This window comes from Perissodus microlepis, chromosome 15, assembly GCF_051167445.1.
Source record: "Perissodus microlepis isolate ML-2025 ecotype Zambia chromosome 15, ASM5116744v1, whole genome shotgun sequence".
In the NCBI taxonomy this organism is placed as follows: domain Eukaryota; kingdom Metazoa; phylum Chordata; class Actinopteri; order Cichliformes; family Cichlidae; genus Perissodus; species Perissodus microlepis.
Genome location: NC_140475.1, coordinates 832,616 through 1,120,973, shown reverse-complemented (window position 1 = coordinate 1,120,973; position 288,358 = coordinate 832,616). Strand labels below are relative to the sequence as shown.

The 288,358-nt window shown below is 43.8% G+C and overlaps 10 protein-coding genes, 1 long non-coding RNA gene and 1 pseudogene across 35 annotated transcripts; 7 read left to right on the top strand and 5 right to left on the bottom strand.

The window, feature by feature from the left end:
* The first annotated feature begins 2,364 nt into the window (after positions 1 to 2,364).
* Positions 2,365 to 8,253, top strand: LOC146371366 (uncharacterized). Of its 5 annotated transcripts, XR_014802645.1 has the most exons (5): positions 2,365 to 2,726; positions 3,442 to 3,496; positions 3,770 to 4,457; positions 4,787 to 4,863; positions 6,155 to 8,253. It is a non-coding gene; the product is annotated as an uncharacterized LOC146371366 (long non-coding RNA). The 5 variants fall into 5 exon arrangements; XR_014802643.1 differs by having other exon boundaries at positions 3,442 to 4,457; XR_014802644.1 differs by having other exon boundaries at positions 2,365 to 3,496.
* An 11,129-nt stretch (positions 8,254 to 19,382) lies between these two features.
* On the bottom strand, positions 19,383 to 21,293 carry LOC146371365 (uncharacterized). The gene has a single exon (XM_084952138.1). It carries the CDS (start codon positions 21,291 to 21,293, stop codon positions 19,383 to 19,385), a length of 1,911 nt encoding a protein of 636 aa, XP_084808264.1.
* A 6,882-nt stretch (positions 21,294 to 28,175) lies between these two features.
* On the bottom strand, positions 28,176 to 31,915 carry LOC146371364 (uncharacterized). The gene has a single exon (XM_084952139.1). The coding sequence runs from the start codon at positions 30,918 to 30,920 to the stop codon at positions 29,046 to 29,048; it is 1,875 nt and encodes a 624-aa protein (XP_084808265.1). The 5' UTR covers positions 30,921 to 31,915; the 3' UTR covers positions 28,176 to 29,045.
* Positions 31,916 to 66,728: 34,813 nt separating this feature from the next.
* On the top strand, positions 66,729 to 100,722 carry fam49a (family with sequence similarity 49 member A). Of its 10 annotated transcripts, none has more exons than XM_084952374.1 (13): positions 66,729 to 66,858; positions 88,420 to 88,475; positions 93,155 to 93,234; positions 94,611 to 94,732; positions 95,510 to 95,615; positions 95,739 to 95,875; positions 96,018 to 96,095; positions 96,320 to 96,436; positions 97,428 to 97,507; positions 97,583 to 97,709; positions 97,820 to 97,890; positions 98,709 to 98,768; positions 99,321 to 100,722. In XM_084952374.1, exons 3-13 carry the CDS (start codon positions 93,162 to 93,164, stop codon positions 99,328 to 99,330), a joined length of 981 nt encoding a protein of 326 aa, XP_084808500.1. In that variant the 5' UTR covers positions 66,729 to 66,858; positions 88,420 to 88,475; positions 93,155 to 93,161; the 3' UTR covers positions 99,331 to 100,722. The 10 variants fall into 10 exon arrangements, with proteins under 10 accessions (XP_084808500.1, XP_084808504.1, XP_084808501.1 ...); XM_084952378.1 differs by lacking the exon at positions 93,155 to 93,234 and adding an exon at positions 92,807 to 92,886; XM_084952375.1 differs by lacking the exon at positions 88,420 to 88,475.
* On the bottom strand, positions 100,201 to 108,384 carry fbxo16 (F-box protein 16). The gene is made up of 9 exons (XM_084952371.1): positions 106,440 to 108,384; positions 106,167 to 106,290; positions 105,093 to 105,128; positions 104,698 to 104,904; positions 104,439 to 104,603; positions 104,044 to 104,312; positions 102,802 to 102,916; positions 102,236 to 102,473; positions 100,201 to 101,443 (listed from the first exon to the last, which is right to left on the bottom strand). The coding sequence occupies exons 2-9, from the start codon at positions 106,260 to 106,262 to the stop codon at positions 101,379 to 101,381; spliced, it is 1,191 nt and encodes a 396-aa protein (XP_084808497.1). The 5' UTR covers positions 106,263 to 106,290; positions 106,440 to 108,384; the 3' UTR covers positions 100,201 to 101,378.
* A 213-nt stretch (positions 108,385 to 108,597) lies between these two features.
* fzd3a (frizzled class receptor 3a) lies at positions 108,598 to 127,616 on the top strand. 4 transcript variants are annotated; one of them, XM_084952369.1, is made up of 9 exons: positions 108,598 to 108,740; positions 109,686 to 110,251; positions 120,445 to 120,641; positions 121,667 to 122,129; positions 122,219 to 122,518; positions 122,928 to 123,179; positions 124,489 to 124,637; positions 126,035 to 126,289; positions 126,363 to 127,616. In XM_084952369.1, exons 2-9 carry the CDS (start codon positions 110,051 to 110,053, stop codon positions 126,619 to 126,621), a joined length of 2,076 nt encoding a protein of 691 aa, XP_084808495.1. In that variant the 5' UTR covers positions 108,598 to 108,740; positions 109,686 to 110,050; the 3' UTR covers positions 126,622 to 127,616. The 4 variants fall into 4 exon arrangements, with proteins under 4 accessions (XP_084808495.1, XP_084808492.1, XP_084808494.1 ...); XM_084952366.1 differs by having other exon boundaries at positions 126,032 to 126,289; XM_084952368.1 differs by lacking the exon at positions 108,598 to 108,740 and adding an exon at positions 108,787 to 109,068 and having other exon boundaries at positions 126,032 to 126,289.
* A 43-nt stretch (positions 127,617 to 127,659) lies between these two features.
* On the bottom strand, positions 127,660 to 199,191 carry cdc42bpab (CDC42 binding protein kinase alpha (DMPK-like) b). Of its 7 annotated transcripts, none has more exons than XM_084952359.1 (44): positions 197,868 to 199,191; positions 168,719 to 168,810; positions 164,673 to 164,756; positions 163,568 to 163,663; positions 162,818 to 162,966; positions 152,966 to 153,059; positions 151,190 to 151,390; positions 150,949 to 151,087; positions 150,713 to 150,822; positions 150,532 to 150,611; positions 149,680 to 149,858; positions 149,409 to 149,528; positions 149,135 to 149,268; positions 148,862 to 148,983; positions 148,614 to 148,734; positions 147,418 to 147,528; positions 146,937 to 147,184; positions 145,290 to 145,395; positions 143,082 to 143,206; positions 141,921 to 142,026; positions 141,539 to 141,687; positions 141,357 to 141,448; positions 141,024 to 141,100; positions 140,797 to 140,844; positions 138,528 to 138,566; positions 138,042 to 138,161; positions 137,684 to 137,764; positions 137,500 to 137,605; positions 137,273 to 137,409; positions 136,959 to 137,098; positions 136,365 to 136,446; positions 135,927 to 136,146; positions 135,593 to 135,655; positions 135,240 to 135,493; positions 135,027 to 135,151; positions 134,729 to 134,943; positions 134,464 to 134,561; positions 133,793 to 133,877; positions 133,285 to 133,408; positions 132,936 to 133,053; positions 132,585 to 132,702; positions 132,332 to 132,489; positions 131,510 to 131,584; positions 127,660 to 130,385 (listed from the first exon to the last, which is right to left on the bottom strand). In XM_084952359.1, exons 1-44 carry the CDS (start codon positions 198,043 to 198,045, stop codon positions 130,254 to 130,256), a joined length of 5,451 nt encoding a protein of 1,816 aa, XP_084808485.1. In that variant the 5' UTR covers positions 198,046 to 199,191; the 3' UTR covers positions 127,660 to 130,253. The 7 variants fall into 7 exon arrangements, with proteins under 7 accessions (XP_084808485.1, XP_084808486.1, XP_084808488.1 ...); XM_084952360.1 differs by having other exon boundaries at positions 132,585 to 132,687; XM_084952362.1 differs by lacking the exon at positions 131,510 to 131,584.
* A 6,991-nt stretch (positions 199,192 to 206,182) lies between these two features.
* On the top strand, positions 206,183 to 209,309 carry lft1 (lefty1). The gene is made up of 4 exons (XM_084953518.1): positions 206,183 to 207,445; positions 207,653 to 207,899; positions 208,027 to 208,266; positions 208,678 to 209,309. The coding sequence occupies exons 1-4, from the start codon at positions 207,181 to 207,183 to the stop codon at positions 208,997 to 208,999; spliced, it is 1,074 nt and encodes a 357-aa protein (XP_084809644.1). The 5' UTR covers positions 206,183 to 207,180; the 3' UTR covers positions 209,000 to 209,309.
* Positions 209,310 to 214,718: 5,409 nt separating this feature from the next.
* Positions 214,719 to 224,214, bottom strand: hnrnpub (heterogeneous nuclear ribonucleoprotein Ub). The gene is made up of 14 exons (XM_084953135.1): positions 223,618 to 224,214; positions 222,284 to 222,398; positions 220,408 to 220,487; positions 219,649 to 219,788; positions 219,440 to 219,539; positions 218,839 to 218,951; positions 218,372 to 218,635; positions 218,151 to 218,270; positions 217,932 to 218,060; positions 217,684 to 217,852; positions 217,287 to 217,568; positions 216,933 to 217,204; positions 216,726 to 216,839; positions 214,719 to 216,640 (listed from the first exon to the last, which is right to left on the bottom strand). Exons 1-14 carry the CDS (start codon positions 224,063 to 224,065, stop codon positions 216,590 to 216,592), a joined length of 2,397 nt encoding a protein of 798 aa, XP_084809261.1. The 5' UTR covers positions 224,066 to 224,214; the 3' UTR covers positions 214,719 to 216,589.
* Positions 224,215 to 228,203: 3,989 nt separating this feature from the next.
* LOC146371357 (kinesin-like protein KIF26B) lies at positions 228,204 to 254,179 on the top strand. 3 transcript variants are annotated; one of them, XM_084952160.1, is made up of 15 exons: positions 228,204 to 228,782; positions 228,974 to 229,318; positions 231,057 to 231,506; positions 233,819 to 233,940; positions 234,050 to 234,221; positions 239,577 to 239,786; positions 240,147 to 240,240; positions 242,703 to 242,974; positions 243,683 to 243,860; positions 243,973 to 244,111; positions 244,433 to 244,592; positions 244,713 to 247,776; positions 248,650 to 248,819; positions 250,355 to 250,505; positions 252,283 to 254,179. In XM_084952160.1, exons 1-15 carry the CDS (start codon positions 228,720 to 228,722, stop codon positions 252,480 to 252,482), a joined length of 5,790 nt encoding a protein of 1,929 aa, XP_084808286.1. In that variant the 5' UTR covers positions 228,204 to 228,719; the 3' UTR covers positions 252,483 to 254,179. The 3 variants fall into 3 exon arrangements, with proteins under 3 accessions (XP_084808286.1, XP_084808285.1, XP_084808287.1); XM_084952159.1 differs by having other exon boundaries at positions 244,710 to 247,776; XM_084952161.1 differs by having other exon boundaries at positions 244,710 to 247,776; positions 248,650 to 248,805; positions 252,283 to 252,448.
* A 3,479-nt stretch (positions 254,180 to 257,658) lies between these two features.
* Positions 257,659 to 280,559, top strand: cnstb (consortin, connexin sorting protein b). The gene is made up of 11 exons (XM_084952162.1): positions 257,659 to 257,871; positions 262,661 to 263,153; positions 264,348 to 264,457; positions 266,081 to 266,111; positions 267,396 to 267,482; positions 267,582 to 267,690; positions 268,275 to 268,296; positions 268,393 to 268,432; positions 269,594 to 269,847; positions 274,291 to 274,435; positions 274,564 to 280,559. Exons 2-11 carry the CDS (start codon positions 263,066 to 263,068, stop codon positions 274,770 to 274,772), a joined length of 1,095 nt encoding a protein of 364 aa, XP_084808288.1. The 5' UTR covers positions 257,659 to 257,871; positions 262,661 to 263,065; the 3' UTR covers positions 274,773 to 280,559.
* Positions 280,560 to 281,348: 789 nt separating this feature from the next.
* On the top strand, positions 281,349 to 288,141 carry LOC146371355 (uncharacterized; annotated as a pseudogene).
* The last annotated feature ends 217 nt before the right edge of the window (positions 288,142 to 288,358 follow it).

Genomic DNA, 288,358 nt, shown 5'->3' with positions numbered 1-288,358 from the left:
AATTTCTCTCTTGCTACGACATTTTTGATGTTATGTATTTAGGTATTGGTCTGAAAGAAAAAAGACCAATACTGAGTTGGTGTTCAAAGCCACCATTTTAAGTTGTGCGTTTAAACGGCTTGGTGATGGCTTTGGCCAGTGCAGTGAAAAACCTGACAATAGCAGACGGCGTCTTCTTTGGTTGTGACAGATGTTCAGTCAAGCTAGTTGCAATGAGTCTTACAGCTATGGATTTCTGTAACTCCAGAGCTACTTGAACATCTTCTACACTCCCAAAGACATCGCGCAGGTCTTTAAGAATGCGCTTTTCAAGATTTTTAAGGTTTTGGGGAGTTATAATAAGTTCTTTATCCTGCAGCTGGTCCCATACTTCTTCCAGAAGCCAACTGTGGATGTTCTCTGAGCAGCCACAGGTGCACATGATCTTTAATTTTTTAGCTATACGGCTAAATAATTTGTGAAGAATTATTTTAATGTAAGCTTTACGTGCAGAAGCATCTGGTACAATATAGTCAGGTTTTGGATGGGACGTTGGGACGCTTGACTGCGGTTCTGTCACTGACTCCGGTTCTGCCACTGACTCCGGTTCTGTCACTGACTGTGGTTCTGTCACTGACTCCGGTTCTGTCACTGACTCCAGTTCTGTCACTGACTCCGGTTCTGTCACTGACTGCGGTTCTGTCACTGACTGTGGTTCTGTCACTGACTCTGCGCCAAGTATTGCGAGCATTACGCTCTGACTCTGGCTCTCAGCCTGGGTGAAAAACCACCATCTCATGAGTGCTAAGAAAACGCGGACCTTTCTGTTGATGTACGCTCTCCTGAAACGATCAGGTAGAATTTCAGGTGCCACGCCCTGTGAAGCATGGTGGTCGAGCATGTCCGTGAGCTGCTTGGTGAACCATATACGTTTATAAATAGAAATGTTTTTAAATAGTTCAAGCTCACAGGTTTCATTTTCGCTCAGATCTTTTACGGTCTGAAGCAGAAAATCAACATCACGAACAAGCTGCTCCACCGATTCACTGCTTTCGTCTTTCCCTGTTCTCTGAAATGCTGCCCTGACGTTTTTGGCCGCGCGAAGAATTGCTGCTTTTGCAAATTGCGTCGCAAGGAACGATTTGATATTATGTGAATGGTTTTTTAGCGACTGCTTCAATTTCTCTTTAAATGTTGTGGGAGTGATAACTTCATCACTCTCTGGGGAATCTTGAATCTCTGCCTGAAGAGAACCAGTCAGCTCTTTTGCAAATAGCTGACTCTCTTCACTTATTACTGATTGCGGCCTGTTATACTCAGGATCTTCAGTTTGATCCACAACTGGGGAAAACTGAGCAACAGCCTTTTCGATGGCAGTTTTCAGAGCTGAAGTATTGAAGCTGTCCTGGGAGCCCACCGTGAGTTTTTCATGTTCTCTATCTAGTTGTTCCTGTGGGACATCTTGGCTATCTAAACTTTCAGTCTCCGCCTCTGACTCAGTGTCGCTAATGGTGTCAATGCTCATGCCGAGATGCTGCCACATTAAAAAGAAAGCTTTCATCATTCTCTCACCAAAACGGCTGATCATGTTGTTCAGGCGTTTTGGTGGAACAATGCGGTCACTCTCCGAAGATAAATTTGTTTTTGTGTCAGCAGACTGAGCAGATTGAACACTGCGCACAACCTCTTTAGCGAACAGCTGCTCTAAGCTTTCGGTGCTAACCTTGTGGCCCTGACCATCCATTGTCAAAGCTTCTGCCAAAGGCTCTGGAAGTATCGTACCTATGTTGTCCAAAAAAGCCTCCTCTGATACTTCAATGTTGGCATTCTGAGCCATCATTAGAAAGTGCTTTGAAGCAATTTCAATGATCTCTATAATGGCCTCTGCCAGAAGAGTCTTAGTGGCTATGTCAGGCTCTCCTGATTTCATGGAACGCCACTGCTCAGCTGTCATATTTTCATAAAACGATTTGATGACAGGAAGAAGACGTGCTACTGTCAGTTCCTTAATGTTCGCTGTTTTTAGGTTTTCCATTTCTAATACTTGTATGTTAGAATGGGTTAAATGACTATCTGTTAGGTTTAGAGTTGATCGCGTCTGAAATGGACCTTCCACGTTGAAAGCGTGTAAAATGCAAGTTCCAAGTTTGCTGTTTCAGAGACGGTTCCTGCTCCTATTTATAGGTTTTTTGGCTGATGACGTCAAACAGAAGTTCAAAGGTTCAAAGGCAAGCCGGTTACGTCACAGGAAACGGCTGTTCCATCGTCCCCGCCCCTAGCGACTGCTTAGCAACCGTTACTATGTGCCCTCCGGCCGAGAGTTGTTGTTGACGTCGCGATAAAAGTTCCACGCGACAGAAAAGCCGCTGGATTATTTGAGTTTTTCACTTCAGATGCTGAATGAAACTTTACCTGTGGCGCGTTAACAGGTGAGAGCAGCCAGCCAATCAGCCTTCAGTTTGCTGCGGAAAAACTCATTTTAACGGCGTTAGTAACTGTGGCTGTGTCCCAATTCAGGGTCTGCACGCTTGAAGTACGCGTTTTAAGTGCGATTACGTCACCGCCACGCGACGACGGCTGTCCCAATTCGAAGTGTACTTCAAATGCGTACTCCAAATGCGCCGTCGATTTCCCCAAATATCAAGCGTGGTCCCATATATCCCACAACTCATAGCGCGGCGGTGGGTGTGGATAATTTTGCCGCAAAATACGGCAGAAGGGAGCGGCCGAAGAGTGAACTGTCAAAAGTAAGTACTGAATATGATGTCACTTATTTATGTGCGAATGTTTAATAAGTCAGCTAGTTAATAAAGCTTATTTCATATTGTCTCTGTACTTGTAAATTTCTTCCAAGTTCACAGGCTGTTGTATTTTGGTGGAAGTTCATTTTGGCAATATTTCCAATAACTGACTGGGTTCAAAAAGAACTTTCTGGCAGGACTGCTATGCTTGTTGTCATCTGTTTACCCCTATGTAATCACTTAAGTTGTTATTAACTGCTGCATGCTAAGCTGCAAGAGTGCACTGAGGATTGAGACAAAATATGGTCTACAAACCAGCATTATATTAGTTTTTATCAGATAGTCCTCCAGTGTCTTTATTTTTTGCTTTAATTATATTGTGCAGTTATTTGTTACCCTGAAATGCTTTATGCTTAACAACAGCTCACTATTTTAACTTATTTTTGGACTCTTGTGATCAGTATGACCAGATTGTGTGAGTTTCCATACTAAAAGACCTGTAGTGATAAAATAATTGGCATAAGAGACACTGATTTTTAGCATGATATACTGCAGAAGGGTTTTTTGGGGTTTTTTTTTTGCATAATTTACCTTTGAATTAAGCTGCATTCCCTGTATTGTAACAAAACTAACATTGTTTATATGTCAGAAAATTAGCAAACATGAATAAATGGCGAAAACAATATAATTATAACATATATTTTTATTTTACTTATTTTAGGTCTGTGAAGCCAAACTTGATGCTGGGGATTTATTTTTGTCAGTGGAGTCAAATGGTAAGTTACAATTTGTGCATTTTGTCATATTGGAAACACCACAAATTACATTGTAACTTAATAGCTCTGTAGAACAAATGATATAAAGATTGTAGTGTCAGGGTACTTCTTAAGAAGTAATATTGATGATCGCATGCAGGTGGCATAAACTAAATATTCAGACGTGCTACCAACAAATGATTCATTAACAAAAGCAATGGAGCAGACTGTTTAGGTTCTTGTGGTTGTAATAACATCCATAACTGCAGGTTTGTCATTAATTTGTTTTCACAGGTCTAGATGATCACATCTGACTTTGTCATTTAAATGAGGTGGACTTGCAAACTTTGCACTCTTTTGGGTAAATTGCTGTCCACTACATATACACAGAATGTGCACAGTATTTCAGATATAAAAAGGGAGTATGTAATGGACTTGCTGGCTTTAATGTAAAAAGCCTGTTGTGTAACTGTAATGAGGCAGTTGGACTAAAGCAGTATATTGCTCATCAAGGTAAACATCTGAGGAATAAGGAAATTGTTACTTGTCCTTTTACTCGGTGTTCTTTTAATCGCACGTTTACTAAAGTTTTACATCACATAAGTCATTTTCACAATCATTCTACTTTAAAAGATTTCAAGACAGAGCTTATTGTTCTCTGAACTTCCTTGTTCGCTGAACGGCAGGTAAAGTGCATCTTTTTGTTTGTTTGCTTTTGTGTGTTTGTGTTTTCTCTAATGGGCCTCAGATGACGGTTTGCTTAAATTTGGGTCTCAAAGAATATTTTTTTTATTCTGCCTGTACTCCCCACCCCTCTTCTTCTGTTGCTCAGGTTGAAGCAGAATTTGCCCGTCTTACATCTGTTGACCTGAAAGGTTCCTTTTTGCTGTGCTTGACCATTATGGAGAGGTTCGTGGAGCTGTACAAAATCAAGAGCGGCATAGGAGGGCTGACTAGGCTCATAAAATGCTTCGGTGATGATGTAAGTGTTCAACTGCGAAATCTAATCCTTTGTTTAAGTTTGAGGTTATCCAGTTCAACTGATGAACTCATTGAAAGAAAGCTGATAAGTAAAGTCTGTCATCATATTTCACAACTGGACATTTAGTGTGGTAACTTTTACTGTGTATATTGGTGGTAGGTTGGATATCATATTCTACTTGAATGTCCTGATAAGCCTGATTCAAAATCTCCAATGATAATCATATATTGATGGAATTATGTATCAAAAAGCTGTGAGTTTGGAGCTGTCTACATGCTTCATAAACACTGTTTAAAAAGTGTTGTTTTCTTTTTGACTTCTTTGACCAGAGCCCTACACAAAGGAAGAGGACAGAGGACCTCATCTTCTAAAGAAAGATCCCTCACACACTCTCAAGACTGTGAAGGTTAGCATTGTTTCTTTCAGTAAATTAATAATGACAGCACCACAGTGGATTTTAAATGAAACATGTGGCATCTATGAAACAATAGATGCCACATGAAAACATGTACTTTTTCCTCACCAAATGTATTATTACAAGATCTTTGACACTGGAGATGGTCTGGGTTTCAGAGAAACTAACTGGCAAGCTAGCATTGATATTATTAGTGTCTTGTGTTTATTCGTGTCTTCACCAGGGTCTTTGACATTTCGCTGCTGTACTGTTCACTTCAGCTTTACGTTTGATTTCTCACATTGTATTTTGTAATGGCAGAGATATTAGGATATTTAAGGGGCTGCAGTGGCTGCTACAGCTGTGGGGGGCAATACTTTGGTGAAATGTCCTGGACCCTGGAAAAGAGACTGTGTAGACTGGGTAAGCAATTAAAGGTTACTGGCCCAGAGTCATTGGGCAGCTGGGTAAAGGTGGATGTTGATATTCAGTGCCAATTATGCAACCTGTTCAGCCATGTCTATATGCTCTTTTTTATGCTGTTACTATAGGGGGAAAAATAAACTTTAATCAATAAACTGATCAAAGAAGCATTGTCTATGGAGCCACAATCTGATCCTGTAGTGTGGCTGCAGTTTACACATTTCATGTATTCTCAGCCAGATTTGGTTTAGAGCACAGCCAATATTTAGCATAAGTAGATTTAAATTTACACACACTGATGATGGCAGCTACATTGTAGCCACAGCCACCCTGGGGCGCACTGACAGAGGCGAGGCTGCCGGACACTGGCGCCACCGGGCCCTCTGACCACCACCGGTAGGCAACGGGTGAAGTGTCTCTCCCAAGGACACAACGACTGAAACTGTCGGAGCCGGGGCTCGAACCGGCAACCTTCCGATTATAAGACAAACTGTCAACTCTTGAGCCACGATTCAGTCATCCACCCATGTGTGTGAATGACTGAATGTGTAAAGCGCTTTGGAGCCCTTAAGGTACTAATAAAGCGCTATACAAATACAGGCCATTTACCATTTAAATTGAAAATTTAGTTTGAATTCTGCAATTGAAGACATGCTCAGTTATTTATGAACATGGTCTTTGTTTAAAGCAAGAAATGGATTTGTAACATGGGGGTGCATATCTCATTCTGAAAAATCTTTAACAACTAATAAGTGTTACCCAAAGCCAATCAGCATCATCCAAGGCATCAGTGTGGCTCTTCTTTGGAAAGACATGAATTCTTAAGCACGAGGGATGTTGTGTAATTTTATTTATTTTTTGTCTTTGAACCCTTTTATAGCCGACAGGTATTGAAGACACGTTTTCTAAGAGGATGAAAGTTGGCATTGTGATGGTGAAAGAAGAAGGCATCATCGATGTGTTGGTTGTCCTTGAGGCGGCAGTAATCCTGTCTAATCTGAGGGATGTCTCAAGTGCCATTTCCATGCTGATGGGTCTTCTTTTTGCCCTCAACATAGACTATCCAAAGGAACTTAAGGGCATCTTTGAAGTCATTCAGAACGTCCTAATGAACATTGGTGGAAGGCAGTGTGTCTCACTAGTGCATGGTCTAAGAAACAGACTCTTGCAGAACGCCATGCAGAACTGTAATTGTATGCTCACAGCGTACAATTGCCTTAGCGTTAAGGACAGTTTTTATTTTACTGTTTGTTTTTTTATTCTTGCAAGTTCTCATTCTCACTTTTGTATGTCACTAAATGACTACACTTTACATTCCAGATTAGACAATTGCTCATTTGTTCATGGTTTAAGAAACTTATGTGAACAACAATATAATGGTGGACTCTGCAGATGCTTATCTCATGCAACTCAGTAGTTTTTCCTTTGTTTTGCAATTGAGCCGACTCAAACTAATGTTTCTGAAATATTCATATTATCAAATGTTTCAGAAGCATGCACTCATTTTCAGAGATATTGGTTCTGTGGAATTTGTTGCAATTGTAAACGAAGACAAATAGAAGAGTTTGATGTCTTAGTTGTTATAAACTGATCTTTACTGTCACTTATCAAAGGTTTTGTACTATTTTAATATTTCAAGTTTTGTGCTAACAGGTGTGACTGAGCACAATGAAGTTTAAAAATGTTGCAAATGTAAAGAATAACTTTTCTAAAATAGCAAGTGTCCCGTTGATACATTACATTAATGCAGACTAGGGATGCACCGATACCGATACTGTAAAATGTGTGTGTACTCATACTCGTAAAAGTTAACCGATACCATGAACCGATACCAACTTAGTTCATTAATCAGAGGGTGGCTTGCCATTTCTGTTGTAGTTTTTTAGATTGGCCACTAGGGGGACATCCCGCGCTAAACAGGCACAGGGTTAGGCGAGTGAGACTGGCGACTCCAGATAAAAAAGAGAAACTGGAGGCTGCTGTAGCTAGGCTAAACAAAATGTCAGCAGTGTGGACCGGAACAGCCAAATTTAACTCAGGTTTTGGAAAAGCGATGAAAAATGTCAAGAGAAAATCCACGGACAGTTTAAATAACAGAGGCTCTGACTCATTTTATCGCTCTGGATGACCAGCCAATGCCGGTCGTGGAAAACATAGGATTGCACCGTCTTCTCAGCATACTCGAGCTGCGATATGAAATTCCCAACTGCCCATACATCAGGGAGATAATGGTGCCAAAACTTTCTGAAGAGGTAAAGACAAGCAGTGTGTGCGCGATGTCAGTCCTTGGTTTAACGGCACAGTGGACTGATGAGGAGTTCGTTCGTCAATGCCAAATACTTTAGTTATTTTGTTTGTTTGTTTACAATATGAACACTCTGCAATAATTTAAAAGTTTATTTTATTCGCAAACCCAATTTGTATTTGTTTTATTCCAAACAGAAGTGTTTATTTATTATTCTGAAAGCTCGAGACAGTGCCAATAGTTCAGTGATATTTTGTAAAATTACAATGTGGAGACTCTGCAATAATTTAACAGAAGTGCTTATTTTTCACTTGAAATTTTTTTTGTGGTCATCTTTATTAAGATTTTATTTTTTATCGGCAGGGAATATAATAAAACCTGTCTTCCAATTAATTGTATTTGTGTGTGTGTGTTTGTGGTAGAAGTATCGGTTTTTGTACTCTGTATCGGCAAGTACTCAGATCCAAGTATCGGTATCGTATCGGTTTGAAAAAACTGGTATCGTTGCATCCCTAATGCAGACTTTATGTTGTTGCTTCACAAGAATCACTACTGCTCCTAGAGTATTGGTCAGAATTTAATCTTCACCCAAACTGGGCTCAAGACCAAGTTCAGATTTATTGTTTCACAGGGAGCAACCTTTGAGTTTTGATGGATTGTGAGCCTGATGAGCTACGTCACTGATTTCTCTGTTTCTCAGATGAGTAAGATGGCACAATAAATGGTGAATGTTGGGTGCTCATGAGTAATTGTCTTGTCATGTTCTTAAAACAAACTTTCTGCCTGAATTGATCAGATACACTTTAATGGAATCTGTGGTTTGTTTTTTCTCTGTAAACAACAGAAAATTAATTTAAAGGAATGTAGATATTTAAACCTGAGATCTAAGATAAACCTAACAGGTAGTTTTGCTGAAATGGATGTTGGAAAGCTAAAAAAAAATACTTAAGATGTTCAATACACATTTTTCTTTACATCCAGTCAATCAACTCTGATAATTAAAATGAAACTGATTCACGAGTTCACTCAGCTACCTTAAGGAGCTCAGTTAATTAATAAACTTAAATCAACTTAGCTAGCAGATTATGTTAGTTAAGCTAAAATAGATTCCTAAGTTAAAAGAACTACTAAAGTATTTGAATTAACTAAAAAACCCAAGTCAACTGAACTAGGACAAGAGTTTAAACAATAGATTATTTGAATTTAGCTGAAAGGGTTTTCCCAAGTAAAAATGACAATTAAAGGAGTTGAACTGACTAACAAATCTCAGTCAACTAAACTAAGACGAAAGTTTAGACAACATGTGATTTTTCATCAACATAACATTTGGTTGTGTTACAAGAACAAACACTATTTCTTGACTTAACTTCAAATTTTAAGGGGTCGACCCTGCGTTTTATTTTACAATCACTGTAATTTATTTACACACGTATAGAAACATTAGTATTTCTATATGCTTCTTTAATGACATTTCAGTGTACTTACAGACAGCTACACTGAGGCTACTCCTGGCTAATCGATCTTCCCTCCCTCACATAGTCACAGTTTTTCCATCAGTTACATCGTCTAGTAAATGAATTCATGGTGTATGCCAAACGTTCCTAGTTTCGGTCATGAGTTATTTAAAAGTACATTTGTTCTGTCACACACAAAGAAATGACTTGATCAACAGCTGATACACAAAGTAACCTTGAGAGCTTGAGTACAGCCTCATACTTATAAGATTGCTCGTCTAACTTGACTTTTTTATGCATCTCAAAAGAAAACAGAAGATGAAGTTCAGTGAATTGCATTATTTAGCCTGCGAAATAAAAAGACAGAAAATAAAAAGAGACAGAAATACAAGTTAAAATTTTGAATTTGTTTTATTGATCTGGATATTTTTTAACAAATTGCTAATTAACTGTTTTTAAATAGGGCCCAATAACAAAAGCTGATTGAAAGTGCTTTATATTATAAAGACCCTACAATGCAAGAGAGAAAACCCCAACAATCTGATGATCCCCTATGAGCAAGCACTTGGCGACAGTGGGCAGGAAAAACCCCCTTTCAACGGGAGGAAACCTGCGGCAGAACCAGGCTCAGGGAGGGGCGGCCATCTGCCGAGACCGGTTGGGGGACTTGAATCCACTTCTTATCAAATTTCTCTCTTGCTACGACATTTTTGATGTTATGTATTTAGGTATTGGTCTGAAAGAAAAAAGACCAATACTGAGTTGGTGTTCAAAGCCACCATTTTAAGTTGTGCGTTTAAACGGCTTGGTGATGGCTTTGGCCAGTGCAGTGAAAAACCTGACAATGGCAGACGGCGTCTTCTTTGGTTGTGACAGATGTTCAGTCAAGCTAGTTGCAATGAGTCTTACAGCTATGGATTTCTGTAACTCCAGAGCTACTTGAACATCTTCTACACTCCCAAAGACATCGCGCAGGTCTTTAAGAATGCGCTTTTCAAGATTTTTAAGGTTTTGGGGAGTTATAATAAGTTCTTTATCCTGCAGCTGGTCCCATACTTCTTCCAGAAGCCAACTGTGGATGTTCTCTGAGCAGCCACAGGTGCACATGATGTTTAATTTTTTAGCTATACGGCTAAATAATTTGTGAAGAATTATTTTAATGTAAGCTTTACGTGCAGAAGCATCTGGTACAATATAGTCAGGTTTTGGATGGGATGTTGGGACGCTTGACTGTGGTTCTGCCACTGACTGCGGTTCTGTCACTGACTCCGGTTCTGTCACTGACTGCAGTTCTGTCACTGACTCCGGTTCTGTCACTGACTGTGGTTTTGTCACTGACTGCGGTTCTGTCACTGACTCTGCGCCAAGTATTGCGAGCATTACGCTCTGACTCTGGCTCTCAGCCTGGGTGAAAAACCACCATCTCATGAGTGCTAAGAAAACGCGGACCTTTCTGTTGACGTACGCTCTCCTGAAACGATCAGGTAGAATTTCAGGTGCCACGCCCTGTGAAGCATGGTGGTCGAGCATGTCCGTGAGCTGCTTAGTGAACTCCATACGTTTACCAATACAATTTTTAAATAGTTCAAGCTCACAGGTTTCATTTTCGCTCAGATCTTTTACGGTCTGAAGCAGAAAATCAACATCACGAACAAGCTGCTCCACCGATTCACTGCTTTCGTCTTTCCCTGTTCTCTGAAATGCTGCCCTGACGTTTTTGGCCGCGCGAAGAATTGCTGCTTTTGCAAATTGCGTCGCAAGGAACGATTTGATATTATGTGAATGGTTTTTTAGCGACTGCTTCAATTTCTCTTTAAATGTTGTGGGAGTGATAACTTCATCACTCTCTGGGGAATCTTCAATCTCTGCCTGAAGAGAACCAGTCAGCTCTTTTGCAAATAGCTGACTCTCTTCACTTATTACTGATTGCGGCCTGTTATACTCAGGATCTTCAGTTTGATCCACAACTGGGGAAAACTGAGCAACAGCCTTTTCGATGGCAGTTTTCAGAGTTGAAGTATTGAAGCTGTCCTGGGAGCCCACCGTGAGTTTTTCATGTTCTCTATCTAGTTGTTCCTTTGGGACATCTTGGCTATCTAAACTTTCAGTCTCCGCCTCTGACTCAGTGTCGCTAATGGTGTCAATGCTCATGCCGAGATGCTGCCACATTAAAAAGAAAGCTTTCATCATTCTCTCACCAAAACGGCTGATCATGTTGTTCAGGCGTTTTGGTGGAACAATGCGGTCACTCTCTGAAGATAAATTTGTTTTTGTGTCAGCAGACTGAGCAGATTGAACACTGCGCACAACCTCTTTAGCGAACAGCTGCTCTTTGATGCTAACCTTGTGGCCCTGACCATCCATTGTCAAAGCTCCTGCCAAAGGCTCTGGAAGTATCGTACCTATGTTGTCCAAAAAAGCCTCCTCTGATACTTCAACGTTGGCAATCTGAGCCATCATTAGAAAGTGCTTTGAAGCAATTTCAATGATCTCTATAATGGCCTCTGCCAGAAGAGTCTTAGTGGCTATGTCAGGCTCTCCTGATTTCATGGAACGCCACTGCTCAGCTGTCATATTTTCATAAAACGATTTGATGACAGGAAGAAGACGTACTACTGTCAGTTCCTTAATGTTCGCTGTTTTTAGGTTTTCCATTTCTAATACTTGTGTGTTAGAATGGGTTAAATGACTATCTGTTAGGTTTAGAGTTGATCTCGTCTGAAATGGACCTTCCACGTTGAAAGCGTGTAAAATGCAAGTTCCAAGTTTGCTGTTTCAGAGACGGTTCCTGCTCCTATTTATAGGTTTTTTGGCTGATGACGTCAAACAGAAGTTCAAAGGTTCAAAGGCAAGCCGGTTACGTCACAGGAAACGGCTGTTCCATCGTCCCCGCCCCTAGCGACTGCTTAGCAACCGTTACTATGTGCCCTCCGGCCGAGAGTTGTTGTTGACGTCGCGATAAAAGTTCCACGCGACAGAAAAGCCGCTGGATTATTTGAGAGTTTTTCACTTCAGATGCTGAATGAAACTTTACCTGTGGCGCGTTAACAGGTGAGAGCAGCCAGCCAATCAGCCTTCAGTTTGCTGCGGAAAAACTCATTTTAACGGCGTTAGTAACTGTGGCTGTGTCCCAATTCAGGGTCTGCACGCTTGAAGTACGCGTTTTAAGTGCGATTACGTCACCGCCACGCGACGACGGCTGTCCCAATTCGAAGTGTACTTCAAATGCGTACTCCAAATGCGCCGTCGATTTCCCCAAATATCAAGCGTGGTCCCATATATCCCACAACTCATAGCGCGGCGGTGGGTGTGGATAATTTTGCCGCAAAATACGGCAGAAGGGAGCGGCCGAAGAGTGAACTGTCAAAAGTAAGTACTGAATATGATGTCACTTATTTATGTGCGAATGTTTAATAAGTCAGCTAGTTAATAAAGCTTATTTCATATTGTCTCTGTACTTGTAAATTTCTTCCAAGTTCACAGGCTGTTGTATTTTGGTGGAAGTTCATTTTGGAAATATTTCCAATAACTGACTGGGTTCAAAAAGAACTTTCTGGCAGGACTGCTATGCTTGTTGTCATCTGTTTACCCCTATGTAATCACTTAAGTTGTTATTAACTGCTGCATGCTAAGCTGCAAGAGTGCACTGAGGATTGAGACAAAATATGGTCTACAAACCAGCATTATATTAGTTTTTATCAGATAGTCCTCCAGTGTCTTTATTTTTTGCTTTAATTATATTGTGCAGTTATTTGTTACCCTGAAATGCTTTATGCTTAACAACAGCTCACTATTTTAACTTATTTTTGGACTCTTGTGATCAGTATGACCAGATTGTGTGAGTTTCCATACTAAAAGACCTGTAGTGATAAAATAATTGGCATAAGAGACACTGATTTTTGGCATGATATACTGCAGAAGGTTTTTTTTGCATAATTTACCTTTGAATTAAGCTGCATTCCCTGTATTGTAACAAAACTAACATTGTTTATATGTCAGAAAATTAGCAAACATGAATAAATGGCGAAAACAATATAATTATAACATATATTTTTATTTTACTTATTTTAGGTCTGTGAAGCCAAACTTGATGCTGGGGATTTATTTTTGTCAGTGGAGTCAAATGGTAAGTTACAATTTGTGCATTTTGTCATATTGGAAACACCACAAATTACATTGTAACTTAATAGCTCTGTAGAACAAATGATATAAAGATTGTAGTGTCAGGGTACTTCTTAAGAAGTAATATTGATGATCGCATGCAGGTGGCATAAACTAAATATTCAGACGTGCTACCAACAAATGATTCATTAACAAAAGCAATGGAGCAGACTGTTTAGGTTCTTGTGGTTGTAATAACATCCATAACTGCAGGTTTGTCATTAATTTGTTTTCACAGGTCTAGATGATCACATCTGACTTTGTCATTTAAATGAGGTGGACTTGCAAACTTTGCGCTCTTTTGGGTAAATTGCTGTCCACTACATATACACAGAATGTGCACAGTATTTCAGATATAAAAAGGGAGTATGTAATGGACTTGCTGGCTTTAATGTAAAAAGCCTGTTGTGTAACTGTAATGAGGCAGTTGGACTAAAGCAGTATATTGCTCATCAAGGTAAACATCTGAGGAATAAGGAAATTGTTACTTGTCCTTTTACTCGGTGTTCTTTTAATCGCACGTTTACTAAAGTTTTACATCACATAAGTCATTTTCACAATCATTCTACTTTAAAAGATTTCAAGACAGAGCTTATTGTTCTCTGAACTTCCTTGTTCGCTGAACGGCAGGTAAAGTGCATCTTTTTGTTTGTTTGCTTTTGTGTGTTTGTGTTTTCTCTAATGGGCCTCAGATGACGGTTTGCTTAAATTTGGGTCTCAAAGAATATTTTTTTTATTCTGCCTGTACTCCCCACCCCTCTTCTTCTGTTGCTCAGGTTGAAGCAGAATTTGCCCGTCTTACATCTGTTGACCTGAAAGGTTCCTTTTTGCTGTGCTTGACCATTATGGAGAGGTTCGTGGAGCTGTACAAAATCAAGAGCGGCATAGGAGGGCTGACTAGGCTCATAAAATGCTTCGGTGATGATGTAAGTGTTCAACTGCGAAATCTAATCCTTTGTTTAAGTTTGAGGTTATCCAGTTCAACTGATGAACTCATTGAAAGAAAGCTGATAAGTAAAGTCTGTCATCATATTTCACAACTGGACATTTAGTGTGGTAACTTTTACTGTGTATATTGGTGGTAGGTTGGATATCATATTCTACTTGAATGTCCTGATAAGCCTGATTCAAAATCTCCAATGATAATCATATATTGATGGAATTATGTATCAAAAAGCTGTGAGTTTGGAGCTGTCTACATGCTTCATAAACACTGTTTAAAAAGTGTTGTTTTCTTTTTGACTTCTTTGACCAGAGCCCTACACAAAGGAAGAGGACAGAGGACCTCATCTTCTAAAGAAAGATCCCTCACACACTCTCAAGACTGTGAAGGTTAGCATTGTTTCTTTCAGTAAATTAATAATGACAGCACCACAGTGGATTTTAAATGAAACATGTGGCATCTATGAAACAATAGATGCCACATGAAAACATGTACTTTTTCCTCACCAAATGTATTATTACAAGATCTTTGACACTGGAGATGGTCTGGGTTTCAGAGAAACTAACTGGCAAGCTAGCATTGATATTATTAGTGTCTTGTGTTTATTCGTGTCTTCACCAGGGTCTTTGACATTTCGCTGCTGTACTGTTCACTTCAGCTTTACGTTTGATTTCTCACATTGTATTTTGTAATGGCAGAGATATTAGGATATTTAAGGGGCTGCAGTGGCTGCTACAGCTGTGGGGGGCAATACTTTGGTGAAATGTCCTGGACCCTGGAAAAGAGACTGTGTAGACTGGGTAAGCAATTAAAGGTTACTGGCCCAGAGTCATTGGGCAGCTGGGTAAAGGTGGATGTTGATATTCAGTGCCAATTATGCAACCTGTTCAGCCATGTCTATATGCTCTTTTTTATGCTGTTACTATAGGGGGAAAAATAAACTTTAATCAATAAACTGATCAAAGAAGCATTGTCTATGGAGCCACAATCTGATCCTGTAGTGTGGCTGCAGTTTACACATTTCATGTATTCTCAGCCAGATTTGGTTTAGAGCACAGCCAATATTTAGCATAAGTAGATTTAAATTTACACACACTGATGATGGCAGCTACATTGTAGCCACAGCCACCCTGGGGCGCACTGACAGAGGCGAGGCTGCCGGACACTGGCGCCACCGGGCCCTCTGACCACCACCGGTAGGCAACGGGTGAAGTGTCTCTCCCAAGGACACAACGACTGAAACTGTCGGAGCCGGGGCTCGAACCGGCAACCTTCCGATTATAAGACAAACTGTCAACTCTTGAGCCACGATTCAGTCATCCACCCATGTGTGTGAATGACTGAATGTGTAAAGCGCTTTGGAGCCCTTAAGGTACTAATAAAGCGCTATACAAATACAGGCCATTTACCATTTAAATTGAAAATTTAGTTTGAATTCTGCAATTGAAGACATGCTCAGTTATTTATGAACATGGTCTTTGTTTAAAGCAAGAAATGGATTTGTAACATGGGGGTGCATATCTCATTCTGAAAAATCTTTAACAACTAATAAGTGTTACCCAAAGCCAATCAGCATCATCCAAGGCATCAGTGTGGCTCTTCTTTGGAAAGACATGAATTCTTAAGCACGAGGGATGTTGTGTAATTTTATTTATTTTTTGTCTTTGAACCCTTTTATAGCCGACAGGTATTGAAGACACGTTTTCTAAGAGGATGAAAGTTGGCATTGTGATGGTGAAAGAAGAAGGCATCATCGATGTGTTGGTTGTCCTTGAGGCGGCAGTAATCCTGTCTAATCTGAGGGATGTCTCAAGTGCCATTTCCATGCTGATGGGTCTTCTTTTTGCCCTCAACATAGACTATCCAAAGGAACTTAAGGGCATCTTTGAAGTCATTCAGAACGTCCTAATGAACATTGGTGGAAGGCAGTGTGTCTCACTAGTGCATGGTCTAAGAAACAGACTCTTGCAGAACGCCATGCAGAACTGTAATTGTATGCTCACAGCGTACAATTGCCTTAGCGTTAAGGACAGTTTTTATTTTACTGTTTGTTTTTTTATTCTTGCAAGTTCTCATTCTCACTTTTGTATGTCACTAAATGACTACACTTTACATTCCAGATTAGACAATTGCTCATTTGTTCATGGTTTAAGAAACTTATGTGAACAACAATATAATGGTGGACTCTGCAGATGCTTATCTCATGCAACTCAGTAGTTTTTCCTTTGTTTTGCAATTGAGCCGACTCAAACTAATGTTTCTGAAATATTCATATTATCAAATGTTTCAGAAGCATGCACTCATTTTCAGAGATATTGGTTCTGTGGAATTTGTTGCAATTGTAAACGAAGACAAATAGAAGAGTTTGATGTCTTAGTTGTTATAAACTGATCTTTACTGTCACTTATCAAAGGTTTTGTACTATTTTAATATTTCAAGTTTTGTGCTAACAGGTGTGACTGAGCACAATGAAGTTTAAAAATGTTGCAAATGTAAAGAATAACTTTTCTAAAATAGCAAGTGTCCCGTTGATACATTACATTAATGCAGACTAGGGATGCACCGATACCGATACTGTAAAATGTGTGTGTACTCATACTCGTAAAAGTTAACCGATACCATGAACCGATACCAACTTAGTTCATTAATCAGAGGGTGGCTTGCCATTTCTGTTGTAGTTTTTTAGATTGGCCACTAGGGGGACATCCCGCGCTAAACAGGCACAGGGTTAGGCGAGTGAGACTGGCGACTCCAGATAAAAAAGAGAAACTGGAGGCTGCTGTAGCTAGGCTAAACAAAATGTCAGCAGTGTGGACCGGAACAGCCAAATTTAACTCAGGTTTTGGAAAAGCGATGAAAAATGTCAAGAGAAAATCCACGGACAGTTTAAATAACAGAGGCTCTGACTCATTTTATCGCTCTGGATGACCAGCCAATGCCGGTCGTGGAAAACATAGGATTGCACCGTCTTCTCAGCATACTCGAGCTGCGATATGAAATTCCCAACTGCCCATACATCAGGGAGATAATGGTGCCAAAACTTTCTGAAGAGGTAAAGACAAGCAGTGTGTGCGCGATGTCAGTCCTTGGTTTAACGGCACAGTGGACTGATGAGGAGTTCGTTCGTCAATGCCAAATACTTTAGTTATTTTGTTTGTTTGTTTACAATATGAACACTCTGCAATAATTTAAAAGTTTATTTTATTCGCAAACCCAATTTGTATTTGTTTTATTCCAAACAGAAGTGTTTATTTATTATTCTGAAAGCTCGAGACAGTGCCAATAGTTCAGTGATATTTTGTAAAATTACAATGTGGAGACTCTGCAATAATTTAACAGAAGTGCTTATTTTTCACTTGAAATTTTTTTGTGGTCATCTTTATTAAGATTTTATTTTTTATCGGCAGGGAATATAATAAAACCTGTCTTCCAATTAATTGTATTTGTGTGTGTGTGTGTGTGTGTGTGTGTGTGTGTGTGTGTGTGGTAGAAGTATCGGTTTTTGTACTCTGTATCGGCAAGTACTCAGATCCAAGTATCGGTATCGTATCGGTTTGAAAAAATTGGTATCGTTGCATCCCTAATGCAGACTTTATGTTGTTGCTTCACAAGAATCACTACTGCTCCTAGAGTATTGGTCAGAATTTAATCTTCACCCAAACTGGGCTCAAGACCAAGTTCAGATTTATTGTTTCACAGGGAGCAACCTTTGAGTTTTGATGGATTGTGAGCCTGATGAGCTACGTCACTGATTTCTCTGTTTCTCAGATGAGTAAGATGGCACAATAAATGGTGAATGTTGCGTGCTCATGAGTAATTGTCTTGTCATGTTCTTAAAACAAACTTTCTGCCTGAATTGATCAGATACACTTTAATGGAATCTGTGGTTTGTTTTTTCTCTGTAAACAACAGAAAATTAATTTAAAGGAATGTAGATATTTAAACCTGAGATCTAAGATAAACCTAACAGGTAGTTTTGCTGAAATGGATGTTGGAAAGCTAAAAAAAAATACTTAAGATGTTCAATACACATTTTTCTTTACATCCAGTCAATCAACTCTGATAATTAAAATGAAACTGATTCACGAGTTCACTCAGCTACCTTAAGGAGCTCAGTTAATTAATAAACTTAAATCAACTTAGCTAGCAGATTATGTTAGTTAAGCTAAAATAGATTCCTAAGTTAAAAGAACTACTAAAGTATTTGAATTAACTAAAAAACCCAAGTCAACTGAACTAGGACAAGAGTTTAAACAATAGATTATTTGAATTTAGCTGAAAGGGTTTTCCCAAGTAAAAATGACAATTAAAGGAGTTGAACTGACTAACAAATCTCAGTCAACTAAACTAGGACGAAAGTTTAGACAACATGTGATTTTTCATCAACATAACATTTGGTTGTGTTACAAGAACAAACACTATTTCTTGACTTAACTTCAAATTTTAAGGGGTCGACCCTGCGTTTTATTTTACAATCACTGTAATTTATTTACACACGTATAGAAACATTAGTATTTCTATATGCTTCTTTAATGACATTTCAGTGTACTTACAGACAGCTACACTGAGGCTACTCCTGGCTAATCGATCTTCCCTCCCTCACATAGTCACAGTTTTTCCATCAGTTACATCGTCTAGTAAATGAATTCATGGTGTATGCCAAACGTTCCTAGTTTCGGTCATGAGTTATTTAAAAGTACATTTGTTCTGTCACACACAAAGAAATGACTTGATCAACAGCTGATACACAAAGTAACCTTGAGAGCTTGAGTACAGCCTCATATTTATAAGATTGCTCGTCTAACTTGACTTTTTTATGCATCTCAAAAGAAAACAGAAGATGAAGTTCAGTGAATTGCATTATTTAGCCTGCGAAATAAAAAGACAGAAAATAAAAAGAGACAGAAATACAAGTTAAAATTTTGAATTTGTTTTATTGATCTGGATATTTTTTAACAAATTGCTAATTAACTGTTTTTAAATAGGGCCCAATAACAAAAGCTGATTGAAAGTGCTTTATATTATAAAGACCCTACAATGCAAGAGAGAAAACCCCAACAATCTGATGATCCCCTATGAGCAAGCACTTGGCGACAGTGGGCAGGAAAAACCCCCTTTCAACGGGAGGAAACCTGCGGCAGAACCAGGCTCAGGGAGGGGCGGCCATCTGCCGAGACCGGTTGGGGGACTTGAATCCACTTCTTATCAAATTTCTCTCTTGCTACGACATTTTTGATGTTATGTATTTAGGTATTGGTCTGAAAGAAAAAAGACCAATACTGAGTTGGTGTTCAAAGCCACCATTTTAAGTTGTGCGTTTAAACGGCTTGGTGATGGCTTTGGCCAGTGCAGTGAAAAACCTGACAATGGCAGACGGCGTCTTCTTTGGTTGTGACAGATGTTCAGTCAAGCTAGTTGCAATGAGTCTTACAGCTATGGATTTCTGTAACTCCAGAGCTACTTGAACATCTTCTACACTCCCAAAGACATCGCGCAGGTCTTTAAGAATGCGCTTTTCAAGATTTTTAAGGTTTTGGGGAGTTATAATAAGTTCTTTATCCTGCAGCTGGTCCCATACTTCTTCCAGAAGCCAACTGTGGATGTTCTCTGAGCAGCCACAGGTGCACATGATGTTTAATTTTTTAGCTATACGGCTAAATAATTTGTGAAGAATTATTTTAATGTAAGCTTTACGTGCAGAAGCATCTGGTACAATATAGTCAGGTTTTGGATGGGACGTTGGGACGCTTGACTGCGGTTCTGTCACTGACTCCGGTTCTGCCACTGACTCCGGTTCTGTCACTGACTGTGGTTCTGTCACTGACTCCGGTTCTGTCACTGACTCCAGTTCTGTCACTGACTCCGGTTCTGTCACTGACTGCGGTTCTGTCACTGACTCCGGTTCTGTCACTGACTCTGCGCCAAGTATTGCGAGCATTACGCTCTGACTCTGGCTCTCAGCCTGGGTGAAAAACCACCATCTCATGAGTGCTAAGAAAACGCGGACCTTTCTGTTGATGTACGCTCTCCTGAAACGATCAGGTAGAATTTCAGGTGCCACGCCCTGTGAAGCATGGTGGTCGAGCATGTCCGTGAGCTGCTTGGTGAACCATATACGTTTATAAATAGAAATGTTTTTAAATAGTTCAAGCTCACAGGTTTCATTTTCGCTCAGATCTTTTACGGTCTGAAGCAGAAAATCAACATCACGAACAAGCTGCTCCACCGATTCACTGCTTTCGTCTTTCCCTGTTCTCTGAAATGCTGCCCTGACGTTTTTGGCCGCGCGAAGAATTGCTGCTTTTGCAAATTGCGTCGCAAGGAACGATTTGATATTATGTGAATGCTTTTTTAGCGACTGCTTCAATTTCTCTTTAAATGTTGTGGGAGTGATAACTTCATCACTCTCTGGGGAATCTTCAATCTCTGCCTGAAGAGAACCAGTCAGCTCTTTTGCAAATAGCTGACTCTCTTCACTTATTACTGATTGCGGCCTGTTATACTCAGGATCTTCAGTTTGATCCACAACTGGGGAAAACTGAGCAACAGCCTTTTCGATGGCAGTTTTCAGAGCTGAAGTATTGAAGCTGTCCTGGGAGCCCACCGTGAGTTTTTCATGTTCTCTATCTAGTTGTTCCTTTGGGACATCTTGGCTATCTAAACTTTCAGTCTCCGCCTCTGACTCAGTGTCGCTAATGGTGTCAATGCTCATGCCGAGATGCTGCCACATTAAAAAGAAAGCTTTCATCATTCTCTCACCAAAACGGCTGATCATGTTGTTCAGGCGTTTTGGTGGAACAATGCGGTCACTCTCCGAAGATAAATTTGTTTTTGTGTCAGCAGACTGAGCAGATTGAACACTGCGCACAACCTCTTTAGCGAACAGCTGCTCTTTGGTGCTAACCTTGTGGCCCTGACCATCCATTGTCAAAGCTTCTGCCAAAGGCTCTGGAAGTATCGTACCTATGTTGTCCAAAAAAGCCTCCTCTGATACTTCAACGTTGGCAATCTGAGCCATCATTAGAAAGTGCTTTGAAGCAATTTCAATGATCTCTATAATGGCCTCTGCCAGAAGAGTCTTAGTGGCTATGTCAGGCTCTCCTGATTTCATGGAACGCCACTGCTCAGCTGTCATATTTTCATAAAACGATTTGATGACAGGAAGAAGACGTGCTACTGTCAGTTCCTTAATGTTCGCTGTTTTTAGGTTTTCCATTTCTAATACTTGTGTGTTAGAATGGGTTAAATGACTATCTGTTAGGTTTAGAGTTGATCGCGTCTGAAATGGACCTTCCACGTTGAAAGCGTGTAAAATGCAAGTTCCAAGTTTGCTGTTTCAGAGACGGTTCCTGCTCCTATTTATAGGTTTTTTGGCTGATGACGTCAAACAGAAGTTCAAAGGTTCAAAGGCAAGCCGGTTACGTCACAGGAAACGACTGTTCCATCGTCCCCGCCCCTAGCGACTGCTTAGCAACCGTTACTATGTACCCTCCGGCCGAGAGTTGTTGTTGACGTCGCGATAAAAGTTCCACGCGACAGAAAAGCCGCTGGATTATTTGAGAGTTTTTCACTTCAGATGCTGAATGAAACTTTACCTGTGGCGCGTTAACAGGTGAGAGCAGCCAGCCAATCAGCCTTCAGTTTGCTGCGGAAAAACTCATTTTAACGGCGTTAGTAACTGTGGCTGTGTCCCAATTCAGGGTCTGCACGCTTGAAGTATGCGTTTTAAGTGCGATTACGTCACCGCCACGCGACGACGGCTGTCCCAATTCGAAGTGTACTTCAAATGCGTACTCCAAATGCGCCGTCGATTTCCCCAAATATCAAGCGTGGTCCCATATATCCCACAACTCATAGCGCGGCGGTGGGTGTGGATAATTTTGCCGCAAAATACGGCAGAAGGGAGCGGCCGAAGAGTGAACTGTCAAAAGTAAGTACTGAATATGATGTCACTTATTTATGTGCGAATGTTTAATAAGTCAGCTAGTTAATAAAGCTTATTTCATATTGTCTCTGTACTTGTAAATTTCTTCCAAGTTCACAGGCTGTTGTATTTTGGTGGAAGTTCATTTTGGCAATATTTCCAATAACTGACTGGGTTCAAAAAGAACTTTCTGGCAGGACTGCTATGCTTGTTGTCATCTGTTTACCCCTATGTAATCACTTAAGTTGTTATTAACTGCTGCATGCTAAGCTGCAAGAGTGCACTGAGGATTGAGACAAAATATGGTCTACAAACCAGCATTATATTAGTTTTTATCAGATAGTCCTCCAGTGTCTTTATTTTTTGCTTTAATTATATTGTGCAGTTATTTGTTACCCTGAAATGCTTTATGCTTAACAACAGCTCACTATTTTAACTTATTTTTGGACTCTTGTGATCAGTATGACCAGATTGTGTGAGTTTCCATACTAAAAGACCTGTAGTGATAAAATAATTGGCATAAGAGACACTGATTTTTGGCATGATATACTGCAGAAGGGTTTTTTTTTGGTTTTTTTTTGCATAATTTACCTTTGAATTAAGCTGCATTCCCTGTATTGTAACAAAACTAACATTGTTTATATGTCAGAAAATTAGCAAACATGAATAAATGGCGAAAACAATATAATTATAACATATATTTTTATTTTACTTATTTTAGGTCTGTGAAGCCAAACTTGATGCTGGGGATTTATTTTTGTCAGTGGAGTCAAATGGTAAGTTACAATTTGTGCATTTTGTCATATTGGAAACACCACAAATTACATTGTAACTTAATAGCTCTGTAGAACAAATGATATAAAGATTGTAGTGTCAGGGTACTTCTTAAGAAGTAATATTGATGATCGCATGCAGGTGGCATAAACTAAATATTCAGACGTGCTACCAACAAATGATTCATTAACAAAAGCAATGGAGCAGACTGTTTAGGTTCTTGTGGTTGTAATAACATCCATAACTGCAGGTTTGTCATTAATTTGTTTTCACAGGTCTAGATGATCACATCTGACTTTGTCATTTAAATGAGGTGGACTTGCAAACTTTGCACTCTTTTGGGTAAATTGCTGTCCACTACATATACACAGAATGTGCACAGTATTTCAGATATAAAAAGGGAGTATGTAATGGACTTGCTGGCTTTAATGTAAAAAGCCTGTTGTGTAACTGTAATGAGGCAGTTGGACTAAAGCAGTATATTGCTCATCAAGGTAAACATCTGAGGAATAAGGAAATTGTTACTTGTCCTTTTACTCGGTGTTCTTTTAATCGCACGTTTACTAAAGTTTTACATCACATAAGTCATTTTCACAATCATTCTACTTTAAAAGATTTCAAGACAGAGCTTATTGTTCTCTGAACTTCCTTGTTCGCTGAACGGCAGGTAAAGTGCATCTTTTTGTTTGTTTGCTTTTGTGTGTTTGTGTTTTCTCTAATGGGCCTCAGATGACGGTTTGCTTAAATTTGGGTCTCAAAGAATATTTTTTTTATTCTGCCTGTACTCCCCACCCCTCTTCTTCTGTTGCTCAGGTTGAAGCAGAATTTGCCCGTCTTACATCTGTTGACCTGAAAGGTTCCTTTTTGCTGTGCTTGACCATTATGGAGAGGTTCGTGGAGCTGTACAAAATCAAGAGCGGCATAGGAGGGCTGACTAGGCTCATAAAATGCTTCGGTGATGATGTAAGTGTTCAACTGCGAAATCTAATCCTTTGTTTAAGTTTGAGGTTATCCAGTTCAACTGATGAACTCATTGAAAGAAAGCTGATAAGTAAAGTCTGTCATCATATTTCACAACTGGACATTTAGTGTGGTAACTTTTACTGTGTATATTGGTGGTAGGTTGGATATCATATTCTACTTGAATGTCCTGATAAGCCTGATTCAAAATCTCCAATGATAATCATATATTGATGGAATTATGTATCAAAAAGCTGTGAGTTTGGAGCTGTCTACATGCTTCATAAACACTGTTTAAAAAGTGTTGTTTTCTTTTTGACTTCTTTGACCAGAGCCCTACACAAAGGAAGAGGACAGAGGACCTCATCTTCTAAAGAAAGATCCCTCACACACTCTCAAGACTGTGAAGGTTAGCATTGTTTCTTTCAGTAAATTAATAATGACAGCACCACAGTGGATTTTAAATGAAACATGTGGCATCTATGAAACAATAGATGCCACATGAAAACATGTACTTTTTCCTCACCAAATGTATTATTACAAGATCTTTGACACTGGAGATGGTCTGGGTTTCAGAGAAACTAACTGGCAAGCTAGCATTGATATTATTAGTGTCTTGTGTTTATTCGTGTCTTCACCAGGGTCTTTGACATTTCGCTGCTGTACTGTTCACTTCAGCTTTACGTTTGATTTCTCACATTGTATTTTGTAATGGCAGAGATATTAGGATATTTAAGGGGCTGCAGTGGCTGCTACAGCTGTGGGGGGCAATACTTTGGTGAAATGTCCTGGACCCTGGAAAAGAGACTGTGTAGACTGGGTAAGCAATTAAAGGTTACTGGCCCAGAGTCATTGGGCAGCTGGGTAAAGGTGGATGTTGATATTCAGTGCCAATTATGCAACCTGTTCAGCCATGTCTATATGCTCTTTTTTATGCTGTTACTATAGGGGGAAAAATAAACTTTAATCAATAAACTGATCAAAGAAGCATTGTCTATGGAGCCACAATCTGATCCTGTAGTGTGGCTGCAGTTTACACATTTCATGTATTCTCAGCCAGATTTGGTTTAGAGCACAGCCAATATTTAGCATAAGTAGATTTAAATTTACACACACTGATGATGGCAGCTACATTGTAGCCACAGCCACCCTGGGGCGCACTGACAGAGGCGAGGCTGCCGGACACTGGCGCCACCGGGCCCTCTGACCACCACCGGTAGGCAACGGGTGAAGTGTCTCTCCCAAGGACACAACGACTGAAACTGTCGGAGCCGGGGCTCGAACCGGCAACCTTCCGATTATAAGACAAACTGTCAACTCTTGAGCCACGATTCAGTCATCCACCCATGTGTGTGAATGACTGAATGTGTAAAGCGCTTTGGAGCCCTTAAGGTACTAATAAAGCGCTATACAAATACAGGCCATTTACCATTTAAATTGAAAATTTAGTTTGAATTCTGCAATTGAAGACATGCTCAGTTATTTATGAACATGGTCTTTGTTTAAAGCAAGAAATGGATTTGTAACATGGGGGTGCATATCTCATTCTGAAAAATCTTTAACAACTAATAAGTGTTACCCAAAGCCAATCAGCATCATCCAAGGCATCAGTGTGGCTCTTCTTTGGAAAGACATGAATTCTTAAGCACGAGGGATGTTGTGTAATTTTATTTATTTTTTGTCTTTGAACCCTTTTATAGCCGACAGGTATTGAAGACACGTTTTCTAAGAGGATGAAAGTTGGCATTGTGATGGTGAAAGAAGAAGGCATCATCGATGTGTTGGTTGTCCTTGAGGCGGCAGTAATCCTGTCTAATCTGAGGGATGTCTCAAGTGCCATTTCCATGCTGATGGGTCTTCTTTTTGCCCTCAACATAGACTATCCAAAGGAACTTAAGGGCATCTTTGAAGTCATTCAGAACGTCCTAATGAACATTGGTGGAAGGCAGTGTGTCTCACTAGTGCATGGTCTAAGAAACAGACTCTTGCAGAACGCCATGCAGAACTGTAATTGTATGCTCACAGCGTACAATTGCCTTAGCGTTAAGGACAGTTTTTATTTTACTGTTTGTTTTTTTATTCTTGCAAGTTCTCATTCTCACTTTTGTATGTCACTAAATGACTACACTTTACATTCCAGATTAGACAATTGCTCATTTGTTCATGGTTTAAGAAACTTATGTGAACAACAATATAATGGTGGACTCTGCAGATGCTTATCTCATGCAACTCAGTAGTTTTTCCTTTGTTTTGCAATTGAGCCGACTCAAACTAATGTTTCTGAAATATTCATATTATCAAATGTTTCAGAAGCATGCACTCATTTTCAGAGATATTGGTTCTGTGGAATTTGTTGCAATTGTAAACGAAGACAAATAGAAGAGTTTGATGTCTTAGTTGTTATAAACTGATCTTTACTGTCACTTATCAAAGGTTTTGTACTATTTTAATATTTCAAGTTTTGTGCTAACAGGTGTGACTGAGCACAATGAAGTTTAAAAATGTTGCAAATGTAAAGAATAACTTTTCTAAAATAGCAAGTGTCCCGTTGATACATTACATTAATGCAGACTAGGGATGCACCGATACCGATACTGTAAAATGTGTGTGTACTCATACTCGTAAAAGTTAACCGATACCATGAACCGATACCAACTTAGTTCATTAATCAGAGGGTGGCTTGCCATTTCTGTTGTAGTTTTTTAGATTGGCCACTAGGGGGACATCCCGCGCTAAACAGGCACAGGGTTAGGCGAGTGAGACTGGCGACTCCAGATAAAAAAGAGAAACTGGAGGCTGCTGTAGCTAGGCTAAACAAAATGTCAGCAGTGTGGACCGGAACAGCCAAATTTAACTCAGGTTTTGGAAAAGCGATGAAAAATGTCAAGAGAAAATCCACGGACAGTTTAAATAACAGAGGCTCTGACTCATTTTATCGCTCTGGATGACCAGCCAATGCCGGTCGTGGAAAACATAGGATTGCACCGTCTTCTCAGCATACTCGAGCTGCGATATGAAATTCCCAACTGCCCATACATCAGGGAGATAATGGTGCCAAAACTTTCTGAAGAGGTAAAGACAAGCAGTGTGTGCGCGATGTCAGTCCTTGGTTTAACGGCACAGTGGACTGATGAGGAGTTCGTTCGTCAATGCCAAATACTTTAGTTATTTTGTTTGTTTGTTTACAATATGAACACTCTGCAATAATTTAAAAGTTTATTTTATTCGCAAACCCAATTTGTATTTGTTTTATTCCAAACAGAAGTGTTTATTTATTATTCTGAAAGCTCGAGACAGTGCCAATAGTTCAGTGATATTTTGTAAAATTACAATGTGGAGACTCTGCAATAATTTAACAGAAGTGCTTATTTTTCACTTGAAATTTTTTTTGTGGTCATCTTTATTAAGATTTTATTTTTTATCGGCAGGGAATATAATAAAACCTGTCTTCCAATTAATTGTATTTGTGTGTGTGTGTGTGTGTGTGTGTGGTAGAAGTATCGGTTTTTGTACTCTGTATCGGCAAGTACTCAGATCCAAGTATCGGTATCGTATCGGTTTGAAAAAATTGGTATCGTTGCATCCCTAATGCAGACTTTATGTTGTTGCTTCACAAGAATCACTACTGCTCCTAGAGTATTGGTCAGAATTTAATCTTCACCCAAACTGGGCTCAAGACCAAGTTCAGATTTATTGTTTCACAGGGAGCAACCTTTGAGTTTTGATGGATTGTGAGCCTGATGAGCTACGTCACTGATTTCTCTGTTTCTCAGATGAGTAAGATGGCACAATAAATGGTGAATGTTGCGTGCTCATGAGTAATTGTCTTGTCATGTTCTTAAAACAAACTTTCTGCCTGAATTGATCAGATACACTTTAATGGAATCTGTGGTTTGTTTTTTCTCTGTAAACAACAGAAAATTAATTTAAAGGAATGTAGATATTTAAACCTGAGATCTAAGATAAACCTAACAGGTAGTTTTGCTGAAATGGATGTTGGAAAGCTAAAAAAAAATACTTAAGATGTTCAATACACATTTTTCTTTACATCCAGTCAATCAACTCTGATAATTAAAATGAAACTGATTCACGAGTTCACTCAGCTACCTTAAGGAGCTCAGTTAATTAATAAACTTAAATCAACTTAGCTAGCAGATTATGTTAGTTAAGCTAAAATAGATTCCTAAGTTAAAAGAACTACTAAAGTATTTGAATTAACTAAAAAACCCAAGTCAACTGAACTAGGACAAGAGTTTAAACAATAGATTATTTGAATTTAGCTGAAAGGGTTTTCCCAAGTAAAAATGACACTTAAAGGAGTTGAACTGACTAACAAATCTCAGTCAACTAAACTAAGACGAAAGTTTAGACAACATGTGATTTTTCATCAACATAACATTTGGTTGTGTTACAAGAACAAACACTATTTCTTGACTTAACTTCAAATTTTAAGGGGTCGACCCTGCGTTTTATTTTACAATCACTGTAATTTATTTACACACGTATAGAAACATTAGTATTTCTATGTGCTTCTTTAATGACATTTCAGTGTACTTACAGACAGCTACACTGAGGCTACTCCTGGCTAATCGATCTTCCCTCCCTCACATAGTCACAGTTTTTCCATCAGTTACATCGTCTAGTAAATGAATTCATGGTGTATGCCAAACGTTCCTAGTTTCGGTCATGAGTTATTTAAAAGTACATTTGTTCTGTCACACACAAAGAAATGACTTGATCAACAGCTGATACACAAAGTAACCTTGAGAGCTTGAGTACAGCCTCATATTTATAAGATTGCTCGTCTAACTTGACTTTTTTATGCATCTCAAAAGAAAACAGAAGATGAAGTTCAGTGAATTGCATTATTTAGCCTGCGAAATAAAAAGACAGAAAATAAAAAGAGACAGAAATACAAGTTAAAATTTTGAATTTGTTTTATTGATCTGGATATTTTTTAACAAATTGCTAATTAACTGTTTTTAAATAGGGCCCAATAACAAAAGCTGATTGAAAGTGCTTTATATTATAAAGACCCTACAATGCAAGAGAGAAAACCCCAACAATCTGATGATCCCCTATGAGCAAGCACTTGGCGACAGTGGGCAGGAAAAACCCCCTTTCAACGGGAGGAAACCTGCGGCAGAACCAGGCTCAGGGAGGGGCGGCCATCTGCCGAGACCGGTTGGGGGACTTGAATCCACTTCTTATCAAATTTCTCTCTTGCTACGACATTTTTGATGTTATGTATTTAGGTATTGGTCTGAAAGAAAAAAGACCAATACTGAGTTGGTGTTCAAAGCCACCATTTTAAGTTGTGCGTTTAAACGGCTTGGTGATGGCTTTGGCCAGTGCAGTGAAAAACCTGACAATAGCAGACGGCGTCTTCTTTGGTTGTGACAGATGTTCAGTCAAGCTAGTTGCAATGAGTCTTACAGCTATGGATTTCTGTAACTCCAGAGCTACTTGAACATCTTCTACACTCCCAAAGACATCGCGCAGGTCTTTAAGAATGCGCTTTTCAAGATTTTTAAGGTTTTGGGGAGTTATAATAAGTTCTTTATCCTGCAGCTGGTCCCATACTTCTTCCAGAAGCCAACTGTGGATGTTCTCTGAGCAGCCACAGGTGCACATGATCTTTAATTTTTTAGCTATACGGCTAAATAATTTGTGAAGAATTATTTTAATGTAAGCTTTACGTGCAGAAGCATCTGGTACAATATAGTCAGGTTTTGGATGGGACGTTGGGACGCTTGACTGCGGTTCTGTCACTGACTCCGGTTCTGCCACTGACTCCGGTTCTGTCACTGACTGTGGTTCTGTCACTGACTCCGGTTCTGTCACTGACTCCAGTTCTGTCACTGACTCCGGTTCTGTCACTGACTCTGCGCCAAGTATTGCGAGCATTACGCTCTGACTCTGGCTCTCAGCCTGGGTGAAAAACCACCATCTCATGAGTGCTAAGAAAACGCGGACCTTTCTGTTGATGTACGCTCTCCTGAAACGATCAGGTAGAATTTCAGGTGCCACGCCCTGTGAAGCATGGTGGTCGAGCATGTCCGTGAGCTGCTTGGTGAACCATATACGTTTATAAATAGAAATGTTTTTAAATAGTTCAAGCTCACAGGTTTCATTTTCGCTCAGATCTTTTACGGTCTGAAGCAGAAAATCAACATCACGAACAAGCTGCTCCACCGATTCACTGCTTTCGTCTTTCCCTGTTCTCTGAAATGCTGCCCTGACGTTTTTGGCCGCGCGAAGAATTGCTGCTTTTGCAAATTGCGTCGCAAGGAACGATTTGATATTATGTGAATGGTTTTTTAGCGACTGCTTCAATTTCTCTTTAAATGTTGTGGGAGTGATAACTTCATCACTCTCTGGGGAATCTTCAATCTCTGCCTGAAGAGAACCAGTCAGCTCTTTTGCAAATAGCTGACTCTCTTCACTTATTACTGATTGCGGCCTGTTATACTCAGGATCTTCAGTTTGATCCACAACTGGGGAAAACTGAGCAACAGCCTTTTCGATGGCAGTTTTCAGAGCTGAAGTATTGAAGCTGTCCTGGGAGCCCACCGTGAGTTTTTCATGTTCTCTATCTAGTTGTTCCTGTGGGACATCTTGGCTATCTAAACTTTCAGTCTCCGCCTCTGACTCAGTGTCGCTAATAGTGTCAATGCTCATGCCGAGATGCTGCCACATTAAAAAGAAAGCTTTCATCATTCTCTCACCAAAACGGCTGATCATGTTGTTCAGGCGTTTTGGTGGAACAATGCGGTCACTCTCCGAAGATAAATTTGTTTTTGTGTCAGCAGACTGAGCAGATTGAACACTGCGCACAACCTCTTTAGCGAACAGCTGCTCTTTGATGCTAACCTTGTGGCCCTGACCACCCACTGTCAAAGCTTCTGCCAAAGGCTCTGGAAGTATCGTACCTATGTTGTCCAAAAAAGCCTCCTCTGATACTTCAATGTTGGCATTCTGAGCCATCATTAGAAAGTGCTTTGAAGCAATTTCAATGATCTCTATAATGGCCTCTGCCAGAAGAGTCTTAGTGGCTATGTCAGGCTCTCCTGATTTCATGGAACGCCACTGCTCAGCTGTCATATTTTCATAAAACGATTTGATGACAGGAAGAAGACGTGCTACTGTCAGTTCCTTAATGTTCGCTGTTTTTAGGTTTTCCATTTCTAATACTTGTATGTTAGAATGGGTTAAATGACTATCTGTTAGGTTTAGAGTTGATCGCGTCTGAAATGGACCTTCCACGTTGAAAGCGTGTAAAATGCAAGTTCCAAGTTTGCTGTTTCAGAGACGGTTCCTGCTCCTATTTATAGGTTTTTTGGCTGATGACGTCAAACAGAAGTTCAAAGGTTCAAAGGCAAGCCGGTTACGTCACAGGAAACGGCTGTTCCATCGTCCCCGCCCCTAGCGACTGCTTAGCAACCGTTACTATGTGCCCTCCGGCCGAGAGTTGTTGTTGACGTCGCGATAAAAGTTCCACGCGACAGAAAAGCCGCTGGATTATTTGAGAGTTTTTCACTTCAGATGCTGAATGAAACTTTACCTGTGGCGCGTTAACAGGTGAGAGCAGCCAGCCAATCAGCCTTCAGTTTGCTGCGGAAAAACTCATTTTAACGGCGTTAGTAACTGTGGCTGTGTCCCAATTCAGGGTCTGCACGCTTGAAGTACGCATTTTAAGTGCGATTACGTCACCGCCACGCGACGACGGCTGTCCCAATTCGAAGTGTACTTCAAATGCGTACTCCAAATGCGCCGTCGATTTCCCCAAATATCAAGCGTGGTCCCATATATCCCACAACTCATAGCGCGGCGGTGGGTGTGGATAATTTTGCCGCAAAATACGGCAGAAGGGAGCGGCCGAAGAGTGAACTGTCAAAAGTAAGTACTGAATATGATGTCACTTATTTATGTGCGAATGTTTAATAAGTCAGCTAGTTAATAAAGCTTATTTCATATTGTCTCTGTACTTGTAAATTTCTTCCAAGTTCACAGGCTGTTGTATTTTGGTGGAAGTTCATTTTGGCAATATTTCCAATAACTGACTGGGTTCAAAAAGAACTTTCTGGCAGGACTGCTATGCTTGTTGTCATCTGTTTACCCCTATGTAATCACTTAAGTTGTTATTAACTGCTGCATGCTAAGCTGCAAGAGTGCACTGAGGATTGAGACAAAATATGGTCTACAAACCAGCATTATATTAGTTTTTATCAGATAGTCCTCCAGTGTCTTTATTTTTTGCTTTAATTATATTGTGCAGTTATTTGTTACCCTGAAATGCTTTATGCTTAACAACAGCTCACTATTTTAACTTATTTTTGGACTCTTGTGATCAGTATGACCAGATTGTGTGAGTTTCCATACTAAAAGACCTGTAGTGATAAAATAATTGGCATAAGAGACACTGATTTTTGGCATGATATACTGCAGAAGGGTTTTTTGGGGGTTTTTTTTTGCATAATTTACCTTTGAATTAAGCTGCATTCCCTGTATTGTAACAAAACTAACATTGTTTATATGTCAGAAAATTAGCAAACATGAATAAATGGCGAAAACAATATAATTATAACATATATTTTTATTTTACTTATTTTAGGTCTGTGAAGCCAAACTTGATGCTGGGGATTTATTTTTGTCAGTGGAGTCAAATGGTAAGTTACAATTTGTGCATTTTGTCATATTGGAAACACCACAAATTACATTGTAACTTAATAGCTCTGTAGAACAAATGATATAAAGATTGTAGTGTCAGGGTACTTCTTAAGAAGTAATATTGATGATCGCATGCAGGTGGCATAAACTAAATATTCAGACGTGCTACCAACAAATGATTCATTAACAAAAGCAATGGAGCAGACTGTTTAGGTTCTTGTGGTTGTAATAACATCCATAACTGCAGGTTTGTCATTAATTTGTTTTCACAGGTCTAGATGATCACATCTGACTTTGTCATTTAAATGAGGTGGACTTGCAAACTTTGCGCTCTTTTGGGTAAATTGCTGTCCACTACATATACACAGAATGTGCACAGTATTTCAGATATAAAAAGGGAGTATGTAATGGACTTGCTGGCTTTAATGTAAAAAGCCTGTTGTGTAACTGTAATGAGGCAGTTGGACTAAAGCAGTATATTGCTCATCAAGGTAAACATCTGAGGAATAAGGAAATTGTTACTTGTCCTTTTACTCGGTGTTCTTTTAATCGCACGTTTACTAAAGTTTTACATCACATAAGTCATTTTCACAATCATTCTACTTTAAAAGATTTCAAGACAGAGCTTATTGTTCTCTGAACTTCCTTGTTCGCTGAACGGCAGGTAAAGTGCATCTTTTTGTTTGTTTGCTTTTGTGTGTTTGTGTTTTCTCTAATGGGCCTCAGATGACGGTTTGCTTAAATTTGGGTCTCAAAGAATATTTTTTTTATTCTGCCTGTACTCCCCACCCCTCTTCTTCTGTTGCTCAGGTTGAAGCAGAATTTGCCCGTCTTACATCTGTTGACCTGAAAGGTTCCTTTTTGCTGTGCTTGACCATTATGGAGAGGTTCGTGGAGCTGTACAAAATCAAGAGCGGCATAGGAGGGCTGACTAGGCTCATAAAATGCTTCGGTGATGATGTAAGTGTTCAACTGCGAAATCTAATCCTTTTCCAGTTCAACTGATGAACTCATTGAAAGAAAGCTGATAAGTAAAGTCTGTCATCATATTTCACAACTGGACATTTAGTGTGGTAACTTTTACTGTGTATATTGGTGGTAGGTTGGATATCATATTCTACTTGAATGTCCTGATAAGCCTGATTCAAAATCTCCAATGATAATCATATATTGATGGAATTATGTATCAAAAAGCTGTGAGTTTGGAGCTGTCTACATGCTTCATAAACACTGTTTAAAAAGTGTTGTTTTCTTTTTGACTTCTTTGACCAGAGCCCTACACAAAGGAAGAGGACAGAGGACCTCATCTTCTAAAGAAAGATCCCTCACACACTCTCAAGACTGTGAAGGTTAGCATTGTTTCTTTCAGTAAATTAATAATGACAGCACCACAGTGGATTTTAAATGAAACATGTGGCATCTATGAAACAATAGATGCCACATGAAAACATGTACTTTTTCCTCACCAAATGTATTATTACAAGATCTTTGACACTGGAGATGGTCTGGGTTTCAGAGAAACTAACTGGCAAGCTAGCATTGATATTATTAGTGTCTTGTGTTTATTCGTGTCTTCACCAGGGTCTTTGACATTTCGCTGCTGTACTGTTCACTTCAGCTTTACGTTTGATTTCTCACATTGTATTTTGTAATGGCAGAGATATTAGGATATTTAAGGGGCTGCAGTGGCTGCTACAGCTGTGGGGGGCAATACTTTGGTGAAATGTCCTGGACCCTGGAAAAGAGACTGTGTAGACTGGGTAAGCAATTAAAGGTTACTGGCCCAGAGTCATTGGGCAGCTGGGTAAAGGTGGATGTTGATATTCAGTGCCAATTATGCAACCTGTTCAGCCATGTCTATATGCTCTTTTTTATGCTGTTACTATAGGGGGAAAAATAAACTTTAATCAATAAACTGATCAAAGAAGCATTGTCTATGGAGCCACAATCTGATCCTGTAGTGTGGCTGCAGTTTACACATTTCATGTATTCTCAGCCAGATTTGGTTTAGAGCACAGCCAATATTTAGCATAAGTAGATTTAAATTTACACACACTGATGATGGCAGCTACATTGTAGCCACAGCCACCCTGGGGCGCACTGACAGAGGCGAGGCTGCCGGACACTGGCGCCACCGGGCCCTCTGACCACCACCGGTAGGCAACGGGTGAAGTGTCTCTCCCAAGGACACAACGACTGAAACTGTCGGAGCCGGGGCTCGAACCGGCAACCTTCCGATTATAAGACGAACTGTCAACTCTTGAGCCACGATTCAGTCATCCACCCATGTGTGTGAATGACTGAATGTGTAAAGCGCTTTGGAGCCCTTAAGGTACTAATAAAGCGCTATACAAATACAGGCCATTTACCATTTAAATTGAAAATTTAGTTTGAATTCTGCAATTGAAGACATGCTCAGTTATTTATGAACATGGTCTTTGTTTAAAGCAAGAAATGGATTTGTAACATGGGGGTGCATATCTCATTCTGAAAAATCTTTAACAACTAATAAGTGTTACCCAAAGCCAATCAGCATCATCCAAGGCATCAGTGTGGCTCTTCTTTGGAAAGACATGAATTCTTAAGCACGAGGGATGTTGTGTAATTTTATTTATTTTTTGTCTTTGAACCCTTTTATAGCCGACAGGTATTGAAGACACGTTTTCTAAGAGGATGAAAGTTGGCATTGTGATGGTGAAAGAAGAAGGCATCATCGATGTGTTGGTTGTCCTTGAGGCGGCAGTAATCCTGTCTAATCTGAGGGATGTCTCAAGTGCCATTTCCATGCTGATGGGTCTTCTTTTTGCCCTCAACATAGACTATCCAAAGGAACTTAAGGGCATCTTTGAAGTCATTCAGAACGTCCTAATGAACATTGGTGGAAGGCAGTGTGTCTCACTAGTGCATGGTCTAAGAAACAGACTCTTGCAGAACGCCATGCAGAACTGTAATTGTATGCTCACAGCGTACAATTGCCTTAGCGTTAAGGACAGTTTTTATTTTACTGTTTGTTTTTTTATTCTTGCAAGTTCTCATTCTCACTTTTGTATGTCACTAAATGACTACACTTTACATTCCAGATTAGACAATTGCTCATTTGTTCATGGTTTAAGAAACTTATGTGAACAACAATATAATGGTGGACTCTGCAGATGCTTATCTCATGCAACTCAGTAGTTTTTCCTTTGTTTTGCAATTGAGCCGACTCAAACTAATGTTTCTGAAATATTCATATTATCAAATGTTTCAGAAGCATGCACTCATTTTCAGAGATATTGGTTCTGTGGAATTTGTTGCAATTGTAAACGAAGACAAATAGAAGAGTTTGATGTCTTAGTTGTTATAAACTGATCTTTACTGTCACTTATCAAAGGTTTTGTACTATTTTAATATTTCAAGTTTTGTGCTAACAGGTGTGACTGAGCACAATAAAGTTTAAAAATGTTGCAAATGTAAAGAATAACTTTTCTAAAATAGCAAGTGTCCCGTTGATACATTACATTAATGCAGACTAGGGATGCACCGATACCGATACTGTAAAATGTGTGTGTACTCATACTCGTAAAAGTTAACCGATACCATGAACCGATACCAACTTAGTTCATTAATCAGAGGGTGGCTTGCCATTTCTGTTGTAGTTTTTTAGATTGGCCACTAGGGGGACATCCCGCGCTAAACAGGCACAGGGTTAGGCGAGTGAGACTGGCGACTCCAGATAAAAAAGAGAAACTGGAGGCTGCTGTAGCTAGGCTAAACAAAATGTCAGCAGTGTGGACCGGAACAGCCAAATTTAACTCAGGTTTTGGAAAAGCGATGAAAAATGTCAAGAGAAAATCCACGGACAGTTTAAATAACAGAGGCTCTGACTCATTTTATCGCTCTGGATGACCAGCCAATGCCGGTCGTGGAAAACATAGGATTGCACCGTCTTCTCAGCATACTCGAGCTGCGATATGAAATTCCCAACTGCCCATACATCAGGGAGATAATGGTGCCAAAACTTTCTGAAGAGGTAAAGACAAGCAGTGTGTGCGCGATGTCAGTCCTTGGTTTAACGGCACAGTGGACTGATGAGGAGTTCGTTCGTCAATGCCAAATACTTTAGTTATTTTGTTTGTTTGTTTACAATATGAACACTCTGCAATAATTTAAAAGTTTATTTTATTCGCAAACCCAATTTGTATTTGTTTTATTCCAAACAGAAGTGTTTATTTATTATTCTGAAAGCTCGAGACAGTGCCAATAGTTCAGTGATATTTTGTAAAATTACAATGTGGAGACTCTGCAATAATTTAACAGAAGTGCTTATTTTTCACTTGAAATTTTTTTTGTGGTCATCTTTATTAAGATTTTATTTTTTATCGGCAGGGAATATAATAAAACCTGTCTTCCAATTAATTGTATTTGTGTGTGTGTGTGTGTGGTAGAAGTATCGGTTTTTGTACTCTGTATCGGCAAGTACTCAGATCCAAGTATCGGTATCGTATCGGTTTGAAAAAATTGGTATCGTTGCATCCCTAATGCAGACTTTATGTTGTTGCTTCACAAGAATCACTACTGCTCCTAGAGTATTGGTCAGAATTTAATCTTCACCCAAACTGGGCTCAAGACCAAGTTCAGATTTATTGTTTCACAGGGAGCAACCTTTGAGTTTTGATGGATTGTGAGCCTGATGAGCTACGTCACTGATTTCTCTGTTTCTCAGATGAGTAAGATGGCACAATAAATGGTGAATGTTGCGTGCTCATGAGTAATTGTCTTGTCATGTTCTTAAAACAAACTTTCTGCCTGAATTGATCAGATACACTTTAATGGAATCTGTGGTTTGTTTTTTCTCTGTAAACAACAGAAAATTAATTTAAAGGAATGTAGATATTTAAACCTGAGATCTAAGATAAACCTAACAGGTAGTTTTGCTGAAATGGATGTTGGAAAGCTAAAAAAAAATACTTAAGATGTTCAATACACATTTTTCTTTACATCCAGTCAATCAACTCTGATAATTAAAATGAAACTGATTCACGAGTTCACTCAGCTACCTTAAGGAGCTCAGTTAATTAATAAACTTAAATCAACTTAGCTAGCAGATTATGTTAGTTAAGCTAAAATAGATTCCTAAGTTAAAAGAACTACTAAAGTATTTGAATTAACTAAAAAACCCAAGTCAACTGAACTAGGACAAGAGTTTAAACAATAGATTATTTGAATTTAGCTGAAAGGGTTTTCCCAAGTAAAAATGACAATTAAAGGAGTTGAACTGACTAACAAATCTCAGTCAACTAAACTAGGACGAAAGTTTAGACAACATGTGATTTTTCATCAACATAACATTTGGTTGTGTTACAAGAACAAACACTATTTCTTGACTTAACTTCAAATTTTAAGGGGTCGACCCTGCGTTTTATTTTACAATCACTGTAATTTATTTACACACGTATAGAAACATTAGTATTTCTATGTGCTTCTTTAATGACATTTCAGTGTACTTACAGACAGCTACACTGAGGCTACTCCTGGCTAATCGATCTTCCCTCCCTCACATAGTCACAGTTTTTCCATCAGTTACATCGTCTAGTAAATGAATTCATGGTGTATGCCAAACGTTCCTAGTTTCGGTCATGAGTTATTTAAAAGTACATTTGTTCTGTCACACACAAAGAAATGACTTGATCAACAGCTGATACACAAAGTAACCTTGAGAGCTTGAGTACAGCCTCATATTTATAAGATTGCTCGTCTAACTTGACTTTTTAATGCATCTCAAAAGAAAACAGAAGATGAAGTTCAGTGAATTGCATTATTTAGCCTGCGAAATAAAAAGACAGAAAATAAAAAGAGACAGAAATACAAGTTAAAATTTTGAATTTGTTTTATTGATCTGGATATTTTTTAACAAATTGCTAATTAACTGTTTTTAAATAGGGCCCAATAACAAAAGCTGATTGAAAGTGCTTTATATTATAAAGACCCTACAATGCAAGAGAGAAAACCCCAACAATCTGATGATCCCCTATGAGCAAGCACTTGGCGACAGTGGGCAGGAAAAACCCCCTTTCAACGGGAGGAAACCTGCGGCAGAACCAGGCTCAGGGAGGGGCGGCCATCTGCCGAGACCGGTTGGGGGACTTGAATCCACTTCTTATCAAATTTCTCTCTTGCTACGACATTTTTGATGTTATGTATTTAGGTATTGGTCTGAAAGAAAAAAGACCAATACTGAGTTGGTGTTCAAAGCCACCATTTTAAGTTGTGCGTTTAAACGGCTTGGTGATGGCTTTGGCCAGTGCAGTGAAAAACCTGACAATGGCAGACGGCGTCTTCTTTGGTTGTGACAGATGTTCAGTCAAGCTAGTTGCAATGAGTCTTACAGCTATGGATTTCTGTAACTCCAGAGCTACTTGAACATCTTCTACACTCCCAAAGACATCGCGCAGGTCTTTAAGAATGCGCTTTTCAAGATTTTTAAGGTTTTGGGGAGTTATAATAAGTTCTTTATCCTGCAGCTGGTCCCATACTTCTTCCAGAAGCCAACTGTGGATGTTCTCTGAGCAGCCACAGGTGCACATGATGTTTAATTTTTTAGCTATACGGCTAAATAATTTGTGAAGAATTATTTTAATGTAAGCTTTACGTGCAGAAGCATCTGGTACAATATAGTCAGGTTTTGGATGGGACGTTGGGACGCTTGACTGTGGTTTTGTCACTGACTGCGGTTCTGTCACTGACTCCAGTTCTGTCACTGACTGTGGTTCTGTCACTGAGTGTGGTTCTGTCACTGACTCTGCGCCAAGTATTGCGAGCATTACGCTCTGACTCTGGCTCTCAGCCTGGGTGAAAAACCACCATCTCATGAGTGCTAAGAAAACGCGGACCTTTCTGTTGACGTACGCTCTCCTGAAACGATCAGGTAGAATTTCAGGTGCCACGCCCTGTGAAGCATGGTGGTCGAGCATGTCCGTGAGCTGCTTGGTGAACCATATACGTTTATAAATAGAAATGTTTTTAAATAGTTCAAGCTCACAGGTTTCATTTTCGCTCAGATCTTTTACGGTCTGAAGCAGAAAATCAACATCACGAACAAGCTGCTCCACCGATTCACTGCTTTCGTCTTTCCCTGTTCTCTGAAATGCTGCCCTGACGTTTTTGGCCGCGCGAAGAATTGCTGCTTTTGCAAATTGCGTCGCAAGGAACGATTTGATATTATGTGAATGGTTTTTTAGCGACTGCTTCAATTTCTCTTTAAATGTTGTGGGAGTGATAACTTCATCACTCTCTGGGGAATCTTCAATCTCTGCCTGAAGAGAACCAGTCAGCTCTTTTGCAAATAGCTGACTCTCTTCACTTATTACTGATTGCGGCCTGTTATACTCAGGATCTTCAGTTTGATCCACAACTGGGGAAAACTGAGCAACAGCCTTTTCGATGGCAGTTTTCAGAGCTGAAGTATTGAAGCTGTCCTGGGAGCCCACCGTGAGTTTTTCATGTTCTCTATCTAGTTGTTCCTTTGGGACATCTTGGCTATCTAAACTTTCAGTCTCCGCCTCTGACTCAGTGTCGCTAATGGTGTCAATGCTCATGCCGAGATGCTGCCACATTAAAAAGAAAGCTTTCATCATTCTCTCACCAAAACGGCTGATCATGTTGTTCAGGCGTTTTGGTGGAACAATGCGGTCACTCTCCGAAGATAAATTTGTTTTTGTGTCAGCAGACTGAGCAGATTGAACACTGCGCACAACCTCTTTAGCGAACAGCTGCTCTTTGATGCTAACCTTGTGGCCCTGACCATCCATTGTCAAAGCTTCTGCCAAAGGCTCTGGAAGTATCGTACCTATGTTGTCCAAAAAAGCCTCCTCTGATACTTCAACGTTGGCATTCTGAGCCATCATTAGAAAGTGCTTTGAAGCAATTTCAATGATCTCTATAATGGCCTCTGCCAGAAGAGTCTTAGTGGCTATGTCAGGCTCTCCTGATTTCATGGAACGCCACTGCTCAGCTGTCATATTTTCAAAAAACGTTTTGATGACAGGAAGAAGACGTGCTACTGTCAGTTCCTTAATGTTCGCTGTTTTTAGGTTTTCCATTTCTAATACTTGTGTGTTAGAATGGGTTAAATGACTATCTGTTAGGTTTAGAGTTGATCGCGTCTGAAATGGACCTTCCACGTTGAAAGCGTGTAAAATGCAAGTTCCAAGTTTGCTGTTTCAGAGACGGTTCCTGCTCCTATTTATAGGTTTTTTGGCTGATGACGTCAAACAGAAGTTCAAAGGTTCAACGGCAAGCCGGTTACGTCACAGGAAACGACTGTTCCATCGTCCCCGCCCCTAGCGACTGCTTAGCAACCGTTACTATGTACCCTCCGGCCGAGAGTTGTTGTTGACGTCGCGATAAAAGTTCCACGCGACAGAAAAGCCGCTGGATTATTTGAGAGTTTTTAACTTCAGATGCTGAATGAAACTTTACCTGTGGCGCGTTAACAGGTGAGAGCAGCCAGCCAATAGACTATGTGCACGTTAGCATATGCTACTTCCGGTGCGGAAACTCCTGTGGGGACCTTTGTTTCCGGTGTCCTATTCGCGCCCTGTTTACGGTCCAAAACAAGTTAAGCAAATGAATGAATCAAGCAGCGATTTACATTTCTATAGATGTCTTGGGCATTTACCCAATATATCTGTAAATGATGTTCATCGACTTGTCGATATTACCCCGCCTCAGAGCAAAAGAGAAAAGGGATTCAAATGTTATATTTCTCAGTATCTGTAAACAGCTGTCCCTCGTTTATCGCGGGTGTTGTTCTAAAAATAACCAGCGATAGGTGAAATCAAGTAGCCAATTTTATTTTTTGACGGTGCAAAACGTTTCGTGGACATCGTGGACATACAACACTGCACTTCAGAGTCACAATGCTAACGATCGATGCAGCGATTCTGTACTGCACAGGAGAGACGTCACGGAGGAGATCGTCTGCAGCGATCAGGACGCAGGACACAATGTGACGTAAAAAAAAGCATGCAAACTTGCACTAAAAATCTGCGAAACAGCGAGGTGAAAGGTGAACCGCGTTATAGCGAGGGACCGCTGTAATTTTGAAGGTAAGTCACAACATACCCTTCGTAAATACTAATGTATAGAAACCGTTACCAGCAATCATTCATTTTTTGTGTGGCTTTTTTCACGGTTTGTTAACATGCTGTGTAGGTGTGTACTTGACTAGCTGATCTCGACATAACGGGGAAGCATCTGGTTTGACTATTGTTCACCTGTAGTTTGAATGCTGAAGATTTGCCTGTTTAAATCATAATATCTGTCACTATACAGAGATGTGCTTCTGAATGTGGACGATGTGTCTTCTGCTGCAGTGATGCAGTTCTGCTTGTGTTGAGTGATGTAAACAGCTGATCGATCTAAACTCTTTAAACATTAAAATTGATCATTAGATTTTTTATGACACAGCAGTGGTGAGTGTTCCCACCTTCTTCTCTTTGTAACTTAACGCCATCTTTCCGTTTTCAAGTTTTGGACATGATTTTGGAGGATATCTTCGCAGTAGTGATTGACCGCAAAGTAAAGCTACCGGAAATGTTCAACCCCACATCCGGTCTCAAACCAGGAAGTTAGCATTTTCTCGTGCACAGGGTCTGTTGCTGCGGAAAAACTCATTTTAACGGCGTTAGTAACTGTGGCTGTGTCCCAATTCAGGGTCTGCACGCTTGAAGTACGCATTTTCCCAAATATCAAGCGGTCCGGTGCACGCTTCCCATATATCCCACAATTCAGGCTGCCACTGAGCTCTGCCCAGGGGCGTTTCTGGGATGTTTTTAATGGGGGGGCTAACAATCAGAAATAACTAGTGATGTGCGATACCACTGATTTCCTTTCCGATCCGATACCAAGTAATATTCAGGGTGGTATCGACGATACTGATCCGATACCGATACTTTGTACAAAAACATTTTATTTATTGTATCTCAAATTATAGCGTCATAATGATTACAGGACATCAGATTACTTGTTCTTATCACTTAATAATGCAGAGTTCATCATATAGAAATAAAAAAAACCTGAAGTTGTGGCTATTTGAACACCTTGCCTGCCTGCAGCACTAAAGGACTCCATGAGAGACGTCTGTCTCGCCCTAGCAGCACCTGTCCCTGTCCTCTTCTTCAGTTCGCCTCAACATAAGCTCGTCATATTCTGTGATACGATTTACTCTGAGGTGTTTGACAAGGTTAATGATGTTGCCACAACCATACATGCCAACCTTCCCGATTTTTCCAGGAGAATCCCAAATTTCAGTGCCCCTCCCGAAAATCTCCCGGAGCCACCATTCTCCCGAATTTCTCCCGATTTTCCACCCGGACAACAAAATTGAAAAACCACATCGCAGAATTCATAGCGCGGCCCAGCCAATTCCAGTTTCCAACAATGACGGCAGCTACTTAGTTTTAATATTACTCTTATTTCTCTTTCTGGGTCGCAAAAAAACGTTTAACATATTTTCAGGTGAGAATGTAGCTGTGTAAACTTCAAATATCTGAGCCGACCGACACATCGTTTTCAACCCCCCGCGGTCTTTCACTACTCGGGTTAAACATGATATACAGGTCCTTCTCAAAAAATGAGCATATTGTGATAAAGTTAATTATTTTCTGTAATGTACTGACAAACATTAGACTTTCATATATTTTAGATTCATTACACACAACTGAAGTAGTTCAAGCCTTTCATTGTTTTAATATTGATGATTTTGGCATACAGCTCATGAAAACCCAAAATTCCTATCTCAAAAAATTAGCATATCATGAAAAGGTTCTCTAAACGAGCTATTAACCTAATCATCTGAATCAACGAATTAACTCTAAACACCTGCAAAAGATTCCTGAGGCTTTTAAAAAACCCCAGCCTGGTTTATTACTCAAAACCGCAATCATGGGTAAGACTGCCGACCTGACTGCTGTCCAGAAAGCCATCATTGACACCCTCAAGCAAGAGGGTAAGACACAGAAAGAAATTTCTGAACGAATAGGCTGTTCACAGAGTGCTGTATCAAGGCACCTCAGTGGGACGTCTGTGGGAAGGAAAAAGTGTGGCAGAAAACGCTGCACAATGAGAAGAGGTGACCGGACCCTGAGGAAGATTGTGGAGAAGGACCGATTCCAGACCTTGGGGGACCTGCGGAAGCAGTGGACTGAGTCTGGAGTAGAAACATCCAGAGCCACCGTGTACAGGCGTGTGCAGGAAATGGGCTACAGGTGCCGCATTCCCCAGGTCAAGCCACTTTTGAACCAGAAACAGCGGCAGAAGCGCCTGACCTGGGTACAGAGAAGCAGCACTGGACTGTTGCTCAGTGGTCCAAAGTACTTTTTTTGGATGAAAGCAACTTTTGCATGTCATTCGGAAATCAAGGTGCCAGAGTCTGGAGGAAGACTGGGGCGAGGGAAATGTCAAAATGCCTGAAGTCCAGTGTCAAGTACCCACAGTCAGTGATGGTCTGGGTGCCATGTCAGCTGCTGGTGTTGGTCCACTGTGTGTTATCAAGCGCGGGGTCAATGCAGCTATCAGGAGATTTTGGAGCACTTCATGCTTCCATCTGCTGAAAAGCTTTATGGAGATGAAGATTTCATTTTTCAGCACGACCTGGCACCTGCTCACAGTGCCAAAACCTCTGGTAAATGGTTTACTGACCATGGTATTACTGTGCTCAATTGGCCTGCCAACTCTCCTGACCTGAACCCCATAGAGAATCTGTGGGATATTGTGAAGAGAAAGTTGAGAGACGCAAGACCCAACACTCTGGATGAGCTTAAGGCCGCTATCGAAGAATCCTGGGCCTCCATAACACCTCAGCAGTCCACAGGCTGATTGCCTCCATGCCACGCCGCATTGAAGCAGTCATCTCTGCAAAAGGGTTCCCGACCAAGTATTGAGTGCATAACTGAACATAATTATTTGAAGGTTGAATTTTTTTGTATTAAAAACACTTTTCTTTTATTGGTCGGATGAAATATGCTAATTTTTTGAGATAGGAATTTTGGGTTTTCATGAGCTGTATGCCAAAATCATCAATATTAAAACAATGAAAGGCTTGAACTACTTCAGTTGTGTGTAATGAATCTAAAATATATGAAAGTCTAATGTTTATCAGTACATTACAGAAAATAATTAACTTCATCACAATATGCTCATTTTTTGAGAAGGACCTGTATAAGTCACTTTGATAACTTAAAAATGTTATTGTTCGGCTTTTTCAGTGTTTTATTTGTTCGTGAGTAAATCGGTTTGGCTGAGATTAAAGTTATTAGATTAGATTAGATTAAATAAAACTTTATTAATCCCTCGGGATGGTTCCTCCGGGGTTTTCACACAGCTGAATAAACGTCAAACAGAAAACTGATTAAACAGAAGAGGCGGAAGAGGAAGTAGTTCTTTTGAATGTAGACAATCCGAATGATATAGTTTCTTTCCACTGTGTTCCTGTTAAAGATAAACTACAAATTTACCTAAATTACTAAAATATTGATATTTTAATGTGAAAATCGATTCTAGAACATAAATGATTGGTATCGGAGGAATCGATATTTCAGGATCGATCCGCACATCACTAGAAATAACTGTTGAAAACGACGTTGGAAGACATTTATATATCCATGAGCATTTTTACATTCATAGAACAATGATCAACATTTGTGATTTCCTAAAAAAATGATAGTGAGGATTTATTCATTTAACAGTATTTATTTGTAAGAAACACTTATTGTATTATATACAAGGACCAACACATTTTCATTTAGACATTAAAGTATATATATTCATTTAAAAGAAAAGGAAATGGTAGGTTTTTGTTTTTCTTTAAACATCTAAATGGCTGGTGTGGTTTTGTTAGCTTATTTAGGATGGACGTGATCATTTTTGGGACTATTTTCTGTAATTCCACTGATACCAGAACATGTTGTGCACTCTCCCAGTTCTTGCACAGGTCCTTTTGGAGGTTTTTCACTGTGCATTCATGCTACAGCGCTGATGTTTCAAAGCACTCAAACAAAGGCTCAGTCTAGGTGCAAATTTCTGTCTCCAGTGTACTTGTCATATTAAAGAATCACATAGAAACATAAACGCTTATATTTGCTCACAGAAAAATACGATTAGTATAAAATAAACCCAGGGTCAAACTGAAGGTTTCTAGAAGTTACCTAGAAGCTAAAAGTCCTGCTTCATATTGCAGAGGCCTATACTACAACATCCCAGGCTCCTGTTACCAGGGTAACCCTCTGATGTATTTAGTAGCTGATTTTTTGTCAGTCAGCAGTATCCTGCCATGTCGTCGCTTCAGTCAGAATTTAAGAGAAGTTACCAAATGTCATTCAAGCTTTAGGAGCTGATGTGTTGTTGCGCTGCAGGGTTTGGCCCAGAACCTGCTGAAGAGAACATCTCAGCGGAGCTCCGTCAGCGGATGTGGGATCACCTTTGAAGTAGTTTCTAACGTCCCAGGAGGAAGTACCAGGACATCATGTTAGTGTCTGTGTTAGTGTTCAGGAAGGAAGGAAAAGACATTTGGAAACCAGCAACCATCAATTTCACTGAGACATCATGTCCACAAATGAAAACAGAAATGATTACAACATCTGTGCAGGAACAGCTGGTCACTGCTTTCCAAATATCAGTGCTTCTCACCTCAGACTTACAGTCTGTGTGGACAGAAGGAGGACAGAGGACCGGTGGATGAGGTCGTGGAGTGGTCTGGGAGAAATCACCCGGTGGTGTGGTGGCGATCAACTTCGGATAGAAAAGAACGGCTGTGTGATGCGTGTCTATCTTGGCAGAGGACGTTGAGCAGGCTCTGTTCCCTGAGGAAGCTGAGATCCAAAGTGCTGGAGAGTTTATGATCAGGAAGGCTGACTCTGTGTCTGGCTGCAAGCTGGATACTTCTGAGGCTGTGGGAGAGAGGAGGTGACTGAGCAACAACCTGTTATCCATCAGGCATAACCCTGACCACCTTCTCTGTCACCAAGGACTCATACGGGACGTCTGTCATGCCACACACAGTAACTCCTTACACTTTGCTGCCATTTCAAATTCTGTCATCACGTCTAGGTTTTCAAAAACGTCTTATTTCATTATTACGGTTTCACGTTCTCTACCTAAGGAATTTCCCAAATATGGAATAAAGTATTTTCTGCCAGAAGTAACAGTTTATATGGGCACAGGTGCAGTCTGCGTAGGAACATGTCGTCTCTGCTGTACACGAGAGCAGACCCAATAACGAGGAAAACTCCAAACTGCTGTCAGTGTAAACACCGAGGTAGTCGTAAGGCTGAACCCGTACAATAGATGGACCGCAGAGGAAGCAGCTGTGATCAGTGAGCAACAAAAAAACAGAGAAGCAAATCTGTAAAAGTGTCAGCATCATGTGTGTGTTTGAAAACGTGGTTCTGTGAACGCTTTGCTGAGCTTTGGATGACGTGTAAAAAGGAAAGGTGAGCTGACAGCCTTGAGGAGCAGAGGTACTTCCTGCTTTCAGCTGGGACAGAGTGATAATGAGTTTAATCCGCCGACGTCTGTGTTCAAAACGCACGATACCGTTCAACAATCGAGGAGTGCACGCTCAGTTATTTTAGCTTCTGACAACATAACAAATTTTATGGAAATGGATGAAAAGCAGCCGAGCAGAAGCTGTGGGGTCTTCAAGGACTTGAACCGAGTGCATCGCTGGGTGTCTCTCTGTAGTTTCTTCCAGGGCGGAAGTGTTTAAAGTGAGACAACATGTTGTGGATCCGTCACTAGTCTGTCATTTAAAGGCAGGAACTCCAGCTACTGTGAAATCACCAGTCTCAAACTGCAGATAGCATGTGCAGTAACCAAATGTTTCAGAACTCTTAATGAAGTTTCACAATTCAAACTTTAAATCTTCCTCTTGCTTCCTGTAGATACCCTCAAAAGCTGATTCAGTGTACTTCCACCCTCATCTATGTCGGAACAATCAAAATGTTGCATTCGGTACCGTTGAAGTCGCCTCTCAGTGAGTCAGTGCTGTCCTTTGACCACACAGTTACTGTTTTGGTCTTTGGCCTGCAGCTCGTTAAGACTGTCTTGTACGTTGGTCTTAAGTAGAAAGGATGGTGAGCAGAACTTCCCAAAGGATGTCTTCATGTAGCAGCGGAGGAATCTTTGATATTACCGTAGTACTTCTGTAGTATTTTACTATCCTGGAGTAAACATTTCAAATATAAAGTCAGCAGGAATAAATACAGGTGCTCCCAGGTTATGCTGCAGGTGATGAAAGTCGTTTGGTTTGTAGCTTATGTTGCATTTGCAGATGGAGGGACGCACATATAATGTAACCAATCACCTGTCAGTGGGACAGGTGGCATTACTGTTCCCCGTCAGTCCAGGATGTATATATATGTTTGTGAGAGAGATGGTTTCATTTGATGAAACCTGAAACATTCACGCCGTCACCTTGATGATTTACATGTGTGTGTATAAAATAGCTTACTGGCTGCACGAGAACTAAAACCACATGCATTGAAATAAACAAAATCCCTCAAGTATCGGATACGTATCCATTGATTTTAATGCAATTATTTTCCAATTTGAATATAATTACAGTATTTCATTTAATTTAATACATTTAAGACCCAATTGACCTTTTTTAGTGGTCATCAAATAACAAGATAAAGGCCAGAACTGTGTTTTTGGCCTTTATCTTTTTAAGTGGCTCTCAGTCTGGATATTTATGACATAACTATCCAGGGGGGCAGGGATAGCTCAGGAGGTAGAGTGCTTGCCCCATGATCGGAAGGTCGGGGTTACTGAACGGCTACCCTGAGGTACCCCTCAGCGAGGTACGTCCCTACACACTGCTCCCCCGGCGCTGCATTGGTGGCTGCCCACTGCTTCGCTGAGTGAATGGGTTAAATGCAGAGGAGTAATTTCCCTACGGGGACTAACAAAAACACATTATTTAACTTTAGCTTTAACGTCCAGAGACAGGCCGGTGTTCACTGGTGATTCACGCTCTGTGCTCAAAGGTGTTCTCCTCCTGTCTGAGAATAAATGTGGGACCATTTCAGGTGCAGTGTCCTGTGAAGCATGCTGACAGAGCATGTCTGTGAGCTGCTTTGTGGACGCCGTACATTTGATAAGTTGAATTTACGTGTTTGTGTTTTGTATCGAAGGATTGTTGAATCAACAAGTCCTCTTACAAAGTGAGGGATAGCAAGCCGGGCCAATAAAAAGCACAGTAGGAGAAGAGTTGTCTCAACCTGAATTTACGTGTTAATTCATCGAAATCGGTCAGCTAAATCCCGACCCTGTCTGCTCTGCTCTAACTGTATTCAGTTGCCCTGGTGTATTTGACCTCGTCTTTGTCCCCTTCTCCGTTATCAAGCTGATTCTTTCCCCAGTGTTTGTCTTCCAGTTTCCTCGTGTTTCTGTAGTTCCCCAAGTTGTGGTTAACTATCAGCTATAGCAGAAATACAGTCATGTACCCAAGAAATAGGGGAAAAAACGTCCTGACACAGGACCCGAGACATGCATCCGGCTCCTCAGTTGATTCATGTCGTATGTCACGTTGGCTAAAATCAGCAGCTCCTGCATTCCCCCCATCCCTTAATCTCCACTCACAAATTGAAGTCTGGGAAAGTGGTTGAATGTAGGGCCACATGTGCTGTGCTTTCCGTTGTATGCACTGCACATAGGAGTGTAGGTAAAGCGCCATTCCTGTTTCGTTCCCCTTCCCTCGGGTATTGAAACTGCGTGTGGGGCAGCAATACTCGGCCATGAGTGCTGCATCATCCTCTGCCAGTCGTGTCTGTAGGGATCCTCTGTGATCGCAGATGACCACAGTAACTCCAGTTGGTCCTTCAGTTTGTGAGTTCAATCACAGGTTGCCAGCAGCAGTTCTTTGATACACGGTATGTTGTAAATGTGTTTTGGGGCCTCAGAAAGAGCAAAAACATTTTGGAATTTGATTAGATTGACTAAAAAGCAGGACTGAATTATTTCCCATGTTGCAGAGAACATTAAAACAGCAGCAAAACTATTTAAGAGCACACAAAGAAAAGCATAAGCCTAATTATGTGGGATGGGGGGGGGCTCCTATAAAAAAAGGGTGCTGAGGCCCACACAGCAAACCGCCACGGGGTAAGCAAAGAAAATCCAGCCACTGATTGCATGTCAGTCCCTGTCATGCAAAATTCAAGGCAATCAGTGGCGCCTGTCTAATTTTGCGTGTGCATGAGTGCATGTGGGCGTGTGCGAAAGAAAAACAACAGCAGAGCGAGCAGAGACGGAGGATTGCAATGATCAGTTTTTATGTAATGCGGTAACAGCGGAACGCTCTTTGTTTTAAGCAGAAGTAACGACGACGCCCGGAGGCCTTTGACTTCCATCTTCAGCCTCTCGAAACTCGAAACGTTTGATTCACAGAGGCTGCGTTACATAATTCAAATGCAGACTTTGAATATTTCAGAGGATATCCATTATTTACTAAAAAAGAAGTTGGCTTTCACCTCTTCCTCTCATCTCGTTAATGAGGAGAACATCTTCTCGACGGAGCATTTCCCCACGGTGTCGCGATCCTCTCTCAACGTCACTGTACATGAAAACAACACCAGCTGTTGTCAGAGCTCCTCTCGTTCCTTTTTTCAACTGCAAGCGTCTAAACTCACAAAACGCTGAGGTCATCGCTACAAAGCAGCAGCATCCGCGCAGCCTTAAGAGAAATCCACTTTCGCCTTTGCGTCTGTAGCTTCATGCACGAGTTCAAACTCACAGTGGAGGAGAGGCTGGGCTCCCGAAGGACCAGATCCGATCCAGGAAAGACCGAAGAGACTGCAAAATACCAGATTACAGATAATCAGCTGCTCAGACCTCCGGTCTTTGTCTCACTCAACCTGTCCACCTGTTATTTTAAGCTTCACAGCCAGGCTGAATCCGACGCTGTAGTCACGCATGATTAACGCCACTGCTGCTGGTTCATGCTGGTCACCTCCGCTAATCTCAGTCACTAACCTTAAGACCGTTTCTGGTGTTGGCGTCTTTTGGAGCATTTTGATGACCCTCTGAGGTCATCATATGTGCTAACCCTGACTCTAGTCCTACGCCATGCTTGGGGTGAGCAGCCAGTATTAGCAAATGGTGCTTTGCAAAATCAAACTAAAGCTATTCTTTGGTATTTACAGGAAGATGCGTCCACATATGGACAACGTAAGCATGGTTACTTTGTTTCTGGTTTTCTTGGTGTAGCACTTACTATGTGGATCAAGCTGCCTATAAAATCCACAAATTGTATTGTTTGGATTCAAACTAATTCCCCTGAAATCAAATGAAATTTCATTATGTTTTATTTGAAATTACAATGCAAATATATTTCCATACAAATACTTAAAGTTAGGCATACTAGAATGAGGGAGTAACAAGTCAGGTTATTATAGAAAACAAAGAAATAATTATACTGTAAGTACACTTAAGCACTGCATAATTAATTTTATTGCAGAGTAATTTTGCAGAAAAACAAATAATATTTTGCCCTTTTACGTCGTAAGTACCGTGTGATCTCAGGGGTACAGGCCGTATCACGGAGTTGCTTAACCTTGTCCGACTTCTGGGCATTTTACAAGAAAGAGACACATTATACTGGAATTACAGAAGAATTTCATCCTTAGTCATGAGCTTCGCTATAAAGTGTTACAGGATTGTGCCGGAGACTCAGCAAGGCTTGTTGCTGGATCTCTCAAGGGGGCCAGAGGCCTGTACCAGAACTGGACTCAGGATTGTTGTGCGGAGGCAGGACAGTTTAACTGAAGAAGCTTTTATTTACAACGACATGTCACTGACAAGGTGAAACAAAACCTAGAAGCTTGGCTTGGATTGATGCACAATATAATACTAGGTGGAAAATTCCAGCGTGGCGGCCCGAGGTGCGTTACATAAACGGTGACCGGTGCTCGCAGAGCGCACTGGAGAGAGAGAGAAAAGGTGTTAGTGGGTGCGTGGATTGGGCCAGAGGTTATAGTGGATACTGGGATGGAGTGTTAAGAAGGTCTGACCTGAGTTTTCCAGGATCTGCGTGGGTGGTGATGGCAGGAGGCCAAGCAGGTTAGTGTGGCTGAAATCCTTTGAGTGTTTGTGACCAGAATCCAAAAGGTGAATCTTGGCGGTGATGTCGTGATGTAACCAGCTAGGAAACAGCAAACAAGACCTTGGACCCCGAGCTAGAATGTGAGCCAGTTACCAACTTAGGGTGGCTGACAAACTGGCAGTGAGGCGACGGTGAAGCTGGCCATAAATACCCTCTGTTGATTGCCATAAATTAGCTCCAGGTGAGCTGCCCAGGTAGGGTCTAAGATGGGAGGATAGTGTGCCTGCTTAAAAATGTCAATATTGCAGATGTGACTGGCTGTTTCTGTTGTCTCACATAGGGTGCTTTTTCTGTTGTTTAGCCTTCGTTTGATAGTGAACAACATGCTGGAAACGGCCTGAGCTCTCACTCTCTGCAGGGAGTTGAGGGGTTTATTTTTGGAATCTCTTTGCTAAACTGTTAGTTGCATCAGCTTTTATATGAAATATGAGCACGACTTGTGAGGAAAAGAGAAAAGAAAACATGTCAAGTTTTTTCATTGATAGTTTAACTGAAAACTCTGATGCAAGTGCATTAGCTTCTTTTACTTGTATAACACTTTTAATGCTCCTTTGTGGCTAAACGAGTGCAGTAACGTTTGTTTGTGGTCATCTCACAAGACTTTCACAGATATGTCTAGATGCTATAATTCAGTGTGCGATTGCTCTTGCTGGAGAGGACCAGGAGGAGTGAAGCCCTCACGCTTCCTCTTCTTTCTCACATTTTCAGCCTCCCGTCTGACTCGCTCTCTCGCCTTCTCCATCTGCCTCCCCGTTTAAGTTTCTTACTTCATTTACCTCACCTCCACTCGTCTGCTTTCTCTCTCTGATGTCTGATAATGGCTCGTTTCACTTCCTTCTGTCATCTGTCTCTCTCTCCACCATCCTATATGCTTTCAAAGCATGCTATAGCAGAGATGCAGCATCACGAACAGCATCTGCAGCAGGTAAACTGAGCAGCTGCTGCGTCACTGAGAGAGCAGACTATGGAGAGAGGAGAGTCTGCTGTCTGTGCTAGAAGCTGTAGAGAAGAGGACTGTTAGCCTCAGATGGGAAATTTCAGTTTTGGAGCAGCTGGAGCAGCTGGAGCATGTGTTACTCCTGACAAATTTACCAAAACTACCCTTAATTGCTAAACCGAAGTTTACTCTTGCTTTGTTTAAAAGATATTGTTAAAAATTGGACGTTTACTATCCTTGTGGGGAGCAAAATCCTGCTCTCCACAAGTCTGAAGACATTTTTGAGACTCCAAATGTGGTTTTAGTGACAAAGTTACAGGTTAGGTTTGAGGTAAGGGGCTCTGTGTGTGTGTGTGTGTGTGTGTGTGTGTGTGTGTGTGTGTGTGTGTGTGTGTGTGTGTGTGTGTGTGTTTCTTAAGTCCGATTATAAGGAAGGCCTACTAAAATTCAAAGGTAACCCCACACATACTTATAAAGTGAGCGAATAGTAGCTGAGTTGTGTGGCTGTTGTGTGGCTGTTGTGTGGCTGTTAGCAGTGAAAAAGACCACGTGGTCGGTTTATTTTAATAGCATGTATAAAAGACTGATTGGATATTTTGTGGAAGTGATGATTGCTTCTGAGCTAACCGGATAGCCTCGAGTACTGAACAAATTTGTTTTCCATGGTGATTAGTCATCACTGACTGCTCCAACATTCAATTATAACGTTTGTACTGGTGTCAAAATTCAACTACTTCATTTATTTATTAATGTTTTGCTTCATGACATCATAGATGGTGCAAATCCCTATTTTGGATCTTGGTCCGGCTCCATGTTTGTTTTTGAGCACACAAGCTCCTCCCACCTGCTGTTCAAACCTTCTCTTCTTTGCAAGGAGCAACCAATCAGCAGAAAGAGCTGCTACCCTTCCTGCTTCAGAAGGAGGAAGCATGCTAGAACAGCTGTTGAGGGCAGACCCAAACATGTTTTTACCATGAAGAAGCCAGGGCAGCAGAGAAAAACCCACACAGGCGTGAGGGGAAGATGTAACCTCCACACAGAAAAGCACCAGCCTGGATTTGACCTCAGACTGTTTGCTGTGCAACATTGTGGCCATCCAGAGACTGAGCGTGCGAAACCCTCGACGTCTGGGTGACCGCTGCTGATCACAGCTCATCAAATGGGAAGCAGCCTGTCTCTGACTGAACTCATCCTCGGGTAGAATGACCAAGTTTGCAGATGCCTAATTTGACAGGTTGGCAACACTTTGAAATCAGTGTGAGTCTGTGTCAGTGAACGCAACTTGTTGGCAACATTGTCTAATTGTAGAAGGAGACTCAATTCAACTGGTTGCCAGCTGGCTGCATTCTGGTTGTTTTCCCATTTTAAAGCAAGGTTGCTGAACACTTTGCAAATAAATCTGCAGCAGCTATGACAGTTAGAGTTATGTTTCAAGTCTCCGAGACGCTGAATGAAAAAGATAATGTGAAATCTTGTGTGATGTGAATTTCCGTGTACATACACAGCAACAGATTTACAGTGTTCACCGATTTATCACAGTTAGTCGTGTTATCATAAACTGACTCCAACATAATGTCATTTTATTGCTTTCTTGAAGCTCTGAAGACAGAAACTGACTGCGAGCGTCCAACAGATCACATGAGACTCTAAGTTCATTGAACATGCAACAGTTATGATTGTGCCGCAGGCTCTAAGTCCAATGGCATATGTAAAGAAATAAATAATGGTAATATATAAATATATATTGAGTCAATTATTTCAAAAACAAAAACAGAATTGATATCAAAATAAATATGAGACGACACTACAGTGGCTCAGTGTAACAGTAAAGTGTGGTGAACAGTGCAGAATGCAATAAACTGTTAACATGAGACACCAGGTGATTCTCTGCTGGGTGATGTGTTGCTTTAAAGGAAGGAAAGGGAACCACGTGGAGATTTGTTGATAAAAAAAACACACGGCCAAATGTAAGAGATCCTAAACTTTGTGACTAAAACTCACTGAGTTGCAGTAATTTGTTATTTAAATGGAAGTGTTAGAGAAAGGTCAGACAAACCCTGAAGTAAGACCAGGCAAGGGACTGATTTGATCTCTGCTTAAACCTGAGTGAAGGCGACACGTTGTTCGAGTGTCCAGCAGCTAAAATGTAATGATGAAGAAAAACTATTATGGAAAAAATAACAATGTGGAGGTGTGAGGGTAAAAAGTTACAAAGATTTCTGTCAGTTTTCCACCAATAAATCATTGAGTTGATCTTGAAGACCTCGGTGGAAGTGCGGCAACTCTTAAATGAATTGTTAACAAGGGCCCGCTCTACACCTCTACGAAGTTTTAGCCAAATTCATTCAAAGCTTCCTGAGCTTCCATGTTTAACCTCCTCGGTGGAGGTGATTACATTCATTAGTTAAAAAGGCTTTAAATGTAATTCTGAGGATGGATAAATACAGCTGAAGTTTAAAGAAAGTCAGAACTCAGTTAAACAATGAAAAACGCAGAATTCATTGTGTGAGGATCGGTTCGTACTTCATACTTATCTCTAGATTGTTTTTTTCTAATCTACCTGCTCTGACTGTCCCACATGATATTCACAGTAACTGGATTACTCCTTTAAATCTGGAGGTTTCTGCAGGATCAGGCATGAATACAAATTTCCAACTGCAACAAGGTTCAATCCTGACCATGAAAACTGAATGCGTGACAAGTTGGGCAAAAAGCCACATTTTTATGGTGTTGATTTTTTTTTTTTTGAATAAATCTTTGCTCATCCTGCAAAAAGTTGGGTCTGAGATGGAAGCGCATGCGCTGAGCTTGCACTGAGCCCCAGTCTATCAAACAGACAGCCTGCGCTGGACTTCAAATATTGCTAAATGGCAGAAGCAGTTCTACAGGGATATGCCTTGAGACGACTTTTGTTGTGATTTGGTGCTATATAAATAAAATTGAATTGAATTGAATATGTGACATTAGCAATGGGAGCATTTTGTGCATGCAGAATGAGAACCAGAGGACTCAGGTAATTCTATAGTGGATCTTAAAGCTCGGTCTGTTTCATGACTCCAGCTCCTCCTTGCCCTCTTGTTTCTTTATGCATTAGCAATACGTCTGATTCAGACCCTCCCGTACACAGAATAGCACCAAAAGAGAGCAATAATTCTGTAGGATAAATAAGAGAAGTGTGCCCTAAAAATGAATTTAAAAACATGAATCCTGTCTGTAGTCTGAGAGCAGAGCTCGTGGGTGGACGCTCTGCACCCAGAGGTATGTGTGGTGAGTAGATGGATTCGCTTTTTTTAACCTTGACAGCGGCCTTGTAATGAGGTCATAAATCAAACGCAGTGTGTTGCTGGACAGTGGGAGTGATGCTGCAGTGTGGCGTCGTGGTCTGAGCTGCAGAGCGCGCCGTTTCTCACGCGCTCTTGAATGCTCGCCTTCCCCTCCTATTTTTATCCTCCTTCCCCTCCTTTCCTTTGTCACTCACTTTGATTCCCATCCTCATTATCTGTCTCTTTTTTCTCCTGTGTCCTCACTTTCCTCCTCCTTTATTTCCATACCAGCCCCCCCCCTCGGTGCCTTCCTCTAACTCTGCAGTGACAGAAGCCTCTATGAGTGTGTGTGTACTGTATCTACTGGCTCTCTCAAGTATTTCCCGCTCTCGTTCTCTCCTTGCCTTCATCTCACTCCCTCGTGACTCCCTCTGCTCGCTCATTTTGGACCGAGCAGTCCCTCACGCCTTCTTGCTAGTTGCGCTCTGATGCCTCAGCTGATTGCATGAGAACACGGTGACAAACGGCCACTCACTGTGTGCCGGGGGGGCACCAACGCCACTGGCCACGACACAACGGTGTGTTTGTGGAAGGGTTGGGGGGTTATTGTGGAAAACTGTGGATTTTTGGTGTAGTGTTGCCTCTTGTAAATGTTGTTTATTGTTTCATCATCAAACTGATATTTGAAAGCTGCAGTTTTATTATATTGACTCTGTTAGGCCAGGAAACTGACAGCAAAACCTCTGAGATCTCTGTAAATTGTTCAGGCTGCTGACAGTAATCTGTGACAGTACAAAAGCTTTTTCTTTTTAATAAGAACATCAGCACAGATACAAAGCTGCATCTAAACAAACACGAGACCTCCAGGTCTATGTCCACTGGACAGGCAGGGCCAAAGTGCAAATGTGTGGCACCAGAGATGAGCAGTAACGCGTTACGTCTCATGACAATGATGTAAGCGCGTGCGACGTTCGTGGTAACACACATGTGCAGATCAACAATGGATAATATATGGGAGAGAGTACGACCGTGCAGCGTTTACAGCGTGGACGTACTGACCTAACTTTGAGTTTGATTCCATAAAAGTGACAAAAACATCAGCGTCTGCTGTAAACTCTGCGTGGGAAGAAAACTTCTTTCTGCAGCGAAAAAACCCCTAAACTTCTGAGCGAGCAGCGAGCACGCTGCCACGGGAATGTGACATTTACCGAGAAACCCCCGGATCCCCCCACTGACATGACCGCTGCAGCACTCCTGCTAAACAGGTGAAAATAGATTTAAGAGCGACAGGACTCAGAGCTGCTGAATCTTTGATTTTATTGATTTTCTGCTGTGTTTTACTTTTATCTATTTGAAAGAGTGTAAACATAAAACATGATTTTATTTCATATGCAGGAAATAGGTTTAAATGTTAAAAACGTTCAAGTCAAACACAGTTGCATATAATTTAATTGTTGCTTGATGAAATGTGCATAAAGTTAAAAGATTAAAACTAATAAAACTCTTTTTAAAAAGAGACTTTTTCATTTGATTACATTTTATATCATGCAGAAAAAATAGAATTGGGCTGAAAGGTCTTTATTACATATTTAGGTTGTGTTTCGTGTAACTAAGTAATTACTTTTTAAAATAAGTAATCAGTAAAGTAACAGGATTACTTTTTGGAGGCGTAATCAGTAATTTGTTACTGATTACTTTTTTCAAGTAACTTGCCAACACTGGTGGCTATAATGCACAGCACCATCCATCCATCTTCTTCCGCTTATCCGGGGCCGGGTCGCGGGGGCAGCAGCCCAAGCAGAGAAGCCCGGACCTCCCTCATCCCCACGGTCTGCCAGCGCTAACCGTGACACGGTGTCTATGTGCATTATTTAAGTACTGAAGGTATTTGCTCGTCATTTTTTTTGTTTGTTTGTTTTTTTCCTGTCCCATTTGGTTCGTCAGCCGTCAGAATTGTTGTCTGAAGACCAACAAGGAGACCCCATGGATTTACTTTGCCAAATGGATCATCACGGCCTTGCCGTATTGGTTCATTTGATTGACCTTTGTTGTTATTATTTATTTTATTTTATTTTCAGTTACAGACGGGACAGACGGGACTGAGGGACAGGAAAGGGAGAAAGAAAGAGGAAGGAAAAGAAAAACAGAAGGGAAGAGGGACAGTGAGAAAGAAGAGAAAAACAAATCTCCTGGATCACCTGTTGAGAGAAAAAGAAGAGAAAACAAGCAAAAACAACAGCAACATACTAAACACAACACCATCACGTTAATCTAGCTCAGTGTAAACAGCAGTAAATACTAAATATTGACTGTTGTGGTGCAGCAAGCAGGACCGACGGCGCATAATGTGCTTGGAAGTAGCGGCCAATAAAGGTGTAGTTTATGTCTATGAACAGTGAACACCCGTGTGCACACCTGTGTGGATCAGCGCGCTTGTATTCAAAAGGTTTCCCCATGTAACGGTCTGCTAGAGGCTGTAGAGAGCCATAGCCCCGCCCCCCAGGGCATGAAGCAGGCATGGAGGAGATCCAGGCTCCAGACATCCAGAGGCCCCAGAGTGCGAGAGCCCAAGGAGGGCCACCGGAGGGGCATCCGTGCCACCCTCCTGGGAAGAGCTGAGGAGACCCCCAGACAAGGGGTCACCCAGCAGCCACGGAGCAGAAGCCAGAGGGGGCTGCAGTGGCGTGCCCACCGGCTCTGCCGGCAGCCAGCTGTGCCAGAGTGAATCGAGCCGCAGGCCCAGAGGCCGGAGGCCCGAGGGCCCCCTACGCCCCGGAAGAGGCCTGACCGAGCAACAGGCGCCAGGCCCCGCCAAGTAGTCACCGGGAGTGAGCTGGTACATACCTGAGCGCCCAGCCCCGGACACCAAGAACCACCAACGCACCGACCCCTGAGGGCATCAGTTACCGGCAGGGAGTGTGCTGAGGGGAGACAGGCCTCCACACTTTGGAGGGCCTGGGAGTTCCCAGAGAGGTGGAGTCTAAGACCCGACCTGACATATAGACACAGACAAACAGGCACACACAGACACAAACATGCATTCCCACCCCCATGCACACATATACAAATACTCGGCACTCACCCAACGTAAAGATAGACACAAATGGACATTGTACACACAATCACACTCCCCAAACAGCACCTAAACCCAGGAGATGTTACCCTTTCCCCGGGGTGGAGGCAAGCAGTCTGCCTATTACTGACCTTGAGTGACGTCCCATTCTTAATCCATAGTGTTTAATGTAATGTCAGCTGTAACCGCTTCAGATTTTCTGCACATTTGTGAGTTTCTGGCCTGCCTCACAGTCTCCGTTCTAATTCATCCCAAAAGTGTACTATCAGGTTGATATCAGGACTCTGTTAAGGCCAGTCAAGTTCTTCTACACCAGACTTACTCAAGGCAAGGTCTTTACGGACCTTTATGGACCTTGCTTTGTGCACTGGTACACAGTCATGTTGGAAGGGCCATCCCCAAACTGCTCCCACGAAGTTGAGAGCATGAAATTGTCCCAAATGTCTTGGTATGCCAGTGCTTAAGAGTTCCTTTCAATGGCACTATGGGGCAGAGCCCAGCACCAGAAAGACACTACCTACCACTTCATGGCTGAGTTGCTGTCATTCAAAACTGTGTCCACTTTGTAACAACAGCACTAACAGTTGACAGAGGAATAATTAGTCGTGAGGACTGGAGTTGTTGCACGGGTGGCATCCTATTGCAATGCTGGACTCCACTGAGCTCCACCATTCGTTCACAAGTGTTTGCAGAAGCAGTCTGCATGCATAGCTGCTTGGTTTAGTACACCTGAGGCCACGGCAGTGATTGAGCACCTGAGGTCAATGATTTAGATGCATGAGTGAATACTTTTGGTGTATTTTTAAATACAGCATATGGATGTACCGTGCCTCGTAAAATTAACACAGTCAATGAGTCTGCAGGAAATTTTGATAACGCCAAATAAAACTTAATAAAAAGAAAAAGGAAGTGCCAGTTTCAGTCTCAGCGTCATCCCACAGTGTGTTGTGCGTCACATGTAATACCCGTGTTTGAAAATCTATTTGTCTCGAAAAGTGAACAATTAACAGGAAGCACCATCAAACCACTCTTAGTGCAGCGAGGCAGTAGAGGCAGGAGTTTTGATAACAAGCTCGAAAGAGACAGGCAGAGAGGTACGACCGAGGTAATTAGATCAATGCCCAGAAAGATCCAAAATCTGGAGAGCCTGCCAGATGTGAGGAGAGGCTGTTTGCTGTTAGTGTGTGTGTGTGTGTGCATACTCAGAGAGCAGAGGCCAATTAGTGTGACTGCACTATGAGGCACATGGCTGTTGCACAGAAGTGGAGCACTGAGGCACTGCACGCTCTAAGCACAGGCGGCATTCAAACAGCATTTCACTTCAAATAGCTGTGAGCTTGACAACAGGGGGAGCTTGTGTTTGTGTTTGTGGGTTTTGTTGTTTTTTGCAGGGTTTTTTACCACTAAACACACAACATTCAGACAAGGTCACACTGGAGGAAGTCAAAAGAAAGAAAAGCAGGATCCTGGGAGCATCTCGACCCAGCAAAGGGCCCCTCAGCAAGGCCAGGAGCTTCCCGTAGGCTGCCAGTCAGTGTTTGAGCCGACACGGGGGGGTTGTGTGTGTTATGGTTGTTATATCTTTGTAATTCTATGTTGTAATACACAGAAGGTTCATGGATTTTGCATTTTGTTGTAGTTTTGGATCCAGTGTAATAACAATTCACTCAGCAAAACAGAAGTGCAAACTTCTTGGATGGGCTGCACCACACAGCAGGACATACTGTTTATCTAGAAAGCAACCACCCACATGGATGAATTGTAAAAATATATAAATAAATAATTACAATACTATTAACTCAGTCTCAAGTGGTCATTATTGGAACTGCAGTTTATGGAACTGTAGCTGTGTTGTAGGCAGGATGTGGACTAGACAAGAGGCAAAAGACTATAAAAATAAAACAGGAAGTAACTACATGTGCAACACAGCAGGGCACACGGGAAAGGTTAAGAAAACAAGACACTCAGGAGACTATACCGAACAACAAAAATAACCACTTACTGACACAAAGAACTAAGATTTTGCTTCATCTTTCAGCCTCGTCAGTTGCTGCTTTATTTCATATTTGGACATTTTGCAGTTTGAAGGTCTTGAGAAAGTCACAACAACACCTCAGTGCACCTGTTCTACCGAAAGGCGGTCGGACGCGGTGCCATTTGCAGTCGGTTCATACTCACACCTGCACTGGCAGCATTTAGAGTCTAAAACTTTAAAACTGACATTTTGCATATCTCAGTTTTAAAGCATAAAGCATTTGGAAGGAAAGAACCAGGATTCAGACCAGTTAATTAGGCTGAGAATGCACTTAATGAGAGCAGATCAAATACACTTTTATTAGCTCTTTGTGTGAGAGGATTGCTGAACATCCAGAGAAACACGCACACGCGCACACACACACACACACACACACACACAGCCCGTTAGCAGGACGGCTCTCAGTCTGGTGCAGGAGATGAAAGAGGAGATGTGAACTGTTCTGCTCTGTGAGACACCAAGGCCAACGTGAGAGGGGAGCACTAGCACAGCATTGTTTTTGTGCTTGTTTCCAACCCCGGGGTGTGAATGTTAATGCTAGAATATTTTTTATGCTCTCAAAAAGCATCTGAAGCCAATTGCATTTTGTCACCATATTAAGCTCATTTTCATCCCCCGTCTTGGGAGCAGATTAATGCAAAGCACAAACAAGACTTGGGTGTCCTTGCTCAGGGCCACCGTTTGGCTCCAGCTTCCTACCTTCGCTCTTGTTTACCTGCTAATGGGCAGCTTTTTGTTATCACACACAAACCATTGTAAAATATTTAGCAATTTGCTGTATCATGCCTCAAATAGCATATAAAATAACAATGTCTGCTCCACAGAGGGTAGCAAACCAGTCGTATACTCAGTCCCTGATGTCAATGCACAGGATCCTGCTACAGGACTGCATCTCATCCTGGTTCTGTCACCACTAAATTGAGATCACGCAGTTCTGGATAACATTTCACATCGATTTTGTAGCATCACGGCTGAATGACAGTTGGCTCCTGTTAAATATGTATAAATTCTCCCTTTGAAGCGTGATTCTGCACCTGTAAGCCTGTGAAACAGCAGGAGACTGACAGCAAATATTCATGAATCACCAGCCATAAAACACGATACTTGAAGCATAAAGCTGCACCGCACCACATATGCACCTATACATTTATTACCTGCAATGCATCACTGATAAACATTACAGAGTTCCTCTTTGTGTCCAGATCAGTTGGTAACATGTGCACATGTAGCTGAGTGAGGACTGTAGGGAGCTGCTGCCACCCAGAGGTGAACTTTCTTATTATGTTTTGCAGCATTGTCCTCATGTAGTAAACCTAATAAAGTAATAAAGGTCATGAAATCCTTCGAACGACTGGTGTTAGCCCATCTGAAAGAAATTACAGGCCACCAGCTGGACCCTCTGCAGTTTGCCTACCGGGCAAACAGGTCGGTGGATGATGCAGTAAACATGGGGCTGCATTACATCCTGCAACACCTCGACCGCCCGGGAACTTATGCCAGGGTCCTGTTTGTGGACTTTAGTTCGGCTTTTAACACCATTGTGCCTGAACTTCTCTCCTCCAAACTCTCCCAGCTCAGCGTGTCACCAGCTACCTGTCAGTGGATCACCAGCTTCCTGACAGACAGAAAGCAACAAGTGAGGCTGGGGGAGATCACCTCTGAAACTCGGTCCCTCAGTATTGGTGCCCTTCAAGGATGTGTCCTCTCACCACTACTGTTCTCCCTCTACACTAACGACTGCACCTCCAAGAACTCGGCTGTTAAACTCCTAAAGTTTGCAGATGACACCACTGTCATTGGCCTCATTCAAGATGGTGATGAGTCTGCATACCGGCAGGAAGTTGAGCGGCTGGTACTCTGGTGCAGTCAGCACAATCTGGAGCTGAACACTCTTAAGACTGTAGAGATGACAGTGGACTTCAGGAGACATCCCTCAACTCTGCCCCCCCTCACCATATCAGACAGCCCTGTGACGACTGTGAAGACCTTCAAGTTCCTGGGTACCACCATCTCCCAGGACCTGAAGTGGGAGACCAACATCAACTCCATCCTCAAACAGACCCAGCAGAGGATGTACTTCCTGAGACAACTGGGGAAGTACAGTCTCCCACAGGAGCTGCTGATCCAGTTCTACACTGCGGTCATTGAGTCTGTGCTGTGCTCCTCCATCACAGTCTGGTATGGTGCAGCCACTAAACAGGACAGGAGCAGACTGCAGCGGACTGTACGGGCAGCAGAAAGGATCATCGGCGCCCCCCTGCCCTCCATCCAGGATCTGTACCTCTCAAGAACCAGGAAACGGGCAGGGAAAATCATCGCAGACCCCTCACACCCTGGACACAGACTTTTTGATCTGCTGCCCTCTGGCAGACGGTACAGAAGCCTGCAGACCAGGACCACCCGACACAGGAACAGTTTCTTTCCCCTCGCCATCTCCCTTCTTAACAGTTGACCTGTCACACTGCTCCCACTGCCAGACTGCAGCTGCACCTTATGTACATTCTGTAGTATTCATTCCACCTCATTCATTTCTGTATTTTATGTATATAAGTTTAGATTAGTTATTTATAGTTGGTTTACACAGCGTTGTGTATGTATGTGTATGTATGTGTAATGTGTATATATAGACACGTGTGTGTGTGTGTGTGTGTGTGATTTACATTGCTGTGCTTGAGAGCCACCATCTACCGGAACCAAATTCCTTGTATGTGTCTGCACATATACTTGGCCAATAAACACGATTCTGATTCTGATTCTGATTCTGATTCTGAAGTAATAAAGTATGTAAAGTATTTGCAACTGGGACTGTGGATGTGTGACCTCCTGACTGTAGGCTCTACAGTCTTAATCTGTTAGTTATCTGATGTATGTGTGATGCTGCAATGACTACATGCATAAAGATTAAGTATGTACCAAGAATAATGTTGCTGATTTTTCTTTTTCTAAACTTTGGTTTGTATTATCCATATTTTATTTCATAAGTACTGAGACTACCTTTTGTTACGTTTGCATGCCAGAAAAACCATATGCATTTAATTTGGTGATTTTTAGTCATGAATAAGTTCATAAGTTCTGAAATAAAGCAGTTAATTAAATAACAAAATTGCAGCAAGTTGATCAAGTTGATCTTCAAAGCCAATTTTTTTTTCATGATTTGAGTATTTATATTACTTGCTGATGCTCTTTTATACACTCGTAGTCCATCTGTAACTGTGCATTTTCTAATTAAAGAATGCAATTATTAATGCAACGAATTTAAATGTGTTCAGTATTCATTCACTCTTGTCTGTTATAAATCTTACAGCGAGTAATTAGTCACTTTGTGACAGCTTTGCTATTCTAGCATGAAATTAATAAAACACCACCAGACCAACTAAATGTGAAGAAGCACAGAACAACTCTCATATGATGGAGCGAGCACATGAAACTCTAGAAGCCGAGATATTACTGGACAGACTACAGTAGAAGTACACATTAGCTTTGAAGTGATAGCTTTGAGTAAGTTAATTTGGTCATTATCTGGAAAACTGAGAAAGACAATGCATGATCCAGCTAACCTGATTTGTTTTTGACTTTATTATTACTCTGTGACAGATTCAAGTGTTCAGTATGGCACTGTTTTTTTATTTTTAAAAATCTTTATCTTTTTTTCTTTTTTCTTTGTTATAGAGATTCCTGCACATGACACTGCCCACTGCATGCACTCTCAGTACAGATTTAATGCAGAGTGTGACTTTTAAACTGTAGCACCACTTTTACTGCTGCCACCATCATGATAACGTAGCTAGAAATTGCCACAAGGTGGCAGTTTTGGACTTGAACAACCTGAGAAATCTCAGCTTTTAATTTGTCCTCTTTGTGCATACAGCTTTTTACATTAGGAAGCTGCACTAATACCTTTGGTTAAAGACATAAACAGTTTGGGTGAAGCATAAAGTTAAAGTTAGTTGATCTGAAAAGTCAGCCTCAACATTTTAGTTTAAGCAAAGGATGGGAAGATCACACTCAGTCCAATCAGAAACAAGCTAGAGTTTGAAACTTACTCTTTAAATGATCAGTAGGAATCTCTTTAGAAAAGGAGCGCGATCGTTTCAGTGGCAGAAGTTTTCAACATTTAATTGGCCGTGAGTCATGTGGTCGTTTGTCCTGTTTGTGCTGACAGATGTTAGAAAAATTCAAACTCATTCAATTATGTTTAAAAGGATGTATTATAATAACTTTGTTTCTTCTAATGCAGCGCTCGCTGAAAAACAGACTTTCATTAGCATAATATATATTACATTACTATATATTACATCTATATTATATCTATACATAGATACTGGTGCTGGTTCTGCCAGAGGTTCTTTCTGTTAAAAGGGACTTTTGCCAAGTGCTTACTCACACTATAAAGCATTTTGAGGCAACTGTCAGTGTGATTTGGCACCAAACTGAATTGAATATTATTGTATTTTCAAGCAATACTAGAAACCATGTCATTAGTTTTTGTTTTGTGCTTTGTCAACAGTTTGTTTAATTACATAAGGTTCAGAAAAACCAACCAGGATGCCTCGCTAATGTGCAAGTAGCAGTCTAATACAAAAGGCAGCATGACGTCTTGTATTAAATGTATCATTATGAACTATATAAGCAAAAATATATTAAATTAATTATGATTTAGTGTACAAATACATATTTCTTATTGCGAGATATGATTTCTTTTTTAAATGTATTCAGTCACTTGCAGCAGCCTCTGCTCTTCCCGAGATTTGAGGTATCATCTCTGTAATGTTTCTTCCTGTCAGCTTAAGGTAGTGATACTTTCACTTTTCATTATCACTTACCTACTTCCTGCATTATTTTGTGCCCCATTATTGTATAACGCACATGACAGTGTGATTGCTGGGCAGTATAAAATATGCCTCTTTGTTTGTGTCGGCGTGCATAGAGTTACCGGAGGAACTATAACTCCATGAAAAGCAAGCAGTTGTGGTAGAGGAATCATAAAAGTTCACTCTGTGCGTAGCTTCAGCCACAGTGCTGAGAACAATAAGCTTTCTCAAAAATCACATCTCCAGCAGCAGCACAGGCAAGAAAGCATCTGTGAGCTCTATTTGGCCTTGCATTGGAAAGTGTCTGCTTTGATTGTAGAGCCTTGACATTTCTAAAGGCTGTGTGTGTGTGTGTGTGTGTGTGTGTGTGTGTGTGTGTGTGTGTGTGTGTGTGTGTGTGTGTGTGTGTGTGTTGATTTGCCTGAACCAAGAAAGTGTCCCTGTTCGAAAAGCAAAGCAATGTTCAAATGTTTCTTGTCCAATTTGTAAACTATTGCTTGCTTAGATAGATTCCCAACCCAAGAGATAAGTCCTACAAATTCAAAAGAGCTCAAACTTGCCTTATTTTGGAATTTAACTTTTAATTATTATCCTTCTCTGTGATTGTGCGGTTTTTTCTGCCAAATAACGCATTAATGTTCTTCCTAGTTTACTGTCATCAATGTGAAATAAATCAAGAAATCCTTATGAGTCATCAAAAAAGCTGACGATTTAATCTGTACATTTCAACACACTGAGAATATGTAATACAGACAAATCTCATTATGTCGTAGCCTGATTTGTCTGTTTTAAACTTACCTGAATGCATAAACCTTTATGTTTAATGAATGATAAAACATATAAAGCTTATTATATTTTCATCGTGAACTTTCAGTTTGAGACAGAAAAGCTCTGCCAGGCACTGTGGACGCTAAATAATTTCCCGCATAATCATTGGATATTAAAAAGAAGAAAAGAGTGAATTTAATTGGCTTCTCTCGTACTGTCCCTAATATCGACCAATCGAAACGGGAGTGGGCGTGGCTTGAAACTGGACTTTCTTCATGGCTTTTCTGCTGGCAGAGGGAGGGGTGATGAGAGTGTTGTTTTCTGTTGCTGCCGGGAACACACAGAGCTGCCAAGGTCGGTGAAAGTACTGCACACAGCCAGGCTTCGGTGCTGAGCTCCTGTAGACTCCTACACCGAGACACATACCGGTGAGTTTTGAGGTTTGCGCAACTTTGATTCGTGTTTTGCCGGCCACAAAGATGGTGGGGTCTGTGGGTTAACTTTACTTGGTGTCTTGCCAAAATGTGTACCCCGTACAAATCGGGGACTGTCAAACGAGTTCACATGGAGTAATGGGGAGCAGGCGGAGGAAGCGCCAACTTGCTAGCTAATATTAGCTCCTGAAATGAGTTACGTGGTAGCGTAATTGTTGTACTAAGTCTTATCTGCCCGCGGTTTTGTTCTATTGATATTCACATATGTTGTGATTTCTTTTCCGAGGTTTACTTAGTGGTGCTAGCTTCGCGGTCCGGTTAGCCCACAAACTTAGCTCGGGACTGCTGGAGGCGTTAAATTCGAGCCACACTGCTCTTGTTTTCCCGTTGTTGATTTATAGAAACACATTGTTTTTGCTTTATTTTGATAGCAGATATATGTTAGAACCCGGTTTGGTGAAAAAGTTATAACAGTTTAACAACTATCTCCGTCTGAAATCACTGCTGTGTAGAGACCGCTGCAGACTGATAACAGTGTCCGGTTCATCCTCGGGCAGGTGGTTGGATTAAATGATTTCCTTTCTACTGCTGTAATTTCTGACTGATTGCTGCCTCTTAAACTGGCAGAGGGGGGAAAGGCGGTTATAATATATTTGTGGCCTCAGTCTGCAGCTGATAAAAGTAGCTGTTTGTGCGTCCTGACATGATCTACAACGTGGAGCTCTGCGTCGGCCCTCCGGGTGTTATTCCAGGCTATACTTTATTATTTCCTATTACAACAACAACACACCTCCGCCCCTGGTTCATTCAGCCCAGTACCTCCATCCATTGCAGTGCTGCCATGTAGGTGGTGGAATCTAGATTCACTGTGCTTTGCCAGAGGAATTAACCAAACATAGTCCAAGAGCCGGGTGCAAATTTGATCACAGCCTGCAGCACAGGCAGACTGACTGACTTGTCTTGACTCAGATCTCTAAATTTGAAAACCACCTTGATATGCAAATTTTTCTAGGCAATAAGAGGAATGTGCCCATCAAGGCCCTGGTGTACTGAAATGGCGCTCTTTTGTTCAAGAGGACATACAGCAACAGCTGCACTTCCCAACTGTGTGTGTGTGTGTGTGTGTGTGTGTGTGTGTGTGTGTGTGTGTGTGGTGGGGGCATGTGTGAGCAGATTTGTCCTGTTTCAGTCAGTATTCCAGGGAGTAATTGCAGCGTTTCTGGAATGCTGGTTAACTTTTCAGAGTTCTGCATGTTAGACAATAGCTGGTGTGAATGAACCTGATCTCACATGAAGGAAGTTGAAATGCTTTGCATGTTATTTGCATGGCCAAGCAGAACTAGTAGTGGTGTTCACACTGAAACCGTGGAGATGTGCTCGGACACGCAGAGTCATACATGCTGCAGCATTTAAGCCAGTTCTGTTTGACTTTATTAGACTTTTGGTCCAATAAGAGGTCCTCTGCATTACTGGGAAGGACCTTTGTTAAATATTCTTATGAATGCATATTGTTCTAGTGACCTGTGGAGCATCAGAGTGATGCATGCTGTGTTCTGTACACTGGGTGTGACAAGAACGAAACTATCTACCTTTGTTTCAACAATGTGGCTAAAGTAACTGATGTATCAGTTTATCTTTCTTTGCCTGTGGTTGCTGTAAACCATTCCACATATTCCAACATTCCCAGCTAAAATGAGAACACGAGCAAAAAATGTGTCAGACTTTAAAAATTAGGCATGGCACAATTTGAATGGCGTGTCCAGCACTCTGCTCGCCCATCGTCCTGTCAGAAAGCTGCCAGATATCAGTTGAAAGTCTCGTAGTTCTGCGCTCTCACTGCTCAAGGTTTTCTTTGCAACAGAAAAACAGGATATGGTATCTCACACCCTGTCGAACAGTGGCATATTTGTACGTTGTGGTTTTTCAACCTGCTGTTGCATTACAGGTTGCCTGAGGGAAGCACATGGTGTAACACTGTGTAACACTTTACACTGCTGTACGTCACAGCTTGGGTTCCACTGTGTGGCTCTGAGAGATGCTTTGTAACATGACAATAAAGATGCTTAACTGCTTGAAAAGAAGAGCATGAATGGTCTGTTTCCTATTCCTTTAACAACAAAACAAACTGTCAGTGTCAAGCTAGCCCAAACTTGCATGTTAGTTTTAATAAAACATTATCTTTATGTTGAGTGTGAACTGCTGTGATTGCACAGGGGAGCCGCTGGTGCCGCCCTGGCAGCCATTCTGCTCATTTACTGAAGAGCGCCACTTTAGCCTGTCATGGGCTGTTTCAAAGGTAATGTGGTATTTGCAGTTTTTGCTGCTCTCAGACTTCAAATGAAACTGCTCACAGCAGCAATTTTTTGTTTGCCCGAGTCCAGCTATGAATCACAAGTCGCTTTGTGATACGACATGAGAAATCCCAAAGGATTTCCTGCTAGCGCTGCACCATTGCCAAGTCCAATATCTTGAGGCTTAAGCTGTGCAAGCAGTGGGAAGTCTTGTCGTGTCATTATTTCACCGTCGACGCCAGCCGAGGCCAGCCTGCAGCTTCTGCAGACTGTCTGGCACATTTTATTTATGCATGGCACATTTTGGGCAAAATTAGGCTTCTTCTTTCTGTGTTCATTTAGCAGTGTGGGCAGTTACTGATGTATGTGCGGAATGGAAATAGTATATTTGCATAAAGTACGTTAGAGAAGTCAAACATGAGGGCTTTTGGCAGTTATAATAGTTTGAATGTGTACTTCCTTTTAGGATAAGAAAGGATTTGTGTTAGAGTTGTTAAAGTCATGATTTCATTCAGACTGAACAAGCTGGCTAAGAGCTCTCCTCCTGTTATCAGCAGCTAGTCATCCAGTTTGCTGTGGACCATCCGCCACTGCTGACTCAGCCAATGCTGCCATCTGGGCTGGAAGAGAAAACAGGACAGATTTCTCCCTGGCTCCAGAGCCTCGGATGCTCAGCTAACAGATTCTGTGTGTTTGTGTAGCTGTTTTCATATATGAGCTGCAGCTTTGAACTTTGTTTAAAAAGACATTTTCAGCAAAGGTGCAGAATGTTAGATGCAGTTTGGTAACAAAAGTTACCGTCCAATCCAGACGTGCAAAATTTTTACCTTTGAAAAGTGTCAGTGTTACCCCTCAAAGGTGCTCGATGCTTTATTTTTCCAGCATTTTGAGACCTCATAAGTTTAGGGGTACAAGAGTTGTACAAAAAGCGTGTTTGATCCAAGACGAGCGAGTTGTGTGTGGACATCTGCGTGAGAGGTCTGCAGATAATAGCGTCGGGCGTTCGAAGCGAGTCAGTGCTCACGCTCTGCCTCCTGCACACTCTGCTCAGGATGCACCGTCGCATAAACCAACCTGAGTAAGTCCAATACTGAGAACGTGTCTGAGAGATTACATCTGTTGTGGCGTGCTATAAATGGGAAGTCTCCCAAAATGAGCTTGGTGTTCAGATTTGTATTCCGGGTTTTTCTGGGATCTGAGTTGATGTTTGGGGGTGGCTGTGCATGTGGCTGTGCATGTGGCCATGTTTGGTGCAACAGAAATCAACCTTTGTTGCATTTTATGGTATTTCTAGCCCTTTTTTTCTTTTTTTAAGCTACAGTATATTTTGTGTTTGGGTAAAATAAACCCCGCTCTGAAAACACAGTGCTGGAAGGCGTGTTTGTTTCCTCTATGCAGATAAAACTGCGATGTTTTTGGAATGTTCTCGGAGGAAAAAATTCCCTCCTATGTTGGAGGATTTGTTGTTTTGCTCAGAATAATTTCTTCTGCTGCTTTTATGTTTAGTTTTTTTATATTAATTAAAATCTGGCTGTGATTAGCAAAGGCCCACCCACCCTTCTGTTTTCAAGGAAGTGAGCTAAAATGCCTTCAGCTGAGGGTTGGCACCAAGGCCCAGCAATAGCTAAAGAAGGACCCTGAGCTGCTCTCGAGTCCAAGAATAAAACTACCTTTGTATGGAAAGCAAAGGTGGCTGAGTATAATTGGCTGCGTCAGTTTTGGGGCCCTGGTTCTGTGCACGTTTGCTTTCTGTCACACTGCCTCCATCTGCTGCAACACCTTAATAAACCAGAGCCATTCCCAGTGTTATCCATGACACCTGTGCTTTTACTGCAGTGACAACAACAAATGTCTGCTGTTAATTAAGGTGATCATTTCAGCTTTAATTGAGTGCTTACTGAAACAATGAGCCTTTCAGGTTCTCAGTCTGGCTGAGCCAGATAAATAAATCCTAACTGTTAGGACAGCTTATTCTCTTAAAAGCTTAAAATGTTTTTGAAGCCTAATCCTCCAACATTTAGTGTTCACCGCGAATATTGTTCTTAAGCCTCCTGGTTATATTACTCTAGTTATTTGTGTGTACTAGACCGTGGCCGTCCTGCCGTAGTTCCTGTTTTACGCCGAACTGCCCGTCTGTGTGTCTTTTTATCTGTCTGTGTGTGCAAATACGTGTGTGTACAACTGTTCTGCCTCATGACCCTGCACACTTCCCACTCACGTTTCACTTTTTCTGCTTGCATCCTGTCAGCGTGACAGCAGCTCTCTGGCTGTTTGCTGCAGTTTCACTGCTCTGTGTCGCTGTTGTTCAGAGCCGTGGTCGTAATGGTCACTTCTGTTTATCTCGGCTGCTCGTGTGTTACTGTTAGTAGTCATTTTTTGGTTTGGTGTGCTGTTGTACTGGGAACACAGACTCTCAATTGGCTGTTTTGAAGTTTATTGTATAATAGGAAACTTTTTTTAGTCAATGACATGATTTGAATTCATCCGCTTTTATAACCACAAACTGTCTCACAGGGCCCAATAACACAGCAATAGTTGGTTTTGTGGTTTGTTTGTTTTTTTACATAATTATTTAAGTTTGTTTCGGTTGCTTTGGTTATTTTTCAGGTTTTGCTACTTTGTAATCAACCTGAGATTTATTCTTATGAGGTCTGCGTTATGTCTGGTATTAACATGTTTCTGAAGCCCAAGTCGTTGTACAAGTGCTTATTTCAAACTACTTACAACAGTTTGCACAAAATTGCTTTGGCGGTTCACTTGGTTCCAAATGCCCAAAGCATCATTTTTCTGGGCCAGTGGAAAATTGGAACGCTTTGGAAGAGCAGCTCAAAGTTCAGAAACTACAAGATAAGAGTCAGACTGAGCTGTGGGTGACAGAGTCGTTGTAGGGAGGCGTGTGAGGGATCAGCCAACTACACGCTTAAACTTTGTCACCTGTGATTGTTGGCAGCTGAGATGCTACTTTGTGAAGCCTTGTTAATTGTCGTTGTTGTACAACACTGGTTTACTGGGGGCTTTATTATAGCCACCTGTCACTGCTCTCTGCTGGAGACTGCAGACTGCAGCTCCCTTATCTCCACACTAACGACTGTAATAAATGTTGAAAATGAGCAAAGATTAAGTTGTGCGTCTCAGGATTGTTTGGCTGTGTCAGAATAAAGGGAGCCACAGGAATCACTACACTGAACATGAAGCTAGCTGGTGCTAGCCTTGCTCATGTTAGCTAGTTACTGTTGAAGCAGTCGATTAGTCTACACTTCTGTTTGTGTTTAGCTGGTCAGGAAAGTCCATCGTTCTCCTGTGGACTCGGTGACACATGTCAGTGTCCTGAGTGGGGCGACAGTTTGGAGCGTCTGGAGCTTAACACAGTTTTGTCCTTGTAGGCTTGATCACACTGACCACTGCAGGTTTTATTCTTACTATAACTGCAAGCTTGATAAAAGTACAACAGACATGAGTACTTGTCCACAGCAAAGAATAATCCAAGCGTTGCCCTTCTTGCTCTTCTTGCATCAGTTATCCTTCACAGCTCACTGAGCTCAGCTGTTGTTCAGCAGCTCCCTCAGTGTTGGTGAAAATGAGACCGTTAGGATTTGCCAAGTTCTCCAGTTTACTGTAATTTCATAATTCCCGCCGGGCTTAGTGATAACCACTGCATATGTGGAAGACCCCACAGCAACGTCCATGTTGGAAATGTCAAACTCTCATAGATACGTACTCCGCCCATGTTCCCTGCTCCTAACACATTAAACTTTAATAACTGACTGTCGACATGCAGCCTGATATTAGGGCTGCCACGATTAGTCGACTAGTCACGATTATGTCGACTATCAAAATTGTCGACGACTAATTTAATAGTCGACGCGTCGTTTGAAGCTTTGTAAGATCCCAAAAGACGCAGGAATAAGTAGTAGGATTTAAGAGTGTAATAACGGACTGAGACAGAAGATGGCAGCACTGCATGTACAAGGATGCCAGCTGCCGTTAAACCCCGAAGAAGAAGAAGCAGTGTCCCAGAATTCATAGCGCAGCCCAGCTCAGTTTCCAACAATGGCGGCAGCTAGTTAGTTTTAATATTACTCTTATTAATCTTTATGGGTCACAAAATAAACGTTTAACATATTTTCAGGCGAGAATGTAGCTGTGTAAACCTCAAATATCTGCTCAGTTTATCAAGACACCACATATTTTCAAAAGCGCTCCGACGTTTTCGGAGACGTCTGTTACCCACTAGCTCGATAGCTAGCCGGGGGCAAGGTCACTAGAGCCGTGAGAACACCGGACTCCCGGCAAATCTCGCTACTCAGGTTAAATATATATGAGTCACTTAGATAACTTCAAAATGTTGTTGTTTGGCTTTTTTTTAGTATTTTATTTGTTCCTGAGTAAATCGGTTTGGCTGAGATTAAAGTTATAGTTTTTACACAGCTGAATAAACATCAAGCAGACAGCTGATCATCAGAAGTGTGAGATGCTGGAGAATTTACTCCGGTGTCCTGTTATATTTTAGATAGCAAGGAGTTTATTAAACTTCACCGAAACAATCTGCAAATTTCATTAAAATTTAATAAACTATCATCTTGTCTTTATTTTTAGTTAGCACATACCTTAAACACTTAAAGCTGTAAGCTAATGATAGTTATATAAGAGCAGATGCAATAAGCTGTACGTTTTACGTCCAATGGATGATGATCTGATTAGTCGACTATCAAAATAATCGTTTGTGGCAGCCCTACCTGATATTAACTGGTGCCTGTGCAGTGATTAATGTCATTTGATCCAGTTGTCACTGGTGTTTATGTTGTTGCTCGTGGGTGTAAAAGTGTAATCATATTTGCGTTTGGTTCCGTAGAGGCGATCACCATTTAACACTAAACGCTGTCGGCCTTCTGCTACGGGGTGTCATGCTTCCTAGTCCATGTGGTGCAAGACACTTTTCTTTGTAAGCATAATTCTGCTGCGAGATGAACCGAAGGATGGAGTGGGGGGAAAAACAGGAAACATGGGAAATAAGGTCAGGGTAGCAAACAGTCCAGCCGGCTGGGAATCAAACTGGACTTACTGCTCAGATACGCAACACATTATTTCTGACTTTATAATATCTATAACTTTGATTAGCCAGCTGTGCCACAACACTTGTTGTTCTGGATTTGGACGACTCTGAGAAGGATCAGAGCCTGTGCACAGTCACTGATCTCAGCAGGAACCCCGAAACTCAGAGTTTATTATTCATGACAAGCTAAAAGTCTGTGAGGGCGGGAATGGGTGGCTGTCGTGCTTTACAGTGAAGGTTGTAAAACTAGTGGGGGAGGTCTAACCAGCAGCAGCTTGGGGGGGGGGCTGCAGGCTTAAACTCTGACCCCGATTACTGTATGTTGGGATTGTGATGATTAATGTTGATTATTAATCTTGATAATTTGATTTTGTAATTACTTGGAATTCCCGACAGAGGGTGTTACAGGAAAAAAATCGACTTTCTGTTACGTACTGCAGCCCTGCCAAACCACAATAAACAGCTATTATCATCATTTCATTTGCTGTGTGTGATAAATCACTAATGATTGATGCGCTGTGAACAATATGTTTCCCAAGTCTTAACTGCTCATTTCGACCACTTGAGCAGAAATTTCCATTACAGAATATTGTACTGCAAACGAAAAGGGGAAAGTTGATCATTTAAAATATTTATACAAAAATGACCTTTCAGTACTTTATGATCTAGATCAATGAGAAGCCCTGGATTTACACTGTGTGCACACACAGAAGCAGTTTGGGCCGTAACAGCGTGTAAGTAAGATACAGAGGAAAAACCTATATTAATAAATAAATCAATGTGAGATTGCTGTGACAGCAACAATGGCTGCCCCGTGGTGTGCCTGGGTCAGGCCAGCAGACCAGGGAGCTGCAAGTGTCCTCGCAGAACGTTTTGAAGCGATGACACCGGCCCTCACGGCACAGTCTTTATGGAAAGCCCTAAATAGGTTCATTTTCATAAGCAGCACCTCGCTCTGTTTTTACAGAACTTACTTTGAGAGCGTTTCTCTAAGCTGTGAACAGCAATCTCATCATCTGTGGGTGTGCTGAAAATGCAAAGAGTTAATAAGAAGTAAAATATGTTATTGGAGTGAAGCGTGATGAAGGGGAAAGAAGCACTGGCTGCCGGGCCTCACTGGTAGAGAGCAAATACAGAAATGAGCAAACGGCTGTGTTTGACCAGCATGTGAAACAGATTGATGTGGATATTGTATTGTTTTTTAATGCTAATTAAAAGTGTCCTGTTTTCATATGTAACTGACAGATTGCGAGTCTCCTTATCAAGCTGTTTTCCCTGACCCTGTCTCCTTTGAATGCATGTTTGCTTGACTTCTTGTCTGAAGTATCTGCATGTCTACTGATGTCATGACTAGGGATGGGTATCGTTTAGGTTTTATCCGATACCGGTGCCAAACCGGTACTTTTGAAACGGTGCCGGTGCTTAAACGGTGCTCAAACCGGTGCTTAAAGAATGGAGAACACAAAATTGGTCCAAAAACCTCTCATGTTCAGCTGTTTTTTTGTAAAAAGATAACAATGTTAGCCTTTTCTGCAGCTATGGGGCATATATGGTATCACTCTTGGCTGGAAGCAGTGCTTAAACAATGGAAAAAACACAAACTTTGTCCAAAAACCTCTCATGTTTAACTGTTTTCCACTTTTTCTTTGGTCATTTTAGCCTTTTTGGCCAGTGTGAAGGGAGCATCTGCCATCAAACAAGAAGACAGCCACATGTAGCTACGACGGTGTTTGCTAGTTCACCTTACATGCATTAATGTAATAACGTGGTTAGCCTACTCAACGTAAATTACACACGAACAACATTAAGCTACTCACGCAGAGAAGAACGGCTGCTGCTGCATCATCATCCTCATCATTTCTGCTACACTGGCAGGGCTAGGGGCCAGGACTCTCCTCTTCGGGTTTTTGGGGGATGTTGCTAACTCCGGGTCCGATAACAGGCAACCCACCCGCAGTAGATGTGCTCGGTGTGAGGTCTCACAGCAAGCTATTAAATACGGTGCATTTCTCGGCTTTTAAAAAAACGCTATGCGTCGCCAGGTGTTTCATCAGATTTGAGGTGTTACCTCCTTTGCACAGTATCAGCTTAAAGCACTTGTTGCAGGCTGCTGAGTTTGCATCTTTTGCTGTGAAGTACAGCCAGACTTTGACCGCTTCGCCTTGGGCGTTTTTAATCTGTGACCTTTTTCATAATCTGGAATATAAAAGATGGAGGTCGTCACTATGACATCACCCTCTGGTTGGGGGTATAAAACACTCGGGGATACTTTCTCATTTATGAGAAAACAGCCACTCAGCCACCTTCATCTGTGTGGTCATAGATGAAGGTGGCAGATCTCTTTTGCAACCACAGGAGCATTCAGAAGAATCTCTAGAATAAATAAACAACCTACATATTTGGATGATCTTGATAAGTCCTCGAAGGCCGATTGTTTGGTTTTTGTTTCGTGGCTGTCTTGTTTTCATATTTACCTGACAGACACAGGTGCCAGTCTCCTTATCCAGCTGTCAAAAAGTTTTTCCCTCTCTTAGAATAAGAACTTCTTTATCTGAAGTATCATCAAGTCACAGTCTACTGATGTCATTGCTTCAAGGCAGTCTGCGGCAGTCGCTCATCTATCTGAGTATGTTAAGACAACCTTGCTGCTCTCTGTAGCTCTCAGAGAAAGGGCTGTGTTGAGGAAGTTAGCTTGATGCATTCACATTCATATTTGCTAACGCTGGTTTCACACACAGACATGGTTCCCTTTGTATCTACATTGCTGTTGACAAGCAGGGCTGGGCAGAACAGAAGCGGCATTGAACAGAAACGTAGGAGGAATTTTTACGCCTGGAGTCCCGCGCTACGCAGCACTAGCTGCTAGCAGCCAGCGACTCTGCCTCCCCCTGCTCTCCGAATACCAGCCTCCTGCTTCTGCTTTCACACTTGCTCGTTTTCTTCGAGTCTTTTCCTCCGTTTATTGTTCTCCTCATGCACTCTTAAACGCCTTGGCAGTCTCTCCCTCCATCTATCCCACTTTCTCTCAGCACTGACAGAGGCCTCTCTGAGATGTTTACTATGTCCGCAGACACCCCTCCCCCCCCCGTCACCCCTCCTACTCACCGAACAGAATAACGGTCACTGTGACTTTTTTGTCTGTTTATTATCTTCGTCCCTCTTCATCTGCCTGCAGATGTTAGAGGAGGGATAGTGGTGAGTTTGTATGGAGCGAGTGTAAAATGACCCAGCTGGCTGAACCAGAGGGCATACAGAGCCGAGAGCGGCCGCTGAGGAGGAGGCTCAGCTCTGTGCTCCGGTGACAGCGAGCTGGAGCGCGTAGCCGTTTGTCAGATATGAGATGTACTGTTTCTGAGTGAGAGCCTTTCAGAGAGCAGCACAAGTACTTAAAAGTGAACTGTGCTCGATGCCTGACTCCCGGCTGCTGAAGAGTTCTTCAGTGTGCAAAGAGCCTCCAGAGTGTGGTTAGCAGAGCAAAACAGTTGAACCCTGTGCTGGTATGTGAAGCAGGCTGTGAGAGGGGAGGATAAAGAGCAAGGCTGCCATTGTGGTGGTGCTAGGCAGGTTTCCCCTTCTCCACCCAGCCCACCCTCTTCCCTGCCTGCCTGCCTCCCTCCCAACAGCACCCCCCACCCCCCAGCCCATGTCCATATTAGGGCAAAACTCAGCCAACCTCCCCTTGAGCTGAGCTCAACCCCCTCCAAAATGCCCCGCTGTCACATTTGCTCCAGCAAAGGGCGCCTGAGGGAGACACAGCTCCCCTAACCCAATTTGAAGGCCTGTTTTCCTCGCCAGTCAAAACAGCCGAGGGATTTTAAAAATGGATGCAGAGAGCCAAGCTGGTGTGTTCGAATGTGCTTTTATTTTGGAGGAGCTACAGTTAACGGGCTTAACTTGAGCAGTTTCTGACCATATGCCACTTGGTGACCCCCCCCCCAAAAGGGCTCATTACTTAAGTTCATACTGTACATCAGTGTGTGTGCAACATTTAATCATTGTTGTGTACTGATTCTACTGTCAGACAGCACACAGCCTAAAAGCATGCAGTAGGTATTGGGACTGTTTTTTCTTTGCTGTTCTAAAGAGGTAGCGACAAACTGAGGTTCAGACTGAACTATGAACTATTTTTAGTGTTGAGCCCCCAGTTTCTTTTGTTTGTGTGCTGTACTGACACTCGGTGCCAGCTTTGCTGCTCGAGAAGGACGGGGCGCAGAGCAAAAGATGTCGTTACTCTAAAGCTACTTTGGATTACGCTGGTAGTGACAGACACCAGTTAAACAACTGGTTTATGCTTGTCAGCCATTTTCCTAGAGATTCCTAAACACAAGTTATTTCGGGGCATTGGTGTTGATTTTGGTTTCCTGTGGTTTATACAGAGAGGAAACGGTTTACTTTGCAGAGCTGGCTTTGGCACAGAAGCCTTTTAAACTTAAAATATTTGTTTCCTTGCAGCCGCGCCAGCCAATCGCACACGAACACACAGGTTGGGCACACGCAGGCCAAGAAAAATGGGAGCGTCCGTGTCGTAACTGGCTGTTTCTTTCCAGGTTTCCAAAAGACAGTTCAGGTGTCACAGCTCTCGATCCACAGCAGGCAAGAAAGGTTTTCTGGGAACTCGTTATATTAACAGTCAGAGTTAATTAAACTGGTGCTAAAACTTCTTTTTTGTGAAGAATCAATATAATCATTAATCGCTACAGATAATTGGCCAATCATTGGTTGAAAGCATTTGTCTGGATGGTTATTGTAAACTTGAAACTGCTCTGTTGTTTTGTAAATGGTTAACTGGTCTTTAATGTGCTTACAAGTGGGCAAGCATACCTGAGGACTCACTGTCTATTTTTGGTTTTACTTTTGTGTGCTTTCACAAGCTATTCGCTTAAGTTCAGTTGTATATGTACAACCAATCACAGCAGTTGGCCCCGCCCCTCCCTGAACCTAGTTCTGCTGGAGGTTTCTTCCTGTTAAAAGGGAGTTTTTCCTTCCCACTGTCACCAAAGTGCTGCTCATAGGGGTCATATGATTGTTGGGTTTTTCTCTGTATGTATTATTGTAGGGTCGACCTTACAGTATAAAGCACCTTGAGCCGACTGCTGTTGTGATTTGGCGCTGTGTAAATAAAACTGTTCTAGGACCAGTACCAAGACTTTAACGTGTCATGCAGCCCTGTCATGTGTTTCAATGTAGCTTCTAATTAGACTTTGTTAGGCTATAAATTTGTAATGATGTGGTTATTTATAATAATTAACACCTCATGCTACTGAAAATAATGGAAAGGGATTATTTTGTTTATTTTATTATTATGTGTTCGTTCTTGATCTGTAACGGCACTTTGGACAGATTTTCCTAAAACGTGCTTCGTGCTGCATCGTTCGCTCAAATCGAGACAACATTCAGAGGAAAGTTTCTTTTCAACAGATTTTTATTGCGTTGTCTTACAAGAGCTCTATGGCTGATTCCTTGCCAGAGCGGCTTGTAGATAATCTCCCAGACGTAGCCAGAGTGTACGAGCGTTTGGCTGCTGCTCATTTTCCTTCATCTGGGAATTATTTGAACAGCACCACAAGCTTTTTAGAAATATTTTTATTTATCCATTTATTCTTTTTACTTAACATGAAGATCATCTTATCAGCCTGTGCTGATGTTCCAGGTTCTATGTTTTACCAGCGTCACCATTTAAAATGCAGGAAAATATTTCCCCCGTTTAACGTCGTCGGCTCAGATGCTCACGGGCCTGTGACGAATCAAACGGGAACCACATTCCACAGAGTGCAGAGCAGGTTCAGCGAGCCGTTTCCAGCATCAGTACAGCACTTCCTCCCCCCCTCACGTATTACTTGTACGTATAATAACCATCAGTATATAATGTTAGTACTCACTGCTGCATGCTAACCATGCTGATTGTGTTGGTAGATGTTGTGCTGATCTGATTATTCAGTTATGAAGTGATTTGAAGAAACAGAACATGATGCGATTTCATGAGATTTTTTTGTTTTTACCAGCATGTTGACGAGGAACTGCTCTGTTTACCAGAAGACCAAAGCTGATTTATTGTGCTGGTACACGCATGAAATTGTGCATGAGAACAAAGGAACTGCAGACAGTTCCCACACGCTTCAGCACTTGCTCCGTCACTTGCTCCGTCACTTGGGGTTTTTCTGTCATACCGAGCAGACTGACGTTTCCTGTGTAACAGTTAGCACTTGATGAATGAAAGGCCTCGTTTGCATTAGTGTGAATGCAAACGGTCTCCTGTGGGGCTTTTTATAAACATGTATAATTACATATTTTTAAATACATTTTTTTAATTGTACTGTTTTGAAGGTGAGTTGGTATCAAAGGCCAGTGAGTTTCTAACAAACATGGAGTTAATGTGGAAAAGAACAAAATCAAGCCCGCAGTGGCAGAGCTCACCGTTCTGATTCGTGACCCTTTCATAGGCTGTTGCCATGCAGAAAGGACGCAAGACGCTCCAGACAGACACACACGTACTCATTTACTCATGGGAGGGCTGTAGTCTTCCAGCCCGTTGAACTTCCATAACCTTTGTTTGAACCCTGAGAGAACTCTCCATCCTCACCACATCATGAACTTAGCCTGCTGTATAGAGCAGGGCGATATGACCAAAAATATTTATGACGATATACATTTGAAAATTTGCGATAACGATATAACTGACGATATAATTGACACGAGACAAAATACTTTACAACTCCTCAACTTTGGTGGTTTTTTTGCACTAATAATGTATTTTCACTCAAACAAGCAGCTGTTTTTTGCATTAAAGTTATATAAAAATGTAACAGTGCTAATGCAAATTCCTTACTGACAGTTTAACCAAAAGGCATTTCCAGTGGAAACTGGCCGACATATCCTCAGCATAACCATGTATAACAGCGGTCCCCAACCCCCGGGCCTCGGACCGGTACCGGTTGGGGCAAAAAAGGTTGGGGACCGCTGATGTATTATACAATGTACAATACATCAGCGGTCTCCAACCTTTTTTGCGCCACGGACCGGTTTATGCCCAACAATATTTTCACGGACCGGCCTTTAAGGTGTCGCGGATAAATACAACAAAATAAAACTAGTACCGGTACCGAAAAAAAGAAGATTTATTCATAACACACGTGAAAAGACCCAGGAAAACCGAGTTAACGATAAAAACGATAACAAAATAACGCTGAAAACTGATAAAAACCCTGAAAACCAAAAATTTCACACCTGAGCCTCAACTCTCGCGGCCCGGTACCAAACGACTCACGGACCGGTACCGGTCCGAGGCCCGGGGGTTGGGGACCGCTGATGTATAATATCCACAAAACTTAAAAAGAGGTTATACACACACAATACGGTAATATTATGTTGAAGCACAGTACGTATCACTCCGCGAGGCTCCGCCTACGACAGTCGTAACGCTCCGACAATCCATCAAGCGGTGCGGCTTCGTAGCTTAGCAAAGTCGTACTGAAACATCTGACAGATTTTCGAGCGCCGTGTACCAAATAAACTCGTTTTGAGGTCAGTAAACACAACCAGAGTTCATACATAAGGCTCACGGGATTATAAGGGGCTCTGTCGACTTTCAGAAAAATCAAAGGATGATTTTAAGTGTGCCGTATTTTCCAAACAACACGGTGATAACGACGCCCGCTAGCATGCGCTACCAAAAATAGTGCTTTGTTGTGTATCTGATGGACGAAAGCTAAACCAGTTCCACCACTGAAGCTGCAGCATTTTTACAAACCAGTTCTGGTTCATCTGTTTCATTCAACGATCCGCTTTCGCTCTTCTCATTCTGCGTCGCCGCCATGTGCGTATGTAAACAAAGGCCCTGCGCATGCGCGTTTTACCCATATTCTATCGCCATATTTCATTTTCCTATCGTTGCCCAAAATTACACCGGTATTACCGTGAGCGGTATGATATAGCCCAGCCCTACTGCTGTGTCATCTATTACACGTGTACGTGCATTTCATTTATCACCTGGTTGGAAAACGTGTGTCCGACGTGGTCTCACTTGTGCTTACTCACAGATTTGCACACCGACTTGTTGCGTGACCTGGAGTGATGCTGGAAATGTGCTTTTCCAGTGGTGGATATGATGCTCAGTCATGTAAATAATTGATTTACCGGTTCAATCCTGTGAATATCAACAGCTGTCACGCCATTTTGGATTTCATGTCTGTTTGTGCTCACAAAACATCACCAGGTGTGGGTAATGAAGGTCCGGCCCCACCCACACAGCGAGCCCCAGTACCGCCGTTCTTATCTTTAACCCAGCTTTTTTTGCTGTGGTGGTCGTCTCAATATCATTCTGCTTCCCAAGAGAGGATCTGATCCTCTGGTCAGACGCACTCAGACTCCAGCTGTCAGTGATGGTCCTTCTGCTCTGGAGATCTGCTCTGAGCTGGAGATCTGCTCTAACCAGAACCTACGGCAGGTGGAGGACTGCTTCAGGGGCTGCTGTCAGTCGAGCTGAAGTTCGTCTGCAGGATGAGAGACTCACGAGAGAAGCATCACCAAGTACTCAGAAAACAGGAGTAATAATAAAAAATGTGTGAACCTGCTTCACTGTGCAGTCTTCATTTAGGGAAACGTTACTGTTTGCAGTTGTTAACTGAGAAAATACAAGTGATGTTGGTTATATTGTTCATCCAGCTGTCTGCACTCAATGATGACAGTACTACGTGTAAATGTGCTGATTGTTGAAAATGTCAACGTAGCAGCGAGGAGACAAAAGGTTTTGATCCAAAGTGGGTCGTCGCCTCTGCTGCCTCGGGGCAAGAACATGATTTGGGCACAAAGGAGACGGGACATCCTGATCGTTTCCATAGTTTCCATCTCTACACTTCAGAGGTAAAAAAAGAAAAGGAAATGTTCTATTTGTACTCGTATCTGACATTTTCTGTGTTACTCAGAAAAGAGTTACTTGGAGAGTCAGTTGTGGTGTCAGGCTTGACAAACGCAGTGCAGCTTCCTGTGATTGGGTTTGTGAGTCTTGCACTTTTAACATGTCCGTATACTTATGACTAAACAACAGGTCCTGGTGCCTGCTGTAAATCACAGCTGTGAAGGAAGCGAAACAGATCATTTCCATTTGAATAATAGCATAAAATGTCTTTAACAGATGACTTTTATCTTACAAAGGTAGACACTAGAATTTGAATAAATAAAGTCCAAGATATGACGTGTTTACACAGGCTTCAGTTTTTTACACTTGTTTGGAAACTGCTGTTAGACAAATTTGCATTAGATTATGTGTTTGCAGATTTATTGGGTGGTCAGCGGTTATCTACTGCTGGCCACACTGTGAAAACACAGCTGATATGACAGCAGATAAGAACTTATCTGCTGTTATGGTCAGTTTAACCCAGTGAACTGTGGGATATGCAGTCTTTTGTTTTCCTGTGTAAACGTTGACTGAGCCTCTCAGTATTCCTTTCTATGCTGTATACGTGAAAACAGCAAAGACATCTGTAGCTCTCCGTTTTTCCCTGCATGCACTTGTTTTATGAGGTTTACACAGACAGATGGATCTGTGCACATTAAGAGGAATCTTTGTTTGCTCCACTTCAGCGACGCTGAGGCGCCGTCATGATAGTGATAATCTGTTTCTTCACATGTTTTTGTTTACATCCACCATTCCCTCTCCGGTGATCCCTCCTCTCGTCTCCCTCACGTGTCTGCAGACTGCCGCTCTCCCGTTTTAAGCAGCCTTGTTGGCAGAGATTCGCATCGTTAGTGACAGCTGCTTTCATCACACACCTTCCCTTTTTCTGAGCGGTAGCCTTTGTAGAACAAAGCGTGTGTCCACATGTCTGTCTGTCCCCTCCAGGCTGTCCGTCTTTCTTATTTTAACGCACTTCTCTGCTGTCACCATGGAAACGGATAGTTTTGAGACGAGCCCAGGCAAATGTGTGGTTGTCCACACAAAGAGACTGTTAACATCTTTATGTAAGTTTGTTTTACGTCCATGCAGGGAGGGTGCCAGCACTCTGTACATGAAGCTCACATAAGAGCAGGAGGGTGAATTTGCTCGTTTCTACTCCCCGATTGCTCTTCAGACATGTCAGATTTCTTCAATTCTTTCGACAGTGTCATGTAAGCTGAGGGGAAAAACATCTGCACTCGAGAGATGAAGCACGCCATTCAATAATTGCTTGTTGTTGTTTTTTTGTTTGTTTGCTTTTTAATATTTGACAGAGATGAGTGCTACCACCCACCCCTTCGTGGATGTAAAACAACGGCACTTTTTTGCTAATCTTTGCTCTGTGTGATGTCAGAAGGGGGGGGGGGCTCTCTTATAGCAGGGGTGTCCAACTCCAGGCCTCGAGGGCCGGTGTCCTGCAGGTTTTAGATGTGTCAGCTGATTTAAACGGCTAAATGACCTCCTCAACATGTCTTGAAGTTCTCCAGAGGCCTGGGAATGACCTCATCATGTGATTCAGGTGTGCTGACCCAGGGCGAGATCTAAAACCTGCAGGACACCGGCCCTTGACGCCTGGAGTTCCCCGCCCCCGTCTTATAGGGTCATCTCAGGTGCACAGAAGCCCCACCCACTTGCTGTCTTGTTTGTGGGGACGAAGGAATGGAGGTAAAACCACTTATTTCAGTTGTTATACAGTAGGCGTACTGAAGACCCTCACTGAGCCTCTGCATAAGATAAAAAACTCTATGATTAAGTCCATGATTAAAAATATATAGCTGAAAATTAGGATAATATCAGTAAGCAGGAAGGGCTGTGGCAGTAGAGAGTGGGGATCAAACGGTAGGCCGAATGGGAAGGTGACGTGTTGTGGCACTCGCCTCTTGTTTGTTAGAAATGAGCGTGATCCACGTTCTTATCAAACCTCCCTTAACGATGACGGCTGCCACACAATCAGCATGGGCAGACTTTATGATCAGTAAGTTACAGTCACTGGATTTTGTGTGGATGACTAATCCGACTGTGTGTTCATGACTTTGCTGCTACTTTGTTAGAATCATCATTTTGACGTTTGCTGTCCTGTGTTTTGACTTGAAGTGACAGCTGATGATGAGTCCTGGGAATCAACACACCAAACAAGTCCAGCTGGACACCGGCGTGCAGCCTAAATTTAAAATGCATGTCACCTTAATGTTAGATCACCTAAAACCATTAGCACTAATGGCGCTGTCATTTTCTGCGTCGTTCTCATACATTCATTCAAATTTCATCTGTTTACAGTTTCCCTGAATCTGTCACGTTCGTCTGTCCTGAACATGCGCACTCTCATAACCATGTGGAAGGATATTCCCTGTATGTGATCCTCAGTTTCTTAAATTTCATTGTGGTTTTTTGGTTTTAGCTTCTTTTGTTAGTTTCAGTTCAGTCTTAGTGTTTCTAAGTGTTATTGTATGAGGGGCGCGACGTAGGCCCCTCAGCAGAGGTTTTACAATACAAACAGAACTTTTTGGAAGCATTTTGCTCTCAGGCTTATAAACATCCAGAGTCTCAGCAAACACAACAATGCCTCATAAAGAAAGCTGCATTACCATTTTCACCAAACTAACAGATAATAACTAAAAACCCCTAAAGTGATCGTTTTAGTTAACTACAGTGATCTCGATGCGTTGACCATCAGTATAGATTTTTTAAATGTGATTCATAGCAAACTAATTAATTTTCTTTACTAGTGCAGCAATAAGCAGGCTGCTTGGCTTGTGTCTCACAGCTTTGGTTTCTTTGCGCCAGTCTCTCCTTTTTCTCTTCCTGCTTCCTCCATCAGTTTGTCTCACTTATCTCATTCCTCACTCATACCTTCGTGCTCTTAACAGCAGATCTGTTGGATAAAATCAACATTACTGCGCTCAGATGTTTTGGTTTTTCCCCTTCGGTAACTTACCATGGCACAGCAGCGGCCCGTGTATTACTGTGCATGTTATTCCTCTGAGGTCACTGGAAAATTCCATTCTAGCTCTTGATTGATGTTTCCTGAAAAACATGTTTATTTTTGAGAAGTCTGCATGCGTCTCCCTCCACACTGTTTGACTGCACCACCTGCCGGGATGATTGACAGTTTTATTGACTTACTAAGTGCTGTGCTAAATGTGCTGGTAGTTTAAGATTGTTGGTTTGCACACTGGTATGAATGGCATAAGTGTGAAGTGTTGATGATGCATATTTTATTTATTCGTTTATTTTCATTCTAGTGCAGTGCGTACTGGCTGACTTTTGCAAACGTGCTTGATTTCATTGTGTAGATAAGTTGGGGACAAATGGGGAAATCCTGCCTGTTTGACTGAAAGCAGAAGCAGAGAAGGAAAAGGGAATGAAACGGACACATGGGGCAAAGAGGAAGGAGGGCTTCAAAGAAGCTGAAGTGCAGAAAAAGAAGGAAGTTTGATGTATAAAGTGGGTGTGATATTATATCTAAAGACCATTCACGTGTCCAACCGCAGGGAACAGTTGCACTTTCTGCCCTTACGAGGAGAGCATCTCGTGTCTCTGGAGGCACCCATCCACCCACCCATCCACCCATCCATCCATCCACCCAATCATCCGCAGCATCCCTTCTCTCAGCACTGTTGCTGTGCAGGTTCCACAGAGGATGGAGCAGAGTCGGTGCAGACGAAGGTTTCAGTGACAGTTGGTAACATGTCTACATTATGTAAGTTAATGGATTAGCGGATCATCAGAAAATCAGATGCTAAGAACAAACGTGGCGTTTGTATCAACGAACCTCTGCAACAGATGAATTGTCTTCGTTACCTTGCAAAAAAGTATTATGTTGAACAATAAGTGTTTGAGAAACCCAACATTTGGGTGTCTGTGGAAGTATTTGCACGATGCATGTATTATATGTTCATTACCTCGCTGCCATATAAACGTGCATGAGCTCATTAGTGCGTGTGTGCACGTGAAGGCTGTAACTTACATTCAACATGATGCCCACTGTGTCATTTGCACAGTGACTAATTCTTATGATCGTCCAATAATAATGGCCCTGAGTGCTCTGAGGTTCCAGTTCTCGTCCCAGCGACTTCACCCTCGCCTGCAAAGAGTGCTAGCTGGAGCTGGAGGTCATCACGTGATGAACGCAGTGAAACCACATCACCACCACAGAGCAGAGTGCAGATCAGAAAAACGTTGAGCAGTCGTGGGATGATATTAAACTGCCTCGAGCTGCACAGCTGCTCCAATGAACGTCAAGAATAAAAAAAGCCTAACAGATCCCTTTTAAGCAATTATTAAATTAAGGTAAAAATAAGGTTATAGTTCTTTGCACACAAACACTGGAGTATTATTTTGCTCCTGCCTAGATTAGCAGTCCACAAGCAGCCGGTCAGACCAGAATGAGCCATGTGGGGCCGTAAAACAAACATTTCAAGCCACAACAGGAAATGTAGTAAGACGTAGTAACCGTCCACAGCACAGCTTCACTGCTGCTGCATAATTCTCTCCAGTCAGGCCTCGCCATAATTTAAAAGTACTTTGTTGCAGGCCGGTGTAGGCCCATTCCCAAACAGGAATATTTTTCCAGACTGTAGCACCAGGAAAGCGTCTCTGTTGTTAAGCAGGAGACTACCTCTCATAGTTTGACTGATTTTCGCTCTCCACGAGCGGGTGTTGTGGGCCAGATTTGGGGCAATCATTGGCCCACAAAACCCGCTCATGGAGAGCGAAAATCAGTCAAACTATGAGAGGTACGCATTTAGAAACAGCCGTGACAAATATTAGGTTCAAATGTGGAAAAATTAGCTCTCACAGATGAACGCTGAGCTTCAGGTGATCCTGGTCTTTTCTTTTGGTTGGACGCTGTGCTAGTTGACAGCACCATCTGTTTATTTTCTGCTCCCACCTTAAAGAGAATTACAGCATTGTGCAGCCGCAGCACGGCACAGGATGTTCAGTACCTCAGGAACCTGCAGCAGACGGGCTAATCAGCTGCTTTTCTTTGGATATGACAGACGCGGTGTCGATTTCAGTGTTGAATAATTCAGACGTGTGTTTTGTGATGCTGGAGGATTGTATTTGTCTGAAGGCTCGTGTGCATCAGCAGAAAAGAGTTATTTTGTTGGTTAATGTGGAAAGCTGATCCTCTGCCCGTTCAGTCGGCAGGTGTGCGACGTGCACGCAGTGGCAGACACACCTGCACGTGTATTTTTAATGAGGAACTGTGCGTTTCCTCGCTGGTATTAGTCGTGTCATTTTCTCTAAGTCCTTTTTTCCCTTTCTTGTTGTTACAGAGACACAAAGAAAGCGGATGATATAAACCGCAGCCTGACGTCCTCCACCAGAGAAGGTACATCACTCATGACCACAGCATGCTTCATGTTCGTACGGTCGGCACTCCAAGCTGCCACTGAGACACATCAGCCAGCAGCACCACTGTGGTTTAGACGATCTTAGGTAGCTGGGATCAGCCCGCGGTTGTTGTGTTAAGCCTCAGAAAGCTCCTCGTTCTCTGGGCTTTCCAGCCAAACCTTCGTTTGGTAGTTACAGGATCTGAGGAGGATTACCAAACGCTCAGGTTTTCCAAAGGTCTCTGTGCAACTTTGCAATGAACAAAGTTAAAAGAGAAAATTTGAAAAGGGTCTGTGCATTGTTTAAACACCTCTGTGTAATTTCATAATTGAGTGTAGCATCTGTCAGTGGGAACTTCCCCGTTTTTTATTTTTGTGTTTTTGAGGGTCGAACATGTTGCCTGAATTTATTTATTCATCTAAAAAGGAAAAAATCACCAGTGAGCTTATGGTAGGTTTAAAGTACGTTTTTGAGACTGCCATGAAATATCTGTCAGTATTTTCATTTTATCTGTCATTTTTTTATTTGAAAGAATAAAGCTCCAACTCTACAAATAATTTGTGTTACCAGTTTGCTCAGATCAGGATTTTCTTCCTGAGCACGTGTTGGTTAGGACTCCCCAGACGGCAGAGGAGGTCGTTTAACCAGAGAACTCATTTTGGTGCTTTAAGTGCATAGAATTAGCTTTAATTACAAAGCTTAAGTAGCCTTGAGATGGCAGCACAGACTGCAGCAGCAATGCTTAAGTTGAGATTAAAGCAGCAGAGTTTTGGTCTCTGAGAGCAGCATAAAGGTAGCTCATGTCTTAACACAAAAATCTACTCACAGAACAACAGGCCTCGGCTTTACCATTTAGACATGCAGATTATGTTCAACAAATTACATTTTTAATTTCTTCTCTTTTTTAGGGAAACTGCTTTAATCTGGAACTCACTTCATGATTTCTAGTTCCACTCTCAGCGTATTCTTCACTGAGTCGTCTCTTCACACGAGTTTCCACAGATACTCGATAACTGACACTGAAAGAGGAAGAACACAACAAAACCGCCTTTATTAAAACAAATCGAACATAAAGGAGTCGCAGTTATATCAAAGTTTGATTCCAGTAGCTCAAAACACCAAATGAATGTAATGTTACCTGAACTGCAGACTGTAATAAGAAGCGTGCTGATGTGCACATTAATACCTCACACACCTCATAGACTGTATTTAAAGGATGGCTGGTGGAGTTTTAGATCCTGCATCTTGTCAGGGTATCGATCGCGCGTCTGAGCGTTTCCACCATCGCCGCCATCTTGGTTGTGCAAAAAAAAAAAAAGGGATGTGATGAGTAAAGATGGGTCTGGGTGTGAAACCACGTACTCACCGGCTGGTGGACTACTTGTCAACCACAAGTCCTTAGCTGTTGGGTGTGTGCTCTCGTGCCACCGATGATCATTCATTTTAAAACATAGTATGATTGATATTTACAAAATAGACTTGTTTATTTATTTAATGTGACCCACAACGTGTGACCGAGCCCATCAATTCTTGGAAAGGTGTTTAAAGGTCAACACAGAAAACCATAAACGTCCATCTCAACCTCAGCTCTCGACAGCGGCCTTCAGATGGAGTTCAGCTTTAAGCTTCCTCCACACTGGCTTCATTTTCTGACCTGCGTCTCACCTTTTTACACCATCTGTGGGCAATGGGAGCTAGCTAGGAGGGAGCTAGGAAGCTAATGCTAGCATCGTCACAGGCCCAAACACGATTTCTGTAAACACGCTGTAAACATTCGACCTGTGAGCCCCCCTCCCCCCACCCTCTTCCCACTTGTGTCTCAAGTGAAACAAGACACTCGCACAGACACTACTGTTGGTGTATTACTGGCATACCTGTAGTACCAGGTGTTACCAAGAAGCTCGAACTAAGAGACACAACCTCTGCTGCAGGACTCTCCATAACTACCTAATGATCTGAGAGTAAACATTACCCAGACGTGTTCTTTGTTGTGCAACCTGCCACTCGCTGGTGTAATTCAGCCCATAAACATAAGATGGTGACGCGGTCACATCCCATTTAGATGCGTCATTAAAGGATGCTGATTGGGTTACGTTCAGATCGTCAGAGAAGATCAGTGACATCATGAGAGCGATATTTGCACTGACTGGTTTCACGCCTACAGTGTGTGCTGGTTTTTTATCATCTCATATTTAGTTAATTGAATACAAAGTCCAATAATTCTCCCGTCTTTGTACAGTTTAAAAAAAACTATACATGTGCCAGATGTTGTATTCAACTTTTAATACAATAGAGTAAAACTTTAAATGAGCTCACCTTTATTATAGCTATACTGTAGATAAAGTGATTGACTGGCTGTGTGAGTAGGTACACATGCACATACATGAATCGTTAAAAGTGAGCTGGTGTAGTTTAGGAACGAGAGCGTGTAACAGTGCACGAGAGCGTGTAACAGTGCACGAGAGCGTGTAACAGTGCACGAGAGCGTGTAACAGTGCACGAGAGCGTGTAACAGTGTGCAGCCAGATCCTGCAGAATGTCAGGGAGATGCAGCAACAGGTGAAATCCCCAAACATGTGAGGTAGGCTCAGCTTTGAGCCAAGGAACTGAAGCGACTCGTAGTGCAAAGACTTCAGAGAGGTACTGATCACAGTGACGCATGACGACTTTAGACCACATGGTTGTTTCTTAAATGTTTGATCAACGTCTTTTATTCCCAGTGCACACAAAATGAAAAAGACCACAAATGTACTTGACTGGACCGTTTTATCTCAGAGGGAAAAAATTCCCATCGCAGTCTTAAAGTCAGCTGTCAGTTTTAATGGTTCACTGGTACCTGAGGGGTGGGGAGGTGGAGATGCTGCAGAATACAGCAGATGAAGCAGCTGCGGACTCATAGCCACAGTTTAGACTCTGCCCTGAACAAATAAGGCTTGCACGGCAGCACATGTACCAGCATGACACGTCACAGTAGTTAGTGAATGTAGGCATACGTCAACACTGCCCCCTGCTGGTGCAACCCCGAGTCTGACTGCTCTGCATGAATTTAATAATCTGATGCGTTTTTAAGGTATATAATTTCCTCCCAATCAAAGGCTGTAGGCACAGCATGCAGCCTGTTATTATGCACACAGTTATATCTGAATTTATGACGAGCGCAGGATGTGCAGCGAATACCACGGTTGAAAAATAGCGGACAGCTTGCTGGAGGCTGTGCAGAGAAATGCAGTGTGATTATCATGTGCACGCTGCTGCACAGAGTCTCTATTGTTGCCACTTCACTGTCTGGCTTAAGTCGAGGGAAGTTGGCTGTTAATGTGTGAGAAAAGAAGACTCGTGTTTATCTTTACTGTGTAAAAATGCAAGTGTGCCAAATATACTAACACAGACTTTAAAATCATTTTTGTAGCAGCTAATTCAGTTTTTAAAAATAAACAGGGTTACACTGTTCCTATCTGCATCTCTGTGAGTTCCTGACGTTATGCTGCTGTAGGTTTAGGCCCACTGTGATTACAGAGTTTGTGACCACCCGTCATAGCTGGGGGAGGGAGACTTTTCCCAGGAAATTGCTGCCCTTTGCCTCCAATAAAAGCTTTATAGAGTGTAACTGTAATTTAGGACTCTGCGTTTGGCTGATTTCAGAGACGCCTGAATCTAAAAGAAAGGTTAAGAAACTAGACTTTTGCTCAGGTTGCTTTCACAGCCTCTTGACTGACCAGGAAACACACGTGTGAAGAGACGGCGATGAATTGCACCTGGATAATCATCACCTGCATTTTCAGATCAGCTAGCAAAGCTTGGTGCGTGGTTGGTTTCATTTCTGTCAAAGGAATGATGGACGGAAAGGTCGGCAGCAAGGATTCAATTTAGAAAATAAAAGGACAATAACAGTTTTTCCCACACTGCAAATGGTACAGTAAACATAGCCAAACGTTGAAGTCGGCGTATACGTGAGCCAAGAGCGCAGACTTTAAGCTTAGCTGACTCCACCCACCTTGTATTTGAATCTTTTGTTTGCGAGGGGCAGCCAATCAGGAAGAAGAAGAGAAAGGGCATTAAAAACAAAAAGAACTTGACTAAGAGCAAATATTTAATTTTATTTTGTAAACTTTTGATTGATAGTTTTGTCTGTTTTGAAAGTTTTCACTGCAGGTAGTTAATTAAATCCTCAATTAAATGGAAAAGGCCTGGTTGGTCTTCAGAGGCGCTGCTGTAAGGCAGCATCATTTAATATCCAGCTCCTGGTCTGAAATCAGCCACACTGAACGTGTTTTTGTGAAACTGTATGTACTGGTATCTGTTGTGGTGACGACTCTTTTTAACCATCAGGTTTGCTGGAATGGGTAACCTGCTAAAAGTCCTAACAAGGGAAATAGAGAACTATCCACACTTTTTCCTGGACTTTGAAAGTAAGTGTGGCGGGGCAGCGGGACAAAAGCTGGATGGAGAAGGAGGTGTAGCCTGCTCTGCTCTTTCTTCTCTCTCCGTCAGCCTCTGCTCTCAATGACCAAACTGTCTTTTTTCCTCGCCCCCCTCTTGGCTCGGTCGCGACCTCCCGCAGCATCGCCTCTGATCGGCCATCGCTAATCAAACAACTTTCTTTTCTCCCTTTTTTCGGTGGCTCTTTAACATCACACATGCTCTTCCTCCTTTCTTTCTCCTTTCTCTCTCTTGCAGAAACCAAATGGGGAATCTATTAAAAGTGCTCACGTGCACAGAGTTTGAACAGGGGCCGAACTTTTTCCTTGATTTTGAAAGTGAGCGCAGCTTCTGCCTGTCCTCTTGCTCCCACACTCTCCTTTTCCCTCAACCAGTCGTCCCTTTAGCCTCTCTGTAGCCGCTCCGGCTGGTCAGGGGTCAGACTGTTCAGCCGCTGTGAACCTTCCTCCATTGAATTTCTAATGTTATTAAAATTCATGATTAATTTCAGCCCTGCTTTAGAATAGGAGCTCTTTTCTTTGTGTGCCAAGCAGAAGAGGAATGGATCTGACCCTTGACCTTTGCCGTCTGCTTTTACTAACTCGTCCGCATGCACCTCTTTGTGTTTGTGATACAGTTCATGCACCCAAATGTGACATAATGTAAACATAATGTTTATACACACACACACACACACACACACACACACACACACACACACACACACACACACACACACACACACACACACACACATTACGCCTCCACAGTGGCATTTCAGCAGCTCGCACGATGATAGGAGTGGAAGGTTTTTGAAATGCAAAGCAGCGCAGACACAGTTTTAATGTCAGCGCTGCTCTATATTTAGACTCTCTGTGGTCATGATAACCAGCTCTCTATTCTGAGTCTTAGACGGGTCTGTCTAGGCTTGGAGAGTTTGCATTACCTCACACGTTTTTACAACTGAGCTGCCAGAGCTGAGATGACGGGTTACGCAGAAGCCAGTTCACGGTGTCATAAATATGCATGCAGCAGGAGACAAAGAGCCGGTGAGCTCGTACGTACATTAGACCTGATAATTGTTTCAGTCAGTCACAGCTGTTGCTCGAGCACGTACAAGCTCCTTCTGTGGCTACGGCACGCTTTGGATGACCCTGTGCAGGCACACTGACCTTTGACCCCCACACACACTCTGCCCATCTCTCACCTTTTACAGTCAAATATTCAAAATATCTGCCTTAATGTGAGCTGCCATATTCAGATACGTTTGTGTGTTATTGGCGTAAATGTGGCCTCGTCTGAAGCTCGAGGCTGCCGCGTGTATTCGGTCCGAGGTGCTGGAAGACGATGGAGCCAGTTTAGTGCTTTTCACTGCACAATGATTTGGCTTTTTGCAGTTAAAACCATTAAAGGCAGTTTTGTTGGTTTGACTGTAAAAGAGCTCAGTTGTATTGTATGAAGTGATGTCCCTCACTCGAGCCGTGCTGCTGAACGTTTTTGTTCTGTTGGGTTTCCCATTTCAAACGAACGGCGAGTTCCGTTGTAGCAGCGAACGCGTTCAGCGAGCATGCTCGTTTCCTCCACTCGGTGCTAGCTTTCATTAACTAACACGGTTTCACATCAATATGGAAAAAATCCACTGAAGTTTGTCTGTAATTATACAAGAGACGCGTGTCATTTGTTGGCTTGTGTTCTGACATATGTTTGTGTTTAGATGCACAGCCGACAGACGGAGAGCGTGAGGTGTGGAACCAGGTGAATTCAGTCCTCCAGGAGTCCGAGAGCATCCTGGGTGGCCTGCAGTCTTACAAAGGGGCTGGCCAGGAGATCAGAGATGTAAGGAGAAACACAGAGACACGGCATGGCGAAGAATCCTGAGTGGAAATCTCTAGATTCGTTCCGTAATGCCAAATACGGCAGCTGTCCCGTCACTAACTCCCAAACCGTGTGAGCGAGTTATGATGTCGGACTGACGCAAGTTCACGACAGCTTCAGCTGTGTTGTGGGAGCATTTCTACTCCTCACTGTTCTTGGCTTATTGTAATCACATTACACTTGAAGCAGGCTTTAGTCACATTAGTGTGCTGTGCATGCAGTATGGATGCACAGTCCCAGTGATCACTGACATCAAAGGTATGGCCTTCTCCTGCTCTCCTTCAGTAACTGAGCTCCCAGCAGACCCACAACGTTTGCAGAATCTCGTTACTAAACAGCTGACTGTGAATTCAATCAGCTGCCAGAATGAGCTGCAAGTCAAGTCCTTCATGCAAATTCTGACTGTAATCAGTTGTCCTGGAGGGGGGAGCTTTGCTGACGCTTCTGTGCAGTTATTAAGTTGTTCACTTTGATTTCAATAGGAACAGAAGAACTGCATACATGGAAAAATATATAAAACTATAATAATAATGGACTTTTAGTGTGTTTATTTAAGTGTAACTGTTTCCATCTTTACAGCGACAGCAAGTGGAGAGACGCCTGCCACCACACGGCTCAAACTGCTGCGAATGCTTCTGTTATCATACAGAAAGCCCTGTTTACCATTTTAGATCTGTGTGCGTCGCTCCGTGCTGTCGAGATGCGTGTGACGGTTGATGAGTGTTTCTTTGGTTCCAGGCGATCCAAAACCCCAGTGATCACAGCCTGCAGGAGAAAGCGTGGAACTCCGTCTGCCCGCTGGTCATCAAACTCAAGAGGTTTTACAGCTTCTCCCTCAAACTAGGTGCTGAACAAACGCCTGCTTTCTGTCACTGAACAGGTTACGTTAAAGTCAAATTTCTCATCACATTTAAGATTATGAATAAAGAGAGTGTGTGTGTGTGTGTGTGTGTGTGTGTGTGTACAGAGAAGGCTCTGCAGAGTTTGTTGGAGTCCCTGACGTGTCCGCCCCTCACGCCCACTCAGCACCTGGAGAGGGAGCAGGCGCTGGCCAAACAGTTCGCTGAGATCCTCCACTTCACTCTGCGCTTTGATGAGCTCAAGGTCTGTGGAAACACTCGAGCTAAACTCAGACGCGCACACAGTCAGCCTTATCCCGATACCTCGTGTGTTGTCCTGTACGGTTTTATCAAACACTGACGTGTGTGATGGCGAAATGATGGACTGTCTCTTTGTTTTCCCGTAGATGAGGAATCCTGCCATCCAGAACGACTTCAGCTACTACAGAAGGACCATCAGCAGAAACCAGATAAACAACATGAACGTGAGTCTGGGGAAAAATCTTTTCCTGGTTTAGTCAGATTTGTATCTGGAGGACGTACTCGGTCTAAAAGAGGGTCCCTTTCTTTTCTCGCGGTGAACCCGAGTCAGGACGAGAACAAACTGATCAGATTAGTTTTTTCATCTAAACTTGGCAGAGTAGGGCGCTTGTTTCTGCTCAGCAGTGGGAATAAACCTGAAGCCTCGTGGTTATTTCTGCACCCACAGCTGGACATTGAGAATGAAGTCAACAACGAGATGGCCAACAGGATGTCTCTGTTCTACGCGGAGGCCACACCCATGCTGAAAACACTCAGCAATGCAACCACAAGCTTTGTGTCAGAGGTACGAGTCTAACACAGCCGGCGATTTCCTCCTGGCTTTAATGATGCATTTCATGAAGGCAATATTAGTTGAGTCTGTCCTCATAAATGTGACACAAATATCAGCTTTTTTTTTGTTTGGTCATTTCCAACTGATTGTTTTCCACAGTGGGTGGATCTGTCACAGTGGGTGGATCTGTCACAGTGGGTTGCAGGTCAACCTTCAAACATTATGTTTCAGCTCTTTAGTTTTCTGTGTGTCTGAGGCCAAACACAGAAACACTTTACTGTTATTGCCATCGTTGTCACTCACATTGTAACCGGAAGTCTTTTTAATCCTAAACGTGGCGCACGAGAAACTTTACATCAGGTCGACGCAACGACTCGGATGGCGTGGAGGACACAGAGTTCCCACAGAAGTCTGAATCAAGCTTTAGAGTCAGCAGTTAACCAGACAACATGTCTGTGGACAGGTTCAAACGTCTTTACTGTCAAGTGACCGATGCGGCCTCTTAAACTCATTTAGCTAATCTGACCGCGCCATCAAATTACTGTGTAGGTCAGTGTTGTCTCTGCCCTCTCCTAGTTTAGTCCACCATGAACAGGCAGTGATTCGTATCGAGCTTTTTCACTCTCAGCTAACACACACTCACACAGACACGCACACACACACACAGATTGGATGGACGTTTCACGGGTCCTTGACTCTCAGGATCTTACCTGAGGAGAAACCACAGGAGCTACAGATGGAACCACAGACCTTCAGCTGTAGACGAGCTTCTCTGAATACTGAGCCACAGCTTTGATCTTTCAAATGACAAAAAAACACTACATGTGGCACTTTAGTTTATCTTTCTGTGAATGATTTTCTTTTGTTGCCCAAAGTTCCTCTTTTATTTCAGGACAACGAGGTTCAAAGTTCCTTTTTGCACTTGTTTTTCAGAAATTTAATTTCAGGTCTAAAATTATTTTACCCATCAGCCTTTGTAATGATAACGTGTGACTTTGTTTAGAACAAGACGCTTCCACTGGAGAACACAACAGACTGTCTCAGCACCATGGCCAGCGTCTGTAAAGTCATGCTTGAGACGCCGTGAGTCACACACACACACACACACACACACGTAAATCATTAAACTTTTCTGATCCTCCTCTTGTGTGCGTGCAGAGAGTATTCGAGTCGTTTCAGCAGTGAGGACACGCTCTTGTTTTGCATGAGGGTCATGGTTGGAGTCATCATTCTGTATGACCACGTCCACCCCAACGGCGCCTTCAACAAGTCCTCCAAGATAGATGTAAGGCGCGCGCGCACACACACACACACACACACACACACACACACACACACACACACACACACACACAGTATTGTAAGTCATTGCTGACATCATTGATTTGTCTTCAGATGAAAGGCTGCATAAAAGTCCTGAAGGACCAGCCAGCAGACAACGTAGAAGGTCTCCTGAATGCACTCAAGTAGGTTCACAGCTCGTCTTTGGATGCCGACTGTTCCTGTGTGGGTTTGATTCTGATTATATTAAGATTCTGACTCATGCTATGGATCAATTTTGGCTTTGAAAGTTATGAGAGGTTGTACGTGTGCCTGCCGAGGTAAAGCCGAACTGCAACCATTTCCACACAGTTTCCTTAAAACACCACCTCTGCTGAAAGCAAATATCCGGTTGGACATGGCCTGGTCTTTACAAAAGGGAGCTGGCAGGTTCAAGTATGTGTGATGTCACACTGGGTTGGTTGGTACAGGTGATAGTCTGGTGTATTTGAAGCCAGCGAGCAGGTTTAGGTGGCTGCACACGTCTCCAGCTACCTTATCATCTAACCCAGCGTCCCCGACCAGTTTATGTCCGATGATATTTTCACAGACCGGACTTTAAGGTGTCGCGGATAAATACAACAAAATAAATCAGTATAAAAAAAAAGAGATTTATTCATAACACCCAGGGAAACCGAGTTAACAATAAAAACACTAAAAAAAACATAAATTTCACACCTGAGCCTCAACTCTGGCGTCCGGATTCCTAACGAATCACGGACCGGTGCTGGCCCGGGGGTTGGGGACCGCTGGTCTAAACCACAGCAGTGTGAACGTGTCTGAGGAGCACAGTTTCCTGAACCGTGGGAAGTTTCCTGACCTGATTCTCACAGAACTGTCCAAACTGCATGTGTGAAAATCGCTTTTGTGTTTGTCAGCAAGAATTCCTTTGGAGCTTCTTTACGCGGCCTCGATGTTTTCATTGGTGCACTAACGTCCACTCCGACTCCTTTTTTCTCCTCAGATTCACCACAAAACACCTGAATGACGAGACCACTCCGAAGAACATCCGGACGATGCTCCAGTAATATTCCTTCTCTCTTATATAAATATATATATAAATAGATATGAAGAGGATCACTGCTCTGACCTCAGATAAGATGTATATGTTTACATTATTTAAAGAGTCGATGTTAATACTTTTGTGTATTTGCATAGTGATTCCCTCCAAGTTACTGAAGCCTGCAGATCATGTACACACTGTGCAAAAAGAAAGAAGCTTCACATAATTGCCTCGAGCGGTCAGAGCACAAATGATGGTTGCCTATCAGCCTTACATGTACTGAGCTTTGCGAGCAGCGCTCACAAATAAAGATCCCAGGCAGCAGGAAAACGTCCTTTAAAATGTACTTTTTCAATTTTTTATTTGGAACTGTGGCCATCAAACTGTTTCTCCTCAAATCCAGACAGACGCTGAAGATATTTCATCTTCACGTGTGTCGACTCGCGCACAATGAGACGCACAATCATTCTAATCGTTTGTGTCGCCGTGAAGGGCTGAAGACTAAAGCAGGGGGCGATGTTTCACTAAGAGCACCTTGGTGTGTTCTCTCTCTTTTCTGTGTTCAAACTCCAGCAGCCTTTGAATTAAACCCACTGTGAACATGAAACCTGACTTTGCACGTCCAGTGAGATCCAGCGTGTCAAAGCTGAGGGGTGCGACTGATGAGAAGTCGGTGAAAGACGTCACCGAACCCGCCGCGTTTTACTCAGTCGTGTTTGACTTGCGTGACAATAATTGTGTGTTTTCCGTCTTCTGGGTGACTTTTAATCTGCGAGGCTTTGCTGTTGAACTTTCTTTAAAAGAAAAGCCAAAAATGTCTTTAATTTTCTGAATAAATTCTGTTTTTCTTCTGTTTTCCACTTTTGTTTGTGAGTCTCTTTGAGGAAAGAATTGAGTAACATTTCTCCTGGACTGGGAGGGGAAATGTGTCCAGATTGTTTTTTTTATATGGTTTTTGATCATGTGTAAATTCATCATAGTCTTCTGAGCAATTCCAAGACTCACGCCTGAGAAACTCAAATCAAACATCGGAGTGTAAGGTTGTTGTCACTGATCACGGCCTGTAGCTCGTTCTTCTAAAACCGCGCTCTGCTGTCGTTTTAGAAGAACGGTTCTCTCTGATTTTGGGGGGTTTTGTTTCGAGCCTGCTCACAGGCGGTTGGACAATCTGTGCTTTAATTTTCGTTTTAGTTCATTTGTAATGTCATCTGATCACCGGTGCATCAGGACAGCACGTCTATTATACGAAGCAATGAGTCCTCGTGCACAGCAGTCAACTTTTACTTTGTTTTTGTTCAACTGCTGTACGCTCTGTTGTTTGAGCCTTTTTACAACGCGACCTAATTACAGTAATAACTGTGTCATCCACCGAGTGACGATTAACCCCTGTGGTGTCTGTGGCTCATTGCGAAGCGCCACATTTGCCTTAAAATCTGCCGCAGGCCGACACGTGTTAGGACGTAACCTGTGAAACATCCACAGTTTTACTTTATTTTGAATCCAAAAGCCATAAATACACTCCTGGTCTTTAACACTCATCCTCTGATTAGTTAACAGTAAATTAACACAGTCTTTCATATAAGTTTCTTTCTCTTGTATTTAGTAATATATATACATACATTTTGGACGCCATGTTTATATGCAACGAGTGAAAGCTCGTTTGAAGCCGGCTGTGCGTATGAGAGTGATATTTCATATCTGACTGAAGTGGATTTTTTTATTATTATTAATAAAAAAATGACATTGTCTGTCATAATTGATGTACACGAGGCTTCCCTCTTTGCCCAACATATGCTGTGTGTTGACAAGTTGTTTTGAATACTGATCAAAATCAGTTACTTTGTCTCAAACTGACATTTACTGTTAAGTATTTCTGGAGTTCAGACTCACTGGTGTTAGAAATGGTTTTGCTGTGTTGTTGCATATTGAATGGGACGTGTGGACTGGATAATAAAGGTGGTACATTTCTTACACACATCGTTTGTTTTGGCGTTCTTGTGTTACAGCTGATTATAACTCAGCAATTTTAAACTGAAGTGTTCATGTTAGAAGTATTAAAACGTCTGTATATAAAATGCAGCTGTTTTGATGCTTTAAGTTTTTCAGATTTTAAAGTCTTGTTGTTTTTAAATTTGGGTAAATATTTGGACAAACGTGTGAGCTCGTCTCATTAGCATGGTGCATTTGTAATGTGCTGATCTGGGCTAGCAAAAAGTAGACTTTAAATATACTTGGTGTCCATTATTATCAGAGCCCGAAGAGCTGCTGGAGACATAAAATCATCAGGAAATTATTAATTGTTGTAATAAATCAAGTGCGTATAGGTTCAATTTTTTTGTAGACTCTTACAGGGTTGGAGGGGTTTTTTTGGGTGGGGAGGGGGGCGGTGTTCTAAGTTCATTTGCCCATCCCGTCTGTTAACACAGTACTAATACAGAAATACGTTAGAATTACTGTCTACAAATGGGTGACATTGTCTCTTTGTCATTTCTCTTATAGAATTAAATGTCAAATACTTTTCCTAATGATCCATCTGTCTACATCTAGTCAGGGTTACACACTGCATGTGCAGAAAGATTGAAGCTCCAGGTCTTGAGGTTGCAGACTGTACTTCCTCCAGGAGGGGGCGATCTACTTCTTCTCTTGCGAATGTGATGCAGACGCAGTCCAGGGCTGAACCTCAAACAGGGGTGTACCTACAGTCAGTGAATACAGTTTTTAAGACTGGTAACACCTCCACCACTTCTCACACACACTGTTCCTCCTCTGCTTCTCAGACTCTTTGCAGCTTTTGTTGGTGTCATCTTTCAGTGCTGATTGTACACTGTGGACAGGCTTAAATCAATCAAATTATATCACACCAGTACACCATAGATCAGAGCTATACACAATATAGATTCTTTAGGATTTTATAAATCCACCCCTCCCTTGATTCTGGAGTTTAAGAAACATCTGCTTAATTATTTGCTTTTTAAAAAAACAAGATTAGTTTGTTCGCCTTCATAAACTGAAGAATCAGCTCTGAGCATTTTCCATTCTTAAGCTAAATTTTATCCACTCAGTGTTTCTTCTGCTACGAAGCAGATCTCTCATGTTAAGTAATATTTCACCAAGGACCAGGTTAGAAGTGTGATGCCGGCTGCATATGTAAATATCAATCACTATTCGGACATGACATTGTCCAATACAGCAGGAAAGGGACAGGCTGGGGTGGGTTGCAAAGCATGTGCCACAATTGTTAGGCTAAAGCAAAACATGCCCTGTATGAGACCTACCTAACTTTTTATACAAGCGCACAAAGAGTATATTAATATTTTGCAGTACAGAGTAAATGATTAATCTCCTCTCAGCATTTGGGAGCGAAACTGCACGCAGTCACTTTCCTGCAGAAGCTTTTGAACCTACAGTTTGTCCTGAGGGGGTTTCTTGTTGATGTGGGGTTACATCATACTCAGCCCAGAGGAACAGCAGGAACTGTGAAAACTTACTGGGAACGCTCCTGTGTGAACGCTGGAACGCCCTGAGCGCTTCCACACTCAGCCGAGGCACCGGCGTCCTCGCCGGCTTCGGACGGATCCCGGCGTTCCACTGGGATAAGTGGAGAAGGCGCTCAGCAGACTCCCCAATGACGGGGTGATCAGCGATACTGTGCGATGTCCATGTGGGGTGAGTTTGTGTCTGATCATGAGGAAGACTGTGGGGTCTGCTGCTGGAGCTGAGGAACATCTGAAAGAAGAGATGTGACCTCATAGTAACACAGTCTAAGTGTGGTATGTTGTATAGTGCAAACCCAGATCTTAAATAAATATACAGTAATTCCACCAAGGCCTGAATATTAGATGCAGCAGTGTCCTCTATTTCACCCTCTCCTCCACCCTTCTCTCAAACACCATCATCAGCATAATTTGCCTCCCGCTGTGCAAACGCTGTTCCATAATGCATGATGCCTGCTGGATGCAGTCTCCAGAGATTTGTCTCCGTTTATTATCTCCCTGTGATTAAGACAAGGAGGTCACAGCCATATGGCACTGATGATGAATGGGGAGTGGTTTACCAGCGATTTGGCTTTGCGTAGTTTATAATTTGCTTCAGAGAGTGTTTTCTTTTTCCCATCATCCGCCTTTGATGTGTTAGTGCAGCAGGTGGAGGCGCTGTTGTTTCTCATCTGCCTGGAGAAAGACAGCAGAGTCAGTAAAGGGGAACGATTATGCATGATAACGACATCAGTTTATCTACAAGTGAACGCTGTGATGAAACCGCTCAGCCCTCAGACAGTTGTGAGGCAGAAATCGCCCCAACCACCACCTGTTCAAACCTTCTGATGGGGCAGCCAATAAGATGAAAGTCGAAAACTGAGAATCATGAAAAATTACTGAAGTGCAAATTAGTTAATCAACTATTAAGTCCAGGCAACACCTGCTGACTCTTGCACTGCCACTCTAAGGTGAGTTACAAAGGGTTCCTCCAAGAGCTCTAAATAAATTAAAATGCCCTCCTGCAATATCCTGGTCTTTGGGTTCTCCCAGACCTGAAAAACACCGTGATGAAAGCACGGTGTGAAGAAAAACCTCTGATGCTACCCTCTCTCCACAAGCAAGTCTAAAATTTCCCGGACGAGCACCCAAATATGACATAACCCAGCTCAAACGTTTCTAGTTCCTTTGTGGATATAATGTTGATATAATAAATATTGGTCCCCATTTGAACCATAAACAAGGACAAAGCAGTTTGTGCTTTAGAGGATGTCTACTCTATGACTGATAAGTTTCTTTCACATATTATGTCTGGTTAAAAAACACCGAGGCATTCATCTGGAGCTGTCAAAGCTCTTTGTGTTGTTAATGTCCATCATTTATATCCATTTTGGCAGATGGCTTGGTTCTGCTGTAGGTCTCTTCCTGTTGAATGGGAACTCTTTCTCTCCACAGACACCTAGTGCATGCTAACAGGACACTGTTTGGGATTTATAATATTTTTAATGCCAAATGCACCTGTTCTTATATAGCACTTTTCTACTCTGAGCAATCAAAGCACTTTTTCCCACTATGCTATTTCTCTCTGCAATTTAAACACATTCATACTCCAACGGATGCACTACAAAGCGTTTTAGGGTTAGTGTCGTGCCCAAGGATATTTGACAGACTGGAGCAGACGGGGCTCAAACTACCAACCTTCCAATTAGTAGGTGACCCACTCTACCACCTGAGCTACAGCCACCGTGGGGCCGTCACTATAAAGAACCTTAAAGCCTCATTAATGCCAGACGTGATTCAGCAAATGTTCCCTGCCGTCTTACGCTCTCAGCGCCTGTTCGATGGGGTCCAGATTGTCCAGGTAGTTGAAGCGCAGTGTGTCTTTGGGACGTCTGTCAGAGTCTCTCCATGGTGGGGGTGCACCTGGCTGCTTCTCCTTTCTCAGTCTTGTGCTGGAGCTGCTTCCAGGTTGCTGCTTGGTGGATGCTGGACACTCCCCCAACCTGATGGCTGCTATTTCTGACGGCTCTTTGTGACCACGGCTTGCTGCTGCGACATCTGAAACCACAAACTGCTGCTGCGATGAAGCACCCTGGGGAAAAAAGGGTCTTTTATTTGTTTTGTTTTTGAAAGCTAAATTTTAATAATGTTATTTTGTCTTATCGAGTTGTTAAACAAAGGTAGGATAATTGTTTAAATCTCTTCTGGATCTCCTAACCTGCAGGACGCTCAGCCGCAGCTCCTGGACTGTCTGGATGTAGTGTCTCTTCCAGACGCCCTGTTCGAATGGTGTCGGGGAGGAGCTGAGGAGCCAGCCGAGCCTCAGACACTTGGGCATCCACAGCTGGTCCAGCTCCACAATGCTCTTCCACTGCCAGCTCACCTGCGCATGGATCGAATCATTCATTTACCAGACTTCTTCACAAGAGCAAGGGTCAAAACTTTACGTCACTCCCCATTAATGAATCCACGTGTACCTGGGCACATCGACAGAGGCTGCGTGGGTCCAGGAAGGAGAAGAGATACAGGGAGAGGGCTCTGGGGAGCAGGCAGGTGAAGTCTGCGGCCTGCAGGGGGAGCTGTCTGCTCACACTGAGGCTCAGGAACCTGAGCTGCTCCACTGAACAGCTCAACACCAAGTCCTGCAGCACCGCCTTCCTCTGACTCTCAGACCACCTGTCAAACTGGTAAAGACATGAAAGAATACAGCAGAAAAGCCGTCTTCAGCTAAACTGGATCAGATGGAAAAAGAAGTCTGCAGTGAGCACAGCATGGTTTCTAACTGCTAACTGGATTTGTGTGGGCTTCAGCTCACGCTGGGATCACTGTAAGGGCGCATTAGGTGCTTCTTCATTCATCTGCTCACACATACCCACTTTGCCAGAAGGCTTCGTCTCTCTTCAAACACCTACAATGAGACAACAGTGACAAAGGTTAACAACTATAGTATCCAAAGTATTCAGTTTTAAAGTTTTTAGTTGTTTAATCTTTCGAGGAACTTGGTATTTATGGAAGACCAACACCGTCAAACAGAAAACAAGGAAATGAGCCAATGTTGTTCAAGCTTCCACACTAAAGCAAAGCCAGCCCGGTGTTCTTCTGACAGTGAGGGCAGTCACAGCCTGCTGCTGATCCACAAATAATCAGCTCACAAAACACTTTTAATGACAGCGCCTTTGTTTACATAATGAAGCAGGACCAGGACCAATGAAGTGACCAATGCAACCAGTACACAGATACAAATAAATTAATGAATGCATTTCATTAAAATGAATTTCTTTTAAAAAAGTAAAAAAACCCAAATATTTGCATATTAATTTAGATATTATTGCCTGTCTAGATCATCCACGGACATTATTATGAATTCCTGAATTCCTGCTTTGTGACTGTGTTTACTAAACACATCATATGTTAAAAAAATTAAATCAAATTGCCGGCATAAACAGGAAGCAATAATTTAAAGAAAAATTAAAATCTGAGGCTTATTTATTTAAATAATTAGTCATTAAGAAAAATTTGCTTCATATAAACTGAATGTATGCCAATAAAGTAAATTCAATTTAGATCTAATCAAATTATTTTATTGTGGATAATTTTGGGGGGTTTCAAGAGTGCATCAGGCAAACACCTGGTCCTGCAAGCACAGGCTGAAACAGACATAAATCTTACTGCAGCGAAGGGAACATTTAAAAGGAAGCTGAGAGTCGCTTGACTCCACTGTTAGAGTTGTTTTATGTACTTCTGTGGAAGTTTTGAGGGATCAGTTCTGTACTTTTGTGTACTTCACCAGCTTTAACACAGAAATGTACATTTTGTCACACCGTTCATCAAAAGATGTAGTTAGTTTTACTTTCTACAACACTGCTGTACATCTTATAAAAGTTACTGAAACTATTAACAGCCACCCTTTGGCTGACGGCACAGTTTCAGTGTAAGCTGATGTGACCTTGCTGTTGGCCCGCGGGTTGTTCAGAGGAGTCCAGGTGCTCAGTTTGGTCTGCGTCTTCGCACAGCTTGCAAAAGATCTTGTTGCAAGTGCCATCACAGAGTGCGTCAGCAAAGATGATGCTCTAGAATACAAAAACAGTAACTGCTACTCAGGTATGTATTGCTTTTCCTTACATTGTGTACATGTGTGTACATGAAGCAGTAGTGCCTAATAGTTTCATGTTTTTAAAATCCAGCCAACACTAACACAGTCCTGCGGTGTTTCACTCACCCGCAGCTCCTCAGCTCAGCTCGCAGAAAGAAATTCAGCTCCAAACTCACTTTGTAGGTGCGCGCTCGGCCCGGCCTTGGTGCCCACACACTTCTTTCTCCTACTTCCCCGTGGATAGTTTACTTGTTTCCATAGAAACTGTGAGTGTAGGCTCTCCTGCTTGTCACAGCCTGTGACACACATGGAGGCGGTGATGTGGGTGTCGCTGCAGAGAAAAGCACAGAGTGTGCGGGCCTCACTCGCTCTAATGATGACAAACGTGGTGCAGAAGTCCTGACACTGCAGTTAATATAAAGACCATCTGCTCCGCATTGGCTGACACAGCAACAGAAAAACAAAGCATTATTATTTACTGTCGCAGCAGCAGAACCAGCAGTAATAAGCCCGGACAAACGAATCTGTTTACGGAGTAATAACCAACAGTTGGTGTGTAATTAGAATCATAAACCAACAGCATCTTCAGAGCTGTGTCTGCTGTGTCCCGCAGTCCTCCAGCTCCACGCTTTCACTCCCAGCAGTCACACAAGTTTCTGATTCAAAGCCTGCTCGTTCTCGGATGGGCGGTCGCGCGCAACGAGGACAGAAAACCTGCTGCGAAGAAAAACGGAGAACTGCGTCAAGTTAGACACGCGGGAGTGTGACCGGAAACAAGAGCCCTGTGCCTTCAGAGTAATAGTTCACTCTTTATTGGACTGACGAAGAAACGTTTGTTTCACTGGAAAAGCAAAGACACCGAGAAGTCTTTCAAAGTCTCTCTGACGAGTTTTAAAGATTTGTCCTTCTCTCCGTTTTTAAGCCGCTTAAACCTGACCTGTGACCAGTCAGCATGAAACAAGTCACCTAACACAGCCGCTGTTTTCTCTACACATAACAGACAGGACGTCAGCAAAGAAGCAGTTTTAAATATGTGTATGTTTAAGCACTAAGCACTAACCAGTCGCAAAAGCATATTTGGTCCCAAAAGTTTAGCTGAACCTACAAACACCACCTACAGCAACACAGTTTGGCACCAAACGATTACTTTGCACCATTAAGATGTTTCCCAAAGAGCTGTTAGCTGAAAACTATTACAGCAAAACCAAAAGCCAGCCATATTACACAAATTCAGAATTGTGAAATTTACTACACAAATGTCTTAATGTAAACTTAAGAGCACAACTGTTTGGCTTTAACTATGTACTAGCTGGATTATATCATTTTGAAAACTAGACACGTGGAGGACAAACAGGAAGCTGTCAGCCAAAACCATCTGCAGCAGATCGCAGATCTAAACATCATGTCCTTAAGAAACAAGGGAAAAATCCACCCAAGACCTGACACGGGATCTGAGAGATGCATCTGGAGCTTCAGATAATCCGTCTACTGTTCACTGACGCTTCATCAGAAATGCTTTCAGTTGAAGGGCGGCTGCCAAGAAGCCATTGTTCAGGAAGTGAAACAGGGAGAAAAGGCTGAGGTATGCCACTTTACAGCAGAGCATCTGATTCCATTTCTTTATTTTTCAGCAAGGCGGTGATCTCAAACACACTGCCAATGCAGTAAAAACATACCTGGATAGAAACGCAAGACCTCTGTCTAACAAAATAAATAAATCTGGGTACATTCCCAGATGATTAAAATTTTGCTGGTAATACCTGAAATGAGTAAAGAAAATCAACAGCCTATCAATGCAAGATAATTCATAATTTTATTGGGGGGCTTATATTGGTTGGGTCTGATTATTGGGAGGGGGGGTCATAACCCCCCTGGAAATTACGCCCTTGTTTGAATGTCCTTCAAGAAGCCTGAGAACTATTCCTGAAGATATTTAAAGAAATGACAAGAAAGCTTGACTCTGGGAGTTCAGGCTGAGTTGTAAATAAAGGTGGTTCATATCAAATGTAAATCATTTAAGCACAATTTTCAACACTTTTAACTTTTATTGTTGAACTAAAAAAAGTTTTTATATTTTTGTATGTTGCAATAAATTGGGCCAACATCCGCGACTAAGGTGGCAAACAGCGTATCGCTTCTTTCATATGTATTCAGCTCGACTAAAGCTAACTGTAGTCGTGTTTTGGCTTCCACGAAGTCGGGCGTTTGTTGAAGAGGCTTTTAATTTGATAGTCCGTAGCGGAAGCCGTTAAAAAAGTCTCGCGCACTTGTCGCTCTATGTAGAGGGGGAGAGAGGGGGAGGAGGACGGAGGAAGAGGACAAGAGGAGGAGAGGAGGGTGCTGGTGGAGGGACATTCAGTCATTGTTACCAACTCGAGGAGCGGCGAAGACCCCGCTTACTCCCCGAATTTTGCGGACAGCCTTCAGGTAAAGTTGCGTTAAATTCAGTGGGTGTGGACGTGTTACTCGTAGACCACCGCCTCCGCTGCCGCCCGGCTCGGTGACTGAATGCACCGGTGCGGAGCGGTTACCGTGAGTCAGGTTGAACTAACCGTCATCTTTTGTCTGCGCCGCGCCGCGTTCACGCTTCTCTCGGCTCAGGTCGCTCGTTTTTATTGCTGCGGGTCAGTTACAGCGGGAACCGCGACGAGCCTCCGTGTAACGCCCGGCAGCTACACTCCCATTTATGAGCAGCAATTCGTGTCTGAGTCCCGGTGAGGAGCTACAGGAGGAGCCCGTTAGCGCTGACGCACAGGTAGGCTAATGGACGCGCTTGTGTCGCGTTAATAATGAAAGTTGAAGTGCGGCCCGGGTTAGACACCGGCAGGTGCGACGGAGCGGAGACCGTGTTTGACGTGTTGGTCGGGGGGAAAGGTGCGGGGCTGGGAAGGGTGTGTGCTGCAGCGATGGATAAAACATGTGCTCTATAAATAACAAATAACTTTAATAAATGACTTAAACAGTTTCTGAGCTGTGATTAGTGCAGATAGCAGTGTAAAAATAATAATATTAATAATGGTCGGAGGCGTCTACTGCTGCTATTACCACTGTTATTACTACAGAAGTACTGCCGGACGCACAGTAAATCTCTTCAGACTTGCCCTTTAAATACTCGCTCATTTGCTTATTTATTCACTGGGTTTTAATGATCTATTGCTGTTTAATAATGCATTTAATGTGGGCATTGATGGGCAGAACCCAGCCATAGTTAGTGACCTGAAAAGCAGTCGTTTGTGTGCTGCCCCGCTTACAGTTAGTCCATTTTTTCAGTTAAAAGGTTTCCTTTTGGTTTGCACTTGTTGTAATTAATGGACCACTAATGTCTAACCATTTACATTTACAAGCTGCTGTACTGTATTCTTCTGATTGCAGGCAGAGCATCGTTTCCACAGGGGGTCGTGGCTCATATTTCCTCCAGCATCATCGCCGTCTGTGAAGGCAGGAGACGGAGGAGTGTTTTCAGCATCTTAAAGGACCACAGCATCACCTAGGTGATGGAGGCCCTGTGACTCAGTGTAGTCATGGTGATGGATGCAGCCAACTTGGCCCTGCTGGATTACGCTGCCCAGCCCATGGTGTTTCTCTGTGATCTAACGAGGAGGAAGGGGCAAACAGATAGTCCTTAAGTCTGGTAATTTTTCCCACTTCCTGGTTAAAGCCTACGATGCTGACAGGGCTCGAGCCCTCTCCGTGAGCCCTCGTCTCCTGGGTCTTGCTTCTTTTCTCCTGTACGGATCATGGATCTCCTGTGGGTGCTTTCCGTGTCCATGCTGACCGTGTGTGTTGCCGTCCCCATGGATGCTGTGGCCGGGAGCCACAGTCTGTTCACCTGTGAGCCCATCACCCTGCGCATGTGTCAGGGGCTGCCCTACAACTCCACCTTCATGCCCAACGTCCTGAACCACTACGACCAGCAAACTGCTGCTCTCGCCATGGAGGTACGGTACATCGCTGCCATGTGATCTGAGAAAGACAAACCATCTATCTGTACACACACACACACACACACACACACACACACGTATATAAACAAAAGGAATGACAGTTTTCCTCTCACAGTTATGGCGCTCAAACTCTGACAGCAGCAAAATTCATGCGATTCATTTAAAAAAAAATTGCTCTTCACTATATTATAATAAATTTATAATTTAAAAAATAAAAATATGTTAATATAAAATTTATCCCCCCTCCAAAAAAACAGTCACACTCACAGCACAAAAGCTATTAAATTAAAATAAAGGATAATAGAATATAATTGAATATATATTATGCAATATGTAAAAACTGTACAATAAAGAAATCTGTATGTTTTTAACACAGTTTATATATTTTTAAATGTTATATTTTATTTCTAGATTTTTCATGAAGCCGCGCTGCCACAGTGTTGGATACGCTAACTTTGGATTTGATCACAAATGCCTTTAATAGTTTTAATGTTTTTCAACATTTAAAATGAGTTTACATTCTGAAATACACATTTAAAAAAGCTTGAAAACATTTTGTAATTGACAGTGTAACAGTGGTGAGTAAAGCTGCTGTTAAAAAGGCTTAAATCCCTTCAAGAATTTGCACAAAAAGCAATAATTAGATTTATATGTAAAATAGTATGTTACAGCACATGAACAGTGTTATTATTATTTTAATCAGATCTGCCGGCCGGTTGCAGCTGTTCTAATCTGACTCCAAACTAAACAGAGCTGTGATAACTGCCTCACACAGTATATGAAAGAGTATCATGGAGGATTTCATATATGAGCTTCAGTTATTGTTGGATCGATCAGATCGATCAGCCCAAGTAGCCACAGCATGAAACAGTCCCTCATCTGAGAAGCTTCTTTCTCACATTTTCAGTCCAGACGCTTTTCTTTCCGAGGCTACGACGACCTGGATCACTGAGACGCTTCACACACAGCTGAAATTGTGCGCTTCAGCGTTTTTAGCTAACAGAGCTGCCTGGATGTAGCGAGCCACAGGTGATGCTTGCTGTAAATTCCCTGTGTGTTCGCCTGTACTCGTACCTGCACAGTCCTGCGTCACATGGGCGCTGTTGGGTTAAAGCGATTTGAACGTTTGTGTTGTTGTTCTCATGGATTTGTTCTCTCGCTGCTCCTTCTTTCTCCTAAAGATGAAATTGGAACCTTTTTGGTGATCGATGAGTGTTTCACACACCACAGTTACTCCATGTTGGCTTCAGCCTTTTAGTTCTTCATTTAATGAAGTTGTGTTACTGCTGTGAAAGGGACGGGGTCTGTTAAACAGGTTTGGATCTGAGCCATGTGATGTTTGTGAGTCCGGTCACTCATGTTAGTCTTCAGAGCCCGTTGGGCTTCCAGTCAGCGTCCACAGTGCTGATAATCTGCCTCCTTTCCTCGGTTGTTTCTCTGCGTTCTGACGCAACGTTTTGAGAGCAGATTCACGTGTCTGTCATATATGTGGAATGAGTGATTCGGTGTGCGTGGCACACTTTCTGCTCCCGTGGACACGAGCAGCTCGATAGGTGTCAGCATGATCAGCTGTGTGTTTGCTGAGGAGGTGCCAGCCTACTTAAATGTGGCCCATCTAGCTGCTGAGGCTGGGAGCGTATTACCAAAACATTAAGCAGACAATGAAGGTTTCGTTTTTATCCCTTTGGGCCTTGAGAACAGAGGATTATTAAAACGCCAGCGATTTAACAGGGCGTGGTGTCCTGAGATGGGTTTGAACCGCACATCTGGCCTGTTGACAGATGAGCGCGATTAACCACAACATGTAGTCAGCTGCTATTTTATATAACAGGCTTTGAGCAGTGAGCCAACCGAGTCAGGCTTTAAGGAAACAGAGCTTCATTGTTTTTGGGTTGTGATTTCAGCCTCGTGGATAATCCACAGACTGACCATCCACAGCATCTCACTGTTGTCATGGCTGCTAAAAGATGGAGCACGGAGCAGATGCATCGCTTCATTAAGTTAATCCCGTCCTTTATGGCGGCCGATCCCTTGTCAAGTTCTGTCTGTCTAGTAATTACGGGCCAAACTGCTCTGTTGGCTCAGCTCTCTGCCTGCCTGTGTTTAGTTTATCGATGCCCCGTGTCACGCGCTCTTTGCTCCCTCTCTCTGCGTCACTTTAACCCTTCAACCTCGCCTGGCCCCACCCTGCCCGGCGTAGCGGATGTGCAGCACTCTGCCGACCATCTGTGCATCTGCGCCCGCCCCGGTTCACGGCGCTGTGTGTAGACACGCGCTGAGGAGAGATGGAGGTTACGTAACCGTAACGGGCCGGCTGTGGGAGCGCGCAGCGTCACAGCTGTGGTCACGTTCGACTTCATGTTTGGAAAAGATGAAACTGATCCCGTGACCGTGCGCTCGTACCAGCACCGATCTCGCTGTGCAGCGGTGCTTTCAAACATATTTCGAGGTTTCTGACGGTTGTTATTCACGTCTTCATTTCTCTGACTGATTAAATGTTACCAGCTGCATGTTGTTTGAGGCCAGGTTAGCTTTTTACGCCTGATCAGTGGGTGTGTGTCGCAGTGGGGCGAGAGAGGCGCTTCTGGTTTAGACGGTGTTCACTTTGATTGGTCATGGCTTCACAATTAAGTCTCTTTTAGTGCTTGTTTGGGTTTGGAAAACACACGGAAACCCAGCAGGTTCCAAAACCACGGAGCCCAGTCTTGGCTCTCGTTTCCCAGATAACTCGCCCCAGATCCAGCTCATGGGAGAATTCAAAGCCTGTGAGACGTCGAGGGCAGCCAAATGAGAATTGACAGTTGATTTTAAAGAGAATTAGGTCCGCTGAATGGGCGTGATAAGGATGATGAATGCCTCGCACCGTGGAGAAACTGGGAGTTGGATGAGAACCAGCGCCTGCCGTTCTTACAGTTTCTGTTCAAACCCCCTGAAGAGTCTTTGTGGTTCCCTTTTCATGTCTTGCTTTTTAAGTATTTTTTTGTTCAAGATTTTAGTGTTTTAGGAAAGTAGGACAATTTGTCACGATCTCATAAGCTCCAAACCGATAGAGACAAACTGTGAAAATGCACTTTAATGACTTTCGTTTCTTTGGTGTGTCAGAAGGTCTGTGCAGCTTTTCACAGACAGAATTTTCTGCTTTGCACATTTAGTGTTTTATTTTCTACAGCTGTGAACAGAATGTAACACAAACCACACAGTTTGTTAAAATGGATTTTAATGTTCCCGTGTTCATCCTCACTCGATCCGTCACCGCTGACCGCCGTATGACCTCGCAGCTGAAGTGGGACGGTGGCCTCGGGGCTCAGGAATCGGCTATTTCTGCGTCACAATGACACTGTGCCACAGTCGCATAGCATAACTGAGAGCGTGGCGGATTTGACTGGCACCACAAAAAGAGAGAAAGGACTGGGCCCAAATCCCCGCATTTAGAGATGCTGCACACTGATGAATATGAAGCAGTGTGGGCCCATCACAGGAAATCAATTACGCTGCTATGAACTGTCCTCGGCCTGCAGAGCAGATGGCGTGTGGTTCACCGCTCGGTGATGATCATATTACTTTTCTTTGGTTAAGGTCGTTTATAAGTCCTACTCTTCTGCATTTATGCATAGTTTTTAATGCTCTAGAAGTTTCTCCTCTGAAAATGGCGTCCATTGCAACCTGCTGCAGAGTCTGGCTGGAGGGACTTTCCCGATCGCAGCTCCAGAGGAGAAGGACGAGCTTCAGGCTCAAACTGGAGGACTTGGATCTTTTGTTAGGAGAAGATTTTCTCTAGAAAGAAGGAGCTGAATGATACTGAGGACTCAACAAAACCAAAGAATGTCAAAATAAGATGAACAAATGCTAAAACGAGCGCCCAGATATTCTTATTATAACAGTGAAATATCAGTTTATGGCAAATGCAGCTCCTTTTGGAGGGTTTCTCTTATATTTAGCAGAAGCTTTCAAGCAGATAAGGGATGGAGCCATGGCAGTGGCTTTCACAATGGTCGGAGTCATGTGACCGTCACGGCAAGGCCAGATGGACCGACTGAAGGTCGGGCCGACTGAAGATGTTAATTGCATTAGATGGATAACTGGGCTTGTTTACGTGAATCCCAAGCATCAAGATTAGGAGTCACTGCGTTGGGTTAATGTGCTGACTATAGCAGAAATTAGACACACTAGCTTTTTCTAGGTTATCATAACCTTTGTTTTGTCACGTCTTTTGGGTTATTGCTTGTCGAATGAAGGGTCCACAGCTACACAAAGAATAATCAGCGGCCGGCTCTGAATCTGCTCAGACTCACTCGTTTCCTCCTCAGATCAGCCTGTTGTCTCAGGTTTACAACAAGTGCAGATAAACTGTGTCGTGTTACAGACTGAAGAATAACCCAGATACTCCACCCTGCTCTGCCTGAATGGATGTGTAAGGGAGAGCTAAGGTGTGTGTGTGTGTGTGTGTGTGTGTGTGTTAAACAGAGTACTTTTTTGTGCACTCTGGCACGTTTTAACAGGCTTATTATGTTAGTAAAGATGTATCTCAGCTGATCACACACACAGACACACACACACACAGACACACACACACACACACACAGACACACAACATGGTCTGATAAACCCAGCGTGACCTGGCCTATAAAAGAGCCTCTTGTTTTATTTAATGTCCAACACCGTGTTTATTGGCAGTGGAGTGAATAAGAAGCACAGCAACCTCTCACTGTGTGTGTGTCTGTGTGTGTGTGTCTGTGTGTGTGTCTGTGTGTGTGTGTGTGTGTGTGTGTGTGTGTGTGTGTTCTCAAACTGTCTTAGGAGTGAACGACTCTGCCCATTCGTCCTCTCTCGCTCACCCGGTCTCTCACCCTCCTCCCCCACCTCTTTTGTCCTCCCCCTCCCCCTACACAGGACTCACCCGTTGCCCAGGAAACGGTCCCAATTGTGCCGTTAACAAAAGGAGCAGAGGCTTTCTCGCCTCGCGGGAGGTGGTCCCCTCCGCCCTGCACCCTGACCTCCTCGAGCCCCGCTCTCCTCCCTCTTCGTCCTCCTCCTTCTCCTCCACCTCCGCTCCGGTGATGCATCACTCGTCACCATGGCGCTGAGCTTTGAAATTTGGAGAATTGGAATGGCAGCAGAGGAGAAAGGGGGATAAAGAGTGAGGATAAGGGGGGGAGATGGGAAGAGAGGTGACTAGGAGATATTTTTTTAAAGGGCAAATCAACAAGAACCAGTCGTCCACAGTGGGCGTCACTGTCAGCGATTCATCAGTCACACCCTCAGCCTTTAACCTCCTGAGACCTGAACTCTTCCACAGCAGCATTTTTAATTTCTCTTTCATATTTGGGCTGATTGGGACCTGATGAATGTAAAAACAAAGAATCACCAGATTTATTATTTTACCTGATTTTTGTTTCTAAGAACAATGAGAGCCACATATGAGGACATTCGTTTTTAATTTAGATAAAACAGACGCAACGTCCTCATAAGTGGACATCAGGCCCTTGTAGAGCAAAATTTAGTACTTTGGTCTAGACAACCAGAAATGTGATGTCCACATATGTGGACGCCAGGTCCTAGGAGGTTAATGAAAACCATTAGGCATACTAGGCTGTATTCATAATTAATATATTAATCTTAGATAACTTTCATCTTAATCTGATTCAAAACATGCTGGATAGTGTCCATGCTGCAGAGGTGAAGCTGAGGTCACGGCTGTTTTTCCCGGTTCTTCAAAGGCTGCTACGTTTAAGATTAGAAATATGCAAATATGCACTTTCACTACACCGTCCCAGGAAGCACGATTATTAGAGATGTTGCTCCTGTTCTTCGCCTCAGTTTGATGTGAGATTTGGTTATTTACTGTGAAAGCAAGCAGCGGTCACAGGAGGCTGACATACGTCAGAGTTATGAGAAACTGCTGTGTCCTGATCACCAGAAAGACTGGAAACACCACCTTCTTTTCTCTGGATAACAAAATAAACTCCACAGGATGGGAAAGTGCAGCTGCAGGGCAGCGTGCAGGTCTCTGCTTCAGCATTAACAGCTGCGGGACGCCATCAGTCAGCGACACTCACAGAAGCTGTGCCTGCCGACGCACCGTACCAGCTGAGTATGAGACGGTCCGACCTCCTGACTGATCATCACGCTGACTCATAGCAAATGTGTTTCGGAGAGTCAACAGAGTTTTTTTAATAAGGAGGAGATTTGTTTTTCTGAGCAGCAGCAGAACAAGAAAACAGAATAACAATAGATTTTAGGCCCGATGGTTATTATGGAGATAAGGAAGGTTTGTTTTCTTAGGAAATTCAGAGCAGAAACCATCAGATTTAAAAACAGGAGGAATATCCTGCTACCATTATTTTTTAAAATGTGTCAAAGAGGAAAAACAGTGACGGTGTTGCTAAATTTTAAAAGAACATTTTGGGTTCCTTGTGATCTTTTCTTGCATCCTTATGCGGGACAGAGCTGGCTCAGTCCTATTGGACGTGTCACAGATCTCACTGAGCGAGTTTTCAGCGTTACTGCAGCGCTGTTAGAATTACTCACAACTAGGGCTGGGCGATATGGCCTAAAATTCATATCGCAATATAATTTGAAGCATGTGCGGTAACGATATATATCACGATATATTCTTTTCTTCTGTATAACGTATTTTCCACACTTAAAATCCTTTAATTTTCTTAAAAATCGAGAGTGTGCCTTATGTATGAATTCTGGTTGTGCTTACTGACCTCGAACCGATTTTGGCTGCAGAAATCTGTTAAAAATGTTTTAGTACAGCTTTGGTAAGCAGCACTGCTTGATGGATTGTCAGAGCATTACGGCTGCCGTAGTGAGGAGCTTCGCGGAGTAATCTGGGTCCAAAACTCCGTCTGTTTCAGGTCCCAAAGTCAAACGAACACTGAGAGTTAAAAACGGTCTAAATTCTTTCATCTTTAATAAAATCATCAGCGTTGCTGCTTTATCGGGTGTAACAATTAAGTTTAACATCCAGGCATCCATGAAAACAGGATTTATTAAATTTAACGGAGTTAGAAGTTAACAGGAAGTTAGCTCACTAGTTTCCACCTAAACATTTCATACCATGTTCTGACTGAGAGATTTTTGAAACTAATTCAAACCTACAGCTCTGTTACCACTTCCAACATAAATGAAGACAGAAAACTAAACAGCAGTGATGTTTGCAGGGTTACTGAAGTTGGACTACCTGGTATATAATGTTGTGCTACGCGATTGCTAGCAACACAGCTATGTTAGCATAACATTAGCACAGTGAAGCTGGAGGATGAACGATAAAAAGTCATTAATGAATCAATGTTAGGGAAGTGGAGGAAGCGCAGTTTTTGGCTTTCCCCATATTTCAACAGTGCTTCATCTCTTTGCTGTGACTGTCGGCATATTTTGCAGATGATAATGGTTGTAGCCGCTGCGATGCTTTCGACCAAAACAGGCGCAACTTGATGACATCATCAACATGCGCTATCGCGATAGAGCGGTATAGTCAAAATCTCTATCGTTGGCCAAATTTATATCGTTTCTATCGCCCACCCCTACTCACAACAAGGTTGTTTTTAGATAAACGCATTTGATTCTAACTAATAATGTTTTGCCTGAGTCGTAAACTGTGCAGCAGATCAGCCTCTTATATCTGCATTTATCCCCTCATTGGCTCTTTGTTGGCCTTGTTTTGGACTCCAGACACGTCTCCTCTGTGTGTGTTTCTAGAAGGACACATTATTCCACGTTTTCAGAGATCAAAAATCCCATAACAAACTGCCATGAAGGATGGAAGCTGAGGTTACATTAGCATACCGCCGGCCCTCCAGGCTTTCAGCATCCACACAGTTGTGTATTACACGCTCGATTCTCCTTACATCGCTGACTCTGGGGAGGAAAGCTGCACGACGAGCTTCGGGCCAGTGGTTCTCCAGCTGTTTCTGCTGTGGCCATTAACACTAAACCCCGTGGAGAGTGTGAGTGTGTGGGCAGAGCTGTGACCGGCCATATGTACCATCCACTGGCTCAGTCCTGCTCTCAGTGGCTCACATGATGGGTCGACTGTCATAAAGAGGCTAAATGGACACGCGAGGAGTTGCGGGAGGGTTAAACGGGCAGGAGGGGGGGACGAGGATGGAAGAGCACAAAAATAGAAAAATGAGAAAAATGGCGAGATGATAGGAAGACAGATGAATGTGTTTTTTCTTTAGTAGATCATCCTGGTAGCCTGCATAGTGATTCGGCTTTGGCCCTTGGCGTCTCCCTTTGTAGCGCCGTCCCGTGTGGTACATTGTGTTCTATGGAGCGCAGCAGTAGCCCACGGGAATCAAACGGGAGAGAAAGAGCGAAGATGCAAACTCACTTGCGCTGCATTAGATCATGTTTGAGTGGTTTAGCCGTGTTTACGGGGCATCGCTGATGAAGTAATAGATGTCACAGGACTGCTCGCTGGCAGCAGCACGCAACGCGAGTCACAGGAGGGCCGATCACAGCAGTAGCGCCCGTTTCCCTCTCGTGGTGGCCGCTACATTCAGGATTTTCTGCTGTTATTCCTCCAGAGAATAGCCAGCCTCCCTGTTGTACCTGACTATAGCTGTAACACGATCACCAGGAAGCGCTGCAGCCGATACTAAAAGTATCTGTAAGAGGTAACCGGCCACACAGCTTCGGTGCACACGGGGGCCAGAGCTACATGTCAGTGATGATCTGTGAGGACCATTCATGGTTGTATCATGAACCTGCAGTAACGGATCAGGTTTAAGGCGGATCGCGTTTGAAGCACTTGTTTTCACGCTGGCTCATAGCGTGCCACGAGTGCTCGTGTCATTACACGGTGGAGCTCGTGAAATGTGATGACTCCATTTGTGCGCACCATCGGCTGGATGGTTGAGCTCAGTTACGACGGGCGATGCTCTCAGAGAGCGTATGCTGTGCTGAGCTACGACTCGACCGTAAATCTGCGTCATCGTGCCGTCTATCGCTGATCCCACGCAGCGCAAAGCCATCAACGCCAGGAAGAGCGATATGAACAAGGCGCTGACAAAAGCTGCACGGACGTGGGTGCTTTGTGCTGTGAGGGGCGAACACCCACTCGAATCCTTTTACAGAAGCACGTCACATGTGTGTGGCAGGCGAGCAGGAGACGGCGCCGTGTTGCAGACATACGGTGGGAACAGTGTTTCAATCTGATTGCAGTTAAGGTGACAAACAAAGTCCTGCGTCATCATTGCTTCTCTGAAAGGTTTATCCCCAAACAGCCGGATTTGGACATGTCGCATTTTTATTGCTGGACAGAGGACGGTGAGCCGACACAGCTGTTGAGTTTTGTGCCATTTTCTAAAATCTGAAATCTGTTACATTTGTAATGCCAACAAGATTCTGATTGGTACACACACACACACACACACACACACACACACCATGTGGTGTTCTTTGCACTTTATTTAACATTGTTGAAGCTGCATTGATTGGTTAAACATTAATATCCATTCCTTTAATAAACCCCTCCCTGTTCCTGTCTGTCACACACAACTGTCTGGGGGAGGGCAGTGTGTGTGTGTGTGTGTGCGTGTGCGTGTGATTGACTTGGGTGTGGCTCCTTCTGTAACACACACAAACACATAAAAACTGCAAACCACAGCGTGTTTGGCTCACACACATGCATGGAAACTTCTATTTGCATATTAGCAGCAGGACCCACGGATGCTTCCTGCACCCACACTGTCTGTTGGAACAGTTCATGTGTGTGAGAGCATCATTGTGTCGGTCTGTGGGTGTGTGAACGTGAAGATAATACACTTCCTTGTGTTCGTGTAAGCAGGATGCCCCAGTGTGTCAGTCAGTCACAGCGTGGTCCACCCTGCAACACAAAGGCCCTGTGTGCGCGCGTGCGTGCGTGTGCGTGCGTGTGTGTGCGTGTGTGTGTGTGCGCGCGCGCGTGTGTACGTGTGTGCGCGTGTGCGTGCGTGTGTGTGCTCGTGTGCGTGTGTGTGCTCGTGTGCGTGTGTGTGCTCCTCCTGTCTGGAGATTGTGGGATGAATAAAGGGGGAGCAGGATAATGTTTGGGGTGGATTATTAGTTAAGGGGCCGGAGTTGTTTTTATGGACTCGCATGCTCGGCTGGTGTCTTTGTGCCCTCTGTGGTTCACGTTCTGAAGGTGGAGTGATGCTCACGCTCCACTGGCGTGTTTCTTCTGTCTCCACCTGCAGCCTTTCCATCCCATGGTGAACCTGCAGTGCTCCCCGGAGCTCAGGATGTTCCTGTGTGCGCTCTACGCCCCGGTTTGTACCGAGTACGGCCGGGTCACGCTGCCGTGTCGCCGCCTCTGTCTGCAGGCCAAGAGCGACTGCTACAAGCTGATGGACATGTTCGGTGTGAGCTGGCCAGAGGAGATGGACTGCAACAGGTTGGTGCAGCAGCAGCTCTCTTTACATCCCTGCTGGAGGGAGGAACGAGACCAGCAAACATCCTTAAAATGATTTATTTTCATTATTAAAGTTTTGTGACTGATCTGATGGTAGAGTCAGCGTTCTGCACTTGTAGCTTCACCTTTGAAGCTTTTATGTTTCCCAGAGGAGGAGTTTGCTAACATGTGACTGTGTCCTCGTTTGTTCGTAGTTTAAGGACAGTTTTTACTTCTTGCAGTTGCATTTATGCTTCAGTAATCACAAAAAATGTTTTATTTCCTGTATTTTTTTCTGTGGAAAAATCCGATTGGTTTGTTTTTGTTGAACACAGCTGACGTGGGAACAACAGAAACACAAAACATTTAAACCTTGTTTCCCAAACACACATCACCAGACACACACTATTAACGACTTTTTATTAAGTTTAAAACATATTGATAAGCGATAAGAAACACGGCAGGGAGCAGAGGAGGTGATGTGGTCCTCTGTGCATCTTCATCTCCCTGTAAACGACATCATTCAGGTACGAGCCACAGCATGTATGCTAACGCTGCCCCAGCTGCTGTCGCACACTGTACTGGGATCAGTTTGAGCAGACGGAGACGCAGGCGTGTGTTTGATGCTCATGATCTACAAAGAGTCGTCCACAGTCGTACTCGAGCACGTGTCTGTGTGTTGAAAGTGACGCATACATGTTAGTGGGCTCTGTTTAGGAAAAGACATGAAACGGACAAAGGGGAGCAGTGCACGTCTCAAAGGGGGCGTCGTGAAACTGAATGAGTGACGTAAACGGGGTCATTTAGCCTGTTTGTCGTTAGCTTGAATGTGAACGTGTCTCAGACAAGTTTCAAGTGTCTGCAAACTAAACTTGTCCTTCACTCTGCAGCTGTAGGACAGCGGCCTGGCAGGTATAAAATGTTTCTGAACTGTTATGACGGCGTGCACCATAACGCCGGCATCATGTGTCGCCTGTTGTTAAAGGCTCAACAGCTGCCCGAGGTCACCACCTCTCGTCTGCTCTCAGGTTCCCAGACTGCGACGAGCCCTACCCCCGCCCCGTGGACCTCCTGTCCGGCTCGGACACGACCGAGTCTCCCATCTCCGTCCAGAGGGACTACGGCTTCTGGTGTCCCCGCGAGCTCAAGATCAGCCCCGAGCTCGGTTACTCCTTCATGGGGGTGCGCGACTGCTCTCCTCCGTGTCCCAACATGTACTTCACACGTGAAGAGCTGACGTTCGCCCGCTACTTCATCGGAGTCGTGTCCATCGTCTGCCTCTCTGCCACGCTCTTCACCTTCCTGACGTTCCTCATCGACGTGTCGCGATTCCGCTACCCGGAGCGCCCGATTATATTTTACGCCGTGTGCTACATGATGGTGTCCCTGGTGTTCTCCCTGGGCTTCCTGTTGGAGGACAAAGTTTCCTGTAATGCAGCTAGTCCTGGGAGGTTTAGGGCTTCGACCGTGACCCAGGGCTCCCATAATAAGGTCTGTCATTGGGCTTGAACCCTGCTGGTTGTCTCCTCCTTCCACACGTACAGATCCATACAGACGGTGTGTTTTCTGTTCTTTGGCAGGCCTGCACGCTTCTCTTCATGGTGCTCTACTTCTTCACCGTGGCCGGCAGCGTGTGGTGGGTCATTTTAACCATTACCTGGTTCCTAGCTGCTGTTCCTAAGTGGGGCAGTGAGGCTATAGAGAAGAAGGCCCTCCTGTTCCACGCCTGCGCCTGGGGCATCCCCGGCGTCCTCACGGTGACTCTGCTCGCCATGAACAAGATCGAGGGAGACGGCATCAGTGGCGTTTGCTTCGTCGGGCTCTACAACTTAACAGCCCTGCGCTGGTTCCTGCTGGCCCCGCTGGGACTGGATGTAGTGGTGAGGAAGAGCGTGGCAGGAAGTCCTGTAACGTCCTTTTGTCGCTGTGTCTGTGCACCGAGACGTCTCTAGTTCTTAAGTCTCTGTTTGCAAAACTGCCGGGACGAGAAAGACGTGCGAGTCTGAGTAAAACCTGAAGATAAATTCATACTTTACAAAATACATGTTTTTGTTCTGTTTACCTTTGTTTTCATTTCTCTGTGTGTGTGTGTGCGTGTGCGTGTGTGTGTGCGTGTGTGTGTGTGTGTGTGTGTGCAAACGAGAGCAGCTGCTGCCTCGCGCTGCGCAGCGACTTGCACAGATTTATCCGTTTATGTTGCAAATTGAATAAAATGAAGTGAAATTTTTTTTCTTCATTTATTGAGGCATCGATCAGACCGTCAGTGTGACATCACGTCTGTGTCTCCAGGTGGGCGTGGTCCTGCTGCTGGCAGGTATCGCTGCTCTTAACAGAGTCCGCATGGAGATCCCGCTGGAGAAGGAAAACCAGGAAAAGCTGGTGAAGTTCATGATTCGTATCGGCGTGTTCTCCGTGCTCTACCTGGTTCCACTGCTGACCGTTCTGGCCTGCTACCTTTATGAGAGCAGCTACAGGCCCGTCTGGGAGACCACCTGGGTCCAGGAGAAATGCAGAGACTACCACATCCCGTGTCCCTACCAGGTAAACAAAGTCACCGACTGGTAAAAAAGCAAATAAATAACAAAGGATGGAGACGTTTGATCGTTTCACATACATGACACATTGTGTTTGAGTTACATTATAAATCGCTGGTGCAATAATAATAATAATAATAATAAAACTGATTGATTCTTAGGTTCGAGTTCTTCACCGTTACACAATCGAGGGATCAGGAGAGCTGATATAACCAGACTGTGTGTTCATCACAGCATTGTGCGCACACACACACTCACCTGCGATCGCTGGTATATACGAGACGATTTGGTAATGCGCCTCAGCAGCTGCGCTAGCCTCCAGCATCAGCACGCACAGCGGAGCTCCTCCCACAGAGCCGTTAATAATTCAGACGTCTCTTGTTCTCTGTTCCTTTCAGCAGCGATCACCTCCGGCCGCTGCAGACGCTCTCAGTGCTGCGGAGGCAGACTGTTTATCGTCTGCGGTACTAGTGGAAGAGAAGTTTGAACGTTGGTCTCTGATACTTTTACCTCCAAGTGTCAGAGCTCAGCCCTATGACGCTGTTAGCCACGGGAAGAGCTGCGAGTCCAGGACGCAAATGAGACGTTTGTGATGCAAAGTTGTGCTCTTAATCTGTCCTGTAAACACTGTGTGTGTGCGCTCTGACTCACCACAGTGCACTACAGAGATGCTGCTAGCCATAAAGATTTTTCAGTAGGCGTTCACACAGGCGTGCATCAGCAGAAAGCTTCGACTGAACTATATTTATATCTAGAGCGTTCTCCCTGAGGCCGAGCGCTCTGTAGAGCTCCTGAGATGCTCAGTGAGCTCACATGGCTGGACAGCTGTGTGGTCACACAGCCTGTAATGAGGATGCTGCCTGCAGTCATGCATCGAGTCTCTCATCTCTGTGCGGTAATGAGTTCTTCTGTGGATCCTGAGCCTCGAGGCTCTCCGCCCGGCCCGCTTATAACGAGGCCATCATGACGACATCTGTGTGGACGGGAAGCAGGAGGAGAGACGGCAGGAAGCAGCGCTCCGGTGACGAGACAGAGTGGGCCGGCTCTGTGCGCTTTCCTAAACTTCAGCTGGAAATAAATGACCTCGTTTTAACTGTGACTGAGGAAATCTCTCGTTTACACGCTGACACACAACATGCGTTAAGTTTGGGACGCTGCTCTGTGAGGGCTGCCAGTGTCTGCAGCTACAGTTAGCTTAGCACGCATGTCTTTGGACTCTGTGAGGAAAGCTGCAGAAGTGCAGCGGGGTTAGGGTTGTTACACCTGCATGGATGTAACTGCACTGCACTAACTCCACCCTCTTCTGTTTGTTCCAGGTGGAGCGGACCAGTCACCCCGACCTGGTGTTGTTCCTCATAAAGTACCTGATGATGCTGATTGTAGGAATCCCCTCTGTGTTCTGGGTGGGCAGTAAGAAGACCTGCTTCGAGTGGGCCAGTTTCTTCCACGGCAAGAGACGTAAAGAGTACGTATGTGTCACACTGTGACGGCGTCTTTGTGGCTTCAAACTGATTTTGCTAAATATAAATAAGCTTACATGAGGTCTGTCCCAGTATTTACAACTCAAAGCGCTTCATCTCTCTGTGGTGATAATCAGATTTCGTTTTAACTTCAGAGCTGTGGATGACATAATAAAAAAAATCATGAAATAATAATAATTTTAAAAAGTATCCAAGTGTAGTTTGAATGAGACACACAGGGCAGCAACATCAGCTCCTGTATGTTCTCAAAATCCTCTTCAAAGCAAATGAATGGTCAACAATGAGACCGTCTATGTGAACAAGCAGGTGGCAACAGTAGGGAGGAAGAACTCGTTTTAACAGGAAGAAGCCTTCAGTACAACCACGCTCAGGGAGGGGCGGGGCCATCTGTGGCAGTGATGAGCAACCACAGGAGCAAGAAGACAACACAAGGGGAGTCTCAGCAGGCTGAACCGATGGCAGCATCTGCTGGTCCAGCCCTGAAGGGGGGGGGGGGTCTGCTGCACCCAAACTGGGAGCTGGTTCCACAGACGAGGGGCCTGAAAGCTGAAGGCTCAGGTTCCCACTGTACTTTTAAAAAGGAAGCAGAAGTAACCCAGCAGCCTGAGAGCAAAGTGCTCCATCAGCATCATTTGGTGTTATAAGATCTGATTATTCAGGACTTGATAAATAAGGAGAATTTAATTATAGATTTAACAGTAAAGCGACACTAATATTGGGGAAACAACACACCGTGCAGATAGACAGCAGACGGGAGTTTGCTGTGGACTTCCTGTCTCTTCTCAATCTGTTCTGTAGTCAATGGAGACACTAAACAAGGACTCGCGTTCTCTTCCCGAAACACATTTAGAGTTCAAACATTTTACAGCTTGGCAAACTGAAATGTTTCCACATACACTGATTCAAATATTATTTTAAGGAGACCTGGATTTCATTTCTTTTGTGTTGCGCGTGTACAGCAGCTGACGGGAGCTCGGCTGTTTCAGGGCAGCTGCTGACGCTCCGGAGCTCCTCACACATGGTCCCAAAATAAAAAATAAAAACACGTTTGCTTAGTTATCACACTATAAATGCAGAGTGTGCAACTGTCTCACACACGTATTATTAAGCCTGATGTGAGGACCTGCAGGTGAGCGCAGAGCTTAATGTGATTTCAGTCTTCAGTCGTGTCCCTGCAGTGACGCCTTCTCTGAGGCTTTCACCTCCTCTGCACCACTTCCCCTCCAAACAGAGCATTAACCCCGTCTCCCGTTGCAATCCTCTTCTACCACACCCACCGCCCCTCCACCTTCCCCCTCTCCCTCCCTTCCACCCTGCATCTTTCCCTGCCACCCCTCCCCTCCTCCTCCTCCTCCTCCTCTTCCTCCACCTGCTGCAGCAGGATGGTCAACGATAGCCGACAAGTGCTCCAGGAGCCCGACTTCACCCAGCTGCTCCTCAGGGATCCCAACACCCCCATTGTGAGGAAGTCACGGGGCACATCCACGCAAGGGACCTCCACCCACGCCTCTTCCACCCACCTGGCCATGCTGGACGAGCCGCCGAGCGCCAGCACCAGCCGAGCCGGCTCCGTGCGCAGCGCCCGCTCCAAGATGAGCAGCTACCACGGCAGCCTGCACCGCTCGCGAGACGGCAGGTGGGTTCCGACATCGCGGTCTTTCATTAACCCCGCCCACCCGCAAGGCTCATATCTGCTCCTCTCCATTTAGATACACGGCCTCCAGTTTCAGAGCCGCAGACGAGCGGCTGCCATACGGGAGCCTGCCTCGTCTAAACCACCAATCACAGTCCAGGCACTGCAGCACCAATCACCTCGACAGCCTGTCGCAGCACGGCTCCGCCCAGAGGCTCGAGAACCAGTCGCGCCACAGCAGCATCAGGGACCTGAGCAGCGGGGCCACGGCGGTTCTCGGCGTGCCCAGAAACGGGATCCACAGAGTCCTGGAGGAGGATGGAGCGACCGCCTGAAGGGGTGGAGTCTGAGGAGGAGAATGTCGACGAGCAGCCACTGTGATAGGTTTGGGAGCTCAGAGCTGAAATATCGATGAAACAAATGCTGCATCAGCTTAGTGACAGAGGGGGGGGGGCACGGGACAGAAATCTTTGCCTTAAACATCCTCACAGCTTTATGACGTAGCCTCCAGTGTGAATCTTAGCAGTTTTTAAACTCCACCCAGTCGGGGAACGACGACGTCGCCGTTGGACCCAAACGACTAAATGTGACCGACCGCACGACGCGGCTTACTTTGTATAAAAGGACTTCGATAATGGACACGAGACATTTGGAGCTCCGTCCTCTAGTCTTTAGTGTTTGGGAGGTTTTTGGGGTGGGGGTGGGGCTTAGATTTATTACCCTTGTTCCACGTTTTCTTCCATTTATGAGGGGCAGCCAATCAGGAGAAAACTGAAACAACTGGTTTCAGTGAGAGGATGAAATGACTGAATGAAAGTTCTCTGCTGAATCTGAACCTGCTATTCTGCACACGAAGGCATTTTAAGTCTGCTGAACTTTCTAGAAGCCTCGCCTCATTTTAAAAGCTGGATTTTAGTGTTTTATTGCACCTGTGCAATAACGTTTGGAACGATACAAGGAAATCATGTCAGTCTGTGCTTTGCTGTTTTAAACCCAAGGGCTGAAATCCAGAATATACATGCTGAATCCAAACTCCTGCCTTATGACTGCGAAGAGAACAAACCCAACAGAGGTGAGGAAGCACAGATTTAATGACCTCAAGCAGATCACCAGCGACCTTCATGGAGCTGTACGGACACCTGAACACAGCTGAACAAAGCTTACCTTCCCTTTCCGTCCGAACATGTTCGCTTTGAGCAGATTTACTCCGTCCTGTTTGCAAATGTGTCCTTACTAAAGTTAGAGTTTCCTCCAGAGGCAAAACATGTTCATAGATGTAAAAAGTGAATTGCTGTTGGTGATTTGTAATAAAGTTTCAAAAAAATCAAAAGCTTCTGATGTTTCCGGAGAAATGAGCACACGGTAACACTGAGTGTATTTGTAACAGCCCTCCGCTTTATTGAAATACATCGGAGTCAGGTTAATATAATGAGTTCTCCACGTAAGTGTGGCAGCCGCTTCCATACATTATTTTTGTTTTGACCTTACACCTTAAATATTTTTGTGCAAAAAAAGAATCTACATCAGCTGTAGTGGGTTATCCTCAGTAAAACACCCAAACCGCTCCAAAAAGAATAAAACGACAAACCGAAAACAAAAATGATTACATCTATAACATGCAAAACTGTACAAATTATTACAAAGCAATCCTAGAAAACAAAGTGGAATATGATATGAAAGAGCAAAACAATATAGAAGGTACTGGAGATAAGACCTCACTGAAATGTAAAGGCGTTTCCATTTCTTTAAATTGCGGCACTTCAGCCGTGAAGCCACCTGTCACCCAATACTCACTGCCGTCTCCACCCGGGTCACATTCCCTCACTTACTGCTGCCCATCCATCAAATGAATCAAACGCACCTCGATCGCGCTCATCTGACTGAAAATTTGTTTCCTGAGTTTCCCCTTCTCGCTCTCTTTGAACCGGGACATCTAGGATCTGATTTTCTGCACAGTATTGGCCAAAAATGAAAAACAGACGCCGCCTGGCTAACACCTCACACACCGGCTCGTCGTTCTGCAGATAAACTCGTCGCAGGAACGAAGGAGTCACTAGCTTAAAAAAAGTTCTAAGATATTTGGAGTAAAACCAGCTGGGAGCTCTAAACCGCTCTTCAAATTAAAAAATAATAAAATAAAAATAACAACACCTGGAATGAGCTGTTTGCAGCTCGTTGCTGTGTTTCCACAGGGGGAATGACCGCCGAAGAGTTTTCCCTTTCTGACAAACAGGACGAGTGGAATCATGTGGAGCGAGGCTAAAACCCTCTGTGGGTTCTTTGATGCCACGCCGCCGTGTCCCTCGGGTCAAAATGCCTACAGGAGATGAACAGAGGTAACAGGTTTTTGGCTGTGAATGCCCTGCTCTGCAGCCAGAAGCTGCCACACCGTTTCCCCCTCTTCTATTTTTTTAAAGGCCTTTCCACTGACAAAGTAAAGTAAAGTAAAGTAAAGTAAAGTAAAGTAGTGCCGTGGAGGCGGCTCAGAGCTCCGGCCCTGTTCAGTTCACACAACAACAACAACAGGCAGCACCGAGGTCATTTACTCCAGCGCCTCCAGAACAAACCCAGGTGTGACTTCCTCGCACTGTTTACATTCTCATTTTTTTAATCCCTCTTACAAATTTTCACGAGTCATTAAAACATTCGTTGGAACGAGCAAAGTCGCGGCGCCTCCCTGTTTTGTCCGTATTTGGTGAAACGGAGCTCATCTCAGCGACCTTTCAAACACCGCCAACAGTCGGAGGAGCACAACAAGGCAACAACCGCCTGTGTGCGTGTGTGTGTGTGTGCGTGTGTGTGTGCGCGCGTCTGCGTACAGGCAGCAGTGCCGATACACAAGTCAGCTTTTTTCCCCCCACTCATATGAAGTGGAGGGGAGGGATGCGCACACACGTCATAGAAACAACATGAAAACAAACAAATCTAAAATAAATCAGTAAAAACAAAACAAGTGGTTTTAAAATGGCTTCGAGTGCGAAACAACCCGGAATCACTCCAAACAAAAGTGGGAAAATAAAGGAGGAGTTTTCCGTCCCGTGTAGTTCTCTATAGTATTTTCCTTATCATATATTACTCTCTACTCTGAACCTATGTACATGACTGTGACGGGAGTTTTGGCTGGACAACGTGGAGCGTCCACGACGGAGGACGCGCACCCCTGATGATGTCGTTCGCTCTGAGGAACCGAATGAGTTTGTCGTGTGATGTCACAGGAGCCGCTGTTGGAGCTTTTTGCTGATGGTGGAAATTAAAAATGTTATAAAGTCACTGCACTTAGTATCAGGAGCAAAAAATAAAAGTAATTCCTTTTTTTATTTTTTGTTTTTTGCAGCACCCAGAGAGAAAGCAGGTGAGGGGGGGGGGGGTAACTCCACCCGTCTGCTTCGGCCACAAAGCAGCAGAGCTCCCTTTCCTCGTCTATGACTGATAAATAAATTAAAACACTGTCCCCCTGAATCCCGGCGGGTCCTATGTACAAGTACAAACCTTCTGCTCTCAATAATATTTCATCTTCTTTTTGGATTGCATCGTGACTTTTTAAGAGTCTCTCAGTGAATCTCGACAAGTTGACCAAAAAGAGCCAAAATGGGAGCTTCCTGTTCCTGCATCACCTCCCGACATCACACACACCTTCTCTCTCTCTCTCACACTCACACACACAAGCAAAACATCAGCACCCACATGTACACCACTGATAGCATTTGATAGCTTGTCCCTCGCTGTCTAGCGAGTGTTTCGGCCCCACTGTGGAAGAACGCTGAGACACAGTGCGGGGGGGGTAAAGTGGGACAAATCTTCTTTGGGAGGGAGTGGTGGGCAGGAGGTGCAGTTCTCTGGGCAGTGAGGGAACAATATTCAAAAAAGGAAGAGTTGGAGAATTTGGAGTCCTGTGCTGTCGGTCGGTGGGTCGGTTGATGGGTCAGTCGGTGGGTGGGTGAGGGGGGTTGGATGGACCGCTGGGGGCTCATGTGTCCCAGCCCATCCTTTCTGTGCTCTCCAAGGACAGGGACTTGGTCTTGTGTGGGGAGGCCGGGCTGGGTGGGCTGCTGAAGGTGGAGCTGTTGGAGGCCGTGGAGTGGCGCGGGGAGTCCGAATCCTGGAGGAAAGAGGGAAGAGTTGGAGAAATTAGACGATCCCTTCCACAAAGTAAACTGGGACGACAGATGAAGCTGCGCCTCTGTCTGCTCCTAACAGCTACTGATGACGAGTGCTTGCTGCACATGCACTGCTCATTAATCTGCTTTTTGTGACGGCGGGGCAGACAGGAAGTCAGACTGAGCGACGCTGACCCGCCCCCGCCTCGTCTTCCGCTTATGCAGATGAACGGCTCGATTGACCAGAAATGATCAGCTGAAGGAAAACAAACATGCAGGCAGGCCGAGCTGGTGTGTGTGTGTGTGTTGGCTTGCTTCACCCTTGTACAGCGTGTGAGGCTCCTTCCAGCTCACTGATGTCCTGGGTGTTTCATACACTGTGTAATGTACGTTTCTTACAGTTCACCGATCCAATCGTCTATTTATATCCCATCCAAACACACCCCACCTATAAAATACTAAAGAGCACAGTCACACTACGGCTACACGAAGCACAGCTGCACGAGTCCGTGTAGATGGGCAGCAAAGGCGCAGCTACACTGCTCCCGCCCACATCGACCTGACACGCTCAAGCATGCACGCTCTTGTTCTCTATCATGAGAGAATTTTTTTCCTTTGTGTGTGACGGCACAGTCTTATAACCAGGGGCCTCCTGGGTGGCACCACCAATATAACGATGGAACATCATGCATTGAAAACTTGTGTGGATTATTAATGCCAAAATATTTATCTGTTTATTCAAGTTTGTGACATTGTTCCTTTACTATGTATTCATTTCCCATCACCAGAGGTCTGGTTGTGCTCTGAGCTGACAGCTCCTGGTTAGGAAACATGGGCAGGCCATCGGGGGGCAGTATGGAAGCACACATGCTCTGTGATTAGCGATGGTGAAGCAGCGCCGCGCCACTCCATCGGCAACGAAAGGCGATGACACGAAGGCCAGATGGTGCAGCTGAGAGATGCAACAAACCAATCAGAGGCTGCTGATGTGACGGCGCTGAAATGGTGCAGCGAAGGCGACTCAGTGATGTGTGTGTGTGTGTGTGTGTGTGTGTGTGTGTGTGTGTGTGTGAGATACACAGTGACACGGTGCTCTCAGTTGTGTGTTTGCAGCTGTTGACGTTACCTTCATCTTACTAAGCAGGGTCCTTAAAGCCCTTTTCAGATCGGGGGTCTTCTCCGACGGTGAGACTGCCTGCCACTGCAGAGGAGAGTTCAGACTCAGCGCCCAGCCCACAGACAACATGCTGGGGTGGGGAGGGATGAGGGGAAAGGGAGGGGGGACAGGCACGAAGCAGGGAACAGCTGAGTTAGGATGGAGGGAGGCGAGATGGGGCAGGATGGAGTTGACAACGTCCAATGGGAAGGGAGGACCAGCAGGGGGAATGACAGGGGGACTGGGGGGGGGGGCAGACGTCGCCCATAATTGCTGTTTTTATTTTTTTCCTGTACTCTCGATCAGAGTCACTTCGTGCGAGTGAAAACAACTTAGAAGTGATGTTGCCGGAAACCATTATGAGCGATGTTGCACCACCAGTGCCAGACTGGAGTCTGATTGGCTCTCATCCGACCTAAAAGAGCTAAAAGCAAGAATCACGGCAATAACGGCCTCTGCTGACATCACAGGGAGCTAACACCTGCGGAGCGATGGGATGAGGAGCGCGGCCTGCAGATGTCGGGATGCTCGTGACTGATGGAGGAGTTTTGTTCACAGGGGAGTAAAGGCAGTTTCTGCTGATAATGTCTACCTGCTAAAAGCTCACGACAAGAAAACAACCGTCTCTATGTGGACTTCATACGAAGCTGATGTTTGAGTGACACGATGTTGCAGGTTCGAGCCAACAGCCAGTAAAAACTGAGTTATTTAGTTAATGTTAGTTTGTTTGGATGAAACACTTTCTGTTTAATACTCAGAGTCAACCTCACATGAAGCTGCATGTTCACTGACCTCTCTGTCGAACTGTGAGAGCGGAGCATCACCGCAGTCCACCCCTCCGCCAGAGGACAGGGAGCTCTCGGAAGGAGAGGTCATGGTCTGGCGTTTGGACCCGTAGCTTCCTCCTGACAGCTCCCTGCGCAGAGCGCTGCCATTCTGCGAGGACGAGCCTGCGGAGACGAGAGGAGGCGGCGAACATGAAGCCACAGCATCTGACAGACGAACCTCCCTGAACGTGAGCTCTAACACGACTGCCGGTACTCACGTATGCCCAGTCCGCTGCTGGCACTCATGGAGCGGCCCGGCTCGGCCCGGTTCTTGGTGATGGAGGGAATGCTGACGGAGCCGCTGAACCCCGCTCGGCTATCCTGAACACGGACGTTCTGGTTTAAACACGCAGAAAACAAACACACACAGAGTGCAGTGCGGGGGGAGAGGAGTGAGGAGGGTGCATGTAAACACACACACACACAGGGCAGAAAAACATGATGCATGCTCTCTACAGACACACAACTCAGGACCAGACAGTGTCAGTGTGGGGGGGGCTTCAGTGTGTCAGGGATCGCACGCTCACGTGACAGGATAAGGAAGCATGTTCGTGTGTTTGCAGATGTACCATGGGCAGATCCTTCAGGATCTGGATCCCATCTCCTGGTCCCATGTGAGCCACGTGGTTGAAGTTGGTTGGATTGGAGATCAGTTTGTTCCTCATCTCGGGATCTCGCAGCATCTCTCTGGAATCACAGACACAGGATCAGAGCGTCAAAGAGAGCAAAGAGGTTTTTCCTCCCTACAATGATGATGCTAATACAGCTGGTTCAGTTAAAAATACAGATCGCCAACCATCGGGCACAGGCCATCATCAGCATTGGAAAGCAGCTCAGAGTAACAGAACAGCTTTGGGGAAATAACGGTGAATTCTCCGAGAGCTCCTGGCGGCGAGTACAGAGCTTCAGGGAAACTACCTCCTCTGCTGAAGTCGCTCCTCTTCGGGCACTCTGAAGGAGTAGCGTCTCTTGTTGTTCATGCTGCGCACCATCTGCTTCCGGCTGTTGTCTGACGTCTCCGGGACGACCAGCTCGTCGCCCTCTGAAAGATCAACAAAGATCATCGTTTGGCTGCTGATGCTGGACACAGATCAAAACCAGGAGGAAGAAAACTGGCAACAGAGAGGAGCGTTTGTTTTTATGTGCGACTTCCTTTAACTTATTGCACGTCACGTGACACAAACATCAGCTACTTCCATCTGTGAGGGTCGTGATGACATGTGGCCCAGCGCACACCTGACGTTTGTCGCGCTGTAATTTGGTCTTATGCTGTCATATAAGCAGGTCACATCAGCTGGATCCTGACCTACTACAGTAGTTTGCAGGTAATCCTGCGCTTAATAATAAAGACATTTAACAGCAAAATGCTAAAAAGAGACTCTGAGGACGTGTTCTTCACCTCACACGGCACAGAGAGCGGTCTTACCGGCCATCTTGTTTCTAAAGTAGATAAGGCGCACGGTTTCCAGCCCCAGCAGGTTCAGAGAGCCGTCCACATTCAGAGGTCGCATCTGGAGGGCGAAGAGAGAAATCAGCAAATCTGCTAAGATTCAGACCAACGTGTGACCTGCGAGCTTTTAGTTTAGTCCCTGGAGTCACCGCACGCACACACATACAGACACACACACACGCACACACACATACAGACACACACACACACACACACACACACACAGACACACACACACACACACACATACAGACACACGCACACACACACACATACAGACACACGCACACACACACACATACAGACACACACACACACGCACACACACAGACGCACACGCACACACACAGACGCACACACACAGACGCACACGCACACACACAGACGCACACACACACACACAGACACACACACACACAGACAGACACACACACACACACACACAGACGCACACACACACACGCACACACACACACACACACACACACACACGCACACAGACACAGATACACACACACACAGACACACACACACACACAGACAGACACACACACACAGTGTTTAAAGCTGACTGATCTGTGCAGCCATCAAAGGTGAGACTGAGTTATTCCCAAAGCTGCTGAAGCTTCAGTCACTTCCACACCGACCTTTTTGACCGGGATGGTCTGAATCCACTCCATGGTGTTGACATCAAACACATCCACGGCGTTCTCGCTGTACACGGACAGGTAGGGGGCGTTGTAGCCTGAGGAACATAATACAGCAGTTTCACTCTTTCAGATGAAAAGTACACAAATACAAACAACATCCTGTAAGAGCCCAACAGTCACGTCGCCTTGTATAAGCACGGGGTGACGGGCCGCACGCACGTGTCGCATTCACACATCTGTGTATCTAACTGCGCGCACTCACAGGCAGCGATGGGCACAGCCGGCCACATGAGCTCCTGCTGCCGCGACCTGCGGCCCTGTGAGTCCACGTACACCCCGATGGCACTGAAGCACAGCAGCAGCTCCTTGCTGGAGATCTCCACGGCACAGAGGGCGTCCAGGCCCTGCTGAGGGATGAAGGCCAGTGTGTGGTCCTCAGCGTGGAGCAGGCTGACAGGGGACATGTCCCCATGGACACTGTGGAGGGTTTCAGGAGCACAAAGTCAGACTTGTGTACGCTGAAGGGCTCCGGGGAGCGCAGCTGTAATGATGTAAGGTACCTGTAGCGCATGAAGCCAGACGGATAGCCCACACAGAGACGCTCACTGAGCAGACCCATCCACTGAACCGGCCCCGGGGCCTGCAGCTCCCGCAGCCGACGGTGACGCATTTTACTCTTATTCACCTGCAGGAGGTCAGCACATCACATCGAGTCACATCAAGTGAGCAGTGGCAGAAGCCTCGAGGGTTAGCGAGCGTGAGCTTTTTCTGACCTCGTAACATATGATTTTATTCTTCATGGCCACGCAGAGGCAGGTGATCGAGCCGTTGCGGACCGGACCCGACACGATGGTCTGGCAGCCTTTCGTCTCTGCCAGCTTGTAGAACTCGGTCTCGCGGCCGTCCAGGGCCTGCGAGGGGAAGAGGCGGACGTGGCGGTTCCTGCCGGAGATGACCGCCAGCAGCTGCTCCTGGAGCATCAGGTCAATGTGGTGCACCTTCTTGTTGTCCCCCACCCGGATTATCTCTGAGGACAGAGGGAGGAGTGAGGGAAACGAGGCAGAAAGCAGAGGCGACACAACCGGGAACTCTTCTCAAGCACCAAAAACACCAACACAGATCCTACCATCTTTGGTGACATGGATGACAAAAAGGCCTTCCTCGTTGCCCAGGGCGACGCGCTCGTGATCTGAGAGGGAAACGAAAGGGGTGAGACAGCAGCGCTAAGGAGACAAAGACTGTACTGAAAGCTTTCAGCTGCTTTCTTTGCTGTCAAAACTCTCGATAAACTGCTGGGAGGGTGTCTGTCTGACAGCAGGTGACAGCTGTGATGATTAAACGTGCATTTCTAAAACACGACTGAACTCGGGTCAGACGACAACACAAAGAGTTTGTGGGTCGCCATTTTAACACTTGCTGAGGGTTGAGCGTGTTTGTGACGCTCTTTGTTGAGCGCCCACCTATGATAGCAGCAGACTGTGTCGTCTTGATGAGGGGCAGGGTGCTGTCGTAAGCCTCCTTGGGGACGTAGACGAAGCGCTCCTTGAGCTTGTTCCTCTTCAGGATGCGGTGGAGCTCGTTGAGGAGGCCCACCCACTTGTTCCTCTCCTGGTCGCTGTCGGCCAGGATCAGGATGGAGGGCTTGTGGCTGCTGGAGGGGGACAGCTGGGACGCCGTCACCTGAGGAAAGAGGAGGGACGATGAAGGCTCACATTATGTGTTTGAAAGAGATTATTTTGGCGTTTGATGCATCTCTTCTCCAAGTTCATCCAGTTGTCATAATATGGTTCCTTTGGCAACAACATCCAAAGCAAAATACAAACATGACTGTGCACACAACCCTGACCTTTAACCTCCAGGAGCCGCTTTACTGACACACGGCGTGGACAGGTACTCACTCTGAATATACAGGGAATGTCCTTGCGGCTGGCGTGGATGACATCAGAGGCCAGGACTGAACTGACTGAAAACTCTTCATCCCTGGGTGAAAGATTGAGATCAGTGTTTACATTTCCTCGTCACTAAAGGCCGCAAGTCCAAAACATTTTGAAGAAACTGTGAGAAATGTTCCCGTCACGGCGCTGCAGTTAACAGGCGCTGCTTATTTCCACATGCACGACTGAGAGCAACAGATGCACTATTGTGTCTAACCCAGCATGAAGGGTGGAGGTGGTTGCAAAGCAGCTTGCAGATGCCCATCGACTAAGCGTGCTACGGACTGGACACCAGCTGATGGCCGAGCTCCACTTTGTGTCATTATCTTAACGACCGATTCATTTTTCCCTTTTTTAAATGAATCTTTGGGTTTAAATGTGTCAGAAAACAAAGATTTCCATCATAATTTACTCGCATGCGTCTGTAAAACACGTTTTATCCAAACACAAAAGTCACGTTCGGTGACTTTTACTGACATTTACTTCGAAACTAAAAAACAGAAGCAGGCAATCCTTCCTTAAATGCTTAAAGCATTTCTTAGTTTCAGGAGTTCTTACCTCATGTCTATGACTTGACTGACTACCACACTTGGCTGTGTTGCTTTTCCTTCTCCCAGTTCATAGAGGAACAATTTGAAGTCACAGACCACAGCCATCGCCCTCTGCCAGCCCTTTTTCACCCCGGTTGGTTTGGGCACCTGCAAACACAAACAGTTCATTAACAGACCTCTTAGATCTGTGCGTCAGTGCGATCAGTCCTGCATCTCACGAAGCGTGCGCTCCAGCGGTTTCACGTCTAAACAGCGAGGATCCTACACACTGCAGACATTTGCATTCTTTAGAGCCTCGCAGGTCTCTGAGGCTTCACTCACCCTGACGTGTCCTTCGTAAGCAGTACCGATCCCCCTCTGAGGGTCGATGCCCAGCGGGCCCTTGGTCTGGTCCTGCGGCACGGGGCACACAGCTGGAGCTTTGTCCGCACACGTTACATGGCAGGAAAAGTTGCATACTAGAAGGACAGAGGGAGACGGGTCAGGGCTGTGACTGTAGGAGTACTGAATCGTGTCAAACATCCCCCGTCCGTTCCTCTCGCGCTCACCTTCGCACGTACAGCCTTGACGGATGAGCCCCACCATCAGAGAGGTGCACTGGTTACACTTGGTGGGTGTGTTGAATGTCTTCACTACAAACTGATGTGCTTTGGGCTGCAGAGGACATAACGAGCGGTTATCAAACAGAAACTTGAGCTGTGGTCGTTCAGCAGCGAGTAACCGATGACTAACCTTAGGTGAGGAGCGCCCGATACTGCCGTAACCTCCTGAGCGCATGGTGGGCGTCTGAACTGAGCGAGGATGATCGATCAACTACGTGAACAACAACACAAAAAACATCATCACTGTTTCGTCCTATAAAAACGTGAAGAATCGTTGTGTCGCAAAGAACAAGCTTGGTGAAGCTTCAGGATCACACAGATGTTCAGCCATGAGAAGATCATCACCATGCTGGATAAACGAGCTGCCAGTGATTTTTCAGCATTTAACCTCAGTCTGAAAGCACTGGAGGCTCATGTGCTGCTGGTCAGCAAACGAGGCTGAGACGCTGGAGCTGTGGTTTCTTGCCCAGATTTAGGGACTGTCTAACCTCTATTGGCTCCAGGTCACTAGCCGTGGAAGGTGAACGAGAGCGGGGCTTAAGGTGGGACTTGGGGTCATCTTCCCGAGACGGAGTGTTGGAGGGGGTGAAGTTATCCACAGAGTCCACCTGTGGAGAGAGGACAGAGTAAGAAAGGTGCGACAAACGGGAGGAGAGGGAGGAAGGTGTAAAAGGAAGGCGACGAGGGAAAAAGAAGAACAGATTAGTGACACAAACCACCTAGCCAGCATTCATGCTAATAGGAAAGGGCTGTCACCATAATACACACAGCAAACACTTCTATCACATTCACTGAGCTTTCAAAGTATCACACATCACGGTCCCCATGCCAAGCATCCACCAGAAACCATGCAAACAAAGCACCTGCAGCAGCACCACAGACAGGCACAATCTGACAAATTCAAACAAACACCTGCCATGCAAACACACAAATGAACCAGCGTGACAAGACTACACATCTGTGATGGTGCTTACACGTCTGCCTTTGCTAGCTGGGCCGACGGACGGCGAGTGCTTCAGTGGCAGGAGGAGAGGCAGAGACACAGATGAGTCAGAAAGGCTGAAAACATCTTTAAACAGACTCAGGGAGACACATGAAAACGGGAGAAAAGGCTGTTCGACATTAGACCCGTGATTCCCAACCACGTCCGGCCGATGCAGCGTTTCCTCTGCAGCACAATGAAACTAATAGAAAACCATCGATTTACATTTTTAACAGCTCTAGCTCATGATTCACCACACCTGGATCCATCAGCTTCTGCTCAAACATTTTTCAGTTCAGTTGCTTTGTTGAATTTATGCTGCTTGTTTCAGTCAAATGAACTGTGCAATAGCACACTGGGGCACACTGGGGCACACTGGGCCACACTGGGGCACAGCGAGCCTGGTTGGGAAGCACTGCGTTAGATTCCTGTATCCATGAGGGTTGTGCTGCAGACATGGTGGAAACGTACACATGTAATATGGAAGGAGCTACTAAGGAAATGCAGCACAGAGAACAGCGACCGGCCTGACTGGAAAAATACTTCAAGTTTGTGAATAATGTTGTTTTCTCAGGTTCTCGCTCTAGAAAGCCAAAGTAGAGCCATTCCAGCAAGCATCTAAATACAAGGACTACAAGAAATGTCCACCTTCACAAGTGTTCATACTAAATACTGAATTAAACTATAAAGCCATGTTATTTTCTTAAAGCAGGTAAAATGAATCTGACTGCACTGGAAACAATGAAAACATCTGGTTTTAAAAGTGGACATGTTCTGCAAACTTTTCCCCGTTTGTCCTCAGTGTGCTTAGAGAAGCTGCCACAATATTATTATTCCCTCGCTGAGCAGCTTCAATCCAAAACGCTCTCACGTTAGCAGCAAACATGGAGGTCATGTAGCTTCTGAGGAAGCCAGACGCAGCAGGTCCAGTTCAGCCTGAAGTAAAAACTGCAGGCCAGCACAACACCGACAGTCAGATGTTGTGTTTTCATGCTGCCTTTGGTGCTCCAGCGCAAACTCACTTTTTGTCAGCCCTCGACACTGGTTTACTTCACTCTCACTGCCTGGGCTCATACTCACCAACCCTCCTAATTTCAACTGTTAGAGACAAAATGATTCTCCTGACGTCCTTCTCGACTACATGAAAAGAGAAAGATCAGCTGCCCTGCAGTCAGCTCAGTATCGTCCTGCTCTGTCGCCAAACTCAAAGGATTGTGGGCTTAGATATGGTACAGATAACCAGTTATTAGAGTTTTGCATTTTCTGGTTGGTTTTTTAATTCAGTTTAGCTTCAGTGGATTTTCTTCTTCCACTTTAGTTTTTACTGTTTGAAAATGTTTTATTTTAGTTTTTAGTCTCAGATTTAGCTCATAGAGTTACACAAGTTTTAAAGGGCAGCTGACTCAGTCTAGCAGACACAGTCTCCATAAAACACGTCCATCAAGACCTCTCGAGGCAAGTTTTTTTTAACCAAACTAACAGAAACTAAAAGGACAGTTCGGCTATATTTTCATTTTTATCTTCGTACGATCACATGTCGTTTTAACATTTGTGCGCTGAAATGTGAAACCCATCCTGTGGAGCCACTTTTAAATCACCTTGTTATAAAAGCACAACAGAGTTTTCCTTCTTCAGATAACAGCGAAGACTGATCCACGTTTCCATACAGGAACACACAAATCTACAGTCTCACATACACCATCTCATCTAGTTCATATGCTCAGTCCTACAGCTACTGTTGCATGTGCACACACACACACACACACACACACACAGACGCGCGCACACACAGACACACACACACACACGCACACACACAGACGCGTGCACACACAGACACACACACACACACGCACACACACAGACGCACACACACACACACACACACAGACACACACACACACACGCACACACAGACGCACACACACAGACGCAGACACACACAGACACACGCGCACACACGCACAGACACACACAGACACACGCGCACAGACACACACAGACACACGCGCACAGACACACACACACACACACACACACACGCACACACACACAGACGCACACGCACACACACACAGACGCGCACACACACAGACACACACGCACACACACAGACGCACACACACACACACAGACACAGACACACGCGCACACAGACACGCACATACGCACACAGACACACACACACAGACACACACAGACACACACAGACACACACACACAGACACACACAGACCCCCAACTAACCAAGATAAACTTACATCTTCCCAAAACTCAATTAAAGAAGATGAGGATGAGGAATAAGAATCCTTGTGTAGCAGGAAGTGATGTGAGGAAAACAAAAGACAAAACAAAAATAAAAACTGGTGAAAAAATAAATAATGAAAGCGTGAAGAAAACATCTTAATGGAGAGCAGAGAATTTAAAGTCATGGATTTGAATCTTTCAGTTGTTGTGCTCATAACCAGATTTTCTCTTTCATGCTTACATCGAACTGGTCGAGAGCTGAGGTGGGGGCGTTGAGGAAAGCCAAGAAGGAATTCTGGGAATCCTGGTGCTTGACACCTGTAGTCACAGGACAAACAAGACAACCATTGTTAAGAACACAACATCAAAACATCAAAGGGTGACTTACACGAGTCACAGGACCGCCTCAAAGAGCTGGGGGGCAGATTCATGAGCCCCATGCAACAATACATTTGTCTGTACGCAGCACATTAAGAGTCCCGAGCGTCTGATTGCTGCATAACCCTCCTGCAGTGTGATAATCTCCAAAGGTTTCCGTGCACAGCGCCCATTCAGCCACAGCACGCGTGCTCACCTCGCCGTAGCCGCAGCTCCTCCGTCTCCTTTTTCAGACGCTCAATCTCAGCCAGCAGTTCCTGGTTTTTACTTTCAACTTCCTGCAGTTTACTGATCGATCAGACACAATGATACGTTAGCTGTCGTTTAGCAAAAGTTGTTTTAAGTTGTTTTTAAAAAAGACAAGTTTAGCAGTCATACCATTCTGTGGAAATGTTGTTGGCCTTCACTTTGTTCAGCTCGTCCTGGATGCTCTGCTTTGCCCTGATCTCAGCGTCCAGGGCCGACTGCAGCTCCAGGCGTGCAGACATGTCCAGCTTGGCCAAACGCCGCATTTTCCACGGCATGTCCTGAAACGGAGACAGAAACTGAGCGAATCACCAGACAGAAAGGGACAAGCCACTGCTCGACTTACCTGTCAGTGTAAAAGGGTGAAAGACTGGCTTCTTTGATGATATTCATTCACTTTGGCTTCATCATTTTAAAATGTATAATTACTGAACTAGTTTCTACCAACAACAACAACAACAAGGGATTTCCTTTAGTTCTGCAGCAGACAGACGAAGTGTTTGTGTTTATTTACCGTGGCTCTCGCTCCCAGGCTGCTGCTTCTCAGCCCCTCCAGCTCTTCTGTCATCTTAGTGGCCAAAGCCTGCAGGTAGCCCCGAGCATCTTTCTCATCACTCACCCTGACACACACACACACACACACACACACACAGATTACTACAAATGTAAACACATTCCATGGGTGTCAACTTTACCATAACCATAAAACCAAGAGTCTAAATCCAACACTAAAACACACTGACAGCATTATTATTTATTTTACATATAAAGATGTATTCTACTCTCTGTCAGTACGAGCACTGATGGCTGTTTGAAGCTCTTTACAAACATCCTTCAGTGGCAGAATTGGAAACACACACACGCACAAACACACACACACACACACACACGCACTATGTAAACACGCCTTTTCACTGTATGCTCTTCAGGTCCTGTGACCCGTATCACACTTAACCATTGCTTACACATCATTCACCACACGCACCAACACAAAACAGACACACGTTCAGCCTGCAGGTGAGTAGCTCACTAATCCTGAACACTCAGGTAGAATAAACAGACGGTGTTCACAGCACAGACTTACGCTGACGCTAACGTAAACATTTTCTGGCGCTCACAGAGCGCACGCCACACACGTTTGACATTCAAAAATCAGAGTTCGTGTCAAGTCGTGAAAGGATGTTTCATTCATTTTGTTTTTACCTACAAGTGATCCTACTTCCTTATTTAGCCCCTGCAGTAGCAAACCCCGGCCACCAGGGGGCAACAGTGATCACTACATTCCTCTAAACCTGCATACCACGCTCAACACTTGTACTTACATGTCTGAAGTGTGTGTGTGTGGTATGTGTGCTATGTAAAGACTTTAGGCTCGTCCAACAGTGAGAGGCTGAGCAGCTGGCGAGGTGTCAGCTGCACTGAGAAGTGATCTGAGTGGAAGGCAGGGCCGAGCAGCTCTGCTCTGCAGCGGTATGTGAGAAATGCTGCAGTTATGCTCCAAGAAGGAACCCAATCCACTACGAGACAGAAGCGTGTGTCTGCTCGCACTTTGTCACACTGAACATAAACGTCTTTGAATTGGCGCTTTAACATCAGCGGGGGAAAGCGTATGCCTCAGCAAGTATCTGGGACATTTGAGAAGGTTGCAGTGTGCATATATGAGCGTGTGTCTTACCATTGGATGATTTCTGTGATCTGGGCCTCCCAGTGAGCTACACTCTCCTTTTTATCAGCCAGCTCCCTCATCTCGTCCTCCAGCTGCCTGTTGGAGCTGCTCATCTTCTCATACATGGTGGTTAGCTACAGGAATGAGAACAAACGTGGGGGGAGGAGAGCATGCTATTAAACACAATATTGTAAAGGGTCAAATCATAAAGCTGTCAAAGTCTAACGCCTGGTAAACGAACTCATTACACAGTTTGGCATTCGTGTTGTCAGTGAACATGAGAGGTTCGGGTGCTCGCGTAAAATTAATCAGCATATTGTTGAAGACAGACTTTATGATTCAGTCCCAGCTGCTCCATCACACCAGGACCACGTGTATTACTCACATGTGAGGGTGAGATCCTCTGACATGAGAGGTCAGCTCACTGCTCATTATATTTGTGGAGTGAGGAAAGTGGGATAGTTAGCACCGTTTTGCAACTGGTCTACAAGCTGGTTTCCAGCAAACGCAAATGTCAGTGTTGTAAAGAGGCTTTACGTCACTGACACCGTGACATTCTTCAGCATGCAAACCTTTGGGGGCAAATCCACCAGCTTAGGCATGAAAAATGCTCGACACAGCCCTGACCTCATGTCGCAGTTGCTATGAAAATGTCCAGAACGACACAGATGTGACAGATGTGCAGCTACTCGGGTTTGGAAATGACCATCGGATGCCAGGAAATCATGGATGTAGCCATTAACGAAGTAAGCTCTACAAAATACTTCATGCTGGAGAAAGCAAAACATGTCAGATTCTGTATCATTTCTCCCCACGACTTCTTTAGATGGGCGTTTTACACTTTGTTCTGCTTAGATGAACAGAGTATAAGATAAAGAAGTTTGGAATTGTGAATAATTCTGTCTTAAACCAGACGTTTCGGTTTATTCGGATAGAGCACCTCTGATAAACAGCAGGTTTGAGCAGCAGGTACACAGGTGTGTATGTGCTGTATGCCTGGGATGACCATATATGGATATCTGCTCTCTTTGAGGTCACACAGAACCAAAACCTTTGTCTCAGATTTCCTGCACATACACAGACCTCAATATTTGAAACAGCAACATTGTAACAGTGCAAATTACCAAAGTGATGCTGAGACTCGCTCAACTGTGTCCGACTTGTGAAATGGCAGAAAGATGCACTTTTTATTATCAAGCATCTCTCTGAAAGTGAAATCTCTCAGTCAGTAATGTTTTTACCAGCTGATAACGATTGTTAGTTTTTAATGAGTTTATTTTTAACTGCAAGTTCGAGAACATGACATTGACGATGCTGAGGCAGAACAAGAACTTCTGTGGGGAGAGAAATGATGCTGATCAATCACATCTGCAGATATTCCTGACCAGGGTCCAGATTCCTTTTTTATTTCTAACCATAATGTTTGCTGCTAAAACAGTTCACGCTGACAATGGATGATGTTTCACACATTCTGTCAACAGCTGACACTGAACGCAAACAGCTTTTCCTGTGATGATGTTTCTTTGATCGTGGAAATTCAGGCCGAAAACAACGATGGAGGTCAAATGCAGTTGGAAAGTTGAACACAAGTCCAGCCTACAGGTCGTTTCATGCATTTCTAATACTGCGCCAACACGGCCTAAGGAACAACAATGTGCACGAATGGTGCCGAGTGAAGACGAAGCAGTTTGGTGTGAACTCTGGAGCCTCCTTTGAAAGGCGAGACGAGTCAAACACACTTCAAAACGTGCTGAAAAGGTATTTGGTGGTGGAGCTAACGCACACGCAGATCGAATCCATCTTTATCAACTAACAAAACACAAATAAGTACACTGATATAATCTACACTGTGTCCATGTCACGGAGAGACTTTAAAACCAACACTTCAGTCCATATGTCTCCTGCTTATGAGACATTGTTTAAAACGAGGGCCTTTCTGAACTTCCAAAGTCAACAGAGCTCAGTCCAGAGAGTCATTCCATCCGCCTGTGGAGGCGGCTACGGGTGTTTTTACGCAGGATATTGAACAGTGATTTCTTTGGCCTTGGCGGGAGAGCGGGGGTGGAGGGAGGAATGTGATGAAAGAGTTTGGGGTTACCTGGGGTCAAAGCGCTGTGTTAGTGTGTGTTGAGAGCTCACTAAAGACTGACAGGGATGACCCAGGTTTGTGCGCTGACAGTCACTTTGTTACTTTGTGTGTAAATAGAGATGTGGCACCTTATCGAGTTCACTGGACAGCTTCTTGTTTTCTTCAGCGAGCAGGACTCGCTCTCGCTCGTACTCCTGCTTGTACTCGGTCTCAAACTCCTCCCGCTCACTTTGGCTGGACGGGGGAAAAAGCACACACACACAGACTTACTGTAAAACTTGTGACTTTGTATAAACTTACATTTATTCCCAACCCACAATTTATAAATGCAAAACTCCATCTGATTTCTCGCATTTGTCATTTTAACTTTAAGACCAACACGTCTGTTGGAGCTCTCGTGTAATTCCTCCCACATCTGTCCAAACCTTAGATCATTATTCAGCCCAAACACATTAATGCAGTTAGAATCTGATACAGTGCTGCGTTTGAAACTGACTTAGAAAGCAGTGGGAGTAATATGGCACTAACAGCAGGCAGGATGGGACAGGGTACCAAAACAAAGCGCCACAAAAACACGTTTTTATTCAAACTGTATTAAACTAGCGGCTCAGTGTTGACTCAGGTGAGCCTGAGTGCCGCAGAAGAAACAACTTCTTTTCATTTATTGGTATAAAACCTCCACGTTGACACATTTTGACGGATCTTTGTATTTTGTTACCATTTCAGCCTCTGCTGCTCTCATTTTATCACCAACCATTACTGTGTAGTGACTACAGTGAAGTTTGAACAGGCCTGTGGAGACGGCACTGTTGGTTTAGTCTGGTTTAAATTTGTGCTCCAGGATGACCCGAGGGGCAGATGTGACACCTTTAAACAAACACTCAGATCTGAAACATTTCTCTACAGACGTCTTACAACAGAATTATTCAATCGTCTGCATGTTGCAGCTTTACATGCCCCATATAAGCAAACGCAAGAATAAGTGATGCTGATCTGCAGCAGAGCAAACATCAGGATGTGTGTCAGCCGCTGTAAGAAATAAGGGTTTCCAGCTCTTTTTGACATATTAGAGGTTGATAGCTCGCTGCAGCACAGACAGCTTTAAACTGTGCGTCTCCTGCAGATTCATTTAAAACGCTAATAGTACAGTAACGGGGCTCCCAAACCCAAAAAGCCAGAACAGGAGTCATTCAGGGTAATCAGGACATCTACAGGTATAAAGGTGATTTCAAGACCTTTGAATCTTTTATTTTTTAAACCTTTCAAATTCAGTTTGGGACCTGCATCCTTCCAGCTCTGACTAATGGGCCGGCTTAGTGAGACCTTTCCTCCAGCAGTTTACAAGCCCAGCAGCCCATCTGACCCAAGCATCGAGGTCATTTTCATTTTTTAAGATGTTTATTTTACCAGCCTACTATTACCATTAGCTGTAAATTTGAAATGTCAAAAAATAAAAGGGACAGCTGGACTAGTGCAGCCTTGGGAATGAAATCCACTCATGTTTGTGGGGCAAACACTGTGACAGTGTGCCTGGGAAACTCTCGTTGTTATATTTACGATCCATCTAAACACAATTTATGGAAATGTTAGAGGACGGCTGGAGTTCTACTGAAACGACTATATTTATAGCACAAAGGTGATTAATGGGATGAAACTATCGTTAACTGTAATTACCTCATGGAATCATCACTGAAAGAGACGACAGAAGAATTAAACTCAACGTATTAAAGACAAACCTAAAAACCAGTCCCAGGAAAGGGAAACTTGTGCGATACCTTTCACGACGAGTCTTTTCCAGTTTGTCTTTGAGCATCAGGATCTCTTTCTGCAGGTTGAGCTGTTGGCTCTCGGCGTCTCTCAGCTCTTTACGCAGCGCCTTCAGCTCGCCGCTGTACTGCGCCCCCCTGCGGGCCAACTCTTCCTCGAAGAACATCGTTTTCTTCTCCATTTCTCCACGTAAACGCCCGACCTCCTGGGTTTGATCCGCCGGGGCCGGGGCAGCAGAGGAGCCAGCCTGCTTCACCTGGGTGGTGGGAATGAGACAAAGAGTTGTATGGAGAAGAAAAGAGTACCAGTGAGACTCTTTGTACTCATGCAGGGGAAAACCCTAAAATATCTCCATCGGGGGTCATTAAGTCATTAGTACTTTGTGAATGGTTTATATGCACTGAGAAAAGGTTTTATTTCTTTACACTCAAACGTGTTCAAACATGGTTACAAACAAACTCTTCTGACTTTAAAGCGGTGAACACTCACCTTCAGCCCCTCCAGCTCCTCCTGCAGCTGTCGGCTGTATTGCTCGTTGCGCTCTCTCAGCTTCTTCTCTTTCTGAGCCTCGGCCGCCTGCTCCTCCACCTGAGCCTCCATCTGATGATGAAACGATGAAAGCAGACGAGCTTTTAAACATGTCGCAGCTGCAATGCAACACGTCTTTTGTGAACCCTTTGGACGTTTCTAGATTTCTGCACAAATATTTTACATTACAGAGACAAACACATTAAACCTGTGAGCAACTCCTGCATGAGGACATTGAGTGAGTGGCCTGTTTATATTTAAAGACTGAGGATCTATCAAAGTGTGAAATGACATTTCTGTTAGAAACAAACGGTTTGGACTCCGGGGGTAAAATCCGCTCTGGTGTTGGCCGATGTTCAGGTTAATAACAACAACCAGAGGAGCCCTAAACACCAGAAAGCTGCAGCTCTCTGGAGAGGACACGTGCAGTCTGATGAAGAGGACGTGGATGAAACAGAACTGGCCCAGGACAGCCTGTCACCACTGGCGGAGCATACGAGCCCACTGGAAAAGAAAACGTCGGGACATCGGACTAAAGACAAGTGTGTGAACAGGCCTCAGTCTTGGTCCAAGAATAAAGTTCGTGTTATGGGACGACTGTCCTGAAACGTTGTGAAAGAAGCTGAAATGAAGAGAAACTCGGAAACCCAGAACTGAAGCTGCGAACAAAAAGACTCAAACTCATAGATGGTTATTAGAAATGTTGCATTTCTAACAGCGGTGGGTCGCATACGTCCCCCATCACAGAGATGCAACACTGATGGGTTTTTCTTAATAAATGACTTGTTGGTTTCATTTCATTTGCATGACTGGTTCTCTCCATCTACCTTCAGGCCGTGAGTGGAAATAAGATTATATACGATGTCGTATTTATAGAGCGATAAAATTCACAAACCGTTTCTTGCCACCAATCATACACAGCACATGTTAAGCAGGTAAATGCTGCTCTACGAACACACGAGGAACAACGTCTCAGATCAATGTTTCACGTCATTTTGTGCCACTGTGATCTGTGGACATGAAACTCGGTGGACGTCTGCAGCGATTGCACACGTTACATTTTTCGCAGTGCATAAAGTCACAGCGACGTTTGGATGAAGCTCGAGTAGGTGAACACAGAGCAGGGCGTGCCAGCAACCACGGGGAGTCTACTCTACCTCCTTCTTGGCCCTCTCGGCCTTTCGCACCTCGAGGCGCAGAGCCTCCACCTTTTGATTCTGGCTTTCCATCTCCTCCTCTTTGTCACGCAGCTGACGAACCAGGCGCTGCTTCGCCGACCTGTGAACAATTGAGCCGGGACAGGAAGACATCCAGCGTGGGCGTTTTATTCATGGACGGGACTTTGTTAAAAAAACATTACTAAAGAAACTCTAGTCGACGGTTGGCATTGGGCGCGTGCTTCTACCTGAGGTCTGTGAGCTTCTCGTTCAGCTCTGAAAACTCCTGCATGGCCAGTTTTCTCTGGCTGTGAGCTTCCTTCAGCTCTTTAGACTGAGACTTCAACTTCTCGCTGGCGTCCATGAGATCCTGAACACGACACAGACGACAGCAGAGTTGAGCATTTCAGATCCCTCCCACAAAGTAGTCCAATAACTTGCTTTTTCAGCTTGATCAATAAAATCATACTCGTTTGTAGCTCTTTAAATATCCAGAAAATGACACGAAACACTAGCCGTACCTTCTGTAGGTCATCCCTTTCCTGTGTGATGCTCTTCATCTGTTTCTCAAGAGTCTTGACGTGTTTGGACGAGTCCTCCAAGTCTCTCCGAGCCAGCGTCACATCCTCCAGCTGCTTCTCCAGTTGGCCTGAGTCTGAAACGAACACACGCTTGGTTTGAAACGCAACTGAAACTGTCAGACATTTGCCAAACAACCGCATTTGCTGCCGTTTGTGTCTGTCAGAGACAATCAGGAGCTGATTCAGAAGGAAAAGAGTTGCACTGTGTCCCGACCAGCGATCTGCTTCTTCAGAATGTCGATCTCGCTTTTCAGGCTCCTGATCTCCACCTCCTTGTTAGCACTGAGGGGGCCCTCGCCCGTGTGCTGCAGCGCCTGCACCGTCTGAGTCGACTCTGTGGCACATCAGAAACATCATTTATACCATACTGGCAAGAGTGGAAAGTTTTAAGTTCAGCATGTGCAGACTGGATGCTCATGCCTCATGATGGCTGTGTGCATATGATGCAACACATCTGAGCTGATGCACCGCTGCTCCGACCTCACCTTGCAGTTTGCGGCTCAGCTCTAGCTTCTCCTGCTCCAGGCGGCGAATCCTTCTCTCGTAGGCCTCGGTGGCCAGGCTGTCCTCCAGGCTACGCTGCACTTCAACATCCAGCTTGTCCTGCCCGGCCTTCCCCGGCTCACCTCCCAGCTGTCTCAGGCAACCCCGATCAGACAGAGTGCTACAGAGGAGGGGGGACAAACTATTTACATTGGTGCTGGTGGTTTCTGATGACATCAAATCGGTCATTGGGAAAATACAAAGAAACATCGGGGAGAGAAGTGATGGCGACAGAGATAAGCTGAAAGTTGAGTCATGGGAGAAAACAGCAGAGGGACACGAGGAGTGCGAGGTGGAGTGAGAAAGAGACAGAAGGACAGACAGGAAGGAAAAGGCTGTTATCACTGAGGCTTGAAAAGATAAGGAAGCAGCTGGTGGGTCTGGTGCTTTCTCATGAGTACCACTTCAGCCTGAGGATGTACAGCAACATCACCTTATTAGGGAGGAAAGCTAATCTCCTACACCTCCTCACACCAAGCGCTGAGACAGCTTGTATAGGAAATCCATTTAAAAATAAATAAAGTCATTACATATGAAGACAACCTGTGACAACTTCTGGACACTGGAGGAAAACAGCATCTCCTCGCTATCACAGTCATTATGAGTCTGAAGGAAGACTTTCAAAAGAGGCTAAATGAAGAAAGTCTGATTTAGGAAGAGGCTTCAGAGACTTGTTCCTCCTCTTTTTGCTATTTAAGAATCATCAGCAAAGACAGACAGGAAATCCAGCTGTAGCAAGATTTGGTTGTTAGGCAGAAACAGGTGAGTGGCAGCAGCTGTTTGTTAACACTTACCATTTACTTGTGTAGGTGAAACCTACAAAGGGCAGGTGGTGGCCTGAGAAAGCAGTGTGAGAGGGAGGGGGCATAGTCTCCTGAAAAGGATTTGAAATCATGTGAAATCTGCACATCAGTATGAATACGTCCACAGTCAGACAACATCGTGAGAGGATGGCGTTCACTCCTCTAAACGTACCGAGTTCTTGAGACAGTCGTCGTCCACATCGAAGTTGGAGGTGTCTGTGGGACTGCTGACCTCTGGGATGTAGGGGGCTTCACACATGCGAATGTTATCCCAATCGATGCCTTAAAAGGCCACAGGTGAAAAACAAGTAGATGCATTTATTAAGCAGCATACAGCGAACGGCAAACGTGATGCCGGTGAGGTTTTTCAGGTAATCTTTGTGTGCGACAGAAAGGTGGAGCCTGTACCCGCGAAGAAGGGGTGCTGCTTGAAGTCCTCGATGCCATTCTGACCCAATCGGTGCTCTCGGCTGCAAATGAGTCGGCGAATCAGATCTTTCGCTTCCTCAGAAACATCTGTGATCTGCTGTGGGAACTGGAATCTCTCCTGTTCAAGACATGATCACATTTGACCAAGTGTTTACTGGGCAAACTGGGCAAATTTCAGCTGAGCGTTTTACCGTTACACCTTTTAATTTCATCAGCCCACCTTGTGGTTCATGATCTTCCCGTAGGTTTCCACCAAGGATTCTGCATAGAAAGGAGTCTCGCCGTACAGCATTTCATACATGCAGACCCCCAGGGACCACCAGTCACACTCTGGTCCATATTTGCCTTTCCCATCCTCCATAGCCTGGAGGATTTCTGGAGAGATGTAGTCTGGGGTTCCCACAGCCACAGATGACTGAACCTAGCAGAGAATTTAAGACAAAGTATATCAAAGAAATTAAGAGGTGACAAAGGTTTGTGCGTGTAAAGTCAGCAACAGCAGTGATGACGACGAATTAAAGGTAAAATTCTGTAACACGAGATAAATTCAACCACGGCAGGAAGGCAGCATTTGTTTACATCTACAGAACTCAAATGACTTCACTTTCAGTGAGCCTGGATTATAATAAAACTGCGTAACTGGGAAAACATTACATTGTAAGTAAGTAAAATTTATTTATATAGCACTTTTCACAGATAAAAATCACAAAGTGCTTTACAACACAGGAAATGGGAATATAAAACAATATAACAGTAAATAAAACAATGTAAAACAATAAAACTATAAAAACAGCATAAGAAGAAATTAATCAAATGCTTTTCTAAATAAAAATGTCTTCAGCTGTTTCTTAAAAGAATCACTGGAGTCCGTGCAGCGAAGAGACAGACACAACCGTGGTGCCACAGTCTGAAAGGCCCGATCACCACGAGTTTTAAAACGAGTGCGCGGTACCACCAGCAGCCTCTGATCTAATGACCTTAAAGCCCGAGAAGATGAATGTGGTTTCAGCAGGTCAGATAAATATTGAGGAGCCTGACCATGTAGGGCCCTAAAGGTTAGAACTAACATTTTAAAATGAAACCTAAAATTTACAGGCAACCAGTGAAGGGAGGCCAAGACTGGAGTGATATGCGATCTTCTCTTGGTGCCTGTTAAGAGACGTGCTGCAGCTTTCTGCACAGTCTGAAGACGATTTAAGGCTGATTTGTTAAAACAAGTAAAAAGGCCGTTACAATAGTCTAAACGAGAAGAAATAAAAGCATGAATAATCATCTCAAGTTCAGGCTTTGACACCATTAGTCTGAGTTTAGAAATATTCCATAAATGATAAAAACCGTTTCGGACGAGCTGCTCGAGCGACATCGAGCTGTCAAACATGGCACCGAGGTTTCTGAGGCTCGATTTTACAGAAGGGTCTAAGAAGCTGATATGCTGAATAATTTCTGGGACCATGTGGTCTGGAGCAATAATTAGAGTTTCTGTTTTATCAGAGTTTAGTTGGAGAAAATTGTCATATAACCATTTGTTGATTTCTGTCAGGCAGTTACTTAAATTAGACAATTTATAAAACTCAGACATTTTGAAGGAACAAAAATTGTAGATCATATTTGAATAGTTACAGAGTAACACTAAACATTTGGGCTGTTTTCTCTGTATCTGCTTCTTATTCAAAGAGCTGCTTTAATGCAGACAAAACACCTGAGAAAGACATTCCTACATTGAATCTATTTGTAGACTGGGTTTTCCTTTTCAAACAGTCATTCAGCCATCCTTATCATCCCTCTGAGATTTTCTTTGAACATCCATTTCATCCCGTTCCTGTCTTTGGGATGGGGCTAGGAGTATGGTCTGAATGACAAACTGCAGGCTCAGCCAAGCAGCTGAACCGCACTCTCCTCCTGGGAGACCCCCGGGGTTGACAAGGAGGTCAGAAAAGCTCTGGTATGTTTGCTTTGGCCCAAACGAGGCATCAGCAGCAGTGTGGTAAAAACCTACCGTCCCATCCTCCATGAGTTTGAGGCAGGAGCCAAAGTCAGCCAGGCGGATGTGGCCGTTCATATCCAGCAGAATATTGTCGGGCTTGATGTCCCTGAAAAGAGGAGGAAGTGAGGATGGAGGGAGGAAAAGAGGGAAAAGAGGGAAAAAGACAAACTGAGCGAGCGATTCCTCAGAAGACTAAAGATGATGAAGAAAATGGGACACTCTTCCAAATAAAACAATACCTACACATGGCCCATCCAAAACACACAAGCCTGATCTCATACTCCCCATCAATTATCATCAAATTACGTTACATAACTTGGGGAAATTTCTCAGCTTGTCTCAGCTTGCTTTTAAAGAATGTGTATAATTCAGATACATTTGTGATTCAATTAAGTGTAATTTGCCTCAGTCCATTTATCAGCAGCGTGACAACTTTAAATTGACCAAAAGAAAAAATAAACATTGAAAATAGTTGGGCTTGTGGGAATTGGCTGTACCCGAAGTACACACACACGCGCGCGTACACACAGTTAGGAAATATGCAGCACACAAACACACACTCACACAGCTACGACGACTCGTCGTTCCTCGACCACTTTCACCGTTTCATCTGCCAATTCAAGTCTTTTAAAACTAAATGACCAGTAGGGGTCATTTGAATAATTATCCATTTTATTGTTTGCACTCAATAATGTGAATAAGCTGAGAAAGCTTTAAGAATATCTTTTAATTATTTTAAGCATTTGTTTCAGAGACAACACGCAGCACCTCCGCACTGCTCATTCAGCTGAAGACAGACCAGCACCACACAGACGAACACGTGAGTTGAATCGTGACCCAGACTGTTTTGTAAGGCATGTAATTAAAAAATGGTTTGTCTTGAAGTAAAATACACTGTATTAATTTTATCTTAAAGCAGATCGCACGCCTGCATCAATAAATGAAAAAAATTAACTTACAGAACCAACTATGAAGAAATGCATAGTCCTGCTGTGTGATACTGATTTGTGCAGCTGAACTTTACCGCAAATCACTTAAACAAATAATAAAATGATGACTCTACTCATGTTTTACGTGGTTTACATGGATACATGAGCTGATATTCGCGTCTGTTTTACTAAGCAAAGAGAATTTATAAATGATCCTGAGTGTTTCAGCCCGTCTTTGTGCAGCTTTCAAAGCCTGGCGTACAGCACACATGTTTTTATCCATTATCTATCTATTGCATGTTTAAAAGTTTATTGTTGGTTGCCAAGCTGTACTTTCCCCGTGTGGGCCAAAAAGGAATTATTTTAAAGAGGAAAAACATGTATGAATATTTTCTGTGCTGTGCATCCATATAAAATCCTGAGTGTTCAGAGTGTTTCCAGGCACAGGACCGAGCTCGTGTCACAGAGTGTTAAACAGGTGCTCAGCTGGTCTAGCGTAGACCTGCGTCCACAGACAGTACCCACATGGGTAACTGAGTGTGGATGTTGCATTCAGGAGCATAATAGTCAGAATACATACTAAACAACCCCAAAGACACGGGCTCGGACTGGTATGAAACAGAGGCATAACTGGAGCCACCATTATGGGTAAAAATAGAGTCTGTCCTTGTCTGACCATTCGGGTGATTTCCCCTGGAGTCTCTTATCAACACACTGAACCCTGACACGCCTGGGTACACACAGCGTACAGGCCACATAAAAACCTCTTTAACGAGTGTCCAAAGGAACACGTGGGACCTTAAAGGCAGCAACGCACAAATGCAATGGTGAGTGAAAGATGATAAACTCTGCAGTCACTGACACACTTGATGTAACAGGTTACAGAACTGAGCTATTTCTGCGCAGTGATGCGAGCGCGGCTCTGCTTAAAATAATAAATCTAATGTCCAAAACAAGCACACACCCCCACGCTCGCTCAAACACAAGCACAAACACGGGCAACACTGACACTAATGAGAAGAGGAATGAGAGCATGTGTCAATTAAAAATCCTCAAAAGCACAGCCCGGGCTGCCTGCTTTAGCTCCTCATCAGTCAGTGTTGTTTCCTAATATCTGTGGCTCCAAATATCACTTTAAAATCAAATGGAGAGATGCGGACACACATAAAGAACTTTAACCAAAAGCTGCATCCAATAAAACACTTGGATGACAGAAAGTCCAGTGTCAGCTAATAAAACAGCAGCCAGCAGGTAACACGACTTTGTAAAACCATCATTTGTTTTCAGATAAAAACTTCAGGGCAGAATGAAAACCTATGAGAGTCAGCGTTCCTCTTGTTCTTTCTTAAATTGTCTTTAAGTACTCAAAGACACGGCTCTTTGATGCTTCCGTCTTCAGCTAGAGGTTTCTTTAAAGCCACATGTGAAGCCTCTGTCATTTTCCAGAAGTGTTAATGGTCCCATCTTATGGAGCAGGGGGGCGGGGGAGGTCTAGCTAGCTCTCGTCTTCAGAGACGACACTAAATCACCAACCTATAAAACTGTGTATTAAAGGAATATCTGCACACGTGTGACTGGTGTAGACACATAAAGTTGGGCTACAGCTCGCTGCGAGGCTTAGCGAGACTTCTCTCTTTGCAGAGCCTGCATGCTCACAGATGAGTTCCAGACTGGACATCGTTTTCCAAAGTGGATCCTGGACATTTCTGGAACAAAACCACATAGGCTACCCAAGTGTGGAATAACATGAGCTTTGCAGGCAGAAACACCACAAGCAACTGACAAGAACCCAAAGTCAGACTATTGAAGAGCATAAACATCATCACGATCTCTCAGACAGCATTGTTACGCCTGCAAAGAAGATTTATCTTGGACAACAACGAGCATCACTGCTATGAACCTCACCTGAACTCGAACAAACTGAAACTGAGGGAACAACAAACCTGAGCATGATCGCTGAAAAAATACAGCACTTTGACATATGTGTATATCTCTATTTCTATCTATCTATCTATCTATAGATATATATATATATATATATATATATATATATATATATATATATATATATATATATATATATATATATATATATATATATATATATATATAATTAATTAGAGGGAGAATATTATAAGGGTTGGCTTACATTATTAGTGGATATCAATCAGTGGCTTGCAAAAGTATTGGGCCCCCTTGAACTTTCCCACATTTTGTCACATTACAGCCACAAACATGAATCAATGTTATTGGAATTGCAGGTGAAAGACCAACACAAAGTGGTGCACACGTGAGAAGTGCAACGAAAATCAGACATGATTCAAACATTTTTACAAATAAATAACTGTCTTTCACGTGGAATTCCAATAACATTGATTCATGTTTGCGGCTGTAATGTGACAATGTGGGAAAGTTCAAGGGGGCCGAATACTTTTGCAAGCCACTGTATGTCTGCATGAGTATATATGTTCCCCACAGCAGCATCATCATCATCATAGAAGATGGTGGTATTTAAGAGAGAGAGACCCCAAATGTTAGGAATTATAGAAATGAATATCCTAATACTTTTATTCTCAACTCTCTCAGCATTTGGGTTTTGTAAGACGAACATGAAATGAAGCCCCAAAATATAATCATCGATTATCTGAAATAACTAAGCAGCAGTTTTGAGCTTCATTAATATATAATTGTCTACTTAACTGAGTAACCAGCGATCATGCGAGTGGGACTCTTTCACACTGTGTAGACCTGACAAATCATGAACCTACAAGTATCGGACCAGACTGCTCGCACGTGGCTCTGTAGGGAGGAGGAGGGTGTGTGTGCGTGTGTGTGCGTGTGTGCGTGCGTGCGTGTGTGTGCGTGCTTCATACATGCGCAGGTGTTTCAGCTGCTTGAAGGCCCTAATCTGCTTCAGCGATTTCTGTTCTGCCAGAGAGCAGACAGCATGGTTTGACCCGTCGTGCTGTGCCTGTGTACAAATGTGTACAAATGTATTTGCGTGGCAGACAAAGTGTCATGGTGGGGAGAGGAATGGTGGATTCTGCTGCTAATCAATAGAAGCTACATTTACCCACTTCTTTCCCTCTACTGTAAGGAACCACTGCCCCCCCCCTTGGAGATTTAGTCTCTCTTTGAGTTTTTTGATTAAGGCACCAGCGGTCAGAACAGACACATTAATGTTCCCAGTCAATGCGCACACGCACACACAGCCTAACAATAACGTGCTTACTCGAACGTCCACTCATGGACAAACCACAGGAACCATTAACACTAGGCTAATGCTAGGCTAGGCAAGTTAGCACAGCTAATTGGGCTACTGTGTCACTGGGCTCCTGAGGTCTTAAGGAGAAGCGCCGAGACGGGAATAGAGCAAGGTAATCTCTTTTAAAGCCACTGAATCCATCTGTGAGGGCCATCTGGACGCCACCTCGTAATACACACCCCCATACATACACACAATGTGGCCTGCACCAGCTCTGTAGACTGCAAGGACAAGACATGTCCACATGGCTCCAGCCAAGCATTGTTAGCCACCGGTTCAAAGAACTGCTGTCTTTGTGACTTCTGGCATCACATGACACTGCCAACAAAGGAGAAGAATCAAAGGTTCCCACACACTGCAGGGCTGCTGCTTTACCTACTTACCTATTGTCATATGATCCTGACACACACACACACACACACACACACACACACACACACACACACACACACACACACACACACACGAGCGCACCCTTCCTGCTGTAAATGTACTGAAAATATTCTCATAATCGTCACTTCCATCAAATTGTTTACATAATTTCCTCTAGGGATCAATGAAGTGTTCTGAAATTCAGCAGCACCAGCTCCATGCAAGACGTCCACCATGTGCAACAATGTGAAGGAAGCTACTTGTAACTTATTAGAAAGTGTTTATAAGAGAGCTCTGTTCTCATGGAGCCCTCAGTGAGAAATGCAGGGCCCTCATCAATAGTAAAACACATTAAAGGCTGCAATCAATCTGGCAAAACACACACACACACACACACACACACACACAGTGTGCGAGGCAGACAGATGTGGCGCTCGGCAGCACAAAGCCATGCTGAGCTACTGAAACATTTGTCCAGGCCCTCTGGGAGGCACAGATCACTGACCACTGAATAAATTGTCTTCTTTTGCATCTGACTTCCACACGCTGTCCCTCGTGGGACTCAGCTGAAGGGGACAGAAGGTCGACCTCGAGGCTCTTTGCGCTCCGTCCCTTTCATGTCGGCTCTTTTTAACTACATTAGTGTCAACAAGGCTGCAAATATTCTTTTTAAAGGAGTGACGCTTTCAGCATAACGCTCGAGCAGAATATTAAAGCGTAGACTAAAATGCTATAAGCTAATAATGTTAGCTGTGTGAATAATTTATATAAGGATTGTGTTCAGTGTTGTATTTTTATTCCTGCAAACTACAAAATAAAACTGATGTAAACTAGAACGCACCAAACATCTCATAATCCACACTTTGTTTTTCATTTCGGTACGCTCCAATTTTATTAGTGCGAGTCATAAACCTCGTTCAGCGTGAATATTTGTGGATTGCAGAGTGAGTCACAATGCATGAAAACTGATGGCATCATCATCCCGACAGAAACACTGATGTGTTTTCAACAAGGTCAGAGGTCAGCGGGCTGTGGATAACACCACTATATTATTTTCCTTTATTTTTCATTGAAACTTTGTTTAATAGGAGCATCAGTCGTAAACATAACCGGCCCCTTTATGGCCTCTGCACCTGGGGTCTTGGTGCAGACCTGATAATGGGTCACTTGAGATTTGGAGTGGGACCTCAAATTCTCCCAGCAGAAAACGGCATCACAGAGAAAAGGTGAGGAAATGAAGACGGCACAGAGCGACAGTCTGCCCACTTACATTTCCTAACAGTGGCTTCATTGTGTGTTTAGTGCGACTGAAACAGTCATGAATAGAGGGTGGACTTTAAAAACAGACGTGTAATCCTTTAAATGACACGTTAATACACGGCCCTAAACTTACATATAGGAAAAGGAAACAAACCAAACTGGCACATGCAAATGGTCAGCAGGACAAACACACCCTGATGTGTGTGCGCCCAAACACACAGCCCATCAGATGGGACTGCTCAGCAGGACACACCCTCCTCTGGGGACCTGTCTGGCTGTCCCCACTCTCTACAAAGCAACCATACAAAGATCTCCCCGGAGACTCTGTGGAAGGCAGAGCAGGAGGAGGAGCTGGGGGGGTTGGTACGCACACACACCACGCCCCCACCCACACACCTCCCATACCCCATCATTATTGTCCCAACCAGTCCACGAGGGGACTAGAAGAGAAACAGTGCTGTCCCCTCCTCCCCCGTCCCTTTTCCATCCACTGCTGCTGCCCCCCCCGATAGCACTGTGCAATTAGTGGCTCGGCACTCTTGTCTCCTCGAACAGACTCGCTAGCTTTCATCCTCAGAAATGTGAATATACATGTCTCCATAAGTGCACTGCCATCTCCCAGAGTGTGTCTGTGTTTGCTGTGGTGTATTAGAGATCTGACAAACTGGGGGCACACCCAAAATACCGAACGACGTGACCCTGCCTTCTACATCCATCTCTCATCTTTCCCAGTCTATCCATCACTCCCTTGCTCCCTAAACTAAACTGCTGTGACGAGCCCCCTGGCGAAAGCGACACTGTAATTATGTTAACATGCCAATGTGACTGCTTCCTGTCTGGAAGAACTGTATATCCTGCTCCCGAGGGCATCCTCCTATTGGCTGGAAAGTTCTTTTGGCACCTACTTCAGAGAGAAGAATGCTTTCTCGTGCTGTGCCCTCTAAACAATGTGCTTTTAGGTGGTTTATTCTTAAGTCTTTGAAATGAGTGAGAGGAAAGTGTCTCCAACTTGCAGCAGGATGGGACTGAAATGATATGACAGCTAAAGACGCTGCACTACCAGACGAGGTCGGGTCACGTATGTCCCATGTAAGCTACACGGCACCGCAACTCAGAGCCAACACTTAAAACTATTGAAAACATTTATAAAAGAAGTTTAAAACTACTTGACAAAAAACCGACTTCCCACCACCACTGTCATGTGTTAAAAAAACATAAATTACTGAACTTCAATAACTTAGTGAAACTTAAAAGAGTGTGTTTAATATATAAAGTCTTACACTCCCTTGCTCCACCACCACTAAAGCAGTTCATTAGGCATAAAGAAAGCTCAGACAGGACCACTCGAGCTACAATCCGAGGAGACTTGTTTATACCCCACAGACGGACAGCATTTGGGCAGAACGTCCTCTCTGTCAAGGGAGGCCATCTGTGGAACAGTCTTCCTCAACCCATTAGAGAATGCTCTACACTCAATTTGTTTAAGGCAAAGGTTAAAAACTGGTTATGGACAAATCAAGTGTGTGATCATGTATGAGTTGTATAGTTTTAATGTTTTATTTGGGAACAGAATGGTGTGTATGTGTAAGTTTGGTGATGGAGTTTTTATTATGAATGAATGATGAATTTTTATGAATTATTATGTCTATTTTTTTATGCTTAAGGACAACAGATGGAAATTAGCCTTTGGCTATAATCTGGCATGTTTACATTCATGTAATTTTTTTTTTTTTTACATTTACGTTCATTAACATGCACTGTCCTAAATAAATAAATATAAACATTGCTCTAAGTCAGGGGTGTCCAACTCCAGGCCTCGAGGGCCGGTGTCCCGCAGGTTTTAGACGTGTCAGCTGATTTAAATGGCTAAATGACCTCCTCAACAGGTCCTGAGGTTCTCCAGATTCCTGGTAATGAACTCATCATGTGATTCAGGGTGAGATCTAACACCGGCCCTCGAGACCTGGAGTTGCCCACCCCTGCTCCGGGTGCTAGCTACAGCTGCTATTAGAGTAAAAAGGGTCCTTCAACCTTTGTATTTTGAGCAACTCTTGAGGCAAACTGCGCTTTTTAAAACAAGCCTCTGTCATTTGGTGCTGAGCACAGATTACAGATTTTCTTGACTGGCCTGCTTTGTTGCCAGATACTAATCTACAACTGTCCATCTCTTCTTTCACAAAGAGGGAAAACACCTAAATTATGTAACTTTAATGGTTCCTTTAAAAATAATTGGTCAGAGGGGCAGTCGTGTATATTTTTAAGACAAAGGAGCTTCACCAGATCAAGCCCTTTATAGCTGAAAATATCTGACATGTGGATGTAAACAGGTTTAACTGCACTGCTCTCCCAATCCAATCTAAACTTTTGCAAATGCAATCTGTTGTTTGTTCTGTTGTCTGCTGCTTGCGTGTTATATTAATAGCCTCGTTTGCAGCATTTTCATTGTGACGTTTAGATATTGTGCAAGCTGTGACCTTCTTTAAAGTAACTGCAATCACAGCTTCCCACAGTATCTCATTAAGCCACAGTGATGAGCGATTACTTAACGTGGAGCTATTGCGCCATTTTCAGCTGCTTATATTTATTCTTAAACCGTAATATTCATCCTACACTGGGCCTTGGTGTCTGTCTGGAACTTTAGCTCATCTACCTTCAACATCGCCGCCCCTTTTAGGCAAACTAGCTTACAGTTATTTTCTAAAGCACTGACAAACACAAACCTGACATCAAACATCAAGAATGAAATCATTTGCTTTTTTTGCTGTTTTGCTTTTATTCATTTTCATTGAGCAAAGTAAATCCTCACACAGCACGAATGATGCGTCCATCATCAGGACTTCTTGCTCAGTCCTGCCCAAATATAATTACAGACTGGGGCTGTTCGATATAACGATGTATATCGGATGACGATATAAAAACATCTATCGTTTCATTTTACGCTATCGTTTGTTTCGTGGTGTCGCAAAATAAACTGTTTACGGCAATATTTGTTCATGTTTTGATGTCACTGTAGTGGCTATATTCATTTATTAAAGTTATCTCTTATATTTAATATAACCACACTACGGACGGACAAGCGCCTGTTTTTATGCGTTGTCGTTAGCAACAACGATGGTAACCTCCTCGGTGACCTCCTGACCCAGTATGAACCTTCCAGATCCCTCAGGTCATCTGGATCCGGTCTTTTATCAGTTCCCAGAGTCAGAACCAGACATGGAGAAGCTGCATTCAGCTTTTATAACTCCCAGAAAGCCTCAGATCAGCTGAAACACTCAGTTTATTTAAATCCAGGTTGAAGACTCACCTGTTCTCAGCTGCATTTAAATAAAGCACAAAAATCCGCACTTAAGCTTAAATTTCAAAACTTACATTTTAACTACTGATTTTATCTGTTTTGATTTTATAAACTGTTTTGTTTGTTTGTTTGAATCAATTTTAAATCATGCTTTTTATTTGTTTTTGTTTCTAATGTCTCTGTAAAGCACTTTGAATCACCTTGTTGTTGAATTGTGCTATACAAATAAACTTGCCTTGCCTAAAACCATCGCGTGTCCGCTTGTTTATTTTCCATATAAACCTTTCACAATAAAGCTCACGATACTGTGAGACTTTTCAAAATAAACTGAATCACGTGAAAGATGCAGATTATTTACAGATGAGAAGCAACAAAGAGCCGTCAGGTGCTAAAAAATAAACCTTAGACTCCAACGTTAGAACAGGCTTTTCCCCGCAGCACGCCGTGTAATGAATACTCAAAGGAAACGGCGCCGTTACAACTTATGACTAAAAATGTATCGTTTCATGCATCGGTTAAAACACTCGACTCCAGGTACACGACGCACAGCTGGAAACACTTCACGCAAGTCGAGCTGCCCGAGATTCACAGAATTTACAGAAAATGTAAAATGTTTGTGATTTATATCGTTATCGGGACGATAGATGTCTTATATCGGGACATGAGACTTTGGTCATCACACAGCCCTACTACAGATGCACACATATTGATTTCGTAATGTGCCAAAACACCTTTCCTCTCACCTGTGGACATAGTGTAGCTGATGAACCGAGTCGATGGCCAGCACCATCTCAGCCAGGTAGAACTTGGCCATCTCCTCCGGCAGCCGGTCCTCAAACTTGCTGAGCAGAGTCAGCAGGTCACCGCCCACATAGTAGTCCATCACCAGGTACTACAGAGACAGACGCCAACGTGTCAGACAGCAGAAACTGTACAGCACTGCTTAGAGGCAAACTAATAAAGAGCAGCCTTTTTTGAAACAACAAGAACAAAGCTGCAAGAAATGAATCTACAGTCGTCCATCTCTTCTTTCACAAAGAGGGAAAACACCTAAATGATGTCACTTTTACAGGTCCATTTAAAAATAAATGGTCAGAGGGGCAGTCGTGTATATTTTTAAGACTTGGGGAGTGTTTGGGATAAAACATTTGCTTTGAGAATGTGGGAAATGGAATGACAACCAGTTGTGGCATTTGAACTCAGGGTCGTGGAGAGAAGTCGGGTTAATCTGAGAACGACTGCCTCGAGCAGCCAATGGGAGTGTGAAGCAGTCTGACCAATCAGCTAGCTCCAAAATCATCCCTTCGGGCTTTTATGTCAGTGTTTTTTGACCCCGTTGACTTCTGTTGCTACAATGCTAAAGGTGCATGCAGCCACCATGTGGACGTAGCACTGTTTTCTAAAAAATGAAATGTAGGCTTGAAGAATAAAAAGGGAGAGCAGTTATTATTAAGGGAAGTTACCTCATCTAACACAGACATATACAGACGTACCAGGTTATTGTCATCCTGGAAGGCGTAGTGCAGGGTGGTGATCCACTGGCAGTCCCCATTCACCAACACATCCCGCTCCTCCCGGAAACATGCCGTCTGGCAAGAGATACAACAAACCATGAATGTCACACGTACTGGAAACTATGTGAGGTCAAAGGTCCCAATCTTCTATGCAAGTGTGTGCTTAAAGCTGGGAGCATGTTAGCAACTCGCCTTTGGACTCTCGATCATTCTTACAGGGCTGGTGTAAAATCTCCCCGAGCTGCTGCTAAACACATGAAATCAGCCCCATTTCGTTTGCTTCAGGGAACGCTGACAGTGTTGGACACGAGCAGCTGAATAAAGCCCAAATTTAACATTTAAGAAAAATATGATAAGACTGCTCGCCTGCACTTAGCTCACTGAACACTGGAATGTAGGGTCACAAAAAGTAGGCGTCACTACTGTACGATGTAGGTGGAGGAGGCTCCATCGGGCATCAGGTTGTCTGGACATAAATCCATCTGATGACATGTGGAGGTTTAGTTATTTAGGAAATAACCTGATTTCTTAAGCCTAATCCATCCTGCCCACCTACAATATCAGCAGAGCCACAAGTGAAACCAAATCTGCATAAATGCTTTGGTTTTTTATAAAAAGCTCCACACATCTACATAAATAAAAACATTTTCATGTTTTACACACACCCGACCTCTCCGTGATCTTTCAATCTCAGCAGTCTGACTAAAACTGAAACTGAAACTGTTCCGGCCGCCTTCAAAAGTAAAAACCTGAAATAAAACCAGGCTCGTGTTCACGACGACAGCATGCTCGTCATGCATGTCTGTGTGTTGCTTTATGTCCTCTCCTACATCCAGGCGTTTGTGCGCACACACACGTTTGGTTTGTGACGTTTGAGGCATGAAGACTGAAGACCCAGGGGACCGACAAGAATGTGAGACTGTCGGGAGAGGTCGATGAGAAAAACACGCAACAAGCAGCTCTGCAAGAACCTGCAAGTGAAGGCCTGTTCTGTGCATAGACAGGCACTTTGTTTTTTAAATGAGTGATCAATATTTATTAATATTGTGTGTATATAAACTTTGGAGTAACCAAAGATACTCACCTCTGCTCGCTTCAGCATCTCCCACTTGTTGAGAATCTTCATTGCAAAAACTTTGTCAGTGTTTTTCACTTTTACCACTGCAACCTGCAAAAAGACAAAGGAAAGCTGTTATGAGAGTGAATTTAATACTTGGTGTGACGGCGAGGCTGATGACGAATTACAAAGATCCATACATTTATTATCTGAGCCTCAAGAGGCAACAAGAAAAAGAGCAGGCTGTGGATGCACAAGGATCCTCTTTAAGTGATCATACTAACACAGATGCACAAAACAACAATCACACAGATGTGAATAAACAGTTCAGACGTTAAGGAAAAATGTAATCTAATTACTTTAAATGATCTAGATCAGAGTCCATGAGTATGGAGACTGAGTTCAAAGAAAAAAGAGGAAGAGCTCAAGAATCAAGTCAAACAGTCGCACGTAGTGAAAATGAAAAGAGCGAAGAGAAGCACAGGAAGGGATAATCATGCAACACTGGATTAAAAAGAAAATAGATCCAATATGGGCCAGGAAGGGAAAACAAAAATGTGGAGGGGAATGAGACGGGACCAGGAAGGGAAAATAAAGCATTGAAGGTGCGGCGGAAGAACCAGCAGCGTGGGGGGAGGGGGCAGGAAGTGACCGCAGACACTACGGTCACTTCCTTCTCGGAGACACCGTGTGGACCACAGACTTGCACAGCTGGACACTTGAATGTTTTCTGTGATCAAAAAATGAAAAAATAGTCTCATCAGCTGTTTAAGTGCACTGATGTGATACTGATTATCAGAGCTAGCATCATGCAGAGCCTGGTTAACAACTGTAAAGTAAATAAATCTCAGCTTCGCAGCTTCTCACAGGCCAACTTTCCCGAGTGATGATTGCTACACACTGCTCTGACAAACTTGCCCCGGCCTTTACGTTTTGCCAAAAAAGGAGCTGCGCAGGCAGCTGTGCTGCGAGCTGACAGCCAAAACGCATGTTCATGCAAATTTATGTCCCTGCTAATTTCTCTCCTTCTTTTTCTCCTACTTTACTGGCCCACAAAAGGAAAAAAGAAAATTTGCTTTGGCCTCGTTGACCAAATTCAAAACTAGAAACTGACTCCACACTGAAATAAGCCTAAATGTAGAAAAAGCACAAGGACGTTATAAAAGCAGAAAAAACACAGAGACAAAGATGCAGAAAAACAGTGAAACAAACAAAGTCAGTCTGTGCAACAGAGGGGTCTGCAGTCTATTAAATTAATGCTACTAATGCAATACAATGATAACATTCCTGCAGTGTTTGGATTTCCCCGAGTGATCCCTCACCAGAGGAGGGGACTGCAGGAGGAGGACAGGGCGAGCGCACTTTTCTGGCAACGTCTAGCTGTTTTTGTCCTTTCCTCCATCTCTCCTTCCTGTTCTCTTCTCCATCGTATCCTCCCTGCCCTGCGTTTATGACTTCACTCCCCCCGTTAGCGGCGTCTTCACAATTAGTTTATCAGTAAGGACCCGACCAGAGCGACTAACTTCATCACTCCACAGACCGAGTAAATTACTACTGAAACTTTGGCGAAATAACAACCGAGGTTGTGTTTACAAGCATGCGGGCTGCTGACTGGTGACTCAGTGTGACAAGCAGTTCAGAAATGTATAGCACTGACCGGCAGCCAGCGAGTCCAAGGAAAACATGGCGTTTAGAGTGAACGAGCTCTTCCACCCTCATCTCAGGCACCAACTACACCAGACAGAGCAGCTCTTGGCCCTTTGTGCTAAAGAAGACGCACCCCAGTCCCTAATGGGAGCATCCTCACAGGCAACAGGCCAGTACAAACTGGTCCATTCATCAGGCAAACTCCACGGCGTCACGCATCTGCGCCATCTCTCTGCTGCTGCTGACAATGGGAGGATGAAATCAAAACATCCTGCGTGTTCTCCAGACCGACTCTCTGCTAACTTTACTCTGCTTCCTGTGTCTGCTACCACATCTCCTTACCACTCTGTGCTTAACATAAAAAAGATGAAATCATAAACAGTTATATCTGATCTGGAGCGTAGTCGTGATTATGAGCCATCATTTTTACAGCTGCTTCCAGCAGTTACATACACAAAAAAGTAGATCCAGTGTAATCCATCGTTGATATTAGCAATGGACCGAAACGTTCCAGCATTACTAACAGGTGTGTCGATGAGCCTCATTCACGGGAGTCACCACAGCGTTTAGCTCCACAGGTTTAACAGGCAGGAGGGGACGTGTCCACCACAACTGACCAGGTGAGCTTTTATTTATGAGGGAAATGTGGAAAACACGACGCCGTGCTGAGGCCTGAAATGTGTTTATTCACATCAGGGATGTTAACGGTTAGCCAGCGAGCTGTTTGAACGTTGGGGCCCCAACTGGAAATACTAGTCGGTTAAACTAATCATTCATATATTATTAACGCACAATGACAGTTACGTTTTGGGTCACCCCTCTTTTCTGAGAAAATGCAAACAATAATGCTTAATGCATTCAACCTGCAAGGCACACAGCGGGTAGCAGCATGACCGAACCAAGCTGGCACTGTGTGCGTGTTTTAGAAGGCGGCACGCAGCAGCATTTTAAATAGATTTTTACTTGAGAATAAGTCTAAAACGGCTCCTAAAGACATGCAACAACTGTATGGACAGTTTCCACTATTTTCCCTGCTTCCTCTGAAGGACATTCGGTTTTGTCACAACCTGGTTCATCTGGTCACCACGCAGAGCTCGTGATCATAGGAACAGATTGACCGGCTAATCAACAGCACTGCTTTTATACTCTTCAGCACAACAGACCATTTCACCAGTCAGTATATATCACTAATGATGTGACCTGATCACCCTCACCAACCTCTGGTGCACACCCAGTCATTTTGTTCTTGAAGCCTGAAACTGCTCAGCTCAGAAAAGAGAAACGAGGTCACTAGCAGACGTGCAAGGGGGGAAGAGTTAACGAGTAACGTGGTGGTCTTGACCCGGGGGCAGTGGAAATAGAAGCCAGCTTCAAATGAAAGGCTTGTTTCCTTCTCCAGTTGACAAAAATAAAGCGCCTGGTCACAGTTTGATGAAATAAGGTATATTTTTATGAGCCGATTAAATAGTAGAGCCACGGGACAATCACGATGTCTCCCGAGCTAATTTAATTTTTCTGCCACGCTACACTCGTAAAAACACATGTGGTTTAGTGAAAAGGCCGCTGGAGAGTTACCACGAGGTAGCTCCGTTCAGGAGTCAGGCAACATCACTGAAGCCCGAAACACAGAGACGCACAGCCTCACGTGACTGCGCATACCAGCACTCCTACCAGCAGCTCGCCCGCATCTGATGTTGGTGCTGCTGTGCTGCCAGGAGCGCCCGCGTCCACACAGACTTTCTCTCTCGTTTCGTGTATCAGAGCGTCTTCAAAGGAATTCCCCAGCTTGTTTCAACAGATTTTGGATAACAATGCCAGATATGAATTGTCTGCAAGCTTGAAGCAGGGCTTACGACGATCATATCAAAGCTTCTCGTAGAAAAAGAAAGTCTGAGCATTGTCAGCTTCCATACGCGAGCTTTCGTTATCCAACACAGTCATCTGTCCCTTCAACATTCCCCAGCTTTGACATCATTACCTGAAACCCAGTGACAAATGCATTTCAACTTCCCTGCGGGCACACATAAAAGAAATAAATAAACCCTCAGTGGATGGCTCCTCTGAGCTCGACTTCATTCTCTGTTTACAGGTTCAGTGTGAGCGAAGCTTCAACAAGCTCAGCTCGTGCTGCAAGTAGAGTCATGCTCATGTGGCGGACCAATGCGGCGCGCTGCTGTTGGAATGCAGCAGAAAGAATTCAAGGTTGAAACGCCACAACACTCTCAGCTCGCACAACACGGGTATTAAGGGTTCAAGAGAAATATTGTCCGTTAATCACGTCGTCTCTGCCTCAGGGAGGACATTTCACACTGTGTCACAATGATGACCAATTAGAGCAGAGCCCATTACAGGTGAAGGGAGAGAATCCATCTGCAGGTCTGTGCCTGCTGCAATGGTTTGAGTGTGAAATTAAAATAAGGTGTTACCTCTCCAAAGGCTCCTCGTCCAATCACTTTAAGGATCTCAAAGTCTTCCTTGTGCAGGCGCATCTGCTTCACTTTGGATGTGAAGGGTTTGGCTGGAGAGAGAAAGAAGACAGAGGTCAAGTCAGAAATGTAAAAAATTAAAGAACAAAACAAAAAACACACCAGAAGAGTTTCTATGGACAACATTCTGGTGCAAGCTTTTCAATTTTGCTCTGTACAGATGTCAGCCTCCAAGTAAACGGCATCCGGAGCAGCAAATAAACAGCTGGCCATTCATAACACAGTAACATAATCTAAAAATGTGGATGATGGAGACTGTCAAAGACTCAAAGCCTTTTATAGCCACGTTTCATGGTCATTGTGCAGTAAAGAAAACGATATACAAAGAAGAAAACCAAGATAAGGACACGATATAAACGCTGCACGAGTGACAAGTAACAGCAATCAGTAGCACTAACGTGTCACTTTAGCATTTCTAACAAACAGGATAACGTGGCTGGACAGGTGTGTGACATCATGGCAAAACACCGATCGACCTCAAAGGCCGTTTTGGATTGTATTAGAGAAGTAGTCTGACGTCACACCGCGTCATCACCGCGTCATCACCGAGGGGCTCGATGCAGGCAGGAAAGTGCTGCAGGGAGCCCAGAGCTCCACGTCCCTTCACCACATTGAGGACACTGGATGAAGAACTCCCGAGACCTCCACCCAATCGAATCTGCATCTAGGCGAAGCTCAGAGTCCATGATCACAATCTGAGTGGTCAGTCTGGTTTTACATTTCTAAATGACATCACTAATCACCTTTGGCGCTCAAAGCTGGAAGGTCTAAAGACTTGAGCCTGAAATGACCCACGCTTGTGGAAACATTTGTGTTCGTTATGTCATAACAAGAAACAGCCACTACATTCCCACGTATAAGGCCCCATGTTCCTCTAAATGGACTTTAATAAAGTGTTTGTGACCACCTGGTCTTTATAGCAGATGACAGCGGATCCAGATAGGCTGAACGATGAAGCTGGCTATTGTTAGGTTTGCAGTTACGGTTCCTGGTTGGGAGGAGCTGCGAGGGATCTGTGAGGGCTGCTGACGTCCTCTCACAAAGCTAGACAGATTCCATCTAAGGCTCACAAAGTCAGCGTTTCCCTCATTTGTGGAAGGCTATTCAACCACTTCCTGGTTTACATGATCTCAGCATGCCAAGGATAACCTGGACAAGCTTAAAGTTCACCAAGGTCAGGATATTAGTTTCAGTGATGGCTTTCTGAAAAAGTTGATAGATATATGATTGTAATCAGAATTATTTATGCCCATTTTTCAACAGGGCTTCAGCAGGTTTATTAGCCACATGTAGCGAGGCCAGCATTCGAACACGAACACATGTTTGATGTTTACGTACAGTCGCACTCTTGGTTAACAAAAGACCAAATCTCCATCTAATGTACAACGGGCTTGTGTCAGAGGAAGAGAGACTAATCATCAAGCTAAACTTGTCTGGTTGCTGTAACTTTACAGAACCTCCAGTGTTGAGGAGAAAAGAGGACCTTCTCCCACTGAGAGACGGGGAAATGCCTGCCGATATAAAACAAACAGGTCACTCATAGCGCTCAGTTTTCCTCACACTCCCTCCCGACTCCGCCGACAGCTGGCCTGCTGTGACCGCAGGGCAGAGAGAAAGCGAGGGCCGGAGTAGTCTTGGCACACATTTCCACAAACCTAAAACACACAAGCAACCCGGCGGTGACGCTGCGTGAGGCTGGGAAATACATGTTTAATCATATCATTAATTTTCCTGCAGCGTAAGTCGACCAGAAGCACTGAACTGAAATGTCTAGTGGTTGACCAACCGTGATATATTCGGAGTCAGGAACCAGCTTTCAGAAAGCAGCCAGGGAAATGTGACAAGTCTGCAGAAACGATGACAAACAAGGCTGCGACACAGCCGAATAGTTCTTTCTCACAAAGCGCTCTTGTGCGTCCTTGCTTCGCTTTTTCATGCGTTATCTAACCTCCTGACAGAGCCAGCTCCAACACAAATAAAGAGCCAAGAACTCGATACGCGGCTAGAAACAACATATCCAAGCAACAGCTACGTCTGCGTATCCCACATGTGTGCAGCTACACGGTGTCCAAAGGTGCCACACTGACAACTCAGTGCGCTGCAGAAAGAGCCTGGACATCAATGTGTTTGTGTGCTCACAGCAGGCAGGCGGTGGCATCACAATTCCTCAGGAGATGCTCCGGCAAACCACATGACCAACTGACTGAAGTCACATGTCACCAGAACAAACAAAATAAAAACATACGTAGGTTCGAAAACCAGTTTCAGCCAGTTTATTTTACCATTATTTTGACCATCACCATACTGGCAGGTTCTCGTGTTTGAGGGTTAAATCAGTGGAAAACAAAAACTGGAACAAGCATCTCCACTCTGGAGACTAACTGGACCTAAAGTGACTTCTTGAGAACAAACTCTAAATAGAAATGAATAAAGAAACAATAGAAACTATTTTGAATGTTCTAATTATTTTCTAACTAACGTCTAAGCTCCGTGTGGATGTACACACACAGAGCAGCAGTCACTGGTATGTGAGAACATCCATCCAAACCAAGTTTGAGGCAGTTCACGTGAACGGTGATTGAAATGAGCTCATACGATACGATTCATTTAAGATATGATGTCCAGCTATGTGACATTTTTAATCTTGCCCTGTACGAGTGTCAATGTGTCACGCACCAATCAGTGACTGTGTTTTATTCGCCACCACTCTGATAGTCGCCATCGCTTGGCTCAGGGCTGATGGGAATCTTGCTGTTTGCAGCAAACTCTGTGGTTTCAGCTGCCAAACAGCATTTTACCCTCTAACCTGATGTGACACGTTTGCCACGGTTACGATAACATCTTGCTATGAAATCCCACTAGATTCATTTTAATTCCTGTATCAAAGGTAAACAGCCTGAGCAGCAGACAATTAGACAAGCGATTAAATCCATTTGACACGGTGTTTTTCTCTTTGCTGGTAAAACACAGCGGAAGGATCCAGAACTGCTTTTACACTGTAAAGACAAAAAACCTTCATATTCAGTTTGTCGTGCATAAACTGTTTATAACTGGATCCTAACATAAATGTTGATGGTTGAATCAGCTGTCCACGCGCCCAGCAAACTCTCTGAGACCACACAACTGAAATTGGCCTCCATAAAAGCTCAAATCCAGATGAGTTTGTGATATTTTCCTGAGGACATCAGGGGGATTTGACAGCAATGTCCCAGCTCACTATGGTAAACTCACAGCCTTTCAAAACTTCCTGTATCCAATACATTTCCTGATCAACTCCAAAAATTAAATCAGATTTTGGGCCGAGCCAGCTCTCTGATAAAGTTGTTCATGGCACAAAAATCAAACCAATCACATAATCTCTGAAACTAATAGTGATGTGTTCTGAAATTCTTCACGCCAGTTTCCATAGAGGCAGTTATGGTTCAACACAGTGGACACAGATGGGCCCTATGAACACAGAGGGCGTTGTGTAATGAAACCTGATGTCAGACACCACGTGTAGCTTACGTTACTCTGCCATACTGACCGGACTAACTACTAGGATGACCACACCATCTCTCGCAGCCCATATGTCACCCGCCTTGCTTCCTCACCACATCTACCTTCTCCAAGTTGACCCGACGAGGTAGAGTTGGAGGCCTACATGGACTGTATTACATATAATACAGCAAAAAAGCCAAAGCAAATTCTGGCTGCACTCTACAAATAAAAGCTAACATGGTGGCAGGCCGTAGAGTAAGGGGGAGAGAGTCACGCCAGCTGAGGAGAAAACACTGATTAGTAGCTGCACGCTGACTCAGGAGCTCCACTGAAGCAGCCACATGAGATACGGCTTTCATCTGTGAGCCAGGAGCCCACAGGCACCGTCCACAACAAAGCAAAACTGCAAACACGGACACAAACATGTGCACGCAGACACACACAGCTAATTCCTCACATCTACATCTGACACATAATTGCTGACTCCGTCTTGCTTTGGCCTCGGCAGAAACTTTACAGTCAAACATATTACACAAATCGCTTCTCTGAACAGGAATCAAACAGAATAAAAACCATTGGGCGTCACTTGAAAAGCAGATGGTTTATCAGTGAAAGGCCCAGATATGATTCTGTTACACTTGGCTATAATTTACACATCCGTCATAAGTTTGAGTGTTTTGGAAATAAGAGACAAATAAGGACCATTTTAGCGACCCCCCCAAATCTTCTGTTTCATAGGGGGGGCGGTCTCTCTCTCTCTGACTGCACTCACTCATTTACACGGGGATCAGTTTGTCCATAGATCCATAAAAGACATGCACATGCTTAAACAAACAAAAACACATACCATGAAGTATGATCACACAACTCAAGCCACTAGCAAAGTAGACACATTAAAACATAGCAACCGTTGCTATGACAAGGTGTGGTAGGGATCCATTGCAACACTGCAAAGGTAACCGTCCGAGCCTCCAAGCCTTAGCATGACTGCAGCAATGTGTAGCTTTTTTTAAATAAAGACACGTCAGTGTCATAAAATTGTCCTGCAGGAAGACACTGAGGCGCAGGCAAACAAGTACAATGAAAGAAAAATATATGCACACTACAGTGCAAACACACACACACACGATTTAGTAGAAGGCCTTAGGATGCAGCGAAACTGGAAAAACACAAGTGACGCCACCTAATCCACACAGCCAGACCGGTTTACCCCATCTTGTTCCAAAACCACAAGAGAAGTCAGTGCTGGTTTGTGTGAGAATCACTGTTTAAAAAGGTCGACTGTGTTCACGTAGCAGCTGTCCCCCAAAAACCGCTGGACTGAGAAGACAGACGACAGCATAGACCTCCAGGCCGTAACGTAACTCTGGGTGTACCTGGATGCTTCTGATAGAAAATAAGCCAACCTGTGAATAAAATAATGCAAATATTTCCACTAAAGTCATAGTCCTGGTTTGTTTTTGGCCTTCCCACACTCTGCGGCTCAGAGCTACATACATGGGGACAAAGATTTAGACGCATGTCGCTCATACATTACGCAGGCAGCTTCTCTACAAATGTTGTAATCCACACAAACTCTGAGTCTCGACTTTTTAAAGACTTCAATTGTAAAAGCATGTAAAGGTTACACTGGCGACAGGCACAAAATACATTTTATATCAATAAAGTTGGATAAGATCAAACTCAGATAAGGGAAAGAGAAAAGAAGACATGCAGGACAAAATGTAAGGACACGCTGCAGTGCTTTATAAACACGTGCAAGGTCCAAAGAGGAGAGCATCACAGGAAGTCTCCCAGCAGCTTACACCAGGACAACTAAGTGATGGTTCAGGATTACCTGATCCGGCTCCAACTATAAACTTTATCAAAAGGAATGTTTTTAAAAGCACGGAGGACGTCTGTCTCCCAAACTGGGAGCTGGTTCCACAGGAGACGGCTGATAGCTGGGAACTCGGTCTTCCAGTCTACTGTTGGAAACTGAGAACCACAACTGAGCCTCCAGTGCTCGGTTGGGATAATGTGACACTATGAATTCTTAAGAATATGATGGAGCCTCATTATTCAAGGTGAAGAATTTGAAATCCGGGTCTGGAAAGCCAAATTCACAGGCAGCACGTTAGGTAACTGTAGGATAAAAACACGAATAAAGACAAAGGAGAATGAAAACAACATTAAGTTCAGCTTGTGAGAGTAAGTGAGGCTGGCAGCACTGGGGAATAAAAACAACAGTGTGTGGGTAGAGAGCCAGAAAAGGCATCCCAGTCACAGGCAGCTGAGCCAGTTACAGTAAGTGTCCAAACCTTGCACCCGCGACGTGCTCCAATCCCATCCCCGACCCCGGAGTGGGATTGGAGGGACATCTGGAAGCCATAATAAGTGATGTAATGACACAAAAATGCTGCTTGCAAGAGAGACAGGGGAGACAAATGAAGAGAGGCCTTTCAGTATCTGACGTGAAGGAGAGCGGCATGGACAAAGAGAAGAGCAGGAGGCTTTTCCTCCTATCTGACCAAAGTGTTGGAGAGACAAACCAACCATAACCAGTCTTCATAGACTGCAAACAAATAAGGGTAATACGAACAGGTTTGACTACTGCTGGTTATGGTTTATTTTTATCCTCATTATTAACATTTCAGAAAAGATATATTATTTAATCCCGTGATGAATATCCAAGTTTGCTCAATTAACAGTCTGTAATTTGTAATGGCAGTCCCCGCAGTGGCAGTCAGTCCGTCAGCCACTTACAGATCCCTGATCTCAGCTGGCTGTGTGTATAAAGCACTTTCTTCTATTCCAAGGCGTGATCATTTGGACATGGAAGAACTAAAATGACCATCAGTAGTCCTCGGTCTGGAGGTCCGTCCTGGCTGGGCTGAGGATGAGCATGAGAAAGGTGGTTCAGCCCAAAAGTAGACGGGAGGAGCTTGTTAATGATCTGATTTGTGAACATCCAAAAGATTTAGTTGGGACAAAGTGCTGTGTATGAAACCAAAATCAAGCATCAACGCGACCAGCTGCGGTGGTTCTTCCTGCACGTCAACAAAGCAGAGGCCAAACAGCACATTAATGGAGTCATGGAGTGGCCTACCTGCTCTGCAGACCCAAACCTACAGAGAAACCTGTGCACAGAGCTGAAGCTTCTCATTGTTGAGCAGCAGTGAAGGACTGAGAGGGCTTCTGTAAAAATACAAAATCCCAAACCTGGTGACCAACTACAAGAAACATTTGACCGCTGTGCAGCCAACAACGGTTTCTTTAACATTAATAATAGTAGGTCACACACGGTCAACACTCCTACTTGTTTTGTGATTGTAACTTCATACAACTCTACTGTAATGTAGACATATTAACATTATGAATATATGAATAATATTTAATATTACGTAATATTTGGAACAAACCGTCATAGCTTTAAAATAACAGTAGGGGGCAAAAAAACACAGGGGGGGGGCATAGTGTGCTTCCACACTGTATCAAAGTGCACACTAAATCATTGTGGTTCGGTTCACTATGGGTGCAAAAACCAGAAGAGACGGGATGAAAACAGGATCCTCTTAGAGCCAACATGGCTCCATCTGTGCCTCTAACATGAGCGGGATCACTGCCTGCAGGGATAAGGATCTAAACACGGTCCTGGCTATTTTTCATACAGGTCACCTAACATACCAGCTTGCAGTTATACACGGTCACTGGTTTTTCTAAATTATTGCAGATGGCATGAACGCGACATCTTAGAGCCGTGATGTCAGCAGAAACCCACCTCCTGTATCATCTTCCTGCTTCTGCTACTTTATCCTGGGAATGAGGTCATAAAGCCGTCATTCCCAAACAAGGTGTAATCAGCTTCTCTGTTTAAAAGTTTCCAGCTAACAACATGAAGAATGAGATATTCATCCTTTATTTTTAGGAAAATGCTGCCATTATAAACCGTTCCACACCCATCATGCCCTATTTTATATAAATAAATACAAAGCTTTGGTCTCCTACAAATAACAGCTGCCTGATTACAAAAGTACTTCCCAGTTAAATGAAGGCTGAATAAATACTATTAAGTCAGGGCTATATAAATAGTACAGCAAGGTCATCAAAGGAAAAATGAAAGCTGTGTGATTCTAATAAGCTGGTCCTTAAAAGGGAAAAGGACTCGGTGCCAGAGGCACTTCAAAAACCAACTCTTAGCAATTTAACTGCAAGTAGCTTAAAAACATCCAGTAAATTACACAAATTACAGATGGAAACAGAACCAGGCCCCTTTCAGTCACAACCAGAGGCCCCCCAACAGATGTGCTGCCAGGCACAACCTGCCCAAAGGTTTGTGTGTCCATGCAAAGACCTCACAGGTGATGTCATGGGGCACTGAAAGAAGCCAAGAAAACAGATTTTGTGACGTATGATGCACGTTAGCTGCCACAGATGTGGGCCTACGCCACTAAGTCAATCACAAGGATCGGAAATCTAAAAAGGAAAACTAGGGGTCGCTTCCATAACACATTAACAAGCCTTTAAGCATTAAACTGTATTTAATACTAGTGTGCACACCAGCGACACCAGCATTCCCAGTGGTGTCTGCCTGCACAACCCTCCCCACTCTACCACCACCAACCTCAAATTCCACTCCATGTCGTTTTCCCTTCCCTAACATCCCGACCAGTTTCTTTTCCTTCCCATGCCTTCATCTCTACCAACATATAAGCCCCTTCTCCCTTTCGCTCCCTCTCTCTCTCATTCCTGGGCTTTTCCTGCTCCGTCACACTAATAAGAGGGCAGGAATGGTCAAAGGCCTTAAACTAAACAATCTGTGCCCCACAGCATTAAACACACAAACAGGATGTTCCCAAAATATTAAAAAACCTCAAACACCAAAGAAAAGGAGAGGGCAGGGCTTGACAAAACAATAGATCAGATCTAGTGTGTGTTACAGCTCAGAGACTGCTGCAGCGAGCATACACCCAGGCCAGGCGATGTGAGACAAGCGGCCTTGGAGGGCTGGGCTACATCACTTTCTGCTGGCTGTACAGGAAGTTTTCACCGGACTTCAAAGAGGTCTCCAAACCAGCACATCGACCTGTTCAACCCACACTGCAAACAAGTCGATTTACACAATTCTGTGTCAACACAGCGTCCCGATACCATCTGCAGATAAAGAGCCAATATGAAAGGAGCCTGCCAGGCTGTTACCCAGCTCGGCCGGCTCTCCTTACTGTCTGCCGCTCTGCTGGTGGTGGAAGCACCAGGTGCTGCATTGTTCCTCTGCATGGTGTTGATAGTGCACATTGATAACACAACAGGTTTTCAAGCACAGTGGTGTGCAATTCAAGTCACACATACAGTCTTGATCACCTTACAACATATATGCACTGGAAATCAAGGCCACCAGTATGACTGGTAGAGATGCACCGGTCAACTTCCCATGTCTGATTGCAGGCTGGTCCGTTCCATTCATGATGAACATGCACACTCACAGCAACATGCTAATATCCAGTTAGCATAAAAATCCCTCCCTGTGAGCGAACACAAAGTTTGCCGAAGAATAAACACGAAGCTAATCAGACACCTAAATCGACTTCACTGATCTGAACTCGGACATTTTAAAGAAGCTAACAAAGGGAAAGTGGCAAAAGCTAAAAGAAATCCAAAGCTCGGAGCTAGCTACAAGTTAGCAGCTTCGGTGTAAGCAAAGGAGCAAAGAAAAAGACAAAAGTGCGATGTCTATAAGATACCGGAGAATGACACAAGTACTTAACTTTTGTTATGCTATACTAACCTGTTACTGCAAATAAATAGAACTTTTATGTGCTTTTATCAAGTGGTGACAACTAAAATTAAAACATTTGTTTAGAGATGGGGAATGTTAGCCGTGAATAAAAGAGTAAATAACAGTTTTAATGAAGATGGGGAGAGAGGAGGATAAATCAGGTGGTTGAAAGGCACACCCACTTAAAAAACTCGATCCCTGGCATGTCTGTCTCCTTTTGCCAGGACAATCAGCTCTAACGGACTTAAAAATACATACATGTGATGTTTGGTCCGAACACATCTCCATGTTGGAGAGAGGTGGATGTTACCAGAGAAACCGTGACAGCTGTATGAATTTTACTGCCAGCACAAGACTCGTTTCTCAGTCCAAGGAACAAATGACTTTACGGCAGCCTCTTAGTGCCTGTACAGGGCAGAGCTCCCACATCAGCCTAAAAGGAAAACACTACTGGGTGGTTACAAGAAGGGCGAGATAGATGCCGAGCATGTGCTGTGGGAGTGTTCTGCAACACAGGCGGTTTTTCCAATATCGTGTGCGTAAAAGTTCCAGTTGGCACAGCGCGCACGCAGCAATGTATCTAGACTGGGACATGGCATCAAGTTCCAGCAGCAGTTCATAAATTTAACATCAGTTAAATTAAAGTCATCAGACACTTAAACAAGGCAAGAATTTATTGCCAGTGGTGTTCCAGCACCAACATGTCACAACACACTGACAGATATTACAGCACACATTTCCTATTGCCTTTTCTGGGCTCCTCTCCTCCTCTTTCCAGTGCTACAGTCACTGCTAAAACAACCCAGCACTGACATTGCACCATTTAAGGCTTTGATTCCCAATGGGACCACCCATACTATAAATGGATCCACCCAAATGGATTAAGGCACCCACTTGTTTGTACATTTCCTTAGAGCTCTAAATCAACAGCCAAGTGGCCGACAATGATGACAGTATTTAGATGGCTCTGTACAGAATGAGAGAGACTTTCAAGTCACAGGTAAAGACAAGTGATCCTTTAAAAGAAAAGGCGTGCTTAATAAAAAGATACAGTAAAAGGAGGGAATGCGGAAAATTCTTCCACTGCCATCACCCCAAGAGCCATTTGATCTACAGACGTAAGGTCTTTTCTCCTTAGCATTAAGATGTGTTCAAGCTCTCTGGTGCCATGCATGTATCATGATGCAGGTGACCCAAGATCCCTTTCATGCGCTGCAACCCTGCCCAGGTAGGCATGTTCACGCTCATGCTCACAGGAAGAACCTGAAGCTACGGCCACGAGAAGAAAAATAGTGACAAGGCCATACAAAAAAGCAGGCAAAAATTAAACCTGTTGTCATGGCCGAAAACCTGTCTCTACATCCTCTCGGACATCTCTAGGTATCCTCTGAATCAGTATTTGAAAAAAAAGCATCAGACTGTGCAGGAATCAATCTTCCAAGCTAACCACATTTTACCAAACCTGGCTGAAATTTAGCACCAAAGCTAAATGAATCAGCTGTCAGTGGAAGCAAACAGAAATGAACTATTGCTCCACTAGACTGAACTTTTCTACAACCAGTCTCTATTTTCATGGTTTTGTAGAAAGGGCAACTCATGAAATCACTGCCAAAACCACAATGACTTAGATAATCCATATAGTTACACAGGCCGTTCTGTCCTCCCTCTGCTACCACAGTGGATTCGTCACTACATCACTACAAAAGATATTTGCAACAATTTACAAGATTCTGTCGAATCTGAAGCTACATAATGATCGCTTTCATTTTGGTAACAATGCTCAAAACAACATGAGCCCAAGAAATGTACTCCAGTCATATGAAACATAGCGACAGCTGAAAAGACTTTAACGTGTTTCTTGTTCAACAAAGGACTCTGCAGTACATCTGCATTGTCCCCCAGTGGCGCTAGTTTCTGTCATTATGCAAAAGTACTGTTTAAAGGTTGGGGAAACCTGAAGAAGTCACCTGGGTCAATGACCAGACGTTTCTCCCACTGAAAACGTCCATATGAACAGAATCAATTTGGGGGGGGGGTCCTCACCTGAATGACTGAGCATGCATCAAGTCATTCTCAGTCATCATTTCTTTATCTAATCTCAAGATACGTCATCAAAACCAGAAAAGTTGTGTTTCACTTGCAGTCCAGCAAAGAAAGTAAATGAGACGATAGTTGATCACACAGTGAGAGCCAAAATAGCCCCTAATTCAAGAACACTTTAGTTTCCAATGTGCCCCGTCTTGTCTGTGCACCTTATTGGACCATCTGAGAAAGCAACACAAACTGATAAAATCTCAAGGACCGCTGCATAACCAGTGGGCCTCCTGTTTGTGCATCTAGACTAGCATGAGGATGAGTTCACACCAAAGCAAAATCCAAAAAATACAGTTTAAAAACACAGAAAACTTTGTAACTTTGTCAAGTTACAAAGTAAGTCATTGCTAGCGCCCCAACACTGTGCCACAGTCTTGTAGTCCAGATGGTGGCCCCTCCGTTTTCAAGTGAATATTGAAAGGCTGTAATGTTAACAAACTGAAATATGGAGAAAACCACGAAATTACGGCTTTCTGCTCCCAAAATAAATGGAGGGGACTGAAGTGCTATATATACACTTCCCACTGCTGCAGCCATGCACAACAGACACTTTCTAGGCCACAACCAGTCCCGTTCACTGCGAAAAATACTAGCTCGGCTACTAATTATAACCTCCAGTAGAAAGGTGTCGGTGCTGGGACTTGTAACCAAAAGCATGCTGAAAATATTCATCTGGCAACAGCTGGGCGAGTTAGGACGTGCTGTCTGTTCAGAGCCGAGGGAAGGTACGCGTATGACCATCACCGAGGGATGAGCGGTGAGGATGAGGCAGGGAGCAGGGCTGGGTGTTTCCCAAGCCATTATTACAGAGCCTAACCAGGTTCATATTACAAATGATCAAAGTAAGCAGAGATTAATATGAGCTAATAATCCTTTAAATGTCTTGCAGAACAAACCAGACTTCTTGTATCCAGTCATAATTTATTTAGGCACAAAATCACTACACTAAATTAATTCAATTAACCTGAAAACCAATTATAGGATCTATGCAACAGTTCACCAGGCAGGGAAGCTCAGGTCTGATCCATTTAGGAATTCTCCATGAGCTCAAGCTCGGCACTGTAAGCTGTGAGAACAAACAGCGGCCGCACAATAGCCGTCAGACACTTAGATAACAGTTACAGGGCTAATGACCTCACTGATAAGGAGATTGAGTCAGGCTACATACAGCGGGGACGGCCACTTGTTTTGACGAGGATGCGAGACAACCCCAGGTGATCGCCGGCACCGAATCTCTCAACGTGCTGATAACCGCAGGCTGCACGGTGCCGGACGTCGCGTGGAGTACCACCAGGTACTGCTCCACCTCCACACACCTGCAGTGGGTGCGCACAGGCTGAGGGTCACGTTACTGTCTCCCATCATCCTTTTACTGCTGGGTGGACTCATCAATGTGAAAGAAACAACCTGCGTTTCTGATGGAGAAAGAGGCCACTGACAGAAGAAGCTGACTTTATTTGGAAAAGCAGAGGAAACACAGATAAAGCAGATGTTGCTGATACCGCCCATAGAAAGCTATTCAAGTCTATTGGAAACCATTACACCTCGTCACACGTGAGGCACTTTCAAATCTATGAAATATTTGAAATTTTAAAACAAAGCAAAGCCTCCATCAAGGATCTGTTTATGGCCAGCTTACTGTCTGCTCAACACCCCAACCAAAGGGCAACTGTTCAGTTACTTAGAGTCTGTCTTTACAAAAGCCTATAAAAGTCTTTCTTCTTCTTCAGCATATAAACATGCTACGTTTACAAGCATCAAGTCAGAAGAATGCTCGCTTCAAGTTAAATGGTTCGGAGAAATAGAACAGCCTGTTTCGCGAATGCCTAAGCCAAGGCCCAGCATTAAATAAATAAGGATTATTTTAAACCAGAAAAGATGAAAGTCCTAGAATCATACTCAAAATATGGAGTTGAAAAAACAATGCAAAAATAGTGTCAGTTTAATCGAACCAAATGGCTAACAATAACGTTTTGTGATTTTACAGAGACTCTAATGTACTAATAATCCGCACATCAGAGTCCCGACGAACTTTTGTCCCAAGGAACTGCTGAGCTTGTGAGAGTGGTTTGGATGGGGAGAGGATGTGGCTGCTGTAGGGATGAGGACAAACAAAGTATTTAAACTGTCCAACAGTATCAGGAGGGAAAAACCTCACTGATTTCACAGTTGCTTGCTACAAACGCTACACACTGTTTCTAATAAAAGCCCAAGCTGAGAAATATTTGATATACATGACGTTTCCTTCTAATAAACATGTGTCGCCTTTAAAATCTGTCCAATCAATGAACAGGAAGGAAAAATGAATGAAGCACCTAATTGGTCTTGTTTTAACTGCCCGAGGGGAGAAAAAAATGGATTTGGGGTGATGCCCAATTGTTTTGTCTGTATGCTGACCTTCAGCAGAGGGAGGAAACTGTGTGAGGCAGCTGTCTATATATAGAGGTGAACAACAGAGACGACTCAGTGGAAAACAATTGAGATGACAATCAGTTCGACCGCAGGATTTCCACCAGAGGCTTCTCAGGAGAGGGACGGCGCAGGACGGCGCGGTGGGCTGTGGGCTCGTCAAACCACAAAGAATTCATTTTAATGTTTGGGGCAATTTTAAGACGTCTATTTACAGTCAGTCTCTCGGTTGTGTGCATTACAGGTCACAAACCCATTCTCACACACGTATCCACAAAACCACCAAATCACTGTGTGTGGAACAAACAGGCTTATGAGACAAGGGTAACCAGACTGCCCAGCATTGCACAGACGCTTTGTTTTATCATCGAGAATTCGCCCAGACAACGAATCAGCTGCACGCAAGCTCCACCGGCCTGAATGACCGCCATTCAGGTGGAAGATGGAGAATTGTGCTGACGAGCTGCTGACATTATTTGACTCATGTGTCTCCGAAGGCGGGAGGTCAGAACAACGAGTGCGAGAGACATAAATGCATAAAGCAGTGTAGATATTAAAGACAGGCCTAAAAATAGACAGGTCACTGTCAAATTCGCCACCACGCTACGAGCCAAGGTCAACACTTGATCAGTGTCAGCAAGCAGCACGGAGGCACAAAGAGAACGACAACTACAACCGATACGAGCCAACTCTGTGGGCTCCCCTAATCTATTTCAACTATTTCAATTTGTCCTCATCGCTCGTGCTCATCTTCGCCTAATTTGTCACATTCCCCCTCTCATTATCCAGTTACGAAGATTGAGCCGAAATGCCACAAATTGCAAGACTGAATGCTTATGTGTCCCAGAGTGGTCTGACTAAGCACACACGACCGACAGCGTCCATCGTTTGGAAACGGGGGAAAAGCCGATCGAGGAACTTTAACAGATACCATCACGGAAAATGAGCTACAGTGAGATGTTCAGTGAATCCACTGAGTCATATGTGTGGGTGGGAGTATTAATGTATGGGACAAGGAGCGGGGTGAATGAGAGAAATTCAGCATTACTCGTAGCTCACCGAGTGCAGTGTGTGTTATCATGCCAATTAAACTACAGCACAATTAGCTCGATTACTGTTTTTGACCGTTATCCATCCGCTGCATTCCTTGGCTACAGCAGAGAAGATGCTGATGTGCGATATGATGCATATATGTGCACCACAATGCTTATTAACTTCCACTGTTTGGCTATGTGCCTCTATACTTTTATAAGTCTGTATAATTTTCTTTAATTCTCATTTCCAGCTCCAGTAGAGTCGAATCCTGGACTCTACTGGAGTAGTTTTGTATCCCTGGCAGTTAAAAATAATCCTTTTTTATCTTATACTGGACCTCGGTGCAACCCCTCAGTAGGGCTCGGCCATATCATACCGTTCACGGTAATACTGGTACAATGTTAGGCAACGATAAGAAAATGAAATATTGCGATAGAATATGGGTAAAACGCGCATGCGCAGTGCCTTCGTTTTCATACGCACATGCCGAAAAAGCATGGTGGCGACGGAGAATGAGAAGGGAGAAAGCGGATCGTTGAGTGAAACAGATGAACCTGAACTGGTTTGTAAAAATGCTGAAACTTCAGTGGTGTGGAACTGGTTTAGCTTTCGTTCATTAGATACACAACAAAGCACATTTTTTGGTAGAGCATGCTAGCGGCCGTCGTTATTACCGTATTTGTCAGACTAAGGTGCTCGTAAATCTGGGAGTAATCTGGGTCCTAAACTCCGCCCCTTCAGGTCCCAAAGTCAAACGAACACTGCAGCATCACTGAGAGTTAAAAACTGTCTAAAGTCTTTCATCTTTAATAAAATGATCAGCGTTGCTGCTTTACCAGGTGTAACTATGAAGTTTAACATCCAGGCATCCATGAAAACAGAATTTATTACATTTAATGGAGTTAGAAGTTAGCAGGAAGTTAGCTCGCTAGCTTCCACCTAAACATGATATAGCATGTTCTGACTGAGAGATTTCTGAAGCATTCAAACGTACAGCTCTGCTATCACTTCCAACATAAATGAAGACAGAAAACTAAACAGCAGTGGCGTTTGTAGGGTTACTGAAGTTGGGCTAGCTGGTATATAATGATGTGCTACGTGATCGCTAGCTACACAGCTATGTTAGCATAGCATAAACACACTGAAGCTGGAGGATGAGCGCTAACTTCTTTCCACTCGATAAAAGTTAACGTGAGGGATTCTGGTGGTTAGAGACAAATTCAATCGCATGGCAGGATGCTGTAAACGGACCAAACTTCAGTCAGGAGAACAACTGAGATAATCCATCCACAATACCAGGTTAGTCATTAATATACTGCAACAACATGGGAATAGAGCAGCTGATAGAGAATTCAACATTAATGAATCAATGGTACAGAAGTGGAGGAAGCAAGAAGAATGAGTTGAATAAAGTTTGATTTCTCTGACTGCTTTGTTTCGCTTGTGTTTTATGTGTTTTATAATCCCGTGCACCTTATGGTCCGAAAAATACGTATTTGACTTTTTTATTTGGCACACTGCAGTTTAATGTTGCAAAGCTCCTCTTTTTAACTTCAGTGGATATGATACATGGTTAACTCAGGATATGTCAGCGCATTTCTACTGGAAATGCCTTTTGGTTAAACTTTCAGCAAGGAATTTGCATTTGCACTGTTAATTTTTATATAACTTTAATGCACATAAAAAACAGCTGCTTGTTTAAGTGAAAATCAGTGGGTGGAGCCCTGCTCTACCCCTCAGTTCATCAAAGTTATTTTAATCCAGCTTTGTTCTGATTGGCTGCCCCTCCTAACCAGAAAATTTGATCTCTTAGTAACATCATACAGAACAAAGAATTAAAAAACAAACAAACCTTTGAAACGCGTCTAAGCAGTAATTACCTGTACATACACCAACTTCATTATCTGAAAATGTGGTCATATTTATTATAAGCATCCACCACTGTAATAGTATCTAATAGAAAAAAATCCCTATTAAAATCAGTTACTTTGAAAACAGCAAGGAGTGGATAAAAAATGTCGCTACATTTCTCAGCAACTGTGGGATTTCATAGTCTGGCTGTAAGCGGCTGCAGCACTGTTCTAACACTCTTGCTAATTTGGCCCCTGGTGTGTTCACTCCTTATTTAGTCTGAGCAAATTCAGAGGGCAAATACCAATCCTCTCTCTTTGGCATGAAGTTTCCTTTTACAAATATGACAGCATGCAATAGAGGATCAAAGTGTGTGCTTTAGCAGGGATGCAGCTCGGCTCCGTCCTGTCAAGATGCTGAAGGTTGTCTACATTGTCAGCTTCTACACATGTGGTGCTTTATGCACTTCATGTTAAGGTAAAGTGTGCAAACATATCCTGAGAAAGAGAGGAGTATGAACAAATATGCACAGCGCGTAGTACTGCTGCCCTGCACAGACACAAGCAAAGCCAGCAGTCTCTGTCACCAGGCAAAGCTGGGATGCAGCAGTCCGGGGGGGGGGGAGGAAAGAGCAAACAGGGCGAGAAACAGAAGAGGTGAGGAAAAGAGGAGAGGATACTGAGGCAAAGGGAATATTGTGCTGTAAAAGGTGTGGAGCACTGGACTGAATAAAGCAGTGAAAGAAAGTGAGAGCTGACAGAGAGGAGCAGAGCGAATGTGCGAGTGGTGCTGGTGGACAAAAAGCCAGACCTGGCTTCATCGAAACAGCTGCCGCTCTCCCCAACGTTGCACCTCGGCTCGAAATTCCACAGGCAGCCCGGCCGTGAGGGGCTGGGGCCTGAGTCAGCGCTTTTTACACAGAGCTGAGCCCTCTGCTCAAAGCAGCCGGGGGGGGACAACAGAGTCCTGCAGCAGCCACGTTAGTTAAAGGTGCTGCACTCGAACCATCAACTGATTTCATTTGGTTTTTGATAAAATAACCAACGAAAAGCTTTTTAAACTCCAATTACTGCATCAAAATTACATTTTCAACTACTAATGCTGTAGTACCATTACATAAAATGGTAAATAGCCTGTATTTGTGTAGCGCTTTACTTAGTCCCCATTCACACACACACATAAAATTAAATAATGCTGCAAACGATGCATCAAAGTCAAAGGTACTGAAGACGATAGTAAAAATTGGGGCTTGACGATATTTAAAATGATCAAGCTAACCCCTGACAGTGTTTACATCACAAGTCAGAGACTGCCTCCACATTATCCACGAATCAGGGGGTTTCACGACATCGACTGGTGGCCATATCAAGAGCCACGCTGGGTTGTAACACAGCAGCAGAGCAAAATAAAAACGGTACACAAGCAATACCTCAGGGATGACTGAAAACTAGTCCGCACAGTGTCACCGAAACACAACTTGTGACGTGCAGTGGCGGGACTCTCGTCATGGCACTGATTGCCTAATTGTTCCTCCTGCCACAGCTGGTGCAATAACCAATAAATAACATCCCAATAACTGAAGAAAACAACAACATATCACATGCCTGAGTTTGGATGCCCATCTGGTTGGAATGAATTCTTACTGGGACGCGACAAATGCCGATGTTACGTTACATCCAAACGACGAGATAATAGGAAATATAAATTAGGAACACATCCCCATTAGCAGAGCCAATGTCAAATAAACTGAAAAAGAAAAAATCATTTCCCTGCTGGCAGCTAGTTCAAGCCTGGACAAGCAGAGGCTCTTGGCATCTGCCTGTACCATGATGAGATTTTAGGCCAAGTCGTCTGGCTCCTCGTCTGGATGTCAGAGAAAGATTCTGTACGAGGAGGAAAAAACTTGGGAGCAGGAGAAACCAAAGGTCCAGGGAAGATCATACGCTGCAATTTTCTCCCATGTTTGTGAACTAGTAAGCAGTGACAAGGCTGCTGAGGTTAAACTAAGAGGTTTTGACCTGAGGTCTGAGGCAGAGGAGGGTCAGGCCGCTGGCACATCAGCCAGCTGACAGGAACATGTGGGTTTAAAACAACAACAACGAAGAACGATGATTTTAGGCTACTTGCACCTCAGAGTTGAACTTTTCCCTCTTTGAGAAATCCGACCTTGCTGAATACGTGTACCAAAGAACACCAACACCTTCCTTAAATATTACATAAATCCTACAACACAGTGTACAAACAGTTTGAGCTGGACTGAGCAGAAAATGCATTGAGGCCAAACTGTGGCTATTGTGCATCGACTTTATGGTGGTTAAAGGTGACGTTTTCTCCAGACTTGGAACGTTTCACATCAAAGGTCTATCACAGCACAGAAGAAATGGACTCCAGAGGGAGTGAGCAGTGTCGTTCGAGTGCACTGAACAACATCCACAGTTAATGTAAGACGCTGACATGAAGAGACCTTCAAAATCCTTCACATAAACACTCCGTGTGGTTTTAATGAACTAGTCTTTGAAATGCGCCTCTCTAAGACCCTTTTTTCCAATATCACTGCAAAATGGTTTTCTGTTTCCTCAGTAAGGCCGGTGACACAATTCCAGTTCAGTGAGTGAGTATGGGAAAAGACAAAACTATGCAAGCGAGCGCCTTCGCCAGCTGGCGATGGGACCGTCTCAGCTGAATGGGCTGAAAGGGGGCGAGCAGTTTTCCCCAAATTCATCCTTTGACGACATTTAAATAAAAAAACAAAGAAAAAGGGGAACACACTGTTGGTCAGTGTGTGGCGTTGATGAGTGTGACTGCTGTCCACTCGGTAAGTCTTGCTGTTGCTGACTAATTGCTCCTCTGAGATTAAGAGTCATTACAGGAGGAGACCAACTTGTTCCCCTCAGCATGCACAGAATAACAATAAAGCATCGAGTCACACTGAAGTCTCAACAAACTCCCCTCAGCTTCAAACTGGCAGCAATTACTTAAGTAAAAGCCCTGAATGAGGTTATATGAGCACTATGTACCAAGTATAAGACGCGATTCCTAAAAAGATGGAAATGATGACTTATTTTGTGCTAATGCAAGAAAGGCTGCACTCCAGGTCCAGCTGCAGCAGGAAAAGAAACATGACGAGCCAAAAGCTGAACAGCTTCATTTTCATTTAGTCTGCAAACACTGGCTGCAGTGATGGACAGACAGCTGAATGGGGAGGTCAGCCAAAGCCAACTAGCAGCCACTGTGAGGGGAGGAACAGAAGAAAGGAAAAGATGTGAAAATGAGGAGAAATGAAGGTGGAGAAAAGTGGAAAAAGGAGAGAGACGGGCAGGGGGGGCATGTGCAGTCAGACCCCGGGGATCCTGAGAGGCTGGCTGATAAGCTCCATGCCCGTCCTCTGGGAAGCCTTCCCCTGCCACTTTCTGATGACACAACTACCAACAGGCTCCCAACAGATTAACCAAGTGTTTTAAAGGCCAACTGTGAATATGCTAAATAATGTACAATTTCACATGTGTTACCCTGGTGAAGGTCCCCCAGAGTGGACTCCAAATGAAAACAAAAGCCAGCTTTGCTATCACAGGTAAGGTGAATCTCCCCATTAATGAAACAGATAAAGTTAAAGCAAGAAATCAGTTAGCAATGAAATGTAAATGTTACGGAGCCCAGGGGTCAATAAATTGTGGCCACAAAATACTATTTCGAGGGCACGAAACGCTAATTTGTGGGCACGAAACACTTGACCGATAACCGTGATCCTTCCCAGGCCCTTGCAGTTGGTTGACAATAAAATCTATCCCGGCGTCCAGGTCGTGCTTACGTCTGTAAAGCGACTGGGCTCTCAGTATCCTGTTTAAATGCCTCTCCGTAATAATGGTTCCTTGCATTGCAGATTTTTCAAAATGCATTTGTAGCTCATTCCCAGCCTAAAATAAAACCCAATCATGCCGTCTCTGTCCACGGTGTATAGGTTTAGCCTACTTATGCTTATGTCTCTACGCAGCTGTCCAGGAATTGTATCAGTATGATGTGCGCACTAGGGCTGGGCTATATCATACCGCTCACGGTAATACCAGTGTAATGTTGGGCAACGATAGGAAAATGAAATATGGCGATAGAATATGGGTAAAACGCGCATGCGCAGTGCCTTTGTTTACATACGCACATGGCGGCGACGCAGAATGAGAAGAGCGAAAGCGGATCGTCGAATGAAACGGATGAACCAGAACTGGTTTGTAAAAATGCTGCAACTTCAGTGGTGGAACTGGTTTAGCTTTCGTCCGTCAGATACACAACAAAGCACTATTTTTGGTAGCGCATGCTAGCGGGCGTCGTTATCACCGTGTTGTTTGGAAAATACGGCGCACTTAAAATCAATCCTTTGATTTTTCTGAAAGTCGACAGAGCCCCTTATAATCCCGTGAGCCTTATGTATGAACTCTGGTTGTGTTTACTGACCTCGAAACGATTTTATGTACACGGCGCTCGAAAATCTGTCAAATGTTTCAGTACGACTTTGCTAAGCTACGAAGCCGCACCGCTTGATGGATTGTGGGAGCATTACGGCTGTCGTAGGCGGAGCCTCGCGGAGTGATACGTACTGTGCTTCAACATAATATTACCGTATTGTGTGTGTATAACCTCTTTTTAAGTTGTGTGGATGTTATACATGGTTATGCTGAGGATATGTCGGCCAGTTTCCACTGGAAATGTCTTTTGGTTAAACTGTCAGCGAGGAATTAGCACTGTTACATTTTTATATAACTTTAATGCAGATAAAAAACAGCTGCTTGTTTAAGTGAAAATACATTATTAGTGCAAAAAAACCCATCAAAGTTGTGGAGTTGTAAAGTATTTTGTCTCGTGTCAATTATATCGTCAGTTATATCGTTATCGCAAATTTTCAAATGTATATCATGATAAATATTTTTGGTCATATCGCCCTGCTCTAGTGCGCACGTTATCTATTTCGTTGCCACAAATGCGTAATTCATTGCCACGTTATACCTATTTCGTGCCCTCGAAATAGTATTTTGTGGCCGCAACTAATTTATTTTTTGGACCATGTCATCAGAGGGGCTCTGTAAAATGTAGAACTTCCACTCGCCAAAAATGGCAGAAATGACATCACTATGACATGATGACGATTTAACATTTTGTTAGCTTTGCTTAATCTAACCAAAGTCAGGAACATTAGTCAGTAGACAGAACAGGAATCTTGGACATCCTGTGCATACAACAGACCCTGGCTGACGTTAAGCTAACTGGTTGGAGGTGGTGCTTTCGAGTTACCCAAGAATGATCTGAAAATGTAACTTTCAGCAGCAGAGCAAATTTAGCTGCGCATACAAAGCTGCCATGTTTCAGGCGCAAGGGAATTCTGTTTTTGAACTGCTCCACATTTAATTCAGACGAGGAGTAAATTAAACGTGGACAACAAGGATACGTGTTCTAAGAAAGGGTAAGCAGTTTCCCCTTTGGGTCCAAAAACTAAGCTGCAGACAGCAGGACAGGGCAGGCCTCTCCATCATCTGTCCTTTCCAGACACGTGCTGGCATTTGTGATCATGGGTGTGAAAAAGTGACAGAAACACTAAGAGAGCTGATGAGAGCGAGCAAACGGGCATGTCGCTGTGAAAAAGGAATTCAGCAGAAAGGAAGTAAACAGCGTGACCTTGCTGCGTCCAAAACACCAAAACGAGCCACAGAGTACACAATGACACAATGCGATACAGATGTCCCCGCTTCCTCGTATGACATCATGTACCCGCTGGGTCCGGAGCACCTCACCGAGTTGTTGTGGTTCCTTCCTGTTCACTGTGCCCGCCAAAGCCACCGGGCAGCCAGACAGGAAACGGCAGAACAGCTGTAGCGTCACGAGGATGTGCTGATCGAGGCCAAACACGATTTTAATATCTGACACAAATACTGACATTTGATACACAGATTAGGGAACTTGAGTTATAAAATGCATTTTCTCCACATCACTCCTGTTTGAGGGTCAAATATTTTCTCACCCAATTACAATTTATCTCAAATTCTTTTTCAGCAACTTTTTCTGTTACTTCGTTTATTGATTCTTCATAATGTCAAAGACCCAAACCCAGATCGTCTGCACACAATAAATCACTGCTGTGTCTTTACGATCCACCACGCAGGAGAGCAAAAATAAAAATGTACATTTCCTGTGCGTGAATAAGGACGGCTACTGCAGCACAGCTGGAACAGCAGCTTGCAATAGCTTAGTTTATGTTGCTCTGTAGAAACCTGCAGGCCTAAAAATGAAGTGCTGAAAACTGCAATCCCTCAAATGGCCACCAGAGGCAGTCTCCACAACCGTAGTTTCCCGTGTTAAAACGCCACATCTTAGCCCAAATACCCATTTTGCACACAAACTAGATTCAGTCTCAAAAGCCAATTTCCTGCTTCATGAACAGGGGATGATTCTCTTTATTGCATCACTGTGGTCTCTCATTTTGAATGCTGCTAATCCAAGTCACCGAACTAGGTTTGCCAACCAAGTTCATCCTAATGGACAGTGATTACTTTCCAAAGTACTTCTACCAGCTCTGCACGGGTCTGTGAGGGGGCGTGATGACTGTACTGTTACTTATCATTTAATAAACAAACTGTGACTCAAGTAAATGAAGCCTCAGTTAACAAAATGTAGGGCAGAACAAATCCTGGCCTTGTTTATACCTTAGTAATAAGCTGATAACTCAGCACTCCCTCCTCTTATCTATATATGGTCACTTCTGACTGAGGGGAAAAACCCCAGGATGAGTCGGCCTTTATGCGCGACTCCAACTCGACGCTGATCTTTAATGCAGAGGTTACAGTCTGAGCATGTTTGGTCCCAACCTGCAGAGGTGGAAGGGCCCGAGTGTATAAACGCAGAGGCTTAGAAAGTGTTGTGAACATGGTTGTTTTTGGTGTGGTGGACACAACTTTAAACTATGTGATCCAAAAATTCTTCTTTGGAAGCAGCGTGATTTAAGTGGCGGCTCTTTCTTTAATAACGGAAAAACAGGGAAGAACTCAGGTCTGTGCACTATGAGATAGCCTAGTTAGGCAAAAAAACCCACAATAATAAGAGTGTGTGTGTATGTGTGCACGCCTCCACTGCGAGCAGTGTGTGTTGCACGCTGCCAAAGCCTTGCAGGGTGGAGCACACATCAGCTGCAGCTGAACAGCTGGCCACTGCAGGCTAACATCGACTCTGGACTGAGAAAAGGTCAGGAAGCCTCCCCCATGTTTGCCAACTGTGGCCTGGCAATGCCGCCCCCTCTCATTCAGCTGGCAGCCAAACCGGGGAGTGAGACTGGTGCTAAACACAAAGGAGGTGACGATGGGAGAAAAAGATCGAGCGCGCGGTGAGATTGGAAAGATCACCATCATGGGTGGGTTGGCGCCTGCCTACGTAAGCCACGGATCAATGTGAAACTAAAGGAATTACATTCAAACTGATCCATTATTCATCTCCCGCTTGTGCCATGAAAAAGACCGTAGGTGTAGCTCAGCGATGAGAAAGAAGAGGAGGAGGAGGAGCGTTTTCTTCAAGTTAACTCTTAATCAGCTTAATCAGAAATATTTCAGCGTAATTAATTTAAAATAAGTGTGGGGGAAGAGTTGCTGGCTCAGACCGAATTTCAGCTTCAAGTGAATAAACACACGCGCAGGCCTGAGCTGCTCGACGCAGGAAATGCTGCGATATGCAGCGTACTTTCCCATGTTCGGTTCCCGGTGGCTGCAGGTCATGTTGGGGTCTCCATTTCAGTTGGAATGAGGTCACCCAACAAGACGAAAAGCAAACCCATTCCACGTGTTTGTCCTCTTCTCCGCTTCATAAACATTGTTGGGAAGAAAGGGGAACACTGCTGCACCTTTGTCACGGCTGTGCTGCATTAGCAAAAAGGCGCGCAGGCGCTGCAGCTTGGCTACAAAGGGCAGCTGCGAAGGTGCAGCCTCTGTGTGCCGCACAAAGGCCGAGTGCTCACAGGCTGAGGAGGTCTTAGGTTTCACTGGGCCCATCTTGAACCATTTTTCTGCATGTAGGATTAAACCGTGTTTTGAGTACGTGTTAACACCATCTTTCTGTTCCAGTCTGTTTCCTATAGAGACTCCTATTGGCCACGTGCACTTTGGCTCCTCTGCTGAAGTACAAATAAGGAGCTATAACAGCACTGTGTCACTACTTTGGTTAGCATTTAGCTAATAAGTGTCCAAATCCTGAGAACCGCACTACATGTGCAGCAGGTGTGCTTTTTTCCTTTGACCCTGTGGCTGGGTTTTCTGCCAGGAAGAAGAAAAACATGGGAGTGGTGACGCTCACAAAACTTTTGAGGACAAGACGAGACTTGACCTCAGTGCTACCATACTTTTTGTGTACAGCTATGCCACAGAGGTGTGGTCTGCTGCCGTGGACGCGCGTTATCACAGGGCTAAAACCTTACACGCAGATTCCTTCAAATCTTTCCACCGAGAGGGAAGAACTATTGTCTGGACTGATTCACTGTTACGACGCTGTTTTTAACTACAAAAGCTGAACTGAATCACTTTCACTGGTCCATCTTGTCCATAATAAAAGACCATCTGGGAGTCAGTTTATAATGGTTTCCTCTTGGCCCTGAGCTCTTCACTGAATAACTCTTAAAAAAATATATAGTTAAAGACTGAAAGGTGTCATTCATTGATGTGGTCACTTTGGATTTCATAAGGATGAACTGATTAAACACCAACACAGTTCAAATATGGCAAATCATGTAGATGCAGCAATGATCTAGACGACTGTTATTATTCCCGTACCACCACTCGGATAAAACGCCTACAGTTCAGCTAGTCTGGCGCGCTTCAAGCCCCAGTATGAACGGTTACGGGCTGTGAGGAAATCCTAATTGACACAAAAACCACCAATGCGCTGACCAAAAACAAGTCACAACACGCCGGCCAGACCAAGTCTTATTGTGGGAAACACTGAAACCTGAGCTGCTGAAATGTTTAGTGAAATTAACCAGCAGCAGCTATGAACTACATTTGTATGAAATATGACACAAATGTAAGAAATGTGATTATTTGCTGTCCTAGTCCGTCCAGCAGCAGGGTGTTTCTTCTGGTTCAGAAAAGCCTTTGGGCAGTAACACTGCAAATAAGCTGAACTGTCAGTGCTGCAAATCTAAGTCTGTTACTTCTGATCATCTCAGACACAAAATGTCCAAACTAACATTTTAACCCCAAATTCACAAAAATAGTTAGAGAAATTATTTTGTTACAGCGCTCGACTCCTTCGGCTCTGGACAGCACATGATTGGGGAAATGTTAGTTATTCTATGCAGGGAAAAAATCCCTGAGTATCGCGCTACATCTTTAATTGTTTATATATCAGAGCTGTAGATAAGCACGACAGGCAGATAAGTGACACATCCTGGACATCTGTCTGGACAGGATTTCCCTAGCCGTTTACCACTGGGGCAAATTGGTTTGACCAAAGTCCACAATGTCTTCTGCAGTCACACACTGGCATATTTACAGTGCTCGTCAGTCGTTTACATACAATTCATCGTAGGCGCGAATAGCGTTGGATCTCATCTGATCCACGCAGGCTCAAATATACAAGTTCAGGAAGAGCCTGGGAACCACTGAGGCTCACCCGGGCCACGAACTGGAAACCGTCCACAGTGAAGCAAGTTTCACATCAGCGTGGACTGACAGGGTGCCAACCAAGAAAGACGCCTCGGCTCCAAACTCAACACCTTCAAGCTCAACTGAAATTTTTAGCTCAGATGTCTTCTGGAAAAAAAAGAAAACGTTTCATAGACGAGAGAGATGCTTGGAAACCACATGTGAGGCCGCTGTCCCTCGCACTATGGTAATAGCATTATTCTGCTACACTGCATAAAGTGGATGGAATCCAAATTTTTCAACTTCAACTCAACAGCTAGACACTGAAATCTGGACAAAGCTGGGTGTCCCAACAGGACGGCGATTCCAAATAAACAGCAAAACTAGTTTTGAAATGGACAGCGCACGCTACCATTAAGCTTCTAGACTGGCCTTGCCAAGCCCTCGGTCTCAAGCAAACTGAAAATTTGAAGACTACGCTTAAAAGCCAAGTCCATGCTAGGAAATCAACTTGTTTAAATTAACCAATCCAGCAAGAATTGTGCCAGAAGATTGTTCACAAGTCCAAATAATTCTTATTTATATACTTAGCCTGGTGCACAACCGACCAGTGTCTGAAACCAGCCATTTTATCTGCTTTTTCCATCCCTTTAGCTCAGCGGTCTCCAACCTTTTTTGCGCCACGGACCGGTTTATGCCCGACAATATTTTCACGGACCGGCCTTTAAGGTGTCGCGGATAAACACAACAAAATAAAACTGGTACCGGTACCGAAAAAAAGAAGATTTATTCATAACACACGTGAAAAGACCCAGGAAAACCGAGGAAAAACGATAACAAAATAACGCTGAAAACCGATAAAAACCCTGAAAACCAAACATTTCACACCTGAGCCTCAACTCTCGCGGCCCGGTACCAATCGACTCACGGACCGGTACCGGTCCGAGGCCCAGGGGTTGGGGACCGCTGCTTTAGCTGATTGGATGCCACTTGCAAACAGAAGGATGGAACTGCACGTGGGTAGATATTCTCTGCCAACGACAGCGCTGCATGAGAGAACCATGTAAGGTCATATCTTCTCTGAGTGACATCCTTCAGAGCCCAGAGTAGAAAAACTGCCTGGTCCACCGTGGTAACTGTACGTGTGCGGCAGAGGATGAGAACAATCTTAAGAGCTACCTTTGAATGGATTTTGTTGAAAGGCCCTTTTTAATTAGAACTTTACAATTAAGGCACATTTCTATTCTGGAAAGGACAGCGTAGCTTTGTTTGAGCAGCCATTTCAACTTACATTATTAAAATGCATAAATATGGAGGATTCAATATCAGTGCCTCTGGAGTGGTAAATAACAAGCAGCAACACGGGACCGCCAGACAATTATGACAGCTTGAATCTGCATGTTGTGTCTGCTAGAGCTCAGTTTCTAGTGACAACACAGGGAAATGTCACGATGAAGTCACCACTTGGCACTCAGGCGCCTCTCCTTAAAGGCTTGGGCTCACTGGCATTGTTGCAAAGCCAACTTGATGCAGCACATCAGCTGAGAACTAGCAAAGGGGGGGCAACAACTGATTGTCCTAAAGGAAACATGTTTCAGCAGAGGCACAAAAGTACCTCGTCATCCTCATGCAGACTCCCCCAAAAAACATGAACAATGGCCAAATCCAGCCACTTCCAGCCTGCACAACTCCGTTTTTAGCACAGAGTAGGTTGGCCAGATGGTGGCTGGTGGGGTAGATGAACTTAGCAGCCACAGCCAAAAGATTTAACACGTGTTTAACTGCCATCCTGTCTGTCTTTGACACAGTCACTCACTGACGGGCCAAACTGCTAGTCTGTCTGTAGAGGGTTTTTTTTTGTATTTTTAGAAACATAGACAAAAAGATTCCCGCAGATATGACACACAAGCGCTTTCCTTCTAATCCGTCTCCTCATTGCCTTTTGTTTTAATCCACATTTCTGCTGTGAGGTCAATGATTTGCTCCTGCACTGCCACCCTTCTCTCAGGGCTGTAAAAGACAGCGCAGTCCGGGCAGCCAGGCATGCTCCGGCAGCTAGCTGGGCCTCTGCCCTACATAACAAAAAAAGGTGAGTCGTTCACATTCCTGCTTCATGCACAAACCAAACCCCAATGTCACACACACACACACACCTTCCCTTGTTGGGGTGTGTGGTCTTCCTGCTCTTCTCCTTTTCTCTAACCTTGGGGAGTCTTAAAGTTACAAAACAGCCAGAAAAAGGCAGAAAAACCCTCCTCCTCCTCTCCTCTGTAGAAACTAATCAAACCATGGGCGTGTGCAAGTGATTTCTGTCTGATGGGACAACTCTACCCTTCACGTGCATACAAACCCAGGCAAACTGACATGCAAAGTAGCCGTGATGACAGAAAAGCCATGTACTTCGCATAAGTGCATTCCCACTGGAATACATGGCGGCCTGCAGGGGAGAGAACATCTTTATTGGACCCGTCCCGGAAGCATTTCAAATCCGAACAGGCCTGCTCACCAGCCGATACATCCTCTTCTATCATTGTCAGCTTGGTATTTTACAGCATCTCTGTTTTTGGTAATAAACTGGCACCTTCTGTTTTAATGTCAAACCCTCCAACATGCTTTTGTTTTTTTCCAAAACATATAAAACATTTAACTACAGGAGAGTAAAGTGGCCTTGCTTGCCCCCTTCTCTCTTTAGTTTTTAGTGCGAGCCAGTGTGTTAAGAGGAGGCCAAAGTGAGCCCTGCTGCTTCTATAAAAGGAATGTGATGGGAGAAAGGGAGGGCCACTGCGCCAACAGTATTATTAGCTTGATCATCTTACCAAAGAAAGAAAGGAAAAAGGGAGTAAATAAGAAGAATACATACCCCATTCCAAAAACTCCAGGACGTTTTTCTCCCTTCTGAGGGGGGAGTTGTTGCACTCATCATAGAGGCACACCAGGATATCCAGCAGCGTCTCCACACTCAGGCACTGGCCATTAGACTGAGCCGGCCCGTCCAGGATCAGCTTCTCCAGCTTCTTCAAACGCACCTCTCCCGACATGTTCTATTCCTTACTGTTGGGTTTTTGAAGCAATGGTGATGGATGGGGTTGGACGAGCAAACACCACCTCGGCCTGGAAGTCAGCGCAGAGGGGGCCTTGAAAAGTTCTCGCCACTGCACGTCTCGAAAAATAATCAAACTTTTGCGCGTTGAGGCCAAGCCGGTGCTAAATAAGCGTTAAAATCTGCCTAATCATGACCTCCCTCTCGAGAGCCAGTATCTTGAAGCTGGGTGAGACGTGCAGCACTTCCCCATTTTTTAATACCTATCCCCCCCAACCCCTCAAAGGGTGCATAAGAAAAGAAGTAAGCCTGTAACAGACCCTGGCTGCCCCGGGCCGGCTGATTTTGTTGGAATCGCAGCGTTAGCAGGCAGTTTTCTGCTCTCCTCTGGCGTTAAGAGAATATATATATATATTTTAAATAACCTAGTCGAAGCCGTTCAGAACATCTCCCTGAGTTGAGACAAATATTTGGGATTCTCCATTCTTGCAGCAATCCAAAAAATGCAAACCAGATCTGCAATGCTACAAAGCCCCAGCGCCCCTCCTCTGCTCCAGGAATGGAAGGGCGACAGCAGCTTAGCAGCCTGCTAGGTTAGCTATTCAGCTAACCAGGGAGCTAACGTTAACGCTACTTTTCTCCGTTCCTTGATGCCATAACTTCCCCCTTTTCCCGGGAGTTGACATGTAACACGCAGCGTTAACACGTCTCAACCAAATGTCGTCTGTCTCTGACAATGTATATATATATTTTTATTTTTTTTTTATCTAACTGCAAAATATCCCCTTGTTTTCACAACTCACTGCTGGAAGATATGTTCTTTAAATCCCAATCTTCGTCAACGTCTCTTTAGTTTCTTCACAGTTCAAACGCGATGGTTAGCCAAGAGTTCCAACCAGCAGCCTGTAAGTTAGCCGTCAAAGGAGAAAAAATGCGGCTCCTTTTTTTCTCTTATGAAGGTTACAGAAAAGCTCGTTTCACGTCAGGGGGAAGCTGTATTCTCTAGCCTCGCTTATTCCAAATACGGGACACAGCCTAAATTCCCCCCGTCCTTCCCTTTGCACCGCCAGTCTCCCCCGCCGGTCGTTCGCTGCTTTGCCGTCTTTCCCCAGTCAGCTACCAGCGGCTCGATGCCAGAGGCTTTAAACTGAAAAGATGACCCACTATACACTGCTCTGGTGCGCTGCAGCACCGCGCTGCATTGTGGGAAAAGTGGCTCTGCGAGAAATTATGAATGGCTTACAAATAGCTCTCGACCTCGACTGTACGCGTCAGAAACGTAATTATGAGTTATTGATAAATACGTACCTTATTTTTTAACCATTGAAGATCCTTCTAGAAGTAAGTCTCTCCAGTATGCGACCAATCATCCGGATTAATGTTTCTGGGCTGTTATTTGGGGAGTTATTTTGAAATTTTATTAAATTACTTTAAGTAAAAAGTAAAATTATTAATTATCAATGATTACGTTTTTGTTGTTTTTTCTTTGGAAGTTATACTTCTACCACCGTGTTTGCTGCTGTGGATATCTCGCGGATATTTCAGTCTCGTCTTACCAGTTTGATTTCTCACGCGGTGTCTCTGAACACGTTTCGACGCTGTCCAAAAAACACAAAAAAGGTTATCAGTCTGCGATGTTAGGTAACGCGTTTACAGTTTCCAACTTCCACGCATGCTCGTTAATCCGCCATGTTTCCCGTGTCTCGAGACGTGCTCTATAGCTCGCGGCCTATCTACCGCTGTTCTAACGTCTCTGGTTGCTGCTGCAGGCAAAATCCCAGATCATCATCATGGCGCCCGTCACAGCATCTGCTGTGCGAATGGGAGAGGCGGGGGGGTGTTGATGGGAGGGGGTGTTGTCAATATTGTGAATGGGAACTGCGGGCTGTGTGCTGGTGGCGTCTTTTTCTTCACGCAGGAGTAACAATGACTGCTGTCCCTGTAACCGACCGCAAACACAGCACTTAAACGAGATACAGTCCAGCCTGCGTCAGTGCAACTGTGTCGAGTCCAGCTAGCTGTGACAGTGAGCCACCTCACACAGCCACATGCATCAAATATGACAGTCAGGTTCCCCATAAACCATTATGCAATCTACCAAATGTGTCTTGCTTTTGCATTCACAGTCACACCTTAAATGTCGTGACACAAAAAGGGTCTGTGTGGCATGCTCTCGCTCCCTATTTGCATATAAACAGTGCATGGGGTTTCATGGAGTTCAGAGTCTGAACTGATCATTCCTTGTTTGGAAATGATCCCTTTGTAGTGCTTATCACTGCTCAAAGTGCACCCAGTAATCAATAACGGCCTAAGCGGCTGAATGTTTGGGGGAAGGGAGACGGAGAGAGAAGGAGAAGGTGTTTGAGGCCACACACCCCAACAAAGGGGAACATAAAACTTCCATACTTAAGAAAATAAATAGTTCAGGGCCCCCTGACTGTAGAAGAAAGACACAAGATGTGATGAAGTAAGCGCACAACAACATGCCATATAAGACGCAGTCACCTGATTAAAGGGAAATCAACTCTGATGTCATATAGGAATAGTAGTGGTACAATAGTTATATCAAGCTATATAGTTTATGTCTTCCATATTTCCAACCATATCCATAATCACATACTGTGTATGCTACCATTGTATATAGTGTATTATCTTACTTTTTTCATTGATTGTACTTATTTGTATTTTTGTATTTCCTTCTGATATCTGTACCTGAGCTGAGGTGACGCAAAAATGTCCCCGTTGTGGGACAAATAAAGTCTTATCTTATATTCTTGTACACAACACTTAAAAGTGCCCTCTTTTCACTTGTACTATTTTTTCAAACTATTTTCATTGTTTGAAAGCACGATGTCAATAAAGATTCTGATTCTGAACAGTAGCAGTTTTAGTATACGTCTGAGTGCTTTTGTTATTAGACACAATTCCTTGCAAAAACGCACAAGTGTTGTTGCTATATTTCCAACACGCTTGATGTGTTTGATTCTGTTTGTCAGCCTGCACTGAGACTGCTGTGCCTTTGATTGAGTTTTCATTGTTGATTGTTTGGAGATGTTTATCACCCTTGTTGGATTGAACAGTTAACCAAGCCCATCAGAGAGCCAATCATCAGTGTGTTACTCTGCACAGCTTTGCACTCTTGGCCCAGTTTGGCTGTGAAAGGGAGGAGTACACACCACTGCATGAGACATTAAACTTTCTGGCAATTTCCCACAACCTTCACTTCCAGCAGGAGTGGTGGTTGCTGAAAACGGGTCTCGTGTGCCCGTGTGGATATTACATTCAAATGTGGATCATGTGATCAGGACATTTCATGTTGAACGCGCCCGTTTGCCATTTTATCGATGCATGTTCAATCTTCACAAGTAAGCACATTTTATCAGTAAAGTTCAAAAACACACAGCACCAAATGCTTCAGGACAGCGAGCAGCTCGACCATGAAAATGAAATGATGTGTGGTGAGAAAGCAGAACTCATGTGGCGTCTGCTGAGATAATCCTGTCACAGGACGCTCTGAGCGCTTCGCACAATCTTTTTGCCAAACCCAGTGAAACCGAGCGCCTTCGGTCTCGGTGCGTTCGCTGCATATACTGAGGTGTATTTGTATTACAACAATTTAACGTGGAAGGATTGTTATTATTTCTCTTTCCAAAATTGTCACTTCCTGCACTGGTAGTTTAAAATGTGAAGTATGTGATGAACAGGATCTAATCAGTCTGATACGACGCTCGGTCCTCATTAATATCGTACAAACGTGTTTGGTAGGTGAGTTATGTTCATGTGTTCATGTAAAACGTCTATAGTTAGTTTTAAATGCTTAAATTAAACGTGTGCTCCTGTTCTTCAGCAGACTTGATCACATCAGAGTTTGTGTGACATGGGTCTTGAAAGTTCGTAGAAATGTGAAATCCTTCCTGGTCGACACTCGGACTCTTTCAAATATGTCCTCGCATCAGTCGGGTGTCATTTTGTCGTGAAAGAATGAATATCCTGTAAAACAGTTTGTCACAGCAGTGATGGTTGCTCACTGCGTACAGTGCTTTACACATCTATTAGAACACCACCCCATGTAAGGTTTATGCAACACTTACTTGAAATCAGTGGTGTTAAACATAGGGCCCGGGGCCAGAATCTGCCCGCCAAAGCCTCCAATCCGACTGCAGGGACGACTTTGGACGACTTTGATTGCGAGGATGGATTTTTTGACTTTAAACTGTGTATTTATAACTTTTATATGACGTTTTCTGCTGACTAAGATTCCTGCATGGCCATTCATGCTACACCAAAGTATTTAAGTAATGGATAAAGAAATAAATGACAGACAACTTCCTGTTTTTCGCTGTGTACTATGGACACTTTGGGGGGGAAAGAACATTTTCTGTGAATGAACAAAAACTATGTTATATAAATATGATCGTTTTCAGTGATTTTACACATCTTTCATGTAGAAAAACTGACGTGTGCTGTTGAAATTCTTTATGTTCTATGCACATATCTCTGGGATTAAATGTAGTTAAATGTCACAGAAAGGTTAGTTTGACTCCTCCAGCCCACTTCAGATCACTGTGGGTTACCTGTGGCCCTTGATGTAAAACGAGTTAGCATCTCTGCTCTAAAGTGTCACAATGACCAAAGTCATTTCTGATATTTCTGTAATGGTTAATCGACCAGTGTGCGCAAGCTGTTAAATCAAAATGCTGCTTTTAATGCCAAACTACAATTATTGCTGTTATCCATGAATTTTCACATTTACTCTTAATAAAATAAAATAAATAAGGTCATTTTAAACAAGTGCTTGACAGATTTATGAGATATTTTTCTTGTTTTTTGACAAGGAGGTTAATAAATTTGTTAAGCACTGCAAGTATCCTGTTAAAAGTCACGTACAATGAACAATTCAATTCAACTGTCATGTTCACCTCAGATCTCAGAAGTGGTCTAATGAGGACAAAGCAATAAGGGTAATAAAGAGATCTAAGTGTACATTTATTCATATATTTATTTCCTCGATGATGCTATCAATCCAAGTGTCGATGTTGCCTTCCTGCTATCTATTTAACGTCGTCATGATTATCGGATCTTTTGAACGTAGCACAGCGCAAATGGGGGTTTCGGGGTGGAAGCTTCCTTTAAAGCCTCTACGCGCTTGCGCATGGCGTCCTCTGCTGTACAAACCGTTTCAGCACAGCTACTGAAAGCCACGAGCCTTGTTGTAAGTTGCACAACAGCGCTGTTGAATTTCTTGCGTGAGATTTTCCCTCATCGGGTTGTCGATTTTGAAATATTTCCTAGCCGAGGTTGGAGCCACGTACATTCGTTGCTTCAGTCCATCACAACTGCATCCTGTCGATGAATTAAAAGCCAATGAAAATATGTATTGATAGTCCTAATTAAACGTGTCTGACCCCATTTGTCTGCAGCGGGGTCAACGCGCATGTCTGCGCTGACTGATCCGTCATTAGCTGTGCGAAATGCAATTAAACCGTCCTGCGGTTTGTCGACATCGCGGAGGGCAATAACAGCATTGCCCTGCACGGGTCTAGCGCTTCGTCTTTGTCACGGACTGATCGATGATTATTGGCAGCCAGCTTTAGATCCAGACGCGTCTGCGGGAGCTGAAAGAGAAGAGCTGGTGTGGACCATTAATGTGCAAACTAGTGCGGTTCATTTCTCCAAATATTTGGCGTGGAGATAAGGCGGCCAGTAGCAGTGATTGACAATGCTCGAGCGCATCATAATGGGGGCTTTTGCCGTGACCACCAACACAAGTTCAATATTGACTTTTTGGAGCATGCAGCAGCTCCGCCTTGTTCCCAGGGAGACGCGTAATAATGAGATGCTACAACATAATGCGCAAACCAAACTGCGCCTCTGCCCTCTTCCTGTATACGCATTCAAAGCAGAAACAGGGAGGTCTGATGCTGCGCAAATGGAACGGATTGACCTATAAATTGGACTGCTTTTGAATGCAAATGGGCGGATACTAATTAACACCTGCGTTGTGGATTGAAGGAGCTCGTTCGGCCTTTGATTGAAAAGAAATGGCACCTATGAGTGTATGAGATGCGGCTTTGAACTAGGCAGCTCGTCTCTGAGCGGCATGGGAAGGAAGGAGGACTGAGAAATATCACACAAAGGCCATCTTAATTTCCCAAATTAGGGGTTGTAATGTGAGGCAGAGAGGACAGCAGAGGCCTGAGTATTTTAGGCTGTGGAGAGCAGGCACTTAGACTGGCATCTGGCTGGACTGGACAAGATTTGCTTGGAATTTACATGTCTGCTGACCACAGACAGTCTACAGGTTTGGACCTCACCTGTGGCTCTTTGTTATGGAGGATGCACTGATTATTATCATCAGCATACACTTTTGAGCAGCTTTATCCTTCCTTCGGTGTTTGAAGGAAAACAGAAGTAACAGTATACCATCAGTGTGCATGAACAACACCACTTTATTTTATTTTTAAGATCCCCGTAACAGTCTGTGATGAGTCATAACCCTACACTAAGAAAAAGATCCTGATAAACACAAATTACATTTTTTGATTAAAATGCAACTGAAATAAAAAAAAAATATGTCAAAGGTTTGTTTATTAATGAATTGTCGAGGAAACCATGCTTGGCATAAACTGAATGTATATTTATCCAATGGCATGGAACATGTACAGGTACATGTAATCAAATTACTTTAAGTCAGCATTTTGGGCATCCTTTTTATTTTTAATTTAATCCCAGCTGTAATCTTTGAAGAAAACAAGAAAGCATTTCATATTTTGGGGAAACAAACAATTTCAAATAGTTTTTAGAGCGTGCCAGAGAAGCCAAATAAAAGACGTCACCCCTCTGTGGCTCAGATGTTGGACTATTGGAGTCTAAGCTGAGTTCAGGTTAGTCGGGGTTACTTGTAATCCTCACTGAGACCTCAGAGAGTTAACAACATGTAGTTAGGGGTAATGGCTGAACATGGGCTCTTTAGACTGTTGATTAAAGCCTAATTAATGAGTCTCATCGTTTAAATGAATAAAATGAACAAAGTGTCTGGTGACTAATGTTGTTTCCACTAATTGGGTTGTAAGAATGCCACAGACATCAAATGTCCCAACCAAAAACACAATATATATATACATATTAAATATTATGAAACCAAAGACTGACGTTGTTAGAATGAACTAAAATTAAGCGAGTTTCTTTTTTATTAAATAAACTGCATTTTTTAGAGTTTAGAATAAAGCAAAAGAAAAACTAAAGGAAGTGATACGGTGAACTTCTAAAGCTAACTTTAATAAAATATCTGCTTATTGGGATTTTGGATATGTGCATGACCGTGCACATGTTTATACTGTATCATTATACCACAGTGCCACTCTGAAGTTATGAACTCTCACAGTGTGACAAATACCACACATACACATATAATAATGAAAAAAGTGCACAAAAAGAACATTTTTTAAGGATAAAATCAAATCAGGAGCAAACCGAACTGCAAACCTGACCTTCATCAAAATCAGAAACACAAACACAGGCGCACACGAACCCTGCCAAAGGCTTCTAATGCTGACTTACAACCAGCTGCAATGCAGGATCCCGACACAGACGCACGTTTTTAGTATAACTGAAATAAACAGGATGGATCACATCTATTTGTTACCCGCTTATTATCCCTCTGCACACTTACACGTACTTTACCTTTGCACACACGCAGCCACGCCGAGCCCGTTTCCAGCGTGTATGTTCGAGTAAATGCATTTCAACGATTACAACACATGTGCACCGTGTCATGTGCTACTGGGGCTCTGCCACTAATTAATAATTTGTCTTTACTGGGCAGATGCAACCTCTCGAGCTGCTACAAGCAGGTCTGGCAGTCATCTGTCATTTGCTCTTCCTGTGTGCTCCTTCAGTCTGTCTGACATCTCTAAGCAAACACGGCCAATACACAACCAGAGCCTGGAGCTTCTGGGCAGCCAGTGAGAGCAACCCTCTTCTAATGTTTGTGTGACAAAAAAGGCAAGGCAAATCCTCGCAATGGAATCAGATAATCACCAACTTGTGAAGAGCCTGCCCCAATCCACATCCACCCCCTGCCTCCCCCCCCACACACTCCCTTTCTCATACAGCCCCTGGATTAACTGTCTGTTTGGCTAATAATTTTAATCTGCTGGAGTGGACCTAGAATGGGTTACAGGGGTCCGAATAAACATCTAATCCCCTAGCGTCCCCTCCTCCCTCGAGGCCCTGCACTCCTTCTCCATGGACCCCCCACCCACCCACTCCCTTGCTTGTTATAGACTCAAGGTGAACATGCTGCTTGGTTTTAGACCCTTTTGCTGGATAAAATAGGTTCTGCAGCCATCCAGACAGAAGTTAAGCCCATCGTGTGACAAACTGCTGCCAGACTGGGCCCAGGCTGACATTGTCCAGTGGAATGTACACATCAGAGTGCAGTGTGTGTGTGTGTGTGTGTGTGTGTGTGTGTGTGTGTGCGTGCAGACAAGGGTGCTAAGGAGGAGAGGGCACTTCAGGTTCACAGGGTCAAGTAATGTCTGTCTGAGGCACATATGTAGCTGCATAGGACACACCGTGGGAGGACAGTATTCCAATTTAAGAGAAATTAGTGTCCAGATAAAGACAGCAACGGTCATTTATTCAACTTAACCAAAAAAGCTCTTCAGCACTTCAAATACGACAAGTTTGCTACAAATAAAACCCTTCTTCTCCACAGTGTTCTTCTTTTCAAAATCAAGTAAAAGCAAAATATAAGCACATAAAACAAAGATCACGTGATTGTCTTGTCACTTAAATACACAGCAAGAAACGGAATTTTAAAAAAATCCTCCTTCTGGCCACATCAGACATAACTGCGGTGAAATTACACCTCCGCAATACGGATGGCCCTCAAGTCTTAATTGTTGCTGTTTGAAGTATGGCCACTTAGATATCCTGTTTAGGATGGGGCTGTATTGTCGCACCTTTGTTCTGATAAGGGTCCCTGCCCCCATCGACAAAGTGCGAAAGACGGGGAGGACCCGCAACAATATAAGGGACCAGAGGAGTGTCAGAGGGACACACTCTGTATCTCCTGCGCTACTGTGCTGCCGTCTGTCACACTGAAGTTTCCTTCTCTCTCTCTTTCGTCATGGATTTCCTTCGGGCTTGTGTCCTTTTCGCCGCTCTCTTCGCTCTCGTTAAGGCTTTTACGCATCAGGATATGAAGGACGCGCTGCTACAGAAGCTTGGGATGGATGAAGTTCCTAGAATCCATAAAAGGGATGTGGAAAATCTGGTGATTCCGGCGCATATAAGAAATAAGTACACGACCATGCTGAAGATGCACCACAGCAGGAGGCGCAGATCTTTGCCTAGTCTTGCGGGCATCCTGAAAGGAATCCCCGGCAATGCAGGTAGGCACTTTTTAAATGTTTAACAAATGGAGCATGCAGATTCACAAAAAGAAAAGAAAAATATTTTTGCTGTAGAGTATTTTACGTGCATAATAGCTGTAACACCCAGTGCACTTTTACGCACCAGTGTATATTCATGAAAAAAGTCATTTTAACCTTCGCAAGAGGCGAAATTGACTAAAAAGCTGGAAATGGTTTGTGTTTTAGATATTTCCGGGGAGTACGTCTACTCTGACACCACTCGGCAACGCGTGATGTTCGACATGGAGGCGAGGATCCCGGATAATAGTGAGGTGACCATGGCCGAGCTGAAGCTCTACCAGCGGGCTTCCCACCACAAACGATTCACGGTGGAGAGGAAGAGCCACCGGCCCGTCAGCAACGCCAGGGTCAGCATCTACTGGGTGGAGGTGCTGCCCAACGGATCCAACCGGACGTCGCTGGTAGATTCGCGGTAAGGGATCAGTTAAATTAGCCCCCCCCCCATCAACTTGCTATCTTAATTAAAAGACAGCGGTATTCTTCTCCGCTAGTTATCAGTTGGAGCTCACTTTAATGAATTGCCCCCATCGCGTTTACAGGTTGATCCCCATTCACGAGACAGGCTGGAAGAGCTTTGATGTCACCCAGGCGGTGCACTATTGGTCCAAGACACAGCAGAAGACACCTATGCACCTGGAGGTGTGGATCGAGGGCGAGAGACCTGGCAGTTATGCGGCAGAGATGGCCAAGAGTGTCCGCTTTACCACCCAGGAGCAGACGGACAACACCTTGGGAAAGCCCGAGCTCGTCCTCTACACACTCAACCTCGAAGAGTACGGGTAAGGGCGCGAAATACAGGATATTGTGTCAGTGTGACAATTAACCCTGTGCTGTTTTTACCTGTCAGCATTTGCATTCGTTAATAGAAGTGTTGTGTGGTGGCAAAGGGGCGGAGGTTTACAGATTCTCGTGCTTCAGAGAAATCTAGCAGCAAATTACAGACTGGCACTGAAGAGCACCATATGCTCTCTGTCAGGAATGATCCAAAGTCATTTGAAGTAATATAACTGAAAACACAAATCAATCTATAAATTGGCCACTGCATAGCAAGCAGGGGTGTAGCTAAGAAATTTGGGGCCTTTGACAGCTTTTGGAGCACCTGATCCCACCCCAGCAACACAAATCAATTAAATCGCATTACTGCTAATGCTAGCAGCTGTCAGCTAACTTTCCTTGTTTTTCGTCCTCAGCTCTCGCGGTGACTGCGACAACCAAAACAAAGACACCTGCTGCAGAGAGGAGTACTTCATCAACTTCCGCGCACTGACATGGACACAGTACTGGATCATTGAGCCGGCTGGGTACCAGGCTTTCAGGTGCACCGGTGGCTGCAAGCAGCCCAAGCGCAACTTCGGGTACGGCGAGCGGCGGTGCACGGTGTCCGACAGTGCGCCTTTACCCATCATGTACCTGGTGAAGAAAGGGGACTACACCGAGATAGAGGTGGCTGAATTTCCCAATATGATCGTAGAAAGGTGCGCGTGCACTTTGGACAACATCTCGATAGTATGAAGTGACGGGAAAGGCTCGTAAGAATCCAGACTGGGGGCGGGGATGTGTTATGAGTACGCGCGTGGTGTTGTTTTCAATGAAGTGTTGATATATTTAATGCACACCTAATACTTTATATTTAAAAGGACATTTACCCGGAGTTTCACACACACCGGGCAGTACTCCTGCCTAAACTCCATCTACAAGCACTTTGATATATTTTGTACATTTTGATAGTTTTTTTCTTTTTTTATACTTGAATTTGTGTGAGCTGCGTTGAGTCATTCAAATTCTGTTTGATGTGTTATATTTTCCACCTGTAAATAATATGAATGAGTTTATGTTTAGAAAATTAAAATATTTTGTCTCACTTAAAGCTCCTGGTCGCTCCTCCTCCTCCCTGCTGTCGGGCACGTCTCTCTGGCTCCATTCACATTCATGATCACATTCAAATGTAGTTACATACAGCTGCCTGTGTCTTTCGCCTTGTTGTTTGCACTTATAGGAAGTTGTAATGCGGAGCAAATAATTTGCCTAATGACTTATAACACCTGTTACACTGAGGCCACACTGTCATGTAGGTCAAACGAGCTTTATTTGCAGTGGGAAGGAGCTACGTGGGTGCTTACAGAGAAACATGAAGTCTATTCACATGAAGCTAGAGCGGGCTCCTCGTGCGTTTACACCAGGCTTAGACATTACTAATCAGAGCCAATAGCTAATGCATTGTTTGCTGCCTGACTGGGAGGTCTTGTCATTCGCTAATATGCTGCTGATGTGGGTAAACATGCTGCAAAGACAAGCAGCCGGCTGTCTGAGTGAATATCTATCACGCACCTCAGCAGGAAAAGAAAAGGAAACACGGGTGGTACAGGAAAGACCACACATGCTTCACATGTGCATATAAACATGTTTAATGCCCCAGTAAGTTTAATAGTACTTATGCCGTATCGGCCTTACCTCTGAGAAGCTTCTGTTATTCATTCAGTCTTTTTCTTGGCCGGATTACTCAGTCAGCAGTTATCGGGACATTTGGTGGTGCTTTATGATGTGGTCCTTCACCAATGGTGCCATTCTGCTGGAATTAAATGTCACTTTAAATGATGACATAACCACATATACTTAAAAGTCCTTCCCAGTAGATACGGGGGTAACAATTCAACCTTTTACAGAAAAAAAAAAGATTCTGCAAGTAATTTTATATAGTGAACTTTACAGGAAAGGAGACACGGATCACACGGTCAGTCATTTTAAGTGATTGTAAGCATGGTGGCTTAACCTTGCCTTTCACATTCACATACACGTGGATGGTGCATGTTTTCCTTTCATGTCATTAGCGCTGTGCGAAAAGTCAAAATCGGCCACACAACAATATATTACAGTGAAAGAAGAAAAAGTGGAAGAAACTGTCTTGTTCTTAAGAAAATATCACAATGAAGTCAGACCCATGATGGATGCAGGGTCTCGCATGCTGGTGAGTCTGAGGGAGATTGTTTTCTTGCTGGAGGTTTGCAGTTTCTGACTGCTCGTGTTTTGCAGCTCGGGACAGATGTCAGATGTTGCCTACTTGTAATCACTAAGAAGCCGGGAAGACTTTGTCAGCACAAAGGTACATCCTACACTAAAACAGGAGCTTTTGCCAGCACGGGTAAACTCTATGATTGGTGTAACCCGGGGGTGGGGAACTCGAGGGTCCCGGTGTCCCGCAGGTTTTAGATGTGTCAGCTGATTTAAATGGCTAAATGAGCTCCTCAACATGACTTGAAGTTCTCCAGAGACCTGATAATGACCTAATCATTTGATTCAATTCAAAGTATATTTAAACAAATATAAGACTGAAAAATGAATGAAATTATAAAAACGTGTGACAGCATGTCTGTTTCGTCTGTTTCGCCTGAGCTAAATGGTAAGATCTGCAACTGAGCCTCAGGACGAGCTGCAACGCTGGAGCAACACAACACAACACTCCTTGATGTCTGCACTGCAAGGTACAAGTACCACGTGATGTCACGGAGGTGCTATCTGTACCTGCTCTGGCAAAGCATCGTGCTCGGTGTTGTTAATGCACATGCTGATCTTACATGATTTTCATTTCTCTTTTTTTAAAACAATATTTTCATTTTTCCCATTTATATGAATCTGATGTTCAGATTTCTGCACTAGGTTGTTGAAAGTACTTCCAATATGAAGCAGGATTTTTTTTTACATTTTCAGCATGCATATTTGTTCAATGCAAAAAACAAACAAACAGTTTTGTTGTTAAATAAAACCAGCAGAAGTTATGATCATCATACATGTTATGGAAATGCAAATAAAAAGTAAATTCTGTGTCAATAAGCAAAAAACTGTCTAGAAAATTCATTTCCAAATAAGGAATACGTTTACTGTGTATGCCCGATGTGGCATACACTGCGGGTCCAGCGTTTTAGAACAGCCCGATTTTTCCAGTAATTTATTGCAGTTCAAGTCATTCAGTCCAGTGAACAGCTTGAAATGGTACAAAGGTAAGTGGTGAAACACCACAGGTTTAAAACAAATGATCCCAAAACTGAAACACAATGTCCATTTCAGAATGATACAAAAAGACCTTTTTCAGGGAACAACATGGGTTAACTGTTTAAAGCTGCAGTAAAGGAGGTTGATCAGGCCTTGAAAGCTGCTGCTCCAACTTTCCTGGATCACTTCAGCCCCCTCTGTCTGTAGTGTTGGAGCACACTGTGGTACCAGACCCTGGACAGCATCAGCTGAACAGTATTGTACTGCAGAAAGTGGAGTGTTGGCACAGAAATGGTGAGAAAAAGGGAATCAACCATGGAAGAGAGACGGACCATCACAGAAATGTAGGAAAGTCACAGCGTGAGTGAGTCCAGTTTCCTTCAGCATCGAAGTCACTCAGAAACAAACTGTGACAGGAAGATGTCTGCAGAGCCAAAGACACACCTGAGTCAGAGGACAGCAGCCTGCGTGATGGGCGGCTCGCTGCACAGCAGCTTCAGGCACAGAGTGAGCAAGTCTCAGTTTCAGCTGTGAGGAGAGGACGAGCTGCAGCAAGAAAGCCAAGATGGCTTTCACTATTACTGTAAACCTGTCAGCTGTTACTTATGGTACATAAGATTCATAACACATTTCCTGCAACAATATTAGCTAGATAGCCAACACTGGTCTGTTTCAGGCACTTTTTGGTAAATGTGTTAAAAGTTGTCTTTGCTGCAGAATAAGTAGTTTTTGCAGTCATTGCATGTGTTCACAAAGTGAATGTTGTTAGCTTGACGGTCGTTTCCAGTTTTTCACTTTGAGTATCCTGCTTTGCTAAAGCTCTCATTACAAACACCTACAAGCTGAACAAAACTGTTTTTAAGCTCAACATGGTCTGCACAAAACTGCCAGTCAAGGATGTCATTTCTAGCAGGACAGTGGGTGCAAACATAAAGCCAAAGGTAACCACTAAATGACTTATGTTACATCATATATATATTCTTAGGGTCAGTCCAGGCAGTGCACAGGTTGGTCAGTCTGGTCTTGCTCGGTCTACCAGTAGCTGGTGTTTTGCGCCTCTGGTATTCTTGCCCCGCTCATGTATTGATCCATGTTCCTGTTCATCTTAGCTGCGATGATGCCTGACAGGAGCTTCCACGTGGTGCTGAGGCAGGTTATTGGTCGGTAGTTGGAGGGGACCGGTCCCTTCTGGGGGTCCTTGAGGATCAGGACCGTTCGACCTTCGGTTAGCCATTCTGGGTGTCTCTCGTCAACTAGCAGCTGGTTCATTTGTGCTGCCAGGCGCTCGTGGAGGTCAGTCAGCTTCTTCAGCCAGCAGGCGTGAACCATGTCAGGGCCTGGTGCTGTCCAACTCTTCATACTGGAGACCCTTTCTTGGATGTCTGCCACTGTGATGGTTACTGGACCCTGTTCACGGAGGTTGCTGTGGTCTGCCCTCAGATCCACTAGCCACTGAGCATTGTCGTTATGGGTTGCGTCCTTCTCCCATATGCTCTTCCAGTATTCCTCAGTCTCCAGCCTTGGTGGTGCTGTTCTCATATTGTTCCCCTGCCACTGAGAGTACACCTTGGCTGGTTCTGTGGAGAACAGCTGGTTTATTCTCCTGCCTTTGATCTCTCTGGTGTACCTCTTCAAGCGGCTGGCCAAGGCTGTGAGTCGTTGCTTGGCAGTTTCCAAGGCCTTCATCAGGAACTCAATGGGGATGTTGCAGACAACACTAGAGGCCAACTTCAAGCCCATAGCACAAGTCACCATCAAGTGCGGGATCTACCAAGGAGATGCTCTGTGCCCACTGCTGTTCTGCACAGGCCTGAACCCCTCAGTGAGGTCAGTGACCAGACTGGCTACAGATACCGACTAAGGAACGGAGCAGCTGTCAGCCACCTCCTGTACATGGATGACATCAAGCTGTATGCCAAGACTGAACGAGACATCGATTCACTGATCCACACCACCAGGATATACAGCGATGACATCGGGATGTCGTTCGGACTGGAGAAGTGTAGTCACTAGAAAAGCCGCAACCACCAAGTACCTGCAGAGGGTCAGGCAAGTCCTGAGGAGTCAGCTGAATGGGAAGAACAAGATCCGGGCTATCAACACCTACGCCCTGCCCGTGATCAGGCACCCTGCTGGGATAATACGCTGGCTGAAGGAGGAGATAGAAGCTCCTGACCATGCACGGAGGGTTTCACCCTGAGGCTGTACGCTATAAGTGAAGGAAGGAGGCCGGGGACTGGTGAGTGTCAGCACCACGGTCCAGGATGAGACAACAAACACTCACGAATACGTCACGAAGATGGCCCCAACCAACCGTGTGCTCAGTGAATACCTGACAGACAAATGGTGGTGGCTAACCAACCGGACATAGTGGTGGTAGACAAGCAGAAGAAGACGGCCGTAGTGATCGATGTAGCGGTTCCCAGTGACAGCAACATCAGGAAGAAGGAACACGAGAAGCTGGAGAAACACCAAGGGCTCAGAGAAGAGCTCGAGAAGATGTGGAGGGTGAAGTAAGTCAGGTTTACTTATTAAGTGCTTTTCGTAGACTGGCAGTCACAAAGCACACAAAGGTTAAAGAAAACATTAAGTAATAAAATAGACAATATAAAGTGTTGAATAACAGAAGGCCTGTTTAAACAAAGTTTCCATAGAGTCAACCAAACGTAAACCACAGACTGAAAGGCTCCGCCCCCTTTCGTCTTCAGTCGTGTACGGGGAAAAACCAACAAACTGAGCCTGTGAGCGGAGACAACGAGCAGCAGTGAATTTTAAAAGAAGCTTGGATAAATAATCTGGGGCCATTTAGTGCTCTGTATGTTAAAACAACAATTTTAAAACAAATTCTAAAATCTGTTGGGAGCCGATGTAAAGAATATAAAATGGGAGTGATGTGAGCTCGCTTGCTAGAACGTGTTAGTAGCCTGGCCGCTGCATTTTGTACAGCTTGGAGGCGAGAAAACATGATTTGTCCAAGCTGGTAAACAAGGCATTACAATAATCTGAGGTACGGTGGTCCCAGTGGCTCCAGCAGATCCCGGGAACATCGGAGATCTCTGTCCAGAAGAGCGCAGTCCTGGGAGCAGCTGGGATACTGCAGGACCTCAGGCTCCCAGGCCTGTGGCAGAGGACCCGAGCTTGAAGGAGAGACCGGCCGCAGGCGGGGATTTTTTTTCTTTTATCTCTAAAGAAAAGCAGGGAAACATTTTACAGGAACTGTAACAAAACACACGGTCACTGCATACCAGCTTCTTTAACTTTAATAGAGACAAAAAAAAATACAATCCCAATTTTTCAAACACAAATATTAAAAACTGTCAGATAGAAAAGACGACAACAAATCTGAAAAAGCTCAGAGCTTTTGCACTGTTGGTTTAATAAAAGACCTGATATACAACCTGCAACACAAAGCGATAAAAATATAGTGTCTGTTGTATTATAGATTATACTGTAAACCCAAAGCTTGCATTCTGCTAGATTTTATGTATCCAGTATAATAAAAAAAAGGTCACAAACTCTCCAGACATTTAAATAGTTCATCACACAGCAGTACGCGGCAAACTAATACTTTCTTTATCACAACACATTTATTAATTCATGAACATTCGTGCATGGCTGGATTAGTGATGCATTTAGTATTTACATGTTTATTAAATAAGACGGGCAAACGAAAACAAAATCTAAAGAAACTGTTGGATTGATCAGATCTAGTGTCAAACATAATCCGGGTACCAGGTCGACGTGGAGAAACAGTATATGTGGAGCTGCCGTTATTGCTGGGCCACACAGTCACCAACACCAGAGCATTTTAAAAAAACCAAAACGACGGCGTCAGAGTTTAAAGGTCGGTTCGGGCGGTTGGTCATCAAACTGTGCAGCCCTTTCTAGGTTTGCTGGTGAAAATGAGCAATCCGGCCTCCTTTTAAAAACCACTTTCTGTGCTAAACTGGCACCATCAAAACTGAAAGAGCGAGGTTTACACGAATCACCAGTACAAGGAAGAAAAGGGAAGTCGTTACCGTGGAGACGTTTATAACTGGTCAGTGCTCGGCATTTCTCAGAAGTCTACTGCACTAAAAGGAACCGTTAATCAAGACAATCTAGGAAACAAACAATCTCCTGAGAATGAAGCGACGTCAGTGCTCTAACTTTAATGTTTTTAAAAAAGACAAAAAGACCTTAAAAAGCATAATGTATGACCAGAATGGCTTCCTTCTATCCTTACAAATGGCTTTGCCAAAACACGTTTTCAAATTAAAAGTACTGAATAGCTGAAGGACCGGAAACAACATATCAAAGACAAGACACTTGAGGTTATTTATTAACTAATGAGGTGTTTAGCAGGGCTGATAGCAAACCAGGCCACGGCCCGTTCAAAGGTCATTTACACACCTTTGAACCAAGTCAAAAATCACAAGCCGAGAAGAATGTAAAAAAGCCAACGATGAGTTTATTGTAGCTCTATGGAGTTTATGTTACAGGATTGATAGTGGGAACAAAAAGAAAAGCTGTAATTTCACTGCTTCAGTCTGGCTGTTTGACAGTGACTCTACAGACAGGTACAGGCTAACCAGCTACCAACGCTTCCTGTAAAGAAGCCAAAGTTCCATTCAAATCATCACGTTCCTTAAACCTTTATCCAAACTACGCATTAAAAAAAAATATTTACAATTTGTAATACAAAAAGAAAAACAAAACAAAAAAAACCACAGCACAGATAAAATGCACAACCCTGAAAAAGAAAATCTCTTCAAAGCCTGCTGGGCCGACTAATCGTTTCTGGTTCCTGAAATTACAAACATCGTTTTTAAAAGCATTTAAAAAGGTGGAGGAGGGTAAAATATACAACAACAACAAAAGATGGCTGAATGAGGATGAACCCACACTGTGTACATCTGTGTGACGATATAAAGCTTCGGTTACAGTCGTGCTGCCTGGTCTCCTCTGATGGAATGTCGTCGCTCCGTTTAGCTTTAGTCTCGTTATCAGTCGTGAGTTTTACGATCATTAGTAAAAGTGGGTTCTAAAGGAAAGTAAGCAAACGTTGGAGTGGATGATGTTCCGTGGCTAGCGGTGGATCCCAGTGTCGCCCACCAGTCCATTAGAACAAATGTCTCAGTAATATCCAGGCTGGTACTGCTGGCTCCAAGGCTTCTGGTTCCAGAACTGCACAGCACAGAACAGAACATTAACACTTTGATCCCATGATCTATGTGTAACAACTACAAACGGCAGATCCACAAACACTGACCCCTTGCTGCCAGCTCTGGTTGAAGGCCTGGGCTTTATCCATGCCATTCCTGTTGCCTCCATAGTTGCTGTTCTTGTTGCCAAAGTTGCCGCGGCCCCCCCCTCTCTGCTGAAACTGTGCAGGAAAAACAAAGAAAAAAAAAGTTGATTACGCATCAACGGACGTCAGAGGAGCAGTAATTTGATCAGGAGTCATTTTGAAACCAACCTGATGGGGGTGACCCCTGTTTCCACCACGACCCATGCTAGCTCCACCTCCTCTGCTCATGTTCCCTCTGTTCACTGGACCGCCTCTGCTCATGGGTCCTCCTCTGTGTCCCATGTTGCCCCTCATCGGGCCGCCCCTGGGGGATCCACCCAGGCTAGGAATGGGGCCGCCACCACGGTTAAAGTTTCCACGATTGTGGAATCCTCCTCTGAAGGCTGGGGGCGGCAGAAAGCCGCGAGGAGGACGGTTGAAACCCCCGCGAGGCCCGGGAGCTGCAGACAGACCAGGGTAAAGGTAAGCTTGAGCATCAACTGTGCCGTTAAGGAGCATTCATTTTCCACCCATCAATCCCACCTCCTCTGAAGTTGCCTCTGTTCTGGAAGCCTCCACGGCTGCCACCTCTCTGCCCAGGTCCGCCACCACGGGCAAACTGGTTTTTGCCTCCGCGTCCAGCACCGCGCTGTCCACCGCGCTGTTTAGGCGTCGTGCTCCCCTGGTTGGGCTTTTTCTCGGCAGGCAGAGCCGTCTTGCTTTCCTCTTTGTACTGCTCCAGGAGCTTGGCAGCATCATCTTTCTGCAGCTCGGCATAGATGACCTCATTGAAGCTCTCGCCCTCCTCGGGCAGAGAGAAGAAGCCTGTAATGGAACGGAAACGATCAGGGATTCAATACGAGAAACAGCACCCAGGAATAGCTTCTGTCCAAGTGTGTGATGGACTGTAACAGGGTAAAGACAACGTTAATGCTTTTACCTTTCATTTTGAGTAAAGCATGCTCAGGCACTTCCTTGCCATCAGTCTCAACTTTCTTCTGGACTCTCTGCTTGTAGTCTTCATCAGACGGGCAGACGACTACAGCCTTGCGTTGGAAGCCTGCGAACAAACACATCTTCCTCTTCTGGCCCGGAGCAGACAGGTTGGTCTGCAAAGACAAAGAGGCTCATTTGATCAATCGATCATCAAAGACATGGTTGTGACCACACTCAGCAAGAGCCACTTACATGGTCCAGGATGTAGTTCCTCTTCTTGCGAGCAGCAATCTCAATGAATTTTCCCAAGAAGAGCGGTGCACGCTGGGAAATGGCGGTCAACTTTGTGATGTCCTTGGACTGACGCTTCATGCTGCCGATCTGCACGAAAGAAGAAAAGAGCATTTTTCTACCAACAGGGAGAAGCAGCAACTATTTCTGGGACGCTGTAACGCTGGTCTGAGTACTGACCATCATCTTTTCCACAATCGTGTCACTGCCCAGGATGTAGTACTTCCCAGGGTTCTCTTGGATATGCTTATTCACCCACGTGGTCTTCCCTGAGCCCGGCAGACCAACCATGACTATGATCTGGACAACGAGAGAAAATTGAGATCACTATATGGAGAGATACCGCAGCGTTGCACTTTTGCATTCATGAATGAGAAAGGCTCCAAAACTCTCATACTCACCTCACAGTCAGCCTTGGTCTGCGGCCCTTTGAGTGCACGGACTCGATCACTGACAGGAATCTGCTGCAGGAAGGTGTAGCCCTGCGGCTGGGGGAAATATGGCGTCTCCAGCTGGCCAAAGTTGAACTCCACAGCGCAGTTGCGGCAGATGACGTGGGGGAAAAGGGCCCGGCCGTTCAGGGAGTCCTTGCCGACTTGGAAAGCGACAGCTGGCTCGCCTCCGTTCTTGGAGTAGGACAGCACCAACTCCTCACCTTCAAAGTCCTGCATGAATAGAGCAACACTCCAGCTTTAGTGTGTAACAAAGACACATTTGCCTCAGCAGAAAGGGAAAAAGACAAACGTGTCAAACTAATACTCTCATGATTCTGTTTAACGCTCTTTGCCTCTTCCATACATTACTATTCTTCCAGTTTATCTGCACACGAAGGGGGAAATTAAAAACAAACAACAATCTCATATCTTACAATAAGACAGCAGATGACATCATTCTCCTCGTAGGTCTCTCCAAACTCCTCGGTCACACAGTTGGTGGTTTTCTTGGCTTTTCCGGAGTAGGCATAGGAATGCTCTTCCTCACCTAAACACATGACATAACACTTCTGGATTAAGGCACAGAGTGGAGCTGGTGTGTGAATCATTGGGCTGGCACGAGGCCACGCAGCGCTGCTGTGACGCAGCCAGAGCTGAAGCCATTTTGTACAAACGTGTCATGAAGCCAACTGGCCACCAGAGGGACCCCTAGAGACACGACCTTCATGTAAATGGATACACCCAGTACAGTTCGGTTTGTTTGTGTTTTAATACAAAGTTCACCATCTGATGGGCTGAACTGATGTAAATGTTTAACCCAGCGGTATTCAGCCTGTATGAGTCACAGCAAATAGCTGCTGTCCTACGATGCTGACAGTCTTTTAAATATACAGAGGCCAAAACATTAAAGCACATCAGTACATCCAGTGATCCTGGGAATGCATTGTGCCATGAATAAAATGGAAAGTTACAGCGGGCTCCACCAACACTGAGTCAGTGTGGTGTTTACAGAGTTGTGGCAAACATTGCACTGACCCAGCAGCAGCGTGCCCGTTTCCAGGGACCATCCGACTTGGACGTCATGAATCTCCATGTTCTTGCTGGAAATATGCTTCACTGGAATCTTCTCAGTGATCTGCACACACACAGAAAAGCATTACCTCTCGTTACCTCTGAGACTAGTGTGCCTTCAGCACATACAGCCATTCAGAGATTTGTGCAAGATGTGAGCATCATTACCGTACCTTCATCTCAAAGCAGGCTTTGCCTTTGTTCACACCGTATGTAGCCTTTCCCCCGGACCACAGGTAAGCAAAGCTCTCCATTGTGAGAGATGAGGCGCTGTAGCGGTCCCGCGACACCTTAAAGTGCAGGTCAGAGTTGTCTGAACGGGCAGAAAAAGTACAAATTGAGACATGACTCTTGGACAAGACGGTACACATTTATACATCCTGAGGATGGAGGGACTGGTCAGCTAGATCACCTCTGCTGCCTTCATTAGTAGGTAGCAGAAAAACTAGTCAGGTAAAGTAACACTCGTTTTACTAACCACACTGCTGTTGGTTAACTCAACATCTGGGGAGGAAAAACCCAAAACGTTTTGATGACTACACCAGCACTGACGTACAGGTCGTGCTTCAGGAGAATACTGCGAATACTACAACCACCACGGAGAAGACAACTGGCCCATTTATAAGACTTCAGGAAATGAACACTGGCATACGGGCCGTGCCAGCGTTACCTGGCAACGCCACAACTCAGAGCAACGCGTAAGAAAGCTGAGACGGCTTGTGCCTGCCATGTTATGCACGATTCAGTTATGCTGAAAATGTGACATTGAAGTTAATCAAATATAATGCAATACTTCAAAAACACTCGTCTACATTTGTCCATTAGAACATGCTCAATTCTGAAGCCGTTTTCCAGGAATGTTTCTAAGGAGTCATTTACAGAAGGAAGCTGACAAGTCTCAAAAACATCCTGTACAAAAGTAGCAAACATACAGCTATCCAGGCAGACTTTTGTGTCATCATTATCTTCGTCTTCTTCCTCCAACGGGGGAACAGGTGACTTGGACGAGGCACTGAAAACAGATACCAAGAGTCAGTATAAGAAGGTTTGCGTCACTTTAACTGCATGGAAAATATAGATGCCTTGGGTACCACTTGGTGAAGAATATTTTAGGTAGACAGAAGAGAAGAAACAGACAGAGGGGAAACCAAATAACTGAGCGAGCCTCCAGACTTTCTGGATGTTGGCTGTATTGTAGGCCTCAGCAGACACTTACCTTGCAGAATCCAGCGAAATCTAAAATGTGAAAGATACACAGAGAGAAGCACGTCCACCTGTTCTAGTATGCAAGGCTATGTGAGAGTCACAGTGATAAACTACAAGCAGACCTCTCCACTGTCAGATAAGTGCGTGTTTGTGCCTCCAGAACTGATATGGGGCAAGTTATATTTAACCTCCCCCGTGTTGACTTCTAGATGAAAAGGTCACCACTAACTTTTGACTGTGTCGCTAAGCAGAATACATTGAAAGCATGTTTTAAGAGAAACCAGTGTAGTCAAAACTACAGCAACTTACCAACTCTGTAGTTCAGGAATCTCTAAATATTAAGGATGATGCTTTAGCATCACTTCACCTGACATCATCCAACTATGGTGCAACTCCTAATCATTTAGGAGAAGGAAACCACTGCGGGGCTCATCACTCCTTTCTTATCTACAGCTCGATGTGTCACAACTGTCCCCAAAGAGCCCAGAATGCCGTACAAACAGCTGCCGTGGGGAGATTTACGGTGCTGGTGGACAACACAGTGCCTGAGGCGGAACTTGTAGTCGTCTACATAGAGCTAAGCTCTGAAGGTTTAACTGGGGGTGAAAAGGCAAATACTGGACATTTGGAAAAAAAAATGGACCCTTGCACTAAAGTAGTTGGCTGTTCAGGGAAAAGTGATGGAGCAGCAATACTTCGGTGTGCTAATAGTTCTGCCGCCCTGGCCTAAACATTCATGACGAGGGTTCTCCCAAAATAATAATTTTAAAAAAGTTATTCCATTATATGCCTGTTGATCCTCAGTGCATCGACATCGCAATGAAAACAAAACACTGACCAAGATACACACACACCCCATGCATGATGTCACCTAGCAGGGGTAGAAAGAGAACCTTGCAAATGCACACACACCCACACCATGAAAACAGACACACACACAGGACATGATACATGAGACAGAAATAGCATTTCGACATCATACAACCAGTGAAATAAAAAACAAAACGAAAAAAGAAAAAAAAAATAGACCATTGCGAGGCGTAACGATGGACGGTCAATAGCGAGCTTCTCCGTGGACGTTCCAAACAGACGTTGGAGGCTTTCTTTTTCTTTTTTTTTTTTTGCTACCCTGCGGCAGTGGACCCCTTCTTCCACAAATCCGAGCTAGTTTCTCCCCACCCACCCACCCATCCATCCACTGAAAATTGCACATCTGCTACGTTGCTCTGGGTTCCCCTTTGAGCAGCCTTGTTTCACCTTGGGGACACAACAGGCTTTCCAAAACAGTACTTGGCATAAGGAACAGGTGAGAATTCATAGAGACTTGATAGATGCACTTCTGCTACAGAATGCAGTCGATTAAAGAAACAGTGTGAGTGGGCACTGTAAAAAGGTAAATGGTAAGGTTCTTTAAGTAGTCAGGGATGACCCTCAAAGCATGTGTGTGAAAATAATGTTACAAGTAGTATAATACTTGAAAAAAATGAGGGTTTTCCTCTTGCTAGTTATGTGCATTGGCACTTAAAGCCAATACAATTCAACAAAGCTATAGATGGCGCTTCAGGGATGCTGAAGGCCATTTTCGCTCTGTCCCATCCTTACCAGCTGTATTTGTTCTCTTCAATAAATTCAAAGTAGCCCCTTCCATGTTCCTCCCGGCGTCTCTTAACACCCTTCTTATTCTTCTGATCAGCATTCGTGTCTTTGTCCGCATCCCCTTTGAAAATAGAACAAAGATATAGAATGAGGTGCTCCTTTTTCTGGGAGAGAGAGGTCGGACTGGCAGTGGGGTTCTGGCCCACAAAGCCCGTTCATTAGTTACATTGTGTGTCGACCATTATCATTTGTATTAAGGTTACTTGGAGGCAACACCTCATCGTTACACTTAAAACAAGACAATCATACTGTGGAAACTGTAACAGCTTTGAAAGACCAGGTAGTAATTACAATATAAGCTGGCCCGTATAAACATTGTGAATGGGGCTGGATAAACAAGTCTCTAATAAGTAAAGTGTTACTATCCTGCAGTAAAGGGCTTAAAAGATACTGCTTTTGATACAAATCTATTTCATTAAAAGGAGGGCAAATCTACTGCTGCCAGGGACAAATGCATCATGCAGGGAAACGGGAAAGCCTACTTAGACCTTGATTTACACCCCCCTCCCCGAGACACTGCACTGAATTGCCTAGATTCGTAATTTCTATGACCATCCAACACTATCTATAAAAACCACGGGGAAAAAAAACTACCCACGTCCTACCTAAACAAGCAGTGCGGCGCCCTTCTTTTTCTCAGCACATCTTGGGATTAGCTAATTCAGATGTTCCCGGCAACCTTTAAAGGCAAACGCCACGACCCTAAAACACGATGTCAGTACAATTAAGGCGGAAAGGGTGACAAGACAGCCCACTGCAGTGGCCATTTCTAACATTGTGTTTTCACGTCGATCCATTCTAAAATGGGATGTGAAAGCAAATGTTCTCCAACGCCCCCAGCTGGAACAACGGGAACCTCTGAATTAGCTAACCGGTTGAACAGCTAGTTGGCGCTGCACAACAGACACAAAGAAACTGACGCTAGCTGGCAAGCTAACACGCTAACCAAACCGAAACTTAAATCCAGACTAAGCTAAATTCGGTAGCAGATTTCTTAATAGAGCCGCTTTAGTAATTTTAGTCGACGCTAAAGGTCTCTTTAGTAGGTTGGACTGTGGCTACTTAAGGTCACGACACGACTGCTAACCAAGCTGCAGACCGGTGCTAACGCTGGCTAGCTTAGTAGTGAGGTCACGCTCTCTCTCTCTCTCTCTCAACATGGACGCTCTGCTGTGCGGTAGCGCATTCAAATTTAATAATTTCCTCACCGCTAGCGCTTTCTCAAAAAAACCCGACACATCCAACCAGCCGCATTTACATAAGCGATTCTGTCGACTCACCCTCGGCAGCCTGCTCTCCCGGCTCACCGTCTTCCGTATCTATTTTCTCCATGTCGTCCACGTCTCCCTTGAGCATGGGGTCCATCTCATCGTCCTCCTCTCCTTCCTCTTCTCCCTCGCCCATTTCTTCGTCCACGGCAACGCCATTGCCGTCGCCCCCACTCTCCGGCTCTTCCTCCTCGTTGGCCTCCATGCTTTCTTCAATGGGGCCTTCTCCCTCCCCCTCTCCTTCTTCCTCCTCTGCCATACCTTCTTGGTCGGCGGCCTGCTCGAAACCGTCATCCGCCTCAGCTGCTTGCTCCTGCGGAGAAGCGAGGGCCTCCTCGTCCAGCGCGGCCTGCAGGCGGTCCATCAGCTCGGCCTTCAGCCCCTTGTCCGAAAGATTACGCTTTTTCAGCTCGTCTTTGAGCTCGTTAACTTTAAGCTTTTTGACGTTAATTGTGCTCATGGTGAATGTTTGACGGCGAACGCGCTAAAATAAGACGGGAAATAAATAAATGGACGCCCTTTGTTAACGGATGTAGCTCAAAACTGCGCCAAACGGCACCCGCTGTACAACCAATCCTTTGCAGGCACAGAGCTGCGCGAGCCTGCTGTGTGGGGGCGGAGTCGTCTCCTACCGTAACTGCCCAGAGAGAGGCGCAGCTTGGTTATGTAGCCTGTGGCCATCTGTCACTGCAGCTAAACATTCCTTTCAGAAACCATTGTTGTGGAAAAGCGGGACAGATAGTACACGAAAAGATGGTTCCAGTAAAGAACGCGAACGTTATTAATTAGTTTATCATTATTTAACAAAACGCATTTTACAGAGGGCTGTTTAGCTAGGTAGTGAGTTTAAGACAGGTCAGGACAGTAGAATGAAGGCACACATGTTGCGTAATGTGCAACGCTAATAATCAATATCGGTAAGCTAGAAACAATGCAGTACAAAGATAGCTCTCTTCTCGCCCCTTTTTCAATTTTATAAAATCCAAGAAGAGGCACAAATGTGATATCGTTTAACTACGCCGACACGTCTTTCTGAATACGCGTTATCGCTCTCCTGTGTAACGAAAACAGCTGTTTAAAAATTCCTTTTTGTCATATCTGTCAATTGTAGAGTTTTCAGAGTTGATGTTGAAAATGTCCATGCACTTCTAAACAACACATAACTCCGTGGACTCTTCTGGAAAGCACTTTGGTGATTTGCCAACTCTTTGTTATACTCATTTCAAGCAGCGCACACCGATTTCACATAAAGAGCTTCAGTGGCCGCAAAGCTCAGCCTTGGTTACGTCATCGGAGTTACCTTAGGTTTGAGATGTTTTTGCGATAGAAAGTCACATCCAAACTTTTAAAATCTCTTTGTTTTCAGTCTAAAGACGTAAGATGACGTACCTCTTTGTTTTGATACCTGGCATTGTCAAACTGTGAAGGGCATTGCAGTTAATATCACTAATAAATGGTAAACTGATATTTTTCAAAATGAAAGAAAACTAAATCGTGCCTACGAGTCAAATAATAATTAGTTTAGAAGATTGTATCTGGATTAACCTAATGAGTCAGAGGGGCAAGTTAAAATAAGACACGGAGAGTAACCGCTGTCAAAATAAAACAGGAAACAACTAAGCAAGGAATCACAATCAGATAAGACGACTGAACAATACACAGCAGGATACAGGGAAGGCTCGATTAACTTAGCGATTTGAATCTAAACACTACTGAACACCAACAGAGACCAGATAACAAAACGTAACAAGACTAAACACGCCTTCAATACCAGAACTAAGAGCTCCAAATACCCAAATGCTGAATGCTTACAATACGTCCCACACAATGCCATATCTATCACAACACACATTTATATGTAAAATTAATGAAAAATAACAAAATTACTGTAACTGTATTTTGTAGTTTTCAGAATTGTGCACATAGTTCATCTGGAAAAGTCATGACTGTACGACTGAAAAACTTTAGTTTTTGCACATACAGCTTTTTAGATCCTGGTGATCACTGAAATTAAAGTTCATGCAAATAACACTTCAAAACAATTGTCCTTCTGGATCTTCCAGAGGGAATTAGCTTTTCAAGTCCTTGGGTTTCTAACCCGATTGGTTACATTTAAAAAGGTAGTTTGTGTTGACATTTGAGCAGTTGAGATGGAGACGCTCATTATTAATACAGGGTGGGCCGTTTGTATGGCTACACCGTAATGAAATGGGAATGGTTGGTGATATTAAAGTCCTGTTTGTGGCACATTAGTATATGTGAGGGGCAAACTCCTCAAGATGGGTGGTGACCATGGTGGCCATTTAGAAGTCGGCCATCCTGGATACAACTTTTGTTTTTTCAATAGGAAGAGGGCCATGTGACACATCAAACTTATTGGTAATGTCACAAGAAAAACAATGGTGTGCTTGGTTTCAACGTAACTTTATTCTTTCATGAGTTATTTACAAGTTTCTGACCACCTATAAAATGTGTTCAATGTGCTGCCCATTGTGTTGGATTGTCATTGCAACCCTCTTCTCCCACTCTTCACACACTGATAGCAACACCGCAGGAGAAATGCCAGCACAGGCATCCAGTATCCGTAGTTTCAGGTGCTGCACATCTCGTATCTTCACACCATAGACAATTGCCTTCAGTTTCCAATCCACTTCCCAGGAAACTGTTCATCTAGGAATGCTCGGACCTGGCACCCATAATGTGGTGGTGCACCATCTTGCTGGAAAAACTCAGGGAACGTGCCAGCTTCAGTGCATAAAGAGGGAAACACATCATCATGTAGCAATTTCAAATATCCAGTGGCCTTGAGGTTTCCATTGATGAAGAATGGACCCACTATCGTTGTTCCCCATATACCACACCAAACCATCACTTTTGTTGGTCCAACAGTCTTGGAGGGATCCATCCAATGTGGGTTAGTGTCAGACCAATAGCGGTGGTTTTGTTTGTTAACTTCATCATTCACATAAAAGTTTGCCTCAGCACTGAACAAACTCTTCTGCGTGAACTAAGGGTCCTGTTCCAATTTTTGTTTTGCCCATTCTGCAAATTCTGTGCTGATCTGGGTCATCCTCGCTGAGATGCTGCAGTAGCTGGAGTTTGTAAGGGTGCCATTTGTGAGTAGCTAATATCCGCCGAAGGGATGTTCGACTAATGCCACTCTCCAGTGACATGCAGCGCGTGCTACGCTGTGGGCTCTTGCTGAATGAAGCTAGGACAGCCACTGATGTTTCTTCATTAGTGACAGTTTTCTTGCGTCCACATTTTGTCAAATCCAACACAGAACCAGTTTCACGAAACTTAGCAAGCAGTTTGCTGACTGTAGCATGGGAGATGGGTGGTCTCGTAGGGGGTCTTGCATTGAAATCTGCTGCAATGACCCGGTTACTGCGTTCACCAGATATCAACACAATTTCGCTCCTCACGTGTTAACCTCTTCGACATGTCAATGGCTGTGAACAAAAAGAAACTTGTAAATAACTCATGACAGAATAAAGTTACGTTGAAACCAAGCACACCATTGTTGTTCTTGTGACATTACCAATAAGTTTGATGTGTCACATGGCCCTCTTCCTATTGAAAAAACAAAAGTTGTATCCAAGATGGCCGACTTCTAAATGGCCACCATGGTCACCGCCCATCTTGAGGAGTTTGCCCCTCACATATACTAATGTGCCACAAACAGGACTTTAGTATCACCAACCATTCCCATGTTATTACGGTGTATCATAAATGGCCCACCCTGTACCACTACTTAATCCTGTAAAGCCTAAGTAAGCTATGTAAACTATGAAACAATTGCCAGAAAATTATTTTTTAAAACTAAATTGTTTATTGAATCTGCTGTCAAATAAAAAAAAAAACAATTTTATTTATATAGCGCCAAATCGCAACAACAGATACTTTATATTGTAAGGTAAAGACTGAGAATAACTGAGAGAAAACCCCAACAATCCCCTATGAGCAAGTATTTGGTGACAGTGGGAAGGAAAAATCCTCTTTTAACAGGAAGAAACCTCCGGCACAACCTGGCTCAGGGAGGGGCGCTATAAATACTCTAGGAACCACAAATAAGTGTGAGAGCAAACTGTTCTTGGGTTGACAGGGTACTACGAGGTCTTAAAGATTAGAAAAAAGATTTCAATGCACACGTTTTATTTTTTTAAAAATGTATTTATTTATTTTTTGCAATTTATTGCTTAATATTGTTCAATTTATTAAAAAATTGGATTAACCTGTAACAACACTGATGGGTCTAGTTTAGGCAGATGATCTGCTATGGTGACCCCTACAGCAAGCAGACAGAAGAAGAGAACAAACACACATTTTAAAGTTCACTAATAATAATAAATAAATAAATAATAAATCACACAAAACTTTGACTAATGAACTTTGTCCCAGTATTCCAAAAGCTATTTTTCCATTGAAAGAATAAAATTAAAAGGAAAATAACGTTTCTGTTAGCTGGACTTGTTACACATACATGACTTTTCTTTGCTTAAAGCACTTACAGTAAAATAGGTATTAAGTAAACACTAACTTATCATGTATTAATAAATTAATAAATACATTTCTGAGACATGGATTTCAGTTATTTGGAAATATTGTAGCTGTATTTGCAGTTTCTCGTTGATACCATTGCTGCTAAGGTGAAAACAAACATTGTAAGAATAATGTGGATAGATATTTCCGCACACGTCTATTCAGGCATGTTGTCAGACTGTTCCGTTGTAAGAAGGTGCAGTGACATTTGCGGGACAGCGACAGTATGTAGGACACGAATCACGTCAAGAAATACAAACACTCAGCCGCCTGCTCCTTCTTTTTAAGGTTTCTCCGAGCAGTTGCTCCGTGCTGCCTCCCTGAGGAGCTTATAATAAATAGCCAAGTGACTTCATGAAGTGTTCTCCCGTGCGCTCTCACTCCTTCTCCACTGTGCCACTGCCATCACTCCACATCTTAGAGACTGTGCCCAGCATTTCAGCTTGTTGTAGTTTGTTTTTTTAGGCGTTCACGTCAGTGGATATTTTTGCACCAGGTCCAGTATTGGCAACAATAACAGAAAATGCCCCCCGCCTTTGTTCGGATATCTTTTTAAATATTTACAAGTTGTCATGTCATCTCTGACTGGAAGAGGAAGAGAGGGGTTTCCAGCCTCGATCAGAGGAGGTCTCTGGGTAAGTCAGATTTGTTCGTTTTGGGCAAAATTTGTTAGCATTTGTGGGGGTTTAGAGTTTCTTGAGAGTACTGTTGCACTAGAAAAAAACAAAACACTTGGGTGTGGTTACAGTAGTCCAAGTCGATTGATATTTAATTTCCCCCTGCCAAAGCCCACATACATCCTTATTTATCATGATTTATTTCTCAGAGCACAGAAGTGCAGCATCACTTTGAGACCGCAGGGAAGGACCGCCAGCCCAAGGAGCGCCCCTCTCCTGTGGGTGCCGGAGGGTCCAGGGGCGACCCATATCGGAATATGTGCCAGAGAGCAGACGATGTCCCGTCTTACAAGTCCCTCCCTGGATCTGTAGGAGACCGCATCCGGACAACCATGTCCTTTAGGACTATATGTAGAGGAGGCTCCATGTCAGCGAATCCCGGCTTTGGGAGGTCCGATCGGAAAGTTGCTCGTTGCGAGAAGTGCTCAGCGACCCTTGTTGCTCTGAAGAAACAAGCCCTTAGCCTGGCTGTTCACCATCACTTCTCCTGCAAGGTCAGTGACAATGATACTGTGATGGGGATCAAGTGGCATGTACATGCAGCCGTGTGCTTTCGAAGCAGTCTATATAATTACAGTAATAATATCGTGTTTGGACTCAACAGACAACACGTAACTGAAATGAAATATGAGCTGAAAGCATATGGATGCTTATCAGCAGGTGGTACTGGTGTATATTTGTTACATTAATTAAAAGAAATGCACATTCATATTTTTTGTGATGCAATTTAGTGACAAAAGTATTCACAAACTTGCTTTTTCCTCCCAAATAACCTCTTTGGGTATGAATATTGTGAATTGAAAGAATAAATAAGAATAAATATGCATGAAAAATGTTAAAAGCAGACATGAATGCTTCAGCGAGGGCCGATAAACTCTAATAAACCTGCTGTGAAAACATTTTATGACACTTATGTCACACAGAAGCATAACTGGTAGTTCCTTTTGAGGCTATAGTGGTGATGCTTAACAAGTGTTCTAAGGCTCATGTGGGACCTTCGGTGCTTCCTTTTAGAAGCGTGCACGTTTGCACATTCATCACCACCAAAATCCATCATTCGGACTCCGATCGCCAAAGTAAACCAGTGACATTCCTGCGCCAGTGGTTTTAAATGGCCATGAATATTTCATGGCGACATCCCTGTGTCATCTCCACAGTTCTCTCCATTGAGGGAAGGCTATTTATTTTTGTCCTCTTAAGTGGGATGGGGCATGTCATGTTTTTGGAGACCACAGGGAGAGCAGGAGGAAGATGGGAGGCACCGTGCGGCCACAGACGTGGTCAGTAGAAATCTGATAAGCCAGATCTAGCTGCTCGCAGGTTTATTGATCCAAGCGTGATTTCTCAGTAGCATCATGGGTGTATAACGTCATCTGTTAAGATGGAGTTGCTGCTGTCTCTGCAGCACCTTATACTCTATCTGTCATCAGTCTAACCTGAAATTCAGTTTGGCTTATTTTTGCCTCTTTGATACATCAGGATTATTATCCCTATATATTATTTATGAGGGAAGTTTATTTAGCACCAGCTGTTTCAGCACGTTTAGGCTTTGAGTGAAATTTTGCAACATTTAAGAGCTCCTGTTGAACTCCTGTGAGGGAACATCGGTCATTGTAGTGTGTAGGAGGGAAGGAGAAACAGTGCGTGCTGGATGCTGCTGTGTGTGTCTTTCTCAGGATGAAAAACAAGATGATGGTTTTTGATTCCTTCTTCCATCCAGATAGCAGCTGTCTATTACAGTAACACAGTGATGACATGACATTCAGCAAAATGCTAATATTGGCTGAAAAAAGACACACAAACACTGACGTCTCGCTTTTCCTGTTTTGTTTCAGACAAAAAAAGCCCTTCTTCCAGGATGACATGCTAGTCTCCGAGAATTTCCAGTGAACTGAGATTTATGACATGTTCCATCCACTCGTGAGATGCAGTAAACACAGTTTTTTTCACTGGGCTGTTAAGGATCATAAAGACAGTGTTAATCAATACCTCCATGTAGAAAGTGGCTTCCTGTGACTCTGTTCTCATATACTCAGTGATCATTCATACAGCCAGATATCAAACAGAACAGATTAGACTGTTACTGTGTCCTAATGTGAAGATTGCGCTCGACTTATCTTATTTTGTCAGTCAATTACAGGCGAGTGTTGTGCAATAATAAAAAGGTACTATAAACAGCAAAGGTATTTTCCTGTCTGTAACTCCTGTTGCTATGTTCTCTCACTTGTGCAGGACTTGAGTGACCTGTCAGCATTTCTTCATGAAAACCTCCGGGTCCATAGTCGGTCTACCACGGACTTCAGAGAAAGAGACCAGGGGGAGTGTGGAGCCTGCGGTACAAACCTGTACCAGCTCAAGCAAGAGGCCATCCATGTGGCTCTGAGCCGGGGTCAGGCATTAGCCAAGCCTTCTTTTGAAGCCAGCCTCAGCACTGGCTCACTGTTTGGACAAATTGAAGCAAAGCGAGGAGACAGGGCTTCGAGGGAGGCTCTGGATCAAAGCCACACTCCTCAGAGCCCGCGCAGCCCCAGGACGCCTCAAAGGACCCCACAGACCCTCAGACGAAGGGGGCCCAAGCTCCCCAACCCTGATATGGGCCGCTGGGTGGAGGAGCAGCAGCAGCTGGTGGCTTCTAAATCTGCATCCAGAGCTAATGGTGTCACCACAAACCCTTACCGTCAGGTACCACTATGAGCCCTTCTCTTAGCATTGAATCCCACATACCCTCCTAACGAGCTATATGGGTAATGTGTGCCTTTACGGGTGCACGTGTCAGCGAGCCAGTGATTCATGGGGCCTAATCAGAGCCTATTTCGATCCCGTGGCTGAGTGTGTTGTTCAAAAGTACTTTTGCTAATGGAATGGAATTGGGTCATGATTTACCTCTGTCGCAAGAGCCGGCCGGTCAAAAAGCACTTGTGATCAATAGAGGGACGGCCGTATTAAACACTGCGGCTGGCGAAATATGCATTAGTGTGATAGAAGATGGTTGAGCGTGTCCTTCCCAAGTCCCCAATAAAAAAAAGATTATAAACCTGTACAAGGTGACTGAGAACTGACTTTTCTTTACTCAGTTGGCTCATTTTTGCTGTGAGCCAACAACTAAAAATACCCCAAATCCTTCATTTAATGTAGTTAGTGACAGATTCTAGGACTATATTTGACCTGGTTGACAGATAATATGTGTAGGCATCACAGTTTTCAGTTTGCTGAACCACAATGTTATTGTAAACTGCATATAGATATATCTTAGGAGGGTGTCTACAGTATAAAATTGCTTCAAGGGTGGAGGTTTTCCGGGAGCTCTCTCAAACAGAGCAGCAGCCTGTGGACATATTAGCACGCTCAGCTGAGGGACAAGGACAATTTCATGCTAGCATATTCACTGTAGGAGCTATTCCTAACATTAGCATCCCTGTCAGCTTTGTCTCTGCCAAAGCTAAAAATTGATTTCCATTCACTAATCGTAAAATCTAAACTTAGTCCTGCTTCTGGTACTGATAATAAGCTCTTGATATATACTTAGTGAACTGCAGACACGGGGCAGCTTGAGCTTTTAAGGATCTGAGTATTATGTTAGCATAAAATAAAGTGTGATCTTACATGCTGATAGCACACATTTTTAGAATCATTCTTAACATCATAAGCGTCTGTGTAAGGTCCTTTTAAAAGATTTACCATTTTAAAAAGTCCTCATAAAAACGGAGTCAGCTCTAGATTGCATTTTCACTCAACTCTGAGAGTTAGCACTACCGGAGTTAGCTAGCTGATAAAAATCTGCTAGCAGCAGTTGTCAAAAGTGACAGTCACCATCCAGGAAGAAAGTCTGCTTTGTGTACTTTTGTCTGAAATAACAGAGCCATTGTTTGAAAAATGACTGAGAATTTAAATTTATCAGCCCGTGTTATCACTATGTGAGAATACTAAGGAGTGCTTAACTGGACCAAAGGAGTCTTCAGAGATTCTTTTAAAAACTGTTATTTTGAAGGCACGTCTAATCAAATGTGACAATAACAGCGCTCCTGTACTGTGCACGGCTGTGGAAGAAATGATTCGTACGTGTTTCAGTTTGAGAGCAGATCAACTGAGGTTTTTACAGCTTCGGTGAAAGCGAAAGCGTAGGACGAGAAGTGAGGAGAGGAGACGCAAAGAAGGGCAGAGGGAGAACGGAAGAAGAGGAGAGAAGGAAATGAAGTGTGCAAGATTGGAGGCAAGGAATGAAAGGGTTGAAGGGAAGGAAGGGCAACGAGGAAGGAGAGGGGAAAACAAGACATCATAAAAGACCGCATGAGGAATTGGAGCAAGGGAAAGTGAAGCGATAAAAAAAAGATTACGACAGAAGACGCGAGTCAAAAAGCAGAAAGCAGGAGGGTTCGGGGAAGTGTGCATTATCCATATTATCTCTGGCTTCCTCATTCCCGACAATGACCGCAGATTTCCTCTGGCACTAATTGGCACTTTGCGTTTGTGATGCTATGAAAATAAAAGTTGACTTTGTTATCTTGCCTTAAGAACGAGCTGAGCCGCTGCTGGCTCAGAGGCCTGCAGCATGAGTTCACGTCGAGCTGCGTGCAGAGTCGACCACGCCGCTCACACACACAGACACACACAGACACACACTGTGAACTCATGAATGAGCCCTAAACACCCACGCTGGAGCGCTGGAGTGTTGGAATATATTCGTGTAAGGCTGCTTGAGTGATGATGTGACTATGTGTATGAGAGGCAGCGTGTTTACTCTGAATCACGTTTTGCAGTCACTGCAGCCTTCACAAACTATCCTTCACACTCCAAATGCAGTTGGCTGCATCTGTAATATGACTAACGGTGTATGTTAACCCAGCGTGCTCCTCTCAGCCTGCGTGCCCTACTTACACAGACGCCCACCTCATGTTCCTCCCCAAAGTAATTCCCGTGATAATAGCCCCTTTTGGAGTGGGTGCTGCAGTGCAATTACACATTTGGATTTTTTAATGAGCTTTTTCCCCCTGCAGGCTACAGATGATGCCTATCAGAGCTGCAGGGATGTCGGGGCTGTACAGACCACCTCTAAGATCCCGCACATATCCAGAGTGGTGTCCATCGCCAACACTGCAGCTATGTCCTTTCTGACTAGGTAAGCCAATATATGCACACCAAATAACTGCAAGTGTTTGAAAAGGATCTGTACTGGCTGCACCAGGAGTTTCCGTGCAATGACACACCCCCTCACTTCTTTCCCGTAGGGCAGCTGAGAAGCTCAGCCTGACACTGAGGAAAAAGGGCCATGCTTCTGATCCAGCTCCCTCTCAACTCTCCACCTGCTTCAGGGAAATCATCCAGAAAAACCCACCGCCCGTCCCCACCTGCCTGCTGCAAGCTGCCACTAGAACCAAGGACTCGCCCAGCGTTGGCAAGGTAGACTTCAAATTCTAGCACATCAAATTGATCTGTACTACACTCAAACACATTAACTGCTCAGAAATCCCATCAATTATGATACTTGGAGGAGAGAACATAATTTAGGCACTTGCTAAAATGTGTCATGAAGCAAAAACAAAGCAGAAATTTTAGTGATCACCAGGCTGGAGACCATTACTTACACTGGGGTTGGATAAAAATGCACGCCTGCCTGTTTATTTATTTTCCCTCGATGACACGCTGCTGCAGGCCTAAATGCAATTTGTTTTTCAGCTGCTCACTTTTTTAATTTGCTTATGCAGGTCTGACTAAAAAATGTAAAACTGTAACCAACCACTCATTAATTGTTGCTAAAAAGAAAGTTCACAAGAGAATCAGAATTTAAATGTGTACATGTGTGAGCCTTAGATAAAAGGTTCCCTAACCGTAATGTTCTGCTAACAACCGCTGTTGTTCTAGTATAGACCACCAAAAGGCTTCAGCACTGGCGGTGTGGTGGTCAGAGCAGTAGCCATGCTTAATTTATAGTCCTTATCTTAACTGTGGCTCAGGGGGTCGGGAAGCACATCTGTAACCAGAAGGTCACCGGTTTGATCCCCGGGTCCTCTGTCCTGGTCGTTGTGTCCTTGGGCAAGACCCTACTGGGGTTGGCCAGAGGGGCCGATGGCGCGATATGGCAGCCTCGCTTCTGTCAGTCTGCCCCAGGGCAGCTGTGGCTGCACCTGTAGCTGCCTCCACCAGTTTGTGAATGTGAGAGTGAATGAATAGTGGTGTTGTAAAGTGATTTGGGTTCCTTGAAAAGCGCTGTATAAATGCAATCCATTATTATTATTATTAATGGAGTGGAGCAGCCTATGCCGTAGTGGTCGATGTCATTGTTTGCATTTATGCTTTGATGTGTCTGCGTTGTTCCGTCACGATAAGTCAAACCGAGCTAATCTCGTTGAACAACAGTTGCATCAGCACTGCAAAGGGAGAAAGACTGGAAAACAGTCTAAAGTCTCCGGGAACTTCATTTGTTTAGTCGATCACTAACGGAAATATGTAGTCAGCCAATCACATGCCAGCAACTAATGCATTCAGGCATGTAAACATGGCCAGGTCAACTTGGTGAAGTTCAAAGTGAACATCAGAACGGGCGAGAAAGATGACTTAGGTGATGTTGGCGATTTCGGACATTGTCGTTGGCGCCAGACGGGCTTGTCTGAGTATTTCAGAAACTCTGCTGGGAGTTCCCCTCACAAACATATCTGGGTTTACAGAAAATGGTCCCAAAAAGAGAAAATATCCAACGAGTGGCATTTCAGTTGCAGAGAGTGGATAGAAAGGTAACAGTACCTCAGCTATTCATTGCAACCAAGATAAGATATCTTGGTTGCAATGGTTGAAAATCCGCTCTGAACCTACAACATCAGAATATATTTTTAATCCCAGAGGAAATGACGTGGTCACAGTTGCTCCAAGGCAGTAAGAACAGTAACTAACAATGTACCTTTGAGCAGACAAGCTAAAGCAGCAGACTGGGTGCCACTCCTGTCAGCTAAGAATAGGAAACTGAGGCTACAGTTCACATGGAATCAGTGATGTTCCTTAACAGAAGATTGGACAAATATTGTCCAGTCTGATGAGTCTCAGTGTCTGCTGCAGCATTCGCATGGTAGGGTCTGAATTTGGCATAAACAACACAAAAGCATGGATCTGTCCTGCCTTGTATCAGTGGTTCAGTCCGTGCTGTGGGGGATATTCTCTTCAACTCTCTGTCCAAATAGCACCAAGTGACCATTGTCTGAACACTACGGGCGACACACGTATCGTTGCTGACCACGTCCATCCCTGTGTGACTGCAGTATCCTCAGCAGGATAGCGCACTCAAATAATCTAAAGCTGGTTTCTTGACCATGAGCTCACTCAGATGGCCTCAACAGTCTCCAGCTATCAACTTAATAGATCCTATCTATCCTGTTATTATGGACCAAAGTATTTCCAGCACTTTATTGAATCTACGCCAGGAAGAATTAAGGCAGTTCTGAAGGGAAAAGGGGGTCCAACCCACTACCGACGAGGTGTAACGTGAAGTGCACAGTAAGGGTTAGTCATCATACACGGATCACTGGCAGAATACTGGCTGTGTCATCATCATTTTAAGCAAGCTACAATTACAGTCAATAAGATTTTTCGCTCACTCAAGTATCATCCTGATCAGTGTACAGTGTTTTCATGGCATATTACTAACAATAGGATCAATCACAATGATTGTGCTCTGCTTTGCTATAATGTGTACTTAGAATTCTGCACATCAGGCTAACATGATGGATTTAATGCAGTGCTATAAATCAACTGACGGCCACCACTGGATATAACGTGCATCATCTACTGACTGCTTTATAATACACACAGACATCCTGCATACATTATTTAAAAAGGAAAATATATATAGGTTTCACAATGAAATACGCCACTGGGCAACTACGTGTCCTGTATTGTGAGGTATAAATATATAGAATAAACCTGGACTGGTGATGAATCGACAAAGAGCCCACAGGCACCAGCTTGGAAGTGTTTTGACCATCCGTGTTGGGGGGTAAGGAGATCTCAGTCAATTTGGACGAGATCCTATATCACCCGTCCGTTGTGATACACTGTAATGTGGTGCTAATGTCTCCATCTTGTTCTCCTCCTCCCTTCTCCTCACCTCCTCAGGGAGAGAAACTCGGGGAGATCAATATGGCTGGGGGCCCTCCCCTCGTCTCATAGATGGACTCCTGGGTGTAGTCTAGAGTTACAGATAAGGGCTCAAATAGACCCCACCGCCGGCCACACCTGCTTGAGCACTCAGCTTTGTACATCTAAACGTGCAAGAATATGCATGCGTGTGAGAGTCGAGGAGGATTTTCTCAGCTTGCAAATGGTTCTCCTGAATAATTTAACCCTCATAAAAAGAGTTTGACACGTGTTCAATATGGTTAAGAAACCACTTCTTGCGTAAGGTATTAAAATCATGAGGAAGGGAAAAAAATCCTTCATGTGGCAGATGGAAAATGGCTTTTCAAATTCAGTCAATGAAGGATGATCTCATCATGGTGTAATGCAGTCCTGTGCATTTTCAGGAAAACCACATTTGAGTGGGTGTCAGAACATACATCTACTTGCAGTCTTGCAGACCTGAATTCAGAAAAAACAATTTTATAATTGGCTTATAAGCCCTAATAGGGTGCGCTGTCTGGTATATGCTGCCTTGTTTTCCTGCAGACCAAGACCCGTGAGCCTTGTTAGGAGCCTGTCAGAATCAGGATATAACTCGATTTAAGAGCTTAAAGCCGCTAAATCTCAGACTTCCTCCAGAGATGTGCATTAAGGAATTAATGTCACGACATGCAGAGATACAGCAGGAGGAATGCATCGTCATGCAGCTGATGTATGATGTATGAGGCGGTTGTGTAGTTGCTGCACTGACTGAATCATGTGGTGTGTTGCAGCCTAAAGGTAATATGCTTTTGTTTCAATTCACCATTTTATTCTTGGTTGTCAGTTCATTTATATTTGATGTCCTTACAAAACAGGCGACTGGTTGTCCAAAGACAGTTTGTCTGTTTAGCTCAACAAAGTTCACCTCCATTGCTTCAGCATCTCAAAGATGCCCAAATACTCTTTGACATTTATCACTTTGTTCTGCCCAGGTTTTCTCTTTTTCAGCTGAGGATTTTCTAAGACAGTATTTCAGCCGCCTGTTGTTGAACAGCAGGGGCCCAGAGCACAAGTCGGACTTTTCCTTTACTCTTCAGCAGCTGTTTTTGGTGTCAGAGTCTGGAGTCAAAAACCTCTGTTGGTAATCATACGTTTAAAAAAAATGAATGCATAAACAGAACAGACACCATATCGCTGCTGTTTGTGGTGTTGTATATGGATTTTAGGATGAAGGGCACATAAATCAGCTAGCATACATACACGCTGTACAGTAAAAGCAGAGTATCTAGTCCCTTTATGCATTTAATAAACTGTAGAGTTTTCAGATAAAACAGTCTGACTCTTTCCTAAAGGCTCCATGTGCGACATAGTACTGCTCAGTCTTGCCTCATTGGCATTTAGATTAAGATCTCATTTTGTTGGTACCTGCTAGCATTTAGCGCTGTATGCTAGCATCATGTTAGCGTTCAGCTTTTTAGCTTAGACTGGACAGCAGCAACAAGTACATTATAATGCCATTATAATGAGGTTTAAGCATTAAATATTGAACAATACAGAAATTTTACAGTTTGCCTATAGCGTCATGCCATGATGATATGGTAGCTAGCACTGCAGCAAGAAAGACCTCTTTTTGTTCAAGGTTCAAGGTTCAAGGTTCTTTATTTGTCACATGCATAGTTATACAAGTATAACACACAGTGAAATGTAGCCTGACATGCTCCTCGACATGTGCAAAAATGGGGGGGGGGGGGTACAGGAAGAACATTATATATATATATATATATTTAAACCCACAGTCCAAAGAAATGCTTGACGAGGTTAGGTTCACTGGAAATACTAAATTGGCTGCAGGCGACCAGCAATCGTTGTGCTAGGCATGGGGCAGACTGTATCAGCTACAATACAAGGTGATGTGGCTTTTAGTTAATTAGCTGTAATTGTGGCTAAGACCAGCCTGGGCGTTGTGCTCCGTCCATCAGGTTGGAAACAAGACTACGCTACAAACAGCTAGGGGATCTATGAAGCCTTGCTTATCCGTAGTGTTGCTTTACCAGATATTAACAAGAGCGTGCTACCATATTCACAAAGCTACAACAAGCTCTCACATGCAGTACTGATGGCTGCTTAGAAGTCTTACTCGGGTATTATAGATTCCCTGAATAATGGAAACTTCAAAGCAGCATTACACGAATGCTGTTTTTCCCCAAACTCAGGTTAAAAATGAAAGTAAAATAAAAGCATTTAAATGACTCTAAATTCTGCTCTGTGATTTGAGGATGCTTGAATCCTGGTATCTGTGTAACCTCCTATAATTGAATGGGAAGGCTTTTCTGACAAAGCACCCATATCTGATGAGCTGGGAGTGAGAATGGGTTGGTGCTGACGCTGCAGTGGGTATGTCCAACCTTCCTCTGATATTTGACAATTTCCCACAAACGTAGCAGGGCGTACAGTTCATACAGCAAACACAGAGCGCAGCTAAAGCTGATGGAAACTGCATTTTTGGGTAAATAATAATTTGAGATTAAACTCATGCTCTTTGCAATCTCATGGCAGCTGTTCTTACTGTTATTTTTTCATACAGTATTTTTCAGTTGGACAGATATTTTGTTCTGTACTGTGTCTAAATTTCATCACGACTCTGTTTCCATTTCCTTTGGCGAACAGGTTAAAGTCGTGCTGAGGGTGAACCCATCGCTGTCAGAGAGCCAAGGCCAACCACCTGTTCTCCGGATCGACCCATCCAAGAAGAGAGTAACCATAGTGGAGCCGGTCACCAAAAGCCATCAGCGTGCTACCATGACACTGGGCAGGGATGGCAAAAGTCATCTGAAGACCTTCACCTTTGACAGTGCATATCCTCAGGAGTCAAGCCAGGTGTGGCTCTGTTGCAAAGCATTTAAATATGACTTTAGTTGTTTCTATGGTGATCAGGTTGGCAGACAGTGGATTGTGCAGCATTACATGCATACAGCACATATTCCCTCCTCTTTATCCTACACTGTTAGTTCCCTCTCTCTGTCTGATGACCTGAAAACTGATAGGCCCTGGATAGCCACCACAATTACACAGTCCATCAATTACATTCAGCTTTATCCAAGCTCTGCTTACAGTATCTGAGCCCAAGGGAATCAGTCTGCATCCCCGTTCTGCTTTGCTCTTGCTCTGTACCGAGTGCGCTTCTTCAGAGTGGAGATGAATCACAAGCTGCTCGCTGTCCTTTGTTCTCTCGACCAGGCCGAGGTGTGTGCAGGCGTCTTGGCTGATGTCATCCGCTGTGTGCTCAGCGGCAGCGATGCCTGTGTCCTGGGCTTAGGTTGTGCTGATGTGGGTGAGTAATCGGTCCTTGTGAGAGGCCATGGGTTAAAATATCAAGATGGGAATGGGATGCTTTTATCATCCCCGCCCCACCTCCTCCTCTATCCCATTGCAATCTTTCAGCCTTTCTTTATCACTTTAAACTCCCTCTGTCCTCTCGATACAAATCTCCAGCCTCCTTGTGTCTTTTGTCTCCTCTCCCAGTCAGTTTTCTCTTTTTTGCTCTTTAAAAAAACAAACAAACAAAAAATTCCCTTTAAGTTTTTCATCCTTCACCTGTTACTTTATAAATAAAAGCCTGTTCATCAATTATACAGCATGCATGTGTTTGTAAAAGCTTCCCATTGTTTGACGTTTTAGGCAAATATTTCACTTCATTTTGCTGAAGCGCTGAGCGTAGAAGGGCCTGCAAACAAAGTGGACTGTGATATGTTGCTATTAGAGAGATGGAGCCCTGCACTTAGCGGTAAAGGGGTTTAATAGATTTGTAGCACACACACACACACACACACACACACACACACACACACACACACACACACACACACACACACAGGGTAAGGACAGGGTCTCCTTGGACCTGCTTTTTCACATGACGCCACTCTCCGTAAATCTGATTGAATTAGTTGGCCAGTACAGACTACATGTGGCCCACAGCCAGGGGGACATCAATCTCCTCCACAGAATACTATTCTCTCTGAATAACGGCCGCTCGGCCTTTAATTGGAGTAAACCAATTCTCTTATCCTCATTCAATTAGAGTTTGGATAAGACGAGATAGGGTGAAACAAGCCCATAACTCAAGAGTAATGTGGGGCAAAAGTGCACTAGAAAAAGACACAATATGGCATCGGTCCATAAAAACATTTATTTGTGCATTCTTGTGAGATTATATATGATGTGTTTTGTTCGTGCCAATGCTTTCCTGCAATTAGCCCCATTTCAAGACTTTGCTATAAATCTGTGATTATCTATATATCCATATATAAAATCTTGCAGATATTTTTTATGACTGATATGAAATCTTTTATTATTCAGTCATTTCTGCCTGCAATGCATTGCAAGTGAACGTGTGCTCTGTGATGTGCTGTTTTCAGCACGCCTCCTCCCCTGCCTTTATTTCAGTGTTAACATGTTACAGTTCGATGTTCCTTTATTTGGTGTGTACTATTTTGAGCCCATGGCCTCATCTACGACTATGGCCCCATTGTGTTTGGTAGCACACGTGCAGAAGCCAGACGTACAATCATTTTTAGCTAAGCTACCCAAAACCTAACTCTGGCTGATGATGATGTTTTTTGGAAAATTAAAAAATAGTTCCCTTGCTAAGTGGAATAAACGACTTGTATCTCATGTTAAGCACGTGAACAGCAGAAGCTGTGATTTTATTTATTAAACAGCCCAGAAAAACTGTTTCTGACAGCAACACGTTGCATTGATATGGTTAATATACTTTTCAGACATAAATAATATAAAAACTGATTGTGCCACTCAGACTGTGTATTTGTGAATGTAGTATATATTGTGTGGATGCATACCTTCATGTAATTCATATGTAGTAGGGTTTTCAAAGGACTCAAGGCAGCCCACAGTCCAACTAAGTACACTCTTAATAAGTGCACACCAAAGAATCACAGAGGGATCCCTAATTAGCAAGAAGGTGCTGTTAGTCAGTTGCAGCTGATTCATTGATGATCTGCAGGTGTGAGCACATTTTGACAGTTTGCTGGTTTGGAGCATTCAGGTGTGGTTAACAGAAGGTCACCCAAATGTGTGTAACCCATGCTTAGACGGTGCATAAGAGCTACATTTCAGTTAGCCTCAGTTAGCATGTTAAAGTTAAAGTTCATTAAGGCACTGCTAGAAAGACTGAAAACATATAGCTTGTTTGGATGGCAGCGTGGCTTAGCTTTCAGGATCAATGTCCTTTGAACAGACAACAGCAAAATGTTGGTGCTTGGCTGTAACGCAGCAACATTTGAACCAAAACCCAAACAAACACAACAGATCAGTATAAACGCCTGATACCAAGTGTCAGGCACGGTGGTGGAGGTATGAGGATTTGGGCTTATGCAGTCACCTGGGAACCGAGTAGTCATAATCACCACGAACTCCAAACTAACCTAGAGACAAATGTGAGGCTCAGCCAGCTAAAGCTGTGTCATGCAGCAGGCATCTGTTGGGGGTCATTGTGAACAGTCAAGGTGACCCACAGCAGAATTTATAAACAAATGCCTGCAAAGTTCAATGAAGTTAAGCCATGTTGTAAAGACAAAAATTGTTACACAATATTGAAGGCTGATACACTCATACAGAAATCAATTGGTTTAAGTTAATGATTATGGTCTATAATAGCTGCAAGCTATCGAATCTTGGGGTGCACTTCATTTTTCATAAGACTGAATCGAGTCTTGCGAAAACTTCATTTTTATATATAGAAAATCTGTGCATCTATGTGTTCTCCTTCCACCTCAGGGTCCTGGTCCAGCATGGTGGGCAGTGGTGAGAGCATTGGGAAGCTCGGCTTGATTCCTTGTGCCATCTCCTGGCTGTACAGCGCCATCGAGCGCCGCAGAGAGAGGACGTGGACCGATCTCAGTGTGTCAGTGTCTGCTATCGAACTGTGCTGCGGAGAGGAGGACACGCTGAGGGATCTGCTGGGGGAAGTTGTTCCATCATTAGGCAGCATCCACGACAGCCCGAAAGCCCACATTAAACTCCAGGAGGACCCAGTCTACGGAGTCCAGGTAGAACAGAAGGTTTTTACCATTAAGAAAAGGGATTGTTAAACTCCTTCCACTGTGCCTCCCTTACCTCTGCCTCGGCACGCTGTGGCCCAGTGACCCACATTTGTAGTAGAGGAGCTACTGTTGTTGGCATAAAAGTCTAATAAATCTTCATAAACACAAACACACAAACCCAAAGTAGACAACAGGGAGCAAAGGTGATACTGTTTCCTGCGGATAGGAGACAGCAGCAACAAAAACCCCTTTTAAAGTTATTCTAATTGTTTCAAAAGAGGCAGTATTCTCACATTGCACGTTCATGCCAACTAGATTAGTTAGATTAGTTGTCTGTGGTGCCTGCGAGCTGGCGTGAGTGTGTGCCCTCTGCATGTGAGAAAGTTTTATTCATCTTTATTTAGACAATAATGGTCCGCACTGTGTTGGAAAAGATAATGGTGCTGGGAGTGAAAGCTATTATGCTGCACAGCACATTATATCTGATTACACCGTGTTTGTGTGTGGGCGCCACATCCTCTCTGTTCTTTCAGTCAACACTTGAAGAATGACTGAAGCCTGAATATTTTGCTGCTGAGACGAATGACACAAGATTCATTCTAACAATATTGAACCTGTTTCAGAATGAACAGTGATTAGCAACAGGGGGATAAATGTAACAGATTAAAGGGCTGATTTTACAGCAAATGTACATCTGCTTCTTCTCTCCTTCAGCTACACAACCACAACCGGGTGAAGGCCCCCACTGCCGAGCGGGCTGCTTCCCTCCTGGATGCAGCCGTCGCAGCACGTCGGCACAGTGACTTTATTACGTACCTGTGTGACAGCTCCATCATGTTCTTCACCCTTCACGTCCAGCCTCCACGTACAGAGAGCAGCACCATTGGAAAAGGTTGCAGTGAAATATTCAGAAACCGATTCTAGAATTTCGATATTTTATGATTTGCATCTGTTAAATCTTTTTGAATTACCTCCTCTAAAGTCCAACTGTATCATTTCCTTAGGTTCCCGCGGCGCCACCAAGTTGACCATGATAGACGTGTGTAGTGGTATGAGGGGTGTCAACAAAAATAAACCCCCCCATTCTGAGCTGGGCCCAATCGTCCTGTCTCTTCTAAGTGGACAGAAAACCACCCCAAACAAGTAAGAATCTAACTGGAAAACAAAGGAGGAAAATTGTTTGGTCATTAAAAACTTTCTGTTTTCTTTAACCTATTTATACTCCGGGTTTACAAGCTGCAACACAGGCCACTGTAAACCACCCCAAACTGCAAATTCTTTATTTATTTATTTTCTTCTCCTTTTTATGTCGATTTATTAGCTTTTTTTTTTTGGCGCTGATGAAACCGGAGCCTCGTCGTCTCGTATGCTGCACTGGATTTGCAGAGATGACAATAAAGTTTACTTTGACTTTGGTGCAGTTAAACCTGCAGATACTCACATGACGTTGCACTGTTTCTGCAGGAGTGGGAAGTTGACTTTGCTCCTTCGAGAGTCCCTGGGCCACACAAATTGCCACACTACAGTAATTGCTCAAATCATGGATTCTTTGGCACACCTTCAAGAGAACTTCTCTACCATCCAGCTTGCTTCTCGTTTTCGCAGGACACAGAAGAGGACAAAGGTAGTATAAATGACAGAGTCTAATCATGTCACTCTTTATCTAGCACCCCAAAATTGTTGAATGTTGCTTCGGATTTATAAGACTTATCTAACAGCATCATCCACCTTCATCCGACAGCAGTCTACCTCATGTTCTCCTTGTGCGAGGAGTCTGACTAGAGAAAAAAGAGGGCTGCAGTCGTTCTCCCTGCGGGCGTTCCACTCTACCGATGAGGTAGACGTCGACATCCGTCCTTTTCGCCTGCGTGATGAACTGGATGAACGCTCCAGTAGTGAACAGTCTTGCGACACAGTCATCCAGATAGACTCAGATGGCTCAGTCCACCCCAGATCAGCCCCGAGGCAGGCACAGCCCGAGTTTGTACCAATCATACCGTCTTTGCACCCTAACAAGCCTGACTTGGACGACCCAGAGTTTGCTGCTCTCCTCCAGGAGCTTCTGAGAATTCCTCAGCTGCAAGTAGAAAAGACGACAGAGTCTGCTCTTCTGGGGCAAACCGACGTTTTGAAAGCAGAAAGGAAGCAACCGGAGAGGGACTGTCTCAAATGTGACACGTTTGCTCAACTTCAAGAACGTCTGGGGTGTATCGATGGAAGTGAAATGACCATGGATGTGCTCAAGTCTTCCTTAAAAGGTGCCTGTTTAAATAATGTCACTGTTAAGTCACAGCACCAGGAGGAATCTGTAAAACAAGCAGACACTGAAGCTCCACAGACACTGCTGAGTAAGGGGCTGAGCTGCAGTCAGACCTCTGCTGGAGAAAAGCAAACAGACGGTGCCGCCCCTGGAGACAGTTTTCAGAGAGAAGATTCGGGTTTGTACGACTGTGAGGAGTGTAGTGCGACCAGTTCCAGCGAGGAACTGCTCAATCAAACTCTGGGTCTGAACGCGACCTGCCGCTCTGAGCCTTCTAACACCAGGACTCTTAAATCAGGTAATGGGTTTTCTTCCAAGCGCTTTAATGTGGATGCAAAGGTCACGGCAGGGGCCAGTTCTCTTGCACTTGAACCTTCACACAAACAGGAGAGAGCTGAAACTGCTGATTGGTTCAAAACAGACAAAAGGACCTCACCAGTTGGCAAAAGCTCCCCCATATCTCCTTCTTCTACTTGCTCCTCTTCACACTCCCTGGCTAAAAGTGTTATACTCGGAGACGTCCTAAACAGTCACCCCAAACGGGATGTTAAGGAAATGAAAGCCACGATCACAGTGACTGTTCAGCAGCCGCTGGACTTAAAAGGTCAAGATGAGCTGGTTTTCTCTATGGTAGAAGAGGTGACCATCAGTGGAGCGTATGACAGAGCAAGGACAGGTGGAAATATTATTTGCATCAGAGACGGAGCCCATTCACAGGCACACGCTGAAGACTCGGCTGGTTCTCAGCCAATCCAGATAATCAGCAACGTCGGCGAGGAATCTGCAGCTCCAGGCTCCTCTGGTGCTCCCGAAAGCTCTGTTGTTCATCCTGCTGGCACTGAAAAGTCCCAGCATCAAGTCAGAAGGGAGAAAAGGGTGTTGCCTTCATTTATTAACCCCATGTTGATTAATACAGACGTGGATTGTGACTTGGATTGTGCCAAAGACAACGAAAGTCATTGTGAAACTTTAGCAGGAGTCAGGTCAGAATCAGAGTCCAAAAGAAATACAGCTAGATGTTCAGAAGACAGGGAGGTCCTTCAGGAGAAGTGTGCACCTGTAGCTTCTCAGAAACATGTCAAAAAGACTGACAAGTCTTGTAGCCAAATTTCTTATGAGCCAGTCGTCTTAGAACATTTGAGTTTTTGTAATAAACCTCCAGACAACAAAACGTGTGAGCAGACAAACACAGACAAGCCGCACCCCAGAGACCGTGGGCATGTTTACTCCTCTAACACTGCAAAGCTTTCAGAGGGGACTGAAATCACATGCAGAAATACACCCAAGAGGACTGGTGAGTCACCTGGTTGCCAAGAAACCATCCTTTGCTCCTATTCAACAGGTAGCTTACCTCGAGCATGGCAAAGTGCCAAACACCAGGATGCCCACCTCGTAGACTCAAGGGGGCTGACATCATCCACTCCCTGCAGCCCAAGGGTAACTCTCGAGAGGAGGAAGGTGAGGCAACACTCCCCTACTAACCACAACCTCTATATTTCCTCTCCTCAAAGATATGGAACAGACTTCAAACAGGATCCTGGTGGTACTTTCAGGAAGGGTATTGGATCTGTGATTGATAAATCCACTTCAACAGTAAAACGTGATAATACAAGCAGGAGGCTCAGGTCACCGATTGAGGAGAGTGGCAGGCTTTTCAGTGCCAAACTACAGCAGCTGGCTAGACGGACGAGCTCTCTCGGGCGGATCCCAAGAGACTTTCCAGCCCTAGAAAGAGGCGGCAGCAACGCTTCTATGAGCTCCAGGGGAAGCTCCAGGGGAAGTACTGAAGGAGCTTGTAAGTCTGGCTATAAAGGCAATTTTGAGGGAGATTGTACCTTTCCGAGGGCCAGCAGGAGCCCGAGGAAAAATCCTCGGTCTGAGCATCATTTTTTCCCGTCTGAAAACCCTGCGACTCAGTCTTCTAGGCATATCCACTCCAAGCTTTCTGCTGTGGGAAAGCTCAAGACGTCTAGCCCCAAAGTCCGTCGATCGTCAGCTCCTAGCATCAAGAACTCCATCAATCATAGTGCCAGTCTGTCTCCAGACAGTAAAACAGTCAGCCACGAACGCACATCCTCCTTTTTCCCCTCTTCCCCTCCACGGTCTCATCGCTCTATCAGCCGGACTCCAAGCCAGAGCTCCACATCCTCATCCACAAAATCTGCCATTCAGGGATTTGTTAACGGTCGCCTCTCAGACTTTCTCAAGGAGAGGGCCCCCAGTCCCACTATAGGAGGATCGGACCAAACGACCTCACTGCCCTCCCCGTACAGTCAACTGACATCTCCCCGCATGCCCGATCACCTGAGTGGGCATGCAAGTGACACCACCAGTGTGTTGAGTGGCGATCTACCACCAGCTATGGGGAAGACATCCCTGCATTTTTCTAACAGAAACAGTTTGGTGAGCAGTGGCTATGACAGCATGGTGAGGGACAGCGAGGCCACAGGCAGCAGCACCTCAGCCAGAGACTCAGTCAGCGACAGGAGCAGCTCCCTCCTCAGTGCGGCTCGCAGCGGCCGGCCGTCTCGGAGACGAGGTGGTACAGGTAAGAGCGCCTGCGCTAACAGTTTTTATGTAATGAATTAAATGACTTTCACTTTTGGAAAGTTTTCAAGTTTGATTTATAAAGCAAACAAAAACAAACCAACAGAAGCTCAAAGCAGACGTTCTTATGCAAACGTTAGCGCCGCTGTTCACCACCAACACCAGATGTCTGGTTCATAATCTGACTACATAACATATTAATGTGACATTAATGAAAGACGACATGTGTGCTGAAGTTTCCTCGCTGGCATTAAAAGCCAGATTGTGTAGGAAGTCACATCATTAATACATGAACCCAGGAAGGATTCTCACTGATGGAAACAGAAACGTTTGCGTGGTTCTGTTACACAGATGGGTGTGTGCGTGATTATGCACTCTAACAGAGTTATGTTGGAAACACACTCACTGTTGTGATGATGATGCTGATGGAACAGCAGAGGAGACACGACTTGAATAAGTATATGACTCTTAAATAGTCCCCTGAAATAATACACTGTTAACTGCTTTTGGTGCGTGCACTCAGTTTGTCCTCATGTGTCCTCTTCTGTAACTAAAATCTACAGTTTGAAAATATAAAGCACTCACTATCTTTTCCGGCACTGGCAGACTGACTCAAACTGAGAGTTGCAGTAATTGTGTCTCCGGTCTTGACTTCTGGCAGCTCTGCGGCTGCACTTTGGCCCGAGGCAAACTGTTGTTCCAGCAGGAACCACATACGGCAGCTCATGAATCATTTCCTGCTGTAGCTGCCTCGTCTGTAAATGTGTGACTCACTGTGACTTTTCTATTTAATGCTCAACACTTACATTAAGAACCAAGAAAAGTCCACTAACATGTGCTTCTGCCTTACATGTGTTGGCGCTCTTGGCTCTAGGTACTCAGCAGCGCCACCTTTCCCATGATTCACCTCTGACCCTGAGACGCTCGGCTAGCGGTCTGCGGTCTCGCTGGATGGATCAAGGAATCCCAGAGGCCTACGAGATCAAGGTCTATGAGATCGACAATGTACAGAGGATGCAGGAAAGAGCAGGTGCTGGCAAACAGGTGCTGGGTTTATTTTGATTTTTTTTTGTTGGAGGTTAAAGGGCATTACATAATAAACAGTATGACCTTTATAACCTCTACGAGCAACGAGCGAGAACAGCCACAAAAACAGGATTGTGGTTGTTGTTTTTCTGTGATGTAGAACTCAGTTAGTTCTCTTTTTGTATTCGAAATGGTAAGTAACCATTTTTTGTTATGGAATAAAAGGACCAGCGTTAATGCTGCCGCACAATATCATTTTTTGATATATTAAATGGAATAAATTGAAATGATCTGCCGTCTCTGTTGCAGAGATTTGAGGAGACGCAGCAGATATTGTGAGGCGAGAAACCTCAGCTATGGCGTCAACTTAACAGAACACAGTGAATAAGAGTAGAATAAGATAAATAGAATAGAAATATCCTTTATTGTCCCTCACTGGGGAAATTCACGCGTTCCAGCAGCAAAGTGACAGGCAGAGTGTGCAGGTTCACACAAAGCTTAGAATAAACAAGGAAGAAGAGTCCCGAGCAAATTTACAACATAAGAAACACAAATACTTTACAGTATTTTTAAACAGCAAAAAGTGCTTAAAAACAACAACGACGACACACTACTGACAGTAATAATGAGCTGCCTCCAGTGTCCCGAGGTCATAGATTGACTCATGAAAATGATATTCCAAAAACTGGAAGTCGAGTTATTGAGCAAATCACAATTTAACCCTGTGTTTGTACTGAGCAGCTACAAGGTCTTCATACCTTTAACATACTTCCACCCATTTTAAATGTAATGTGTGTCTCATAAAACTTTGTTTTCTTATATGATTGATGATAAATGTGGCTCATTTTTTCCTTCTGCAACGTAGTCCGAAGAATATGAATCCAGTAAACATATTAAATGGGAAAGAAATACAAAAGGAGTCCGTCGTGAGTAAATCATAGACAGAAATGTCTTAGGAGACCAAACATTTCCCACTCGTGGGAGTATTTTTGCACGATGCTGCAGAAGAAGAGCGTGCTTGATAAGCTGACTGTGTAAACCTCGCATAAAAGACTGTCTGGCATTTAAAATGCGCCTGATAGCAAAACAGGGTCCATGTGGTGACGTAATGTCCCACGACGAGAGGTCTGGCCCCGTGAGACGCCTCCCTGCCTCCACCAGTCTCAGGCAACTTTGATACAATTTTAATGACCACATGGGGTAAACTGGGTCAGTGCTGCAGCCGGGAACAAAGACGTAGGACAAGCAGAGCAGAATGGAGGTAAAACACCAGATTTTAAAAACTGTAAATATGGATTTATTGACCCCCCCTCACCCCACCCCCAAACGACTGCCATGCTCCCCCCATCAGTGCCCTAACATGATGTTTATATGAAGAGCAACTGAGAGGTGGATGCTGTTTTTCATTAAAACCTACAAAGTACTGACATACAGTATTCCAGGCCTCATTGTTTAAATGGGGAGAGTAAATTAAATTTACTTAATTTAAGCTGTGTTTTAAAAATCTTTGAATAAATAAAAAAAAGTGAAAAGGGTTGTGTTTCTGCTTTCAGGGGCCCACATGCTTCAGTGCCAAGCTGAAGCTCCTGGAGCACCGTCAGCAGAGGATCTCCGAAGTCCGAGCCAAATACAACAACCTGAGGAGAGAGCTGGAGCTGGCCAAACACCGCCTCATGCTGGAGCCCGCCACGTGGAACCACGAGTGTCAGTGGAGTTATCTTTAAAAACTAACTGTAACTTGCTATTGCTAATATCTGAAAAGAGTAGTCGTCATCTAGATTTAGTTTCCTCGAACAGCCTTTGGCTTCCACACTTCTCACTGCCTTCCATTAATGTCTCTCTCTCAGTTCCGGCGACAACAATGAGCAACAATATCTAACAAAATGAGTCCACTGGTCACCAACAAATATATACAGTCCCGCTCAAAAGTTTAAGACCAGTTGAAAAATGGCAACAAGCAACAGGAGGAAATGGGCATTAAGTTTATTAAAAACAAACTGAAACAGGCAATTTTTGGAGTGATCAACAATAACGGTGGAGCCATCGTCATCACTGAGTTCATGTTTGGAACTTTGATTTCTGTTTTGGGTTTTTTCCAGGTGTAAAACAGCCCGTTTCAGTTTAAGGACTGTATATATATCTTTGCATAGTACTTTGCCAGTGACACTGATAATGAGCAAGCGTCCTGAGCTTAACCAGCTAGCCACGATGTTAGGTAGCAAAACTTCACACAGACGATATAAAAACACGGACATATCCGTCAGCAGTCGCTCAGTATCAATGAAGTCCTGTTGTGAACCTTAGCCTGAGCATTTTCACTACCTTCATCTTAACTTTTGAAACCAGAAGCTATGCGTGGCCGACCTGACCGTGAAATCGAGGAGCGCTGCACACTCAGGCTAGCCTCCGGGCTTACCCTGAGTCACTGGACTTTACTTTCTGACTCTGAGAAGGACCATAGTGTTATAGTCATCAAGACTTATTGGTAGCAGCTGAGTCCATATAGTTAACAGGAGAATACATTTAATGGTGTTAGAGCAAGAGAACAGAGAAGACTTCATTATAACATGTATGTAACCACAGGGACGCCTCTGCTGGCCGTGATAGGTAATACAGGTTTAAGGCACTTCCTCAATGGCTTCATTTTTTAGACTCAGAAGCTATGTTCATCTTTTATGTACAGTCTGTGTTCACACCATGATAAACACCTGGGCTGGTTAGCGAGCTAACTCTAGCGTAGCTATGCAATGTGTATCTGGCAAATCTGGTGCCAACATACTGACATACTGGTACACAGCTTATACACTGGTCTCTCAGCCATTCTATAGGCTATAAAACACAGGCTACAATACAAATGTACTTTCACTACTGCGATGCTTTACTGTTCTGGCTCGTGCTAGGCTTGCACACAGATGGAGAGCATCTCATCTCGTATCGTATCGTTTTGTAGGACCTATTGTAACATTTTTGTATAGTTTAGCCATAAAATAAATATGAAGACATAATTCTGTAACTGGGGGATTTTGCTTGAAAGGTGACTGAAATGATTAAAACATGAGCAATCAGCTGATTAACTGGTTCAATGACTAATCATCTGAGCTCTCACTTCACTGAATAAGCAAGTAATCAGCTTGTTATATGCAGCAGGCTGTAGCCTCCTTTTACAGGAGCAGCATCCAGACTTCTCATTAGCACCATTAGTAATACCCTCACCAGCATGTGACATTTTATATTATACTTTAATCACAGAGCATGTGATGCTGTTAAAGAATAAGAGGCTGTCACACCAACAAATTGCCCTGCTGGCAGAGCAATTCTTACAGTATGAGAATGTTTTGTAATGCAATGATGACTTTTGTGGGTCTGAGAAAAATCTACCATGTGAACTTTGACCTCAACAATTTGATTCATCCTCCTTTTTGCCGATACAGTAACACACAGAAGTGTACGTGGCACACTGACCCTTATTGTCCTTCCCCAGTCGACCTATGGCAGACGTTCGAGGTGGACTCCCTGGAGCATCTGGAAGCACTTGAGTTGGTGACGGCGCGGCTGGAGCGCAAGGTCAGCCTCTGCAAGGCCAACGTCATGATGGTCACCTGCTTTGATGGTGTCGCTGGGAGACGGCGTAAGAAGAGACGGCGAAAAACGGCAGATCATAGATTCGCAAAGGGATACTGACCTACTGGCTGAAATATATGTTTCTTTTAGACTATTATGTAGAACTTGTTGATTATCAATGAAGTTATCTCGACACTCGAGACACAGAGGTGAGATCACCTCATGTATACACTTGTTATGTTTTGAAGTAGCACACTGCCTCCGGTCCCCTGGTGGGAATTCCTCTGCGGCATTTTAGACTTTCAAAAAAATCCAACTAACCTTTACTTCATGTTTTCCAGACAGTAGTTGCAGTTAAATAACCTATAAAGATGTGTGTTTATACACTTTTTAGCATTTGGCAGTATATTTAAAGGCATCACGTTCAAGCAGCATCTAATGCTAAAATATTTTGGTGCTAACGAGCTCGGTACCACAAAACTGCTGGGTCCAATGTTGGACAATGGGAGGGCCTATCATGTGGAATGAAACAGAAGCAGTCCAAAGTCTGTGTCTGCCATGGTTCTCAAAGAAATGACCCCACGTCTGATAAAAACACTACACAACAACTGGCACTCAAACCTGTCAAAATGTGTTCTGGTTCTCGAAAGGCTCTGCGACGGTAGAAATGAGGGGTTAGATCCTGGTTCTCTGGGAAGTCTTTAGGCTCAGCAATATCATTTATGTGAATACCATCTACACATCTGTGCAAGACGGCTCAAGAGGCAACTACAGCTCCAAATGAAGCACTTTTGTACTCTGCTAAGCAATTAATGAGAAACTGTGATGAGTGGACGATCCAAATTGTGCTTTTCTTAAAGCCATTTTCACACAAAGCTTTATTCCAATTGTCTTTGTCTATCGCACACTTTGACATGCTGACTGGAGTCAAGGATCCAATGATCGTCCGATTAGTGGACTGGCCTCTCTACCTCCTGAGCCACAGCTGTTCCACTGGATGCAAACATTTACAATACCTCAAACTGTCCTTCTACAACAAACAGAGCAAAGCGAGGGAAATGCAATTGAACGTGACGATTATGTTCTTCAAGTTTCATGTGCTTTGCTGTTCTTCTTGATTTGATTGGTCAAACCAATCATGTACTCAGCCAACACGATGTCTTTGAGTAGCAACGTGATCAGCCATCGTAGAGCAGAAGGCGGTGCAGCTTTCACAAAAAGGGAATATTATGCCACCAATGATGCCATTGTGTAAATAGATTTTGGTGCTAAAACTACAAAAGTAGTGCATTTCCTTATTTGTAACTAATGTAAATAGGTAAATGTTTAGCAGGGATCTCAGTGAACTGTTGAATGAGCCATAAGGGAACAACGGTAGTGTTTGTGAAAGTTACACCAACAGAGAGGTCGGTGATCAATACACTGACTGTAAAACACATTAGTAAGTGATTGGAAGTAGAATAAACGAATGCAGATTCTACTGACAGTGTAATGGAGGAGTAATTACTTTAAAGGAATAACGTCATGGTGTCTGAAGAGCCCTGTGGCTCCGAGCCACGACCCAAAGTGATCGGTGAGCAGTGCTGGGATGTCTACCTGGGTCGATGCGTTTAAATATACGGGAAAGAATCGCACACACGCACACACGCTGGATGTTTGTTGTTGTGAATCGTATTAATCAGCATGTTGTTGTCACTGTGAATAAATGAGCACAGCACTCCATTACGTTTCATGTGTGCAAAGACTGTGCATCCTTTGATTTGCAAAAATTAAAAGTGCTGTGCTGTTCCTGCTGCCATCACATCTGGGATCTTGTCCTTACTGGTCACCAGAGCCTGTTTTTAAGTGTGCATGTGTGTGTGCACGTGTGAGTGCATGTGTGTGTGCACGTGTGAGTGCATGTGTGTGTGCATGTGTGAGTGCATGTGTGTGTGCATGTGTGTGTGCATGTGTGAGTGCATGTGTGTGTGCATGTGTGAGTGCATGTGTGTGTGCATGTGTGTGTGCATGTGTGAGTGCATGTGTGTGTGCATGTGTGAGTGCATGTGTGTGTGCATGTGTGTGTGCATGTGTGAGTGCCATGACGCCATGCAACATCGAAAACAGGAAGGGGTTTTCGAGTTTTCAAATGAAAAGGTAATGACACCAAGCCATGTTCAGCCCTGGGGGGGGGGGGGGGACCCTACTATAAAGTCAGCATCATTAAAGAAGAACACTGGAAACACACACACACACACACACACACACACACACGTGTTTCCTTCCCTGACTTTGCCCTTCCTCTCTTTCTGCTCCACTTCCTCATTGCTCAGCCTCATCTGAGACACACACACACACACACACACACACACCGTACGCCTGGTTAACGTCCATAGCTCATTTAAAACTGAATAATGTGTTTTATATCATTTTATTTTTTCTAGAAATGTCTCCATATTTGGAGGCAGTTTGTCCACTACAAACACAAACTGATCCTGAGCCAGTTTAAACGCTGAGTTTAAATGTGACTATTTTAAGATGTCATGGGAACTGCATCACTTTGGCTCATTAGGTGGAAAAAGAGGTGCTATTTCTGTCTCTGAGAAACTTGAATTTTAAAGCCTCCCCATAAAGAAAACTGAGAGGGCACATTTATAATAAACCTTATCAGACACTGTGTTTGGGGGCTGATACCATCACCAGATGTTTAGGGAGCTAAATGTAGGCAGAATGTGTAGATTTCAGACCGCAGTTAAACCAAATAGTTTTCTTATCCCTCCCACTCACAGTGCAAATCCTTGCTGCTGCAGGACAAACTGTGACAGCTGTTCATCTGTAGTTAGCGTAGGCCAGTGGTTCCCAAACTTTCTTTGCTGGCCCCCCTTTGTTTTACAAGAAAAATGTTGCCCCCCCCCCCACAAACACACCCTCCAACCACACACACCCATATTTTGCTCCGTTGCGATTTATTTCACACCTCAAACATTTAGTAAACAATTAAGCAAATACAAGTAAACTGCAATAAATGACAGGTAGTCAGAAAATAAACTACTAACTCTTTTACGCTGCGTCCGCACCTACACGGGTGTTTTTGAACACGCAGCTGTTTCGTCCACGTAAACGGTGTTTCAAATCACCGAAAACTGAGATTTAAAACTCCTTTTTTGCGTTTACGTGTGGACGAGGAATACAGAGTTCGTCACGCAACCTCAAAGGTATGTGCCTTTATCACGTCACGCTGTGGCCACGTTATTGTTTCCATGAGATGAACTGCAGAATGGCAGATAGAGACGAAATACTGTTAATCTGACTGTCTGCAGGTTTTACAGGCTTACATATAAACATGCAGTTACTGTCCCTCCATTTACAAAGGCAGAGGCGTCACGGTGTGATTATTTTACATGGAGTTGTTTTTTTCCTGTGTAATAATATTCAACATTGCATCAATACATTTTTCAAAAAATGCCTCTCTGTGCAAAATGTGTTTAAAAACATAAACAGCTGTGGGATCCTGTTTGTCTGTGATTTGAACCGAGGGAACAAATCGTGGCAGGATCAGCCTGGTGTTATTTGTATCCAGCTGTAACTTTACTGTATAAAGCGCTAACATCTCCAAAATGTCAGGAGTAGTTAGTCATTACAAGAAGTGTTTGTGAACTAAAAATCAAGAATGTGGGATCCTGTTTGTCCGTGATTTGAACAGCCCAGCGCTGCTCCCGACGAAGGGAAAACCAACCCTGCAGGGAGACCTACCTCGGCACTTGTGCAGGTGAAGCCAAAGGGAAGATTTGCTTCACCATATTTTCTAGTCTTTGGCTTAGAATGAAGTTGGTTTGGAAACATATTCAGCGATGCTTCATCTCCTGCTTTGCGTTTGTGTGGGAGCCCCGTCAAAAACCTGTCCATGATGCTAGCAGTGTCCAAGCGCTCTTTTTTTTCATACTGCGCCCCCCCTAGGGGGCGGGCCCCACACTTTGGGAACCTCTGGCGTATGTATCATTCCACTGTTGGCATCAGCTGTAAAACTTTGTGAGGGCAACAAGACAGAAAAAGACACTGTGGGAGAGAGCCAGAGAGGAATAAGAACTAATGATGAAATGCAGAGTGGTGTATAAACACACAGTGAGTGAAGAAGAACACTTCATCATGTTCCAGAGTAAACATCTGGTTAGACGTTTCTAAGATCTTCAGGGCCCAGTACAAGAACCTCAGTTTGATCTGAATTTAGAAGGAGGACATCAGCGGTCATCCGGGCCTTTATGTCTATAAGACATTCCTGCAGTTTAAATAGTTGTTGTGTGTTATCTGCCTTGATGGCCGGTTAGATTTGGGGTTCATGTGCATAGAAGTGAAAATGCTGCCTCGGGAATGGGCTCTGCTAGTAAGTACTGCTGTTTTTCACAGCTGTTAGCCTGTGCTAGTGATAATTTTATTGAAGTGGATCTAACATTGTTGGACACAGACACTTAGCGAATAAACTCTCAAATCATGTAAGAACATAATCTAAATGTTTATCAGGGAGAACGAGTGATTTTTGGACACCAAGCCTAACATTAGTGTACAGAACTTTATAACCAGCTGATATTGTTGTTTAGCTGGAGCCTTGTCTGCTGTCCGACAGCAGACTCGCACGTCTGACCTGATAAGTAATTGCGACAGTGTTGGGGATAAATAACCCGATACGTTTTCAACTGTTAGAGCCCTGACTCAGTTCATGAGATGTGGCTTGAGGTTAAGAGGATGACATTTTATCCACATGCTGGTTGCGATGTTTCTTTCCTTCCCATTTTTGCTTCTTGCTGAACGGGACCCAGATGTTGAACAGTCTGCAGACATGAATTTAAATTTGCCTCCATAACACACAAACACTTGCGAGCTCTCTCCTGCTCCAGCTTTGGTGTACGTGGCAGCTCTGTAGTATTCAGGATGGTAATAATACTTCTGTATTTTTGTAAATTATTCTCATTTTTTGTATATCAAAGACACATTACTATATGTAATTTAAATATAACAGTTTACAACACATCTGTGCCTAAAGGGCTAAATCTAATTGGTCTTCTCTTAAAAACACAGCGACGGTCTGTCTCTTATAGGGTGTTCAATGAGATCACTAACGGCACAGGACAGGAGGACGGAGAAAACATCATCGGTCTGATAAATGTAAGTAAGAGTGACAACACAACACAAATTGACGCACACATTTGAAACCATTCCCACTCTAATCCACAGTACGGTTTATCTGCTTTACGTGGCATCATCTGACCGCTTTATGTCGCGTTACATAACCGCTGACACCCAGCCGGGAGCCAGTGCCACACATCTGCCAGGAGATGGCAGCCTCCACCACGCGCTTAAATAAATATATAACGTTGTCATGAAGCGATGCATGTTTTGCAGTGAGGGGAAGGTGAAAATCCCCGGATAAGACAGTAAACAAGAAGCATGAGAGAGTGTGAGAAGAGAGAGTGAGGAGGAAAACACCGCGACGCTGCTTCATGTGGAGAGAAACACAGAGAGGCTCCATCCAGCAGTGAGTACACCTCTCCATCCTGTCCTGCGGTGTCAGTGTGACATGAACGTCAGCAGGCTCAGTGTAGTCATTTTAAACCAGATTAAAGACGGGCAGGGCAGCAAGTGTGAAGAAACGCTTTCTGCGGCGATGTGAAACTACGGGGAGAAGCGCTGAAAACGCAATAAACTCGGTAGCTGACTTTACACGCGGACACGGCGACGCTAGCGTGTTTTTCGTTAACCTCAGTCTTCCCACGTTAAAGCTCTGGTGATGTGCGATAAAAAAAAAGCACGAAAATACGTTTAATGAGCGATGTGCACGTAAACGTCAGAGGCACGTGCACAGGGAGGCACTCGCCGCCACCCACTTGCCGCGCGACACGGGAAGTCAAACATCTGACAGTCAGGAAGAGTCCAAGCTGAACGCGCGCACGTGTCCAGCGACAACTGCGTAACTTTGTCAGGATTACGTAAACGGCCACCTTTCCCTTTGTTAGTGTGCTAACACTGCTGCTCACCTGAGCGTGAGCTGTTCTTAATTATGTCAGAGAAGTCTAAACTTAGGTGCGTTTGTTTTTACGCAATTTATTATGGCACCGACTATTGTGACGTATTACAGCATTAGAGGGCACACCCTCGGATAAACTAGCACTTGTCAACAGTGGGAAGGAAGAGCTCCATTTTTACAGGTAGAGGTCTCTGACAGAACCAGGCTCATCAAGGGACAGCCATGTAAATGCTGGAGGAGATATGTTCAGTGCATCATGGGAAGTCCCAACGCAGAGTCTGTGGTTCAGGATCAACAGGTTCACACTTAAAAACAAGCTTTACCCAGAAATGGAACTTAGCTACAGAGAAAACATAAAGATGTATTGTTTGAATTCAGTTCAGTTCAATTTTATTTACACAGCGCCAAATCACAACAACAGTCGCCTCAAGGCGCTTTATATTGTACAGTAGATCGTACAATATATATGACCCCCTATGAGCAAGCACTTTGGCGACAGTGGGAAGGAAAAACTCCCTTTTAACAGGAAGAAACCTCCGGCAGAACCAGGCTCAGGGAGGGGCGGGGCCATCTGCTGTGATTGGTTGGTGTGAGAGAAGGAAGACAGGATAAAGACATGCTGTGGAAGAGAGACAGAGATTAATAACACATATGATTCAATGCAGAGAGGTCTGTTAACACATAGTGAGTGAGAAAGGTGAAAAAGAAAAACTCAGTGCATCATGGGAATCCCCGGCAGCCTACGTCTATTGCAGCATAACTAAGGGAGGATTCAGGGTCACCTGGTCCAGCCCTAACTATATGCTTTAGCAAAAAGGAAAGTTTGAAGCCTAATCTTAAAAGTAGAGATAGTTTCTGTCTCCCGAATCCAAACTGGAAGCTGGTTCCACAGAAGAGGGGCCTGAAAACTGAAGGCTCTGCCTCCCATTCTACTTTTAAATACTCTAGGAACAACAAGTAGGCCTGCAGAGCGAGAGCGAAGTGCTCTAATAGGGTGATATGGTACTACAAGGTCATTAAGATAAGATGGGGCCTGATTATTTAAGACCTTGTATGTGAGGAGCAGGATTTTGAATTCTGGATTTAACAGGAAGCCAATGAAGGGAAGCCAAAACAGGAGAAATCTGCTCTCTCTTTCTAGTCCCTGTCAGGACTCTTGCTGCAGCATTTTGGATTCACTGAAGGCTTTTCAGGGAGTTTTTTGGACTTCCTGATAATAATGAATTACAGTCGTCCAGCCTGGAAGTAATAAATGCATGAACTAGTTTTTCAGCGTCACTCTGAGACAGGATATTTCTAACTTTAGAGATGTTGCACAAATGGAAGAAAGCAGTCTTACATATTTGTTTAATATGTGCGTTGAAGGACATGTCCTGGTCAAAAATGACTCCAAGGTTCCTCACAGTGTTACTGGAGGCCAAGGTAATGCCATCCAGAGTAAGAATCTGCTTAGATACCATATTTCTAAGATTTTCAGGGCCGAGTACAATAACCTCAGTTTGATCTGAATTAAGAAGCAGAAAGTTAGCGGCCATCCAGGTCTTTATGTCTTTAAGACATTCCTGCAGTTTAACTCATTGGTGTGTGTTATCTGGCTTCATGGACAGATAGAGCTGGGTGTCATCTGCATAGCAGTGTAAATGTATGCTATGTCTTCTAATGATGCTGCCTAAGGGAAGCATGTATAATGTAAACAGAATTGGTCCTAGCACTGAACCCTGTGGAACTCCATAATTAACCTCAGTGGGTGAAGAGGACTCTCCATTTACATGCACAAACTGGAGTCTATTAGATAGATATGATACAAACCACTGCAGCACAGTACCTGTAATACCTACAGCATGTTCTAATCGCTCTAATAGGATATTATGGTCAACAGTATCGAACGCTGCACTGAGGTCTAGCAGGACAAGCACAGAGATGAGTCCACTGTCAGAGGCCATAAGAAGATCATTTGTAACCTTCACTAAAGCTGTTTCTGTGCTGTGATGAGCTCTGAAACCTGACTGAAACTCTTCAAATAAACCATTCCTCTGCAGATGATCTGTTAGCTGTTTGACAACTACTCTTTCAAGGATGTTTGATATAAAGGAAGGTTGGAGATTGGCCTATAATTAGCTAAGACTGCTGGGTCTAGAGATGCTTTTTGAGTAAAGGTTTAACTACAGCCAGCTTGAAGGCCTGTGGTACATAGCCGACCATTAGAGATAGGTTGATCATATTTAAGATCGAAGCATTAATTAATGGCAGGACTTCTTTGAGCAGTTTTGTAGGAATGGGGTCTAAAAGACACGTTGATGGTTTGGAGGAAGTAATTATTGAAGTTAACTCAGAAAGATCAACTGAAAGATCAGTTTGGTGTTAAGGTTTATAGGGACCTTTTATAAATTCTTAGGTTTGAAATGAGTTCCTTCCAAAATTAGCTGAAGCTCTCCACAGAAGTGGGAGAAACAACTATATCCGAAACATCACTGTGTTATGCCGAAGAGGTCATCTAGAGCCGGACTGCACTTTGATCTAATACCAGTTTATAAGACAAAAGGGTTCAGAGTGTGAAGTGTTTTATCATGAACTTTAACTTTTAGAGAGAGCCTGGCATGTAGTTTTGAGGCTTTGGGGTTAACCTGAATGGTCCAGATTAGCAAAGAAACTCAGTATTTCAGCGAGGCCTGTGAAAACTTTTACTTTCACACGACTGTACCTCTTTTCTGCCCTGAGGTCTTTTCAGATTCAAACCACATTTTGATAAGTTTGTTGACCTATTTTTTTGGCATAGGTGTTACAATATGTGGTCTGGATCTGCTGATCCTTGTTGAATTTCCACAGCCAGCGATTAGCCAGGTTCTTATTTGGTGACCACCATTATTTTTCTATTAGAAAAGTCTTTTTGTTTTTCTTCTGGAAAATATGACTGGTTCTAGTTTGGGCTCTAGCACTGCTTTGTAGGGAAAACAGATATAAGTGACATTACACAGCAGGTGAAGTCCTGGATTGTCTCTTGGGTGCATTTGGGTTAGTTGTTTCCTGTTATTTCTAGTCTTGCTAATCTATGCTAAGCTAACTGTGGCACGCCTCAGAACTCCAAGAAAATGATTCAAATGTAAAATGTCAGAACATCCATTCTCTGCAGTTTATTTCCAAGCACCAGTTAAATTAAAAAAACAAAAGCTAAGGATGAATCCATTAACAAGAGAATTCCCACCTCAACTTTACAATACAGCATTTGGTTTCTCCTAATAGGAATTACAGTGACAGGACAGGTGAGTGACTGTGGAAAAGGTCACAGGTAAATCATGGTGAACATGGTGTAAGAAGCCCTCGGGTCAGGTGTTGCTATCCTTGCTAATACTTAAGGCCTGTAAGTGCTTGCACCTCACATTTCCCACTCTTATGCAAAACTTGTGCAAAGACAATCTGATGAGGAAAAACAAAAGGATTTCAAAGAGATCCAGATTTTCTGTCAAGCACTTGCATCACTTATCAGCGAATCAACTCTTGGCTCTGTATGATGTTACTGAAAGCAGATACCCCGATATGGCCATCTCAGGCATGTAGCTTGGATTCTGAGCCCAGAGGCCCCACCCACTTGCTATGAAAGCTTTTTGAGGGGCAGCCAGTCACAAGAAAGGGGGCTTAGAGGGAGGGTGGAGCTAGAGCAGCTGGTTTCAGAGAGTGCACAGTATAAAAACTGACACATGCAAAGCAACACCAGGAGTGAAAATATGGAGCTGTAAATGACACATATTATCAGCTGTGACATAAATTTGAAAGGAAACTTATATTTGTGTCAGTTTGTAGTATTATTCCTATTGTATTCTATACTATATGGACAAAAGTATTGCAGGACCATCACTTTACACCTACAGGGGCTGCGCGGCCACGGACACCTGTGCCAAATCACCATCGTTAAGCCTGCTGATGGCGTGGCATTACGCTGCTTTGGTTGGTCCACCGGGCAGGACTTTGTCCCACTACATACAACATGTCGCCTGCAGAAATGAGCCCACTTCCCAAACTGCACTTTCTGTAAGAAGAACTGAGTCTAAAATAGTAATAGTGCACAGAGTGCAGTCTTGGTACTGTTTTGGTCATTCACAGCGCAGCACTGAGCCCCCCCTTTGTTATCTGTCGTGGTTTAGACACAAACACAGTTAGTTCATGACAGAGCTGCTGTTTAAGCAGCTGTAGTGCTTATATGCAAGTCTCTTTTTCTCTGGTTTGGTATTAAATATGCAAGGCAAGCGTGATGTTTTGATTTTTTTTCTAAAATTCTCCTAATTCTTCCTAATTCTTTTGACAGCTTGACGGGGATGTGGGAAGGAGGCTCCAGGGAATTCTGTGTAAGAGAGAAAAGGGACAAATAAAGCCCACGGGATCGGAGGACTGCAAGAAGCCTGCAAAGGCAGGGACCTACATCCTTCACAGCCCCGCCTGCTCTCACTGTGGTGGACATTTCAAACCGCTCCGTTCTCGGCCACCCAGGAGAGGTGATGCAGGATTAAATCACATGCTCCCTCGAGAGTGATCCCAAACCACTGCTGAGGCCTCAGGTGCTCTTGACTCTTTACCAGAGGTTAGTGGGATACAAACGTGGAAGAACGCTGATCAACATTAGACACAGTTAATCGTTTTTCAGTGAGGGTGCAGGGGAAAAGGCCCAGCCACGGCCCACGAGAGGCAGGCGACTCCTGCAGCGACAGAGGAGATGGGTAACAAAAACACCAACCTGCCCAAAGGCCCTGAAGCCGAGGCCACACAACCAGACGAAGGGGAACTCATCAGCAGTGCCACGGGTAAAAGGCTTTTGTCTCCATCCTCTTATAATGTCGTTCAAAAGCTGCGTGGCTTTTTAAAGTTTGAGCACTGAACAGATGTTATCATTCTGTTCATGTCAGCGAGTGTAGGCATTTAAAATGTGTTGCTCAAATATGTGATCGAAACACTTTGTCATGTTCAAATAAAGCAGAGTGAGACCCACAGACCTGCAGAGGACTGCTGATTAAGAGCTTTTCAGCACAGTTTAAAGTCTGTCGTGTGTTGGCAGACCCTGACTTCCCACAGACTGTTATGCTGCAGCAGAAAAGGTAAAGCTTGAGGTGATCTCCACAAAGCTGAGCTTGTAATGTGCTAAACAGCTGCAGCTGTCACCTAATGGCACAGTGGTGACATCACAGGATGAGGCCACTTGAGAAAGCTTCTCCACGGCCACAGAAGGCATTCAAGAACTGGTTTTGTCACGGCTGTCAAAGCGAGCCGTGTGGTGTAGAAGGGAGAAAGGACCCAAAACGCAGGCAGTACATGATAACGCTAGTGATGTTTTATTTACACAGTGGAGAGATGGCAAAACAGGCAAAGAGGGAAGACAAAACTAAAGACCTAAACTGGGAAAGCTAAATGACAAACCTGAGAGGGTACCGGAGTGGGGGAGAGACACGGACCAGGACACCGTGGAACACAGACGAACCGGCAACAGGCAGGAGAACACACAGGGTTTAAATACACATAGCAGCAATCAAGGGATGAGCAACAGGAGGGAAACACACCTGGGAGAAATCAAAGCTGACGGGACAGGGGAAACGTAACCTGAACACACTCACATGAGACAGAGACCTTCACAATAAAACAGGAAACTCACAGACACAGAACTGGACAAGACGCTGAACTAAACAGACAGATTCACACACAGTGTGACACCACAGACAGACAGAACACAGAAGTGGGACCAGGGCAAGCACAGAACAGAAACCTAACAAATGGCAATTCGTAACAGAATACATACAATGAACAAAAGCATAAAGAAACATAAAACACTGAGTCGGCAGACTCAGGACCATGACAGGTTTACAGACTTTGAAACTGGTAATAATCCAGACAACAAGCTTTTGTGCCTTTCTGCAGCTGACCGGTCACACTAAAATATTGAGAAAACACTGAAATCTTACTGATTTTATCATTTTTCATATCATGTCTGTGCTTCATGTTTTTAGAAAGTGTCTCCAGAGATGAATCGCAGGGCCCCACCCCAGAGCTGCTGGCCTCCCTGCAATCCCTCGGAGAAAACAACGACTACACGCTGCTGCCACACTCCTTGCACCAGGTGTGTGTGATGGTTTGAGAGCACCTGTGAAGAATATTCCAGAGGGAATTCTCAGTGTCTTTATTTAGTCTGTGTGCGAGAGTGTGCTTACATCCACAGCACGTCCCTGGTTGCACAGTCTGTGTGCAGCAAATCTCAGAGTGTTTGGCGAATGCGTCAGTGTAGCTCGTTACATTTACAAACGGCGTGCAAATGAAAGCTGTGGCTGTGTTTATTGTTTAAAGGGTCAGCTATTTCAAAGTGTTCTGCAGCGCAGGTGTAGGATCTGAACTGGCAGCCCCCCACCCCCCATCTGTGTTCAGCACACATGCTAATTAGAAGCCCGATGAATACAGTGAGGTTTCAGCCCTGCGTTCGCTTTAAAAGGATCCTCGTGCAGCACTTTTCCTGTCACTGTTCCCTAACAACACTCACAACACGGTTCATTTGTTTCAGCTACTGCACTCGTTTGCTTTGCAGCCAGCTGCAGCTGAAACAAAGGGGAAGCTGTTTTGCTTGAAATTCTCATAATGGAAAGGAGAGCCGGGGCAGAATCAGCTGACGTGTAGATTCAAGTTGTTTCGGCAAGTCCGCTGAAAATACAAGGAATTTCTGTTGTTGTGAGGGACGCCACAGAGGCAGTGAATACACATTTAGCAGAAACGTGTCGTAAATGCTGCTACCTGCTGTTTCAGAGCACTGAATGTGTCATTAAATATATTTGTCTGAAAGCAAAGATACCCAAAAGAACTCAGCTACAAAGGCAAACACAGCTAATAAGAAAATGTTGGAATTATCTGGATTTTGTGGGATAGAAATGTTTCTGCTCTCATACACAGATCATTGAAAAATAATGAATTAATGTTTAATATGAGAATCTGCTGGGTTTTAGTAGATTACAGTGGATACGCAGTAGAGCAGCGCTGCTGGCTGTTATTGCCAAAAAAGATGGAGGACAGCTGTGTTTAAAGGGTGGGGTCTCTCACTGTCGGGACTGTTTGTGTGTCGGGCATGACGTTCCTGCTGCTTATTGCTGTTCCCGTTAGGAACAAGTTCACAGGAATGCTGACACATGCATGCTCTTTACCTGCATATCACTGCCAACATTATCGGGACGGCTGTAAATACAGAGCTTCATAAAAATCATAAAAATTATGAAGCTACCACATCTTTTTATTAAAATGTCATCTTCAAAAGACCCAACAAACACTTTCTGGCACTCTTCCGGATGTTGGAACTCATGAACAGGAGGGATGGACGAGGAAAAGGCTTCACATCTGGCCAGATGCTGAATTGCTGTCTCTTCACTAGATGATCCTTTTTCCAGGATGATCTGTGTGATTTATGCTGCTCATTTGTTTCTAATGTTAAAGGCATCTGTGAGGCAGGTACGCCACCACCGACCGTAAGCTGCTGCATGTGACTGTGTGTTTCTCAGGTCGTCTCCGTGGCGGTGGTTCCTGGTAGAGGAGATCATGTGACCCTCGTCTTTGAAAGGATTTAGTGCGACTCAAACAGAAACATACATTCAGTTAGGCCCCAAATGTAGAGTAAGAGAGCTGAAGCTCTGCTTCACAGATGGATGATGACGTGTCAGTGAAATTCTGTCTAATGAAGCATCTTTTTCCCCGTCTCTTCTTTTAGATTGCAGAGGCCTACTCACTCAAACAGGACTGTATCCTTTGGAGGGCAGCTCATATCTCATTGTGACACTTGCAGTCAGTCACTGGTGTTTTGTAACTGAATCATAACTGAGCTAGACCGGCAGGCATTATAATTAAAAAGGGTTTAGGAGCATGTGCAGTACGTACCCTCACCTCGTGTTTACCTTAGCTACCTTAACTTTGGGGCTGGGCGGCTTACAGGGTCAAAGGTAACACTGCTGAGCAAACATTGTTATAATTGAAATGTGGAGGGCAGAAAACCTCAGTAAGGTTTCGTCTTTCTCTTTGTCGACTTAATGCGGTTTTCTGTGTCTCTCAGGCGATGGGTGTTCCCCATGTTTTGGCTTTAGGCCCAAGGGGCTCGCAGTGTTTCCTCCTGCTCTGTTTGTGCTGTTGCTGTGGTGACAGCTATGGGCTGTCTCGCTGTAAGGAGTGTGGTGTGTACGTAATGAGTTAATGTGTGAGGAGACAAGAAAAGAGCCGCAGAGACGGACAGAGGTCCTGATTGATCAGAAAAGGATGAAGTCTGTGAGGCAAAGAGAAACACGTCCTGCAGAGAAAGCACAGCAGAAGCAACAAAGGGAGGGTTGCATCGTGAACACATCATGGCTAACAAACTGACGTGAATGTAGAGTATGAAAACATAGATTCATGTGTCACGTTTGTCTTGGCTGACGGGTAATTTAACCCTCAGTGGTAGCTGGCAGTAGGTTTCTCTGTCACGGTGTTTCATATTTAGCTGATGTTGTTACACCAAATGACATAAATCCCAAAGTTGCTAATTGTTCTAACTGACCGTCAGACTCTAAGCTTATTGATGCCCTTCACTTTGCAGTGCGTCGTTTGTTCCTTCTGTTGTCTTTCTTCTGTCATCGGTCACCAGCTTTCTGAATTTGTCTAAAATTGCATTAAAACAGGTGAATTGAAGCAGTTTGTATTGTCCAAATAATTTCGAGCATGTCGGGACTTAATATTCACTTCATAAAACAGCCGACAATTCAATTTCCTAGTAATTAACATGTAGTTGTTACAAATTTGACGTATTAGCAAAGATGGTATGGTGAAAGTATTTTTAACTGATGGCTGTCAGGGACACAGGTCGTCTTACAGACCTCCTTAAATACACTCTGCTTTTTGTGTTATGGCCTTTATTATAGGGTAGTAATATACAGTCAGTCTTAATTAATTTAAATGTCATGAGACGTCATCTGTATTATGAAGTGCTGCCCAAGTTGATCAGAGATGTCATTTTAGGAGCCAGTGTGTGTTGTGTCTTTAACTGGTCGTGCTGCCAGACCAGTGGGCCATCCAGTTCTTACAGCTAGAGAAGCTCTACCATGAACGCCTGCTCTCCAACCTCACAGTCCTGCAGGAGAACTGGGGTTTGGCATCTTATCAGTCCTAAAAAACACACACAACATATTCTTGTGGCAAAATGAAACTGCGTGTGATTTGCGTGTTGTGCACTTATGTGTTCGCAGAGAGCCAAGAGAGGGAGAAGGACAGCGGCAGCAGCTTGCCTCCTGAGACAGACGGCATGAGCGAGAAACACTTTGAGACGCTGAGCCAGATGTGCAGAACTCACCTCAGGTAAACCACAGTGGGACACTCTCCTGCGTGTCGCATGTGATGTGGCTCCGCTCATACACAGACAGCAGCGAGCCGAGCAGCTCAGTGTCTGAAGTAAATGCATTCATTCCCTCCTTCTGCCGTCATCGCTGTCACACAGAAAGCTTTTAGCACCAATTTTGCTTTAACAATCTGCTGCTATCTTTGTCTCTCTGACGAGGACAAATCAAGAAGTTGAGACTGAGCCACAGTATCGATGATGCGTGAGGATAGAGGGAGGAATGAAAATCTATTTGAATAAGTGTAAATATGAATATCAATATTGCAGGAAGGGCACCAAAGATTTGCCCTGTAGATTCATTTCCGCTCGATGCAGACAGACACCAGGAGTTTGCACGCCGGACGCTGGTGGTCACGCTCTGATCCAGCTGGTATGTTACTGCAGGCCAGAGTCTCTGCAAGCAGGAGGATGTAGTTTGACTGAAGAACAGATGAGAGCCTGACAAATGTCTAAAATTGTTTTCTCATAAGTTCAGTAATATATTAACGTCCTCTCCTCCTCTTTTCTCCTGCTGCCTGCCTGGTCTGTGTTTGGAATCACTCAGACCATCCATCAGTGTGGAACAGGTAGGACAGACCAGCAGCCAGGCTGTTCAGGCTGTTCAGGCTCAATTTAAGACCTTTACTTCGCATTAAAGTTGTCGACTATGTTTCAATCACCAGAACAAGCTCAACACGACACTACAGCCGCATCGTGATGAAGGTAAACACGTGTCTCTGTTCAGAACTGATACCAAAGAATCACCACAGATGATGATGTGTTTAGAAGTGTGGACTCTATGCTGCGTGTTCAGCAGCCTGACAGCAACATTTATGGCAGCTTTCAGTTTGGTGTATTTTACATTCAGAAATAACTGCAGTGAGCTAACTTTAGATATGACAACGTCTGACTTTACAGTTGAACAAAGCTAATAAGATAAGAAGAACTTTATTTATCCTGAGGGAAATTCTTTTGTCATACACATGCTCAGCAAGAGAGACAGAGTAATAAGATATACAATAATAAATAATTATAATAATGGATTGCATTTATATAGCGCTTTTCGGGACCCCTCAAAGCGCTTTACAATTCCACTATTCACTCACTCTCACATTCACACACTGGTGGAGGCAGCTACAGTTGTAGCCACAGCTGCCCTGGGGCAGACTGACAGAAGCGAGGCTGCCATATCGCGCCATCAGCCCCTCTGGCCATCACCAGTAGGCGGTAGGTGAAGCGTCTTGCCCAAGGACACAATGACGAGACTGTCCGAGCCGGGGCTCGAACCGGCAACCTTCCGATTACAAGACGAGCACCCAACTCCTCAGCCACGATCGCCCCAAAAATTATGTATATTGTTACTCAGCATAGGGGCAGCACAGTTCCACGGTGGTCAGCACTGTTGCCTCACAGCAAGAAGGTCCTGAGTTCAATTCCATCATCCGGCCGGGGAGTTTGCATGTTCTCCTGTGGGTGGGTTCTCCCCGGGTACTCCGGCTTCCTCCCACCGTCCAAAGACATGCAGATAGTGGGGATAGGTTAATTGATGCCCATAGGTGTGAATGTGTGTGTTAGCCCTGTGTTAGCCCCCCGCCTCTCGCCCTATGACAGCCGGGTTCGGCTCCAGCGCCGCGACCCTGCAGACGGATGGATTACTCAGCATTTTGCAAAATGTAAAAAATGGGAAAAATATCGTAGCGTGAGTAAAGTAATGTGGTAATATCGTACCCTGCTGAGTTCACCTTTGGGTGCTGAGGTGAACCTTGTGTTCGTGAACTAATGGGACGGTTGGTAATTAGATTTTCACCTATGCAACCAAAACAATGCACAATGAGCGCATCGTGGCAAAGTGTAAGTCATACGATTTTTCCATTTCCGTTCCAGCCAACACGTCAGAAACTACGCACCAGGAGGAAGTGAAGGAACACAGCTTGATTTTGGAGTCAGAGCGTTCATCACCACAGACGGGCTGTGAGGAGGAGGACGGAGATACATGTGAGGAAGGGCAGGAAGTAGAAGAAGAAGAAGAGGAGCAGTGTGAGGAGACACCAGAAGAGGAAGAGGTGAAAGTAGAGTGGCCAACAGGAGTACCTCAGGCATCAGACAAGGACCTGGCCAAACTGTTCCACAAGGAGGGGGTAGGACTGCACTTTAGCTGCCTTTACACCCGCGTTAGCGCCACTCGAGGATATGAAATGACAACAAATGAGTATGTTGTCATGTCAGATATTAAATTAATACTGTACTGCGCAAAACTCTTGAGCCACTCGTTATTTCTTGACGTTTTGTAAGAAAATGGGAATGAAGACGACAGAGTTTGTACAATTCTAGCAGGATTATTTTCCTGTTTTAAGGACATGACTTTCAGATTCTGTTCATGTGCTGCAGATGGGTTTTTGTCTCTGCTACTTTCCTCAAAGCTTTGAGGGCCACGCTGCACACCACGTGCCACGTTTGGGCTAATAGCTCTTTGGGAATCACCTCGTTGGGGCAGAACTAGCACTTTAGACCTATCAGGCATCTTTCATAGACTCAACTGAAGAAAGGGGAAAACTCATTTTATGGAAAGCTGCTGGTAACAAAGTGTCTAAAGATACCATTTAAACTTGGTTCATTGCTGTTGTCTTTGGTCTGTAGACACAACACTGGCTCTTTTTTGTGCTTGAATGATTCATTGGTCCGTGTTAGGCCAAAAACAAGGATGAAGATTCCTCTGAAAACGAGGAACAAGGTACAAGTCAGGGTTGGGCGATTGGACGAATATATCGACTATCGATGAAAGGCTGAGCCCATCGGCGATTACTGGACTGACGCCCAACCCGAGTACAAGTCTGACGCTCAAAGCAAAACATAAAGAAATTTGGATTGGCTCAAGACTTTTGCACAGTACTGCATTGGCACAAATATATTTTCACTTTCCATCCAACACCCTTCATTTATTTCCTTTTCCTTCCTGGCTTGTTTCCTTTATCCTTTCCATTAAAGTCCGCCTGCAGGGAGAAATTCCACATGCTGAGCAGCTCAGTTCTTCCTTGGACACTCCCACGAATCATATCCGTCATCCCTGAATGAGACCTTCATCATTTTTCTGTTGAGAAAGCCTCCACCCATGTTCACTGGTGTGGCCTCACACTTGGGACGTCCACCCTGCCAAGTGTGTTAGATTATTGAGCCAAGACATCATGTTCTGGCTGAACCACTGAGCTGAAGGGGCCTGGTTCCTGCAGGGGTGGGGATGTAATCACAGGATCCAGGCCTTGCATTGATGGCTTCGGGATCATGGCTCATTTAACTAGAAACTTTCCCTTTCTATCAAATTTCACAAGGTTTTGAATGCTTTTCATCAGCAATATTTGTACTTCCTTACATGGTAAATGGCCTGTATTTGTATAGCGCTTTACTAGTGCCTAAGGACCCCAAAGCGCTTTACACATCCAGTCATCCACCCATTCACACACTGGTGATGGCAGCTACATTGTAGCCACAGCCGCTCTGGGGCGCACTGACAGAGGCGAGGCTGCCGGACACTGGCACCACCGGGCCCTCTGACCACCACCAGTAGGCAACGGGTGAAGTGTCTTTCCCAAGGACACAACGACCGAGACTGTCCGTGCCGGAGCTCGAACCGGCAACCTTCCGATTACAAGATGAGCTGCCCACTCTTGAGCCACGATCGCCTCTCTAAACAATTACATGACTCATTTTATAAATTCAGTAGTAACATGAAAAATCTGACTCAAAACCCTCCAAAATATCACGACAAACATTGTGTGACTTGGACAAATGATTTATATGTTCTGACTAAACGCTGCGATGAGCTCAGGCAGCACGTTGGCTGGCTCGGAGAGCCCCACAGCTCTTTCTTACGCCCGTCTTTTATACAAATATAACACTGTCGAACTTTTAATCCCTGGTGGAAAAACTGTTACTCATTTTAGCCAATAGGTGAACCTATATAGATTTCAATTTGTGATGATTACTGGGTGAATGTTGGCCCTGAAGTGGTTAGAAAATTGCAGTTTGTCTTACAGCCAATCAGTGGGTGGATTTTTTTAACAAATGTTAAACGTGTGTGTGCAGGGCGGGGTGTAACTACTGAGACTGACAGTTGTAGTGACGCAGGAAATCGTAGCCAATCCTGTCTGCTGAGGTTCACCTCAGCTAATTCCTGCCTGTGAAATGGACCTTTCCATTGTGATTGTGTTGTTGGTGCTTTCTAAAGCATCTTTCATGAAGCTGTGATGAATAACACGGCCTCATTTATGGCCCCGCCCCTCTGTGAGCCTGGGTCTGCCAGAGGTTTCTACCTGATAAAAGGGAGTTTTTCCTCCCCACTGTTGCCAAGTGCTTGCTCACAGGGAAATGTCCAGTTGTTGGGATTACCTCTGTATTATTGAAGAATCTTTGCCTTACGATATATAATGCTAATGTTTCTGTCTTGGTAAGTAACGTTCCAGTATTTTGTACATAAGTTACTTGGCATTAAAGGTAGCTAAGCAGGTATGAGTATCTCGTGCACCTTTATCAGTCCAGCTCGGTAACCAAGCTTCTGAGCTGATAACAGCACTCTCCACTGCTGTTGAAATGTGGTTCCTTTGGGCCCACAAAAACAGTATGGTAGCAGGTAAAGCTCCAAATGAGCTTTGTCCCTTTTTGGATAAAGTCTGTGGTCGCGAGAGGGTAATTGCTGGCAACCGTGGCGAGTTTTCCTCTAGTATAATTATGAGATTGGAATTTGTGGTTTTGAGTGAATTCTTTTAGATGAGAACAAGGACAAAAGATTTATCAAACCATATGTTTTTCCCCATAATGTCTGATCCTGGCTGTATTTGTGTCCCAGAGTGTGCAAAAAGTCTGTCTGTGTAGAGTTAACTGTGACCAGTGGAACATCGAGTACGCCGCTAACAATGTGGCCTCACACAGTAAATAAAGGCATGATGAGGCTGACTGTTCACTGTCACTGCAAATGGACCCTCTGTGCTGGGTAAAGATGTTGAAAGCAGTTCCTCCCTCTGACCCTTTGAATACTGAGCTTGCCCAATCGTGACTCCCTCCTGAAACACATTATTCAGGCCAACACAGAGAATAATGTCTGCCTCTGTGTGTGCAGCTGTGTGTCTGCTTCTCCCACTAACAAAATCATAAATCACAACTAAATTTTAAAATGTTCACGTCCAAAGCTGTGGATGCTTATAATTACAGGCTTGAATGCCATGACAGTGCTTCTGCTTTGATTAAACTAAAACGACTAATTCGACTCAGGCATTGGTGAAAAAAAGTTAAATGTATGTGAATGAATGTTTTTCTTTCCACTTTCACCAACGTCGTGCTCACAGGGGGTCGTCTGATTGTTGGGCTTTTCTCTGTAGCATTTTACAGTATAAAGTGCTAATGTTTCCGTTTTGGTGAGTAAAGTTTTATCAGCATGTTACTTTTAAAAAGCAGGTATGTGTATCTGTTGCACCTTTATGAATGCAGCAAGGAAGCAACTGCTGCTGCCAATCTGGGAAGGACTGTAAGACGATTTGCAAACATTTTGAATTTTACAGCGAGAAAAAGATTATTCACTAGAAAACTTTGTAGACTGTTGTTAATCAGAGGTGGTTGTCTCAGTAAATTCACCCCGAGTTCAGACTGTGCAGTGCTCAGAGAAATGGCAAAACCCCGCAAGAGCTACAGCTCAGGACTCTCCAGTCCCAGCATGTTAAATGTTAAAGTTCATGGCAGCACAGCTGGAAAAAGACTGATGAAGTCTGGTTTGTTTGAAAGGAGAAACACTTCTCTCAAATAAAAGAACATGGCAGCACAGCTTAAGACTGCTTAAGCTGGTTTTGAATAAACTACAAGACTTCTGGAACGATGTCCTCTGGAGATGTTTGTCCATAACGCACAGCAGCACACAGTTTGGCAAAAACCTAATACAGCAGATTGACACAAACACCTCACAGCAACCGTCAAGCCTGGTGGAAAAGGGCTTATCGTTCCGGCTTTGAATTGCAGGCTGAAAGCGATGAATCTCAGCAGCAAAAGGATCAAGATGTTGGATTGGCCCAGTCAAGGTTCAAATGTCAGCCTGACTGAAATGCTGTGCATGAATGGATGCTCACAGAAAAGTGCACCAAAGTTCGTATTTCCTCCACAGCAGTGAGAGACCACAAAGTCATGCAGAAAATCATTACTTCAACGTAATGCTGCTAAAGGAGGCTCTACAATCACAGGATGTACTGAGAACTTCAGTGTTGGTGCACATAATGTTTAATTATCGTTTTGCATTTTGCCTTCACAAACCGCTCCAGCTCATTGGACGAGACGGTCAGCGTTACAAAGTAATAGGTGTTACTGCCTGTTGTTGGCCCGGCAGCGAGTTCTTCTTTGTTTTAGCACATCCATCAGAATCAGAAGTGATACTAATAATAATGGACTGATACCAACTAACTCTGCGTTTAAAGGTTTCCTCCTCCCCAACATGCACAGAACCGCTGAATGTGACGATCATCTTTTCATTGTTTTTGTCAACATGACCAAACTCCCCAAAGCTGCTGTGCTTCCTTCTTTATGTTCTGTCTCTGTGTCTCCTTCAGAACTCGTCCCCAGACGGTCTGGTTTCCATCCTGAAAAGGAGGAGAGCATCGCTGGACGGGTTACCTCCCCCAAGCAATACTACTAATAAACAAACTTCCAAACGCAAAGTTCGGTTCAGTGAGCCGGAGGACGGGAGCGAGCACGGTACAGTTAGAGCTTCTGCTGCTGCTGCAGTTTGTTTCAGATAGAAAAGGAATTTAAAACGTTTCATGTTTGATGATGGTGAACTCTGCCACGGAGGATCTGACACAGCGTTGGTCCCTTTCTTACAGATGAGGTGGGCGGAGACTCCTGCCTGATCCTGCTGTTGCTGTGCCTCGTTACTGTGGTGATCAGTGTAGGTGGGACTGCGCTCTACTGCACCCTGCTGGACACTTACTCCAACATCTGCACCGACTTCACTCACAATGTCGACTTTTATGTCATGAACGTGCGGAGGCTCGTTGAAGGGCTCGGGCGCTGGCTGCCCTTTCGGACTTAACACCCTTAATCTGCGTCACCCATCATGCAGACAAGAACTGCCAACAATGAGCGGCTGCAGTGCTGAGCTAACATGACGGCGCAGGGACGAAATGTTTAAAGCTTTGATTTCTTCGGCCGTGACTGAAGAGGCGTTTAAACAAAGATACTTGTGAATAGTAATTAATAACTACACTGGTGCTTGTAGCAACACCGTACGGCAACGTGCTCCGAATTTCACCTCAGAATCAAAACGTGGTGACGTGTGCATGTAAGCGTTTAAAAAAAAACCAACTTGTTTACTACGCTCCGTGTGGTTGCCATAGATACCACACGAGAGGGCTCACGTGTCCCGGCTCTGTTTATATAAAAACAGAAGAAGTTGCGGTGTTTGCAGGGCTCCGCTCACGTTTGTAGCAGCAGCTGTAACTTTTGATCAATTTGTCTCATAAGTTCCAGATTTTTGTTGTTTTATTTTTACTTGTGTAGAGAAAAGCTGTCGTTCAAATCAACAGGATCATATGTGTGTGTGTTTTAGGATGATCAACCAAATAATGATTTCCCAGCCCGCCCACATTTTATTTCCTATTACCTTTATTCTGCTATCGATAGTATGGAGGACCAAAAATGCCAAAATATAAAACCACATAGAAATAAAAGACTCAGAGAATGAGTTAATGTGTCCCAAACCTTCTTTTTGTTCTACATCATTATGCAAATTACTGCAGGAGTGATATTTATCTCAGCAATATCCTGAGTGAAGCAGTGGCTGCCAACGATCGTCAATTCATTCGCATCATCTGCAAACTGGTGCAGAAATGTGAAGTAAAATTCACATTGAAAGGGAATAAAGTTTAAAAAATACCTTAATGAATGCAAAATTAAATGCCAAGCTAAATATTAAGGAAAGTAATGATTATTATAACAATTATAAGGATCTATATTTTACTTAATATTTTTCATGATACTTCATACCTTTTTGTTTAAGTTATTATTTTGGCAGGTTTGGTCCTCCACAGTGTAAGGGGTAATAGCTGTGCGCTTACCTCCATTCTTGTGGTTATTCTCTATGTTTCTCTTATCGTAATATGACCAGATGAAGAAGAAATGTTAGACTGTGCTAGACTAGAACCCTATTCTTTTTTTTTTTTTATGACTCAAACTTTATTAGATTTTAATATACACACACAAAAAAAAAAAAAAACACCCAGAAAATAGCAGAATGGACATTCCCAGTAACAACAACAGAACAAATTGAGAATCAATGCATATTTCCATCCCAAAAAAAAAAAAAAAAAAAAAAAAAGGTGATGCCAACATTTCACATAGACCAGATTACAGCTATCCTATTTAGTCCGACCTTAACTACTTTAGCCGGATACGTCACTGACCTGTATGTAAAAAGTAATTAGCCCACTTATCATTATAGTCGTCCAGTCTATTTAGCAGTCTATATGATAATCTTTCGTAAGCTGCCACTTGTCCCAAAGAGATATACCACTGAGAGAAGGTAGGAGTCGATGAGGCCTTCCACTCTTTCACCAGCAGCTTCCTCCCCAGCATAATCGCCGTTTGTACCCAATGAGCAAGAGAAGTGGATAAGTGACTCAAAGCTGAAGGGTCTCCTAATACATAAAGACTGTTCATAAATGGGACCCCTTGACCTACAACCTTCTCTACTACAGTGTGAATATGAATCCAATAATCTTGGACTTTGGAGCACCCCCAAAGCAAATGTAAAAGTGTGCCACTTCCTTGCTGGCATTTCCAGCATGCATCATCAGTCGCTAGACCCACCCTATGCAACCGTGAGGGTGTCCAATATACTCTATTTAAAATCTTAAATTGAACCAATCTTGAGCGTAATTCGCGTGACATTTTTTTCAGATTCCTGAGGATGCTATTCCATTCCTCCACTGTAAAGTTGAGATTTAAGTCCATTTCCCACGTTCTTTTGAGGGACAGTGTGTTAGGATCAGAAGCTAATAAAAGCATTTTGTAATAAGCTGATGCCTCTTGTCCACGCCCAAAGGTTTTTTTGATTTCCTCCAGAAAGTCGCAGCTTAAAGGGAACTTTGCGAATGAACCACATGTATTGGCCATCAAATGTCTTAGTTGCAGATATTTCCAAAATTCCTGCCTAGGTAAATCAAATTCTTCTGCAAGTTTTCCATATGATTTAAATATACTATTTTCATAAAGATCCCCCAACACTGTTATACCTCTCTGAAACCAGAGCTTTCAAAAGAAGGGTAGTTTAGCAATAGCAAGTTTGGGGTTATACCAAATACCAGCAGATTGGTTAAGATATGGATCAAATTTGAATAATTTGGACATTCTTTTCCATACTTCTTTCAAATGAGAAAGTACTGGATGTGATTGGATACGGGGGGACAAATTAGTTGATAAGCTATATAATGGTGTAAATGGCGAGCAAGCAGTACTTTCAATGGAAAACCAAGGAGGCGCTTTCTCAGGGGGTAAGAACCAATGTGCCAAATGCCGAAGAGAAAAAGCATAATGATATAAAAGTAGATTAGGCATCCCTAACCCACCTCTGTCCACTGGTTTCTGCAGTTTTCTCAGATTCAATCTAAGCTTTTTATTATTCCATATAAATGCTTTACAAAGCTGGTCAAACTGTTTGGTGTATTTCAAAGGAACATGGATTGGTAGAGCCTGCAACAAATAATTGAACTTAGGTGTACATACCATTTTGATTACGTTTACCTTTCCCCACATTGAGAGATACATCTGAGACCAACGATCAATATTAATTTTCATATCGCTGAGTAAAGGTTCAAAATTTATCTTTATCAGGTCTGACAAATGAGGCGGGAAGGTGATGCCTAAATACTTAATGCCCTTCTGAGGCCAGGAAAACATACCGGTTTGAAAAAGTGACCTAGGACAATAACTAGTTAACGGAAGGGCCTCTGATTTGGTCCAATTCACCTTATAACCAGAAATAGCTGAAAACGTATTTATTATTGCCTGCAAGGAGTTTAAAGACTTTTCTGGGTCTGATATAAAAAGCAAAATATCATCGGCGTACAACAACAGTTTATGACAGTCTCTCCCTATACTGACACCTGGAAAATTGGGCTTCCTACGAATAGCCACTGCCAACGGCTCAAGGGCCAGAGCAAAAAGAAGTGGAGAGAGGGGATCCCCCTGCCTGGTTCCTCTACCTAGTTCAAAAGAAGGCCCTATTATTCCATTTGTGAGTACTGATGCCTTGGGGTGTACATATATAAGCTGAATCCAATTAATAAAGCTTTTGGTAAAACCGAAACACTCTAAAGTAGCGAATAAATATCTCCACTCGACTCTGTCGAATGCCTTTTCGGCATCCAGCGAAATCGCAGCTATGGGAGAATGGCTGTCCTGAACCGCCCACATAATATCAATTAACCTCCTAATATTATCAGCTGAAGAGCGTGAGCTTATGAAACCAACTTGATCTACATGTACAAGAGAGGTTATTACCCGGTTTAATCGATTAGCCAGAATTTTAGATAAAATCTTACCATCATAGGAGGTCAGACTTATCGGTCTGTAGCTTTTACAGTCAGTGGGGTCCTTATCCTTCTTTAGGATAAGTGTAATGATGGCTTCAGATAGTGAAGGTGGGAGCCTACCCTCTTGAAAAGATTCGTTATAAGTGTTTAAAAGCAGTGGCGCTAGATCTTCTGGAAAGGATTTATAAAATTCAGCCGTATATCCGTCCAGGCCTGGTGCTTTATCAGAGGGCAGGTGTTTAATAACTCCCACTATTTCTTCAACGGTAATGGGAGCGTCCAAATATTTCAGTTGATCCACTGTCACCCTAGGAAGATTTAAAGATAACAAAAATTTCTTTATATCACTCTCTGAAATGCTTGATTCCGAGCTATAAAGATCTTTATAAAAGTTACTAAATATTGTATTAATTTCTTTAGGTTTAAAGAAAAGACGTCCATTATTATCTTTAACAGCTGAGATCATAGCCATAGTCTCTCTCTGTTTAATATATCTTGCTAAGAGCCTTCCGGCCTTATCCCCTTCCTCGAAGTGTTTTTGTCTAGCACGAAATAGAGAAAATTCAGCTTTTTGTGACAGTATTGCATTAAATTCATATTTTAACTTGGTCAATTCATTCAAATTCAATGAAGAACAATCATTTTTAAATTTTAAGTCAGCAAGTTTAATTTGACGTTCTAGATTTTGAAGTTTAGTAATATTTTCCCTCTTTTTAAATGAGGCATACTGTATTATATAGCCTCTCAGGAAAGCTTTTAGTGCTTCCCATGCTACTCCTGCTGAAGGGGCAGTAGGGACATTCGTCTCTATATACAGATTGATTTGTAAACGAAGAGACTCTCTGAATGCTGCATCTAATAGAAGGGTCAAATTAAGTCTCCATCTAGGCGTCCTAGCTGTATCATTAGATAGTAGCATGAGGAGATAAACAGGGCTATGATCTGAGAGGATTATGGTACCAATATTACTTGATACAACAGCAGGCATTAGTGATTGGGATACCAAAAAAAATCTATCCTTGAGAAGGAGTGGTGAGGGGGGAGAAAAAAGTATAGTCCCTTCCAGAGGGGTTTTGTAACCTCCACACATCTATGAGGCCACACGCTTCAGTCAGCCCTTTTAGGGCCCTATGAGCCCTAGAAGCATAGACTGATCTGGAACTCCGATCCAGTACCGGGTCCATAACCTCATTAAAATCCCCCCCCATAATAATAGGGTAATCCCCCATGTCAGATATTTTTTTCTCTAATTGTCCAAAAAAGGATGGATCATCTACGTTAGGAGCATATACATTAGCTAAGATGACCGCCTTCCCTTGAACTTCACACAACATTAACATCATTCTCCCAGGGTCATCCTTACTCTTTTGGATACATTTCAACTGTAAATGTTTACCAATCAAAGTGGCCACTCCTCTGCTTTTACTAGTACCACTGGCTGCCCCTACATATCCCACCCAACCCACGCATAGCTTCTGAGAATCTTGAGGCAACAGGTGGGTCTCTTGAACAAATGCAATGTCACACTTCTTAGATTTTATAAAAGACAATATTTTGTTTTTCTTAATGGGATTATTGAGGCCCTTGACGAAGACTAGAACCCTATTCAAAATAATTGCAGCATTTCATAATCCACAGTGATGAAGCTTTAAATGTAGATTGAGGGAGAGTGGTTTGAAATTCTGCAGACTTCTTTGTGGTCATCACGGTTTGCCATGTGCCGTTAGTAGCTGCTCCACAATCTCAGGCACTTCCCTGTGTCCATACTTTAGGTGCTCGATGTTCTCATGGTTATGTGTACATGTGTGAACCTCTGTTCTAAGTCATGATTTGTGATTACAAACTGAATTCTACTGAAAGAGAGAAAAGGACTGTGTCTGCATCTGGGACCAGATCGAGTTCAAAAACAGGCATTTATGGAGCAGCAGTTGTGTTTCTTGGCTGGTTCAAGCAACACAACAGAAACACACACACCTGTAGACTGTGTATGTGACTGGAACATGAAAGCATGCTCCTTTATAATTTCCTTTATATGAACATTTTCATCTTCTCTTTCCTTTCCAACTTCAGATGTTACAAAGTGACAAACGCTGCCTCTGTGTTGTCAGTGTGGATACTGTTTACCAACAAGTGTTGCATTATGCAATCCGCCTTTATGTTTCTATATGTCTGTTTATTTGTGTCCACAAGGGAACACAAAAACGATTAAATAACAAACAGCAACCATTGTTTTCTTTTTATGGTTACAACAAACAAACAAAAAAATAAAGATTTGTGGTCAATTGTGATTTACGTGGATGTTTCTATAGATCTTTGATCGTTTCCCTTTGTGTAATTTCCATACTTGGCCACTAGATGTCCCTGTAAACCACAGAATCATCAGCCAATAGGTCCTTCACACACAAACTACTGCAGTACTACAAGATGAATATGCTATCAGGGCTGATATAGGCTGTAAATTATTCTGTTAGCAACGCAGTCTGAGCCAGCTGTGGTCAGCACTGTTGCCTCACAGCAGGAAGGTCCTGAGTTCAATTCCACCATCAGGCCGCAGTCTTTCTGTGTGGAGTTTGCGTGTTCTCCCCGGGTACTCTGGCTTCCTCCCACAGTCCAAAGACATGCAGATAGTGGAGCTAGCTTAACTGGAAACGCTAAATTTCCCATAGTTATGACTGCGTGTGTACCCTGCCTCTTGCCCTGGGATAGCTGTCCCTGAAAAGGACAAGCGGATGAGAATCGATGGATAGTTTGTAGATGATCGTTCCTTGTTAAGATAAGATAAGATAAGATAAAACTTTATTAATCCCTCGGGTGGGTTCCTCTGGGAAATTCGGTTTCCAAAAGCACAGCACCGACAGAAGTTACAGTTACAGAATATTATATATATATATATACACACACACACATATATAAATACAGAGACATATATAAATAAAATATACGAAGGGGATAAATAGAATAAATAGGAATAAAAATAAAAATACAAGTGAATTGCACATTTCAAGTATGGAGTCTATTGCACCGTTGACTATTAACAAAAGTATTGCACAAAAGTATTGCACAAAAGGTATTGCACAAAAGGTATTGCACAGTGAGGTGAAGAGGCACTACAGCTTAGTTGTTCCCCCCTCCTTTGTCCTCCTGTCTCCCCTCCCTCTCCCCTCCAGAGAGGAGTTAAACAGTCTGATGGCGTGTGGGACAAAGGAGTTTTTAAGTCTGTTGGTTCTTGTCTTGGGGAGAAGCAACCTGTCACTGAACAGACTCTTCTGGTTGTTTATGGCCGTGTGCAGAGGATGCCCAGCATTGTTCATAATGTCCATCTGTAATCATTGTTGACATGATTACAGATTAATGGCAAATACTGTGCTGAGGTGTTTGGTAGTGAACTAGTGAAAATAACAGGCAGTCCGCATATCAAAATTTGAAGGTTAACAAATACCAATGACGACACAGATGGTCTTTTAAATAAAATGTTCTTTTGTGGACCTGGCAGTAGTACAAAGATTGTTTTTCATGCACTTTGCTGCTTTTATTACAGTTTTTGGTTTTTGAGGTATGCCAGTTACATGAGACTGAAAATCTGTGCCAACAGGTAAATGGGAAATTGGCAGTTAGTTGAAATAATCATCAGTATGTATGGAGGAGGTCAGAGGTCACCAGTGTGCGTCTACAGCCAACAGAGTGAAGGCTCTGTCGTGGTTTGGGGCTGTTTCCACCAGCGGGGTCGGAGATCTTGTCAAACTTTAAAGAAGCATCATAACAGAAAATCATATATATACATATTCATATATAGTATAAATACTTAGTACATATCCACCATATAATAACATCTGGGATATTTGATGGGTGATGACTTTTCAGCATGACAATCGTCCCAAACACACAGCCAGTGCAGTAAAAGCATATCTGCATAGAAACACACAGTCTATGATGAGCTGGCCTCAGCATCACTGCAGCAGTGAAGTAGAACAAAACGAAAGGCAGCAAACATCCGAGCGTGTGGTTTGGTGGGATTTCAGGAACTCTGACAGGAGCGAGGAGCTTCCTGGAAGTTACGTGACAAACACACTCTCTGAACTTAGTGAAGTCATGGTGTCGGCTTTATGTAAGCAGTCTTAAATGTATAATTAGAGTGTGATATTGTGACTAGTAATGTTTGGTGGAGGTTAGAGGAAAGTACTGTAAACACTGGATCACAGCTGAAATTCAATTATGACCTAAAGTCTTACATTTGAATCCACAGCAGAAATTAATTCATAAAAAAGCACTTGCAGCAAACACAGTAGCACAAAAATCCATATCCATGTGACACAGAGGTCATTTATGAAAAGCCCAGAGGGGATGGATGGAGACACATGCCCTGCTGCCCTTCCTCATAACCAGTATCCTGATAGCCAGTTAAAAAAAAGCATGTTAGGAAAGTTGGTTATCAAGCCAATAGTTTGGAGTTTGGTAGTAAAACTAATATTACTCACTTTTAATTTGCCTTAAACTAGATATGCTGATATATGCTGATACGCCATCACCTGAACATGGCTGCAGCTAAAGTTTCTAAAAGTGAGCAAAGCTGGGTTAGTAGAATAGCAGAAAGCCAGAAGAATAAGATGCGTATTCTGATGAAGCCTTTATTGAGGACATTGGTTTCCTGCGCTGTGACATAATTAATTGTTCAGGGTCGTCAGCTGTGCACGTCTTTACGGGCAGCGATGACTGCGCCAGCGGAGGAAGACGTTTGGCCACAAGCCGCTGCATGTAGCAGGAGCCAAAAAGAGGTGAAGCTCTAGGTGGACCATTACTGTCTGACTTAAACTATTAAATCTGAGTAGCAGTGTTTTTATTGAAGGTGGAGCTGGGCCTTGGTAAAGCAAATACACTGCACACAGGGATTTCCCACTGAAATGCCTCCTTTTTCACACTTGGCCCACATCACAGCAGTGTGAAGTGAAACCTGAGTACTTTTCTAATTACGATGAAGGTGTGGTGCTGATGGAGCAAACGCAGTCGCCTATATAAATGTTATGTAGTGAACGTGTGGTGAAAATGTCTATTGATGTCCTGGAGTGAATGTTTGGTTAGTTCAGCTTTAGAAACTGTATAAAACACACACAGCTCATTTCTGCAAGATAGTCTGAATTACATTCAGTGCAATGAGATTTTGCCGCCTTGCAGTGAAGCAGAGACAGATTTAGGACACTATCAATGGATCAGCTGAGCTTGAATACTGCTGTGCTGAGGAGGCAAGGAGAGGCGAATACAAACCAGCTCTTTCACTAATCTGTTTTTTTTAACAATTCACTGTTAAGGCATTGTTTATATTTGAATTGTTCCTTTTATTTATAACTGAAATAATCCTAAAAAATTAAAGTTTAAAAAGTTTGCTGACTTTGCCACAAAACAAGTCTTTGTCCCTGGAATTTCTGGTACCATGTTTCCCGTTTCCCACAGATCATTCACAATTTAAATTAGATTAATAACGAGAGTGGATGGATGGAGCTGGCAGCTCTGAAGCAGAAAAGGAGAATGCTGGTTGGGACAGAGGATGTACCCGTGGAGGTACAGGTGAGAGGGGAGTGAGTTTAACACAGTTTTGAAGGGTGAGAGGATTCCTGATGAACAGGAAGTGTTCTGGGACAGATTTTCAGGAAAAAAGCTGAATTGGCTGGCTGGACGGGTGCAGCCATAAAGGACTCAAATTTGATTCTCTGCACATACAAAAACCTGGGCTGGATGAGCTACTCGATCACTGATGTTCTACTTTTAAAGTAGATGATAAAGCTTAATTTGAATCCTGGTTCAGTTCTTAATTCCCAGTTGAACCCAAATTCCTAATTAATTTGTCCTAATTTAATTTAATGTTATCCTGAAGGTTTTTAGTCAGCGAGTTGACAGCTGAGTTCGTCCTCTCTGGGAGGAAACCCTGTACACTAAATATATACACAACCTATTGTACTGATCAACCCTCAGACTGTAAAAGCTCAGACGTGTTTTTAGAGGATTTCTTTCTGTAGACTGAGTGCACACACGCACTGTAGGATGATTTTTAGGAATCATCCACATCTCAAATGTATCTTTGACGCCTCCTAACAACACGAAGGGCAGGTGGAAATACTGATTTGATTTGTTTAGCTCCATTCACTCCGTTTGGTGGTTGGCTGCAGTAACACACACAGCAAAGATACATAAAAATAAGCATACCAGTGTAGAAGAGATAAAGATTTAAAAAGTGAACTTCAGTGCCAATTAAAACTAAAATATCCATCAAAATCATTGTCTCAACTCAGGCCATAAAACACGAGCTTTTGCAGCCTAAAATAACAGCGTTCAAGTCCTTTTTATGGCCTCAAATACAGCCAGTGAGAGCTGATCCTTCAGGTTTTATTGGAAGTGACTGAAGGAGGAAGGAGCTGCAAATTTGAATGCTATTTCTCCAAATTCACTCCAAGTCTTTTTTGGCTTAGATACCCCCCCAAAAACTGGCCATGGACTATTTTTAGCATCCTCAAGCCTGCATGTATGCTTCATAACAAGCTGGTCTGTGCATGCTCAGCATGTGCACACAAAAAGCTAACGTGTTACCACAGAAGAGTCAACCAGGGCCTCACCCTACCACCATCAATATGACACTGAGCCTTCACCCAGCTGAACAAGGACGATTTATGGATGCTCACAAAGGCCAAGCGGCTAAAGCTACAGGTAGCCAGAGCTCAGAGCCTCGGTATGAGCGAAGCGTCAAAGCTGTTAAAGAAAAACTGAAAAGAGAAATGGGTGAAGTTATAAACAGACTGGAAAACGATGTAATCAGTCTGTTGCACCTGCGTATGTTTGGTATGTCAGGTAAAGGTGAGTGTCCAACAACTGGCTCTCATTGAAGAAAATTACAATGTTACATTTCAGAAAAGCCCCCCCCCCCCCCCCCCCCCCACACACACACACACACTTGAGTTAAAGCTCAAAAATGACAGTTGGTGCAAAAGTAGGATGTTTGGGCTTTTTCATCCGTAGTTTGTAAAATGGTGCAGGAGCCTGTTTGAGTACGCGGCATCTCTGCAGGCTGTAGCAGAAGCCCCCCCCCCGTGCTGTACCTGCTGTAACTAGGTCAGCCTTTTCAGCAGCTGTCGCTGTTTCGATCACAGCCAGAGACACAGGCCTTAATGAAACTATCTCATTATGTTGTTTAGACCTCCATCTACTCGGAGTGGAATATGATGAGTCATCTGTAGGGCTTCATCACTTCCCATTGCTCATTACTCCCTTTGACACCTCATCTCTCCTTCTTCCTCCAGACTGTTCGTAAAAGTGAAAGAGTAAGAACACTAACAGAAAAGGGCAAAGAGCTTCAAGAGAAGAAACTCAAAGGCCTCCAACACAGATATGCCGTTGTTTTTGAAAAATGGAGATATGAAGCAAGATTGAGCAAAGTAATATTAAGAAATGAAGTTTCGGAGAGTGAATTGAATGAGCTCATCAACAATGTAAATGTTGCGTGCAAAGATGTACAAACCATTTATGAACAAATACGGCAAATACAAACTCCTGATGCAGATGAAAGACGCAAAGTGGATGCATGTACATCACTTTCCTCGTTCATTGTCAGAAGAGCTGAAAAACACTTACAAGGAGACCTTGCAGATGGTGATGAAGAGCCATGGCCAGATGTTGGGTCGTGCTTAGGATCTGAAAGTACTAAATCAGGGTCAAAATCACAAAGGTCTAAAAGTGGTTCAAGCCAGTCATACTCACAAACAATCAAAAGAATAGAAGCAGAGGCTGAGGCAGCTGCGTGTCAAGAAATATTAACAGTAATGGAGGATCAAGAAAAGGAAGCAGCTGAACTACAAAGGTTGGAACTTGAAAACTTAGAAAGGCAACAAGCAATGGAGGAGCAGCGCAGAAAGATTGAACGCTTGGAAGAGGTTAAAAAATTTGAATGCTGCAAGAGCTAAAGTAAAGGTTTATGCAGAAGCTGAAAGTATTTCTGAAAGTCGTAGTTTAGTGCGCAGTATCAAAACTGAGAGCGAAACCTCAGCAAGTCCTGCTCCACCACAATTTCCTTCTCAAGCTCCAAATACAACCCAAGCCCATAATGCCACAAGCCCTGCGTTTGTTCCACATACTCCCACAGTCATCAACCAAGCCCAACAAAATCCTGGTGTGCAACCTAAGGGCACCACAGGCCAAGCACTTAACGTATCAAGTCCGCCATTTATCCCTAAAGGAACACAAGCTGCCGCTTCAGCAACTCATCCACAGCCAAACTTGGATCTAGTCGGCATACTAGCAGATGCAATAAGTGCTAATCGTCTTCCAACTCCAGAACCTGCACTGTTCACTGGTGACCCTTTAAAGTTCAAGGACTGGCAGTTGTCATTTGAGACCTTGATTGAAAGAAAAAACATTCCAAAGAACGAAAGACTCTATTATCTTAGGAAGTACCTTGGTGGACCTGCAAAGAGAGTGGTTGAAGGATTTCTCCTAGTGGGTACAGATGAAGCGTATGACGCAGCTTGGGAAGTGCTGGAAAGGCGCTTTGGAGATCTATTCACTATAGGAAAATGCTTCAGAGACAAAGTTCACAGTTGGCCTAAAGTAAGCTCCAAGGATGGAAGTGAGTTGAGAGAGTTTGCTGACTTCCTTAGAAGTTGTGAAGCTGCGATGCCACACATAAAGACATTAGAGGTTCTCAATGACTGTATGGAAATTCAGAAACTCTTGCTGAAACTACCAGACTGGTTGACAACAAGATGGAATCGCGCAGCTATGAAAATAAGAAAAACCCTTAATGGAGAGTATCCATCATTTCACATGTTTACAGATTTTGTATCCACTGAAGCAGACCTAGCATGTGACCCCATAGCTTCAATGCAAGCACTCAAGGGTTTGGAAATCAGTAAGCCCCAACACTCACGCAGCCAAGTCATTCAAGCTAAAACATTAACGACAACTTCAAGTCACTTAACCAACTCAAGTCACATAAATCCTATGACCTGCCTTTACTGCAAAAGAAATGGTCACACACTGGATAAATGCTTCAAATTTACGGAAAAATCAGTCCAGGATCGTATCAAGTTTGTGCAAGCAGAAAGGCTGTGTTTTGGATGTTTAAAGGGGGGACATTATTCTAAGAAGTGTGATAAAAGGAATACGTGTGAGAAATGCCAGAAGAAGCATCCCACATGTCTGCATGATGACAAGTTTGTAGAGCGTAAAAGGATAATGCCTGCAACGAATGATAACTCTCAAGACAAGGACGAAGGAGATGAACCAGCAACTGCAATCTCTAATAGAGTAACTCAAGTAACTTCGAGTACACTGACATCCTCCATTCTACCTGTCTGGGTTTCGTCAAAAAATCACCCAGACAGAGAAGTTCTAGTATATGCCCTCCTCGATTCTCAGAGCGATACATCCTTCATCTTGGATGAAGTAGCCCAGGATCTCGACACAGATAAGAGTAAGGCTCATCTAAGACTATCGACCATGTCCGCCAAGTCAACAGTCATACCATGTGAGAAACTGGTAAATCTTCAACTTAGAGGCTACAAGCAGGAAAAGAGAATTACATTGCCACCGGTCTATACAAGAGAGTTCATCCCTGTGAACAGATCACACATCCCGACGTCTGAAACTGCTTTGAATTGGCCTTACCTCGAAAGGCTGGCAGATAGGTTACCTCCAATGCTTGAATGCGAAGTTGGTCTGCTTCTCAGCTATAACTGTCAGCAAGCCCTTCTTCCACGGGAAGTCATTGCAGGTGAGGAGAATCAGCCTTACGCACAGCTAACTGATCTCGGCTGGAGCATAGTTGGTTGTACGTTTCAAGTTCAAAATCACAATGATGATATTGGCATAAGCCACAGAATCATTGTTTGAGAAGTTACTCCTGCAGTACAACAAGCAGTTGAACTTAAGCAAGAAGTGCATTTTGTATGCAGAACTCAAGTGAAGGAAGTTGGTCCAGTTGATGTAATAAAGGCTTTGGGATCTGATTTCTCTGAGCATGCAACAGATGACAATCCAGTCTCTCAGGAAGACATTTTGTTCATGTCAAAGGTGACCAAAGGCATAAGGCAAAAGGAAAACGGTCACT

Bases quoted from the DNA above. Each gene is read 5' to 3' on its own strand.
- LOC146371365 (XM_084952138.1), bottom strand. From the start codon at position 21,293: ATGGAAAACCTAAAAACAGCGAACATTAAGGAACTGACAGTAGCACGT.
- LOC146371364 (XM_084952139.1), bottom strand. From the start codon at position 30,920: ATGGAAAACCTAAAAACAGCGAACATTAAGGAACTGACAGTAGCACGT.
- fam49a (XM_084952372.1), top strand. From the start codon at position 70,208: ATGCACCGTCGCATAAACCAACCTGA. The intron at 95,616-95,738 runs GTGCTGAACAAA...GTGTGTGTACAG, and splicing joins CAGCTTCTCCCTCAAACTAG to AGAAGGCTCTGCAGAGTTTG. The intron at 97,508-97,582 runs GTGAGTCACACA...GTGTGCGTGCAG, and splicing joins AAAGTCATGCTTGAGACGCC to AGAGTATTCGAGTCGTTTCA.
- fbxo16 (XM_084952371.1), bottom strand. From the start codon at position 106,262: ATGGCACTTGCAACAAGATCTTTTGCAAGCTGTGCGAAGACGCAGACC. The intron at 105,129-106,166 runs GTCACATCAGCT...GTCTCATTGTAG, and splicing joins ACCCGCGGGCCAACAGCAAG to GTGTTTGAAGAGAGACGAAG. The intron at 104,313-104,438 runs GTTAGGAGATCC...TTTTTTCCCCAG, and splicing joins TGCGGCTGAGCGTCCTGCAG to GGTGCTTCATCGCAGCAGCA.
- fzd3a (XM_084952366.1), top strand. From the start codon at position 110,051: ATGGATCTCCTGTGGGTGCTTTCCGTGTCCATGCTGACCGTGTGTGTT. The intron at 120,642-121,666 runs GTTGGTGCAGCA...GTCTGCTCTCAG, and splicing joins GAGGAGATGGACTGCAACAG to GTTCCCAGACTGCGACGAGC. The intron at 123,180-124,488 runs GTAAACAAAGTC...TGTTTGTTCCAG, and splicing joins ACATCCCGTGTCCCTACCAG to GTGGAGCGGACCAGTCACCC.
- cdc42bpab (XM_084952359.1), bottom strand. From the start codon at position 198,045: ATGTCGGGAGAGGTGCGTTTGAAGAAGCTGGAGAAGCTGATCCTGGAC. The intron at 150,612-150,712 runs GTACGTTTAGAG...AATCCTTTTCAG, and splicing joins ACGACTGTCTCAAGAACTCG to GAGACTATGCCCCCTCCCTC. The intron at 136,447-136,958 runs GTAAGAACTCCT...TCTTTCACCCAG, and splicing joins AGTCAAGTCATAGACATGAG to GGATGAAGAGTTTTCAGTCA.
- lft1 (XM_084953518.1), top strand. From the start codon at position 207,181: ATGGATTTCCTTCGGGCTTGTGTCCTTTTCGCCGCTCTCTTCGCTCTC. The intron at 207,446-207,652 runs GTAGGCACTTTT...TTTGTGTTTTAG, and splicing joins AGGAATCCCCGGCAATGCAG to ATATTTCCGGGGAGTACGTC. The intron at 208,267-208,677 runs GTAAGGGCGCGA...TTTCGTCCTCAG, and splicing joins CTCAACCTCGAAGAGTACGG to CTCTCGCGGTGACTGCGACA.
- hnrnpub (XM_084953135.1), bottom strand. From the start codon at position 224,065: ATGAGCACAATTAACGTCAAAAAGCTTAAAGTTAACGAGCTCAAAGAC. The intron at 218,636-218,838 runs GTAAGATATGAG...CTATTCATGCAG, and splicing joins ATGTCATCTGCTGTCTTATT to GACTTTGAAGGTGAGGAGTT. The intron at 216,641-216,725 runs GTCAGTGTTTGT...TGTGCTGTGCAG, and splicing joins ACCAGAGCTGGCAGCAAGGG to TTCTGGAACCAGAAGCCTTG.
- LOC146371357 (XM_084952159.1), top strand. From the start codon at position 228,720: ATGTCATCTCTGACTGGAAGAGGAAGAGAGGGGTTTCCAGCCTCGATC. The intron at 229,319-231,056 runs GTCAGTGACAAT...TCACTTGTGCAG, and splicing joins ACCATCACTTCTCCTGCAAG to GACTTGAGTGACCTGTCAGC. The intron at 250,506-252,282 runs GTCAGTGGAGTT...GTCCTTCCCCAG, and splicing joins CGCCACGTGGAACCACGAGT to TCGACCTATGGCAGACGTTC.
- cnstb (XM_084952162.1), top strand. From the start codon at position 263,066: ATGGGTAACAAAAACACCAACCTGCCCAAAGGCCCTGAAGCCGAGGCC. The intron at 268,433-269,593 runs GTAAACACGTGT...TTTCCGTTCCAG, and splicing joins ACAGCCGCATCGTGATGAAG to CCAACACGTCAGAAACTACG. The intron at 274,436-274,563 runs GTACAGTTAGAG...CCTTTCTTACAG, and splicing joins GGAGGACGGGAGCGAGCACG to ATGAGGTGGGCGGAGACTCC.